At 35.2% G+C, this 288,358-nt stretch overlaps 2 protein-coding genes across 17 annotated transcripts; both read left to right on the top strand.

Annotated features, from left to right (window-relative positions):
• The first annotated feature begins 37,841 nt into the window (after nt 1-37,841).
• Nucleotides 37,842-40,249, top strand: LOC141395180 (serine/threonine-protein phosphatase 2A 56 kDa regulatory subunit epsilon isoform-like). The gene has a single exon (XM_073970714.1). The coding sequence runs from the start codon at nt 37,916-37,918 to the stop codon at nt 39,515-39,517; it is 1,602 nt and encodes a 533-aa protein (XP_073826815.1). The 5' UTR covers nt 37,842-37,915; the 3' UTR covers nt 39,518-40,249.
• Nucleotides 40,250-72,866: 32,617 nt separating this feature from the next.
• LOC141395179 (uncharacterized) lies at nt 72,867-280,540 on the top strand. 16 transcript variants are annotated; one of them, XM_073970709.1, is made up of 5 exons: nt 182,720-183,205; nt 184,301-184,570; nt 184,727-184,889; nt 213,769-215,073; nt 278,963-280,540. In XM_073970709.1, exons 4-5 carry the CDS (start codon nt 214,372-214,374, stop codon nt 280,346-280,348), a joined length of 2,088 nt encoding a protein of 695 aa, XP_073826810.1. In that variant the 5' UTR covers nt 182,720-183,205; nt 184,301-184,570; nt 184,727-184,889; nt 213,769-214,371; the 3' UTR covers nt 280,349-280,540. The 16 variants fall into 16 exon arrangements, with proteins under 16 accessions (XP_073826814.1, XP_073826798.1, XP_073826803.1 ...); XM_073970710.1 differs by having other exon boundaries at nt 182,799-183,205; nt 184,431-184,570; XM_073970713.1 differs by lacking the exons at nt 182,720-183,205; nt 184,301-184,570; nt 184,727-184,889 and adding exons at nt 72,867-73,256; nt 73,313-73,651.
• Nucleotides 280,541-288,358: the final 7,818 nt, after the last annotated feature.

Here is a 288,358-nt window from a genome sequence, read left to right as displayed (position 1 = left end):
AAAATATTCTTTAAAAATCCACGTTTGTTGGCCTGTTGGTAGAAGAAAAAATATTCTTTAAAAATCCACGTTTGTTGGCCTGTTGGTAGAAGAAAAAATATTCTTTAAAAATCCACGTTTGTTGGCCTGTTGGTAGAAGAAAAAATATTCTTTAAAAATCCACGTTTGTTGGCCTGTTGGTAGAAGAAAAAATATTCTTTAAAAATCCACGTTTGTTGGCCTGTTGGTAGAAGAAAAAATATTCTTTAAAAATCCACGTTTGTTGGCCTGTTGGTAGAAGAAAAAATATTCTTTAAAAATCCACGTTTGTTGGCCTGTTGGTAGAAGAAAAAATATTCTTTAAAAATCCACGTTTGTTGGCCTGTTGGTAGAAGAAAAAATATTCTTTAAAAATCCACGTTTGTTGGCCTGTTGGTAGAAGAAAAAATATTCTTTAAAAATCCACGTTTGTTGGCCTGTTGGTAGAAGAAAAAATATTCTTTAAAAATCCACGTTTGTTGGCCTGTTGGTAGAAGAAAAAATATTCTTTAAAAATCCACGTTTGTTGGCCTGTTGGTAGAAGAAAAAATATTCTTTAAAAATCCACGTTTGTTGGCCTGTTGGTAGAAGAAAAAATATTCTTTAAAAATTCACGTTTGTTGGCCATTTGGTGGAAGAAAAAGTATTCTTTAAAAAATCCACGTTTGGTGGCCATTTGGTGAAAGAAAAAATATTCTTTAAAAATCCACGTTTGGTGGCCATTTGGTGAAAGAAAAAATATTCTTTAAAAATCCACGTTTGTTGGCCTGTTGGTAGAAGAAAAAATATTCTTTAAAAATCCACGTTTGTTGGCCTGTTGGTAGAAGAAAAAATATTCTTTAAAAATCCACGTTTGTTGGCCTGTTGGTAGAAGAAAAAATATTCTTTAAAAATCCACGTTTGTTGGCCTGTTGGTAGAAGAAAAAATATTCTTTAAAAATCCACGTTTGTTGGCCTGTTGGTAGAAGAAAAAATATTCTTTAAAAATCCACGTTTGTTGGCCTGTTGGTAGAAGAAAAAATATTCTTTAAAAATCCACGTTTGTTGGCCTGTTGGTAGAAGAAAAAATATTCTTTAAAAATCCACGTTTGTTGGCCTGTTGGTAGAAGAAAAAATATTCTTTAAAAATCCACGTTTGTTGGCCTGTTGGTAGAAGAAAAAATATTCTTTAAAAATCCACGTTTGTTGGCCTGTTGGTAGAAGAAAAAATATTCTTTAAAAATCCACGTTTGTTGGCCTGTTGGTAGAAGAAAAAATATTCTTTAAAAATCCACGTTTGTTGGCCTGTTGGTAGAAGAAAAAATATTCTTTAAAAATCCACGTTTGTTGGCCTGTTGGTAGAAGAAAAAATATTCTTTAAAAATCCACGTTTGTTGGCCTGTTGGTAGAAGAAAAAATATTCTTTAAAAAATCCACGTTTGGTGGCCATTTGGTGGAAGAAAGAATATTCTTTAAAAAATCCACGTTTGGTGGCCATTTGGTGGAAGAAAGAATATTCTTTAAAAAATCCACGTTTGTTGGCCTGTTGGTAGAAGAAAAAATATTCTTTAAAAATCCACGTTTGTTTGGCCTGTTGGTAGAAGAAAAAATATTCTTTTAAAATCCACGTTTGTTGGCCTGTTGGTAGAAGAAAAAATATTCTTTAAAAATCCTGTTGGTAGAAGAAAAAATATTCTTTAAAAATCCACGTTTGTTGGCCTGTTGGTAGAAGAAGAAATATTCTTTAAAAATCCACGTTTGTTGGCCTGTTGGTAGAAGAAGAAATATTCTTTAAAAATCCACGTTTGTTGGGCTGTTGGTAGAAGAAGAAATATTCTTTAAAAATCCACGTTTGTTGGCCTGTTGGTAGAAGGAAAAATATTCTTTAAAAATCCACGTTTGTTGGCCTGTTGGTAGAAGAAAAAATATTCTTTAAAAATCCACGTTTGTTGGCCTGTTGGTAGAAGAAAAAATATTCTTTAAAAATCCACGTTTGGTGGAAGAAAAAATATTCTTTAAAAATCCACGTTTGGTGGAAGAAAAAATATTCTTTAAAAATCCACGTTTGGTGGAAGAAAAAATATTCTTTAAAAATCCACGTTTGTTGGCCTGTTGGTAGAAGAAAAAAATATTCTTTAAAAATCCACGTTTGTTGGCCTGTTGGTAGAAGAAAAAATATTCTTTAAAAATCCACGTTTGGTGGAAGAAAAAATATTCTTTAAAAATCCACGTTTGGTGGAAGAAAAAATATTCTTTAAAAATCCACGTTTGGTGGAAGAAAAAATATTCTTTAAAAATCCACGTTTGGTGGAAGAAAAAATATTCTTTAAAAATCCACGTTTGTTGGCCTGTTGGTAGAAGAAAAAATATTCTTTAAAAATCCACGTTTGTTGGCCTGTTGGTAGAAGAAAAAATATTCTTTAAAAATCCACGTTTGTTGGCCTGTTGGTAGAAGAAAAAATATTCTTTAAAAATCCACGTTTGTTGGCCTGTTGGTAGAAGAAAAAATATTCTTTAAAAATCCACGTTTGTTGGCCTGTTGGTAGAAGAAAAAATATTCTTTAAAAATCCACGTTTGTTGGCCTGTTGGTAGAAGAAAAAATATTCTTTAAAAATCCACGTTTGTTGGCCTGTTGGTAGAAGAAAAAATATTCTTTAAAAATCCACGTTTGTTGGCCTGTTGGTAGAAGAAAAAATATTCTTTAAAAATCCACGTTTGTTGGCCTGTTGGTAGAAGAAAAAATATTCTTTAAAAATCCACGTTTGTTGGCCTGTTGGTAGAAGAAAAAATATTCTTTAAAAATCCACGTTTGTTGGCCTGTTGGTAGAAGAAAAAATATTCTTTAAAAATCCACGTTTGTTGGCCTGTTGGTAGAAGAAAAAATATTCTTTAAAAATCCACGTTTGTTGGCCTGTTGGTAGAAGAAAAAATATTCTTTAAAAATCCACGTTTGTTGGCCTGTTGGTAGAAGAAAAAATATTCTTTAAAAAATCCACGTTTGGTGGCCATTTGGTGGAAGAAAGAATATTCTTTAAAAAATCCACGTTTGGTGGCCATTTGGTGGAAGAAAGAATATTCTTTAAAAAATCCACGTTTGTTGGCCTGTTGGTAGAAGAAAAAATATTCTTTAAAAATCCACGTTTGTTTGGCCTGTTGGTAGAAGAAAAAATATTCTTTAAAAATCCCGTTGGTAGAAGAAAAAATATTCTTTTAAAATCCACGTTTGTTGGCCTGTTGGTAGAAGAAAAAATATTCTTTAAAAATCCTGTTGGTAGAAGAAAAAATATTCTTTTAAAATCCACGTTTGTTGGCCTGTTGGTAGAAGAAGAAATATTCTTTAAAAATCCACGTTTGTTGGCCTGTTGGTAGAAGAAGAAATATTCTTTAAAAATCCACGTTTGTTGGCCTGTTGGTAGAAGGAAAAATATTCTTTAAAAATCCACGTTTGTTGGCCTGTTGGTAGAAGAAAAAATATTCTTTAAAAATCCACGTTTGTTGGCCTGTTGGTAGAAGAAAAAATATTCTTTAAAAATCCACGTTTGTTGGCCTGTTGGTAGAAGAAAAAATATTCTTTAAAAATCCACGTTTGTTGGCCTGTTGGTAGAAGGAAAAATATTCTTTAAAAATCCACGTTTGTTGGCCTGTTGGTAGAAGAAAAAAATATTCTTTAAAAATCCACGTTTGTTGGCCTGTTGGTAGAAGAAAAAATATTCTTTAAAAATCCACGTTTGTTGGCCTGTTGGTAGAAGAAAAAATATTCTTTAAAAATCCACGTTTGTTGGCCTGTTGGTAGAAGAAAAAATATTCTTTAAAAAATCCACGTTTGGTGGCCATTTGGTGGGAGAAAAAAAATATTCTTTAAAAAATCCACGTTTGTTGGCCTGTTGGTAGAAGAAAAAATATTCTTTAAAAATCCACGTTTGTTGGCCTGTTGGTAGAAGAAAAAATATTCTTTAAAAATCCACGTTTGTTGGCCTGTTGGTAGAAGAAAAAATATTCTTTAAAAATCCACGTTTGTTGGCCTGTTGGTAGAAGAAAAAATATTCTTTAAAAATCCACGTTTGTTGGCCTGTTGGTAGAAGAAAAAATATTCTTTAAAAAATCCACGTTTGGTGGCCATTTGGTGGGAGAAAAAAAATATTCTTTAAAAAATCCACGTTTGTTGGCCTGTTGGTAGAAGAAAAAATATTCTTTAAAAATCCACGTTTGGTGGAAGAAAAAATATTCTTTAAAAATCCACGTTTGTTGGCCTGTTGGTAGAAGAAAAAATATTCTAGATATAAAAAATCCACGTTTGTTGGCCTGTTGGTAGAAGAAAAAATATTCTTTAAAAATCCACGTTTGTTGGCCTGTTGGTAGAAGAAAAAATATTCTTTAAAAATCCACGTTTGTTGGCCTGTTGGTAGAAGAAAAAATATTCTAGATATAAAAAATCCACGTTTGGTGGCCATTTGGTAGAAGAAAAATATTCTTTAAAAATACACGTTTGGTGGTTTGTTGGTGGAAGAAAAAATATTCTTGAAAAAAAAAACACACGTTTGTTGGCCTGTTGGTAGAAGAAAAAATATTCTTTAAAAATCCACGTTTGTTGGCCTGTTGGTAGAAGAAAAAATATTCTTTAAAAATCCACGTTTGTTGGCCTGTTGGTAGAAGAAAAAATATTCTTTAAAAATCCACGTTTGTTGGCCTGTTGGTAGAAGAAAAAATATTCTTTAAAAATCCACGTTTGTTGGCCTGTTGGTAGAAGAAAAAATATTCTTTAAAAATCCACGTTTGTTGGCCTGTTGGTAGAAGAAAAAATATTCTTTAAAAATCCACGTTTGTTGGCCTGTTGGTAGAAGAAAAAATATTCTTTAAAAATCCACGTTTGTTGGCCTGTTGGTAGAAGAAAAAATATTCTTTAAAAATCCACGTTTGTTGGCCTGTTGGTGGAAGAAAAAATATTCGTTAAAAAATCCACGTTTGTTGGCCTGTTGGTAGAAGAAAAAATATTCTTTAAAAATCCACCTTTGTTGGCCTGTTGGTAGAAGAAAAAATATTCTTTAAAAATCCACGTTTGTTGGCCTGTTGGTAGAAGAAAAAATATTCTTTAAAAATTCACGTTTGTTGGCCATTTGGTGGAAGAAAAAGTATTCTTTAAAAAATCCACGTTTGGTGGCCATTTGGTGAAAGAAAAAATATTCTTTAAAAATCCACGTTTGGTGGCCATTTGGTGAAAGAAAAAATATTCTTTAAAAATCCACGTTTGTTGGCCTGTTGGTAGAAGAAAAAATATTCTTTAAAAATCCACGTTTGTTGGCCTGTTGGTAGAAGAAAAATATTCTTTAAAAATCCACGTTTGTTGGCCTGTTGGTAGAAGAAAAAATATTCTTTAAAAATCCACGTTTGTTGGCCTGTTGGTAGAAGAAAAAATATTCTTTAAAAATCCACGTTTGTTGGCCTGTTGGTAGAAGAAAAAATATTCTTTAAAAATCCACGTTTGTTGGCCTGTTGGTAGAAGAAAAAATATTCTTTAAAAATCCACGTTTGTTGGCCTGTTGGTAGAAGAAATAAAATTCTTTAAAAATCCACGTTTGTTGGCCTGTTGGTACAAGAAAAAATATTCTTTAAAAATCCACGTTTGTTGGCCTGTTGGTACAAGAAAAAATATTCTTTAAAAATCCACGTTTGTTGGCCTGTTGGTAGAAGAAAAAATATTCTTTAAAAATCCACGTTTGTTGGCCTGTTGGTAGAAGAAAAAATATTCTTTAAAAATCCACGTTTGTTGGCCTGTTGGTAGAAGAAAAAATATTCTTTAAAAATCCACGTTTGTTGGCCTGTTGGTAGAAGAAATAAAATTCTTTAAAAATCCACGTTTGTTGGCCTGTTGGTACAAGAAAAAATATTCTTTAAAAATCCACGTTTGTTGGCCTGTTGGTAGAAGAAAAATATTCTTTAAAAATCCACGTTTGTTGGCCTGTTGGTAGAAGAAAAAATATTCTTTAAAAATCCACGTTTGTTGGCCTGTTGGTAGAAGAAATAAAATTCTTTAAAAATCCACGTTTGTTGGCTTGTTGGTAGAAGAAAAATATTCTTTAAAAATCCACGTTTGTTGGCCTGTTGGTAGAAGAAAAAATATTCTTTAAAATCCACGTTTGTTGGCCTGTTGGTAGAAGAAATAAAATTCTTTAAAAATCCACGTTTGTTGGCCTGTTGGTAGAAGAAAAAATATTCTTTAAAAATCCACGTTTGTTGGCCTGTTGGTAGAAGAAAAAATATTCTTTAAAAATCCACGTTTGTTGGCCTGTTGGTAGAAGAAAAAATATTCTTTAAAAATCCACTTTTGTTGGCCTGTTGGTAGAATAAAAAAATATTCTTTAAAAAAACACGTTTGTTGGCCTGTTGGTAGAAGAAATAAAATTCTTTAAAAATCCACGTTTGTTGGCCTGTTGGTAGAAGAAAAAATATTCTTTAAAAATCCACGTTTGTTGGCCTGTTGGTAGAAGAAAAAATATTCTTTAAAAATCCACGTTTGTTGGCCTGTTGGTAGAAGAAAAAATATTCTTTAAAAATCCACGTTTGTTGGCCTGTTGGTAGAATAAAAAAATATTCTTTAAAAAAACACGTTTGTTGGCCTGTTGGTAAAAAAAAATATTCTTTAAAAATCCACGTTTGTTGGCCTGTTGGTAGATAAAAATATTCTTTAAAAATCCACGTTTGTTGGCCTGTTGGTAGAAGAACAAATATTCTTCAAAAATCCACGTTTGTTGGCCATTTGGTGGAAGAAAAAATATTCTTTAAAAAATCCACGTTTGGTGGCCATTTGGTGGAAGAAAAAATATTCTTTACAAAATCCACGTTTGGTGGCCATTTGGTGGAAGAAAAAATATTCTTTAAAAATCCACGTTTGTTGGCTTGTTGGTGGAAGAAAAAATATTCTTTAAAAATCCACGTTTGTTGGCTTGTTGGTGGAAAAAAAATATTCTTTAAAAATCCATGTTTGTTGGCTTGTTGTTGCAAGAAAAAATATTCTTTAAAATACACGATTAGTGGTCCGTTGAAAAAATGAATACTTCTGCATATGTTTGGTGTTGAAATACCTTTTTCCTGGCCACTGTTACAAATATTCCCATAGTTTTACTACAACCCAGAGCAATCGTCATCGTCAGCATCAACTGCTAACACAATTCATTTGTACTCCAAAAAAAATTGTTGTTGTTACTATTGTTATTTAGAAATATTCTTTCATTTTGTGTGTGTTTTTTGTTGATGTAGGTATTCTTGTTGTTGATTTTCATGTTGTTGTTGTTGTTGTTATTGGTATAGTTTAGAGTTTTGTGTTATTTTCTATTTTACAAAGAAACAAAACAAATATAAACCAAACAAACAAAAACAAACGAATAAACGAAGCTAAACAAACATTTGCCTTCATTCGTACACACACATACCCACACACCCACATATCCACATACACAAATAAAACAAAAAACAACTGGAGCTACTAACCAAACCATACCGCTGGCTTTATACAATTCTACAATTCAATTCTGAGCTTCCTTCCATCCATCCATCCAGCTGTGAGTTAGTATTTATTTGTATTGCTACATATGTTAGTGTGTGTATGTGTGTTTTTGTATTTATAAATGTATGGCATATAAACAGAAAAACATATAACAAAAGGGGGAAAAACAACATCAATAGCATTACAACCTCCACCACAACTACTAGGACCACATTACAGAGAGAGCTGTAACACAGCCAGAATTGCCGAGCACAAAACTGAATTTCCCCCCGAAAAAAAAACTTGAAATGAAAATAAAACTTGAAATGTTTAAACAACAAAATAACTATAGCATGTTTTAGTATGCACACACAGACACATGCATCAACACACTCCCACACACAACTAGTAGACAACAAAATATTGTTGTGCTGTATAAATACAACAAGTTATCCTTCCACTCCTTCTGTACCTTGTAGTCCCTTCGACCACATTGCACAAATTTTGACAATACTTCAAATTTGCCGCTTTTTTTTTGGTTGGCTTATTTTCTTTACTCTGCAAGCGGTAGGGAGTTGCAGTGCTATGCTGAAGCTTGTAGCACAAAACTGCACATTTATTTGTTATTATTGTTTCTATTATTTGGTTTGTTGTATTTGTATTATTACTGTAAATTTTGAATGTGCGTATTTTTTTTGGAAAAAAGAGATTGACACCCGGTTGACCCTGTTGGACCAATGATGTTCCTAAGGTACTGAGAGGTATGAGTAATATGAAATAGTGCTAAAATACGTGCAGCATACACTCCAAAGACCCAGGAAATTATGTGAATTACACTAAAGGAATTATGAGAATGATCTAAGGAATATTTTGGAAGGGACCATAATCGTGACTTCTTTGACTTTGGATATTCTTTAAAAAAATCCACGTTTCTTGGTCTGATATTCTTTAAAAAATCCATGTTTCTTGGTCTGATATTCTTTAAAAAAACCATGTTTCTTGGTCTGATATTCTTTAAAAAATCCACGTTTCTTGGTCTGATGTTGGATGAAAAAATATTCTTTAAAAAGTCCACGTTTCTTGGTCTGATGTTGGATGGAAAAATATTCTTTAAAAAGTCCACGTTTCTTGGTCTGATGTTGGATGGAAAAATATTCTTTAAAAAATCCACGTTTCTTGGTCTGATGTTGGATGGAAAAATATTCTTTAAAAAATCCACGTTTCTTGGTCTGATGTTGGGTGGAAAAATATTCTTTAAAAAATCCACGTTTCTTGGTCTGATGTTGGATGAAAAAGTATTCTTTAAAAAAATCCACGTTTCTTGGTCTGATGTTGGATGGAAAAAATATTCTTTAAAAAATCCACGTTTCTTGGTCTGATGTTGGATGGAAAAAGTATTCTTTAAAAAAATCCACGTTTCTTGGTCTGATGTTGGATGGAAAAATATTGTTTAAAAAATCCACGTTTCTTGGTCTGATGTTGGATGGAAAAATATTGTTTAAAAAATCCACGTTTCTTGGTCTGATGTTGGATGGAAAAATATTGTTTAAAAAATCCACGTTGGATGTTGGATGAAAAGATATTCTTTAAAAAATCCACGTTTCTTGGTCTGATGTTGGATGGAAAAAGTATTCTTTAAAAAATCCACTTTTCTTGGTCTGATGTTGGATGAAAAAATATTGTTTAAAAAATCCACGTTTCTTGGTCTGATGTTGGATGGAAAAATATTGTTTAAAAAATCCACGTTGGATGTTGGATGAAAAGATATTCTTTAAAAAATCCACGTTTCTTGGTCTGATGTTGGATGGAAAAAGTATTCTTTAAAAAATCCACGTTTCTTGGTCTGATGTTGGATGAAAAAATATTCTTTAAAAAATCCACGTTTCTTGGTCTGATGTTGGATGGAAAAAGTATTCTTTAAAAAATCCACGTTTCTTGGTCTGATGTTGGATGGAAAAAGTATTCTTTAAAAAATCCACGTTTCTTGGTATGATGTTGGATGGAAAAAGTATTCTTTAAAAAATCCACGTTTCTTGGTCTGATGTTGGATGGAAAAATATTCTTTAAAAAATCCACGTTTCTTGGTGTGATGTTGGATGGAAAAAATATTCTTAAAAAAAATCTATGCTTATTGCGGTCTTTGGTTGCTGCTAAAAATCTTTCAAAAATCCACGTTTATTGTGGTCTTTGATTGCTGCTAAAATTCTTTAAAAAATCCACGTTTATTATGGTCTTTGATTGCTGCTAAAATTCTTTAAAAAATCCACGTTTATTGTGGTCTTTGATTGCTGGTAAAAATCTTTAAAAAATCCACGTTTATTGTGGTCTTTGATTGCTGGTAAAAATCTTTAAAAAATCCACGTTTATTATGGTCTTTGATTGCTGCTAAAATTCTTAAAAAAATCCACGTTTATTGTGGTCTTTGATTGCTGCTAAAAATCTTTAAAAAATCCATGTTTATTGTGGTCTTTGATTGCTGCTAAAAATCTTTTAAAAATCCACGTTTATTGTGGTCTTTGATTGCTGCTAAAAAAAATCTTTAAAAAATCCACGTTTATTGTGGTCTTTGATTGCAGCTAAAAAAAATCTTTAAAAAATCCACGTCTTTTGTGTTCTTTGGTGGCTGCTAAAAATCTTTAAAAAATCCACGTTTATTGTGGTCTTTGATTGCTGGTAAAAATCTTTAAAAAATCCACGTTTATTATGGTCTTTGATTGCTGCTAAAATTCTTAAAAAAATCCACGTTTATTGTGGTCTTTGATTGCTGCTAAAAATCTTTAAAAAATCCATGTTTATTGTGGTCTTTGATTGCTGCTAAAAATCTTTAAAAAATCCACGTTTATTGTGGTCTTTGATTGCTGCTAAAAAAAATCTTTAAAAAATCCACGTTTATTGTGGTCTTTGATTGCAGCTAAAAAAAATCTTTAAAAAATCCACGTCTTTTGTGTTCTTTGGTGGCTGCTAAAAATCTTTAAAAAATCCACGTTTATTGTGGTCTTTGATTGCTGCTAAAAATCTTTAAAAAATCCACGTTTATTGTGGTCTTTGATTGCTGCTAAAAAAAATCTTTAAAAAATCCACGTTTATTGTGGTCTTTGATTGCAGCTAAAAAAAATCTTTAAAAGATCCACGTCTTTTGTGTTCTTTGGTGGCTGCTAAAAATCTTTAAAAAATCCACGTTTATTGTGGTCTTTGATTGCTGCTAAAAATCTTTAAAAAATCCACGTTTATTGTGGTCTTTGATTGCTGCAAAAAATCTTTAAAAAATCCAGTTTTATTGTGGTCTTTGATAACTGCTAAAAATCTTTAAAAAATCCACGTTTATTGTGGTCTTTGATAACTGCTAAAAATCTTTAAAAAATCCACGTTTATTGTGGTCTTTGATTGCTGCTAAAAATCTTTAAAAAATCCACGTTTATTGTGGTCTTTGATTGCTGCTAAAAATCTTTAAAAAATCCACGTTTATTGTGGTCTTTGATAACTGCTAAAAATCTTTAAAAAATCCACGTTTATTGAGTTCTTTGGTGGCTGCTAAAAATCTTTAAAAAATTTACGTTTATTGTGTTCTTTGGTGGCTGCTAAAAATCTTTAAAAAATCCACGTTTATTGTGTTCTTTGGTGGCTGCTACAAATCTTTAAAAAATCCACGTTTATTGTGTTCTTTGGTGGCCGCTAAAAATCTTTAAAAAATCCACGTTTATTGTGGTCTTTGATTGCTGCTAAAAATCTTTAAAAAATCCACGTTTATTGTGGTCTTTGATTGCTGCTAAAAATCTTTAAAAAATCCACGTTTATTGTGGTCTTTGATAACTGCTAAAAATCTTTAAAAAATCCACGTTTATTGAGTTCTTTGGTGGCTGCTAAAAATCTTTAAAAAATCCACGTTTATTGTGTTCTTTGGTGGCTGCTACAAATCTTTAAAAAATCCACGTTTATTGTGTTCTTTGGTGGCCGCTAAAAATCTTTAAAAAATCCACGTTTATTGTGGTCTTTGATTGCTGCTAAAAATCTTTAAAAAATCCACGTTTATTGTGGTCTTTGATTGCTGCTAAAAATCTTTAAAAAATCCACGTTTATTGTGGTCTTTGATTGCTGCTAAAAATCTTTAAAAAATCCACGTTTATTGTGGTCTTTGATTGCTGCTAAAAATCTTTAAAAAATCCACGTTTATTGTGGTCTTTGATTGCTGCTAAAAATGTTTAAAAAATCCACGTTTATTGTGGTCTTTGATAACTGCTAAAAATCTTTAAAAAATCCACGTTTATTGAGTTCTTTGGTGGCTGCTAAAAATCTTTAAAAAATTTACGTTTATTGTGTTCTTTGGTGGCTGCTAAAAATCTTTAAAAAATCCACGTTTATTGTGTTCTTTGGTGGCTGCTACAAATCTTTAAAAAATCCACGTTTATTGTGTTCTTTGGTGGCCGCTAAAAATCTTTAAAAAATCCACGTTTATTGTGGTCTTTGATTGCTGCTAAAAATCTTTAAAAAATCCACGTTTATTGTGGTCTTTGATTGCTGCTAAAAATCTTTAAAAAATCCACGTTTATTGTGGTCTTTGATTGCTGCTAAAAATCTTTAAAAAATCCACGTTTATTGTGGTCTTTGATTGCTGCTAAAAATCTTTAAAAAATCCACGTTTATTGTGGTCTTTGATTGCTGCTAAAAATCTTTAAAAAATCCACGTTTATTGTGGTCTTTGATTGCTGCTAAAAATCTTTAAAAAATCCACGTTTATTGTGGTCTTTGATTGCTGCTAAAAATCTTTAAAAAATCCACGTTTATTGTGGTCTTTGATTGCTGCTAAAAATCTTTAAAAAATCCACGTTTATTGTGGTCTTTGATAACTGCTAAAAATCTTTAAAAAATCCACGTTTATTGAGTTCTTTGGTGGCTGCTAAAAATCTTTAAAAAATTTACGTTTATTGTGTTCTTTGGTGGCTGCTAAAAATCTTTAAAAAATCCACGTTTATTGTGTTCTTTGGTGGCTGCTACAAATCTTTAAAAAATCCACGTTTATTGTGTTCTTTGGTGGCCGCTAAAAATCTTTAAAAAATCCACGTTTATTGTGGTCTTTGATTGCTGCTAAAAATCTTTAAAAAATCCACGTTTATTGTGGTCTTTGATTGCTGCTAAAAATCTTTAAAAAATCCACGTTTATTGTGGTCTTTGATTGCTGCTAAAAATCTTTAAAAAATCCACGTTTATTGTGGTCTTTGATTGCTGCTAAAAATCTTTAAAAAATCCACGTTTATTGTGGTCTTTGATTGCTGCTAAAAATCTTTAAAAAATCCACGTTTATTGTGGTCTTTGATTGCTGCTAAAAATCTTTAAAAAATCCACGTTTATTGTGGTCTTTGATAACTGCTAAAAATCTTTAAAAAATCCACGTTTATTGAGTTCTTTGGTGGCTGCTAAAAATCTTTAAAAAATTTACGTTTATTGTGTTCTTTGGTGGCTGCTAAAAATCTTTAAAAAATCCACGTTTATTGTGTTCTTTGGTGGCTGCTACAAATCTTTAAAAAATCCACGTTTATTGTGTTCTTTGGTGGCCGCTAAAAATCTTTAAAAAATCCACGTTTATTGTGGTCTTTGATTGCTGCTAAAAATCTTTAAAAAATCCACGTTTATTGTGGTCTTTGATTGCTGCTAAAAATCTTTAAAAAATCCACGTTTATTGTGGTCTTTGATTGCTGCTAAAAATCTTTAAAAAATCCACGTTTATTGTGGTCTTTGATTGCTGCTAAAAATCTTTAAAAAATCCACGTTTATTGTGGTCTTTGATTGCTGCTAAAAATCTTTAAAAAATCCACGTTTATTGTGGTCTTTGATTGCTGCTAAAAATCTTTAAAAAATCCACGTTTATTGTGGTCTTTGATTGCTGCTAAAAATCTTTAAAAAATCCACGTTTATTGTGGTCTTTGATTGCTGCTAAAAATCTTTAAAAAATCCACGTTTATTGTGGTCTTTGATAACTGCTAAAAATCTTTAAAAAATCCACGTTTATTGAGTTCTTTGGTGGCTGCTAAAAATCTTTAAAAAATTTACGTTTATTGTGTTCTTTGGTGGCTGCTAAAAATCTTTAAAAAATCCACGTTTATTGTGTTCTTTGGTGGCTGCTACAAATCTTTAAAAAATCCACGTTTATTGTGTTCTTTGGTGGCCGCTAAAAATCTTTAAAAAATCCACGTTTATTGTGGTCTTTGATTGCTGCTAAAAATCTTTAAAAAATCCACGTTTATTGTGGTCTTTGATTGCTGCTAAAAATCTTTAAAAAATCCACGTTTATTGTGGTCTTTGATTGCTGCTAAAAATCTTTAAAAAATCCACGTTTAATGTGGTCTTTGATTGCTGCTAAAAATCTTTAAAAAATCCACGTTTATTGTGGTCTTTGATAACTGCTAAAAATCTTTAAAAAATCCACGTTTATTGAGTTCTTTGATGGCTGCTAAAAATCTTTAAAAAATCCACGTTTATTGTGTTCTTTGGTGGCTGCTACAAATCTTTAAAAAATCCACGTTTATTGTGTTCTTTGGTGGCTGCTAAAAATCTTTAAAAAATCCACGTTTATTGTGGTCTTTGATTGCTGCTAAAAATCTTTAAAAAATCCACGTTTATTGTGGTCTTTGATTGCTGCTAAAAATCTTAAAAAAATCCACGTTTATTGTGGTCTTTGATCGCTGCTAAAAATCTTTAAAAAATCCACTTTTATTGTGGTCTTTGATAGCTGCTAAAAATCTTTAAAAAATCCACGTTTATTGTGGTCTTTGATTGCTGCTAAAAATCTTTAAAAAATCCACGTTTATTGTGGTCTTCGATTGCTGCTAAAAATCTTTAAAAAATCCACGTTTATTGTGGTCTTTGATTGCTGCTAAAAATCTTTAAAAAATCCACGTTTATTGTGGTCTTTGATTGCTGCTAAAAATCTTTAAAAAATCCACGTTTATTGTGGTCTTTGATTGCTGCTAAAAATCTTTAAAAAATCCACGTTTATTGTGGTCTTTGATTGCTGCTAAAAATCTTTAAAAAATCCACGTTTATTGTGGTCCTTGATTGCTGCTAAAAATCTTTAAAAAATCCACGTTTATTGTGGTCTTTGATTGCTGCTAAAAATCTTTAAAAAATCCACGTTTATTGTGGTCTTTGATTGCTGCTAAAAATCTTTAAAAAATCTACGTTTATTGTGTTCTTTGGTGGCTGCTAAAAATCTTTAAAAAATCCACGTTTATTGTGTTCTTTGGTGGCTGCTACAAATCTTTAAAAAATCCACGTTTATTGTGTTCTTTGGTGGCCGCTAAAAATCTTTAAAAAATCCACGTTTATTGCGGTCTTTGATTGCTGCTAAAAATCTTTAAAAAATCCACGTTTATTGTGGTCTTTGGTTGCTGCTAAAATTCTTTAAAAAATCCACGTTTATTGTGGTCTTTGATTGCTGTTAAACATTTTTAAAAAATCCACGTTTATTGTGGTCTTTGGTTGCTGCTAAAAATCTTTAAAAAATCCACGTTTATTGTGGTCTTTGATTGCTGTTAAACATTTTTAAAAAATCCACGTTTATTGTGGTCTTTGGTTGCTGCTAAAAATCTTTAAAAAATCCACGTTTATTGTGGTCTTTGATTGCTGCTAAAAATCTTTAAAAATCCACGTTTATTGTGGTCTTTGATTGCTGCTAAAAATCTTTAAAAATCCACGTTTATTGTGGTCTTTGGTTGCTGCTAAAAAATCTACGTTTATTGTGGTCTTTTATTGCTGCTAAAAATCTTTAAAAAATCCACTTTTATTGTGGTCTTTAATTGCTGCTGAAAATCTTTAAAAAATCCACGTTTATTGTGGTCTTTAATTGCTGCTAAAAATCTTTAAAAAATACACGTTTATTGTGGTCTTTGATTGCTGCTAAAAATCTTTAAAAAATCCACGTTTATTGTGGTCTTTGGTTGCTGCTAAAAAATCCACGTTTATTGTGGTCTTTGGTTGCTGCTAAAAATCTTTAAAAAATCCACGTTTATTGTGGTTATTGGTTGCTACTAAAAATCTTTAAAAAATCCACGTTTATTGTGGTCTTTGATTGCTGCTAAAAATCTTTAAAAAATCCACGTTTATTGTGGTCTTTGGTTGCTGCTAAAAAATCTACGTTTATTGTGGTCTTTTATTGCTGCTAAAAATCTTTAAAAAATCCACTTTTATTGTGGTCTTTAATTGCTGCTAAAAATCTTTAAAAAATCCACGTTTATTGTGGTCTTTAATTGCTGCTAAAAATCTTTAAAAAATCCACGTTTATTGTGGTCTTTGATTGCTGCTAAAAATCTTTAAAAAATCCACGTTTATTGTGGTCTTTGGTTGCTGCTAAATATCTTTAAGAAATCCACGTTTATTGTGGTCTTTGATTGCTGCTAAAATCTTTAAAAAATCCACGTTTATTGTGGTCTTTGATAACTGCTAAAAATCTTTAAAAAATCCACGTTTATTGAGTTCTTTGGTGGCTGCTAAAAATCTTTAAAAAATTTACGTTTATTGTGTTCTTTGGTGGCTGCTAAAAATCTTTAAAAAATCCACGTTTATTGTGTTCTTTGGTGGCTGCTACAAATCTTTAAAAAATCCACGTTTATTGTGTTCTTTGGTGGCCGCTAAAAATCTTTAAAAAATCCACGTTTATTGTGGTCTTTGATTGCTGCTAAAAATCTTTAAAAAATCCACGTTTATTGTGGTCTTTGATTGCTGCTAAAAATCTTTAAAAAATCCACGTTTATTGTGGTCTTTGATTGCTGCTAAAAATCTTTAAAAAATCCACGTTTATTGTGGTCTTTGATTGCTGCTAAAAATCTTTAAAAAATCCACGTTTATTGTGGTCTTTGATTGCTGCTAAAAATCTTTAAAAAATCCACGTTTATTGTGGTCTTTGATTGCTGCTAAAAATCTTTAAAAAATCCACGTTTATTGTGGTCTTTGATTGCTGCTAAAAATCTTTAAAAAATCCACGTTTATTGTGGTCTTTGATTGCTGCTAAAAATCTTTAAAAAATCCACGTTTATTGTGGTCTTTGATAACTGCTAAAAATCTTTAAAAAATCCACGTTTATTGAGTTCTTTGGTGGCTGCTAAAAATCTTTAAAAAATTTACGTTTATTGTGTTCTTTGGTGGCTGCTAAAAATCTTTAAAAAATCCACGTTTATTGTGTTCTTTGGTGGCTGCTACAAATCTTTAAAAAATCCACGTTTATTGTGTTCTTTGGTGGCCGCTAAAAATCTTTAAAAAATCCACGTTTATTGTGGTCTTTGATTGCTGCTAAAAATCTTTAAAAAATCCACGTTTATTGTGGTCTTTGATTGCTGCTAAAAATCTTTAAAAAATCCACGTTTATTGTGGTCTTTGATTGCTGCTAAAAATCTTTAAAAAATCCACGTTTATTGTGGTCTTTGATTGCTGCTAAAAATCTTTAAAAAATCCACGTTTATTGTGGTCTTTGATTGCTGCTAAAAATCTTTAAAAAATCCACGTTTATTGTGGTCTTTGATTGCTGCTAAAAATCTTTAAAAAATCCACGTTTATTGTGGTCTTTGATAACTGCTAAAAATCTTTAAAAAATCCACGTTTATTGAGTTCTTTGGTGGCTGCTAAAAATCTTTAAAAAATTTACGTTTATTGTGTTCTTTGGTGGCTGCTAAAAATCTTTAAAAAATCCACGTTTATTGTGTTCTTTGGTGGCTGCTACAAATCTTTAAAAAATCCACGTTTATTGTGTTCTTTGGTGGCCGCTAAAAATCTTTAAAAAATCCACGTTTATTGTGGTCTTTGATTGCTGCTAAAAATCTTTAAAAAATCCACGTTTATTGTGGTCTTTGATTGCTGCTAAAAATCTTTAAAAAATCCACGTTTATTGTGGTCTTTGATTGCTGCTAAAAATCTTTAAAAAATCCACGTTTATTGTGGTCTTTGATTGCTGCTAAAAATCTTTAAAAAATCCACGTTTATTGTGGTCTTTGATTGCTGCTAAAAATCTTTAAAAAATCCACGTTTATTGTGGTCTTTGATTGCTGCTAAAAATCTTTAAAAAATCCACGTTTATTGTGGTCTTTGATAACTGCTAAAAATCTTTAAAAAATCCACGTTTATTGAGTTCTTTGGTGGCTGCTAAAAATCTTTAAAAAATTTACGTTTATTGTGTTCTTTGGTGGCTGCTAAAAATCTTTAAAAAATCCACGTTTATTGTGTTCTTTGGTGGCTGCTACAAATCTTTAAAAAATCCACGTTTATTGTGTTCTTTGGTGGCCGCTAAAAATCTTTAAAAAATCCACGTTTATTGTGGTCTTTGATTGCTGCTAAAAATCTTTAAAAAATCCACGTTTATTGTGGTCTTTGATTGCTGCTAAAAATCTTTAAAAAATCCACGTTTATTGTGGTCTTTGATTGCTGCTAAAAATCTTTAAAAAATCCACGTTTAATGTGGTCTTTGATTGCTGCTAAAAATCTTTAAAAAATCCACGTTTATTGTGGTCTTTGATAACTGCTAAAAATCTTTAAAAAATCCACGTTTATTGAGTTCTTTGATGGCTGCTAAAAATCTTTAAAAAATCCACGTTTATTGTGTTCTTTGGTGGCTGCTACAAATCTTTAAAAAATCCACGTTTATTGTGTTCTTTGGTGGCTGCTAAAAATCTTTAAAAAATCCACGTTTATTGTGGTCTTTGATTGCTGCTAAAAATCTTTAAAAAATCCACGTTTATTGTGGTCTTTGATTGCTGCTAAAAATCTTAAAAAAATCCACGTTTATTGTGGTCTTTGATCGCTGCTAAAAATCTTTAAAAAATCCACTTTTATTGTGGTCTTTGATAGCTGCTAAAAATCTTTAAAAAATCCACGTTTATTGTGGTCTTTGATTGCTGCTAAAAATCTTTAAAAAATCCACGTTTATTGTGGTCTTCGATTGCTGCTAAAAATCTTTAAAAAATCCACGTTTATTGTGGTCTTTGATTGCTGCTAAAAATCTTTAAAAAATCCACGTTTATTGTGGTCTTTGATTGCTGCTAAAAATCTTTAAAAAATCCACGTTTATTGTGGTCTTTGATTGCTGCTAAAAATCTTTAAAAAATCCACGTTTATTGTGGTCTTTGATTGCTGCTAAAAATCTTTAAAAAATCCACGTTTATTGTGGTCCTTGATTGCTGCTAAAAATCTTTAAAAAATCCACGTTTATTGTGGTCTTTGATTGCTGCTAAAAATCTTTAAAAAATCCACGTTTATTGTGGTCTTTGATTGCTGCTAAAAATCTTTAAAAAATCTACGTTTATTGTGTTCTTTGGTGGCTGCTAAAAATCTTTAAAAAATCCACGTTTATTGTGTTCTTTGGTGGCTGCTACAAATCTTTAAAAAATCCACGTTTATTGTGTTCTTTGGTGGCCGCTAAAAATCTTTAAAAAATCCACGTTTATTGCGGTCTTTGATTGCTGCTAAAAATCTTTAAAAAATCCACGTTTATTGTGGTCTTTGGTTGCTGCTAAAATTCTTTAAAAAATCCACGTTTATTGTGGTCTTTGATTGCTGTTAAACATTTTTAAAAAATCCACGTTTATTGTGGTCTTTGGTTGCTGCTAAAAATCTTTAAAAAATCCACGTTTATTGTGGTCTTTGATTGCTGTTAAACATTTTTAAAAAATCCACGTTTATTGTGGTCTTTGGTTGCTGCTAAAAATCTTTAAAAAATCCACGTTTATTGTGGTCTTTGATTGCTGCTAAAAATCTTTAAAAATCCACGTTTATTGTGGTCTTTGATTGCTGCTAAAAATCTTTAAAAATCCACGTTTATTGTGGTCTTTGGTTGCTGCTAAAAAATCTACGTTTATTGTGGTCTTTTATTGCTGCTAAAAATCTTTAAAAAATCCACTTTTATTGTGGTCTTTAATTGCTGCTGAAAATCTTTAAAAAATCCACGTTTATTGTGGTCTTTAATTGCTGCTAAAAATCTTTAAAAAATCCACGTTTATTGTGGTCTTTGATTGCTGCTAAAAATCTTTAAAAAATCCACGTTTATTGTGGTCTTTGGTTGCTGCTAAAAAATCCACGTTTATTGTGGTCTTTGGTTGCTGCTAAAAATCTTTAAAAAATCCACGTTTATTGTGGTTATTGGTTGCTACTAAAAATCTTTAAAAAATCCACGTTTATTGTGGTCTTTGATTGCTGCTAAAAATCTTTAAAAAATCCACGTTTATTGTGGTCTTTGGTTGCTGCTAAAAAATCTACGTTTATTGTGGTCTTTTATTGCTGCTAAAAATCTTTAAAAAATCCACTTTTATTGTGGTCTTTAATTGCTGCTAAAAATCTTTAAAAAATCCACGTTTATTGTGGTCTTTAATTGCTGCTAAAAATCTTTAAAAAATCCACGTTTATTGTGGTCTTTGATTGCTGCTAAAAATCTTTAAAAAATCCACGTTTATTGTGGTCTTTGGTTGCTGCTAAATATCTTTAAGAAATCCACGTTTATTGTGGTCTTTGATTGCTGCTAAAATCTTTAAAAAATCCACGTTTATTGTGGTCTTTGATAACTGCTAAAAATCTTTAAAAAATCCACGTTTATTGAGTTCTTTGGTGGCTGCTAAAAATCTTTAAAAAATTTACGTTTATTGTGTTCTTTGGTGGCTGCTAAAAATCTTTAAAAAATCCACGTTTATTGTGTTCTTTGGTGGCTGCTACAAATCTTTAAAAAATCCACGTTTATTGTGTTCTTTGGTGGCCGCTAAAAATCTTTAAAAAATCCACGTTTATTGTGGTCTTTGATTGCTGCTAAAAATCTTTAAAAAATCCACGTTTATTGTGGTCTTTGATTGCTGCTAAAAATCTTTAAAAAATCCACGTTTATTGTGGTCTTTGATTGCTGCTAAAAATCTTTAAAAAATCCACGTTTATTGTGGTCTTTGATTGCTGCTAAAAATCTTTAAAAAATCCACGTTTATTGTGGTCTTTGATTGCTGCTAAAAATCTTTAAAAAATCCACGTTTATTGTGGTCTTTGATTGCTGCTAAAAATCTTTAAAAAATCCACGTTTATTGTGGTCTTTGATTGCTGCTAAAAATCTTTAAAAAATCCACGTTTATTGTGGTCTTTGATTGCTGCTAAAAATCTTTAAAAAATCCACGTTTATTGTGGTCTTTGATTGCTGCTAAAAATCTTTAAAAAATCCACGTTTATTGTGGTCTTTGATAACTGCTAAAAATCTTTAAAAAATCCACGTTTATTGAGTTCTTTGGTGGCTGCTAAAAATCTTTAAAAAATTTACGTTTATTGTGTTCTTTGGTGGCTGCTAAAAATCTTTAAAAAATCCACGTTTATTGTGGTCTTTGATTGCTGCTAAAAATCTTTAAAAAATCCACGTTTATTGTGGTCTTTGATTGCTGCTAAAAATCTTTAAAAAATCCACGTTTATTGTGGTCTTTGATTGCTGCTAAAAATCTTTAAAAAATCCACGTTTATTGTGGTCTTTGATTGCTGCTAAAAATCTTTAAAAAATCCACGTTTATTGTGGTCTTTGATTGCTGCTAAAAATCTTTAAAAAATCCACGTTTATTGTGGTCTTTGATTGCTGCTAAAAATCTTTAAAAAATCCACGTTTATTGTGGTCTTTGATTGCTGCTAAAAATCTTTAAAAAATCCACGTTTATTGTGGTCTTTGATAACTGCTAAAAATCTTTAAAAAATCCACGTTTATTGAGTTCTTTGGTGGCTGCTAAAAATCTTTAAAAAATTTACGTTTATTGTGTTCTTTGGTGGCTGCTAAAAATCTTTAAAAAATCCACGTTTATTGTGTTCTTTGGTGGCTGCTACAAATCTTTAAAAAATCCACGTTTATTGTGTTCTTTGGTGGCCGCTAAAAATCTTTAAAAAATCCACGTTTATTGTGGTCTTTGATTGCTGCTAAAAATCTTTAAAAAATCCACGTTTATTGTGGTCTTTGATTGCTGCTAAAAATCTTTAAAAAATCCACGTTTATTGTGGTCTTTGATTGCTGCTAAAAATCTTTAAAAAATCCACGTTTATTGTGGTCTTTGATTGCTGCTAAAAATCTTTAAAAAATCCACGTTTATTGTGGTCTTTGATTGCTGCTAAAAATCTTTAAAAAATCCACGTTTATTGTGGTCTTTGATTGCTGCTAAAAATCTTTAAAAAATCCACGTTTATTGTGGTCTTTGATAACTGCTAAAAATCTTTAAAAAATCCACGTTTATTGAGTTCTTTGGTGGCTGCTAAAAATCTTTAAAAAATTTACGTTTATTGTGTTCTTTGGTGGCTGCTAAAAATCTTTAAAAAATCCACGTTTATTGTGTTCTTTGGTGGCTGCTACAAATCTTTAAAAAATCCACGTTTATTGTGTTCTTTGGTGGCCGCTAAAAATCTTTAAAAAATCCACGTTTATTGTGGTCTTTGATTGCTGCTAAAAATCTTTAAAAAATCCACGTTTATTGTGGTCTTTGATTGCTGCTAAAAATCTTTAAAAAATCCACGTTTATTGTGGTCTTTGATTGCTGCTAAAAATCTTTAAAAAATCCACGTTTATTGTGGTCTTTGATTGCTGCTAAAAATCTTTAAAAAATCCACGTTTATTGTGGTCTTTGATTGCTGCTAAAAATCTTTAAAAAATCCACGTTTATTGTGGTCTTTGATTGCTGCTAAAAATCTTTAAAAAATCCACGTTTATTGTGGTCTTTGATAACTGCTAAAAATCTTTAAAAAATCCACGTTTATTGAGTTCTTTGGTGGCTGCTAAAAATCTTTAAAAAATTTACGTTTATTGTGTTCTTTGGTGGCTGCTAAAAATCTTTAAAAAATCCACGTTTATTGTGTTCTTTGGTGGCTGCTACAAATCTTTAAAAAATCCACGTTTATTGTGTTCTTTGGTGGCCGCTAAAAATCTTTAAAAAATCCACGTTTATTGTGGTCTTTGATTGCTGCTAAAAATCTTTAAAAAATCCACGTTTATTGTGGTCTTTGATTGCTGCTAAAAATCTTTAAAAAATCCACGTTTATTGTGGTCTTTGATTGCTGCTAAAAATCTTTAAAAAATCCACGTTTAATGTGGTCTTTGATTGCTGCTAAAAATCTTTAAAAAATCCACGTTTATTGTGGTCTTTGATAACTGCTAAAAATCTTTAAAAAATCCACGTTTATTGAGTTCTTTGATGGCTGCTAAAAATCTTTAAAAAATCCACGTTTATTGTGTTCTTTGGTGGCTGCTACAAATCTTTAAAAAATCCACGTTTATTGTGTTCTTTGGTGGCTGCTAAAAATCTTTAAAAAATCCACGTTTATTGTGGTCTTTGATTGCTGCTAAAAATCTTTAAAAAATCCACGTTTATTGTGGTCTTTGATTGCTGCTAAAAATCTTAAAAAAATCCACGTTTATTGTGGTCTTTGATCGCTGCTAAAAATCTTTAAAAAATCCACTTTTATTGTGGTCTTTGATAGCTGCTAAAAATCTTTAAAAAATCCACGTTTATTGTGGTCTTTGATTGCTGCTAAAAATCTTTAAAAAATCCACGTTTATTGTGGTCTTCGATTGCTGCTAAAAATCTTTAAAAAATCCACGTTTATTGTGGTCTTTGATTGCTGCTAAAAATCTTTAAAAAATCCACGTTTATTGTGGTCTTTGATTGCTGCTAAAAATCTTTAAAAAATCCACGTTTATTGTGGTCTTTGATTGCTGCTAAAAATCTTTAAAAAATCCACGTTTATTGTGGTCTTTGATTGCTGCTAAAAATCTTTAAAAAATCCACGTTTATTGTGGTCCTTGATTGCTGCTAAAAATCTTTAAAAAATCCACGTTTATTGTGGTCTTTGATTGCTGCTAAAAATCTTTAAAAAATCCACGTTTATTGTGGTCTTTGATTGCTGCTAAAAATCTTTAAAAAATCTACGTTTATTGTGTTCTTTGGTGGCTGCTAAAAATCTTTAAAAAATCCACGTTTATTGTGTTCTTTGGTGGCTGCTACAAATCTTTAAAAAATCCACGTTTATTGTGTTCTTTGGTGGCCGCTAAAAATCTTTAAAAAATCCACGTTTATTGCGGTCTTTGATTGCTGCTAAAAATCTTTAAAAAATCCACGTTTATTGTGGTCTTTGGTTGCTGCTAAAATTCTTTAAAAAATCCACGTTTATTGTGGTCTTTGATTGCTGTTAAACATTTTTAAAAAATCCACGTTTATTGTGGTCTTTGGTTGCTGCTAAAAATCTTTAAAAAATCCACGTTTATTGTGGTCTTTGATTGCTGTTAAACATTTTTAAAAAATCCACGTTTATTGTGGTCTTTGGTTGCTGCTAAAAATCTTTAAAAAATCCACGTTTATTGTGGTCTTTGATTGCTGCTAAAAATCTTTAAAAATCCACGTTTATTGTGGTCTTTGATTGCTGCTAAAAATCTTTAAAAATCCACGTTTATTGTGGTCTTTGGTTGCTGCTAAAAAATCTACGTTTATTGTGGTCTTTTATTGCTGCTAAAAATCTTTAAAAAATCCACGTTTATTGTGGTCTTTGATTGCTGCTAAAAATCTTTAAAAAATCCACGTTTATTGTGGTCTTTGATTGCTGCTAAAAACCTTTAAAAAATCCACGTTTATTGAGTTCTTTGGTGGCTGCTAAAAATCTTTAAAAAATTTACGTTTATTGTGTTCTTTGGTGGCTGCTAAAAATCTTTAAAAAATCCACGTTTATTGTGTTCTTTGGTGGCTGCTACAAATCTTTAAAAAATCCACGTTTATTGTGTTCTTTGGTGGCCGCTAAAAATCTTTAAAAAATCCACGTTTATTGTGGTCTTTGATTGCTGCTAAAAATCTTTAAAAAATCCACGTTTATTGTGGTCTTTGATTGCTGCTAAAAATCTTTAAAAAATCCACGTTTATTGTGGTCTTTGATTGCTGCTAAAATCTTTAAAAAATCCACGTTTATTGTGGTCTTTGATTGCTGCTAAAAATCTTTAAAAAATCCACGTTTATTGTGGTCTTTGATTGCTGCTAAAAATCTTTAAAAAATCCACGTTTATTGTGGTCTTTGATTGCTGCTAAAAATCTTTAAAAAATCCACGTTTATTGTGGTCTTTGATTGCTGCTAAAAATCTTTAAAAAATCCACGTTTATTGTGGTCTTTGATTACTGCTAAAAATATTTAAAAATCCACGTTTATTGTGGTTTTTGATTGCTGCTAAAAATCTTTAAAAAATCCACGTTTATTGTGGTCTTTGATTGCTGCTAAAAATCTTTAAAAAATCCACGTTTATTGTGGTCTTTGGTTGCTGCTAAAAATCTTTAAAAAATCCACGTTTGTTGTGTTCTTTGGTGGCTGCTAAAAATCTTTAAAAAATCCCCGTTTATTGTGGTCTTTGATTGCTAAAAATCTTTAAAAAATCCGCGTTTATTGTGGTCTTTGATTGTTGCTAAAAATCTTTAAAAAATCCACGATTATTGTGGTTCTTGATTGCTTCCTCATGAAATTTTTGAAAATGTCATCAAATACTTTTCCAATTACCACTGACGTCAATCATAGTTTTTTTTTTCCAAGAAATTAGAATGTCATTCATAATTTGTTTTCTCGCAAATAAAATATCATCCGAAACAATAAAACCATGTCCTGCTCGTCTTTATTTCCTACTGACCTTCATGCTCAAGCTCTCAACAACAAAAATATTTTCTCGAACGCATATTGTTTTCTTCGTCGTTTTTTCCAATGTATTTTTATTTATTTATTTGTTATTTGTCTAAAAACTCATTGTTTTTGTTACTGTTTTGTTTCAATGGTTATATTTTTGTTGTTGTTTTGCTTCATTGTTTATTTTTGTTTGCCTTCATCAGCATGAGTTTCATCATCAACAACATCATTGCCATCATTGTTGGGTGGGTAGAAGTAGAATGAATGGTAGAATATTAGTGACTATGATTCTGTTGCCGAAGTTGCTGCCTCTTCTGCTGCTGATAATGGTGACGACTATGATGATGAACTAAACATCCTCAGTATAAGTTTTTTTTTCTAGTGCCACCAACACTACTAACAACTCAATGCTGCTACTTATGGATGTTGATGCCGGTGACAAGGATGACGATGACGGAAAAGCGGAGAACAACAAATGTATTATTTGTGAAAAATTCTATTGTTTTGCCAATGTTGTTGATTATGAGGGCCGTACTGCTCTGCAGCATCTGTTGCTGTTGTTGGTATATTTATTCCCTGGTGTTTCATGGTAACACAACATAAGTTTCTAAATTCTTATGATTGGTTCCAGAAAAAAAATGATTGGTCAGATAGAAAAAAGTTTATTGGTGTTTTGTTGCTTGAAAAATTATTCTTTATAAAATCCATTTTTTTTTTGGTTTTTTGGTCCATGAAAAATTATTCTTATTCCGGACTAGCTCATATGTAAGTTCCCAAATAATAAAGTGAACTAAATAATAATGAATAAACAACATTTAACCTAAACAGGAGAAGGGTGAATATTTGAAATGATATAAACTCCTACCAACAACCACAAACTTAATACGAAAAAGGAACAAACACCAAAAGCTTGGCCATAGCAATAGGGAAAATAAGTGAGTGAATGATTGTAACACAAATACCAGTTGGACCAAAAAAACCTCAAATATTTTGATTTCAATTCCTACCAGTGAATCAAATACCAACAACTGTAACTAAAACTACAGGCCAATTGAATACAAGTTTTTTTCCTTCAAACTAAATTTCACCTTGCCCCTCATAAGAGGAGGATATAAACAACGACCTCCGTTAATAATCCCTATGTAGCACTTCAATGATGTTAATGAAAAAAAAACCTGGTAAACACAAAACGAAACGAAAATTGTATTGCCATGATAGGTAGTTAGTAAGAAAAACAAGAGGGAGGACTAACTATCATGGCCCGGCATGGTAGCAACATCATCGTCATTATGATTTTTATTCTCATCTTCATTTTCATTTTGCTCCCCGCCTAAAATCCGTTGATAAATAAGAACAAAAACTCGGCTTATTCTTTGCCGGTAGTAAGAGGTGAATGGTGAAAACCCCATAGCCACACCATAGTGTGCACATACAAACATGCACTCACTACTGTAAGCTGGTATATTTGTACACTCATCATACGCCGCGGTGTACTGTTTAATTATATCGTTACTTTTCCCAACATTGAATTGGTAAGGCAACGCAATGCATTTATTTAAGTAGCCATGACCTATGTATACCACCCTCCTGTATTGTAAATGACAATATGGCCAGAATGGAACTGAATTTGGGAGACAGTACACTAAGTATATTTTTTTTAATTGTTTGTTTTGTTTATTGTTGAAGTTCAATCTCATTTTCGATTGTTTGAGTGGAGTATTCCCCCATTGGCTCAACTTCATTTATTACTCTCTATTACAGAGAGTAATGTTTTTCAAAACGAACTGACAGTGTTGCAAAATGTTACTGATTTTTTTAATTTTCAGAAGAAACCTACGGCCACAATAATCGTGGATATTTTAAAGATTTTCAAGAAGCAACAAAAGACTAAACAACGTGAATTTTTTAAAAATTTTTATCAGCAATCAAAGACCAGAATAAACGTGGATTTTTTAAAGATTTTTAGCAGCAACCAAAGACCACAATAAACGTGGATTTTTTAAAGATTTTTAGCAGCAATCAAAGACCACAATAAACGTGGATTTTTAAAGGTTTTAGCAGCAATCAAAGACCACAATAAACAATGACCACAATAAACGTGGATTTTTAAAGATTTTTAGCAACAATCAAAGACTACAAAAACTTGGATTTTTTAAAGATTTTTAGCAGCTATCAAAGACCACAATAAACGTGGATTTTTTAAAGATTTTTAGTAGCAAGCAAAGACCACAAAAAACGTTTATTTTTCACAGATTTTTAGCAGCAAACAAAGACCACAAAAAACGTTTATTTTTCAAAGATTTTTGGCAGCAACCAAAGACGTGGATTTTTTAAATATTTTTAGCAGCAAGCAAAGACAACAATGAACATGGATTTTTTTAAAGATTTTTAACAGCCACCAAAGAACACAATAAACGTGGATTTTTTAAAGATTTTTAACAACAATCCAAGACCACAATGAACGTGGAGTTTTTAAAAATTTTTAGCAGCCACCAAAGAACACAATAAACGTGGATTTTTAAAGATTTTTAGCAGAAATCAAAGACCACAATAAACGTGGATTTTTTAAAGATTTTTAGCAGCCACCAAAGACTGCAACGAACGTGGATTTTTTAAGATTTTTAGCAGCAACCAAAGACCGCAATAAATGTGGATTTTTTAAGATTTTTAGCAGCAATCAAAGACCACAATAAACGTGGATTTTTTAAAGATTTTTAGCAGCAGTCAAAGACCACAAAAGATTTTTAGCAGCAAATAAAGACCATAATAAACGTGGATTTTTTAAAGATTTTTAGCAGCAATCAAAGACCATAATAAACGTGGATATTTTAAAGATTTTTAGCAGCAATCAAAGACCACAACAGAAATGGATTTTTTAAAGATTTTTAGCAGCAACCAAAGAACACAATAAACGTGGATTTTTTAAAATTTGGGAATATTAAAAATCAACATTTATGAGTATGATAGTTATTAAAATTAATCATAAAAAATTCTCGATTTTTGTTCTGCCAAACAAAGTTCTGTGTTTAGAGTCCTTCTCATCGGCAATTCTGAGTTTCCATCTTCGATTGTTGTTAGTATGTAGTTGTAAGCTTTTGTTTTCATGTACGAGTATTTGTGTTTACCATCAGCATTTTACTTAACAATGCAACCCCAAAAACCGAATTTAGTATTCATGGCAAATGTTTCAGGAGAGGGTTTGTGATATGCCACGAGAAGAAAATACTCTCATTAGGCCGGGGCGATTTGAAAACCTTAATGGGCCCTTCGCGTTTCTGATTCCTGGGGTTGAACTGAGCAAAAAAGTCTACTGGACCATATGTCTACAATGAAAATCGAGCCTCCCGATTTTGACTTTAAGTTTTTTATTGACGTTTTTTGGATATTTTGGCATATAACAGCCAAACCATTGAGATTTTCGATCCAACACAAAGACAAACATTGTAGCCAAGACAGTAATTGAAAACTCTCTAATACATCGCAAAAGCATTGGAACGCTCCTTCAGGCATTTTTGGCCTTAAGATTGTGCAAACTTTTCGGAAAATGTCGATAAATGACATTGTGCTACAAAATTTTACCCGAAAAATATTCAAGTGTTCTGATGCAAAATTATATCGTGCTGGGATCCATGGACAACGACAATGCCCTTATTTCGTTTGGGTCACTTCGTTTTATTTTTTTATAACGGTGATCCTTCTTCCTTTTAAAGGGGTGAATAATGTCTTTTGAATAAGCTATTATTGTTTTATATCGGTTAACAAATGGCTAAGTTATAGTGGTTTATGTCTGAAAAACCCCACAAAAAAACTATAAAGGAATTTCTCATAATTTTCAAAATAAATATTGAACAACACAAAAAAACATTATATTTTTGAAAATTATGAGAAATTCCTTTATAGGTTTTTTTGTGGGGTTTTTCAGACATAAACCACTATAACTTAGCCATTTGTTAACCGATTTAAAACAATAAGAGCTTATTCAAAAGACATTATTCACCCCTTTAAAAGGAAGAAGGATCAAAAGAAATCCGTTGTGGAAAAAATAAGATATGCCCGTTTAAATTTGAAAATGTAAGAAATCCAGATTTTCACTACTTTTACCGTTATAAAAAAATAAAACGAAGTGACGCAAACGAAATAAGGGCATTGTCGTTGTCCATGGATCCCAACACGATATAATTTTGCATCAGAACACTTGAATATTTTTCGGGTAAAATTTTGTAGCACAATGTCATTTATCGACATTTTCCAAAAAGTTTGCACAATCTTAAGGCCAAAACTGCCTGAAGGAGCGTTCCAATGCTTTTGCGATGTATTAGAGAGTTTTCAATTACTGTCTTGGCTACAATGTTTGTCTCTGTGTTGGATCGAAAATCCCAATGGTTTGGCTGTTATATGCCAAAATATCCACAAAACGTCAATAAAAAACTTAAAGTCAAAATCGGGAGGCTCGATTTTCGCGGTAGATATATGGTCCAGTGGACTTTTTTGCTCAGTTCAATCCCAGGAATCAGAAACGCGAAGGGCTCATTAAGGTTTTTTTTGCTTCCACACAAATCGCCCCACCCTAACTCTCATACATACATAGCTAACAACTTGTTGGGGAAAATTCTTTACAATACTTATAGCTCACAGAGCGACATGCCACATAGTTTCCGCCTTCAAATGTATGGTTAAATAAACATTTTAAGGGAATTTTGAGTATTTTTGTCTGGAGATTTTTTTGAAATTTCAACAAACCATCTGTGAATTGTTAAAAATATTTTTCAAGGATTACCAGACAAAAACTTATATTTTTGAGGATATTTTGTAGAAGATCACCAGAGTTATTAAAGTAGCTAGTTGATATGGCAAATATCATCGTGCGGGCCTGCAAAGATTGTTCAACAGATGATTGCATGCTGTCATCACTCCTTGCACTATAGAACTTTAGACGACTACACCATCTCGAACGTAGTTGGGTCAAAACTATTCTGGTTTGGCCTAATCCTAGGAGCGCATTCATACGATAGTTGTTTATGGCATCTGTGAATGCCTCAGTAAGAATCCTATTCAAACTTACTTGATATGCTTGCTGATCTAGGGGTACTCACTCAAATATTTCAGAGTTTCAGGGAGTTAGGTACACGGTTTGGAACTAAAGGCTGTTCTAAATCCGCCAACGTACACCTTGGTGTTACAGAGTTGGAAATACTTTTTTAGAGCTAAGAGCTGGATCTTCGGGTTTATAGTTTTACAGGGCATTCGGGTCAGCTGTTCTACTCAGCACTGGACCTTAGGGTGTACAGTTCTACATGGTCGAGACTAGACCGTGGCCGAACACCGAATACATCGTCTTCCCGATCATCTACAGCCGAACACCGAATACATCGTCTTCCCGGTCACCTACAGCCGAACACTGAATTCAACGCGTTTCCGAACATCTGTAGCCGAACACTGAATACATCGTGTTCCCGATTATCTACAGCCGACCATCGAATAAATCGTCTTCCTGATCATCTACAGCCGAACACCGAATACATCGTCTTCCCGATCATCTGCAGCCGAACATCGTGTTCCCGATCATCTACGGCCGAATTCGGTCATCGTCTTCCCGATCATCTGCAGCCGATCACCGAGTACATCGTGTTCCCGATCATCTACAGCCGAACACCGAATACATACTCAACAAATAAAAAAGTATCAGTCGGCTTTGCCGACAGAGTTATACCCTCAGCCTGTGCTAATTGTGCTAATTTTTTTTCACGAAATACGTATGTATTTTGGGTGTTTCACAATTGTGGTCGTATGAACCGACAAAAATGTTGATTTGGATTAAAGTTCAAAAATTTTGCGGAAAAAGTACTTAAAGGAATGAACCGACATAGACCATGGGGGTGGCACAGGGGGTTTTTGCTCCCTTCCGGCTGTTTTCTCAAGAAGTATGGATTTGCCCCTGAAATAACAAAGTGATTCAATAGCAGGTATTAAAGTGAACTTATCCAAAATTTTGTGTGGGAGGTACAAATATAGTCCATATTCGAACCTGATCTATATCGGGTAGATATTATGAGAATGTGTAAAATGTGGACCAAATCGGTCACTCCGAATATTTTTGAACTTTTGTGGGGTAGGTACCTGAAGGAGTGGACCGATACTACGAACTTAAACTAAGTTTGGAAACAATATTACGAAGGCCAAATTATGGCCGGAATCGGCATATCCGTTCGAGAAATATCTTGCGCTTCCACCCATAAACATGGTGTCATAGGGTTTGTTTTTCAACTTTCAGACTATTTTTTCAGGAAGTATGGACTTGCCCCTGAGGAAACTTGTACCTTCGTATAGGGGACAGAGAATACAAGATGCTACAACAAAACCCAAGGCGATTCGAGAGCAGGTCCTAAACTGAACTTTTCCTAAAGTTTGGGTGGTAGGTACTCGAAGGACTTTACCGATTGAGTCCATATTGGAACCTCATCTAAGTCTGGTAGAAATTTCATAATGTGCAACGTATGGACCAAATCGGTTACTCCCTTCAAGAGTTATCGTACGCAAAAATTTTCCGACCATTTTCGAACTTTTGTGGGGGAGGTACCGGAAGGAGTGGACCGATATAATCCATCTTTGAACTTGAACTAAGTTTGGGCAAAATATTACGAAAGCCAAATCGGCAGATCCGTTCTAGAGTTATCTTGCGCTCCAACCACTACACACGGTGTCATAGGGTTTTTTGTAACTTTCAGGCTATTTTCTCAGGAAGTATGGACTTGCCCCTAATGAAACTTACAGCGTCGTATAGAGGACAGCGAATACAACTTGCGTAAACAAAAATCAAAGCGATTCGAGACCAGGTCCTAAACTGAACTTTTCCGAAATTTTGTGTGGGAGGTACCCGAAGGAGTGGACCGATTGAGTCCATATTGGAACCTCATCTTAGTTTGGTAGAAATTACACGATGTGCAAAGTATGGACTAAATCAGTTATTCCCTATAAGAGTTATCGTGCGCACAAGTTTTGCGACAATTTTTGAACATTTGTGGGGGAGGTACCTGAAGGAGTGGACCTATATGGCCCATCTTCGAACTTAAATCGAATCTGGACAAAATATTTCGATACCCAAAATTTGAACCGAATCGATTGATCCGTTCGAGAGTTATCGTGCGCACCAGCCAGCCAGACAGACAGACAGACGGACAGACAGACAGACGGACGGACATTGCTAGATCTACTCAAAATTGTCTGAAACGGATATCGTACAAACATACTTGGGGTCTAAAATCATTATTTCGATGAGGCACATTTTTGGTCGTATCAAAGTGTAAATACCCTCTTTATCCTAAAGGCTGAGGGTATAAAAAGGAAGTAAGACAGGATGATCAAATTACAGAGGCATAAGTCTCCTCACCAATAAAATCATATCAAAGGGCTATGTGGAGTCTGCTGGAGATCTTGCAAATCTAGAATTGTCCAATTTTTCTTGAGAAGATCGTACAGATGCAGATGGAAATTTATCATCTTTTTGACGAAATTGTATATCCGGCGCACAGTGCACTGTGTCCAACCTGACCAAACTCAAAAAAATGAATGAATTTTGTCATGCAAAACATCATTTTAGGAGAATGGCGTCAAAGACAAAAATGAAGTCTCTATTTGCATTACTTACCTAGGAAATATCGGTATCAATTTTGCAAAAAAAAAAAAAAAAAAAACAAGAAACTAAAATAGGGGTGCAAGTTTCTGCAATTTCTACAGGTTTGGAAATATTTGAGTTAAAGTTACTTGGAATCTTTGCACTTTAGGTATGGGGTGTTTTTGGCAACTTTACTGACAAGAATGCGAGGAATATTTTTTTAAATATGACCCTCGTGTGAGTCATAAAATGTTCTTTTTGATCCCTTTTTTCATAAATCTTTAAAATACCCTATAAAATGTGGTCATATTAGATCAAAATATTCTAGAAATTTGTTCGCCACAAAATTTTACTATAGGTCATAGAATACATCAAAACTCTAAATTTTACCTAAACGCCAGGAAATTACCCTATGCTATATTCTGACATTCTGATTCAAGGAAAATATGTATATATCTGCAAGACAAAATATTACATAAAAACGAAAAGTGCAAATATGTGCAGGATGTTTCGATGGAAATTGGTAAAAAACTCTTCCCTTTTTATGAAATGCTAAGGTACACAGCCCAACTCGATCTTACTCACAACTATTTTCATCATTTATTATGAAAATGTACCTTGAAAAAAATCAACAAGTACGGACATCAATTATTAAGAAAGGCGCACTTCATTGGCGACACTACACATTTTAAATTGGTTTCACATACCTTTCATTACAATTGCAAAAAATATTTAAAAATCGTTGTTTATTTTGGTTTCATAAACAACTTAAACAAGAAACGTGTTTATTTTTTTCATCACTACACGCAGTGTAAATGTATAATTTTTTTTTTGATTTTTGGCCAGGTTTTTCGGAAAATTGGACACTGTGCAGTTGTTCAGGAATCGATTTTCCTGCCCAAAACCCCAATTTTTTGTCGTCATCGATTATTAATTTCTATATGAATTTCGATAGTAAACATATTATGTCTGTTCCAGAACCTGCAAGAGCTACTTATTTTTACTACGATTGCAATTTTTCCGTTATGTTATCGGAAAAAATAATAAAAATTAGTATATTCTTGAAGTTCTGGAACAGATCAATTGAAACTAATGAAACCAAAAGATTAGGTCAACATTTTCTAAGTTGTGGGAGTGCTCCTAAAGACGACCATTTTTCGCAATTGTGGAATTGAATTGAAATAGTTATTTCTCGGAAAGTATTGTTTTTTGTTAGGTATGTAGGTAGGATTGTTTCTTTAAGAACACGAAGTGAGCTATTTTATTTTTCCTCAGGTACCAAATTTTAGTGGACTAGAACTTTTAGGGAACAGCTTGGAACAATGTTCCATTTTCACAGAATTATGCCTGAGAGTGTCCTCTTTCTTTAAGCCCATATATACTTTTGTTCCAGTCCCGTTCCGTCCTCTTAACACTCTTTAAAATTGTTTGAAGTTACATGGGTAACAGAAAAAAAGTAACAGTCGGCTTTGCCGACAGTGATATACCCTATGTCAATTGAAACTTTCGTCTACGGACAGATCGAATATATTTAGAGTCATTTCAGAATTTTGTGGCCCATTTTCGAGATTTGAACTTGCCGACAAAAAATGTGAATTAGGATTAAATTTCAAAAGTTTTACCAAGAAGGTATTTAAAGGAATGGACCGATATAGTACATTATGGAACTGGATCTTATTATGAGTATGCCAGGAAGCATGGATTTCGGAAAACATAATTTCGCTGTAAGCAAGACCACAACGAATAGCATCGGTATACATTACCAAATGATATTTGAACAGACCCTAAACTGCACATAAGCACAAATTTTGACCTTTTTGGGAGAGGTATCCTAAAAAGAGAACCGATATGGGCCATTTTAGAAGTTAAACTAAATTTGGACAAAATATTAGGAGATCCAAAGTTTGGACCAAATTGGTTGAGTGCATACCATTTTAGTGACATTTTTTAAATATTGGGGGAAGTTGTGAACCGGTATTGCCCACCTTCGAACTTAAACTAAGTTTGTGCAAAATATGATGAGGGCGAAATTTTGGCCCAAATCGGTTGATCAGTTCGAGAGTTATCGTGTTCTCCAACCACTACGTATGGTGCCTTTAGGGTTTTTTTACACCTTTCAGGCTGTTTTCTCAAGAAGTATGGACTTGCCCATGAAAAAACTTTTACCGTCTTAATTGGGGCAGCAAGTGCAAGTTGCTTCTACAAAAATCAAAGTGATTCGAGAGCAAGTCTTAAAGTGAACTTCTCCGAACCTTTGTGTGGGAAGTACCCGAACGAGTGGACAAATAAAGTCCATATTCGAACCTGATCTATAACTGGTAGATATATTAGTAAGTGTAAAGTATGGACCAAATTGGTCACTCGTGCGCACACATTTTTCGAACATTTTCGAACTTTTTGTCTGAAACGGATTTCGTCCAAACATACTTGGGGTCTAAAACCATTTTTTTCGTTTTTGCCCGTATGAAATTTTATATACCCTCGTTAGCATAAGTTCTGTGTTTTTTTTCCATACCATTTCCCATATATATTATAGCTTTCTTACACAAATGGACATGTTTGTAATATATGAGTTTTTATAAGAGTTACATACATATATGAGTTTTATAAAAACCCATGGACAATGGTAGGCATTGAGGCTCCCATTTGTAATTGTGTGTGTATAAATGTCTCACACACACAATTCAACTACTTGAAAAAACATGGCACTCACACAATGACACTCCCTAAGTATGCAATAGAAAACTACGTTGCCTACCATTGCTCAAGGAGTATTTTGTAATTTTGGAAAAAAATAAATATTTTGAAAAAAAAAAATTGAAAAAATGTTTTTCCAATTTTTTTTAAATTTTTTTTATTTTTGTTGTTTGTTTATTGGTGTTTGACCTTGATATAAAAATACTCATATTTGAATGCAAAATATGAAAAAAACTCAAAATGTTAAATTTTAAACTTGAATTCCTCTGCAACTACTATAGGCGGAATTCGAATGTTATGTGCCGACTAAAAAAAGATAAGAACATATATCTATCCGTTACAGAGTTTTGACCAGGAAAAAATGATTCTGAACTACTGTGCGGCGTCACAGCATAGTTAAAACCCCTACCTTATCATTGTGTGTAAGATATTTGCCCTTTCTTAGCGGAAGTAATACGAGGGCCACTAAAAAACCTTCTGGCCTGAGCAACACGCAGAGTCGCCAGGCGTCATTTGACACTTTTTTTTGGAAATTTTAATAGTTTTTAGCCTAAGTGTACTCAGGACAGTTTGACGTACAGTGTCTTGATTGAGACACCTCCAAAAACGTTTTTACAGCATCTACTGACGATTGCTGCGATTTTTCGGGCTCATACGCATAGTTTCATGATTCGTCACCTGGATCCACCTTATAAACGTCATTTAAAGCACCGTCTCTGAAGCACCGCGTATTTTTTTCGAAATTTATTGCACCGACCAAAACGGGATCTGAGGAGAAAACACCCATTTTTGGCGACAAACATTCATGCAGTATCAAATGTTAGTTGGTGGAATAAATGCAAGGATGCCTCTATCCCACGATACATAACAGGCGATTTTGCATTATCCGCTCACGCATGGCTTAATTTTATCTTCGTTTTTTTGTCCTGAGTACGCTTAGGCTAAAAACTGTCAAACTTTCCAAAAAAAAAAGTCAAACGACGCCTGGCGACACTGCGTGTTGAATAGGCCAGAACGTTTTTTTGTGACCTTCGTACTGATGGATTTTCGTCGTCGAATTTGTCGAGTGATGGCGTTAAACGAAGTTAGAGGTCAAACGAGTGGCATTGACCACAGTCATATCCAAATGTACCGAATTTAACAGCAGCCTACGATTTGTTTGCTCCTGTCGATTTATTTGCTTCTTGTGATTCGTTCGCTCCCTGTGACTCCTTCGTTCTTTGCGATTCGATCGCCCCAGTCGATTCGTTCGCTCTATTATCTAACCTTACTCGACTCTTACCTTTACAGAGTAGCATTACCTGATTGTCAACAAGACGAACCACATTCAATTCATTTGGAATGTCTGAATTTAGACTTTTCGGGTCATTTGTTAAATGACGTGAACAATACCAAAAGGAGACATGCTTTTCTTGTGATTTCTCTGAGCTTGCCTGTAAATTAAAAGATCTGGAAATGAGGTTTGACGTGGACTCCAAATCTAAAAAAATTATTCCAAACATTTTTTCTTGTTGAAGAAAAAGTTTTGAAACCGAAATAATGTCCTGTAGAAATTTAATTTCAAACAAAATTAATTCCTGTAACTTCAAACGAATTGAGATGCAATTTTAATTCAAACCCAGTTGTTGAACTGTGTTCAACAACATAGATTTAAGTAATTGCATTTCACATTATGAATTTACATTTTTGAATTTAAATCCACTTTAACTGACGTTAACTAGATTGTTAAGATCATTATAATGTGGCAGCCTTTTTACCTATATGAGCTTTCACTCATTTCGGTAAAAGAGCCCAATTTAGAACTACATTTCTTTCCATTTGTTTCGCTTGTTTTTTATACAAACCAAAATGTCCACCAATATATGAATTTTTACTTGTTGTATAGAAGCCAAACGATTAGCAGGCTAATAAACTCTGCTGCTTTACATATTTAAAACTGAAGACAAACCTGACTTTTGATTCAACCCGCCAAACGTTTTGCAGTTTCAACGAGTTGCCACCGCTGAAACCATAAGTTCTTTTTTATATACAGTCCACCGCTGAATCCAGGCCAACTCTTGAAATTGTACATGGTCCTTCGAGCCGGATATGAACCAGCGACCTATGGAAGTGAATCACAAACAAAATTAAAATATTGAGATTTTTCGAAATTTTTCAATTTGTTTAAGGAAAAATAAATTATATAGTTTTGGCTGCGTAAAAAAACAAACATACCTAACCTAACAAACTAAATTTTGTGGTAAAATGTTAAAAAAAAACACTGGTAAATTTACCTACATACATATATATATACATATATTTATAGTTATTATACATATATTTTGAAAACAATGTTAGCAGGTTACAGAAAAGGCCTCCATAGTATAGTCATTAGTGGTTAAGTATGAAAACAACATATATTTAACATATACTTATGTATTTACTTTATTTAAACAAAAACAACAATAATAACAACAACAGCACCAAACAAGCAACAGACGAAGAAGAACAACAAAAACAGAGAGTAAAAATGTCATCGGGAACATTTGTTGATCGAATCGATCCATTCGCCAAACGTTCACTAAAAAAGAAAAGTAAAAAGAGTCAAGGTTCCTCACGTTATAGAAATTCACAGGATGTGGAACTTCAACAATTGCCGGCATTAAAAGCCGATTGTTCAAGTTTGGAGCAAGAAGAGTTATTCATTCGCAAATTGCGCCAGTGTTGCGTTTCATTCGATTTCATGGATCCTGTGACAGATTTAAAGGGCAAAGAAATTAAACGTGCCGCCCTAAATGATTTATCCACCTATATAACACACGGTAGAGGCGTACTTACAGAGGCAGTGTATCCTGAAATTATTCGTATGATTTCATGCAATTTGTTTCGTACATTGCCACCAAGTGAAAATCCAGATTTTGATCCCGAAGAAGATGATCCAACATTGGAGGCATCTTGGCCGCACCTACAATTGGTATATGAGGTATTTTTGCGGTTTCTAGAATCGCAAGATTTTCAAGCTACCATAGGAAAACGTGTTATTGATCAAAAGTTTGTTTTACAACTTTTGGAACTTTTCGATTCGGAAGATCCACGTGAACGTGATTTTTTGAAAACTGTTTTGCATCGTATTTATGGCAAATTTTTAGGTTTACGAGCATTTATAAGAAAGCAAATCAATAATATATTTTTGCGTTTTATCTATGAAACGGAGCATTTTAATGGAGTCGGTGAATTACTGGAAATTCTGGGAAGCATTATCAATGGTTTCGCTCTACCGCTTAAAGCCGAACATAAACAGTTTTTAGTTAAGGTTTTGCTTCCTTTGCACAAAGTGAAATGTCTATCGCTGTATCATGCTCAGTTGGCCTATTGTATTGTACAATTTCTCGAAAAGGATCCATTTTTAACGGAACCCGTTGTACGAGGCCTTTTGAAATTTTGGCCAAAGACCTGTTCGCAAAAGGAAGTCATGTTTTTGGGTGAAATTGAGGAAATACTCGATGTGATTGATCCACCTCAGTTTGTCAAAATTCAAGAACCACTATTTCGTCAAATCGCCAAATGTGTATCGAGTCCTCATTTTCAGGTTGCCGAGCGTGCTCTTTATCTGTGGAACAATGAATATGCTATGTCCCTAATTGAAGAAAACAATGCCGTTATAATGCCAATTATGTTCCCGGCATTATATCGCATTAGCAAAGAACACTGGAATCAAACAATTGTGGCATTAGTCTATAATGTATTAAAGACTTTTATGGAAATGAATTCGAAATTATTCGATGAACTAACCTCCAGTTACAAAGCGGAGAGGCAAAAAGAGAAGAAACGCGAAAGAGATCGTGAAGAACTATGGAAGAAATTACACGAATTAGAGCTCAATCGTACAAAGAGCTTACAGGCAGCAAATCCAACAACAAATGCTAGTGGTGCCTCAACAACAGCCGGTGGCGGCAGCAACGCCAACAGTCAACAGCAGCAGAACACAAATTCGCAACAATCGAATAGTAGCAGTGCCGCAGCCGCCAATGCCCTGGGAGCTTCAGGCGATAATAAATCAGCGTTAAGCTCAGCGCAAGCTGCTGGTGTCAATCCCTTTGCCAAAATAAAGGTGGAAAAAGTTGAGAACTAAAGACGCTTCACAAGTGTGTTGTTGATTGATTGTGACGAATGGACAAACAAAATGCAATTGCAGCAGAAGAACACCACAAAGCAACAAAAACAACAAAATGAGCAAAACAATACATTTACGGCAAAACAACAACAAACCACAACAACAACACGATCACATCAGGAAATATTCAAATAAATCGTATTAATTCAAAACTGTTATAAGCCTATTAGGTAACAAAAACAAAGAGAAACAAAAACAAAAGTAAAACATCATAAAATAGAGCGTAGAGCGCCTGTTACAGAGAAACCTAAAGAGAAAAAAATCTATCTATTATATATATTAAAAAGAAAAAAAGAAAAATTAAAGTAAAATATAAACAAAACAAAATTAAATCTTAAGAAACGAGCTATACAACAACAACAACCAACACACATACACCCCTTACAAAGAAAGAAAGCAAGAGGAATAAGTGTAGCCCTGCCTATTTTTAAGCAAGAAATCGGGAAGGAAATGCTAAAAAGAAGCTGAGCTGGAAAGGAATGCTGGACGAAGGAACGAACAGCAACCGCGGGCAAGGAAGCAAAGAAGGTGGGCCTCGTCGTCGTCGTATAAGCAACTTCTAATATGATTTAACTTATGCCTATTTAATTATTAATTAAACAAAAAACAAAAACAACAAATAAAAATGAACATAATGAAACAAAAACAAAACTACAAATAAAACTCATTTACATTTAAATACAAAACAAATGGAAAGAAATTGAAAATTAATTTTTAGAAACAAAAAACACATCTATTATACAGAAACATCTTACGTTTTCAGCAGTGTATCTTCTCTCCCAAAATGCCGCGTGTGCCATGAGAGGCATTTTATAAAATCATGCCCAACGTTCCATAAAATGAACGTTACTCAAAGAAGAAACGAGGCTAAGCAAAAGGGGTTTTGCTTTAACTGCTTATGCACTGCCCACAAGAGAGACTTTTGCCCCAGCAGAAGGACATGCATGGTGTGTGACAAGTCACACCACACTATGCTCCATATGGACACAAATCTCTCCAGAAAACCGGCTACAAAAAGAAGGTCCCCGTCCCCAAGCTTAAGTCCGGAACCGGAATCTTCGCGTAACAAGGCAAGAAAGGACCGTCAGACTAGATCGCCCGCTCCAAAAGCTTCGTCTTCTTCGGCCACAACCAAGAACCGTCGCCCAAATCCGACCAGGCCCAAGTCCAACGTCAGCGACCGCTTGAGCTCCCGATCAAAAATCCACGTCTTCTTGCCCACAGCATTGGCCAAAGTTCTAACAGAAGACGGATGCGACAAGGTCCGCTTAATTTTGAATTCAGGGGCAAGCCAAAGCGCCATTTCCATCAAACTCGTTGAGCGGCTAAATCTACGAATCACCCAAAGAGCGGGACGAACATATACAACCATTAACCTTCAATCCTTCCACGACCAATCTGTAAAAATACAGATAAAAGGAGAAGTCCGTAAAAATCTCGAAATATCTCCCCCAGAATCAACTAATGATAAAGGGTTACAATCCGCCTACAACCATCTCACCGATCTTGCGGATCCTCATTTCTTCAACCCTATCAACATAGAAATCATGATCGCCAATGACCAGATCCCTAAAATATTAAGAGCAGGCCTTATCCAAACCTCTTCCAACATGCCCATCGCCCAAAGCAGTGCCTTCGGTTGGATTATATCCGGGGGTTGCCAATATTAAGTTGCATTCCAGCAAAAGGCGGCGGCATGTTGAACTGTGTTCAACAACATAGATTTAAGTAATTGCATTTCACATTATGAATTTACATTTTTGAATTTAAATCCACTTTAACTGACGTTAACTAGATTGTTAAGATCATTATAATGTGGCAGCCTTTTTACCTATATGAGCTTTCACTCATTTCGGTAAAAGAGCCCAATTTAGAACTACATTTCTTTCCATTTGTTTCGCTTGTTTTTTATACAAACCAAAATGTCCACCAATATATGAATTTTTACTTGTTGTATAGAAGCCAAACGATTAGCAGGCTAATAAACTCTGCTGCTTTACATATTTAAAACTGAAGACAAACCTGACTTTTGATTCAACCCGCCAAACGTTTTGCAGTTTCAACGAGTTGCCACCGCTGAAACCATAAGTTCTTTTTTATATACAGTCCACCGCTGAATCCAGGCCAACTCTTGAAATTGTACACCAGTACTTCGTCAACGAAATACTTATTTATAAAGTTGAAGAAGAAGAAAAGTTTGTTAACCTCTGAGACAAAACAAAAAAACAACAACAAGAGCAAACCAAATAAACCTAGTCAAACATAATGACAGAATGTATTTGGAAGTCGGAAGAAGTGCACTTATTTTCTACATTTTGTCTGTTGTGCTTGAGGTTTTAGTTGTTGTTGTCGTTATTTGAACAACAATTTATTCCTCAATATAAAATCCAATGGCATTACATTTGTCTCGAAGAACAGCAGTTTAGCCCTGCTTCAATGTGCTTCAAACATTTTTCTTTTTTTCGGAATTCAAAAAAGGAACTCATCATCAGTTAGTTAAATCCTTATTCTCGTTAGCAGTAGTCCTTCATCTCCGTCATTCTTTGCTAGGAAATCCAAACAATGTTGTTTGTTTTACGAACTGCCATGTACAACGTTTTTCCAGTTTCCATTTCTGCATTCTTGGCCGCCCCCACCGTCGTTCGTCATTTGGGTTGGAAATGGAAGTCACCGATGAATAAATAAAGCAACAAACCTTTTCTCCACGGTTGTCGTTCTTCTCCTCCTCTACAGAGTAGAGCAGAGTATTGTTAAGATGGAAGACCGAACTAAAGGAAGAACAATGTTTTCGCTATGTTTGATGACACACCAAAGTACACAAAAACATTTCGAGCAAAAACAAATAAACAACAATCAAACGACGAAGCAAATGAATGATGCTGCTGCAACTGATGATGATGAAAACTCAAAACGTTGATGGTAAAGGATGTGGTCGGAGGACACGTTCCGTAAGGGACCTACACTACCTGGGATGTTGTAAAAGAATTCAATAAGGAATGTCTTAATAAAAATCCATATTTCATGGATGAAAAAATATTCTTTAAAAAAATCCATATTTGGCTGATGAAAAAGTATTCTTTAAAAATCCACGTTTCTTGGTCTACTAATGGATGAAAAAATATTCTTTAAAAAATCCACGTTTCTTGGTCTGCTAATGGATGAAAAAATATTCTTTAAAAATCCACGTTTCTTGGTCTACTAATGGATGAAAAAATATTCTTTAAAAAATCCACGTTTCTTGGTCTGCTAATGGATGAAAAAATATTCTTTAAAAAATCCACGTTTCTTGGTCTGCTAATGGATGAAAAAATATTCTTTAAAAAAATCCACGTTTCTTGGTCTGCTAATGGATGAAAAAATATTCTTTAAAAAATCCACGTTTCTTGGTCTGCTAATGGATGAAAAAATATTCTTTAAAAAAATCCACGTTTCTTGGTCTGCTAATGGATGAAAAAATATTCTTTAAAAAATCCACGTTTCTTGGTCTGCTAATGGATGAAGAAATATTCTTTAAAAAATCCACGTTTCTTGGTCTGCTAATGGATGAAGAAATATTCTTTAAAAAATCCACGTTTCTTGGTCAGGTAATGGATGAAAAAATATTCTTTAAAAAATCCACGTTTCTTGGTCTGCTAATGGATGAAAAAATATTCTTTAAAAAATCCACGTTTCTTGGTCTGCTAATGGATGAAGAAATATTCTTTAAAAAATCCACGTTTCTTGGTCTGCTAATGGATGAAAAAATATTCTTTAAAAAATCCACGTTTCTTGGTCTGCTAATGGATGAAAAAATATTCTTTAAAAAAATCCACGTTTCTTGGTCTGCTAATGGATGAAAAAATATTCTTTAAAAAAATCCACGTTTCTTGGTCTGCTAATGGATGAAAAAATATTCTTTAAAAAATCCACGTTTCTTGGTCTGCTAATGGATGAAAAAATATTCTTTAAAAAAATCCACGTTTCTTGGTCTGCTAATGGATGAAAAAATATTCTTTAAAAAATCCACGTTTCTTGGTCTGCTAATGGATGAAAAAATATTCTTTAAAAAAATCCACGTTTCTTGGTCTGCTAATGGATGAAGAAATATTCTTTAAAAAATCCACGTTTCTTGGTCTGCTAATGGATGAAGAAATATTCTTTAAAAAATCCACGTTTCTTGGTCAGGTAATGGATGAAAAAATATTCTTTAAAAAATCCACGTTTCTTGGTCAGGTAATGGATGAAAAAATATTCTTTAAAAAATCCACGTTTCTTGGTCAGGTAATGGATGAAAAAATATTCTTTAAAAAATCCACGTTTCTTGGTCAGGTAATGGATGAAAAAATATTCTTTAAAAAATCCACGTTTCTTGGTCAGGTAATGGATGAAAAAATATTCTTTAAAAAATCCACGTTTCTTGGTCAGGTAATGGATGAAAAAATATTCTTTAAAAAATCCACGTTTCTTGGTCAGGTAATGGATGAAAAAATATTCTTTAAAAAATCCACGTTTCTCGGTCTGCTAATGGATGACAAAATATTCTTTAAAAAATCCACGTTTCTTGGTCAGGTAATGGATGAAAAAAATATTCTTTAAAAAATCCACGTTTCTTGGTCTGCTAATGGATGAAAAAATATTCTTTAAAAAATCCACGTTTCTTGGTCTGCTAATGGATGAAAAAATATTCTTTAAAAATCCACCTGTCTTGGTGTGCTAATGGATGAAAAAATATTCTTTAAAAAATCCACGTTTCTTGGTCTGCTAATGGATGAAAAAATATTCTTTAAAAAATCCACGCTTCTTGGTCTGCTAATGAACGAAAAAATATTCTTAAAAAAATCCGCGTTTCTTGGTCTACTAATGGATGAAACATTATTTTTAAAAAATCCACGTTTACACTTTGTCTCTCAGACCTTGTTATGTTTACAAAGTTTTGCAGTTTTTTTTGCAACGAAAATGCCAATGCATTCTCATTATGTGAGTATTTTCTAAAGAGCAAAAACCTCTATGAAAAGTGAGAACATTTATTTTTAACAAACAATAATTTCTCAATAATTTCAATGTTTGTTTACACATTTCTTTACAAAAAGAGAATCTGTTTTGCTTCTACTTAGACGATGATATTGTGTGTCGAACAGTAATTTGTTTGTGTGTGTGTCTGTTTGTGCTAGTTTGCAATTGAGGAAGCGGAAGTATTTTTACATGTCAAGTTTATTGTGGCACAGGTTTGTCGTAGTACGTCACACAGAATGCAGACACAGACTAAAGTTTGTGGGGCTTCGAAAGAGCGTTGCCATATAATGAGTTACATATTACATTAATAGTAATGAGAACGTAAAGTTCGTAAAAATTGTGACGTTTTTATATAAATGATTGTAATAATAATTATTGTTGGTAAGTTTGAGCATACACAAAATATTTTTTTAATAAATTTGTACTGGTGTAGCGATGCCACATTGTCGACCCTAAACACGGTCGACTAATTTGTAAATTGTTATTATTGCCAATCACATTGTTGTTAATTGATATCACTTGTGTTTACATAGATTTTATTTTACATACATATAGTGTCTATAGTGTTGTTAAGATTTGTTTTAGTTTACATTTTGTTTAACTATTGAACTTGTTTTTTTTTTGTTATTAAACATACTTACCTGAGTATGTATGTTCATTGATATTTAAATGCATCATAGTGTGTTATTAAAAAGCAATATTTATGTCAATACATGTGTATGTACAACGTATCAATAAAATGTTAACTAATTAACATTAGCTGATTATAAGTAGGCATAAATATATTACGAGGTTCCGCATACGATCCCATTTCATTGAATTTGAATTGCATTTGCAAAATGGGTGCAAATAAAATATAAAAAAAAAACTTGTTGTTTATATGATAATCAAATTGTCTGACTAGTTGTCTGTCTTTTTAATTGAAATTGATTTGAGGAACATTAAACAACTTTGTATTAAATTACATTACGCACATTGTCGTTTTCGATAAATGAACCAATGTATTATTGATTATGACGAGATCAATAGAGTCAGAACCTTGGATATTAAAAAAAAATTATATTTGACATTTTACATTTCATATTTATACCCTCAGCATTTATGCTAACGAGGGTATATCAGCAAAAATGTCTAAAATCGTCTTTTCCATTTCAAAAAAATCAATAATTTAAATAATTTCACGTATTTACAAACATATTTTTGAAACAATAGCGCTTATACTTACAAAAAAAAAATGTAAAACAAGTAAAAAAGTATCAATCGGCTTTGCCGACAGAGATATACCCTCAGCCTGTGCAAATTGAAACACTTTTTTCACAAAATACTTATGTATGTAGGGGGTTTAAAAATTTTGATCGTATGAACCGACAAAAATGTTGATTAAAGGATTAAAGTTCAAAAATTTTGCGGAAAAAGTACTTAACGGAATGGACCGACATAGACCATGGGGGTGCCATAGGGGGTTTTTACACCCTTCAGGCTGTTTTCTCAAGAAGTATGGACTTGCCCCTGAAACAACTTTTACCATCGTAATTGAGGCAGCAAATGTAAGTTGCTTCAACAAAAATCAAAGTGATTCAATAGCAGGTCTTAAAGTGAACTTATCCAAAATTTCGTGTGGGAGGTACGGGATGGAGCGGACAAATATAGTCCATATTGGAACCTGATCTATATCTGGTAGATATTATGAGAATGTGTAAAGTATGGACCAAATCGGTCAATCCCATCAAGAGTTATCGTGCGCACAATTTTTCCGAATATTTTTGAACTTTGTGGGGTAGGTACCTGAAGGAGTGGACCGATATGGCTTATCTACGAACTTAAACTAAGTTTGGAAACAATATTACGAAGGCCAAATTTTTGGCCGGAATTGTCATTTCCGTTCGAGAATTATCTTGCGCTTCCACCCATAAACATGGTGTCATAGGGTTTGTTTTTCAACTTTCAGGCTATTTTGTCAGGAAGTATGGACTTGCCCCTGAGGAAACTTGTAACTTCGTATAGGGGACAGTGAATACAAGATGTTACAACAAAAACCAAGGCGATTCGAGAGCAGGTCCTAAACGGAACTTTACCGAAATTTTGTGTGGGAGGTACTCGAAGGAGTTTACCGATTGAGTCCATATTGGAACCTCATCTAAGTCTGGTAGGAATTTCATAATGTGCAAAGTATGGACCAAATCGGTTACTCCCTTCAAGAGTTATCGTACGCACAAATTTTCCGGACATTTTCGAACTTCTGTGGGGGAGGTACCGGAAGGAGTGGACCGATATAATCCATCTTTGAACTTGAACTAAGTTTGGACAAAATATTACGAAAGCCAAATTTTGGACCGAATCGGCAGATCCGTTCGAGAGTTATCTTACGCTGCAACCACTACACACGGTGTCATAGGGATTTTTGTAACTTTCAGGCTATTTTCTCAGGAAGTATGGACTTGCCCCTAATGAAACTTACAGCGTCGTATAGAGGACAGCGAATACAACTTGCGTAAACAAAAATCAAAGCGATTCGAGACCAGGTCCTAAACTGAACTTTTCCGAACTTTTGTGTGGGAGGTGCCCGAAGGAGTGGACCGATTGAGTCCATATTGGAACCTAATCTAAGTTTGGTAGAAATTACACGATGTGCAAAGTATGGACCAAATCGGTTATTCCCTACAAGAGTTATCGTGAGCACAAGTTTTGCAACAATTTTTGAACATTTGTGGGGGAGGTACCTGAAGGAGTGGACCTATATGGCCCATCTTCGAACTTAAATCGAATCTGGACAAAATATTTCGATACCCAAAATTTGAATCGGATCAATTAATCCGTTCGAGAGTTATCGTGCGCACCAGCCAGCCAGACAGACCGACAGACAGACGGACGGACATTGCTAGATCTACTCAAAATTGTCTGAAACGGATATCGTACAAACATACTTGGGGTCTAAAACCATTATTTCGATGAGGCACATTTTTGGTCGTATCAAAGTGTAAATACCCTCTTTAGCCTAAAGGCTGAGGGTATAAAAAGTAACATGCGGCACTTTTTTATTAGTTTGTTTTTAAGTGATATTTGCGTGGTAAAAACCAGTAATGGTAGTCAGACAGTTTGATCCGCATAACAACTACACTCAAGACCCTTCTCATAAAGTGAAGGTATCTACATTATATCCCGTTTAAACTATGCTTGGTTTAGCAAATCCTGTGGATTGTAGTTACCATTTTCACACAATATATCTATATTAATAAAAGAGTAGAGTGACTGATTCACTGACTGACTGACTGATTGACTGATTGATTCATCAACGCCCAGACGAAACGGCTGAAGCTAGAATCATGAAATTTTGGGTGAGGGTCACTCTTGGTCCGAAGGTGACAGATAAGGCTTGGTTTTTGGAAATTCGTACTAGAACGGTACGAAAAGTACCAAAAGGTACTAAATATGGTACCATTAGTATTAGCCAAACGCGAAGAGCTAGAATTCTGAAATTTGGAATGAGGGTCGCTGATGAAAAGATAGAAAGGTATACCAAAGGGTTTTTGGAAATTCGGACTATAAGTGTACGAAAAGTACTAAAAGTTACCAAATTTAGTACCATTTGGTATTATGTGAACGGATAGAGCTGGAATACAGGCATTTGGAATGAGGGTCACTGATGAAGAGTAAGAATGAAAGGTTTTTGGAAATTCGAGCTGTAAGGGTACGAAAAGTACTAAATGGTACTAAATTTAGTACAATTTTGATTTGGATGAACGGATTGAGCTGGAATACAGGCATTTGGAATGAGGGTCACTGATGAAGAGTAACAATGAAAGGTTTTTGTAAATTCGAACTATAAAGGTACGAAAAGTACTAAATGGTACTAAATTTAGTACAATTTGGGTTTGGGTGAACGAATAGAGCTGGAATCCTGAAATTTGGAATGAAGGTCACTGATGGAGAGTAAAAAAGAAAGGTTTTTGGAAATTCGAACCATAAGTGCACGCAAAGTATTAAATGGTACTAAATTTAGTACAATTCCGATTTGGGTGAACGGATAGAGCTGGAATCCTGAAATTTGGAATGAAGGTCACTGATGGAGAGTAAAAAAGAAAGGTTTTTGGAAATTCGAACCATAAGTGCACGCAAAGTATTAAATGGTACTAAATTTAGTACAATTCCGATTTGGGTGAACGGATAGAGCTGGAATCCTGAAATTTGGAATGAGGATCTCTGATGAAGAGTAACAATGAAAGGTTTTTGGAAATTCGAACTCTAAGGGTACGAAAAGTACTAAATGGTACTAAATTTAGTACAATTTGGATTTAGGTGAACGGATGGAGCTAGAATCCTGAAATTTTAAATTAGGGTCACTGGTGGAGAGTAAGAAAGAAAGGTTTTTGGAAATTCGAATTATAAGTGCACGAAAAGTTCTAAATGGTACTAAATTTAGTACAATTTGGATTTGGGTGAACGGATTGAGCTGGAATCCTGATATTTGTAATGAGGGTCACTGATGGAGAGTAACAAAGAACGTTTTTTAAAAGTGCACGAAAAGTACTAAATGGTACTAAATTTAGTACAATTTGGATTTGTGTGAACGGATGGAGCTAGAATCCTGAAATTTGAAATTAGGGTCACTGGTGAAGAGTAAGAAAGAAAGGTTTTTGGAAATTCGAATTATAAGTGCACGAAAAGTTCTAAATGGTACTAAATTTAGTACAATTTGGATTTGGGTGAACGGATTGAGCTGGAATCCTGATATTTGTAATGAGGGTCACTGATGGAGAGTAACAAAGAACGTTTTTTAAAAGTGCACGAAAAGTACTAAATGGTACTAAATTTAGTACAATTTGGATTTGGGTGAACGGATGGAGCTAGAATCCTGAAATTTGAAATTAGGGTCACTGGTGAAGAGTAAGAAAGAAAGGTTTTTGGAAATTCGAATTATAAGTGCACGAAAAGTTCTAAATGGTACTAAATTTAGTACAATTTGAAATTGGGTGAACGGATTGAGTTGGAATCCTGAAATTTGGAATGAGGGTCACAAATGGAAAGTAACAAAGAAAAGTTTTTGGAAATTCTAACTATAAGCACACGAAACGTACTAAATTTAGTACACTTTTGATTTGGGTGAACGGATAGAGCTGGAATCCTGAAATTTAGAATTAAGATTACTGTTGGTATTTATGTTGAATATTAGGGAGTAATTTTTAAAACGTTTACCTACATATGTGTACCAAAAGTTTGGTAACATGTTGGTACCAAAACCATTTTGGTATTGTGTAAACGGTTAAAGTGAGAAATACATACTGTAGGGGAACGAAAAGTACTAAATGGTACTAAATTTGGGGTTGGGTGTAGGAACAAAGCTTGGATTATATAATTTGGACAAAAAACTACGAAATGGAAAAATATTTGCTAAGAAGATTATTCTGATATTTGAGATAAAGTTCGGAGATTGAAAAATTGAACTGAATATTGTTCTATTGACGCGAAGGCGTTTCTAAATAATGTACTGGTATTATGTAGTCAAATGTGAAGTATATTTTCAAACATTTTTTTTTGAATGCCATTTTGAATGCCGAAAATTAGGTTCGTAGAATTTTCGGCATTCGTAGAATTTTCGGGTTCTTGGCGAAACCGCTGAAGCTAGAACTTTGAATTGTTGTGAAGATGTGAGATAAAGTTTAGTGTTTGGAAATTCGTACTGGGAGGAAATGCTGTGTTAGTGAAGGGGTAAAACCAGAAGTCAAGTCTGAAATTAGCAATATGAGTCGCTGTTGGTGTATGTATGTGATATGAGGTCGTTGTTTTGGTAATTCGAAATAAAAAATATGGTAGGGGTGCGATACGGCAGATATTTTTTTTGGGAAATTCTAACTACAGTGTACAGTATTAAAAGGAATTAAATCGATTAAATGTTGATATTTAAAATAGGTTTTAGTACAACAGAATCGCCAGTGTTCATCTCTTCCATATTAAATATTGTTCATATACTTTTTATTCCCTTTCCGCATACGAAGTAGCGGGCATTTGCTAGTGTCTAATAAATTGATATAATGCCCTTAATCATCGTATAAGTGTAAAGTCTAAACCAAGTTTCAGAGTGCTATAGCCTTCCGTGTAGTCATTTGGTAGAAATTTCTACGGATAATGCATTTAGTATAATTAGAAAAAATAGTTGAGTGGCTTCTTTATTTGATGGAAAATTCATTATTATTTTTAGGTTATGCTTGGATTACATTTACGAAATCCACTCGAATGCAACTGTCAATTACATTACTTAAACGTCGAATGAAATCCAATGGATTTCAGATGAGTATTCATTTGACGTATACACAAAGCAATTGACAGTTGAAATCGAGTGGATTTCGTAAATGTACACCAAGCATTAGTCCCAGTCCACACAAAGAGTAATTTCACTGACATTTTGATAAAAATAAAAAAAGGAAAATAAAACGGACTGTTAGTTTCAGTACGAATATTGCAAATAAGCAAAATTTACAAACACATGAAACCGTGTACACTTGAAATTATGTGTTTTTCCTAACTTTTTTAAGTTTTAGGGCCATTATTACATGTGTTCTTTTACTATCTGAAGAAGGTACTACTTTTTACTACGATAACATTTTTATACCCTCTACCATAGGATGGGGGTATACTAAGTTTGTCACTACGTTTGTAACTACTCGAAATAATCATTGTAGACCCCACAAAGTATATATATTCTTGATCAGCGTGCAATTCTACATCGATATAGCCATGTCCGTCCGTCTGTGGAAATCACTCTAGCGTCCGAACGGATTGACGTAGGTGGATGAAATTTTGGGAAAATATATTATATGTACGTGGCTGTTGACTTTTGGTATTGAAAGCGGGCTATGTAGGTCCACGCTTTCGTATAGCCCCCATACAAAATGACGCGTGACTAGTCGTCGTTTTAAGGAATTTTTAAGATATTTGTCCCATTTCACCACCGAATTGGTTGTAATTTGGTATTTTGTGTCTCCAGAGGCCAAAAAACATTCCTACCAAAGTTGGTTTATATAGGTCCACGTTTTGGTATTACCCCCATATAACGCCCCATATAAAGTACGCGTCATTTTAATATATTTTGAATGTATTAGTCCCATTTGACAACAGAATCGGTTGTAACTTTGTAGTTTGCATTTCCAGAGGCTAAGAAACATTTCTACCATAAAATGTTTATATAGGTCCACGTTTTGATATAGCCCCCATAGGACGATATCTCCCGATTTTCGGTATTTTGAAGGTTTTGGCCTCATTATCACACCGAGATGGCTGAAATTTGGTATTTAGTCTTCGTTTGGGATATAAAACTTTCCCACAGAAATTCGTAGGTATAGGTCCACGCCATCATATAGCTCCCATAGAACTGTACCTTCCGATCTTAGGTATTTTGAAGGTTGTGGAACGCTTTTCCTACTTGTTTCCTTTATGTTATCGAAAAAAAATAGTAAAAAAATAGTAGATTCTTGCAGTACTGGAACAGACCAAATATCTTTACATTGCAAGTTAATTCCAAGAAGCTCCTCCTTGAAATTCAGTCATCACTTTTAACTTTAAGATAACTGCAACGCTATAAATCTGTTTGGTAAATCCAAACTATAACAAATGAATACTTATAATAATGGGGGTTAGTGTATTTTTTAACTTATTGTATATTACTACTTGTATACGAACTGTTTCTGTTTAGCTTTGTTTTCCGTTTTTAATAATAAGGAAAATGTGGTTCACTTTTTGTGCTAATTTTTTGAAAGACTTGTGCCACTTTTTTTTTCCTTGAATGATACTTTTTGTGATACTTTTTGAAAATTTCCAGCGGTCACGCTGATTGCAAGTGATATTCGCTCACTTAGTAAAAATTTTAATAGTTTCATTTTGTCGAAACAAGACTCTATCGGAGACGTACTTGGAGAGATCAAAACTGAAATGTCATCTTGCTTTAACGACATGAAGAAAGACATAGCAGATTGCAATAAGAGAATCGATGAAATTGGTACTTGTTCATCTAAAATATTGGAACTGCAGGTTGACATAATAATAATTAATGGCTTACCAGAGAATATTGCGGACCTTGTTAGTGATGTTGTTGATTTGACAAATTTTTTTTAATATTTCTATTTCTTCGCATGACATTAACCATGTGGGCTACATGCATAAGCGTACAATGGTGCTCTTAAAATTGAACTCCGTGCAAATACGTGATGTCATAATAAAAGAATATTTTAAGGAACATCAGTTGAAAGTGTCAGATATAAAGATATTGGTTCAGATATTGAGAAACGTGTATATCTGAATGACCATTTCCACCCGCTGCCTCTGAGCTGAATATGTTGTGCAGGAAGTTACGTGATAAGAAGTTGGTATCCCAGTTTAAGATCTTAAATTATGATAAGCCTAAAGCAAGATTTATACTTTCGGACGGAAAAGTGGTTACTCACGGTTATGGGAAATGTTCAGCGCTCCTTAACACTGGCGATGGAGAATAAAGAGTTGCGATATTCTGTTTATATTATGTTATTGTTCTTGTATATGTTTCCCACACCACTATTTTTGAATGGCAATAACGTATTGTTAAGTCCGCTTATTTTTGTTCGTCCTTTTATTTTTGTCCGTCCACTTCTTTTTATACCCTCCACCATAGTATGGAGGGTATATTAAGTTTGTTTTTCCGTTTGTAACGCATTGAAATACCCATTTGCGACCCTATGAAGTATATATATATATTCTTGATCAGGGTAAAATTCTGAGTCGATCTGTGCACGTCCGTCCGTCCGTCTGTGGTAATCACTCTAGCATCCACAAAAATGGATATTGGACGCTGAAATTTTGGGAAATGCGTCTTTTGTTTGCAGGCAGGTCAAGTTCGATGATGGGCTATATCGGTCTACGTTTCGCTATAGGCCCCATATAACAGTACCCCCCGATTTACGGTATTTTGAAGTTTTTATCTCCATTTTCAGACCGATTTAGCTATAATTTGACATTTAGGGTTCTTAAGTGTCAATAAACTTATATAACAAAAGTTGTGGACATAGGTCCACGTTTTGGTATAGTCCCCATATAACGGTACTCCCGATTTACGGTATTTCGACGTTTTTAGCTAAATTTTCAGACCGATTTAGCTATAAATTGACATTTAGGGTTCTTAAATGTCAATAAACTTATATAACAAAACTAGTGGACATAGGTCCATGTTTTGGAATAGCCCCCATATAACGTTACCGTCTGATTTCAGGTATTTTGACGTTTTAAGTCACATTTCTAGACCGAATTAGCAATAATTTGATATTTTGGGTTCTTACTGACAAAAAAACTTATATTCGAAAAAATTATGAACATAGGCCCATGTTTTGCTATAGCCCCATATAACGGTACCTCACGATTTTCGGTATTTTGAGAATTTTACCTGCAAGTTTTAACCGATTTATCTGTAATTTGAACATTTGACATTTGAAATTCCTAGCGGTCACCACACCTCTCCACCAAAAATTTTTTCCTTCATAGTTAAGTCCATATTTATATTAGGCAATTTTCCTTGCGGCAGTTGTCATTTTGTGGGAAAGAGAGGTGAGGCATATGGTAACCCTTTGCCTCTCAACACCCTCTCTCATCCACAAACTTACAATTGCCGCAAGGAAAATAGCCTAATGTAAATATGGTCTAAATAATTCTACGTAAGATATTTTGTCATTAATGGTGTTGTGGGTTATAGTTGGCTGTGTCAACTATTTTTGTGAATTACACTATGCAACACTGAAAATGCAAACAACTTCTAGTGTGCATTTTTTGATAGTACATATTTAGACTACAAAAACCCTAGTAGGGTTTTGTCCTGTCAGATCCAGTTCGTATTTTATGGCCGCATCTAAACCGGGCTAAAATTACACTTTTTTGCATTTATCGGGCCTTTATCTCAGGAACGATTAGGAATTTGGCCTTGCTGTCGTTGGCAGTATTGTAGCCCTGAACTAGTAGAACTTATCCTTTGAACAGACCATATAGGAAAAACTCCATCTAGGGCATCAAAATCTATAAAATATAGAAAATTTTACATAATTGCTAATATTCTGGTCAGTATCGGCTAAGCTATTGGGAGTTGAACCAAGTAACCTTTTGCAAAAATCTTCCAAATAATGTTCTCAACAATTCTTTAGAACATTCTGAAACTCTAAAATGCTTACTTCATGTTGTTTCAGCGGTATTTTGTATCATATCTTTTACAACACGTATTTCAAACACAGTTCACACCAACAGTTTATTCTCGCATTCCGGATTTCACTACATTATTGACATTTTTATTCAATGGTCGTTGAAAAATGTACTGAAAATAGAGGCATGGAGGCATTTTACAACAATGACATGTTCTGAAGAGTTGTGTATTACATTCCAGGGAATATTTTTGCAAAAGAAGATATTCAGAAAAAATTAACGGTTTTGGAGATACGGTGTGAAATGTATAAAAATTGTGGAATTTTTACATATATTTTGAAATTTGAGGCAATAAAAGTAGTTTTTCGAGTTCATTATTTCTCCAAATATTTTATTCTTATTCTTATCTACAAATTTGCTTCAGAGGTCAGAAGAAGATTCGCATTGGTTTCAGAGATATAGCCCTGAATTTCTTTAAAAACTCAATATTTAACCATGTTTAGATGGGGCCATAAAATCCGAGCTGGATCTGACACAACAAAACCCAACTAGGGTTTCTTGTCGTTTGGGTCTGTACTTTCAAAAAATCCTCAGTTCGAATTGTTTGCACAAGTTCACCTTAAAAATGTTGCACAGTGTTATTTGAATTATATTGTACATTTAAACATTTTTGATTCATTAAATAATGTCGATAAATTTAATTTTGATTAGTTGTGAGATTATAGTATTTATGAGTTATATAATTGATTTGTTGATTATTGTTGATCGGTTCCCCACTTTATTTGGCCTTATTTGTTTTGATGTCTTTTAATATCACTATCGGTCCAGTAGTTAGAACAGTATGTTCTTGTCCCGTTCGATGGAAAATTTAAATTCGCACATTTGAACTGTCAGAGTATTATAACTTCAATTAATTCAACAAAGTTTGACGAATTTAGGTCAATATTATCGGAGTCTCTTTTAGATGCTATGGAGATTTCTGAGACATGGTTGAAGCATAAAGTTTCTAATAGATCCATTGATGTGCCTGGTTATAAATGCTACAGGAATGACCGTAGATTTTCAAGAGGGGCGGGGTGGCTGTTTATGTAAACTTAGTATATTGCATTACTCTGGCCAAATTCAATGCCAATCCATTTCACATCATGCGCTTATTTTTGCATGTCTTGATGTGTGTATGAATGCAATGGAGGAAATTATAGAGTATCATGACTTTCAAAACATTAATTGGAATGGTATTTTCCAAATCTTAATCTTTTTGTAGGTACAGAAATAGAGCTAAGAGGATTATTCGCACTGAAAGACGTAGGTATTATATGAGACATTTCCGTAACCTTGGCTCCAGAGATATGTGGCGGGAGCTTAGAAGACATGGTTGTGTTGATGGCAATGATATTTATAACAATTGCGATGTTGAAACTGTTAACGAATTTTTTGGGAGGAGTGTTACACCTCCTATTAGTATTGGCGACGCTTTAGAACCTTTTGATGACAGTGAAATGTCGTTTTAGTTTTCTTGTGTCGTTATTGAGGATATTGTTAATGCTATCAATAAAATCTAAATCGGTTGGCTTTGATAAAATTTCAGTTGAATTTCTAAAACTAATTTTTCCTCATACTTCTCATTTGTTGTTGGATTTAATAAATACAATTTTGACTACCTCGGAGTCTCCTGGGTCTTGCAAACTAGCCCAAGTAATTCCGAAATCATCTAATGTTCGAGGTCCAAAAGACTTGAGGCCGATTTCCGTGCTTCCGGTTTTGTCAAAAATCTGTGAGCATCTTTTGAAGGATCAGATTCTGATGCATACTAGGACCAAAATATTTGAAGGACAACATGCAAATCGCACTGGCCATAATACGACATCACTTCTCTTGCATTTGACTGAATCTATTAGACAACATCTAAATAGTAGTTTCTTTGGGTATTTCCAAGGCTTTCAAATCGATTTCTTATGATATTTTTAAAACGAAACTATAAAATAACTTCAACTTCTCTTTTTCGGCCTGTAGGTTGATAATGTCGTTTGTTGGTGGTATGTCTCAATTTGTTGAGATGAATGGTGTCTGTTCTAGTACTGTGTACCTTGTTTCTGGTGTTGTTCAGGGTTCAGTCCTGGGTCCCTTACTCTTCACTCTCTATGTTAATGATTTATCAGAATGCATCAATCCTAATGTGTGCTCTTTATTCATTTTTGCTGATGATGTAATGCTGGTTTTTCACTCGGAGCTGAATGATATGGGTTATTTAGAGAGAACAATAAATTTTTGCTTGGCTGATTTATTGAGATGGATAAATCTAAACTCATTAGATATAAACCCTTCATTATGTTTGGTTCTCATTCATATAATATTAACATTATGATAGGGAATTCAAGAGTGGATATTGCTGATAGGCATAAATGTTTAACTCCGCCTGATAATACTTTTTTTATATCTGCCGGTCCCCAGCCCGGATAAAGGAGGAGGGGGCATGTCAGTGAAACCCTGAATGGCCGTAGTGCGTCACAGGAATTAGGAGGATGGGAGCAAAAAAAAAAAAAATCCCTCTGAAACACGATGCCCAAAATGGTACCCTCACCATGAGAAGCAGGTTTTGCTGTGGGCCGATAACTCACACAAGTAAAAATCATTTTATCACAGAAACGATTACAAATTCAAATAACACAACCCGTCTTACGATGACGACCTTTGGCTTTAAGAAACGGGTAATGATTGGAACATGGAACGTGAGAACTCTCTCTGAACCATCTAGACTACAACAAGTATGTCGGAAGATGATTAACTATAAGCTACATATTCTCGGTTTGAGTGAGGTACGATGGTATAATAGCGGGACCACCAAATTGTCTACTGGACACAAATTTCTCTATTCTGGAAATAATGAGAACCGAATACACGGAGTGGGGCTCCTTCTAACACCACTAGCCAACAAGTGTCTTATCAGCTACCAACCAATCTCTGACCGTATAATCGTAGCGAGATTCAATTCGCGGTTCCGGAAAATCGCCATAATTCAATGCTATGCGCCCACTGAACCGGATGACGTTTCAGCAAAGGACGATTTTTACTCGCAGCTCGATGCTACCATGAGCTCAATTCCATCTGGAGATATAAAAATTGTAATTGGCGATTTCAATGCAAAAGTCGGAAACAACAACACCAACACCGAAGCGGTCATGGGACCTAATGGCCTAGGCAACACCAGAAACGATAACGGAGACCGGCTCGTTGACTTTTGTGCTAGACATAGTCTATACATTGGAGGCAAACGCTTTATTCATAAAGATATACACAAATAAACGTGGCAATCCCCGGACGGTAGAACCCGAAACCAAATTGATCACATCATAACCAGTAAACTCTTCGTGGGCTCCTTAATGGATGTTAAGGCAAGGCGAGGTGCTGACAATAATAGCGACCATCAGCTACTAGTTGAAACTTTCAGACTACGACCAGCTACAATCAAAACGAAAAAGGCAACTTCCAAATATAATATAGTCAGCTTGCAAAACCAAGCCACGTCGGAAGCATACAACTTAGCATTGAGATCAAACATTGGTGATGTAAATAACATAGCGACATCATGGGAATCTATTGCACAAGCATGCAAAGTGCTTAAACCATCCTTGGACAAGCTGTAGAATGCAGGAAACCATGGATAAGCGAGTCAACATGGTCTGAAATAACAAACCGCAAAATTCTGAAAAGAAGAATGGAAGTTGCTCGCACTCCCAGTGAAAAGGCTGCAGTGAATACAGAAGATCAGCAACAAACGTTAAGCACCTTACTCGTATCGACAGAGAAATCTACTTCAACAACATCGCAGATGAAGCAGAGCGTGCATCAAATGTTGGTAACATGCGACAAGTCTACGTAGCTATCAAAAAACTAGGTGAAAACAACATTAGGAGCACAGCAACAATCAAAGACAAAGATGGAGCTGATCTTACTACACCAACCGAACAGCTAAATCGATGGCGCGAATTCTTTGTGGAAAATCAAGCGACAAAACGAACATACAGTACGCTCAACAGTTTCAAGACGAAACCCAAGACGCGACATTTCAACGCAACCACCAACGTGCGAGGATATCAAATCGGATCTCTTAGAAATGGCAAATCCAGCGGCCCAGACGATATACCGGCTAAACTCCTTAAATATGATGCACCAACATTATCAGAAGCCCTAACAATGCATGGGTGTCAGAACAAATACCAAATTCATGGAAAAAAGGTGTAATAATAATGATCCCCAAAAAAGGCGACTTGAAGAAGTGCAAGAATTGGAGAGGCATTACTTTATTAAATGCGGTTGCAGATAATGCTACGAGGCAAGCAAGCTGGTTTCCGTCCTGACAGATCATGTGCAGACCATATAAATACTCTGCGAATAATAATTGACAGGCTAAAGAATATAACTCACCACTCTATTTATTGTTCGTCGGTTTTGAACGAGCTTTTGATATGGTATCCCGTGAGGCACTATGCGATATTCTGTCTCTAAATGGAATCCCCTACAAAATTATCCAACTGATCCGCGAGAAAGCACACCATTTGCAACAACTTCGGGTGTAAAACAAGGATGTATACTCTCACCGACGCTATTCCTCATAATGCTTGACTACGTTATGTACCAAACAAGCAACGAAGCACCATGTGGCATCCAATGGAACCTCAACAACCGCCTAAATGACATTGACTATGCAGATGACATCTGTCTCATGGCAAATCGCTTTGTGGACATTCAAGCAATTTTAAACAGGCTTGTAGTGAATGCATCGCACATAGGTCTCAAAATAAATATTAGAAAGACAAAGATGATGCGGGTTGGCAGTAATGTAACAACGCCTTTGACTGTAAACGACATTGTCATTGAAAACGTCGACACCTTTAACTACCTTGGAAGCATAATATCAGCGCATGGTGGATCTGAAGAAGATATATGTGCCCGCATCAACAAAGCAAGAGTAGCCTTCCAGGTGCTACATAAAGTTTGGGAATCCAACAACATAAGCCGTAAAACCAAACTGCGATTTTTTGATAGCAGCGTAAAATCTGTGCTGCTGTACGGTTCTACCACGTGGGGAATAACACAATTAAACATGAAGAAGCTGCAAACATTCGTAAACAGATGTCTAAGACGTATACTCCGCGTCTATTGGCCAAACACCATAAGCACAAATGATCTGCTTGAACTTAGAAATAACATACCTGGGGGAAAAGAAATAAAAAAGCGAAAATGGTCTTGGATCGACCATGTTCTCAGAAGACCCGATGCTGACATGGACAAACCTGCATTGCAATGGAATCCCCAAGGCCACCGCTGACCGGGACGAACACGCACGACTTGGATAAGGAGTGTTAACCATGAATATGAAGCCCTCAACAAGACATGGAACCAAGTTAAAACCATCGCTAATGATCGCAGAAGATGGAGAGAATTCGTAATCGCCCTATGTTCAACATGAACCTTTTGTTCTATATATATGTTTACTTTTGTGTGTAGATATATGAAACAAAAATAAAGGACATATCTAATATATAAAAGACAATGTGTGTATGTTAGTATGTTTGTTTGTGTGCTCCGAATAGACTCAAAAACGGCTGAACCGATTTTCTTGAAAATTTCAGATAATGTACAGGGAACACCGGTGGTGAAAATAGGCTATATATTTTTTGCATTTCGGAGGGGGCGGGGTATCTCCCCTATTCCCTATTTTTTTTAAAACGGTGGTTAAAAGTGTTTTTTGTGTCTCCGACCCTAGGTACTGATGTGGGGCCTAAAAACCCGACCACGCCCACTTTTTAAATAGCTTATATATCAAAAACTGTTTAACCGATTTTCTTGAAAATTTCAGAGAATCTACTGGGAGAACCCGTGGTAAAAATAGGCTATATATTTTGTTGAATTTCGGAGGGGGCGGGGAACCACCCCCATGCCCTATTTCTTTGAAAACGATATTTAACAAAACTGAAGAACGTATCGGACAGAAAAATAATTTGGGGACAATGTATTCATTTGGGTCCATACCACGAAAAAATAAATAGAAAATAAATTTGCGAGACAAGGGTGGTTGAATCTCCGACCCTGGGTACTTTTTTAAGGCTTAAAGACCCGACCATGCCCAATTTTTTATATATAATATATCTCTGAAACTACTGAGCCGATTTTCTTTAAAATTTCTGAGAATGTCCCACCATGAACACCCGTGGTGAAAATAGACTATATATTTTTTGAATTTCGAAGGGGGCGGGGTACCTCCCCCATGCCCTCCTTATTTTAAAACCCTTTTTGCACGCCCATTTTATAATTACGTCATATCATTTTCAGGTGATGTACAGGGATGGCCCCCGGTGGAAATAGGCTATATAAACTTACGAACATATCCGTTTCTCCAACCCTGGGTACATATTTTAGCCGTAAGACCCGACCACTCCCAATTTCTGAAATATCTTACAAATCAATGGAAATATCAGATGTTATGCATAACGAAGCTTTGGTCTTATTGGAAAGCAAGTCGTCAGATTAGAAGGTAACATAGCTTCATCAGGCATACATTATAAGAAGGTGCAAGGACGACACAGTGTACCCTTAAGTTGGCACTGGACATTCTTTTAATTGAATTGCACACATGCAATATTAAATAGAATTTATCATCTGCAACGAATGTACGATGACACATAAAAACTCCCAAGAAGCTTTAGAACGATTCTTGCTCGCACTCCCAGTGAAAAGGCTGCAGTGAGTACAGAAGATCAGCAACAAACGTTAAGCACCTCACTCGTATCGACAGAGAAATCTACTACAACAACATCGCAAATGAAGCAGAGCGTGCATCAAATGTTGGCAACATTCGATAAGTCTACGCAGCTATCAAAAAACTAGGTGGATACAACATTAGGAGGACAGCAACAATCAAAGACAAAGATGGAGCTGATCTTACTACACCAACCGAAATTCTTGAAGGATTTAAGAGCAATTCACGTTTAGATATCAGACAAACACTGCCAGTTATCCTATTTCAGCAGATGAAATAAATGCATGCCTCAAGTCATCAGTTAACAGACCGCCAAAATTTCATATAGACACCAACATTTCTGAAGATGTTTTATTTTTTGATTTTTCAAATTTGATTTTTCAAAATAGTCTGGCTTAATCCCTTTTGTTGTTTTAATATTTAAAACAACAAGTTTATTAGTGGAGAAGGTTTGGCATTGTTCGCCAAGGGGTAAGGCAATGTTTTATTTATAGTCACTTGCAGTTGCAAGAAAAGGTAACATAAAATTGTTTCAAGGGCCAGCAACGCTTCCTTTTGGACACTTGCCTACGAAATTGCTCCTATTTCTATTGATGGCACAGATCCCACATCGCCTTTTATTTGGCTGTAATTTAGCCGCCATTCCATACGCATGTGCGTATGATTGATGTACGCACTTTTCTGTGCAGTCATACGCAACATGAACCCAAATATCAGAGAAATGTTGTGGGTTACCCTTCTCTCTTTTGAGATGAGTCAACGTGACGTCGCCGAACATGTTTCTTTCACCCTTTTGCAATAGTTCGAGAGTGACTTAATCGTTGTCCACAATTTACTAGTACCGGTGCATCACTGGACACTTCACACTTGCTTCCTTGAGATTTTTGGTTTTATCTAACCGAGTAGACAGACGGCTTAATCGGAGTGGGGACTGTTCGTGGATAGTATAAACTAACTTTCAAACATTATTGTGGTATGAAAACAGTTGCAATTAACTAACCTCAACATTAAGTAGTAGCGTGGATCACCAAAATCCACAAATGCATTCAAGGTTTGCAAATATGTATTTAATTGACAGTTCATTGTACTTGGTGTTATAAATATACAAATACATATCAACAATTATGCAAATCAAATATATTATAAATATTTTGTTTATATTAAAAATAAAATTTGGAATTCCAAAAATAAACAAGCTGTTGTTAATTTCGTAAAAAAAACCCTATCAACGTTCGGTGTGGATAATGAAGTGAAAAATAAAAACAGCGGCTATCATACAACAAGGACCATGTTTTTATGTTTGGACTTAAGATGACAATAACATCAGCAGCACCATTCATATTTGCATTCATTCATTTGTCCGTTAATATTTTTCTCCTATTTCCCTCTCGCTTTCCAGCATCTCCCTGATATGCTTCACAATCGCGAAGAATTATTTGGAAAGAAAATAACAAGAACATATTTTTTGTGCTGCAGCCTCAAACCAAAGTTGAATGCGTAGCGAGGAAGAAGAATAATAACAATACCAACATCTTTGTTTCCTTGCCTGGCTCGCTCGTTTGCTTAAAATAATAACAACATCACTGTCATCATCATTATCAATAACAGCCATGCAACAATAACAACAGCCATTCAACATCCTGAGTATATTAACATTCATAAACACCGACGCAAAAATTCGCCAAAGTCCAACCACATCATCATCATCATCAAGAACAACAACAACATCTCCATCATCATCGTTATTATTGTTGCCGTCAACAGCATGGCAATGATGAACTGTTAGTTAAATGACAAAAACACCAACAATAGCCGTGCTAGGATAAACCAGGGAAAGCATTCAACAGCCTGTTAGCCATCAAGGAGAACAACAACAACAATATTGAAAACCAACACCCAAAACTTGGAGTCAACCAACCTTTAACTGTAAATAATAATAACAACATGATTTTACGGTAATTGTTTATAGCTGTGTGTTTGTGTGTGTGTTGGATGTGGGCTTGCGGGTGTGTGCGTTCCCGGCTCCTAGAAATAGTACATTGAAAAACAATAACAACCAACGAAATACTAAAAACTGAAACAAACAACAGCTCCTTAGCCTTCATTAACATATTTTCTATGGTTGTGGTAGTTGTTGCTGTTGCTGTTGTTGTTTTTGGTGTTTTGTTTTAGAGTACAATTTGGTTTTTTGATTCTATTCAAATCGTATTTATACCCTACAGGTGCTTGGTAGCTGATTATTTATTACAAAAGCTTAGAACAAATTGTTAGCCTATTTTACCCACTCCATATCGATTGATATAAAGATCTTACCTGAGTCACTAGAGCGTTATTTTTGCATTTATGGGGCAGGTACCAGAAGAAGTTGGTCGACATAGTCCAGCTTCGAATTTGATATACGTTTAGTAGAACGATAACGAGTTCTAAGTGCGGCATTCTGGCCGGTTTGAATATTTTTCCATTGCGTTTGCATATTCGTTCACAAATGACATTAGGGAAAGTACATGACGCCAAGATCTTACAATTGTCCGCATATGTTACGATCTCAAGGCCGTCGGGAGATGATGGAATACAGGAGAGGTAGAGGCTAAACAGTTCCGGATATATCACCCCAACTTTTGGAACTCCCATTTTACTCTACGGGGCTTCCTAGTTTCAAACTCACTGGATGGTAGTCTGCTCAATGTCCACAAACAGCGTGGAGTGCTTGAGAGTATCAAAGACTTTTGATAAGTCGACAGCCAACGTCACTGTTCTATTACACGCCTTGCTCTGGTTGAGTCCTCAACAAATATGTGTGAAGATGGCGTGCATCACTGTTATCGTGCTGTGCTGCTTACGGAACCCATGCTGATGATCCGCAACTGGATGGCTATTTCGCTGGGGAGGTCTTTGCTACGGGTGACAAAAGCGAAAGTCACCTTTGCTGGCATCCTTGTCTGCCTTCAGTAGCGGATACACCCTGCTCATTAACCAGACTTTCTTTCCCGAAGTGTGTGGCTAGCGACAGTTGAGGACTTTAGTGACATACTCGACTCCCGACTCATTCAGCTGTTTTACCGTTACCATGGAGATTGCATAGGGGCCCAATGCTTTGGATGATTCTGCGTTTCTGATGAAATTCGCAACATCATCCACTGTAAATTGTGGTTGTTCATCCTCGGCAGGAAGAGATCTAATGCGACGTAGTACTCTGCTCTTTGCCCTGACACTCACGATTTGCTCGACAAACTGTAGATTAAAACAAGTAAAAAAGAATCAGTTGGCTTTGCCAGAGGTATACTTTTGATATCTTATCCTAATCCATATTTTGCCGGCAAGTTTATACTCCCAAAATTCTAAAGACCCCCTAATACATATGTTTTTTGCGAAAAGGTGGTTCAATACATACAGGCTGAGCGTATTGAACCACCTTTTCCCAAAAAACATTTGTATTAGGGGGTCTTTAGAATTTTGGGAGTATAAACTTGCCGGCAAAGATATGGATTAGGATAACATATCAAAAGTTTTGCGGGAGAGGTACCTAAAGGAATGGTACGACATAGTCTATTTTGAAGTGTGTCTTATTTTGGGTGGCATTCCTCTCGATAGTACCATTATATCAGGGCTTGCCCACGAAAAACATCATATCGCTGTAAACAGGGCTACTAGGAGTACCTTCGGTAAATTTCCACAGGAATCTCGCACAGACCCTTAACCGCACTTATTTGTGTGGGTGAAACCCTAGCGATACGATATGCAATGTGTATGTAGGTATTTTTACCAGTTTCAGCTCACATTCTCAAGAAGTATTTACTTACCACTTAAATAACTTGTACCATCGTAATAGGGGCCTTGCGTGCAACATGTTGCAAGAAAGATCAAAACGATTCGAAAGGAGGTCCTAACCTGCAATTTTCCGAAATTTTGTGTGGGAGGTACCCGAAGGAGTGGACCAACAGATACCATATTGGGACATGATCTATGTCTGGTAGAAATATTACGATATGCAAACTATGGATCAAATCGGTTACTACCTTTAAGAGTTATCGTCGCACAATTTTTCTGAATATTTTCGAACTTTTTTTTTCGGCGGTTTGCCGATGGAGACGATTATGGGAAGATGGTGTGACCCAACGACGGGTCATTTATCCGACCAGGTAGCGTCATTTATTCGACCAAGTGACGCGATGGTTATGTCTGGCGAATTGTGACACTCTCGTTCTCATTCGAAGAAGATTCTTTCTATTCGAAGAAGATTAATGATCGGACTCACTTTGTCGCACTTCACTTTGTCGCACTCTGCCAAAAAATACACGGGACTGTCTCCTCTGTGTGGCTTTTGACGAGGTTTAAGTAAGTGGGAAGCTCTTTTTTCTTACAAGGTTTCCTTTCGAAGTTACCAGTCTTTGAAGACGATTCCATGACGCTCGCCATGTCCGAGCTCATTGTCGCCCTCTGTCAAAGCACACTTTGGACAGTTTTCTCCTCGTGGGTTTTCACGAGTTTTACGGCATTTAAAGGTGGGAAGCTCTTAATGGTGTCTGTTTTCAGGAGATGTTATCCTCTTCGCCGCTGCTAAAGAAATGTAGGGAGCGTTATTGATATCCTTTGGAGCACACCGTTGTTTAGTCGTGTCTGATTATTCTTAAATTTTTGTCTTTAATCCCCTCACCTTTTTGTTGCAAGTTTTGCGATACTTCACTTACATCCTTTTTATTTGCGCGGTTTTTCCCAACGGTGTTGCTTATGTTGTTGTCGGATTGTGTGTCAGCGTCGCTGCCAGTCTCTGATGGTTGGCATTTAAATCTACACTAAGCTTGCCTGTCTTCTCCTCCCTTTTTCCCCCTTAGGTTGTGTTTTTGTGTTTCGACCACATATGCCAAGGCACCCACATCTGTGGGAGATGTTTAGGTGATCGTGTATATCGCAGACTCGCCATGTCACAAAGTGATTTTCCTCTTTAAGAGTAGAGAGTGTGACCATACACCCCCTATCCGCTAGGGGTTCGCGCCAGTTAGGAGAACTGACAAGAATCCTCGGGAGCAACGTATTATATTGCCTGACTGACAGCATCCTGGTCTTCTCGGGAAGATGATCCAAATTTTTGTCATTTGATCTATGGGACCTTTGAAGGATTCTACATTGTGTTTTGCTCCCGGCTAGGCAGCATAATTGAAGACAGATTGACCAATTGCCTTATATGTCGGTATCAATGTCCCCGTTATCTTTTCCTCAGGTCTGCTTTGGTCTGGTTCTGGTTCCTATGTATCCAGAATGAGGAGACATGTGAGTGGGATTAGCTGGGCAGCTAATGTAGCATGTCGTGCGATCCCAATCCAAATGCAGGTCATGTGTTGGGTATCGTACCATCAATTCCGGCCCAATATGAATTGAGGCAGCTGAATCATACGGATGCTAACTGGGATAAAATTGCACGCGTTTAACTTGGCAGATGGCGTCTTCTGCTGTGATGGATGGGTATGAGGTATGGTCCCCAAATACGTCATTCACACTGTATCTTTCTACAGCCTTCGCAACTGCATCATAATGCGGTAGAGGTCACCGACGTAACCAGAGGTGAACCGGGCCCCACCTGAAATGGCATTTTTTAGATATTTTTGTACATTTTGAAATGTTTTCCAGATGCATTTCTGACTACGTTCCAGGTAAAGGTAAAACAATTGCGAAGACATCACGCCGCCTTAGAGAACTCCCTGTTTCACTGTAAGGGCGGAATTTTCAAATAAATCACGATTAAAGTTCACATTTTTAGGTTTATTTTAGGTTATCGCGATTTTTCTTGGAAACCGCAAGTCCTATCGAAATGGGAATAAAAGAAATGTTGTAGCTGTGAAAAATCTCTAAATGATTGACCGTTATGATTTGTTCCTAGGTTTTACCATTTTTGAGATGTGGAAGGTCAGGTCACATTTTTAGGTTTTTTTTTTGTTAGAATTGGTTGGTTCAAGAGCACCGTTTTTGTTTTACTCCTAGGTTAGGTTAGGGATAGTGTAGCCACTTGTGTGACAAAGAATCCTCAGAATTGTTAACATCGAGGAATTGTTAAATTGTTAACTTCGAGGCCGATACCTTTGCAGAGTCCTATTAGGTCAATGATTTTACTTTCCAGGTCGCTATGTTTGTGGGATATTAGGCAAATATCGTCTGTAAAGTCTAGGTCTTCAATATGACGCAGAAACCCCCATACAATTCCTCTCTTTCCCTTGCAAAGTTCGACCATAACAGTGTCAAACAGTAACAGAAACAATAGTGGGGATAGAGAACTCCGATGTTAGTAGTGAACTAACTTATCGCTGTATATGTTGTGTCGGACTTTGAGTGGTGCATTCTGGTACATGGCTTTTATTATTTTATTATTTTTCTCCACGTTTTGCACGGTCAACGAGGACGCCCCTACCAGAATTAGAGGAGAGTGTCACAGTTCGCCAGACATAAACATCGTGTGACCGTGTCTGACAAATTACGTTAACTGGCAACCCGTCATTTCCCTTGGATTAGACCATCTCCCCATAATTGTCTCCTTTAGCATACCATCCGATTTCATCACTTCTAAACGCCGCACATTCGTCAATCATAGGAAAGCTGATTGGCCGAGTTTCAGAGAGTTGGCCAATCATCGCTTCAGAGAACTGCCCAATTAATCCTTCTGATGTTCGGGTAGCGGAATAGATGTTCCGAGACATCATCACTGCTGCAACCGCTCGCCATATCCCTGCTGGTCGAATACCCGAAGTAAGACCAAACTTCTCAGCAGAGGCGACGGGATTAGTAAATGAACGTGATGAGCTTCGTCGATCCAACCCCATAGGACCTCACTCACGTTTGGCAACATTAAGTTGAGTGACTCGAAAAGGTGCGCAAGTTATTTCAATCGACAGCTTGTCGACCACATCGAGAGTGACTGGGCGAAGAGAAGAGTATTACGTCGCATCAGATCTCTTCCTGCCGAGTGTGAACCACCACAGTTTGCAATAAATGATGTTGCGAATGTCATCAGGAAAGCAAAATGATCCAAAGCGTTGGGCCCTGATGGAATCTCCATGGTAATGTTGAAGCAGCTGGATGAACCGGGAGTGGAGTATCTTCCTTAAGTTCTCAACTTATCGCTTGCCACCCTCGTAACGTATGTGGATGATTGCACAATCCTGGTGTCAGGTACCTTACCCGATGACATCTGTGAGAGACTGAATTGCTATTTAACCGACCTTACCACCTTTTTCCATGCGAGAAATATGCAGATTTCCGCCACAAAATTTACAGCCACTCTGTTCACCAGATGGACAGCGCAGTTTGGAAGAGAGTTGAATGTCGTGGTCGACGGTAGCAGAATTCCGACCACAAACTTCCCCACAATTTTAGGGGTCACATTCGACACTTCATTCACGTCGTGCGCACACGCCACAGATATCTGCGACAAACTGAAAGTAGAAACAAGATCCACAAGTCCCTAGCCGACAGCACTTGGGGTGCAGATAAAGAAACCTTGTTGACCACATATAACGCTATAGGTCGGTCTGTGGTAATCTATGCGGTTCCAGTTTGGTCCCCCGGATTATGTGATACGAATTGGAAAAATCGAACCTGTCAGAATGCCGTCCTGAGAACAGCAACAGGGTGCTGGTAGCTGCTTGGTAGCTTTTAGCGGTTTTGAGATATAGAAGTTCAAATTGGGACAATGCACTGACTGTATCGCCTCCTTATAAAACAATGCCATGACTACAATTTCCCAACTTAAACTTCTATATCTCAAAAATGGTACAACCTAGGAAAACGTTATAAAAGTCAATATTGTAGAGAATTTTTACAGCTATATGATTTTCACTAGTCCCATTTCGATAGGCCGTGCTGTTCTCAAGCAAAACAACAAAACTTAAAAATGTTATCTAAACTTCTATATATAAAAAATGGTTAAATCTACGAACAAATCATAAGGATCAATCCTCTAGAGAATTGTCACAGCTACAATATTTTCCTTAGCCCCATTTCGATAGGATTTGCCTTTTCCAAAGCAAAATCGTGAAAACCTAACAAAACCCTAAAAATGTGAACTTTAACCGCGATTTATTTCAAAATCCCTCTAGCGATTTTTTCTTGTTTTTCTATTTTTCTCATCTATGAACATTGCTGTTGCAGAATCTGCAAAAACTTCCCAGGTGTAAGCGGTTTTCATTTAACGTTAGTTAAGGTGCACTCTTCATGACAGTGTTTTATAAGGAGGCGATACAGTCAGTGTATTGTACCAATTTGAACGTCGATGTCTCAAAAATGGTAAAACCTCCGAAATGTCATAAAGGTCAGTCTTCTAGAAAATTTTCACGGCTACATCGCTTTCTCTAATGCCATTTCGATAGGTCTTGTGATTTTCAAGCAAAATCGCGAAAACCTAAAAAAGTCCTAAAAATGTGAACTTTGACCGCGATTTATTTGAAAATCCCTCCGGCGATTTTATTTTGTTTTTTGATTTTTCTCATCTATGAACATCGTAGTTTCAGAATCCGTAAAAACTTTCCAGGTTTAAATAGCATTCACAGGGACGCAGTGGCTTAGGCCATAAGCAAATATAGTGTGAATAAAGTCCTCGGAGTACATTCCCCATCTATTACAGCTGAGGAGCGTCAGCTGCCACGACAAACCAGAGTAGTTTTGGCTGAACAACGTTCGGGATATTGCAGTAGCCTAAATTCTTATCGATCGCGCCCCGCAAGGCATCTGTTCGGTATGCGGTATGGGTCAGCACGACACACAGCACCTTTTCAACTCCCCCGCCAAACCTACTCATCCAACTCCGGTGGATCTGTGGCTACATCCATCGAATCAGCCACTTTCCTGGAACTGGATATAGACCCAGTAGTAGCGAAGTCGACTAAGATACCACAAATCCAATCCCAGAAGATGGTATTGAATGTATACCACCCGGCCAAGATGAGGTAAAGACAGCAATAAACCGGCTGAAGAATAATAAGGCAGCAGAAGCTGATGGCCTACCAGCCGAGCTGTTTAAAACCGGAGGCGACACACTGATAAGGTGTATGCATCAGCTAGTTAGCTCCATCTGGCAGGAAGAACGAGTACCCGACGATTGGAACCTGAGCATCCTGTGTCCCGTCCATAAGAAAGGAGATAAGACATTATGCTCCAACTATAGGGGCATACGTCTTCTCCCTATCGCTCTACATGATAGTGTCAGGGATATTGAGCGAACGACTAAAGCCCATGGTCAACGAAATAATTGGACCATTCCAAGCGGCTTTAGACCTGGCAATTCCACCATTGACCAGATATTTACCCTGCGCAAATCCTCGAGAAGACCCAAGAGATGCAGATCGACACCTACCACCTTTTTGTCGATTATAAAGCAGCCTTCGACAGCCCGCTACGTTCAAAGGTATTCCAAGCCATGTCTGAATTTGGTATTCCCGCAAAGCTAATTCGGCTTTGTAAAATGACTCTAACTGACGCAAGATCTTCAGTTAGAATAGGAATGAACCTCTACGAAGAGTTTTGTACCAAAAGAGGTTTCAGGCAAGGAGACAGCCTTTCGTGTGATCTTTTCAACATCCTGCTAGAAAAGGTTATACGAGAGGCAAACGTCAAAATATGTGGCACATTTTACACCAATAGCCACATGTTACTTGCTTATGCTGATGATATAGACATCATGGGACGATCAGTAAAATAAGTAACCGATACCTTTATGAAGGTCGAAGGATAATCTGCCAATGTGGGCCTGGTGGTAAACGGCGAGAAGACCAAGTTGATGGTGTCGACGCGCAATGCGCCCATTAAGATCGGACCAACTATTTAAGGTGGTTCCTAAAAGTAGTAAAAGACTTCCTATACCTCGGCACCGCTGTAAACACAACAAACGACATCAGTTGTGACATAAAAAGAAGAATTGGCCAACAGATGCTACTTTGGCTTAAGTAAGCACTTCAAAAACAAAGCCACAACTCGTCAAACAAAAATAAAGCTTTACAAAACACTGATACTACCCGTGCTGATGTATGGTTCCGAAGCCTGGGTACTTGCACAAGCAGATAAGGCAGTGCTTGGCGTGTTCGAGAGAAAAATTCTTCGAACGATCTACGGACCAATCTGCGTTGACGGTGAATATCGACGTAGTATGAACCACGAGCTTTATCTGCTATACAACGACATCAGTATAGATATACGTATCGAGATGCAACGATTGCGTTGGCTAGGCCATATAATAAGAATGAGCGATGATGAACCCGCTAAAAAGGCGTTTAAATACGGGCCACATGGCGGTACACGCAGAATTGGCAGGCCAAAGAATAGATGGCGCAAACAAGTGGATGAAGAGATGACAAGGCGCGGTATTCCAGAAAGCGAGGCACTAAACAGAGAGGATTAGAGATCTTTTCTTAGTTCGGTCTATGGAACAAATGTTCTGTAATGGGCCAGCTAAGTAAGTATAGACCCAGAGCCAGATTGAACAGAAGAAAGAACATACAGACATAATAATAAACACTGTTATAGCAACAACATGACTAGTAAGATGTTTCAATTAGGGACCTCATCCTTTTTAGTACTCTCCGCGTCTTCTGTTGGGACATAGCATTGAACAATTGTAACAAATTTCCTCACTGAAGTATTGAATCTTGCCGTCATGATCCGATCACTTACAGCTTTCAGAGATTTAAATGCATGTTTTGTTCCGTTTGAGAGTATTATGCCGACTCCACTTTCCCGTCTTCCATATTTTCTGCTGAACAAAACTAAACTTCCGTTTGATGTTATGAACTCCCCATTTTTGGTCCATCACATTTCGCTTATCCCTAGGATTCTGATGTCAAATGGGATATAACAAGCCTTGTAGAATTGCTTAGTGTTCTAAGGTTCCAAGTTCCTATTCTATAAGGTTCCATGTGCCAAAGTTCGTCAACGTTAAGGGTGTTGTTATTTCCAATGAACGCAAACAAACGAAACGAGCGAAACAAAATGAATCGTTTACAAACGTTTGATGTGCGAAATGATCACTGTCACATTAAGGCACACACACATTTGATTGTTTAACAACACAATAAGCTAACATCACATCTCTGGAACTTACGGCGGTGGGTGTTTCAATCGACCAGCAAACGTCTGCAATTTGTATTTTACGGTTTCGTTTTTTTAAAATTGTAAGTTATTGTGAAGTTGAGAACTTTTCATTTGCACTCACGAATGTAAACAAAACGAAACTAAACAGCGAGTTCGGTCAACTTGAGTTATGTTTCGTTTTGTTCCTGTAGAAAGAACGAAACAATTGCAAAGGTTTCATAAAGTTTATTTCCGTACATATTTCGCATTTCTTGTAGACATTTCGGAATCGATTTAGTTTAGTGACTAAACTTTAGTCCCCAACTTTTCCCGGTTTGCTCTTACGTCTGTTTTACAATTTACAATTTCAAAGTATGTTGCTGTCGTCCTCATCGTCGTAGCGCTGCCTGCTATTTGCAATGCTTGGTTTTTTCGCATTTTGAGTCAACAACAAAAAATTCTTTTCACAATTGTATTGCGTACCTAGGGTATGTGTATGAGTGTGTGTGCGTCGCATATCACACACAGGCTAGTCTAACTGACTGACTGGATGGTTGACTAACTGACTGACTAGCTGCCTGGCTGAATGGCTAGAAGAGTGTGAATGAGTAGCGAGCGAGTGCATTGCTGCACACACAATAGAAGTGTGGTGGCGTGCGCGGTCGATATTTGTTTGTTTCGGATGCAAAAATTTGTTTTGTTTTCGCTATTTCTTGCGTGTTTTCTTCATCGTAGTGTCGTCTTTGATTTACGGTAACGGACAAAAATTGTATGCAACAACGTTTTTTTATTTATTTTTTCGTATGTAGTGGGGTTTGGGTGCCGAATGTCACATACAGTCTCGCGATTTTTTTTTTTGAAATTCCCAACCAAGTCATAGCCAGCCAAACAACGATGTCGTCTTAAGAATCAAAACAAAATACAAAATAAAAGAGTCTCAAATTCAAAAGGAAATCAAAGTGGAAAAAAGTGCAGTGTAGTGTGTTTATGAATGTGAAAGAAACCCCACCGCGCGTTGAAGAAATGTGAATGAATTGTGTGCGTGGTCTCTTGATATCAAAACAAAAATATACAGAACAACAAAAACGACAACAACAAGAAGTAACCAAAATACCAACGAATGCAAAAAGAAAACGGCCACGTAGTCGGTAAGTACAGGCATCAAAACAGAAACAAAAACAATAATAACGTAGAATAAAGAACAAACAATAAGAACCGTAGCTCACCTACCAGCAACAATAACAACAACTTTGTTGTGAGTAATAACCCATCTAACCCCTCTTGATGTCTCCTCCATTGCACCCACAAAACCTTTATAAATACAAGAAATTCATTCACACACACATTGAGACACTAACACACGCATGCATAATTTTACAAAACAATGAAACTTTGTGCCAAAGGACGGGACGGCGTTTAGTTTAGTGGGTACACCAACACAACACCCAAGACGAAGAAGAAGAAGAGCTACGCAAAAATTATCCCCATGAATGTTTGTAATGATGTATGGCTTGTTTACAACTTTTGTTTACTCACAACAAACTCGTACAAACCTCAAAAGACAATGCCATCAACAACAACAACAGCAACGAAAAAACGTGAATAACAAAACAACAACTCCAACCACAACAGCCAGTCACAGCAAAAGATATACCAGAATCAGAATTTGTTTTCAAAGAACATGGAGGGAGGGAGCTTTTAACGAAATCATTGTCGTTATTAAAAATAACAACAACAACACAGTAACATCTTCATTATCATCGTCATCAACACTATCAGCAACAAGAACAACAAAAGTAGCCGCAGCACCATCGCCATCACCACAACCACACAACCAACTCCAGCCATACTTGCATGACTGAATGATTGGTTGGTGGGTTAGGGGGTTTATCACCTCACCGCCTCCCCCTTTAACTTTGTTGTTATTTTTTCGTTCATATTTGCACTCACTTCTTGTTGCTGCTGTTATTGTTGTTTGCGTTTTGCTTTCGTTTGCTTTGTTGTTGTTGTGCTTTCATTTTAATTCATTCTAAGACAACGTCAACAACATTTACGGCGCATTCACTCATGCTGAGCTACTCTACTACTACGATTTGACGATTTGTACCGATGACAATTTCAATGCGTAGGGTTACCAACTCTTATGAAATTAATAGAATAGGGGAATTCGAGTAGCTATCAGAGTCGGTATAGTGTGACTTTCAACAAATTTAAGCATATTCGACTGTCAATCATGAGTTTTCAATAATAACTATGAAAGGAAAAAATGTCGGTCCAAGAAATCTGAATTTTTCCCCATTCTTCTTGCAAGACATTTTCAGGGTCCCTATACTTGAGATGTTATGTATCCCCGAATTAGAAAATATATGGAGTATATACTTTCCAGAGTTTGCTTGCCCAAGATAGAATGTGTCGGCTCCAAGCTGTTGAAAGATCTGACGAAGATTAACAGGGATATTCCAATGATGATGAGTCTATTTCTCTCTATAATAGAGGCTGGAGAAAAAGTTGATATTTGGAAAAAAGGATGTCAAAATTAAGAAAGAAAGAGTGGTGCTTTAAACGGTAAGCAGTTCCTTATCGCCTCTTGCCACTCGAGAAAAGCCTCAGCAAGCGAGGTTTGGAATACTAAGAGAGTCACTTAACCACGCAAGACATATCTTGTGAGCTGCAATGAAATAAACAACAGAGGTGAATTAGTTTTATAAATACTTCTCAACTTATGTATTTCCAAACTCGAATATCTTTAGGGGTGGCAGGAGGTGATTGATCGCATTCAAGTATCCGATAGACGACAAACAAGTAAAAAAGTATCAGTCGACATTGCCGACCGAGATATACCCTCAGCCTGTGTGGATTGACATATTTTTTCCAAAAAACTTACGTATTTAGGGGGGTTTTCAAAACACTATGGATACGATTAAAGCGCAAAAATTTGCGGGGATATCGATAGATAAGGCTTTTTTTAAACTGAATTTCGACAATACTTAGAGTACCATTTTAGCGAATATTTTCGAACTTTTGTGGGGGAGGTATCGCAAGGTCCACTCCTTCCACTTGCGAATTTCATCTAATATTCGAGGAAATATTACAATATATAAAATGTGGACGAAAGCATTATTCGGCCATAGGGGATTTTTACACCTTTCGGGCTTTTTTTCTCAAGAAATGTGGACTTGCCCTTGAAAAAACTTTTACTGTTGTAATTGAGGCAGCGAATGCAAGTTGTTTCAACAAAAATCAAAGTGATCCGAGAGCAGGCCTTAAAGTGAATTTATCCAAAAATGTGTGTGGGAGGTACCCGAAGGAGTGGACAAATATTGTCCATATTCGAACCTGACCTATACCTGGTAGATATATTAGGATGTGTAAAGTATGGACCAAATCTGTCGCTCCCATCAAGAGTTATCGTACGCACAATTTTTCCGAATATTTTTGAACTTTTGTGGCGGAAGTTCCTGAAGGAGTGGACTGATATGGCTTATCTTCGAACTTAAAATAAGTTTGCACAAAATATTACGAAGGCCACATTTTGCACCGAATCAGCAGAAACGTTCGAGAGTTATCTTACGCTCCAACCACTACACACGGTGTCATAGAGTTATGTTTATGATTTTAAAATAAAACACTTTAGAGTATTATTATTAAGCATTAATCTTTATTACTACTTATTAAAGGTTAAAGCCTTAATATTTAACCTTAAAGTAAATTAAACAACAGACTTTATTGAGATCAACTCCAGAACTACTCACTTAAATTTACAAACATCTTATTATAACTATAATAATGAAAAATGAAGTTTAACAATTAAAATATTAATCTCTTTCTCTGAGAGGATAATCAGTAATAACTTTATAACCAGTGTGACCAGATCTAAAAAAGTGTTGCAGCTAAATCTGCTTTGAAATTATGCTAAAAAATGCTAAAATAAATATTAAAATGCCAAAAAATAATGCTAAATTTAAAAACGTCGTTTTTAATAATATATACCCTCCGCCACAATATGGAAGGTAAACTAAGTTTGTTTTTCCGTTTAAAGCGCTTCAAAATAATCATTTGCGACCCTATAAAGTATATATATTTTTTTTGATCAGGGTAAAATTCTTAGTCGATTTATGCATGTCCATCTGTGGTAATCACAAAAATTGAGATAGGAATTGCCTATAACTTAGCATTTAGCGTTCCTAGGGTTCAAAAAAATTATCTACCAAAAACTGCCAACATGTGTTCATTTTTCGGAATAGCCTTAAATAACGGGTATTTTTAGCTACATTTTGAGACCAGATCGAATTAGCTGTAATTTCGTATTTATGGTTTTGAACAAACTTCTCCATTAAAAATTGTGGACATAGATCTACATACCGGTACTGTCCGGTTTCAGGCATTTTAAGTTTTTATATAAATTTTCGGTTTAAATTGGCTGTAATTAGCATTTAAGCTTCGTAGTGATCAACAAACGTCACCGCCAAAATTGTGGGCATAGGTCAAGGTTTTGGAATAGGTCTTATAAACTGGTACCGGCTGATTTAAGGTAGTTAGGTGTCATTTGGGTTCAAAGTGGTTATAAAACTTCTTCAGCATAATGGCGAACACATGCCCACGATTTGGTGGCCCCCTCATAACGACGCTAAACTTTCGGGCAAAATTGGATGTCATTTGATATTTATAGGTCCCAGTGGCCAAAAACGTCTCCATCTAAAATACTGGCATTGGTACTTTCGTAACAAAAAGAAAAACTAATTATTCCATATCAGTTCAGAATATTGCATGGTGGAGGATATAACAAGTTCGGCCCGGCCATACCTAACTTTTTTGCTTGTTTTATTTTATTTTCTTATTCACATTTTCATTTCCTGCCATATTTTATATTGCATAAATTAATAAATTAAATGCATAAAAAATAAAAATTAGCTGTTTTTTATGAAAAAGTATTAATATATTTGGGATTTTAGGGGTAGAATAATGCTAAATTGATAATTGAAATATGCTAAAGAAAATGCTAAATGCTAAATGGAAAATATACGGCTAAATACAAAAAAATAATGCTAAATTTAGCTGCGAAAATGCTAAAATGGTCACACTGTTTATAACAGTAATAATGTGAGAGCAAAAATGGGAGTACTACATGTTAACAGTGTAATGAGAGAGAGAGAGAGAGAGAGTAATAAAATATAACAGTAAGTTTTATGAGAATGAGAGAAGTGATTGCAATTTTTGCAGAGTTGGATATTTATAACCTTAAAGAGTAAGACTAACATTATGGGGATTAGGTGACTTGTGTGGAGGTGGTATTGGAATGTAACTCCCCCATCCCTTGATAATACATTCCTCCTGGAATGTAGTTAAATTATTTTTTAAACACGTTTTCTGTACATATGTTTTTTGTTAAGTAATTTTGAGTTTAATAATAATGTACAAATAAGCAGTAAGACATTTAGTTAATACTAGTCATTGATTTTATAACATAATACACTTTTAAATACATGAAACATTTTTAATAATTCTTGTTGTAACTTTTAATATTTTCGTATAAAATAGAACACAAAAACATATTTCAAATTTTTTTCTTTAAATTTCCTTCCATCATGAATATATCTATATTTGGTAAAACGAATACATCTGTATTCCTTGTAATATTTGACATCTATATAATTTTCAACAATATCAATTGATTTTCTAAAGCATCTGTTTTGACATTTATAACACGTTTTCTCGTAGTTTATATTTTTAATGACAATGTTAATATAGTTTTTTATTCTACATTTTATTTTAAATTTTGTAAATTTTTTGTTTGTAATTTTACATATTTCTAAAGGAAACTGTCTGGTATAGAGAATAATAAAGCTATAGTTATGATAATATTGTTTGACTTTGGAAGGTCTTATTTTATTGGTATCTTTGGATTCATAAATCGTTTGCGACAAATGATGTTCTGACCAATTTTTGTTAGTTTCTAGCATATAATTTTTTTCAGAATCTGCATTAATATTTCCAAAATCTGCATTAATATTTTCTGGGATCAAACTATGACCTATTACTATATAGGGTAGAGATCGGTTGTCCGTAGGTATTTTTGAAGTATTAGATAATCTTTGAATTCCTATGTCTATAGAAATCTGACTGTCTTCTTCTATGGTTTCATGATTTAAATTGTGTGTTTGTTGACTAGTTTTAGAAGGAACGATGTTTGGAAAATGTTCTAAATTATGTGTTAAATGATTATTATAATTAGTGTTGTTTTTATCTTGACATATTGTTTTGCGCTCTTCTGAATGCTCTTCTTCACCACAAGTTGTATATATTTCTTTCAAGTTTATGTAGTTTTTTTTATTACTTAAGGACCTAATTTCTTCTGAGAGATGTGTCTGTTTCCTATTTTTAGTACCATCATAAAAAAATTCGTTTTCAATTCAAATTTGTTTTGCTTCTAATAGTGAGTCAGGATTTCTAGCATTTAATAAAAGTTCTTCTAAAGAGTTTCCTAGTTCTGTCATTTGTGTCTTATTTAATATATTCTCAGTACTCTCTTTAATAGAAAAATTCATCTTTAGAACAGTTTTAATTGCTTCCCATTTCATCGGGTTATTATTATTAATGAGAGCAATGCTAGCATCTCCAAAAATTCTATATCTAATTTGTATATCAAAAAGAACTAAAGTAAGACCTGTTGCATAATGCCTAATCTCTTCAATGTTTGTTATAAAAATTGGTAGCTCCTCTGGGTTACCTCCGAATGCAGGGATACTCTTAAGTAGGTCCAAAACATATAACTCCGACATGATGATTGTGTTCTACTCTTATATTTCTGCATTCTCTTAGGCTCCAAAATTCGAGTGGGTGATGAATTGGATGTTGATAAAAATATTAGTTGTTGCTATCCAGAAATTCTTTGACAGGTTATTGTTTTTGTAGTTCTTTAGCAGGAGCACTTTTTGCTTATATTTTTTCCGTGTCGGGATTTGGAGTACTTGATATGCTCATGATTTGTGGGGTGAGTATGTTTTTGGTAATGACGGTTGGCCTTTCTCCTACTTTTGTTTTTGCATTAGAATATGAATTTATTATTGAGAATTGAAGCTGCTTTGCTTTTTTGAGTGGGAAATTTGTCAGTGATTTTTGTCACGTAGGCTTCTTTTGGCTGAAATTTTGCAACGTCGATTTTTAATTTGACATTATTTGTTGTTGGTTAAACTGGAGTTGTTATGTTTGAATATGATGTTTTGTTTTTGTATATTCTTTTTTGGAGTTTTTCCTTTTGTTGTCGTTATGTAGTTAATAAGTGTGAATGATTTTAAAACGTAATGCTTTTTACTAATATTTTAGGTACAGTTTTTGTGTTTGAAGGTAGTAGTCTCATTTTTCAATAGGTCAACACATTTTGATTGACGACCAGTAGTTCTGTTTATTGGTTAGATTTGATATTAATATGTCTTTTTCACAAATTTTTTTATTTTTTTTTAATATTTTGTATACGATCATATTTACTCAAAATAGTTTTTTCTTATATAGGTATATTTTTATGCACTTTTAAAGATTTTCATATTATTTTGAGTATTCATTTGAAGTCATTGTGTTTTTTATATTTTTGCATATATTTTTTAGTCTTTTTTACTTTAACATTGTTGGACTTATACTGTATTTCCAAGTTTTTTCTTATATAATTTTTCCGAAAATCCGGATTTTTTACAAAGATATGTAATTTTTCACATTTAAAATACGACGATATTTGGAGACTTAATATCCGTTTATCGCTTAAGTGTATTTTAATAGATCGCGCTGTAAAACTTATTTCTAGTAATACGATGCCGCGTTTAGGATTTAGGAAAATGCTTTCATAATTTTCACTAAATATTCTTGGGTTCGAGTTCCGACTGCGCCAGTTATGTTTATGATTTTAAAATAAAACACTTTAGAGTATTATTATTAAGCATTAATCTTTATTACTACTTATTAAAGGTTAAAGCCTTAATATTTAACCTTAAAGTAAATTAAACAACAGACTTTATTGAGATCAACTCCAGAACTACTCACTTAAATTTACAAACATCTTATTATAACTATAATAATGAAAAATGAAGTTTAACAATTAAAATATTAATCTCTTTCTCTGAGAGGATAATCAGTAATAACTTTATAACAGTAATAATGTGAGAGCAAAAATGGGAGTACTACATGTTAACAGTGTAATGAGAGAGAGAGAGAGTAATAAAATATAACAGTAAGTTTTATGAGAATGAGAGAAGTGATTGCAATTTTTGCAGAGTTGGATATTTATAACCTTAAAGAGTAAGACTAACATTATGGGGATTAGGTGACTTGTGTGGAGGTGGTATTGGAATGTAACTATAGGGGTTTTTTTTTGCACCTTTCAGGCTATTTTCTCAGGTGGTATGGACTTGCCCCTGATGAAACTTGTACCACCGTATCGGGGGATGTGAATATAAGTTGCTACAACAAAAATCAAAGCGATTCGAGAGCAGGCCCTAAACTGAACTTTTCCGTAATTGTGTGTGGGAGGTACCCGAAGGAGTGGACCGATTGAGTCCAACCCTTATCTAAGTCTGGTACACATTTCACGATGTGCAAAGTATGGACAAAATCGGTTACTCCCTTCAAGAGTTATCGTGCGCACAAATTTTCCGAACATTTTCGAACTTTTGTGGGGGAGGTACCTGACGGAGTATACCGATATGGTCCATATTCAAACATAAACTAAGTTTGGACAAAATATTACGATAGTCAAATTTTGAACCCAATCGGCTCATCCGTTTGAGAGCCAGCCAGACAGACGGACGGACATTGCTAAATCGACTCCAAATTGTCTGAAACGAATTTCGTCCAAACATACTTGGGGTCTAAAACCATTATTTCGATGAGGCCCATTTCGCCCGTATGAAAGTGTATATATTTAGGCCGGGGCGATTTGAAAACCTTAATGGGCCTTTCGCGTTTCTTATTCCTGGAATTGAACTGAGCAAAAAAAGTCAACTAAACTATAGATCTATCGTGAAAATCGAACCTCCCGATTTTGACTTTAAGTTTTTTATACAAGTTTTTTGGACATTTTGGCATATAGCAACCAAACCATTGAGATTTTCGATCGAACACACGGACATCAATTGTAGCCAAGACGGCAGTTAAGAATTCTCTTATATATCGCAAAAGCATTGGAACGCTCCTTCAGACAGTTTTGGCCTTGAGAAGGTGCAAACTTTTCGAAAAATGTCGATAAATGGCACTGTGCTACAAAAGTTGGCCAGAATAATATTCAAGCGTCCTAATGCAAAATTATATCGTGTTGGGATCCATGGACAACGACAATGCCTTTAGTTCGTTGTATCACTTCGTTTTATTATTTTATAACGGTAAAAGTAGTGAAAATCTGGGTTTCTTACATTTTCAAATTTAAACGGACATATCTTCTTTTTTTCACAACGGATTTCTATTGATCCTTCTTCCTTTTAAAGGGGTGAATAATATCTTTCGAACATGTTATTATTTTTTTAAATCGGTTAACAAATGGCTAAGTTATAGTGGTTTAAGTCTGAAAACCCCCACAAAAAAACTATAACTGAATATCTCATAATTTTCAAAAATATAATGTTTTTTTGTTTTGTTCAATATTTATTTTGAAAATTGTGAGCAATTTAGTTATATTCTTTTTGTGGGGTTTTTCAGACTTAAACCACTAACCATTTGTTAACCGATTTAAAAAATAATAACTTGTTAGAAAGATATTATTCACCCATTTAAAAGGGAGAAGGATCAATAAAAATCCCTGGTGAAAAAAGAAGATATGTCCGTTTAAATTTGAAAATGTAAGAAACCCAGATTTTCGCTACTTTTACCGTTATAAAAAATAAAACGAAGTGACACAAACGAACTAAAGGCATTGTCGTTGTCCATGGATCCCAACACGATATAATTTTGCATCAGAACGCTTGAATATTTTTCTGGTCAACTCTTGTAGCACAGTGTCATTTATCGACATTTTTCGAAATGCTTGTACCTTCTCAAGGCCAAAACTGCCTGAAGGAGCGTTCCAATGTTTTTGCGATGTATTTGAGAGTTCTTAACTGCTGTCTTGGCTACAATTGTTGTCCTTGTGTTCGATCGAAGATCTCAATGGGTTGGCTGTTATATGCCAAAATATCCAAAAAACGTGGATAAAAAACTTAAAGTCAAAATCGGGAGGCTCGATTTTCACGATAGACCTATGGTCTAGTAGACTTTTTTGCTCAGTTCAATCCTAGGAATAAGAAACGCGAAGGGCCCATTAAGGTTTTTTTCCTTCCATACATATCCCCCGACCTAGAATATATATACCTTCTAGCCTAAAGGCTGAGGGTGTAACAACCTTAAAAGAACGAACTGGGAGACGCTCAAAAGTTGTTTGAAAGATAAACGTTCCGGAATGAAAGAAGTTCCACAGGGCACAGTGGATCCACTCATTGGCCAAAAATAAAAAAAATGAATGTCAAAATTTTGGTACAACATCTGGCAACTCTGACAGCTATGACATGGACCTTTTAAAACTATGTTAGTTTCTGTTCCACTCGAACGCGATCTTCTTAAGAATAGCTTCAAAAGTCGGAACATTTAACTAATATTTTTTGTTGTGAGTAAAACCTATATTTTAAGTTCAAGTAAATATATTCAAAATATCGCGAAACTAATACGTATAGCAAAATATTATAGTGTATTTTGAAGGAGGAGGTAAGAGCTTAATTTTCATTAAAAAATAGTGTTTTAGCTTGTTGTGGAATTCTACTTAGCTGAATATTTTCTTAGTGTATTTCGTAATGCTAATTCGATCATATACTTAAATTTGACCTAAGGTTTTAGCCATGATGCCCACCAGTGCCCACCTCGGGAATAATTTTCCAAAGTAGGTCATGGGTTTAGGATTATTCGTTATTAAAATCAGCTGCCATCTAGTGCCAGACTATGAATGGTGGGTCGCTGACTAAAGCTGCCCCAGAATAAGGTTTCTATGGATATATTAGCGTATAACTCAGTTATCTGACCCCGTACATTAACATAATTGGCATCAGTGGCAAGATGAAGAAATCTTCTTCCAAATGTGTCATACGTTGGCGGTACGTGCCTTCCAGGAAGAGCGCTTTAAGATCTATATTAAAAATTTTACAATTTTTCTGAAAAAAATTTAGATTTTTTAATCCGCTAAATTTGATGGATTTTATGTTGTTTTGGATATTGCTTTGTTTCCCCAGACCTATTTTTGCATCATAAGATAATCGGGACCTTTGTTCATGTCATTTTTTAATAACAGCATAAAACAGTTCTTACCGTATACCCCCTCCAGAGGGGAAAGGGGGAGAATGTTACGCTCGTGGTTTCTTAAAACACTCTTCGCAGCAACACAAAGCTGTAACCGGCGCATTGGCTTGATTTTTACACTCTAAATATTTTTGGCCACTTTCTCCATACAAGTGGATCCACTGTGCAGGGGTTTGATACTACTCCACACAATAATGACACTACAGTATATATCACGAAAAATGTCTAAAATTGTCTTTTCCATTTCAAAAAACTTGATTTTTTGGTACATAGATTAAGAAACAAGTCGGCATTCTAAATCTGTTTTTGTAACTAACTTTGATCGTTGCGCGCAAAAGATATAGGCGTTTTAATTTTGATAATTAGAAACAATTCTAAAAAATCGCGGCTTAATATAATAAGCTGCTATATACTATTACTGTTTACAAAATTGTTACCCTTTGCGTTGATGGAAAACACTTATGAAAAGTCTCAACGGATTCGCGAAAACTCGAATTTCTTACAAAATTTTACGTATTTACAAACATAATTTTTAAAATAATAGCGCTTGTACTTACAAAAAATATATTAAAAAATTACAACAGCATCCATACACTGTGAGAAATAAAATGATGCCTAAGTCATGCAGCTAGGAGTTATAATATTGATATTATTTGCAAAAAAAAAAAAAACGAAGAAGATATAAAGAAAAATAAAAATCATGTATTCTAATTTTAATTTTTTATGGTTTTATAGAAAAAAAATGTTTGAGTTCTTTGTCTATTTCGTCAAAATTTAACCCAATAGTGAAGATATTCCGTTGCACTAAATGTTGGCTTATAGTTTTTTTATTAGCGAAAATTTTTAGATCATTAGATTAAATCACAAGGACTTCCAATTGGGATATAAAAATAAAATGAAGTAAAAGTAAATATTACGAGTACAAGACTTAAAACGCATAGAAACCGCGTAATAGTGGAAATCACAAGATGCGCATCCGATTTTCGAAAACAGCGAATCAGTCCCTCTTATTTGATATACACTTTGTGAAATTCCATTTGGCGACCACGATGTAGCATCAGTTGCATGTTATGGTGCAAAAAAAAAAACAGTAAAATTCCCATAATCTCCACGAAGTACATTTGCATTTTATGCACATCAGACTTCAATGATCACCATTAAAAAATACATCATCCTATGTCATTTCAATGCGATCCATCAAGAACCGTGGATGTAGCATCGCACTCAGTTTTTAGAAAAAATCTATTATATCTCCGGATTCGCGAACGTTTTTCAATATCTGTTTTCGCACATTTTAAATAAGCGTTTCGCTCTATTTATCTAAGTAGGAATAACACATCTAAAACGCGTCTTAATACGCGATATTTTCAAAAAAAAATTTTTGCAGATTTTCGAAATTTGAGGGGTATAATTTCCGCCGATCTAGTGGAAGTAAGTAGTAAAAAAACTAAATTCACGCGGGTTTCCACTGAAATTGAATGGCATTTGTAAATTTTGAATCCAAAAAATGGTTTTTTAGAAAAATTTACGCACAAAAATTTCGACTTTGGGCGCAGATTGACGTGATCCTTTGAAGGTTACACGCCCAAGTTATGCATTAAAAATTGCGAAATTGCGAGTACTACAATCACATAATAAGCTTTTAGATAAATCCGTCTGCGCGTCGCGATTAGAGCAAAAAGTCCAAAAACCACATTTTCAGTCTTCAAAATGTCAGCATCCGTTTGAGGTATATAAAGTGGATATATTAAAAAATCATACATTAGAAACCTCATCTCTCAAGTGCATTCTTTACCTTCTTCTTTAAGCATTAAGTTCTACATTGTGTTATAAAGCCACTAATAGGAAATTAACACAAAAAAACTCGTTTCCTTCAACGATTTTTCCTATTTTTTTACATTAAAACGACCACAGCTTCCGCTCAAATTATTATTTAAAGAAACCCATAGGTGAATCGGGCTAAAGCTGTTTATTTTACCGAAATGCGTTCAAAAGTTATGGTATAGTACAACTGTTCGCGAGTTACAGTACTCCATACCTCAGTTTCAACATAAGTTAATTTTCTACAAAAAGGTCGATATGTGTAAATGCTCCATTCTAGGAAAACGCTTAAAGGATCATGTCCTGTCTACCATGGTGGACGTCAGAGTTCTCATAACTGCGAAAACAGACACGAAAAGCTTTCATCGTCAACTACCAAAGGATTCGGATAAACTGAAGGAATACAAAAGAGCTACATCCAGCGCATAACAGTAATCCTGGATTGAATTTCCCGGCAGAGGCGACTGGTCTTGCTAATGAACATGCTAGTAGGCAAACATAAGCGAAAAAAGTGCCCAGGCCACCTGAAGGAATGCAACAATAAGTAAATTGTTGAAAACGGTTAAAACGCTCTCAAATCTGAGAAAGGATGATAGAATGGCTGTTACCTTCAATATTGCGACAATAGCAGATCTTAGTTGCCCATCATCAGCATGTTTTCCGGAAAATGAACAGCATCAAAACATCATTATACGCCATAACCACACATATCAGTTAAGGACTGAACCAAAACAGGCCGTGCGACCCAACAGTTATGGTGGCCCAAAGACACAAACAGAACCTCTAGACCCATCGGCCACCCCACACACCTCTCTCCTGATTCTTTATGGGCTCAGTTAATTCATGTTCCAGAATGTTTGAATCTGGATACAGAGGAAACAGAGCCAGATAACTGAGTAAACGTACGAACGAACATATTGCTTTGCTACAACAATAACTATACTGACTAAAGTTATGGTTAAAAGCGACACAAGTTCCATTTATATGAAGTCAAGCACGGAAACTGTGCGTAATCTCTTGTAATCCTTCTTACGAAGCACTTCCCGTCTTTCTCATTTGCACAATACCGACGATATAAAAAAGAGAAAGATATAATAGTAGGAATCAGGCAAGCCCATCAGTCAGAGCAGCGATGGTGTATTCAAAAAGTCCTTGTGCCGACGTCGTCATAGACGTGTAACATCTCAAAATTTAATCATTTTCGCAAGTCTTTGATCCGACATGGTCATTGACTATAATATCTCAGAATTGATCAATGATAGCGAGTATTCATTAACTATAACATATCAGAATTTATAAATTTTTGCTAGTCTACTTAACAGAAGTAGTCTACAGGAGATCTAAAGAGATTTCCTCAAGAGGTCTAATTCTGTCTATAGAAGGCCTCAAGAGGTATTTTACTGTCTAAGGAATCTCTTAAGAGATATTCTTCTGTCTAAAAAATATCTTAAAAGGTTTCCTTCTGTCTAAAGAAGATCTCAATTTATAGATTTCGGCTAGTCTACTTAACAGAAGAAGACCTAGAGAGATTTTCTTCTGTCCATAGAAGACCTGAAGAAGGTTCCTTCTGTCTATAGAAGACCTCAAAAGGTCTTCTTCTGTCTATAGAAGAAATCAAAAGGTCTTCTTCTGTCTATGGTAGACTTCAAGGGGTATTTTTCTGCCTAAAGAAGATCTTAAGAAGTATTCTTCTGCCTGAAAAAGATCTTAAGAGGCTTTCTTCTGTCTAAAGAAGATCTCGAGAGGTCTTCTTCTGTCTATAGAAGACCTCAAGAAATTTCCTTCTGTCTATAGAAGGCCTCAAAAAGTCTCCTCCTGCCCATAAAATATCTTAAGAAGTCTTCTGTTATCTGTAGATAACCTCCAGAGGAATTATTCTGTCCATAGAAGACTTCAAGAGGTATTATTCAGTCTATATAGGACCTCAAATTGTCTTCTTCTGTATAAAGAGGATCTCAAGAAGTTTTCTACTTTCTAAAGGAGACCTCAAGAGGCTTTTTGTCTGTAGAAGACCTCAAGAGGTCTTCTGTCTATAGTAGACCTCAAGAGTTATTTTTCTGTCTAAGTAAGCTCTTAGGAGGTATTCTTCTGTCTAAAGAAGATCTCAATTTATAGATTTCCGCTAGTTTACTTAACAGAAGTAGTCTATGGAAGACCTAGAGAGATTTTCTTCTGTCTATAGAAGACCTTAAGAAGGTTACTTCTGTCTATAGAAAACCTCAAAAGGTCTCCTTCTGCCTATAGAAGACCTCAAGAGGTTTTCTTTTGCCTATAGAAGAAATCAAAAGGTCTTCTTCTGTCTATGATAGACCTCAAGAGGTATTGTTCTGTCTAAAGGAGATCTTAAGAGGTTTTCTTCTGTTTAAAGAAGATCTCAAGAGGTCCTCTTCTGTCTATAGAAGACCTTAAGATGTATTCTGTCTATATAAGACCTCAAGAGCTTTTCTTCTGTCTATAGAAGGCCTCAATAGATCTACGTCTGTCTATAGAAGGTTTCAAAAAGTCTCCTCCTATCCACAAGAGGCCTTAAGAAGTCTTCTGTTATCTGTGGAAGACTCCAGAGGAATTATTCTGTCCATAGAAGACATCAAGAGGTATAATTCATTCTATATAGAACCTCAAGTGGTCTTCTTCTGTATAAAGAGGATCTCAAGAAGTTTTCTACTGTCTAAAGGAGACCTCAAGAGGCTTTCTGTTTATAGAAGACCTCAAGAGTTTTTCTTCCGTCTATATAAGATCTCAAGAGGTATTTTTCTGTCTGAGGAAGCTCTTAAGACGTATTCTTCTGTCTAAAAAAAGATTTCAAGAGGTTTTCTTCTGTCTAAAGAAGATCTCAATTTATAGATTTCCGCAAGTATACTTAACAGAAGTAGTCTATAGAAGACCTAGAGAGATTCTGTCTATAGAAGACCTGAAGAAGGTTCCTTCTGTCTATAGAAGACCTCAAAAGGTCTCCTTCTGCCCATAGAAGACCTCAAGAGGTTTTCTTGAGCCTATAGAAGAAATCAGAATGTCTTCTTCTGTCTAGACCTCAAGAGGTATTTTTCTGTCTAAAAAAGATCTTAAGAAGTATTCTTCTGTCTAAAAAAGATCTTAAGAGGTTTTCTTCTGTCTATATACGACCTCAAGAGCTTATCTTCTGTCTATAGAAGACCTCAATAGATCTACGTCTGTCTATAGAGGGTTTCAAAAAGTCTCCTCCTGTCCACAAAAGACCTTAAGAAATATTCTGTTATGTGTAGAAGACCTCCAGAGGAACTATTCTGACCATAGAAGACCTCAAGAGGTATTATTCAGTCAATATATAACCTCAATTGGTCTTCTTCTGTATAAAGAGGATCTCAAGAAGTTTTCTACTGTCTTAAGTAGACCTCAATAGGCTTTCTGTCTATAGAAGACCTCAAGAGCTTCTCTTCCGTCTATAGAAGACCTCAAGGGGTACTTTTCTGTCTAAGGAAGCTCTTAAGAGGTATTCATCTGTCTAAAAGAAGATCTTATAAGGTTTTCTTCTGTCTAAAGAAGATTTCTGCTAGTCTACTTAACAGAAGTAGTCTACGGAAGACCTAGAGAGATTTTCTTCTGTCTATAGAAGACCTGGAGAAGGTTCCTTCTGTCTATAGAAGACCTCAAAAGGTCTTCCTCTGCCTATAGAAGAAATCAAAAGGTCTTCTTCTGCCCATGGTAGACCTCAAGAGATATTTTTATACCCTCAGCATTTATGCTAACTAGGGTATATACATACACTTTCATACGGGCAAAATGTGCCTCATCGAAATAATGATTTTAGACCCCAAGTATGTTTGGACGAAATCCATTTCAGACAATTTACAGTAGATTTAGCAATATCCGTCCGTCTGTCTGTCTGGCTGGCTGGAGCGCACGATAACTCTCGAATGGATCAACCGATTCGATCCAAAATTTTATCCAAACTTAGTTTAAGTTCGAAGATAGGCTATATCGGTCCACTCCTTCCGGTACCTCGCCCATAAAAGTTCGAAAATGTTTGGAAAATTTGTGCGCACGATAACTCTTGCAAGAAGTAACCGATTCGATCCATACTTTGCACATCGTGACTTAGATGAGGTTCCAATATGGACTCAATCGGTCCACTCCTTCGGGTACCTCCCTCACAACATTTCGGAAAAGTGCAGTTTAGGACCTGCTCGCGAATCGCTTTGATTTTTGCTGTATCAACTAGTATTCACTGCCCTCCATACGACGGTGCAAGTTTCATCAGCGGCAAGTCCATACTTCCTGAGAAAATAGCCTGAAAGTTGCAAAAAGCCCCTATGACACCGAGTGTAGTGGTTGGAGCGCAAGATAACTCTCGGACGGATCTGCCGATTCGGTCCAAAATTTGGCCTTTGTAACATTTTGTCCAAACATAGCTTAAATTCGAAGACAAGCCATATCGGTCCACTCCTGCAGGTACCTCCCCCACAAATGTTTAACAATTTTCGGAAAAGTTGTGCGCACGATAACTATTAAAGGGAGTGACCGATGTAATCCATACTTTGCACATCTTAATATATCTACCAGATAAAGATAAGGTTCGAATATGGACTATATTTGTCTACTCCTTCTGGTACCTCTTTTGGATAAGTTCACTTTAAGATCTGCTCTCGAATCTCGAATTTTTGTTGAAGCGATTTGCATTCACTGTCTCTATTACGATGGTAAAAGTTTTTTCAGGGGCAAGTCCATATTTCTTGGGAAAACAGCCCGAAAGTTGTAAAAAAACCCTATGTCACCATATGTGGCGGTCGGAGAGCACGATAACTCTCGAACTGTTCAACCGATTTGGTCCAACATTTGGTCTTCGCCATAGTATATCCAAACTTAGTTTCATGGGGCAATACCGGTCCACAACTTCCGGTACCTCTCCCCAATATTTAAAAAATGTCACTAAAATGGTAGGACGATATCGCTTGAATGGAGCAACCTATATGGTCCAAACTTTGGATCTCCTAATATTTTGTCAAAATTTAGTTTAACTTCTTAAATGGCCCGTATCGGTCCTCCCTAAGGGTACCTTCCGCACAAAATTTCAACACTTGTGTCTTAGTGCAGTTAATTCCTTCCTAATCCACATTTTTGTCGGCAAGTTCAAATGTCCATAAAGGGAAACAAAATTCTGAAGAGACCTTAAATATATTCGATCTGTCCGTAGGTGAAAGTTTGACTTCACATTGGCTGAGGGTATATATCTGTCAGCAAAGCCGACTGACAACTTTTTTACCTGTTCTGTCTAAAGAAGATCTTAAGAAGTATTTTTCTGCCTAAAAAATATCTTAAGAGGTTTTCTTCTGTCTAAAGAAGATCTAAAGAGGTCTCCTTCTGTCTATAGAAGTCCTCAAGAGGTATTCTGTCTATAGAAGACCTCAAGAGATTTTCTTCTGTCTATAGGAGGCTTCAAAAAGTCTCCTCCTGTCTATAAAAGACCTTAAGAAGTCTTCTGTTATCTGTAGAAGACTGTCCATAGAAATCCTCAAGAGGTATTATTCAGTCTATATAGGTCCTCAAGTTGCCTTTTTCTGTATAAAGAGAATCTCAAGAAGTTTTCTTTTGTCTAAAGGAGATCTCAAAAGGCTTTCTGTCTATAGAAGTCCTCAAGAGCTTTTCTTTCGTCTATAGAAGATCTCAAGCGGCCTCATTCTGTTTATAGAAGACCTCAACAGATCTTTTTCTCTCTATAGAAGACCTAAAAAGGTTTTCTTCCTCATATAGATGATGACGAGAGATCTTCTGCCTATAGAAATGGACCTCAAGAGGTCTCCTCATGAGGTCTTTTGTTGTCTGAAAAACCCTCATGAGGCTTCTGAGATGTTTGGAAGACCTCAAGAGGTATCCTTCTGTCTATAGAATACCTCAAGAGGTATCCTTCTGTCTATAGAAAACCTCAAGAAGTCTTCTTCTATCTATAAAAGCCTTCAAGAAGTCTCATTCTCTCTATAGAAGACCTACAGAGATCTTCAGATGTCTGTAGAAGACATCAAGAGGTATTCTTCATAGCAGACCTAAAGAGGTATTCTTCTGTCTATAGAAGACTTCAAGAGGCATTCTTCTGTCTAAAGAAGATCTCAAAAAGTCTTCTTCTGTCTTAACATCCCTGTTCTGTGGTATTGTTGAGGTTACGAAGTTTTTCGGCAAATCACGCACACACGACCCGAACGCCAAGAAAGAGCGGACAAGAGAGATCAAATGTTTTGATTTGTTGTTTTGTAGCTTGCGTGCATGCAAACTTACTAACACACTGTCATAAATTGCCAATGTTTTTAATACATTCACATTTTGGTCTGCACTCTTCTTGGTCGGCACTGGTCTATAGCATTGCCATTGTTTGGTATTGTTGAGGTTACGAAGTTTTTCGGCAAATCACACACACACGACCCGAACGCAAAGAAAAAGAGAGCAAATGTTTTGATTTGTGTTTGTCTTGTAGCATGCGTGCATACAAACTTACTAACACACTGTCATAATATTATTAATACATTCACATTTTTGTCAGCTCTCTTCTTGGTCCGCATTGGTCTGCCTATAGATGACTTCAAGAGGTATACTTCTGTCTATAGTAGACCTCAGGAGCTTTTCTTCTGTCTATAGAGGGCCTCATGAGGTCTTCTTCTGTCAAATAGGAATGGTTGGAATAATGTACCATGCCTAACAGCTGCAAAATGAATTGTGGAGTCGGCTTCAGAAGAAAAAACATATCGATATCAAAAAAACTACCTGAGGATTGCAATATTTTTATAAAGGATGTAATGAAACGGAACAAACCTAATTTGTTGAAAGTCAAGCGGCACTCCTAGCGTTAAAATCAAATACTGTCACAACAAAGCTTGTGAAAGAATGTAAAGAAGAACCAGGTACGTTAGGGCGTCTGACAAGAGTAGTTCTAACAAGAATCCCATGTCGTATGGGACTGCTATGCACAAATGCAATGAGGGTTTAAAGCTTAAGATTGTCCGTTTCTGCACGATCTCTCTGAAAAAAAAAACAAAGAGAGCTTCTGAGACTTCTCAGATAATCAGACTGAATTAATTGGCAATAGATAATAATGGAATATACATACTACTTGAGGTTATGGAGGGTCAAACCAATAGGAGGTTAGTTTTTGGCTGAAAGTACATCCACAGATAAAAATATGCTAGAAAATATTCTCATATTATCCAAAAATCGCCTTCGAAATATTTTGGGTTTTACCGCTTTAATAACTTAACTGTGTCCAAAATTTACATTCCATCGATTTTACACATCTGCTTTAGTCTATGGTCCCTAAATAATATCTCCAAAATATTGCTACGGCAACTCTATTAATTCATGGAGTGAATTACTGTTGTTGTTGCACTTTTTCGTCTTCTGCTTCCACGTCTTCATCGCCTTTATCCAACAACCATTCTGGGTATTTTTTCGTTCGTTCGTTCATTTCAATTCAATAACAAAACAATGCGCAAAAATACAAAACAACAGCATAAAAAATTCAAAAGCTGTATAATGACCTTCAGTCAGCGACGTTGACGGCAATGTTATTGGCATCTCCACAACGTGCACGTCGCGTTCTAAGACGCCGACGACTCGCGTCACCGTTATTGCCGAAACTTCGGTATATATTGTGGAGAGAGTTATTGCGGTGGCAAGAAGAGCAACAGCTCTGTTGCTCGGCTTAACGTTCTTCGTAGTTGTGTGGCGTATTATGGCCAGTTGTTTGTTTATTGGGCGAAGCAAAAAAAATACATTGACAAAAACAAAATCAAAACAAATGCGAAAATAACTCAAACACCAGTGCCGCCGCCATCATAGCAGGGTATGTTGAAGTTACTGCAAAACAAAACGAGAAAAAAACACCGAAGCATGGCGCAACCATAACGGTAATTTCATATTCCTCAGTGTGCGTCTTGTGGATGGACTTTGTTTTGATGTTGGGTCGTCGTGTTCCGTTGACAAATTGTGTGTTTACTACTACGTCTGTCTTCTGGATTGGATGGATGGATGCTGTTTGCTTGTGTGGTTTTGCTGTGTGTATTTTTTTGTCTGAACTTTATGCGCATCGCAAGAAATAAAAGATTTCAAGATGCAAATTAACGCATTTGAAATCAATTTAATTCACTTCACATCTTATTCTTTATCACCTTACTGATGTACGTCGCCACCACTCTCTTTGTTGTTGTTTGTTTTTGTTATTGGTTTATTTGAATTTTATTTTATGTGATACAAATAGCAAAGTTTCGTAGAGAAAAAAGCAACAACTTCATGTTTTGAACATCAAGGACTACGACCTTTTACTACAAATTTAGAAATCAGCAGTGTGCCGCAAACAAATTGACACACATTCGCATTCTTACCCACCTACACACACAAATTATTAATTATACCCTTCACCATAATATGGAGAGTATATTAAGCTTGTCATTCCGTTTGTAACTCATCCAAATAATCATTTGCGACCCAATAAAGTGTATATGTCTATTCTTGATCAGCGTAAAATTCAAAGTCGATTTAGCCCTGTCCGCCCGTCTGTCCGTTCTTCTGTCAGTCCGTCTGTTGTAATCACGCTATCTTTTTGGTTTAACTTTGATCAAGTTCGAAGGTATATATCGGTCCACTATTTGCTATAGCCCCCATATAACGGTATTGTCCGATTTCAGATATTTTGACGTTTTCAGTCACATTTTCAGACGGACTTATCTATAATTTGACATATAGAGTTCCCAGTGATCAAGAAACGTGTTGGATCGCAAATCTCAAAGGTTTGGCTGTTATAAGCCAAAATATTCAAAAACCGTCAATAAAAAACTTCAAGTCAAAATCGGGAGTTTCGATTTTCACCGTAGACACCGTAAGTCTAGCCGACTTTTTTGCTCAGTTCAATCCCAGGAATCAGAAACGCGAAGGGCCCATTAAGATTTTTTTCCTTCCACACAAATCGCAACGGCCTAACATATGTCCCAACAAACATCCCAGAAGGGACACTTCTCTCATATCAATGACTCCGACCCGATTCATATTAGCCCAATAAAAGGCGACCTACTTTTTGATACTGAGTCTGAACAGCGTGTCTTGAAGACACCATTTGTAGAGAAATTTTTCATCGCTGAAATACTCAGAATTTTTCACCGCCGAAAATTTTGATGTTCTAGGATTGAACCGCATACCTTCTGTATGAATAGCGGACTACACTACTGTGTCTCCCCTATGGTCTGTATTACATAATGGAAATCTGTTCGATTTTGTACGTTATGCCAGAGTTCAAAGGAACGTATGGATGTTGTTAACATTCATACGCATAAGTGAACTTTTATTCGTATGCCCTCTACCATAAGATTGTGGGTTAGGCTGGGGCGATTTGTATGGAAGGGTAAAACCTTAATGGGCCCTTCGCGTTTCTGATTCCCGGGATTGAACTGAGCAAAAAAGTCCCCTAGACCATAGGTCTACGGTGAAAATTGAGCCTCCCGATTTTGACTTTAAGTTTTTTATCCACTTTTTTTGGACATTTTGGCATATAACGGCCAAACCATTGAGATTTTCGATCCAACACACAGACAAAAATTGTAGCCAAGACAGTTATTAAGAACTCTCTAATCCAATTGTATCGTGTTAGGATCTATGGACAACGAAAATGCCTTTAGTTCGTTTGGCTCACTTCGTTTTTTTTATAACGGTAAAATAGTGGAAATCCTGTTTTCTTACATTTTCAAATTTAAACGGGCATATCTTCATTTTTTCACAACGGATTTCTATTGATCCTTCTTCCTTTTAAAGGGGTGAATAATGTCTTTCGAACAAGTTATTATTTTTTTAAATCGGTTAACAAATGGCTATCTTATAGTCGTTTAAGTCTGAAAAACCTCACAAAAAACTATAACTGAATTTCTCACAATTTTCAAAATAAATATTGAACAAAACAAAAAATATTATATTTTTGAAAATTATGAGAAATTCAGTTGTATTTTTTTTGTGTAGAAATCCGTTGTGAAAAAAGAAGATATCCCCTTTTAAATTTGAAAATGTAAGAAACCCAGATTTTCACTACTTTTACCGTTATAAAAAATTAAAACGAAGTGAGCCAAACGAACTTAAGGCATTTTCGTTGTCCATGAATATTTGAATATTTTTCTGTCTTGGCTACAATTTTTGTCTGTGTGTTGGAACGAAAATCTCAATGGTTTGGCCGTTATATGCCAAAATGTCAAAAAAAAAAAAAACGTGGATAAAAAACTTAAAGTCAAAATCGGTTCAATCTCGGGAATCAGAAACGCGAAGGGTCCATTAAGGTTTTCAAATCGCCCCGGCCTAATACACATATGTACAGTGTCGGCCAAAACTGTACATTTTTTATTTATTTATATATTTATTACTGAAAAATACAAACGTAAGGAATTCAGAATTTAATAAACAAAAGTTAAGATTCAAAAAACATTTATGTAGGTCGCGGACGGTTTATTCAGTCGACGACCAGCAAAAAAACATTCATATCGACAAAAAATGAAATCGACAGAATTTAACAGACAGCATTTTAACAGACAGAATTTAACTCGCCAATACCGGGCAACGGTTAAATTCGAAATATTGTTAGGGCACGGTAAAACATGGAGGCGGAACATAATGGTCTGGATTTTTTTCGGGACATGGGATTGGACCAATTCATAAAATTAATGGAAATATGGATCGTTTCAAGTATCTTAACTTATTAAAAAACCTAATGTTGCCTTATGCTGAAGAAAAGATGCCGCTTATCTTCCTGGAATGTCAATCTCCAGGAAGATAACGAGCCAAAACATGTATCGGAAATGGTTAAGTAGTCATTTCAAAACAATTCGACAGACGTTCCTTATGGCCTGCCCAATCCCATAATATAAGAACTCGATTGGGACTTGTGGTAGATCGTTAACTCAAAAATCAAACGAAAAAAATTGCAAAACCTAATAATATTTAATTGAAGCCGCAAAAATAGCATGGGAAACAAAATCGCCTGCAATAATTAATAATGTTATATCATCTACGCCTAAAGATGTGCTTATGTCATCCAGAATAAGGGATACACAACTAAATATTGATTTCAAAAGTTTTTGTTGTACCACGAATTGGGGGGTGCTTTAATTTTGTCCGCTTACATTTGCGAACTTAATTTTTTTTTTTTAATTTTAACTTTTGTTTTTTAAATTCTGTAGTGCGATTCTCTAACTCATTTTTTTAATTACCGACAAAAATCGGTAAAATTAAAATGCTTATAATTCTGGTAATTATCGAACATTTTCGGTAAGTTAACAACCAAACTAAAGATGTTGATAAATCCTACTGATAGCAACAGGGTTGTCAACTTTAATTGATACCTTCATTCACAATTTTGCGTTTCAATGTTACCGATTTTTGTTGGTAACTTAAAAAAATGAGTTACAGAATTCCAATACTGAATTACTTATGGTTGTATTTTCCAATAATAATATAAATAAATAAAAAGAAAAATACAAAAAAATTACAACTTTGTTTTCTTAAAAAAAGTACCTTTTTAAAAAAATGTACTGAGGGGTGCTTTAGTTTTGGCCAACACTGTATGTTCCCACAAGCATCCCAGAAGATACAAGGAAGACTTCTCTCATATCAATGACTTCACTCCGATTCATATTATCTCAATGAAATGAGAGAGAAATTTTTCATCGCTGAAATAGCCAGAATTTTTCACGGCCGAAAATTTTGATGTTCTGGGATTGAACCGCAGACCATCTGTGTGCATGGCGGACGTGCTACCACTGCACTAGAGTGGCTCCCATATGGTCTGTATTACATAATGGAAATCTATTTGATTTTGTACGCTATGTGTGAGTGCAAGGGAACGTATGGGCTTTGTTAACATTCATACGCATCAGTGAACTTTTATTTGTATTCCCTTCACCATAAGATGAAGGGTATAATTAAACATTATTTTTGTAACGCATTGAACTATTCTACGGATACCCTATACCGTATGTTTTTGATCAGCATAAAATTGGAAGTCGATATGACCGTCGGTCCGTCTGTTGAAATTAAAATACAGCTTGCAGTATTTAAAATAAGATTGATCGATATAATTTGGTACAGAATGTTTGGAATTGAAAATGGGTTATATCGGTCCACGTTGTAATATAGAGCTGTAACGGCCGATTTTAGGCATTTAACAGAAATGGCTGGAATTTGTTACTTGGTCTTCCTTGAGGGTACAAAATATTCCGCAGAGAATGGACCTGCCGAATTTCGGTATTTGTAAGATTTTATCCAGGCTATCCAACAAATATGACTTAAATTCGGCACTTAGTCATCGTAGAGGTTATTCAATAGTCATGCAGAGAATTGGTATATAGAACCATATTATTGTTTTTTTATTTTTATACTTTATTTACTGAGGGTTTATCATTTTTAATATATTGAAAGATATAACAAGTAAGAACGGCGTTAAGTTCGGCCGGGCCGAACATGTTATACCCTCCACCACGAGTGGTATTGAAGTAAAATGGAAATTTCAGCAATTACGGTAAAACAATTTGGCTATCCTTTAAAATACCGAAATTCTATGGGGGCTATATCAAAACATTGATTTATCGACAAATTTCTGGCGGGAAGTTTTTACACTCAAAGAAGACTAAATACCAAATTTCCGATATTTCGGTAAGATAATGTGGCTAAAACCTAACAAATACCGAAATTCAAGCGGTACACCTCTATGGAGGATATAGGAACACGCGGACCTATACTGATAATTCTCTTCTGGAACGTTTTATAAACCAATGAAAGAATTAATAACAAATTCAGTCATTTCGGCGGGATATTGACGTCACAACCTTCAGAATTACGGAAATCGGGAGGTACCGTTCTATAGGGCTATATCGAAAAGTGGACCTATACCGACGAATTTCAGTAGGAAAGGGTTTTACATCCAACGTAGATTAATACCAAATTTTAGCCATATCGATGGGTTGTTGTGGCCACAACCTTCAAAATACCGAAAATCGGAAGGTTCTATGGGGATTATATGAAGACGTGAACCTGTACGGACAAATTTCTGGTGGGAAAGTTTTATACCCCAACGAAGACTAAATACCACATTACAGCCATTTCGGTGGAATATTGAAGTCACTAACTTCAAAATACCGAAAATCTAGTGGTACCGTTCTATGGGGGCTATATGAAGGCGTGGACTTATACCGACAAAATTCTAGTTTTATACCCCCAACTATAACTAAGTCCCAAATTTCAGCCATTTCGGTGTGAACATGAACCTAAAACCTTCAAAATACCGAAAATCGGGTGGTACCGTTCTATGGGGGCTATATGAAAGCGTGGACCTATACCGACAAAAACCTAGGGGAAAGTTTTATACCCCCAACCATGACTAAGTACCAAATGTTAGCCATTTCGGTGTGATAATGAAGCTAAAACCTTCAAAATACCGAAAATCGGGTGGTAACGTTATATGGGGGGCTATATGATGGCGTGGACCTACACCGAAAGAAATCTAGGGGAAAGCTTTATACCCTCAACGATGACTAGGCACCAAATTTCAGCCATTTCGGTGTGATATGAAGCTAAAACCTTCAAAATGCCGAAAATCGGGTGGTACCGTTATATAGGGGGTATATGAAGGGTGGACCTGGAGGAAATTTTTATACCCCCAACGATGACTAAGTATTAAATTGTAGCCATTTCGGTTTGATAATGAAGCTAACACCTTCAAAATACAGAAAATCGGGTGGTACAGTTGTATGGGGGCTATATCAAAACGTGGACCGATATAGCCCATTTGCAATACCAAACATCTTAGGAGTAATAGAAACTTCTATACCAATTTACAAAGCTCTATCTTAAAAATTGCGAGATGTATCTTGATTTCAACAGACGGACGGACGGACGGACAGACGGACATGGTTAAATCGACATAGAATTATACCCTGATCAAGAATATATATACTTTATAGGGTCTACGATGAATATTTCGATGTGTTACATACGGAATGACAAATTGAATTATACCCTCCATATTATGGTGGAGAGTATAAAAAAAATATGAACTTTGACTCGGATTCCTCTCCAGCTACAAAACTGAATTTGTTCGTTTTTGATTCACCGGAAAACCGATTTTGATTTCTAAAAAAATATGAAAATATCTCTATCCATTCAAAAATGAGCTTTTTATACCCTCCACCATAAAATAGTCTTAATTAAAATGGAACAATTAGTTTCCTCTCCCAAGTTTAGGAGGAAAAAAATTTACCCATGGTCGAAACATATTCCACCTAAAATTGTATAAATGATCCCAAATGCCTAAATTGTCTATACTAAAAATAAAAAATTATTAAAAAAATAAGTTACAGTGTTTTATATATAAATGCACTTAAAGCTAGAAAATAATTAAATTTTTTGACCTCATATCAGAAATTATAGCCAATTTAGGCCGAAAATGTAGATAAATACTTTAAAATGCCTGAAATCGTGTGGTACCATTATATAAGGGCTATACCAAAACCTGGACTTATGTCCATAATTTTTGGTGGGGACGTTTCTGAACCATTGGGAACTCCAAATGCCAAGTTTCTGCCAATTCAGGATAATAATGAAGATAAAATCCTTAAAATACATGAAATAGGGTGGTACCGCCATATGGGGCATTGTAAACAACGCCTATGGCACCATATGTACTGGCTGGAGCGCACTATAACTCTCGAACGGATCATCCGATTAGATCCAAAATTTGGCCTTTGTAATATTTTTTCCAAACTTAATATAAGTTCGAAGGCCGATTCAGGTTGAAAATGAAGATAAAATCCTTAAAATACCTGAAATCGGGTGGTACCGCTATATGGAGGCTATACCAAAACCTTGACATATGTCCAACATTTTTGGTGAGGAAGTTTCTGTACCATTGGGAACCCCAAATGCCAAGTTATATCCAATTCGTTCTAAAAATGAATATGAAATCCTCAAAATACTTTAAATCGGGTGGTGTAGTCCCAATATAACGGGAGAAGAATATACTTAGAGAGGCTAAGCGAGAAATTATTTTCTAGTTTTAAGTGCATTTATAAAAAAAACACTGAAACTTAATTTTTTTAAATTATTTTTAACTTTTTAGTAAATAAATTTTTTGACCACTGAGAAGTCCATAACCAAATTACAGTCAATTTAGGCCGAAAATGTAGATAAAAACTTTGCCTTTGCCGTAAAGTCGAGTGGTACCATTATATGTGGGTTACACCAAAATCTAACCCATGTCCACAATTTTTGGTAGGGGAGTTTCTGTAAAATTGGGATCTACAAATGCCATGTTACAGCCAATTCGGTCTAAAAATGAAGACAAAATTCTCAAATCACCTGAATTCGTGTGGTACCGCTATATGGGGGCTGTGGGAAAAAAATGGACCATATTGGTTTTGGTTTCATATTCATGTATTGTCATCCAAATCTGAAAAGTTTGCAAAGTTTCAGTTCGATTGGTCAACTGCAACTGTGTTAAAAATAAGTTACTAGATTTGAACTAAACGGACACCAAAGCAAGTTAAATAAAACACTGTAAAAAGTGTTCAGCCAGGCGAAAGGTACCACCTATGGGGCTATATCAAAGTGTCAACCAATTTTTAAATGTTTGTTGGAAAAATTTTGTAACTGCAGGGAACCCCAAAAGTCAAATTACGGGTAGTTCGTAGCTAAGACCGAAAATCGGGAGTTACCGTTATATGGGAGCTATACCAAAACATAGACCTATGTAGACGATTTTTCGTGAAGAAGTTTAGTGTCCAACGAAAACCTCAAATTATGACTTTTTGTGGAGAACTTTCGTGAAGCTTAAATGTCAAATTACAGCTAGTTCGGTTAAAAATTTTAGTTAACACCCTCAAAATACCGAAAATCGGAAGGTACCGTTATATAGGGGCTATACCAAAACATGGACCTATGTTGACGATTTTAGTGAAGAAGAATTTTGTTGAAAATGCTACGGGTTAACGTTAACCGATAGCTATAATATTATATATACAAGGTGGCGCAAAAGTAATCTTCCTATCAGAAAATGCTGTAAATTTAGCGATTGGCCCCTAATGTCAGTTCTGTTTTGACATTTGTGTAGTAAACACATGCGAAATAAGCGTTAATAAACAATGTTACGATACACTGCTCCAGAAAGCGGAATATTGGTGACTATATGACCAATAATCGGTCGGTGACTTTGGCACAACGTGAATTTCGTGAAGATCGCCTGATTTGACCACAGAACATTTGTTCCATAAGCCGAACAAAGGATAGATTTCCATTTTCCCCGATCTCTAGCAATCTCTACCACTATCTTCGATGTCATCTTTCACCTGTTCTTTCCGTCGAAGTCTTGGCCTACCAGCTTTTCGTTTACCGCCTTGTGGCTCATGTGCATACGCCTTTTTAGCTGGGGAATCATCGTTCATTTTTATGACATGACCAAGCCAACGCAATTGCTGTAACTCAATACGCTTAACTATGTCGATGTCAGTATATATCTTGTATAGCTCGTGGTTCATTCGACGCCGATATTCATCACCAACGGAGATTGGGCCGTATATCTTTCGGAGAATTTTTCTCTCGAACACACCAAGTACTGCCTTTAAATTACAGCCAAAAAACATCGGAAGTTTACTTTTGCGCCACCTTGTTTATAAGGTTATTGGATGAAATGGGGGAAAATTAGGGGGTAGGGAATCAAAAAAATGTTTTTTTGGGGTCACGCTAATGTAAATATTAAATTTCCTTTTTGGGAAAGTTTTTGAGGGGAAAATATCCGAATTGGGTAGATAGAGAAAAGTATTTAACTGGAATAATTTGAACTCAATTTTATAAAAAAATTGGGATTTTGTGATGTGAGGCAATTTAACCGCAAATGCAGTTAAGCTGAAAGGTAGATAAACGGGTTGCAGTGTAGTAAGCAGTCCTTATAATTGTTCCAAAAACATCCTAGATGGGATAAGGGAGACTTCTCTTATATCAATGAGTGCACCCCTATTCATATTAGCTCACTGATGTGGGACCTACTTGTAGAGAAGTTTTACATGGCTGAAATACTCAGGAAATGTCGCCAACATCACCGAGGGTTATTTTGCCACCGTTGAAAATTTGAAGTTGCCTGGCCTGGGAATCGTACCCACGACCTTTAGGGTGCAAGGCGGGTGTGCATACCATTGCACTACGGTCCTTACTTCAAGTTAAACCCCGGCTTAGGTTCAGTCACCGTAGAATTGTCCATAGATTTGTCAAAGTTTTTCTCGAAACAATTTCTATTATATCTTAACAACACTTACACTGTGGTCTAATGAGCTACCTATTTAGCATAACTTAAAAATATCTGTAACGACAATTCTGTTATTTCCCTCATTCCATTGCAGAGGTTAAAAAATTACAAAATTAATTCCATCCGTAAGTTTTTCCAATGAAATCAAATGAATTTCCTATAAAATGTTTTTGTTTTGTTTTGTTTTGTCAGAAAAATAACTGTGTGGACAGACGTTGTTCGCTTCATAGTTCTCCTCTTCGCACGAATTTACTTGTTTTCAATTTATTTGTTTTGTGTTCTTTGTTTGTTTATATTTTTCTTTTGAGGAAAACAGGTGATTCCCCACCCCATGCCATGGCATTGTTCGCTTTCAAAGTTTATGAAATTTTTACCACCCAACTTACCAGCACACTTTTATCATCATCGACAACAAGAACAGCAGCAGTAGAAAATTTTGCGACTTTGATATTTAGAATTTCATTGTGCAACTGGTTCATGTGTGTGTGCGTGTTGTTGTGTGGCCTTGTTGTTGTTTGCAACTTTGTTTTCTGTGTGTGTGTGTGTTGTGTTTGTGTTCAGAAAAGCTTTACTTTACTTTGTTGTATGGTATTTGTTAAGCGCGCGCATTTTGTTTGTTTAGCCATTACAATTGTTCTTCCTTTGTTGTTGCTGTTGTTTTTAGTCTTGATGATGATGTTGTAGTTTTTGTTGTTTGTTGATTTTTGTTTGGTTTGCATTGTCATCATCGTTGTGTTGTGTCGTCGTTAGAAAATACTACTTTGTTGCTGCTACAACCAACCTTTGTTTCTGTTGCTGCTGCTCTTCTTCTTCATTTACTATTTTTCCTTCCTCTCCTGCTTCCCTACTCATCGGCGGCATTGCTTGGTGTTGTCTTGTTTTTATTTATTTGCCCTCAAACATTTTCAATTTCACAAGGTTCCTCTTTCTCCGTGCACAGCACACACTTTGCGTTGTCCTCTCCCTTTGCCGCTCATTTTGGGTAAACATCACTACGACGACGACAATGACTACAAAGTTTTACTACGACGACATCGGTTGCAACAACATCAACAACAAAAATAAACTAGGGAACTCAAACAAAACAAACCCCCATTCCCTGGCACCTCACTCCACCACCCCCACCAAACAACCAATACACCTTATTCTCTCTCACACTGCTGCTTCTCTTGTTCTTAGTCATAGAGGTTTTACAAGTTGTTATTGTTGCTGTGCCTTCATTGTGCTTGTACTGCACATTGCCTGCAATTTTGTTGTTATTATTATCGTTGTCATCGTTGCTATTGTTGTTGTTGTTGTGTTTGTGGCAAACAAACATACCTTTGCATATTATTTTTCATTTCCGCTTTTTGTTGTTGCTGTATTTGCAATTGTTTTGTTTGTTTTCCTTACAGTACAATGACAAATGAGTGCAAGTGCATGAATTGTGTGGTGTCGTATGCGGTAAGTGAGTGAGTGGGTGGCTTTGTCAGAGTACGGAGGGAGGAGTGAGGTACAAAACAGTGAAATACAACTACGACAATACAAGATAATCGTAATAACAACGATAACAACAATAATTTCATTTGAAGGAAAAAAAACAAACTAAATAAGAACAACTAGTTTATTTCCTGATATAGTGTTGTAAGATTTAATAAGTGCAGTGTAATCGCATAACCGGTTTTGATATTTAAGATGTTCTCAAACTAAGATTGGCGAATAATAATAATAATAATAATAATAATAATAATAATAAAGAATAATAAAGAATTTAGAAATTCTTTATTAGAAATTAGACTACGTGAAAAATTGAAGAAAACGTAAGAATGGGGTCGTCCCCCGGTCAGTAAGTTGAACGAGTGGATGAGGAGCGTCAACGACGTACTTCTTGGCAGACGCCGTCAGGTGAAGCCAAGTAAAGTCAAATGGTGGACCCGTGAGCTGGGTCTGATGCGGAGGGGAGTTGCGCGGAGGATCTGGCTCAGCGTAAAGCTGAGTTCCTTGCTGCTCTTAGGACGTAAAAGGACGAGCTATCTAGGAGGAAAGAAGACGATTGGAGGAGATTCATACAGGACAACAGGGATGATCCCTGGGGTACCGTGTGTGTCGACATGGTGGGTCTAAGCATCAGGTTGACCTACAGGCGTTGCGTCTTGGCTCCACGTCGACAGCATCGGGGTGGGGGAAACGTAGGGATTTTGCTGGGGTCTTTTTTCCAAGATCGGAGACTCATTCACCTCCCACGCTTGTGTGTGAGCTGGGTGAAGTTGCGGACAGTATCTGCCAAATTATGAGTAGAAAATCGCCCGGTATCGACGGTATGACCGGAAGGATGTAAAAAGCCACCTGGAAAGTCATGTCTGAGTATATTGAGTCCATTCTTGAAGGTTGCATTAACAAGGGGTACTTCCCGCGTGCGTGGATGTAAGCTTGCGGCGTGGTTCTCCTTAAGTCGCCTGATCGGGTGAGGAGTAATCCTCGCTCGTATCGGGGCATAAGCCTTCTCCCAGTGCTTGGAAAAGTGCTGGAGAGGATTATGGTGGCAAGACTTGGGGAGTGCCGCGGCGTGAGTCATTCACCGCATAAGTTCGGCTTTGTCGATGGTAGAGGTAAGGTGGACGTGTGGATGCATGTGCAGAACAGTCTGAGCGGGTCAAGTGCCAAATATGTCTTAGGCATATTTGTCGAGTTTAAAGGGCGCATTTGACTTTCTTACGTGAGATAGCGTGCTCGCAAAGCTGGCTGAGATTGGGTGTCGGGAGTTTGTTCTCTGGTCGAGTTATTTCAGTGGACGAAGGGCTTGTGTCGTGGGAGCCAATGAGACGGTCTGAGCGAGGCTGGCCTCAAGGGTCTATCTATGGTCCATTCATTTGGAACCTTATGATGGATTCTCTGCTGCGGGAGTTAGCGACCACTTTTATGATCTGTGCGTATGCTGATGACCTCCGTATCATGATCGAAGGTGAGACTCGTGTCGAACTGAAACGTCGTGCTGAGGAGGCCATGGGCATCGTGGGGGTCTGGAGTGACCGAGTGGGTGTTGAGGTGTCTAAGGAGAAGACTGACCTAATGCTGCTGAAAGGCAGATTAACGCACAGTCACAGATTTGGTGACCACTACATACGATATGTCAAGCAAGTCAGGTACCTTGGAATAACGATGGCCGAGAGAATGAACTTCCTGCAGCACTTTGATCGTTTGAAGGACAAGTTGACTGCTGTTGCTGGTATGGTCAGAAGGCCGACTGGGGTTTGAAAAGGCGTTTCGTGCGCACCATATATGGTGGACTTTTTGTTGCCTGTGCAACATATATTGCACCTGTATGGTGTGCTGCAGCAGAATCTGCTGTTGGGCGTAGGAAGCTCTTGTCGTGCCAACGAGTGGTCATGTTAGAATGTCTGCCAGTGTGTCGCACTGTGTCTACGGACGCAATACAGGTGCTACTTGGCGCCCTGCCCTTTGACCTGGAAGCGAGATGTAGGACTGTTCTGTATAAGCTGAAGCGTGGCTTGCAACTGTCTGAGGATTATTGGCTCGGTCCTTCTGATTTGGTGGATGGGGATGTTAGGCGGCGCAGTGCAATCCTTCGGGAGCGTGCTGCTATTAGGTGGCGGACTAGGTGTTCGGACAGCGACAAAGAAAGGGGACGTACGTATTTATTCGTGACGCAACGTTCGTACTGGACCGCCCAGACTTCGGCTTTAGCATGAGTCTTGGATTCTTATTGACGTTGCATGGCTCTCTAAATGCATTTTTATATGCAAGAGGCCTGTCCGGGACAGATTTATTTGGGTGTGGAATGACTGAAGACTGGCGGCATATACTGACGGAATGCCGGTACTATGATGACATTAGAAATTTAGTCCTCCACATAGTCATCTCTACAGTTGGGCGTGTTGGTGTTGGAGGAGAGTTGGTGGAGTTGGAGTGGTGCGGCGTCGGGTCCTGGTGTGGATGTCGTGCCGGTCATCCGTGAGGGTGGCTTCGTCCATTGTTTGTGTTGTGTTGTCCGTTGCCGCGGTCCCTGTGGGCCCATTGTGCAGTTCGTGCGGACAGCAGGTTAATTGTTTGTGGTCCTGTGTTGTGTGTTTTTCCGCTGGCTGAATTGGAGGAGGTCACCAACTGGTCACCAACTGGCTGTTTGAGTCCAACTGGTCATTGGCCACGATGCCTGACCGGAGGCTATTTTCTGGTACAGCGGGTGCCGTTGCCGCGGTCCCTGTGAGCCCATTGTGCAGTTCGTGCGGACAGCAGGTTAATTGTTTGTGGTCCTATGTTGTGTGTTTTTCCGCTGGCTGAATTGGAGGAGGTCACCAGTCCGGAGCTGTTTGAGTCCAACTGGTCATTGGCCACGATGCCTGACCGGAGGCTATTTTCTGGTACAGCGGGTGCCAGGTGCCCCCAGATCCTCGGATTTGGCCTGGCAGTTGGTGTTGGTCCTCTTGTGGGCGCATCGCGGTGCCTGTGGTTAGGACCCAAATCGCGGGGAGAGCTTAGGCTCGAGTGTGGAGTTGTACTTCAACCGGGTGCCTGACCCAAAGAAAGGTAGGAGTTCAGATAGGCTCCGCTCCTAACCAAGGAGGCGACCACGTCCAAATACGTGTGAGCGAATTGGTCATTGGCCACGATGCTTGACCGGAGGCTATTTTCTGGTACAGCGGGTGCCATGTGCCCCCAGATCCTCGGATCTGGCCTGGCACTTGGTGTTGTTCCTCTTGTGGGCGCATCGCGGTGCCTGTGGTTAGGACCCAAATCGCGGGGAGAGCTTAGGCTCGAGTGTGGAGTTGTACTTCAACCGGGTGCCTGACCCAAAGAAAGGTAGGAGTTTAGATAGGCTCCGCTCCTAACCAAGGAGGCGACCACGTCCAAATACGTGTGAGCGAATTGGTACTTGTACTTTTTGTGCGGGGGCGTTGGTAGACGTATTCACCCAGTGTCAAGAGCACTATGGGGTAGGCCGCATTGCAGGTACCCACATTAAACACAACGACGTATGTAAACCTTGTCGGTCATTGCAAATACTAACAAGTAAAAATAATATCAGTCGGCTTTCCCGAAAGAAAAATACCCTCTGCCTTTCAAAGCATTACTATTGCAATGAGTACTGCAAACTATACGAAATAAAATTTGAAATTTTTCCACGAACAGGTCTGAACCTTTTCTTTAGCCTACATGTTTCAAATACCGGAATAAGCAGACCGATATAGTCCATCTTCGAATTTGACTTAAGTTTGAAGAACGATTACGATGTGCCCAGATTGGACCAAATCGATTCCCTTTAAGAGCCATAGTTGGTAGCAGTAGAAGTTTTAAAGCTTTAGGGTAATTATCTCAGTCGTCGTAGACTTACACCTGATAAAATTATACTGTCGTAATAAGAGCCGCCAGGACTACCAGCTATAAAAATTTTGAAACGATCCTACTCACGTCCCTAAACTGCACATTTGCGAAAGACTTTGAAATTTTGTGTGAGGAGTACCTAAAGGAGTGTACCAATAAAGACCATATACGAAGATAATTTAAGTGCAAATGAAATATTACGATGAGCAAAGATTAGACCAATATCAATCACTTCTTTCGATAGTTGTCGTGCCCATCAGGCACTCTAATCACCGTGGAATTTTTTAGAGCTTTTGAACCATTACGTCAAGATGCATAGACTTGCCCACAAAAACGTTACATCGCTGTAAACAGGATCACATGAAGTACTTTCGGTAAAAATTTGCAAACGATCCCCGAACAGCCCTTAAACTGCACTCGAGCCAAAATGTTGAAATTTGAGAAGGAGGTACCCGAAGTTTTTCTCCAATATAGACCTTCTTAGAGCTTGATGAACGTTTGGAAGACATTTTACTGTGTGCAAAGTTTCGGCCAAATCGGATACTTAGTCATTTCAGATGGTGCCTGCAGGGTTATTGAGAGCGTTTGGGACATAATCGCAGGAAATATGGATTTACCCTCGAAAAATATTACTGCCATAAAAGGAGGAGCGAGCATTACCTGCTGCAAACAATTTCAAGCCGATCCGAGAAGTGTTCATAAACTGTACTTGTTCAAAATTTTTTGAAAATTTGTGAGGGAGGTATCCAATGCACCGACAGGGCAATTTGGAGTTTTTGGGACATTATAGAGAGAAGTATGCACTTGCTCTCGAAAAAATTAGAAGTTTGGAGAATTACCGTGCTCACCATTTTAACGAAAATTTTTGAACTTTTGTGGGAAGGTACCCATAGGAGTGGACCGAATTTAATCTAAGTGTGAACAAAATATAGCGAAAACCAAATTTTTCCAAATCCACTTATACTTGGGGTCTAAAACCATTATTTCGATGAGACACATATTTTAAGAGAGTTATCGTGCGCACCATTTTAGGGAACATTTTTGAACTTTTGTGGGGGACCCGAATTATTCGAACGTAATCTAAGTAAGGAAAAAGGTGCGCATCCGTCAGCCAAAAATGACAGACATACGGACGGACAAGGCTTAAACATATTATAACCCACCTGCAAGGTAGATCTCTCCAAGGTAGTGGCACATTAGTTGCTTAACTGATTCATTGCTTTGCTTATTCGACGCTAAAAAGTCCGGTCCAATGAAACAGAACGCTTCAGCATCCGTTCCGACGAAGGCTGGAAACATGTATCACTTTTAAGTCCATAGCTTCCATAGTAAAAGTCGTCCGGAATGCTATCTTTCATCAATTGTAAATCACTGTAACTATCCATATTTGTAATAAATCGTAAGGCAGAGTGATGGAAGTGAAAACTAAGGGTTCCAAGGCATCCACACATACATCCGTATAATGTTTATTTTCATTTTTTTAACCTCAGCATTTATGCTAACGAGGGTACATACACTTTGATACGACCAAAAATTTACGTTATAGAAATAAGGGTCTTATATTTTGTATGTTTTGACGAAATTCGTTTCAGACAATTTGAAGTCGATTTAGCCATGTCCGTATGTCTGTCTGGCTAGCTGGTGCGCATGATAACTCTAGAACGGATTAGCCAAATTTTGCACTTCGTAATATTTTGCACAAACTTACTTTAAGTTCGAAGATGGGCCATATCGGTAAACTCCTTCGGGTACCTTCCACACAAAAGTTCAAAAATTGTTTGTAAAATGGTGTGAACGAGAGGGAGCAATCGTATCAGGTTGGAATATGAACTATATCGGTCCACTCCTTCGGGTATCTCCAACACAAAATTCGGAAAGAGTAAAGTTTATGAGCTCCTCTCGGATCGTTTTGAAATTTTGTTCAGTATATTGTTCCATCGGCCTCATTTACAACTGTAAAGTTGTGTCCTAAAAGTTCTAAAACCCCTGCCGTCACATACTAAAATGGCTAGTATGCATCATAACTCTCAAATTTTTTCAAAAATTTCCTTCAAACTTAGTTTAACGTAATTTAATTTTCGAGTTATATATGAATCAGATGTATGCTCGTGATACAAAATCAATATATTTTTTTGACAGAGGCTAAGGGTATATCTCGGTCAGCACAGCTGACTGATACTTTCTAACTAGTTTTTTTTTTTTTAATAAAAGTTCTTATTTCCATGAGATATTGTTTTTTTAGAGTGACTGAGGTCATTCTTTGCCTTGGTGGATAGGACCCCACGCAGACATAACAGGAGGTATCTTTAATGTCCAACGTTACAAGTGAGAACCCTTTCATCGCCCACCAGACTTCGCTGGAAGGTGCTTGCTTATTACAAACTGATTCAGTAGGAACGTAGGGTTTTGAGGTATCAACACGACACATTTTTATACCCTCCAACATAATATGGAGGTTATAATTAAATTTGTCATTCCGTTTGTAACACTTCGAAATATTCATCGGAGACCCTATAAAGTATATTTATTCTTGATCAGGGTAAAATTCTAAGTCAATATAACAACGTCTGTCTGTCCGTTCGTCCGTCTGTTGAAATCAAGATACAGCTCGCAATTCTTATACCCTACACCACTATGTAGGGAGGGTACTCGTATAATAAGTTGGTTTTGGCCAAAAAGTTTGTAACGCATCGAAATAATGGTCGTAGACCCAAAATGAATGTCTCGTCCGTCCGCCTGTTCATCTAAAATTAAACTTGGTTGCTTATGGGGGTCACAGAGAGAAAGAGGCATATTATATTTGGTGGTAGTCGGATTACATTCCCTAAAAGAAATGTTTACCAGTGAAAAGGTTATGCACATTGTCGGCCCCGTCCCGACTATAGCCTTTGCTCACTTGTTAAGATAGAGTTATAAAGCTTTTGTATAGAAGTTTCTATTACTCCTAGAATGTTTGATATTGCAAATGGGCTATATCGGTCCACGTTTCGATATAGTCCTCATATACCACTAGATTTTCGGTATTTTTAAGGTTTTAGCTTCAGTATCATACCGAAATGACTGAAATTTGGTACTTAGTCCTTCTTGGGGGTATACAACTTTCCCCATTTAAATTTTGTCGGTATAGGTCCACGCCTTCATATAGTCCCCATAGAAGGGTACCTCACGACTTTCGGTATTTTGAAAGTTTTGACCGCAATATTCCACAGAAATGGCGGAAATTTGATATTTAATCTTCATTTGGGATATAGAACTTTCCATATGAATTTTGTCGGTATAGGCCCACGCCTTCATATAACCCCATTGAATGGTACCTCCCGATGTTCGGTATTTTGAAGGTTGTGGCCTCAATATTCAACCGAAATGGCTGAAATTTGGTATTTGGTCTTCATTTGGGGTATAAAACTTTCCTCCAAAATTTTGTTGGTACAGGTCCACGCCCTCATATTGTCCCCATAGAACGGTACCTTCCGACTTTTGGCATTTTGAAGGTTGTGGCCTCAATATTCCTCCGAGATGGCTGAAATTTTGTTGTTGGTATAAAACTTTTCCCCAGAAACTTTCCCCCATAGAACGGTACCCCCCGATGATGTCTTTGATGTCTTTTTCCTCACTGTGATGTTTGCAATATCCTGCTTGATGCTTGACTACTTAAGCATATTTCCTCCATTCCAACAGTGTTTGAATATCTTCACTTGATTCAACGCCCAAATTATCCATTATTTTGTCAAAAAACCTATAGATTTTAGGAAGGTAAACGACGTTTTCGACGTACTATGTGTTATACGTCGGAAAAGTATGTAATATACGTCTCATGATTTCTGATTCTTCAATATCCCAATTTCTTAATTTTTTAAAACTATTTTAATACACACATTCGTTCGGTCTAGGCGAAGAGTGTGGGACTCTCACCGCTAAAAGTCACCAACAAACAAATTTCACAAAGAACCCCCTCTTGCCAGGAATTCGTAAAAGATACAAGTAATGCTTTGTATAAAACCACATATGTATATACATACGTATGTGTGTTTGTTCATATCTTTATTTGCCGATGAATACGCACCCGACAAACAATGCAATTTCATAAAAGCAGAACAAAGCTACAAGGAAGCTAAAGTAAAGCGTCTAAATTTTGCGTTAAAATGAACTGCCACGGTGTGAATAGTGTGGATGGTGCTGCAGTTGCAAATCAATGTTGATAATGTAGCGATTTTTTTATTTGATATTTCTGCTATACAGCCCTGAGATGCCTTGACAGCGCTGACCAGGGCACAGTGGCCAATTTTACGAAAAACCTGGCCAAAACTCTAAAAATGAATGGACTTAAACCTAACCTTGGGTTCTTATGTTTTTCGGGTCACTGGTTTCATTTTTCTTATTTTTTAACCCTTAGACGGTCATAAAAAGGGTCTTTTTGGTTCCTTCTCATATAAAATGTGATCGTATCAGATCAAAATATTCTACAAATTTGTTCGCCATCAATTTTTAATATAGGTCTTAGAATACACAAAAACTCTACATGTTACTAAACTCCAGAAATATGCAAAATTAAAAACAAATTTTAGGGTTAAGGTCGTACTTCATGTGAGTTTTGGCAAAATTGTCATACAAAACATCATTTAAAAAAATGGCGTCAAAAAAGAAAATGTTCTCCGCTAAATTTTAAAAAGAAATGAATCTCTATCTCTGCATTGAATTTTTTTAGTATAAATTGATATAATTGTTTTTCGATTTTTGGCCAGGTTTTTCGGAAATTTGGCCACTGAGCAGAGGCTAGATTCTTGTTCTAACACTGTGCGACAAGAAAAAAAATGACGAGGAAAGTCGAGTAGATTATGAAAGTAGAGCTAAAAATATGAGACACGTGTATCGGCGTTTTAAAAGTTTACGTCGGCAAGCAACCAAAATAGGCGGGGCAAGTTCCGCCCATTTTTAATTTTTTTCGAAAAATTCGAGTTAAGATATCTTTGAATCCTTGCATTTTAGGTATATAGTGTCTTTGGCAACTTTACATAGGAGTATGTGGGCAATATTTTTGTTAAAAATTTTAACCCTCATGCGGTTCATCAAAGGGGTCTTTTTTGTCCTTTTTTTCAAAAAACCTTCGAAAACTCCTTAAAAATGTGATTGTATCAAATCCAAATATTCTACAAAATTGTTCGCCATAAAATTTCACTATAGGTCTCAGAATACACCAAGTCTGTAACTCTTGTCTAATCGCCAGGAATCTCTAAAAATGAAAAACACGTTTTGGGGTTAAAGTCGGACTTCATCTGAGTTTATTCAAAATTGTCCCACAAAACATAATTTTAGAGAGATGATGTCAGAGACAAAAAAATTCTACGTCAAATTTCACTATGGGTCACCAAAGAAATGAAATGTCTATTTACATTTCATAGCATGAAAATATCAGTATCAAGTTTGCTGAAAAAACATGAAAATATTTCCCATTTTTTTTTATGAAAAATTTTTCCTTCTTTTTTCGAGTTGGTACATGGAAGCAATATGAAGCAATATTATAGGTGAAAAGTGCCAAAGGATGAAAAATTCTACACAGAATTTCACTATGAGTTTCAAAATAAACTATATATCTATCTATACTATTTCCTTAAAAAATTAGATTACAAATTTATATATATTAGGATGAAATTATATGATTTACTTTTTGACTGTTAATTTTACATAATTCCATACTGGATCAAAATCTAGAAAAATCCTTTACTTTTTGGGAATATTGTTAAAGAAAGAAATGTTCCAAATGAAATTTCATTATGGGTCTCTGAATAAAAGAAATCTGTAACCATAGCATATAACATTCTTAGCAGCACTTGTTTTTGATATATGTATATGTTTTAGGACCATATTTCCCAATTTTCATACAGATTGTCGTTGTGATTGGATACTGTAAATATCATATTGATGGTTTTTCGTTGTGAATTCATACAGAAGATGTTGTACGTTCCATTCATAATGCTTTTGAATTATTTGTGGTGCATATATATTTGGAATATAAAAAATACACATTGGACCTGCCCAAATTACGTATTTTTAGTACTTTCAACTTAAATTCCGTAGTTTGGATAAACCGTTGGTTGCTTATATCGTAACTGAAAATAAATTAAAGGTCTACGGCTATGGTCAAGTGAAAATATAGGTGTCATATGGGCTCTCAATGGGGCTTCATTTGAAAAAATTTTTGGAAAGTTCGACAGTTTTTAGGACAGTTTGACATGGGTTTTGGTTTTCAGTGGCTTGATTGCGACACACCCAAAACATGGCTTTTGAACGCTTTTACAGCATCTTCTGGCGACGAAAATCGTTGACCACGCCTTTTTCTCTTGATGTGTTGCATCCAACAGAAGTCATTGGATCCCCATTCAGGGCTGTACGGCGCATAACCCATCAATTCCACGTTTTGTCTGGTCAAACAGGCGCTGGTTTGAATTGATGTGTAAGAGCTCGCGTTGTCATGATGCAGAACGATTCCTCTTCTCTTGTTCGTTTTTCGAATTCCTTAGGAGACTTCAGGCAAACAAATTATAGTGTAACACTCAGAATTAACCGTCCTACATTTCTCAAGCCGTATCGTATAGTCGCCACACGGTCAGTTTTGCCGAAGTAACAGGCGACCATTTGCTTCGAAGGTCTTCTTCCATTAACAACTTTCCTTGGATTTGGCTCACTTTCGAAAATCCAAAAGGTCGATTCCTGTTTTGTTTCGGTCTCCTAAGCATAGATCCAAGATTAGTCGTCTGTGACAATCTTATAAATGTCGTTTGAAGCACCGCGATTATTTTTGTTTACAATTTCTTTGCACAAATCCACAAGAGCCTTTTTTGTTGAGAAAAATTATAGAACGAAAATGTTCACAAGTAAATTCCATTTTTTTGCACTTTTAAGTCACTGCAAACTTTCCAAAAAATGTCAAATGACGTCTGGCTACACTGCGTGTTGCCTATGCCAGAAAGGTTTCTAGTGTCGTAAGGCTTCTTTCGTATAAACAATAACTAAGTGAAGTGCAGCAACATTGAACAATCACTCTACAACATACAGAACACCAACACGATCTATCCTAACCACTGGTGCATAGGCCAGTTATCCGCCCTCCCTACCTGGATCTCATTTTCCCTTTCTTCCCCTAATCCAGCATACTCCCACACCACTTACCTCATCTTACTTACTTACTTACATAGCTGGCCCATTACAGAACATTTGTTCCATAGACCGAACTAAGAAAATATCTCTATTTCTCTCTGTCTATTGCTTCGCTTTCTGGAATACCGCGCTTTGTCATCTCTTCATCCACTTGCTTGCGCCATCTATTCTTTGGCCTGCCAATTCTGCGTGCACCACTATGAGGCATGCATTTATACGCCTTTTTAGCGGGTTCATCATCGCTCATTCTTATGATATGGCCTAGCCAACGCAATCGCTGCATCTCGATACGTTTATCTATACTGATGTCGGTGTATAGCTTATACAGATCGTGGTTCATGCGACGTCGATATTCACCGGTCCGTAGATATTTCGAAGAATTTTTCTCTCAAACACGCCAAGCACTGCCTTATCTGCATGCGCAAGTACCCAGGCTTCGGAACCATATATCAGCGCGGGTAGTATCAGTGTTTTGTAAAGCGTTATTTTTGTTTGACGAGTTGTGGCTTTGTTTTTAAAGTGCTTACTTAAGCCAAAGTAGCATCTGTTGGCCAAAACAATTCTTCTTTTTATTTCACAACTAATGTCGTTTGTTGTGTTTACGGCGGTGCCGAGGTATACGAAGTCTTTTACTACCTCAATATTATAGGAACCAACTTCAACTGCTGGTCCGAGCACAATGGACGCATTTCGCGTCGACATCAGCTTGGTCTTATCGCCGTTTACCGCCAGACAAACTGGAGCAGATTCTCCTTCGACTTTCATAAAGGTATCGGTTACTACTTTTACTGATCGTCCCATGATGTCTATATCATCAGCATAAGCAAGTAACATGTGGCTATTGGTGTAGTTTGTGCCACTTCTTTTGACGTTTGCCTCTCGTATAACGTTTTCAAGCAGGATGTTGAAAAGATCACACGAAAGGCTGTCTCCTTGCCTGAAACCTCTTTTGGTACAAAACTCTTAACTGAAGATCTTGTGTCAGTTAGAGTCATTTTACAAAGCCGAATGAGCTTTGCGGGGAAACCAAATTCAGACATGGCTTGGAATATCTTTGAACGTAGCGGGCTGTCGAAGGCTGCTTTATAATCGACAAAAAGGTGATATGTGTCGATCTGCATCTCTTGGGTCTTCTCAAGGGGTAAATATCTGGTCAATGGTGGACTTGCCAGGTCTAAAACCACATTGGTATGGTCCAATTATTTCATTGACCATTGGCTTTAGTCGTTCGCACAATATCCCTGACACTATCTTATAGGCAATAGGGAGAAGACTTATGCCCCTATAGTTGGAGTATACGGTCTTATCTCCTTTCTTATGGACGGGACACAGGATGCTCAGGTTCCAATCGTCAGGTACGCGTTCTTCCTGCCAGATGGACCTAACTAGCTGATGCATACACCTTATCAGCGTGTCGCCTCCGGTTTTAAACAGCTCGGCTGATAGGCCATCAACTTCTGCTGCCTTATTATTCTTCAGCCGGTTTATTGATGTATTTACCTCATCTTGGCCGGGTGGTATACATTCAATACCATCTTCTAGCATTGGATCTGTGGTATCTTCATCGACTTCGCTACTATTGGATACCAACAGTTTGGAAAAATGCTCTTTCCATATCGTTAGCACACTATCTGTATCAGTTATCAAATTACAGGAGGATGTGCCAGTGCCAAAGCCATCAGTTTGAAGTTTCACTCTTTGGTCGAATTTTCGGACTTCATTCTGTCTCCTGTACATCTCGATTTGTTCACTCTCCCGCTTTTCCATCTCTCTCTTTTTCCTGCGGAAAGACGTTTCTCCTCTCTCCTTTTCTCCCGATACCTCTCTCGTGCGATACGCGTTGCTAATGATTGTAAAGCAATGGTGTGCACGGCCATCCACTGCTGGATGCTGTAAAATACTCTTAATTTAATTAATTCAACAACACTTGGGCGTTTAAGTATTTTTTTGTAATTATTCTTTAATAAATCATTTGTAGCGCGATTTTAGACAACATTAATGTTTAAAAATGTTGAAATATGTAATGAAACAACAAGAAAAAATTAATAATAATTCTCCCTTAAATATTCTCTTTTCCTATTTTGCTCACCATTGTTGTAAAGTAGCCCTATATCAGCCATGCACGCGTCTTTACGAAAAAGTTAACTACAACTCTCTTTCCAATACAAAAACCCAAAATAGCGTTCTCTTCTTGTGCACCATTGCCCTATATGCTGCATTTTTCTCTTCGGTAGCAGCACGACACTCCTGGTCATACCATGGATTCCTTGGTGGAGGTCTCTGGTATCCAAGTACTGATTTTGCGGCTGTTTGCATGGAGTGGGCAATGGTTTGCCATTGTCCTGATATGTTATCGGGATGAGGAGTGCTTTGATTAAGCAATTGGGCCAGTTGAGTGGAATATGCTGTGGCTATCTGTTGTGATTGCAGCTTATCGATGTCCAACTTATGTGTTGTGTCCGTTCGCAATTTTTTGCAACAATCAATCTGGTACGTACATATATTTGCGGCAACAAGGTAGTGGTCCGAGTTATGTTTACACTTCGGAACGATCGTACATGCAACACGCTCGATGAATGTCTTCCATCTATCACAACGTGATCAATTTGATTTCTTGTTCTTTGATCTGGCGACAGACAATTGCCCTTAATATCGAGATGCTTAAATCTGGTACTGCTATCTACCGCGTTTTTTTTTTGCATCTTACATTCATCACTTGAACAAATCTAAGAAGAGTTGACATCACTTGAACTTATACTCGTACAACGAATCTGAATAAACCCACACACATACAAAGAAGATGAAAATAAATCACGAAATGCGTGAAATTACGACAAATTGCACTTTGGCCTGAGCGCGCGCTCTCGATGTAAACAAAAATTACATGGCTAAGGAAAAATACAAAATGTATGCACATTCATGCATTTTCTAAACGAAAAAATAATCAAAACAAAATAAATAAATTCAATGACTGAGACGGTAATAGACACAACTACACAGTGTTTTGCGGAAAACATGCACCACACATTGTCCACAACTATTGGGAAGAATTGTATCTGGAAAATTGTAACTGATTGCTTTTACATGACCCATCGGCAATTACAGAAATCCAACGATAATTTGTTATGGCAAGGGCTCACAAACTTTTAAGAATTACGAACGGCTTCGATAAAACATTGTAAAAATTAAGAATTGGTACCCCATTTCACTGTTCAAGAGGCAGACGACATTAGGGTTGTCATTAAATTTTGCGAAAGTGAGTTGATCTTGATTTCTTTCCAACATTTGTTTCATTATTTTCCTAACATTGCATTAAACATTTTTTTGTTAGTTTGAGCCCACTGTACCGTCATCCCAAACATGTGATAATACATTTAATGAATTGACTTGAGAGCGCGAGAGAGAGTGTGTGTTACTGCATGACAAGGTGAGGAAGTTACAGGGGCGGCAGGTGTAATGGTGTAAAGTTTATTTTCTTCCCGGTTGTGTTCTGACTTGACGTCGTCGTTGTTTTGTCTGGCTGCAATGATTTAGCAGAAAATAACCAGAAATCACACAAGTAGACTACAATTTTACTATCTTAATTGTAAATTTGAATATTTTACAATGAAACAACATAGCGCCATCTATTTAATTCCTATGACGATAAGTTATCAGTTTTCATAGAAATAATTTAATAATTGCAATTACCTCGCATCAATTAACCACTCACTTTCTATTATTACCTTTTTAAATAATAAGTATTAAGAAACTAAAATAAATTAACGTAAACAAGTGAAAACGGCGTTAATTTAGGTCGGACTGAACTGTCTACCATAAATAATATTAAACCAGATTTAAGTAATTTCGGTTGGATAATGTGGCTAAAACTTTTAAAATACCGAAAACACTGTGCAACAAAATTAATTTTTTTCAAAACAATGGGAAAACTGAGTATATTATGAAAGTAGAGCTAAAAATATGAGACACGTGTATCGGCGTTTTTAATGTTTAAATCGGAAAGTAACCAAAGTAGGCGGGCAAGTTCCGCCCATTTCTAGTTTTGTTTTCGAAACATTCGACTTAAAATATCTTGGAGTCCTTGCATTTTAGGTATATATTGTCTTTGGCAACTTTACAGAGCAGGATGTGACGAATATTTTTGTTAAAAATGTTAACCCTCATGCGGTTCATCAAAGGGGTCTTCTTGGTTCTTTTCTCGAAAATCTTTCAAAAACTCCTTTAAAATGTGATTATATCAAATCCAAATATTCCACAAAATTGTTATCTAATCGCCAGGAATCTCCAAAAATGAAAAACACGTTTCAGGGTTAAAGTCGGACTTCATACGAGTTTATTCAAAATTGTCCAACAATACATAATTTTAGAGAAATGACTTCAAAGACAGAAATATTCTACATCAAATTTCACTGTGGGCCACCAAAGAAATGAAATGTCTATTTACATTGTATACAATGAAAATATCAGTATCAATTTTGCTGAAAAAAAAACATGAAAACATTTCTTAATTTTTCTGATGAAAATTGTTTCCTTCTTTTTTCGAGTGGATACATGAAAGTAATATGAAACTTGGTTCTAGGTGGAAAGTGTCAAAAGAAGAAAAATTCTACACAAAATTTCACTATGAGTTTCAGAATAAACCATATATGTACGTATACTATTTCCTTAAGAAAATTAGATTACAAATTTATACATATTAGGATGAAATTATATGTTTTAATTTTGGACTGTTAATTTTACATAATTCCATACTGGATCAAAATCTAGCAAAATCCTTTACTTTTTGGGAATATTGTTAAAGAAAGAAATGTTCCAAATGAAATTTCATTATGGGTCTCTGAATAAAAGAAATCTGTAAGCATAGCATATAACATTCTTAGCAGCACTTGTTTTTGATATATATGTTTTAGGGCCATATTTCCCAATTTTCATACAGATTGTCGTTGTGATTGGATACTGTAAATATCATATTGATGGTTTTTCGTTGTGAATTCATACAGAAGATGTTGTACGTTCCATTCATAATGCTTTTGAAATATTTGTGGTGCATATATATTTGGAATATAAAAAATCCACATTGGACCTGCCCAAATTGCGTATTTTTAGTCCTTTCAACTTAAATTCCGTAGTTTGGATAAGCCCTTGGTTGCTTATATTGTAACTGAAAATACATTAGAGGTCTACGGCTATGGTCAAGTGAAAATATAGGTGTCATATGGGCTCTCACATGCACAATTTGGTGTGGTCCAAAAAACTACAATGATGGGGCTTACTCCTATGTTGGTGGCATTTACGGAATTAACCTTAGAAATTGACATAAATGACTATATCGTAACTGGGTTCGTTATGGTCATTCATGATACAGCTATCTATGCCAAATGCTAGTGTTAATTCCGTAAATGCCACCAAAGTAGGAGTTAGTCCCATCATTGTAGTTTTTTGGACCACACCAAATTGTGCATGTGAGAGCCCATATGACACCTATATTTTCACTTGACCATAGCCGTAGACCTGCAATGTATTTTAAGTTACAATATAAGCAACCAATGGCCTATCCAAACTACGGAATTTAAGTTGAAAGTACTAAAAATACGCAATTTGGGCAGGTCCAATGTGGGATTTTGATATTCCAAATATATATGCACCACAAATATTTCAAAAGCATTATGAATGGAACGTACAACATCTTCTGTATGAATTCACAACGAAAAACCATCAATATGATATTTACAGTATCCAAACACAACGACAATCTGTATGAAAATTAGGAAATATGGCTCTAAAACATATATATCAAAAACAAGTGCTGCTAAGAATGTTATATGCTATGGTTACAGATTTCTTTTATTCAGAGACCCATAATGAAATTTCATTTGGAACATTTCTTTCTTTAACAATATTCCCAAAAAGTAAAGGATTTTGCTAGATTTTGATCCAGTATGGAATTATGTAAAATTAACAGTCCGAAATTAAAACATATAATTTCATCCTAATATATATAAATTTGTAATCTAATTTTTTAAGGAAATAGTATACATAGATATATAGTTTATTTTGAAACTCATAGTGAAATTTTTGTGTAGAATTTTTCATCCTTTGACACTTTTCACCTATATATAACCAAGTTTAATATTACTTCCATGTACCAACTCGAAAAAAGAAGGAAAAATGTTTCATCAAAAAAATTGGGAAATATTTTCATGTTTTTTCAGCAAAATTGATACTGATATTTTCATGCTATAAAATGTAAATAGACATTTCATTTCTTTGGTGACCCAGAGTGAAATTTGACGAAGAATATTTTTGTCTCTGACATCATCTCTCTAAAATTATGTTTTGTGGGACAATTTTGAATAAACTCAGATGAAGTCCGACTTTAACCCTAAAACGTGTTTTTAATTTTTAGAGATTCCTGGCGATTAGACAAGAGTTACAGATTTGGTGTATTCTGAGACCTATAGTAAAATTTTATGGCGAACAATTTTGTAGAATATTTGGATTTGATACAACCACATTTTTTAGGAGTTTTTGAAAGATTTTTGAAAAAAGGACAAAATATACCACTTTGATGAACCGCATGAGGGTTAAAATTTTTAACAAAACTATTGCCCACATACTCCTCTGTAAAGTTGCCAAAGACACTATATACCTAAAATGCAAGGATTCAAAGATATCTTAACTCGAATATTTCGAAAAAATTAAAAATGGGCGGAACTTGCCCCGCCTATTTTGGTTACTTTCCGACGTAAACTTTTCAAACGCCGATACACGTGTCTCATATTTTTAGCTCTACTTTCATAATCTACTCGATTTTCCTCGTCATTTTTTTTGTTGTCGCACAGTGTAATAGATTTAATGAATTGACTTGAGAGCGCGAGAGAGAGTGTGTGTTACTGCATGACAAGGTGAGGAAGTCACAGAGGACGGCAGTTGTAATGGTGTAAAGTTTATTTTCTTCCCTAGTCCGGTCAAAATAGACATGCGTATAAGGGGGAAATAGCAAAAATTCCCACAAAGCTGAATTTTGGTGGAGAGCTAGGGTTGGCCATTAGAAGCAACGTCCTAAAAGTCCCCATCGATCCCATGTGTGCAAAACAAGTTATTCGGGGTCAAAGGTCATTTTTGGAGGCATTATTCCGTTTTTTTAATTTTTCTCAAAAACGGTAAGACTTAGCAAAAGCCCGCTAAAGTAAAAGTTGTAGATTCAATAATTGTCTACAAGATTGGTCCTTATGATTCTTAAAAAATACTTACCATTTTCGAGATATCTCGATCTAAAGGTCAAATAAAAAATTAGCCGCGTAAGTACATTATGAGGCGAACCGGTTAAAGTAACGACACTATGGGTTAGATACTTCCGTAAGCTTTCAAACGATATCCACTTTGCAGTAATCGGCTCAGTAGAACCGGGTCTAACCCGGTTTTTAAATTTGGCCTTTCGGGTCTAATAACCGGCGAACCGGATCCGCAACCGTTGAAAATTATACATTTCCGTAATCAGCGCAACAAACCCTACCTTCGGACAAAACTTGAAAAAAATCGGAGAGTTTTCGTTGGGGTCGTTCCCGTTGGGCTTTCGATTATATATGTGGGTTAAATGGGCTATTTATACATAAAATGACTCTAACATTGAATAACTCTACTAAACACACTCCGATTTTGGTGGAATTTTTTTTAGGAGATAGCTATAATTTCGCTCTTCAAGAAAATATATATATTTTTGGGGGACAGACCCGATTACTTCGCTTATTTTAGCCGGTTCGTCTGAATATGTGCATATTTCCCTTATAAGTGCATAAAAATCATGTGTTTTTTAGAACAGCTATATCTCAAGAATGGTTCCTTCTAAGAAAAAAATTGTAAGGGTCAAACTTGTAGATAATTTTTCTGTCTACAATATTTACTTTAGTCACTTTTTGATTAGATCAACCGTTTTCAAAAAATAAATCCGAAAACCTAAAAACCCTTAAATTTTGACCTTTGACCCCGAATAATTTTTTTTGCACACATGGGATCGATGGGGACTTTTAGGACGTTGCTTCTAATGGCAAACCCTAGCTCTCCACCAAAATTCAGCTTTGTGGGAATTTTTGCTATTTCAATGTCTATTTTGACCGGACTATCCCGGTTGTGTTCTGACTTGACGTCGTCGTTGTTTTGTCTGGCTGCAATGATTTAGCAGAAAATAACCAGAAATCACACAAATGCACTACAATTTTACTATCTTAATTGTAAATTTGAATATTTTACAATGAAACAACTTAGCGCCATCTACTTAATACCTATGACGATAAGTTATCAGTTTTAATAGAAATAATTTAATAATTGCAATTACCTCGCATCACTTTCAATTATTACCTTTTTAAAAATCAATACACACACTAAATAATAAGTATTAAGAAACTAAAACAACTTAACGTGAACAAGTGAAAACGGCGCACAGTGGTTCAGAATCGTTTTTTTCCTGGTCAAAATTCTGTAACTTTTGAACGGATAGAGATAATTTCATAATTCTTTTTTTGTTAGACTGATAACACAATCAGCTTTCAGATAAGTTGCTGTCAAATTCGGTATGTTAGTTGCAGAGAAACTCAAGGTCAAAATTAAACTTTTGAGTTTTTTACTTTTTTTCATCAAAATATCAGTGTTTTTGTGTTTTTTTATATCTTCCTATATGATAGAGGTGGTCAAACGCCAATAAATAAACTATAAAAATACCAAAAAACTAAAAAAAAAAATTTCGAAAAAAAAATTCCAACAATTTTTTCGCAAATGTTTAAAAAAAAATTCAAAAAATTTTAATTTTTTCAAAAATTAAAAAAAAAACTCTGAGTTTTTATAAAACTTATATAACTCTTATAAACACTCATATACCCAAAAAAATTCCATTTGTGCAAAAAAGCTGTAATTCATATTGGAATCAGTATGGAAAAACACACATATTTACCCATGTAATTTCAATAAATTTAAAAATTTAAAAAAGTGTTAAACAGACGGAACGGATCGGGTACAAAAGTATATATAAACTGAAAGAGGAGACTTTCGGGCATCTTTTTGTGAAAACAGAACATTGTTCCATGTTGTTCCACAAAAGTTCTAGTCCACTAAATTTGCAATTTCATAAAATTTAGTACATGAGGAAAAATAAAACAGCTCATGTAGTGTAAACGCTACGGTAATTTATTAAAACAATGAACACAATATATGTTATAATTTCCGAGAAATAGCTACTTCTGTCTCCAGAAAATTGCAAAAATTACTTATTTCCCAAAAATGGGAAAAATGTTCGTCTTTAGGGGCAACCCACGCCTACACGTTCCAATGTTTTGACCCAATTTTTTGGTTTCCTTAGTTTCAATATGTTAACTATCGAATCCCATATAGAAATTAAATATCTTGGACAAAACAAAATTTTGATTTATAGCCAGGAAAATCAATTTCTGAACCACCCTCTTTCATCTCAAGTGGACACTAACCACCCCGTGGTGTCACCTTGGGAGCTGCCTTTAACGCCCGTTAAAGGAAGTGAGCTAACATGTGCCGCGCGTTCACCCATAAGAACGTTAAAAACTTGGGTTTGGGCGTCGGGTTAGTAACCCTCCCCTAGAAAAAACAGCTTACTATGAAAAAACGAAAGAAAAGAAAAACAAATCCCTCAAAAGTTGACGTCCCCGCAAACGTTTTAAGGACCATGATCTGCGAATCTGCACCTGAAATGTTCGCACTCTTTATAGAGAAGGTGCAGTCTTCGCATTGGCAAATGTACTTGAAAAGTACAAGGCCGACATTACTACCATACAGGAAATACGATGGAACGGGAAAGACGTCACAACAACACCTAAAGGTGACGTACTGTATCATAGCTGCCATGACACAAAGCATGAGTTTGGTTACGGTTTTTAGTTGGTCGGAGGTTAAAACATCTGGCCTCCAGCTTCACCCCAGTGAATGAAAGACTCGCTGCAATTCGATTAAAAGCAAAATTCTTCAACATCAGCTTTATTTACGCTCATGCTCCCACTGAAGACAAGGACGAACAGACCACAGATATATTTTACGAGCTTTTAGAAGAAACTTATGACCGTTGCCCTGCCCATGACATTAAAATTATACTAGGCGATTTTAATGCCAAAATTGGATGAAATTGATCTTTGGCCCAACAGTCGGGAAATTCAGTCTCCACAGTGAAACATCTGACAATGGTATGAGGCTGATAGACTTTGCAGCTGCAAAAAACATGGTAGTTAGCAGTACCAGATTTAATCATCTCGATATTCATAAGGGCACCTGGCTGTCGCCAGATCAAAGAACAAGAAATCAAATTGATCACGTTGTGATAGATGGAAGACATGCATCAAGCGTGTTGGATGTACGATCGTTTCGAGGTGCAAACATAGACTCGGACCACTACCTTGTTGCAGCAAAAGTACGTACCAGATTAAACGTAGCAAACAAAGCACGAACAGACACAACACGGACGGTGGACATCGGTAAGCTGCAATCACAACAGATAGCCACAGCATATTCCACTCAACTGGCCCAACTGCTTAATCAAAGCACTCCTCGTCCCGCTAACATATCAGGACAATGACAAAACATTGCCCACTCCATGCAAACAGCCGCAACATCGGTACTTGGATACCAGAGACCTCCACCAAGGAATCGATGGTATGACCAGGAGTGTCGTGATGCTACCGAAGAGAAAAATACGGCATATAGGGCTACTTTACAATCAGTAGCAACGCGTAGCGCACGAGAGAGGTATCGGGAGAAAAGGAGAGAGGAGAAACGTCTTTTCCTCAGGAAAAAGAGAGAGATGGAAAAGCCGGAGTGTGAACAATTCGATTTACAGGAGACATAATGAAGTCCAAAATTTTACCAAAGAGTGAAACATCAAACCGATGGCTTTGGTACAGGCACATCCTCCCGTATGGATCAGCAAGGTAATTTGGTAACTGATGTGCTAAGGTTATGGAAAGAGCGCTTTTCCAAACTGTTGGTATTCAATAGTACTGAAGACGATGAAGATACCACTTATCCAATCCCAGAAGGTGGTATTGAATGTATACCACCCTGCCAAGATGAGGTAAAGACAGCAATAAACCGGCTGAAGAATTATAAGGCAGCAGGAGCTGATGGCCTACCAGCCGAGCTGTTTAAAACCGGAGGCGACACGCTGATAAGGTGTATGCATCAGGTAGTTAGGTCCATCTGGCAGGAAGAACGCGTACCCGACGATTGGAACCTGAGCATTCTGTGTCCCGTCCATAAGAAAGGAGATAAGACTTTATGCTTCAACTATAGGGGCATAAGCCTTCTCCCTATCGCCTACAAGATAGTGTCAGGAATATTATGCGAACGACTAAAGCCCATGGTCAACGAAATAATTGGACCCTAGCAATGAGGCTTTAGACCTGGCAAGTCCACCTTTGACTAGATATTTACTCTGCGGCAAATCCTGGAGAAGACCCAAGAGATGCAGATCGACACCTACCACCTTTTTGTCGACTATAAAGCAGCCTTCGACAGCCCGCTACGTTCAAAGGTATTCTAAGCCATGTCTGAATTTGTTATCCCCGCAAAGCTCATTCGGCTTTGTAAAATGACTCTAACTGACAGACGATCTTCATTTAAAATGGAAAAGAACCTCTCCTAAGAGTTTTGTACCAAAAGAGGTTTCAGGCAAGTTGACAGCCTTTCGTGTGATCTTTTCAACATCCTGCTAGAAAAGGTTATACGAGAGGCAAACGTCAAAAGAAGTGGCACAATCTACACCAACAGCCATATGTTACTTGCTTATGCTGATCATATAGACATCATGGGACGATCAGTAAAAGAAGTAACCGATACCTTTATGAAGGTCGAAGGAGAATCTGCTAAAGTTGGTCTAGCGGTAAACGGCGAGAAGACCAAGTTGATGGTGTCGACGCGCAATGCGTCCATTGAGATCGGACCAACTGTTGAAGTTGGTTCCTATAATTTTGAGGTAGTAAAAGACTTCGTATACCTCGGCACCGCCGTAAACACAACAAACGACATCAGTTGTGAAATAAAAAGAAGAATTGTACACTGATACTACCCGTGCTGATGTATGGTTCCGAAGCCTGGGTACTTGCGCAAGCAGATAAGGCAGTGCTTGGCGTGTTTGAGAAAAAAAATTCTTCGAAAGATCTACGGACCAATCTGCGTTGCCGGTGGATATCGACGTCGTATGAAGCACGAGCTGTATCTGCTATACAACGACATCAATATAGTTAAACGTATCGGGATGCAGCGATTGCGTTGGCTAGGCCATGACAAGGCGCGGTATTCCAGAAAGGGAAGCACTAAACAGAGACAATTGGAGATCTTTTCTTAGTTCGGTCTATGGAACAAATGTTCTGTAGTGGGCCAGCTTAGTAAGTAAGTAATCTAATTTTCTTAAGAAAATAGTATACCTAGATCTATGGTTTTTCTTCTTTTGACACTTTTACCTACAACCAAGGTGCATATTACTTTCATGTATCAACTCGAAAAAAGAAGGAAAAAAATTACATAAAAAAAATTGGGAAATATTTTCATGTTTTTTCAGCAAAATTGATACTGATATTTACATGATATGCACTGTAAATAGGCATTTCATGGGTCTTTGGCTTTAACCCTAAAATGTGGTTTTCATTTTTAGAGATTCCTGGCGATTAGATAAGATTTACAAATTTGGTGTATTCTGACACCTATAGTAAAATGTTGTGGTGAACAATTTTGTAGAATATTTGGATTTAATATGATGACATTTTAAAGGAGTTTTTGAAAGATTTTCGAAAAAAGGGCCAAAACGACCCCTTTGATGAACCGCATGAGGGTTAGGATTTTTAACGAGAATATTCCCCATATCCTCCTCTGTAAAGTTTCCAAAGACACTATAAACCTAAAATGTAAGGATTCCAAGATATCTTAACTCGAATATTTCGAAAAAAAACTAGAAATGGGCGGAACTTGCCCCGCCTACTTTGGTTACTTTCCGAAGTAAACTTTAAAAACGACGATACATGTGTCTCATATTTTTAGCTTTACTTTCATAATATACTGAGTTTTTCGCATCATTTTGAAAAAAAATTGAATTTTGTTGATAAAAGACCTCCCACAGGTCTATAGATAGAAGAGTTCCTACATGTTTTCTATAAATAGAAAACCTCCTGCAGTTCTTCTATAGGTCCTTTATGGATAAAGGAATCTCCTACAAGTCTGCTATATATAAGAACCCTCTTATAGGTCTTCTATGGATAAGAAACCTCCTACAGGTCTTCTATATATAAAAAACCTCGTACAGGTCATCTTTAGGTAGCATACCTTTTACTGTTCTTCTATTGATAGAAGACCTTCCATACGTATTCTATAGCCAGAAGACTTCCAACAGGTCTTCTAGACACAGAATACCTCATACAGGAGCTCTACCGGTAGAAAACCACCAGCCGGAAGTCCTCACATAAGACTTCTATAGATAGAAGACCTCCCACAGGTATTCTAACGATGGAAGACCTTCTATAACATCTCCTCAGCTGTTCTATAGAGAGAGGACTTCCTTCTGGTCTTCCATAGATACAAGTATTTTATAGTAAGGAGACCTCCTATATGACTTCTATCGATACAAGACCTCTTACATTCTATGGATAAAATACCTCTAACAGGTCTTCTTTGGATAAAAGTCCTCCCACAGGCCTTCTATTGTTAGAAGTTCTCCTTTAGACAGAAGACCTCCTACAGCTCTTCTGTGGATAGAAGGGCTCCTACATATCTTCATTAGACAGAAAACCTCCTGCCGGTCTTTTGAGACAAAAGGTCGTCCATAGACAAAATACTCCCACAAGGTCTTCAGTTATTCTATGAAAAGAAGGCATCCTACAGGTCTTCTATAAAGGGTAGGCATCATGCAGATCTTCTACGGACAAAGACCTCCAACAGGTCTTCTTTGAGTACTAACCTTCTACAGGTCTTCTATAAAAAGAATACATTCTACCGGTCTTCTATAGATAGAAGGCAAAAAAACCTCCAACATGCCTTCTATAGATAGGTGACCTCATACATGTATTCTATAAAAATAAGGCCTCCAACAGGTCTTCTATAAAAACACTACAACCTACAGGTCTTCTATAGATAGACGGCATCATCCAGATCTTCTATGGACGAAAAAAAACCTCTAACAGACCTTCTATATATAGGTGACCTCATTCCGATATTCTGTAAAAAGAAGACCTCCTGCAGGTTTTCTGTAGATAGAAGAATCCTTCAGATCTGCATTGATAGGTGATCTCCTACAGGTTTTCTATGTAAAATAGGACCTTGTATAGGTCTCCTATAAATAGAAGACCTGCTACAGTTTTTTATACGTAGAAACCCTCCTACAGGTCTTCCAGAGAAAGGAGAGTGTTGTGTCCTATTCAAATTGGGATTTGGGACTTCTATATGGTGGTCATAGCGACCAAATTAAAATTTGACCACATGGCCGTTGTCTAAACTTCAGATGTCAGCTGTACAACAAAATGGTAATAACTCAAAAATTTCTATTTTTCAGAAGAGACAAAAACTCTTGATACATAAGTATTTACTCTGAAGACATGAAGAGTTAAATAACGGTATATTTTGACGAAATAATGGGGAATTTTGAGAGTGGGTGGAGTTGATCATTATGAATCGTTGTTATACCCTCCACCATTATATGTCTGTCCGTCCGTCTGTTGAAATCAAGGTACAGCTCGCAATTTTTAAGATAGAGCTTTGTAATTTGGTAAAGAAGTTTCTATTACTTCTAGGATGTTTGGTATTGCAAACGGGCTATATCGGTCCACGTTTTGATATAGCCCCCTAGAATGCTACCACCCGATTTTCGGCATCTTTAAAGTTTTAGCCTCATTATCCCTCCGAAATAGCTGAAATTTGGTACTTAGTCTTCGTTGGTGATATAAAAATTTCCCCCATAAATTTGTCGGTACAGGTCCACGCCTGCATATAGCCCACCTAGAACGGCGTGGCCATAATAGCCCACCGAAATGGCAGAAATTTGGTATTTAGTCTCCGTTGGTGGTATAAAATTTTCCCCCAGAATTTTGTCGGTACAGGTCCAAACCTGCATTTGCCCCCATAGAACGGTACCTCCCGATTTTCGGTGGCTGAAATTCGTCGGTCTAGGCCCACGCTTATATATAGGCCCTATAGAACGGTTCCTCTCGATATTCGTATTTCTGAATGTTGTGACGTCAATATCCACATGGGGTTAAAAACTATTCCAGAAGAGAATTAATATCAGTATAAAGCCATTCTTACTTGTTTTTTCATAAAAGTTAAAATCTCAAATTTTTGAGTTACTACCGTTTTGTTAGATAGGTACGATATGTAGAAATTTATATAAAACACTTTGAATATATTTTGGTCGGAAGAGCCCAACAGACGGCTTTGTTTTGATATTTCAACATTCACCACAAACAAATGCCTACCTATATCTAGGTACATACCTATAAAGCTCTAGAAAATTTCTAAACCATTCTCACATCATGGGATCAGTCACTAGCTGAGGTGGGGAAATTAGCACGAACAAAAATAAAACTTAACGAAGAAAGCACATTTTATGCTACACTTCCCACCACCGACACTATTCACTATTTGAGAGGGAGAGTCATGCCATATAAAGGGAATGGTTAATACCTCCCCACTGTCCCCAATGGGGACTCACTCACTCAGTGAACGCTGTGAGTGAGTAATGGTGTTTGAGTTGGCAAATAAGAAAAAAGGTAAGCTACTTTATTGCTGTTGCTTCTTTTTTCCTTTTTTTGTAACAAACAATTATCAGGAACCCCATGAACAGTGACAAACAAGTTGAAGAACAAAACAACTCATACTCTCATCACGCCATCGCTCAGAACTTGTTGAGAAAAACATTTCTCACTAATCATATTAATGATGACGTTGATTTGTTAGAATTTTATTTTTGTCTATGTTTTTTCGTTTCTCTTCAATCTCCGTCAATGTCATCGACCAGGGACTGCAATCATGGGGAGGAGTGATTAGCTTTAATGGTGTTTGTTGATGATGATAGTGATGACAGATTTAACCAACGCCTCAATTCAAGTTATTTATTTTAATTTTTAAAAGGCCCTTTTTTGCCTAAAATACATCGTTGTTAGTAGAAGGACCAATATGACCAAATTTGTACCTACCTGCCATCCCTTACGTCACGCATAGTCCATATCAAACAAAGTTCTTCAAAAATATACAGTGAGGCACAGTCAAAAAATACACTTGAATTTCTTACATTGAAAATGCGATTGCTAAGAGTTCACGAGTTAAATAATGAAATGGATTTTATGGGCCGATTCCGTACAGCGAGGCGAGTCATGTCGCGTCGTCTATCGTCTCTGCGACAAAATTTAAAAAATGCACTACGTACAGCGATAGAAAATAATCGTCGATAACAAGTTATTTTTATTATTTTTTTATTTTATTTTTATTCGTTAGTAAAAATGAACGGCGACAGCTAATTTGTTGTCGCCGGAAAATGAACATTACGGCGACAAAATTTGACGTCGTCGTGCGACTTTTGCCATACGTAATGGAAAAATTGCAACTGGCAACGCGACACGACTCGCCTCGCTGTACGGAATCGGCCCATTAATCTTTTTATATTTTTACATTAGTGTCTTAACTTAGGAGGGTTGGCGTTTTTTATTTGGGATGACGACTTCTATTTTGTTTTTCAAAATAGTCAGGCTTAATCCCATAGTCGTTGTTTTAATATTTTATTAAAACAACTTTAATTTATTAGTGGGGAAAAATTGGCGATGTTTACCAAGGGGTAAGGCAGGGAAGACTATAGTTTCAAATCTCCCACAGATCTTCATCAGTTCCCTTGTTTCTTGTTTTTCAACAAGAAACTTTTTATACCCAAGTGTCAATTGTCCGCTCAAATAGATACGTGTGCAAAGAAACACTCTGACCGAAAATTTCTTTGGCACTACCTAAACTCAAGCAACCACTAATAAATTATAGTTCGGACTATGGGATTAAGCCTGACTATTTTGAAAAACAAAATAGTGTCTTAACATTAAATTAATAAATAAACTTAGCAATATTCAGGTAAATAAATAAAAGCTGTTAAACAACATCGATTCTACCTCACAGTGAAAAGTATCCACACTAAAAGCTTTATTAAACAAAAATGATTTTTTAGGCGTTTAGTACTTGGTATGATATCTTTTGTTATCCTTTACAGCTTTGAACCTTTTTGGCTGTAATTTGGCTATATTTTCGGTGCACGAAATATTCAATTTCCCCCATTCTTCTTGCAAGGCATTTTCAGAGTTTCCATACTTGAGATATTATGACTTCTTAAATTTGTCTCCGAAACACTCCATAGAAAATTAAATTTTGAATCACTTTTGGACAGAGTTTAAAATGCTAACGCCATATTAGCAAAAGCACAAAATATTTGCAGCTTTGCCTGCTAAAATTTCTTCGAAATATGTTTAGCAACATGTAGCAACAAATTTCACAAAACAACTCATACTCTCATCACGCCATCGCTCAGAACTTGTTGAGAAAAACATTTCTCACTAATCATATTAATGATGACGTTGATTTGTTAGAATTTTATTTTTGTCTATGTTTTTTCGTTTCTCTTCAATCTCCGTCAATGTCATCGACCAGGGACTGCAATCATGGGGAGGAGTGATTAGCTTTAATGGTGTTTGTTGATGATGATAGTGATGACAGATTTAACCAACGCCTCAATTCAAGTTATTTATTTTAATTTTTAAAAGGCCCTTTTTTGCCTAAAATACATCGTTGTTAGTAGAAGGACCAATATGACCAAATTTGTACCTACCTGCCATCCCTTACGTCACGCATAGTCCATATCAAACAAAGTTCTTCAAAAATATACAGTGAGGCACAGTCAAAAAATACACTTGAATTTCTTACATTGAAAATGCGATTGCTAAGAGTTCACGAGTTAAATAATGAAATGGATTTTATGGGCCGATTCCGTACAGCGAGGCGAGTCATGTCGCGTCGTCTATCGTCTCTGCGACAAAATTTAAAAAATGCACTACGTACAGCGATAGAAAATAATCGTCGATAACAAGTTATTTTTATTATTTTTTTATTTTATTTTTATTCGTTAGTAAAAATGAACGGCGACAGCTAATTTGTTGTCGCCGGAAAATGAACATTACGGCGACAAAATTTGACGTCGTCGTGCGACTTTTGCCATACGTAATGGAAAAATTGCAACTGGCAACGCGACACGACTCGCCTCGCTGTACGGAATCGGCCCATTAATCTTTTTATATTTTTACATTAGTGTCTTAACTTAGGAGGGTTGGCGTTTTTTATTTGGGATGACGACTTCTATTTTGTTTTTCAAAATAGTCAGGCTTAATCCCATAGTCGTTGTTTTAATATTTTATTAAAACAACTTTAATTTATTAGTGGGGAAAAATTGGCGATGTTTACCAAGGGGTAAGGCAGGGAAGACTATAGTTTCAAATCTCCCACAGATCTTCATCAGTTCCCTTGTTTCTTGTTTTTCAACAAGAAACTTTTTATACCCAAGTGTCAATTGTCCGCTCAAATAGATACGTGTGCAAAGAAACACTCTGACCGAAAATTTCTTTGGCACTACCTAAACTCAAGCAACCACTAATAAATTATAGTTCGGACTATGGGATTAAGCCTGACTATTTTGAAAAACAAAATAGTGTCTTAACATTAAATTAATAAATAAACTTAGCAATATTCAGGTAAATAAATAAAAGCTGTTAAACAACATCGATTCTACCTCACAGTGAAAAGTATCCACACTAAAAGCTTTATTAAACAAAAATGATTTTTTAGGCGTTTAGTACTTGGTATGATATCTTTTGTTATCCTTTACAGCTTTGAACCTTTTTGGCTGTAATTTGGCTATATTTTCGGTGCACGAAATATTCAATTTCCCCCATTCTTCTTGCAAGGCATTTTCAGAGTTTCCATACTTGAGATATTATGACTTCTTAAATTTGTCTCCGAAACACTCCATAGAAAATTAAATTTTGAATCACTTTTGGACAGAGTTTAAAATGCTAACGCCATATTAGCAAAAGCACAAAATATTTGCAGCTTTGCCTGCTAAAATTTCTTCGAAATATGTTTAGCAACATGTAGCAACAAATTTCACAAAAATATTGCTGGCGATGCTGATGCTATTTGATATTATTGCTATAATAAAACAGCATCGGACACGCATACTCATATTTTGCAGCACACATGATCAACACATATCAGAAAAGAGAATAAGCAACATAGTTTTAACGGCTCAGCCAAGTTTTCAGCAAACAATGTTTTTTTTGAGATCAGACTGCTAAATATGTAGCGTGGTTGTCGATTATGCCTTACGAAAAAAAGATTAGGCGTAAAAAACGAAATAAGCAAAAATGTACAAGAATAAATATGCGTTTGGTAGCTTATTTAGTTGTGTGTGTCAATATTGTGTAGCAGTTGAAGTGTACAGCTAATGCGAATGTTTTTAGATGCTGGCTTTTAAACCCTGCTTTTGGACAGTTGTGTAGCATCCCTTCTCGAACAATGTGTGATGTGTGCTTGCAGTCATTATCTTCATAAAATGTAAATGTTGTCCGCAATCCCATTTTTTCAGCGCTACATATCAAATTATCCTTCAGAATGTTTAAATAGAACATCTTATCCATAATTCCTTCGATAAAGACAAGATTCCCTGCGCCGGAAGCACACACACAACCACATACCATAACAGATCCACCTCCGTGATTTACGATTGGAATTGTCTGTTACGGGTCCAAGGTCGTATTTGCCCTACGCCATACCTTACTTGGTCCATCCGACTCAAACAGGTTAAATAATCTTTCATCTGCAACAGTCTTCTGTTCCACAAACATCCTCTTCTGCTAAGTGAAAAGTTGTAACTGCAAAGTGTATTTTGCTAAGATTTTGCAAAAATTGTGCTCTTTCGTTTCACAGAAAACTTTGCATTTTTGATAAATTTGCCTAAAAATTACGGGTTTAACGACCTCTTGGCCATTGTACATTGTTGAAACAAGTAAATTTTTTAAAACGTTACGACGGGAGATTTTGTTCGGAAATATTGAAAACACGGTAATGACAAGAAATTATAAGGATCGAATTATTTTTTCCGAACTTCCACCCTCGGATCTTCCCCTCTCCGAACTTCAGAACATCGACCCTGCGAACCAAACCCTTCTGAACTTTCACCCTACGAACAACCCCATTTCGAACTTTCAAACTCCGAACCACCCCGATCCGAACCACACCATTCCGAAATTCGACAACCGAACAACCCCCTCTGAACTTTTACTCTCCGAATGACCCCACAAATCTATGCTTCTTGGTTTTACACTTACCCCCATTATTACAAGTCTTCTTTTGTTATATTTTGGATTTACCGAACAGATTTAGAGCGTTCCGTTTAACTTAAAGTTAAAAGTGATGATTGAATTTCAAGGAGGAGCTTCCTGACATTAACTTTCAATGTACAAATTATATTTTTAATGCCTCCAAATTGGTTTATTTTGCGTTTTCAAATCCCTCAGATAGTAAAAGAACACATATAATAATGGCCCTTAGTCTATTTATTATTTTTATACCCTCCACCATAGTATGGAGGGTATATTAAGTTTGTTTTTCCGTTTGTAACGCATTGAAATACTCATTTGCGACCCTATAAAGTATATATATTCATGATCAGGATAAAATTCTAAGTCGATCTGAGCACGTCCGTCCGTCCGTCTGTGGTAATCACTCTAGCATTCACAAAAATGGAGATAGGACGCTGAAATTTTGGGAAAATGCGTCTTTTGTTTGCAGGCAGGTCAAGTTAGATGATGGGCTATATCGGTCCACGTTTTGGTATAGCCCCCATATAACGGTACCCCCCGATTTGCGGTATTTTGACAATTTTAGCTACATTTTTAGACCGATTTAGCTATTATTTGACATTTAGGGTTCTTAAGTATAAAAAAACTTATATAACAAAAGTTGTGGACATAGTTCCACGTTTTGGTATAGCCCCCATATAACGGTACCCCCCGATTTACGGTATTTTGACGTTTTTAGCTACTTTTTCAGACCCATATAGCTATAATTTGACATTTAGGGTTCTTAGGTGTAACTAAACTTATATAACAAAAGTTGTGGGCCTAGGTCCACGTTTTGGTATAGCCCCCATATAACGGTACCCCCGATTTACGGCATTTTGACGTTTTTATCTACATTTTCAGACCGATTTAGCTATCAATTGTCATTTAGGGTTCTTAAATGTCAATAAACTTATATAACTAGTGGACATAAGTCCACGTTTTGGAATAGCCCCCATATAACGTTACCGCCCGATTTCAGGTATTTTGGGAATTTTACCAACAAGTTTTTACCGAATTATCTGTAATTTGAACATTTGACATTTAAAATTCTTAATGGTCACCACACATCTGCATCAACAATTTTCAACATAGCCCCAATATAACGATACTTCCCGATTTTCGGTACTTTGAGGATTTTACTTAAAATGTTAAACCGAACGTAGGTCCATGTTTTTGTATAGCCCCAAAACAAACCTCCCGATTTTCCGTACCTTAGCTTTATTTTTTGACGAACTTTCTGTAATTTGAAATTTAGAAGTCAACAAAAATTCTGCAACAAAAATTGTTCATTTAAGTTCATATTTTCGTATAGCCCACATACCAATTTTCGGTATTTTCTAGCTGCAATTTTAACCGAATTAGGAGTTATTTGACATTAAAGGCTCCCTTCAAAAACTGTCAACATAGGCCCATGTTTTATTATAACCCCTATATAACAGTACCTCCCAGTTTCTAGCCCACCAAAAATTGTCAACAGTTAGGTATAGGCACCATAAAAAGAGCCTCCCGAATGAAGCATTTTATGTACATTATCTGAAATTTTAAAGTAACTCACTTAAAGTTGGGGACAGGAATGAATATTTTATGGTGGAGGGTATGAAAAGTTCGGCCCGGCCGAACTTAATGCTTTTTTACTTGTTTCTATTTATTTTTATATTATTTTATTTTTTTACTCTATTTTTATTTTATTTTATGTCATTTGCATTTAATTTTATTTTACTCTATTTTTATACCCTCCACCATAATATGGAGGGTATAAATAAATTTGTCATTCCGTTTGTATGAAATATTCATCGGAGACCCTATAAATTATATATGTATATTCTTGATCAGGGTAAAATTCTACGTCGATATAACCATGTCCGTCTGTTGAAATCAAGATACAGCTCGCAATTTTTAAGATATAGCGTTGTAATTTGGTACAGAAGTTTATATTACTCCTAGGATGGTTGGTATTGTAAATGGGCTATATCGGTCAACGTTTTGATATAGCCCCCATAGAACGGTACCACACGATTTTCGGTATTTTGAAGGTTTTAGCTTCATTATCACACCGAAATGGCTGAAATTTGGTACTTAGTCTTCGTTTGGGGATAAAACTTTCCCCTAGTTTCCCTTTCCCCTTTCTTTGTATGGGTCGACGCCTTCATATAGCCCCCATAGAACGGTACCTCGCGATTTTCGGAATTTTGAAGGTTATGGCCACGCCTTCATTTAGACGTCATAGAACAATAACTCCCGATTTTCGATATTTTGAAGGTCATTCCTCCGAAATGGCTGAGATTTTGTATTTAGTCCACGTTGGAAGTAAAACCCTTTCCGACTGAATTTGTTGGTATAGGTCCACGTTTCGAAATAGCCCCCATAGAACGGCACTTCCCTGACTGAAATTTGTTATTTAGGGGTTATAAAATGTTCCACAAAAGAATTGGAGTCCTACACTTCTACAGTAATATTAAATCCAAATTTCAGGATTCCAGATCTATCCGTTCACCCAAATCCATATTGTACCATATTTAGTACAATTTAGTACTTCTCTTACCCATAAGTAGGAATTTTCAAAACTTCTTCAATCCTAAACTCCATCAGTAACCTTATTTCCAAATTCCAACTCTATCCGTTTACTAAAATCAAAATTGTACCAAATTTAGCACTTTCCGTTCCCATACGTATGAATTTTCACAACTCCCTCAGTCATACACTCCAACAGTAATCCTAATTTCAAATTTCAGGACTCAAGCGCTATCCGTTCACCCAAATCCAAATTGTACCAAATTTAGTACCATTTAGTACCCATAAGTCCGAATTTCCAAAACTACCTTAATCATACACTCCAACAGTAATCTCAATTCCAAATTTAAGGATTCCAGGTCTATTCGTTCACTCAAATCCAAATTGTACAAAAGAAAACTAAATCCCAAATTTCAGAATTCTAACTCTACCGGTTCGCGAAATACAAATGATACCATATTTAGTACTTTTTAGGACATTTCGTACCCTTCCAGTTTGAATTTGCAAAAATTTCAAGATTCTAGTTTTAGCCGTATATCCTGTGCGTTGATTATCAGTCAGTCAGTGAGTCAGTCATCATTACTGAACTCTTTTGTAAACTCTTTTTGTACACATTGTCAGTTTCGAATGACAGCTTTGTTGGTGCTTGCTAGTGTGGCCGTTCATTTTTGTCATTCATCATGCAACCACAAAATATTTTGTGGTAGCTGGACGGTTTGACAGTTATCGATAATTGCGAAATATCGACATTCAAAACTGACAATGTGTACCCAGCTTTATCCATAATTAGATGAAATAACAGGTAAGAACGACTTTAAGTACGGCCGGGCCGAGTTTGTTATTTATGAAGAAGACTTAATACCAAACGTCGATCTATACCGACAAATTTCTGGCGTAAAGTTTTTAGACTCAAAGAAGACAAAATACCATTTTCCTATGTTTCAGTAAGACAATGTGCTTAAAACTTAAAAAAAGACCGTAAATCAAGAGGTAGGCTTCTATAGGAAGACGTGGACATAGAAAAGTACTAAATGGTACTTAATGTAGTACAATTTGGATTTGGTTGAACGCATAGAGCTGGAATCCTGAAATTTATAATTAAGATTACTTGTTGCAGCAAAGGTACGCACCCGCTTAAGCGTAGCAAACAAAGTACGAACAGACACAACACGAAAGTTAGACATCGGTAAGCTGCAATCACAACAGATAGCCACAGCATATTCCACTCAACTAGCCCAATTGCTTAATCAAAGCACTCCTTATCCCGATAACATATCAGCGCAATGGCAAAGCATTGCCCACTCCATGCAAACAGCCGCAAAATCCATACTTGGATACCAGAGACCTCCACCAAGGAATCCATGGTATGATGAGGAGTGTCGTGCTGCCACCGAAGAGAAAAATGCGGCATATATTGCTACTTTACAATCCGTAGCAACGCGTAGCGCACGAGAGAGATACAGGGAGAAAAGGAGAGAGGAGAAACGTCTTTTCCGCAGGAAAAAGAGAGAGACGGAAAAGCGGGAGTGTGAAAAAATCGAGATGTACAGGAGCCAGAATGAAGTTCGAAAATTCTACCAAAGAGTCAAGCATCAAACTGATGGCTTTGGTACAGGCACATCCTCCTGTAGAGACCAGCAAGGTAATTTGGTAACTGATACAGATAGTGTACTCAGGATATGGAAAGAACATTTTTCAAATCTGTTGGTATCCAATAGCAGCGAAGACGACGAAGATACCACAGTCCCAATCCCAGAAGATGGTATTGAATGTATACCGCCCAGCCAAGATGAGGTAAAGACAGCAATAAATCGGCTGAAGAATAATAAGGCAGCAGGGGCCGATGGCTTACCAGCCGAGCTGTTCAAAACCGGAGGCGACACGCTGATAAGGTGTATTCATCAGCTAGTTAGCACCATCTGGCAGGAAGAACGAGTACCCGACGATTGGAACCTGAGTATCCTGTGCCCCGTCCACAAGAAGGGAGGTAAGACTGTATGCTCTAACTATAGGGGCATAAGTCTACTCCCTATTGCCTACAAGATCGTGTCAGGGATATTGTGCGAACGACTAAAGCCTATGGTCAACGAGATAATTGGACCATACCAATGCGGGTTTAGACCTGGCAAGTTCACCATTGACCAGATATTTACCCTGCGGCAAATCCTGGAGAAGACCCAAGAGATGCAGATCGACACCTACCACCTTTTTGTCGATTATAAAGCAGCCTTCGACAGCCCGCTGCGCTCCAAGGTATTCCAAGCCATGTCTGAATTTGGTATCCCCGCAAAGCTCATCCGGCTTTGTAAAATGACTTTAACTGACACGAGGTCCTCAGTTAAAATAGGAAAGAACATCTCCGAAGAGTTTGGTACCAAAAGAGGTTTCAGACAAGGAGACAGCCTTTCGTGTGACCTCTTCAACATCCTGCTAGAAAAGGTTATACGAGAGGCAAACGTCAAAAGAAGTGGCACAATCTACACCAATAGTCACATGTTACTTGCTTATGCTGATGATATAGACATCATGGGCCGATCAGTAAAAGAAGTAACCGATACCTTTATAAAGGTCGAAGGAGAATCTGCTAAGGTGGGTCTGGCGGTAAACGGTGAGAAGACCAAGTTGATGGTGTCGACGCGCAATGCGTCCATTGAGATCGGACCAACTGTTGAAGTTGGTTCCTATAATTTTGAGGTAGTAAAAGACTTCGTATACCTCGGCACCTCCGTAAACACAATAAACGACATCAGTTGTGAAATAAAAAGAAGAATTGTATTGGCCAACAGATGCTACTTTGGTTTAAGTAAGCAGTTTAAAAACAAAGCCACATCTCGTCAAACAAAAATAACGATCTACAAAATACTGATACTACCCGTGCTGATGTATGGCTCCGAAGCCTGGGTACTTGCGCAAGCAGACATGGCAGTGCTTGGTGTGTTTGAGAGAAAAATTCTTCGAAAGATCTACGGACCAATCTGCGTTGACGGTGAATATCGACGTCGCATGAACCACGAGCTGTATCTGCTATACAACGACATCAGTATAGTTAAACGTATCGAGATGCAGCGATTGCGTTGGCTAGGCCATATCATAAGAATGAGCGATGATGAACCCGCTAAAAAGGCGTATGAATACATGCCACATGGCGGTGCACGCAGAATTGGCAGGCCAAGGAATAGATGGCGCAAACAAGTGGATGATAAAATGAAAAGGCGCGGTATTCCAGAGTGCAAAGCAACAAATAGAGAGGAATGGAGATCTCTTCTTAGTTCGGCCTATAGAACAAATGTTCTGTAATGGGCCAGCTAACTAAGTAAGTACTTATGGAGTGTAGGATTAGGGTGGTTTTGGAAATTCGTACCTATGTGTGTGAAAAGTACTAAATGGTACTAAATATGGTATATTTGGATTTGGGTAAACGGAGATAGCTGGAATCCTTTTATTTTACTCTCTTGTTATTTCATTTTAATATTTTTTTAATTCTTTATTTTACTCTATTTTTATTTTAGTTTTATTTTATTTTAATTTATTTTTATTTTCATTTTATTTTACTTCATTTTATTTTATTTTACATTACTTACTTTTAATAACACCAGTTTCTTTTAATTTTTGTTCTCGCGTCCCATTTTTACATGTCTTAAGGTAGAAACAGAATTAATCGTAGCTTGCTTCCCAAATTTAAAATTATAAAGGAATGCCAGAGCCACTTTGCAATTCCGCCGGCGTCCCCCATATAATTTGACATTTGAAAGCAAGCAACGAGCTGATTCTGTGAAGGCCTTTATTTAATTACACTGTGCAGCAGCATTTTTGGGGGGTGGAAAATTTATTTTGGAGACGAAAGCCCTTCATGAGTATACTAAGAACCCAAAAGGAATTTTTCGCCATAGGTCAAGTTTCTGAGATATCGCGCGATGAAGTTTTTAATTTTTTCCCTATATTACTTGGGAAATTGGATATTGCTAATTTTATTTTTTTTAAATTAAGCAGAGCTCCGAAATACTCGCTCGAATTCTACTAGCGAGTGCGAGCGGGAGGACTCGCGCAATTAGAAAAAAATAAATCGAGTATACTCTATTGTTACTCGTCACTCGCGAAGCATATTTCAGACTAGCTCGTTTTCACTCGCGAGTGAAAAGTGTTTGCGAGTACGAGTTTTGCAAGAAAAAACGAGTGGGAGTGAAAATGCTCGAAATATAGTACGAGTTTACTCGAAGAGTAAAATCGAGTGAAAAAAATATGTTTTTGCCGTTTGTGTGTTGTTGCGTGTGTAGTAGAGAACAGGTTTTGATATTCCTGTGGACTGCATATGGAAAGAGCAAGTTGTTCGGAGGTTGTTCCGAAGTTCGGAGGAGGGTGGTCGGAGATCCAGAGAATGTTGTTCCGAAGTTCGGAAGAGGGTGGTCGGAGGTTGTTCCGAAGTTCGGAGGCGGGTTGTCGGAGGTCCAGAGGAGGTTGTTCCGAAGTTCGTAGGAGGGTGGTCGGAGGTCCAGAGGAGGTTGTTCCGAAGTTCGGAAGAGGTTGGTCGAAGGTTGTTCGGAACTCCTAACTCCTTCCTCTGGAACTCCGACCACCCTCCTCCGAACTTCGCAACAACCTCCTCTGGACATCCGACCATCCTCCTCCGCACTTCGGAACAACCTCCTCTGAACCTCCGACCACCCTTCTCCGAACTTCGGAAAAACCTCCTCTGAACCTCCGACCACCCTCCTCCGAACTTCGGAACAACCTCCTCTGGACTACCGAACAACTTGCTCTTTTTGTTCGCTACTATACACCAGCCAAGATCACCCATATACATTAACGTGACGGCAACAACAACATACATATGTTCTCTTTATTCTCATCTGTCGTGGTTTAGCAAAGGAAAGGCTCGCTCAGAGAGACTAATGCACAAAATATTTTGAGCACCACCGCTATACACGCAACAACACACAAACGGCAAAAAGATATTTTTTTTTACTCGATTTTACTCTTCGAGTAAACTCGTACTCTATTTCGAGTGTTGTCACTCGCACTCTTATTTTTAAACCAAGAGTATTCGCGAGTGCTACCTAAAACAAAACAGTGGAGAGTAAATTTTTTGTAAAACTCGTACACTTCGAGTACTCCCACTCGCAGTTATTTTTCACTCGCGAGTAAAAACGAGCAAATCGGATTTTTTACTCGCACTCTTCGAGTACTTCCACCCGTGATTATCGGAATCGGAGCTCTGATTTTAAGTTAAGACACTACTGTGAAAATATAAAAAAGAATAAAATCAATTTCATTAATTAACACTTAGCAATCGCAATTTTAATGAAACAAACTGAAGTGGATACTTTTGACACTGAATCACTGTATGTATTTAGCAGGGGGCCCCCACTTTACTGGAGCCTAGATGTTTTGATCAAAAATCCCCTCATCTTGTCGATACGTCACTGCTGCTTGTTTTGAATATTTTTGTGCAATTCCTCCACACATTTTATTTGTTTGTTTCCAAAATGTTTCGGTGTGTTCTTTCTGTGGGGTGAGTGTGTGTAATTGGGTTTGCGACGAGTGAATTTAATAGTGACTTGGTTGCTGGATGGCTTTGTTGTTGACTATTCAGACAACAAGAACATCAGCAGCAGCAACAACAAAAACAACTACAATGAAGACGACCAATTCTGGTTGTTGTTTGATGTCGATGAAATGTGCAAAATAACAAAAAATCCACTCTCAACTGGAGGAGCTTCTCATGCCCTGCTACTGATTCGTCGTCTCTGTTTATGCACGACCAAGCGACTGACTGAACGAATGGTTGGTTTGGCCTGTTGTTTGTTTGTTCGTACCAAGTGATTATTATGATGATGATTATTGTTGATGTTGTTGTTGGTTTCGCAGATATGACGAGGTGACTGACTGACTAACTCACTTTGCATGAATGACGTTTAGATGTTATTGTGTCGTCGTCGTGGTTGTTGTTGTTGAAACTGTTGCCGCATGGTTGATATGCTGGATTTCTTCTTGTTGCTGCTGTAGTTGTTGTTGTTGTTTGTTATTGTCGTCGATATGCTTATTTTGCTAATATAAAAATTTGTATTTATGCTGATGACGATAGCGGCAACAGTGTCAATGCAATAATGATGGCAAATACATACCTACCATCATCGTCACCATCATCCCCATCTCCCTACCACATATTTTTAATGCTTTCTTTAATTTCATGTGTTTTGTGCGGCTGTTGCTGTTGTTTTTGTACATGCATTGGGATTTTTGTTATTTTCGCCAAAGAAAGAAAAACATTTTTACCAACAACAACTGCCACTCCAATGAAATAAACAAAACAACTTTGTACCAAAAAACGTAAACAACTTTGCCAGAGGCCGTCCGTCCGTCCGCGCCGCAACAGCAAGCAGACGCAGCAGCAACAGGGCTCCACAACACAGCCCAACATAACCTCCCCAACATAATGAGCTTCACAAAATACCCACCTTGCACTTCAAAATCCCTTCTCAGTAATAATCTCTCCCTACTCTCTCGCTCCCTATTTGTTTCTCCTTTCAAAACAAAACAACAATATAAAGTAGTTGTTGTTGGGGCCGGCTCATAAAAAATTGTTTATCACCAAATAATGATAATGAGCATTGTTCTTGTTGTTCGACTATTTGTAAAAAACGCACGAAAAAGGGAACATTACTATCATCTCTTCGTCTAACTTTACAGAGTTGCCAGTATTTTTTTCTGAAATCCCAAAAGACCTAAAAAAGAAAAACACGAGAAAAAATAAAGAACAATTATGAATATGTACAATCTTCAGATTGTCTTAATAAAATGTTGAGGAAAACAGAATCAGCCTATGACTGTAGTGGTGGTCCTATGAACAGATCGTTAATTTTAAAAGAAATAGGATATGGAAAGATCACAAAGACTATCTGGGCTTAACCGCAGTGTTGTTCAGGATGTGTATGAATAAGTGGCCCTAAATATTTCCACATCGCGGGAAGTATTACAGGCGCACCGCCTTAACCAACTTTAAATGAAGGAGCTTACATCATGGAAGTTTTTGCGGATTCTGCGGGCTAAAGAAAATGTTGTAGTTGTGAAAATTCTCTATAGGATTGACCTTTAAGATTTAATGTTTGTTTACAAGACTAACAAAACTTCTGGAAGAGTGCTAGCAGTGAGGAAAAACCAAAAAGCTAATTCATAAAAGAGACTGTTTGGCACCACCAAGGTAAACGGCAAAAGAATGTGCACGGCGGAAAATAACATCTACAACCAGCAAACTGCGATCAAAGGCCGCATCGGTTACTCCAACGATGACCTTGCTGGTACCACTATCCTTCCGATCAGAGCATTGAAATCCCAAACCCAAGTCAGTCAGGAATCTACAAGGCTATCTACCAGGAAGCTACTCAGGTGAAGGCAGCGTTCTGGGCATGCTTAATCTGGAGAAATGAAACATGAACTTTGACGACAAACATCTTGAGAGCTTTAAATATAAAGCCGTGATTTTCAAGAATGAATCTAAAGGAATTAAGTTTGCTGTGGTCAAACTAGAAGACGGGAAAGCTCAAACAGTCTCTGAAGGACTTCAGAATGTGTGTTCAACCAGTGGTGGTCAATTGTGACGATTGCTATCGATACAACATGCGTGAATCCTTACTAATTGGCAGGCATTGTAGTTCGATTGCAGTGAATGTTCGAAGAGAACGGTCGAGTCCATCATGTGCTGGATCGCGTTCTTCGCCTTGTCATGAAAGATAATCTTCATGGGTCGACTAAATCACCAAAAACAGAGCACTTCTTTCTGCAGGATTTGATCAGCTATTAAACTCAATTGAATACAATAGATCTAGCAAGCCATCGATGGAAATATCGATATTATCGATACCTAATTTTTTTACTCCAACATAGGCGAATAGTTTTTTATATCGATATTATCGGCCATTTTGACATCACTAAAGAAAAACCATAGAGGCAATAGCCAGAAATTTTTATACCCTCATCCAAAAATGTGCCTTATCGAAATAAAGGTTTTAGACCTCAAGTATTTTTGGACGAAATTCGTTTCAGACTATTTGGAGTCGATTTAGCATTTAGAGTCCGTCCGTCTGTCTGTCGGATTGTCTGGCTGGTGATCACGATAACTCTCGAACGGATCAAGCGATTCGAAACAAATTTTGCATTTCGTAATATTTTGCCCAATCATAGTTTAAGCTCGAATATGAGCCATATCGGTCCAATTCTTCGAGTACCTACCCCACAAAAGCCCAAAATTGTTCTGTAAAATTTGTTCCTTACTCCTTCGGGTAGCTCCCACAGAAAATTCGGAACAAGTGAAGTTTAATAGCTCCTCCCGGATCGTGTCGAAATTATTTTCTGCATTTTCTTATAAACGTCTTTTAATCAGCGTACGTAAAAATACTTTAAATAACATTTCCAATCGTTTCGTTTTTTCCATAGGAACAATACAAAACGAAACATAACCCACGCTGGCGGGGTTCGCCGTTTAGTTTCGGTTTGTTTACATTCGTGAGTGCGAACAAAACGAAAAGCGAAAAGTTCTCAACTCCACAAGAGCAGATAGAAAACTAAATAGGACTAAACACATGTGAATAAATCAAAAACGTTTGGTGTTTGATAAAATATTAACTGTGGTATGTTGATGTTAGTTTATAGGTTTGTTTAGCAATCACATGTGTGTGTGTGCCTGAGTGTGTCATTGACCATAACGCACGGCAAAGGTTTCCCAAAAATTCTTTTTGTTCCGGTGGTGAATGAAACAACTCGGCAAAGCACAGCCGAAGTTACATTTCAGCAATCGTACGGTTTCCATCTTTTTACATCGACAAGTTTGTGGTTTTGTTTTGGTTATGAGAATGAAACGATTCAGAGAAGCTGAAAAGTTTGTGGCTTTGTATGATTGGTACGGGAATCGTTTTGTTTTTTTTACCTTCATTGCTTTTAAATCACCGCGATCATAGTTTTTCGAAATTTCTTGTACCGATCAACGAGGGATCCGACGAGAAAAACATTTTTTGCGCCAAGTGTTTATGCAATATGTTAGGTGGTGGAATAAATGCCCAAGGATGCCTCTATCTCACGGTGCATAACGTGGCGATCTTGCATTATCCGTTCACGCACGGCTTAATTTTTTCTGGAACAACGACCGTTTTTGGACGACCCTCAAGAACTTCGTGTTTTTTGCGAATGTCGGCCACGATTGAATTCATTAAACCAGTTTTTCATAGTGCTATAGGATGGTCCTTTATTGACATACAAAGATTTAATTTGATCGATGCACTCTTGCCGTGATTTTCCACGTCGAAAGTTGTGAAAAAGTATCGGACGAAAATGTTCACAAGTGAATTTCATTTTTTTTTTTGCAAAGTGATTTTTTCAAGTCACTGTAAACAACACAACACATGGTCGTATGTCAAACTGTTCTCAGTACGATTAGGCTAAAAACTGTCACACTTTGGAAAAAATGGCAAATGACGACACTGCGTGTTTCTTAGGCCCCAAACTTTTCTAATTCGCCTCGTATTTCACTGGTCGTTTATTGACATACAAAGATTTAATTTGATCGATGCACTCTCGCCGTGATTATCCACGTCGAAAGTTGTGAAAAATTATCGGACGAAAATGTTCAAAAGTAAATTTCATTTTTTTTTTTGCAAAGTGATTTTTTCAACTCACTGTAAACAACACAACACATGGTCGTATGTCAAACTGTCCTGAGTACGTTTAGGCTAAAAACTGTCACACATTCCAAAAAATGTGAAATAACGACTGGCGACACTGCGTGTTGCTTAGGCCCCAAACTTTTCTAATTCGCCTCGTATTTCACTGACATGCGAAATGTAAACAAAACACATTTGTCGGCCAATTCGGATTCTAAATAAATAGGAGTAGGAAATCTAAGATAGTATCGATTCTATCGATATTTTGAAACGAAAATATCGAAACAATCGAATGTGGCCGATATCGATAGTTTGCCAGCTCTAGAATACAGCCATGGTAAAACTGATATTAAGGAAAGAGACGACATGAAGTTTCTCCTTCGCCACTTCAATAAGAGGAGTGAGATTTTTTTTTAATTTGAAGCAGATTCCAAACATCTGCAATAAACGCTGGAACTCTCGAGGATTTTAGCTCTTCTTGCGTTTATTCTGATGCCGGAACCCAGAAATAGGTTGCGTAAAAATGGCTGATCAGCAATCAAGTTTTCCGCGCTGAAAAGTTCCCAGAACTATCAGCAGCTCTGAATGGACAACCAATTGCTCTCAAATGCATGAAGACCGACTGAAAAAAGATGAAACATGAAATCAAAATGTTCACGTTGTGATAGATTACTTACTTAGATGGCCCATTACAGAACATTTGTTCCATAGACCGAACTAAGAGAAAATCTTCAATTATCTCTGTTTCGTGCTTCGCATTTTGGAATACCGCGCCTTGTCATCTCATCATCCACTTGTTTGCGCCATCTATTCTTTGGCCTGCCAATTCTGCCAATTAACTATACTGATGTCGTTGTACAGCAGATACAGCTCGTGGTTCATGCGACGTCGATATTCACCGTCAACGCAGATTGGTCCGTAGATCTTTCGAAGAATTTTTCTCTCAAACACACCAAGCACTGCCATGGCTGCTTGCCAGTACCCAGGCTTCGGAGCCATACATCAGCACGGGTAGTATCAGTGTTTTGTAGAGCGTTATTTTTGTTTGACGAGATGTGGCTTTGTTTTTGAACTGCTTACTTAAACCAAAGTAGCATCTGTTGGCCAATATAAATCTTCTTTTTATTTCACAACTGATGTCGTTTGTTGTGTTTACGGCGGTGTCGAGGTATACGAAGTGTTTTACTACCTCAAAATTATAGGAACCAACTTCCACAGTGGGTCCGAGCTCTATGGACGCTTTGCGCGTCGACACCATCAATTTGGTCTTTTCGCCGTTTACCGCCAGACCCACTTTCGCAGATTCGCCTTCGACCTTCATAAAGGTATCGGTTACTTCTTTTACTGATCGTCCCATGATGTCTATATCATCAGCATAAGCAAGTAACATGTGACTATTGGTGTAGATTGTGTCACTTCTTTTGACGTTTGCCTCTCGTATAACCTTTTCCAGCAGGATGTTAAAGAGATCACACAAAAGGCTGTCTCCTTGCCTGAAACCGCTTTTGGTACAAAACTCTTCGGAGAGGTTCTTTCCTATATTAACTGAGGACCTCGTGTCAGTTCGAGTAATTTTAGAAAGCCGAATGAGCTTTGCGGGGATACCAAATTCTGACATGGCTTGGAATACTTTTGAACGTAGCGGGCTGTCGAAGGCTGCTTTATAATCGACAAAAAGGTGGTAGGTGTCGATCCGCATCTCTTGGGTCTTCTCCAGGATTTGCCGCAGAGTAAATATCTGGTCAAATGTGGACTTGTCAGGTCTAAAGCCGCATTGGTATGGTCCAATTATTTCGTTGACCGTGGGCTTCAGTCGTTCGCACAATATCCCTGACACTATCTTGTAGGCGATAGGGAGAAGACTTATGCCCCTATAGTTGGAGCATAAAGTCTTATCTCCTTTCATATGGACGGGACACAGGATGCTCAGGTTCCAATCGTCGGGTACGCGTTCTTCCTGCCAGATGGAGCTAACTAGCTGATGCATACACCTTATTTAGCGTGTCGCCTCCGAACAGCTCGGCTGGTAGGCCATCAGCTCGTGCTGCCTTATTATTCTTCAGCCGGTTTATTGCTGTCTTTACCTCATATTGGCCGGGTGGTATACATTCAATACCATCTTCTGGGATTGGATCTGTGGTATCTTCGTCGACTTCGCTACTATTGGATACCAACAGTTTGGAAAAATGCTCCTTTCATATCCTTAGCACACTATCTATATCAGTTACCAGATTACCCTGCTACAAGTTTCTACTGGAGGATGTGCCAGTTGCAAAGCCATCAGTTTCACTCTTTGGTAGAATTTTCGGACTTCATTCTGGCTCCTGTACATCTCGATTTGTTCACACTCCCGCTTTTCCATCTCTCTCTCTCTTTTTCCTGCGGAAAAGACGTTTCTCCTCTCTCCTTTTTTCCCGATACCTCTCTTGTGCGCTACGCGTTGCTACTGATTGTAAAGTATCCCTATATGCCGCATTTTTCTCTTCGGTAGCAGCACGACACTCCTGGTCATACCATGGATTCCTTGGTGAAGGTCTCTGGTATCCAAGTACTGATTTTGCGGCTGTTTGCATGGAGTGGGCAATGATTTGCCATTGTCCTTATATGTTATCGGGACGAGGAGTGCTTTGATAAAGCAGTTGGGCCAGTTGAGAGAAATATGCTGTGGCTATCTGTTGTGATTGCAGCTTACCGATGTCCAACTCCCGTGTTGTGGCTGTTCGCACTTTGTTTGCTACGTTTAATCTGGTACGTACCTTTGCTGCAACAAGGTGACCCGAGTCTATGTTTGCACCTCGGAACGATCATACATCCAACACGCTTGATGCATGTCTTCCATCTATCACATCGTGATCAATTTGATTTCTTATTCTTTGATCTGGCGACAGCCGGGTGCCCTTATGAATATCGAGATGCTTAAATCTGGTACTGCTAACTACCATGTTTCTTGCAGCTGCAAAGTCTATCAGCCTCATATCATTGTCAGATGTTTCACTGTTGGGCCAATGATATTCTCCTTTCCAATTTTGACATTAAAATCGCCTAGTATAATTTTGATGTCATGGGCAGGGAAACGGTCATAACGGTCTTTGGTCTGTTCGTCCTTGTCCTCAGTGGGTGCATGAGCGCAAATAAAGCTGATGTTAAGGAATTTTGGAGCTGGAGACCAGATGTTTTAACCTCCGTCCAACTACAAATCCGCAATCAAACTCATGCTTTGTGTCATGGCAGCAATAATACAGTGCGTAACTTTTAGGTGTTGTTGTGACGCTTTTCCCGTTCCATCGTATTCCATATAGTAATGTCGGGCTTGTACTTTTCAAGTACATCTGAAAATGCGTAAACTACACCTTCCGTATAAAGAGTGCGAACATTCCAGGTGCAGATTCGCAGATCATGGTCCTTAAAACGTTTGCTGGTTTCGTCAACTTTAGAGGGGGGTTAGGATTATTACATGTTTCAAAAAGACAGTGGCTCCCAAAATAAGGGATTCCTTCAAGAAATTGACGTTTCATCAAACACGACAAGTTTAAACTCGATTAATTTGTACAGACATAACTATCGAACGTATTTTCTCCCCCATAAAATTATTGGTAGAAAGTAGAAACCTTCATCGTGGCAACATTGACCTCTATACTTTTGCTCTCAATGACGACTTAGCGTTTTCTCTTCTCCAGTGAGTGAGGAAGTCAGCGAGTGAGAATGGTGTGTTGATGATAGGTTTTTGTTGCTGTTGTTTGTTGTACTGTTGGGGCTGGATGGCTGGCTGGCTGTCTGTCAGACTGCCGGTTGGTTAGTTAGTTGGTGGACTGACTGTGGAGTATATTGTTGTTTTGCACTGTTCAAGGAAATGTAAACAAAAACCAAACAAAACAAATATGAAATATAAAACAACAACAACGGCAGCAGCAATGCCAACAAGCATACCAAGCAAGTAAACAAGCAACCAATCTACCTCTACCTAACCATCCAGTCAGGCAGCCATCCAACCGGCTGGAGGCAGAACAACAACGTTGAAATAATGAACGGCAACGAGAACAACGGCGTCACTGTCATTGTCCATGGCATTGGTGGCGTCGCGTCGTCGTCATCATTAAGCTTCTTGGTATTATGATGACTGTTGTTGTGCTTGGTTGGGGGGGAATACGACAAAAAATTTTGTTTTTAAATAAATTTCACAATATTTTTGCTGTTGTTGTCTTCACTTAATCATGACGTTGACGTTGCTTTCATTGTGGCGCGGCTGCATTTGTTGTTTACACTAATGACGTGCGCTGATGGCATTTCATGGAGGTCGTTCAGTTAAAGTGACGGACTGACTGAATAGTTGTTTGGTTTGTTTGCCTACCTGGTTAGTTGACTGATGTTTGTTTAGTTACTTTTTGTTATGGGGCCCACCGCTCTGCCCTGCCGCTGTTGCGCTTGCATTAAGCCTGACTGACCAATGCGACGACGACGTCAGCTTAGATGTCGCGTTTGTTTACGATTGTGAAATGTTTTGCAAATAACAAAACAAAAAGTCCCCAACAACAACAATCGACCGACGAAATGTTGCTGGTGATGATGGTGTTTTATGATGTGATTGACTGACTGATAATGTGGATGATGGTGGAGGGGAAGAGGTTGTTGATGGAATTTTTGATTTCACTTGAATCGAAATATGATAAACAAATGTGCCATGATGATGATGATTAGGAGGCGCCTAAATTTGACATTAAAATACAAGTTCTTTTGAGGTGACTATTGTTAATCTTAAATGTCATGATCTAGGTATATACATATGTACATACATACAGTTTGACAAGTAATTGTTTTCAAATTGAGAAAACGAACACTTTTTATGCATTAATTACTAAAAAATTACAAATAGTTGTGATAAAAATGTAGGGTTTTTTGCAAAAATTAGTTGGTCGACTTATTTAAGACCAAATTGAATGAATAAATAAAAAATTAGCCCGCTTAGTTCAACAATAATAACCAAAAGAATAATTAACATGTAATGCAAGGTGCCAAGAAAATGTTTTCAAAATGTAATTAAGGTTCCAAAATAGCCCATGTTTTCGGTAAATGCTTAAAAATCATGACATTTTATGAATTTCATTTTTAACAAGGATTAGTTGGTAATAAGTATTAGCAATATTAGGCATGGGATATCCCCACTAAGAGGGTTACCATATGGACCAAGGGGGTATCAGATCATATTGCATGTAAACAATGTCCTATAGGTCTCAAGCCGGGAATATCTAAAAACTAAGACGTTTTATGAGTATTTTGGTTTACAAAGATGGTATGACATCAATTACAATGAATATTACCTATAGCAGAACTAGATCAGGAGGGTTGCCAGATCGACAAAAAAATGTACCAGGTCTTAATAACAGTAAACTGGACCTCCTAGGCCCACTATTAGATCTTAAAAGTGGTTTATTTAACTGAAATTTAATTTAGGGATAAGGATATTCACTAAAACAAACCAAAATATAATCAAGAAGTACAAAAATCGGTTAGAAATGCATATGGAAGATATTGCTAAATAATACTGAGCTTGCTATAGACATCCAATTTTATCTATTAACAGCCAGATTGAGGAATTCCCGTAAGTTTTTTGGCTTTGATGGTATACCATGGTTACACTGTAGCATTATTTCCCCGTCACTTAGAAATGTTTGTCACAGTATTACTTTATAGTACACAAAATGTCCCCAGTGGGTCATAGTAAGCATTTGCGAAAATTGTAGAAATCTGTACCCAACAAATTTCTAAGGAATATTAGTCTTCAAATGTGTTATTTTCGACTGTTTCATGAAATAATCTTATCTCTTAATAAATTTTGAGTTGAATGAACCACTTGTAGGCTGTGGTTGTTGGCCTAGTTGGTCCCTTTTACTGTTAATAAGATCTGGTACTATTTTAGTCGATCTGGCAACCCTCCTGATCGAGCTATTCTGTAGGCAATATTTATTGTAATTGATGGAAGTCCATCCTGGTGAACTAAAAATACTCATGAAATGTCTTAGTTTTCAGATATTCCCGGTTTGCGACCTATAGGACATCGTTTACATGTAATACGATCTGGTACCCCCTTGGTCCATATGGTAACCCTCTTAGTGGGGATATTCCATGCCTAATATTGTTGATACCTGTTAGCAACTAATCCTTGTTAAGAATAAAATTCATAAAATGTCATGATTTTTAAGTATTAACGAAAAAATGGGGTATTTTGGAACCTCAATTACATTTTGAAAACATTTTCTTGGCACCTTGCATTACATGTTAATTATTATTTTGGTTATTATTGTTGAACTAAGCGGGTTAATTTTTTATTTATCCATTCATTTTGGTCTTAAATAAGTCGACCAACTAATTTTTGCAAAAAACCCGACATTTTTATCACAACTATTTGTCATTTTTTAGTAATTAATGGATGAAAAGTGTTCGTTTTCTGAGTTTGAAAACAATTACTTGTCAAACTGTATATAAAGTAGAAAAATTTGTGTATGTTTGTTTGTTGGAAATTTATGGACTCAAAAACCGTGAACCGATCTTGCTGAAATTTTCACCTGAAAGTAACATAGGCTATAAAAAGTTTTGAAATTCTGCTCTGATTCAACAACTCCAAAAAATTTAAACTTTGTATGCAAATCACTATAGAACGGTTACAGATACAGTCTCCAAATTTGAAATGTGTGACGGAATTTGGCCTACAAATAAATGTGCCAAAATATATAGAAATCGATTCAGATTTAGATATAGCTCTCATATATATGTTTTCGTCCGATTTCAAGTATTTGATGCACCAAACACGTTATATATGCCCGATTTTAATGAAATTTGGAATGAGTGACGGAATTTGGCCTACAAGTAAATGTGCTGCGGAGCAGCGAAGCGCACCGGGTTCAGCTAGTTCTATATAAGATCTTCAATGAGACCTATAGGTCTTCCATTGATAAAAGACTTTGTAAAAGACTTCCGGGAGGCCTATTATAACCCTTCAGTAGATGGAATGCCGTCTTCTAGAAGACGTGCAGGTCATCTAGAAAACCCAACTATTGGTCCTCCATAAAACATGAGATTTTTTTAGGTATATTTTTCCATCCATTAGCAGACCAACAAACTTGGATTTTTTAAAGAATATTTCTTCCATCCAACATCAGACCAAGAAACGTGGATTTTTTAAAGAATATTTTTTCAACAACCAACATCAGACCAAGAAACGTGGATTTTTTAAAAAATATTTTTTCAACAACCAACTTCAGACCAAGAAACGTGGATTTTTTAAAGAATATTTTTTCAACAACCAACTTCAGACCAAGAAACGTGGATTTTTTAAAGAATATTTTTTCAACAACCAACATCAGACCAACAAACGTGGATTTTTTAAAGAATATTTTTTCAACAACCAACATCAGACCAAGAAACGTGGATTTTTTAAAAAATATTTTTTCAACAACCAACTTCAGACCAAGAAACGTGGATTTTTTAAAAAATATTTTTTCAACAACCAACTTCAGACCAAGAAACGTGGATTTTTTAAAGAATATTTTTTCAACAACCAACTTCAGACCAAGAAACGTGGATTTTTTAAAGAATATTTTTTCAACAACCAACATCAGACCAACAAACGTGGATTTTTTAAAGAATATTTTTTCAACAACCAACATCAGACCAAGAAACGTGGATTTTTTAAAGAATATTTTTTCAACAACCAACATCAGACCAAGAAACGTGGATTTTTTAAAGAATATTTTTTCAACAACCAACATCAGACCAAGAAACGTGTATTTTTTAAAGAATATTTTTTCAACAACCAACATCAGACCAAGAAACGTGGATTTTTTAAAGAATATTTTTTCAACAACCAACTTCAGACCAAGAAACGTGGATTTTTTAAAGAATATTTTTTCAACAACCAACATCAAACCAAGAAACGTGGATTTTTTAAAGAATATTTTTTCAACAACCAACATCAGACCAAGAAACGTGGATTTTTTAAAGAATATTTTTTCAACAACCAACATCAGACCAAGAAACGTGGATTTTTTAAAGAATATTTTTTCAACAACCAACTTCAGACCAAGAAACGTGGATTTTTTAAAGAATATTTTTTCAACAACCAACATCAGACCAAGAAACGTGGATTTTTTAAAGAATATTTTTTCAACAACCAACATCAGACCAAGAAACGTGTATTTTTTAAAGAATATTTTTTCAACAACCAACATCAGACCAAGAAACGTGGATTTTTTAAAGAATATTTTTTCAACAACCAACATCAGACCAAGAAACGTGGATTTTTTAAAGAATATTTTTCCAACAACCAACATCAGACCAAGAAACGTGGATTTTTTAAAGAATATATTTTCAACAACCAACATCAGACCAAGAAACGTGGATTTTTTAAAGAATATTTTTTCAACAACCAACATCAGACCAAGAAACGTGGATTTTTTAAAGAATATTTTTTCAACAACCAACATCAGACCAAGAAACGTGGATTTTTTAAAGAATATTTTTTCAACAACCAACATCAGACCAAGAAACGTGGATTTTTTAAAGAATATTTTTTCCATCATCCGGGTGACGTAGGGGATGGAAGATACCAAGCAACGGTTCTGACCGGTTTTAACATGGCAAAGCCCAGGATTTATCTTGGTCCCTCTTTCATCCCAAGTGGACACTGACCTCCCCGTGGTGTCACTTGGGGAACTGCCTTTAACACCCGTTAAAGGTAGTGAGCTAACATGTGCCGCGCGTTCACCCATAAGAACGTTAAAAACTTGGGTTTGGGCGTCGGGTTAGTAACCCTCCCCTCGAAAAAACAGCCTACTATGAAAAAATGAAAGAAAAGAAATACAAACCCCTCTAAAGTTGACGAACCCCGCAAACGTTTTAAGGACCATGATCTGCGAATCTGCACCTGGAATGTTCGCACTCTTTATACAGAAGATGCAGTCTTCGCATTGGCAGACGTACTTGAAAAGTACAAGGCCGATATTACTGCCAAAATTGGAAAGGAGAATATTTTTGGCCCAACAGTCGGGAAATTCAGTCTCCACAGTGAAACATCTGACAATGATATGAGGCTGATAGACTTTGCAGCTGCAAAAAACATGGTAGTTAGCAGTACCAGATTTAATCATCTCGATATTCATAAGGGCACCTGTCTGTCTCCAGATCTGAAAACGAGAAATCAAATTGATCATGTTGTGATAGATGGAAGTCATTCATCGAGCGTGTTGGAAGTACAATCGTTCCGAGGCGCAAACATTGATTCGGACCACTACCTTGTTGCAGCAAAGGTACGCCCCCGCTTAAACGTAGCAAACAAAGTACGAACAGACACAACACGAAAGTTAGACATCGGTAAGCTGCAATCACAACAGATGGCCACAGCATATTCCACTCAACTAGCCCAATTGCTTAATCAAAGCACTCCTCATCCCGATAACATATCAGCGCAATGGCAAAGCATTGCCCACTCCATGCAAACAGCCGCAAAATCCATACTTGGATACCAGAGACCTCCACCAAGGAATCCATGGTATGATCAGGAGTGTCGTGATGCCACCGAAGAGAAAAATGCGGCATATAGGGCTACTTTACAATCCGTAGCAACACGTAGCTCACGAGAGAGATACAGGGAGAAAAGGAAAGAGGAGGAACGTCTTTTCCGCAGGAAAAAGAGAGAGACGGAAAAGCGGGAGTGTGAAAAAATCGAGATGTACTGGAGCCAGAATGAAGTCCGAAAATTCTACCAAAGAGTCAAGCATCAAACTGATGGCTTTGGTACAGGCACATCCTCCTGTAGAGAGAGACCAAGGTAATTTGGTAACTGATACAGATAGTGTACTCAGGTTATGGAAAGAACATTTTTCAAATCTGTTGGTATCCAATAGCAGCGAAGACGACGAATATACCACAGTCCCAATCCCAGAAGATGGTATTGAATGTATACCGCCCAGCCAAGATGAGGTAAGGACAGCAATAAATCGGCTGAAGAATAATAAGGCAGCAGGGGTTGATGGCTTACCAGCCGAGCTGTTCAAAACCGGAGGCGACACGCTGATAAGGTGTATTCATCAGCTAGTTAGCACCATCTGGCAGGAAGAACGAGTACCCAACGATTGGAACCTGAGTATCCTGTGCCCCGTCCACAAGAAGGGAGATAAGACTGTATGCTCTAACTATAGAGGCATAAGTCTACTCCCCATTGCTTACAAGATCGTGTCAGGGATATTGTGCGAACGACTAAAGACTATGGTCAACGAGATAATTGGACCATACCAATGCGGCTTTAGACCTGGCAAATATTTACCCTGCGGCAAATCCTGGTGAAGACCCAAGAGATGCAGATCGACACCTACCACCTTTTTGTCGATTATAAAGCAGCCTTCGACAGCCCGCTGCGTTCAAAGGTATTCCAAGCCATGTCTGAATTTGGTATCCCCGCAAAGCTCATCCGGCTTTGTAAAATGACTTTGACTGACACGAGGTTCTCAATTAAAATAGGCAAGAACCTCTCCGAAGAGTTTTGTACCAAAAGAGGTTTCAGACAAGGAGACAGCCTTTCGTGTGATCTCTTCAACATTCTGCTGGAATAGGTTATACGAGAGGCAAACGTCAAAAGATGTGGCACATTCTACACCAATAGCCACATGTTACTTGCTTATGCTGATGATATAGACATCATGGGCCGATCAGTAAAAGAAGTAACTGATACCTTTAGAAAGGTCGAAGGAGAATCTGCTAAAGTGGGTCTGGCGGTAAACGGTGAGAAGACCAAGTTGATGGTGTCGACGCGCAATGCGTCCATTGAGCTCGGACCGACTGTGGAAGTTGGTTCCTATAATATTGAGGTAGTAAAAGACTTCGTCTACCTCGGCACCTCCATAAACGCAACAAACGACATCAGTTGTGAAATAAAAAGAAGAATTGTATTGGCTAACAGATGCTACTTTGGTTTAAGTAAGCAGTTTAAAAACAAAGCCACATCTCGTCAAACAAAAATAACGCTCTACAAAACACTGATATTACCCGTGGTGATGTATGGCTCCGAAGCCTGGGTACTTGCGCAAGCAGACATGGCAGTGCTTGGTGTGTTTGAGAGAAAAATTCTTCGAAAGATCTACGGACCAATTTGCGTTGACGGTGAATATCGACGTCGCATGAACCACGAACTGTATCTGCTATACAACGACATCAATATAGTTAAACGTATCGAGATGCAGCGAGATGCAGCGATTGCGTTGGCTAGGCCATATCATAAGAATGAGCGATGATGAACCCGCTAAAAAGGCGTATAAATACGGACCGCTTGGCGGTGCACGCAGAATTGGCAGGCCAAGGAATAGATGGAGCAAACAAGTGAATGATGAGATGAAAATGCGCGGTATTCCAGAGTGCGAAGCAACAAATAGAGAGGAATGGAGATCTTGTCTTAGTTCGGCCTATGGAACAAATGTTCTGTAATGGGCCAGCTAAGTAAGTAAGTATTTTTTCCATCCACCATCAGTCTAAATTTTTAAAAATCCGATTGGCTGATGTTCCGTCAGGTTACTCCACCCGATCCAAACTTTTTTTTCAAATAATAGCTACTCTGTAAAACAAACACCTCTATGCAACAATGTTATATTGTTGCTGGAATTGCCCATCGGTACCTATTATCTGTAACCAGCGATTCCTTTTATCTGCCATTATAAGTGACTCACTTGTGCATGTGACTTGTCATTGTGTCGTCGTTGACGCCGTCACCATCATCATCATCATTAACGTCAACTCGCCATGGCCATACGTCGTTGTTACGTTGTTGTTCCCATAAATATTGTTCGCAACGTATTTGCTTACAACAACTGGCGCATTGTCAGCCGACGACAGACAAAGTGACTGACTCATTTCTATTTGTTTTGTTTTTATTTTATATTTTTGCTCAAGTTCTTTGTTTGTTTGTTAGCCTGGTTATCGTTATGCCAATTTTTGTGTATTAGCAGCAGCAGGCAGCAGTGGTACTCTGTACTGAGTCACAAGTACCTGCTTCTAGCTTTGCTATTCCTTTGTCCAGCAACGACACCATCAGCCCTACCGCCACCACCACCATAAGTTCTGGCCATAATTTCAGCAACTTTGTTTGTCACAACCAATTCCCTGTCCAGTATTTTGTTTTGTTATTTATTTTGTTGTTTTTGTTATTCCCATTATTTTCCCCCTCCTTCCTAAAACATTGCTATCGTGCTGTTTGTTTACATTGTTGGCTGGAAATGTTTGCCAACAACATTTTTGTTTTGCTTGTGTTTGCGGTTTGCATTTGCTTTAGGTGGATGTTTGTCTTAATTCATCTGTTCCAGCCAAGCAGTACTCCAGTCAGCCATCCATCCATCTATCTAACAGACTCTAGCCAGGCAATCAGTTTGCCAGACACCACCACCATCATCTAAAGTAGCTAAAGGCCAATACATTTGATGACTCGTCGTCGTTGTCCATTGGTAAAAGATTTCTCATAAAATGTTTGCTCTGCAGCAGATGAGACATTCATTCCTATTTGATGCCATTGATTGGAGGGTTCGGTTGGGATGTTTGGGTGTGGAATTTAGATAAACAAAAGTAGGTATATTTATATTTGTATTGAGGGGAAAAATATTTATATATTGGCTCTGAGTATATGGAATATTTTTGTTATAATCGAATACAATCACACAGTGAAATATCTCCGTTGTTGACACTACGAAAAGTGAGTCCATGGAGGATGAACTGCTTGCTTAGTAGATAAAATTTAGATTATTATTTGATATACAATCCTTAAACGTGGATCAGAAATATAAGCTCCGTTCCAGTAATTGGACAAACATTCCTAGATGGTCTTAGGTATATTTTTGTAATTGACTGTTGTCTGATCCACAGATACGGTTTTAATATCTATGTATTAGATCCAAAGAAAAAAAACGATAAACCATTGTGTTTATCTAAAATGTTTACCTTTAACCTTTTTGCTCCAACAATTCATTTGTTTTGTTCAAGCATTGCAATTGCAAATAAAAACAAGAAAAAGAACAAAGATAAGGGGAACTCATACAAACAAAACTCACCAAAATGTTTTTTTTTCACCACGGCATCGAATACCGAGAGAAGAGAATAAAATTGTCGAAGAAAGAAAAATAATATTGTCCAGCAGACAAATACTATTGTTTGATATGACAACAACTATTGTTGGATATGACAACAACTATTGTTGGATATGACAAAAACAATTGTTGTAATTAACAAAAACGATTGTTGGACTCACAATACTGCATGCGGAATCTAACAATATCTTTACAATACATATTTTGCTCTTCGAATATTGTTGGATCAATCATATTTTTTCTCTGCGTGTAAGTGGTCCATAGCCCATTTCCCTAATTCGAGAAAACACCAAGTTAATGTTGGGTGCAAAAATTTAATACTTTAAGAGCTCGGATTTACTTAACTAAAATCAAAGAATATATCGGTGTACTCCTTCAAGTACCTCCCACCCAAAATTTCGGAAAAAAGCAGTTTAAGGCCTGCTCTCGAATCGCTTTGATTCTTTTTGCAACAAGTTCATGCTTCCTGAGAAAATGGTCCAAAAGTTGTTAAAAAAACCCCTATGGCACCATATGTAGCTCACGATACTTTCGAACGGATCAACCGATAAGGTCCAAAATGTGGCCTTCGTAATATTTTGAATAAACTTAGTTCTTAGTTTTGAATAAATAAAGTTCGAAGATGGGTCGTATCGGCCCATTCCTTTGGGTACCTCCCCCACAAAAGTTCAAAACTTTTCGCTAAAATGGTGTGCACGATAACTCTCGAAGACAGTGAGCGGTGTGGTCCATGCTTTGAACATCGTAATATTTCCGAAGTAGTGGACTATGATGGCACATTACTTCGGGTACCTCGCAAAATTTCGGAAAAGTGCAGTTTAAGAGCTGCTCACAAATCAGTTTGATTTTTGTTGTAGCAAATTGAATCCGCTGCCCCCATCACGACGATACAAGTTTGTTGAGAGACTAGTCCATTCTTCCTGAGAAAATGGCCCGAAAGGTGTCAAAAACTCCTATGGTGCAATGTGTAGTGGCTGGAGCGAACGATAATTCTCGGACACCCGATTCGGTCCAAAATTTGACCTTTGTAATATTTTGTCCAATACATAATTATTGGGGAAAGGGATTTTTGTTGCCTATCCGGCATTCGATTCTACATCGTCCATAGATGACGGTTTCAACTCGCACAGGCTGATGATATATCTCTGTCGATAAAAGCAAACACAATAATTATGCCGTATATAAAATATATTCATTAATTTAATTAATCGAATATATTAATTTTGTATCACGAGTTGCTTCAAAATACGTGGAATCTGTAGGTACCGTAATGTGGTGTTACACCAAATCATTGACATATACCAAAAATTTTTAGTAGACAAACTTTTGATTCAGATCCATTTTAATAGGTGCAGGCAGGGTTTTTTTTTAGCTTTTGCGCCATTATCTCAGGAAGTATGAACTTACTCCGGAAAAAACCCTCTGCAAAAAAAAATCAAATAGATCAGAGACGAGTCCTCAAACTGCACTTTTCCCACATTTTGTGTCGGAGCTACCCTAACGGGACCGATATAGTTCATATTCCAACCTGATACATGAACCGATGAAGTAATACGATTGCCAAGATTGGACCAATCGGAAACTCCCTGCGAGAGTTATCTTGCGGATTTGCAATTTTAGTTGACGCCGTCCGGGTTTCTTGGAGCTTTTTGACCAATATCTCAGGAAGTATGGACTAGCACCCGAAAATACTTGTACCGTTGTAAAGGGGGCTGTAAGGACAGGACCTGCTGAAAAAATTTCAAAACTATTCGAGAGGAGCTCTTAAACTTCACTTTTTCCGAATTTTGTGTAGTAGGTACCTTGTCCCGTCTGGGATGTTTGTGGAACAATTATATAGGTACCGGAAGAAATGGACCGTTATAGTCCATATTCGTAACCGATCTATATCTGGGAAGGAATAAGAGCAGTAGAGTCCGGCTTATTCAGTCGACGACCAGCAAAAAAACCTTTCATATCGACGAAAATTAAAAAGTCTGACTTGAATTCGCCAAGACCCATTTGACTGTGCTATGAACTGTGCTCTTTTCTGATGAATCTAAGTTTAATTTAAAGGATTCAGATGGCATAAAGCGTGAGCCAAATGGGCCACGGTTAAATCATAAATGTTGGAGGCGGTAACATAATGGTCTGGGGTATTTTCTCGGGGCAAGGAATTGGACCAATTCATAAAATTAATGGAATTATGGATCGTTTCAACATTCTTCTCTTAATACTTTAAAATACGTGATGTTGCCTTATGCTGAAGAAGAGATGTCACTTAGATGGACATTCCAGGAAGATAACGAGCCAAAACATTTATGGAATACGGTTAAGGAGTGATTCCAAAACAATTAGACAGAAGATCTCCGTTGGTCTGCCCAATCCCCTGATCTTAGCTCTCGACTGGGACTTGTGGGAGTTCATTAACTCAAAAATCAACCGAAAAAAATTACGAAACCAAAGAAAAATTGTTTGAAGCCGCAAGTGTACATAGCCTGGGAAGCAATATCCCCTGATTAAGTGGTCACTTAATACGCACTATGCATACGAGATGTGCGTGTGTTATCCAGAATAAAGAAAGAGGAAATGTTGATTTCACTAGTTTTTTCCCTAAATTGGCGGTCCATGTATATTTGCGACTTAAAATGTTTTTGAATTTTAACTTTTTATCAAATTCAGAATTCCTCAAGTTTGTATTTTCTTAATAGTAAAGATACATATATGTAAATAAACAAACAGTAAAATAAAAAAATATATTTAAAACTTTGCTCTCATACAACATTATCATTTTAGAAAAATATACTTAAGTTTTGGCCAATACTGTATATATAATTTTGTATCATAGATAGCATTATTTCATATATCATACCAATTAAAAGTGGTGTGTACGTGACCTTTTCCAGTATTTAAATGGAATACAATTTAATTTAATCATTAATAGGCAAAAGGTCATTCATTTGTGTAACAGGAAAGGAGCTATTTTTTAATTTTTTTATTTCATAGATTTTTTTTACAAAAATATAACTTCAAAGAGGTTTGTGAGGAAGGTTTTTCAATATTTCAAAGGAATATTGTTTTCTCCATTACTAGGCAAAGTTCTTTCATTCTCTCTACAGGAAATTATTTTTGAAAAAAATTGCATAGCCCTAATGTACACACATTCAGCCAATATACCTTTTCATAAAAGCATGTGCAGCATTTGATGTCGAAACGCACTCGTAATATATAAAGCTGGAGCCTATGGAAAAGCATGTTTTATCCAGAATTTTCGGAATTTCCAATTAGAAGAGAAATAGAACATGGTGCTTCGTGAATAGGCCATATTATTGTGGAGTCTGGTAAGGTGTGTTTTCAGAGCAAGCAAAATTTCCGACAGTAAACAAATCTTCAGACAGAGATATTTGCTGCAATAAGGGAAGCCTGTCCCATCAAAATTTGAAAAAAACTTTTGCCGACAGAGTCAAACGGAATTTTTAGTATTGAAATATTGTAACGTCAATGCTGGCAAAATCGATACTTTATTTTCAGCCTAAACGATAGTTTTACCTATTGATTATATCGGACGTACTGTTACTACTGGGACAATATCCAGAGAAATAGCAAATGCTACGATTTCGTGTATCATCTCATTCACAGGTATCAGATAGTCCTCAGAGTGTCATTCTGGAAAGTCTGGCACAACATTTACATACCCAATTGACGCCGTATACATTGCCATAGGTTAGATTATTTTTTTAAAAGATTTCAACAAATAAAAAGTTTCAGTCGGTTTATCGACTCCTGCAGACTATGACATGAAAAAACAAGAATGGAAGACAATACCGACAAGATTTCTCCCAAAAAAAGCAGTAAAAAAGTACAAGTCGGCATTGTTGACAGAGATATACCCTCAGCCTATGTGAATTGAAACTTTCATTTATTGACAATATCGAATTGAATACCGGCTATTTCCTTTTCCCCATTAATTATATATTTAAGAGGTTTTCAGATTTTGTGGCGCTTTTTGGACGTAAGGACTTGCCGATATAAAAATATATATGTATGTATGCATTTGGATTAAACCTCAAAAGTGTTACGGAGCAGGTACCTGAAAGAATGCATGCATTTGTTCCATAAGCCGAACTAAGGAAATATCACCATTTATCTCTGTTTGTTGCTTTGCTTTTTGGAATACCGTGTATTTCCATCTCTTTTTCCACTTGTTTGCTCCATCGATGCCTTGACCTGTCAGTTCTGCGTTTACCGCCATGTGTACCGTATTTATGTGCCTTTTTAGCGGGTTCATCATTGCTCATTCTTATGATAGGGTCTAGCCAACGTGGTCGTTGCATCTCGATACGTTTATCTATACTGATGTCGTTGTATATCAGATACAGCTCGTGGTTCATACGACGTCGATATTCACCGTCAACGCAAATTGGTCCATAGATCGTTCGAAGAATTTGTCTCTCAAACACACCAAGTACTGCCTTGTCTGCTTGCGCAAGTACCCAGGCTTCGGATCCATACACCAGCACGGGTAGTATCAGTGTTGTGTAAAGCGTTGTTATTGTTTGACGAGATGTGGCTTTGTTTTTAAACTGCTTTGGCTTAAGTCAAAGTAGCATCTGTTGGCCAATACAATTCTTCTCTTTATTCAACAACTGATATTGTTTGTTGTATTTATGGCGGTGCCGAGGTAGACCAAGTCTTTTACTACCTCAATATTATAGGAACCAACTTTCCTTAATATTTTTGTTCGGCCACATTTAATTGAAGAATTTGTTGTTGGTGTTGTCACTTTTCATGGCAATTTGATATTGTTCTCTGTTAAACAAGTTTGAATTAGAAAAACGTTCTGAGAAACCGGCCACATATGTCGATCTCTTGAATATCTTTTCTGTTTTTGGATCTATGTTGCCAATTTTGCTGTTTTTTTACTTGTCTTATTAGATCATTAATTGTTTTGCTTGGAAAGTCATTCATGGCTAAAATCTTTTTAATTTTGATTTCATTGTGTGCGTAAAACTTTTTATCGCACTCTACGGATGTAGTTTGTTGCAGTATTTATTTTTATGCGTCGTGGATGTTTTGAATTATAGCTATTAATTCTTCCAGACGCAGTTGGTTTTTAATACCAATCTAGGAGCAGTCTGTTACCTTGTCTGATTACCAGTGAGTCTAGGTATGCTAACTGATTGTTTTTCTCACTCTCCATTGTGGAACGTAGCTGTTGGTTATATATATTTAGAAGATTGAGGGTAGTATCGACTTCATCCCTTTTTAATATGCAGAATATGTCATCGACATACTTGGTCAGGATCCTTGGTTTGTTATTCAATGTCTCTAAAGTCTCGTGCAGTAATTTTTCCATAAAAGTATCAGCGATTATTGGTGATATTGGAGAACGCATTGGCATACCTTTTAATTGTTCATATATTTTGCCATTATATATGATATAACGTGAGTCTTTTATACACATGAGAAGAATACAGTTAGTCAACTATATTATTGCAAACGATGAATTTTTAAAAATTTAGATATTTAAGTAGGAATTAGTACAAGTAATTCTTTCAATAATGTTGGGCTTTTTGTAAATATCTGTTGATTTACTTGTTAATGACAACATCAAGCCAATAAATGCAGAAATCGGTCGGAAATAAAAAAACAACGGGCAAAATGGATAGGTGCCTGGTTTTTGTGATGTCAACTAAATAATTGCAAAATGAATGAATGTGCAATAAACTCGAGGAATTTTCCTCGCGATTTTTTTCAATTAAGGATTTTTATGACTTTTATGGTATGTGGACATGTAGATCCATAATTTTTGATCATAAATAAATTTTTGTTTGTGTAACATAGACAGTATATTCAGAAAAAGAGAAAGTCAGGTAAACGGTTTCGGAAAATATGCTACATTTGGTCTATTCCAATTATAATAATGGTAAATCCGAAAGAGAAATTCTTAAAGTCACCTCTTGTAAGCTAAGAAGTGTATACAACATAATTTACCGCACCGAGAAAGAAGCCAGGCTCAAACTGAAGGCGTTACAAGGCAGACCCAAAATAGTAACCACGCGGATTGAAAGGAGAATGGTTAAAGAAATTGACGAAAGAGCCCAATGGAGCACCAGAAAATTGTTTTTTTTTTAATTAAAAATGATTTTGGAGTAAGTGTGTCACATGGACGAGTCAGAAAAGTGCTACATAATAACAAGCACTCATCACGAGTGACTAGGTAAAAACCATTGCCCTCCCAGCGCAATATAAAGGAACTATTCAGACTTGTTACAGACAACTTTTCACGCCATCTTTAGTATCGGCATGTCGTTATATTTTCTGATGAGACTAAAATTATGCTGTACTATCACGATGGGTCTCACAAAGTATTGCGAAAACCCCTTTACAGCCATGGAAAACAAAAATTTAATACGTGCCGTAAAGTTCTGAAATCGGTTATTAATGGTATGGGGTTGTGTACCAAGCAGTGACGTTGGTAACATCCAGATTTTGGAGGAAACAATGACAGAGGAAGTTTATTTAGATGTTTCAAAACAGAATTTAACCAAAAGCGTCAAGAAATTTTAGGCCTGTTGGCCCTGAAAAATTGCAATATAAGTACTACCAAGACAACGCCCCTAATCATAAATCTAATTTATGTAGGACTTGGTTGCTATACAACTGTATCAAAGCCATTTACACCCCGTTCCAATGTCTAGATATTAACCCCATCGACAATTCATGGGTACCCCTAAAGAAAAAAGTCGGGAATAGGCCGCACACTAACCTGGGGGACTAAATAAAATGCAATAAAGAAGAATGGCAAAAAATACCATTGGAATATGACATTACGAAACTTATTTATTGAATTCAGATACTTTTACAAGCTGTTTTTTAAGCCAAAGGTGAGCATACGAAATATTGGTATCAACTTTTCGAAAAATACCCTAAAAGACTGAAAAGTTGTGCATATTGCAATTCTTTAGTTGACTGTGCAAAAAATGAGTTGTTTTCATTTTTGTTAATTTTACGAAAATGTTTAGTGAAATTTAGCTGCTTTTTTATTTTATTATATTAATAAACATCTGTAAGAATTATACTGTAAACAAAAATATTAAAAATTATATTTATTTATACCAATAAAATGATGTTTTATTTCAAATTTTGTAATAATTTTGGTTTTGCAATAATTAAGTTGACTAACTGTATCTATAAACACTAGGGAATAAAGAAACGACATCAAAAGAAATCAAAATTTCGTCATCATCAATTAATTGTTGGTTCACCCTAGACTTAAACTCGCAGGCATCTTTTATATTGTATTTTGAGTCTTTCGTCAAAGATTTCAGAATATTGGCTATATATTTCGATAACTCGTACGTTGGTGAATTTATAAAAGAGCATATGGGACGTAATGGAGTCCCTTCCTTATAAATTTTTGGTAGTCCATAGATTTTTGGTACTACCGAAACTCCTATTTATAAGTTTATGTTTATCATTTTCATTGATGACTTTTAATTCAAAGAGTTGCATTACAATTTTGTTGCACCTTTCTTGCAGAGATGTTGTAGGATCCTTTCTTAATCGTCTGTACGTGCACATATCCATTAGTAGTTGTTGCATTTTTGACTCATATTCGCCTTTCAGCATAGCAACGGTTTTCCGCCTTTATCTGAATTAAGGATTAATATCTCCTTATTCTCTTTTATATATGTACTAGCAAATGCCCGCTACTTCGTATGCGGAAAGGGCATAAAATATATATGAACAATATTTAATGTGGAAGTGGTGAACACTGACGATTCTGTTGTACTAAAACCTATTTTTAATACCAACATTTAATCGATTTAATTCCTTTAATTCCAAAAAAACATATCTGCCGTATCGCACCCCTACACAGCTACCATATTTTTTATTTCGGATTTCCAAAACTACGACCTCATATCACAGACATACACCAACAGCGACTCATATTGCAAATTTCAGACTTGACTTCTGGTTTTACTCCTTCACTTACACATCATTCCCTCCCAATACGAATTTCCAAACACTAAACTTTATCTCACCCCTTCACAACAACAATAACGCACATTCACAATTCAAGGTTCTAGCTTCAGCGGTTTCGTCAAGAATCCGAATAGGTTCGTAAAATTTTCGGAATATATTCCCATATAACGGTACCCCACGACTTAGTGTTTTTTAAAAATAGAACAAATCTATACTGTCATATTTTCTTTACATTTGGACCTTGAATACTCAGAGGATATAAAAGCTTAATTTAAAAAATGTCTATTTCAATTCACTTTTATTAGAAGAGGTATTTTGAAGACTTAGAATATTTTGAAGATTTTATGCATATTTTCCAACCGAACTCCGAACTCCGTTCAGACTGATCTTCATAACAAATATTTTTCCATTTCGTATTTTTTGTCCAAATTATATAATCCAAGCTTTGTTCCTACACCCAACACCAAATTTAGTACCATTTAGTACTTTTCGTTCACCTATAGTAGGTATTTCTCACTTTCACCGTTTACACAATACAAAAATAGTTTTGGTACCAACATCTTACCAAACTTTTCGTACACATAATTAAACGTTTCAAAGCTTACTTCCTTATACTCAACATACATATATCCCGACCGCAATTCACTTTTCCAGCTTTATATGTTCCGCTGAAAGCAATTATATTACTATTTAGTACTTTTTGTATAAATAAGTGCGAATTTTCAAAACTTCATCCTACCTCCACTCTAAACAACAATTGCTAATCTAATACCGAATTTGAAATTTAAAAATCCAAATCATACTAAACTCACTACCTTTCTTACTCTTTATCAGTGACCCTTATTCCAAATTTCAGCACTATTCGTTAATTCAAATCCAAATTGTACTATATTTAGTACTTTTCGTACACTTTTAAAAAACCAGTCTTTGTTACTCTCCATCAGTGACCCTTATTCAAAATTCCAAGATTCCTGCTCTTTCCGTTCACCCAAATCCAAATTGTACTAAATTTAGTACCATTTAGTACTTTTCGTACGCTTATAGTTCGAATTTCCAAAAACCTTTCTTTGTTACTCTCCATCAGTGACCCCTCATTCCAAATTTCAGGATTCCAGCTCTATCCGCTCACCCGAATCCAAATTGAACTAAAGTTAGTACCATTTAGTACTTTTGTTAATCTCCATCAGTGACCCCTAATTCCAAATTTCAGGATTCCAGCTCAATCCGTTCACCCAAATCCAAATTGTACTAAATTTAGTACTTTTCGTGCACTTACAGTTCGAATTTCCAAAAACTTTTCTTTGGTACTCTCCACCAGTGACCCTCATTCCAAATTTCAGGATTCCTGCTCTATCCGTTCACCCGTATCCAAATTGTACTAAATTAAGTACCATTTAGTACTTTTGTTAATCTCCATCAGTGACCCCTCATTCCAATATTCAGGATTCCAGCTCAATCCGTTCACCCAAATCCAAATTGTACTAAATTTAGTACTTTTCGTACACTAAGAGGTCGACTTTCCAAAAACCTTTCATTGTTACTTTTCATCAGTGACCTTCATTCCAAATTTCAGTATTCCAGCTCTATCCGTTCGTTCACCCAAATCAAAATTGTACTTAATTTAGTACTTTTTGTGCACTTACAGTTCGAATTTCTAAAAACTTTTCTTTGTTACTCTCCACCAGTGACCCTTATTCCAAATTTTAGGATTCCAGCTCAATTCGTTTACCCAAATCCAAATTGTACTAAATTTAGTACCATTTAGTACTTTTCGTACACTAATAGGTAGACTTTCCAAAAACCTTTGATTGTTACTTTTCATCAGTGACCTTCATTCCAAATTTCAGTATTCCAGCTCTATCCGTTCACCCAAATCCAAATTGTACTAAATTTAGTACCATTTAGTACTTTTCGTACCCTTATAGTTCGAATTTCCAAAAACCTTTCATCGTTATTCTTCATCAGCGACTCTCATTTCAAATTTCAGGATTCCATCTCTACTAAATTAGTACTAAATTTAGTACCATTTAGTACTTTTCGTACCCTTATAGTTCGAATTTCCAAAAACCTTTCATCGTTATTCTTCATCAGCGACTCTCATTTCAAATTTCAGGATTCCACCTCTATCCATTCACCCAAATCCAAATTGTACTAAATTTAGTACTTTTCGTGCACATACAGTTCGAATTTCCAAAAACTTTTCTTTGTTACTCTCCATCAGTGGCCCTCATTCAAAATTTCAGGATTCCAGCTCAATCCGTTCACTGAAATCCAAGTTGTACTAAATTTAGTACCATTTAGTACTTTTCGTACCCTATAGTTCGAATTTCCAAAAACCTTTCATCGCTTCTCTTCTTCAGTCACCCTCATTCCAAATTTTAAGATTCCAGCTCTATCGGTTCACCTAAATCCAAATAGTACTAAATTGAGTACCATTTAGTACTTTTCGTACACTAATAGGTCGAATTTCCAAAAACCTTTCTTTGTTACTCTCCATTAGTAACTCCCATTTCAAATTTCAGGATTCCATCTCTATCCGTTTACCGAAATCCAAATTGTACTAAATTTAGTACCATTTAGTACTTTTCGTACCCTTATAGTTCGAATTTCCAAAAACCTTTCATCGTTATTCTTCATCAGCCACTCTCATTTCAAATTTCAGGATTCCTTCTCTATCCGTTTACCGAAATCCAAATTGTACTAAATTTAGTACCATTTAGTACTTTTCGTACCCCTATAGTTCGAATTTCCAAAAACCTTTCATCGTTACTCTTCATCAGTGACCTTGATTCCAAATTTCAGTATTCCAGCTCTATCCGTTCACCCAAATCCAAATTGTACTAAATTTAGTACCATTTAGTACTTTTCGTACCCTTATAGTTCGAATTTCCAAAAACCTTTCATCGTTATTCTTTATCAGCGACTCTCATTTCAAATTTCAGGATTCCATCTCTATCCGTTTACCGAAATCCAAATTGTACTAAATTTAGTACCATTTAGTACTTTTCGTACCCCTATAGTTCGAATTTCCAAAAACCTTTCATCGTTACTCTTCATCAGTGACCTTCATTCCAAATTTCAGGATTCCTGCTCTATCTGTTCACCCAAATCTCAATTGTACAAAATTTAGTACCCTTTTGTACTTTTCGTACACTTATAGTTCGAATTTCCAAAAACCCTTTGGTACATCTTTCTAGCTCTCCATCAGTTACCCTCATTCCAAATTTTAGAATTCTAGCTCTTATCGTTTGCCTAATACAAAGGGTACCATATTTAGTACCTTTTAGTACTTTTCGTGCACTTCTAGGTCGAATTTCCAAAAACCCAGCCTTATCTCACCCCTACATACCAACAGCAACCTACACCCAAAATTTCAACTTTCTAGCTTTAGCGGTTTCGTCTGGGCGCTGATGAATCAGTCAGTCAATCAGTCAGTCAGTCAGTCACTCACCTCACTACTCTTTTAAACTGTACTAGCAAATACCCGCTACTTCGTATGCGGAAAGGGCATAAAATATATATGAACTCTGTTCTGTTGTATTAAAACCTATTTTAAATACCAACATTTAATCGATTTAATTCCAAAAAAAACATATCTGCCGTATCGCACCCCTACACAGCTACCATATTTTTTTATTTCGGATTTCCAAAACTACGACCTCATATCACAGACATACACCAACCGCGACTCATATTGCAAATTTCAGACTTGACTTCTGGATTTACTCCTTCACTTACACAGCATTCCCTCCCAATACGAATTTCCAAACACTAAACTTTCTCTCACCCCTTCACAACAACAATAACGCACATTCACAATTCAAGGTTCTAGCTTTAGCGGTTTCGCCAAAGAACCCGAATAGGTTCGTAAAATTTTCGAAATATATCCCCATATAACGGTACCCCACGACTTAGTGTTTTTTAAAAATAGAACAAATCTATACTGTCAAATTTTCTTTACATTTGGACCTTGAATACTCAGAGGATATAAAAGCTTTATTTAAAAAATGTCTACTTCAATCCACTTTTATTAGAAGAGGTATTTTGAAGACTTAGAGCATTTTGAAGATTTTATGCACATTTTCCAACCAAACTCCGAACTTTATCTCCAAGTTCAGAGTGATCTTCATAACAAATATTTTTCCATTTCGTATTTTTTGTCCAAATTATATAATGCAAGCTTTGTTCCTACACCCAACACCAAATTTAGTACCATTTAGTACTTTTCGTTCACCTATAGTAGGTATTTCTCACTTTAACCGTTTACACAATACCAAAATGGTTTTGGTACCAACATGTTACCAAACTTTTCGTACACATAATTAAAGGTTTCAAAGCTTACTTCCTTATACTCAACATATAACCCGACCGCAATTCACTTTTCCAGCTTTATATGTTCCGCTGAAAGCAATTATATTACTATTTAGTACTTTTTGTATAAAAAAGTGCGAATTTTCAAAACTGCATCCCTACCTCCACTCTAAACAACAATTGCTAATCTAATACCGAAGTTCAAATTTAAAAATTCCACCCCTTTACAAAATCACAAATTGTACAAAATTCTGTACCATATAGCAAATACCAAAAGGTACCAAATTTATCGTACACGGCTTTCCAAAAAAAAAAAAACTTGCATAACTCACTTCTTTCGTTGACCTAAATCCAAATTATAGCCAATGTACTTTCATTTAGCACTTTTTCATAAGAACGAATTTCCAAAGTAACAGCAATCCTACACTCCAACAGTAATCTGTTCACGCAAATACAAATTGTATCGAATTTAGTACCATTTAGTACTGCTTCGTGCACATTAGTATGATTTTCTAAAGTTACCTCCATATCTCAATTCTAATTCTAACAGTAATCTTAATTCCAAGTTTCACTCACTACCATTTAGGACTTTTCGACCGTTGGTACACCTTTCTTGCTCTCTATCAGTGACCCTTATTCCAAATTTCAGCACTATTCGTTAATTCAAAACCAAATTGTACTATATTTAGTACTTTTCGTACACTTTTAGTTCGAATTTCCAAAAACCTGTCTTTGTTACTCTCCATCAGTCACCCTTATTCAAAATTCCAAGATTCCTGTCCTATCCGTTTACCCAAATCCAAATTGTACTAAATTTAGTACCATTTAGTACTTTTCGTACCCTAATAGGTAGACTTTACAAAAACCTTTGATTGTTACTTTTCATCAGTGACCTTCATTCCAAATTTCAGTATTCCGGCTCTATCCGTTCACCCAAATTGTACTGAATTTAGTACCATTTATTACTTTTCGTACCCTTATAGTTCGAATTTCCAAAAACCTTTCAACGTTATTCTTCATCATCGACTCTCATTTCAAACTTCAGGATTCCATCTCTATCCGTTTACCCAAATCCAAATTGTACTAAATTTAGTACCATTTAGTACTTTTCGTACCCTTATAGTTCGAATTTCCAAAAACCTTTCATCGTTATTCTTTATCAGCGACTCTCATTTCAAATTTCAGGATTCCATCTCTATCCGTTTACCGAAATCCAAATTGTACTAAATTTAGTACTTTTCGTGCACATACAGTTCGAATTTCCAAAAACTTTTCTTTGTTGCTCTCCACCAGTGACCCTCATTCAAAAGTTCAGGATTCCAGCTCTATCCGTTCACCCGAATCTAAATTGTACTAAATTTTGTACCATTTAGTACTTTTGTTAATCTCCTTCAGTGAACCCTCATTCCAAATTTCAGGATTCCAGCTCAATCCGTTCACTTAAATCCAAATTGTACTAAATTTAGTACCATTTAGTACTTTTGTTAATCTCCATCAGTGGCCCTCATTCAAAATTTCAGGATTCCAGCTCAATCCGTTCACCGAAATCCAAATTTTACTAAATTTAGTACCATTTAGTACTTTTCGTAACCTTATAGTTCGAATTTCCAAAAACCTTTCATCGCTTCTATCCATCAGTGACCCTCATTCCAAATTTCAAGATTCTAGCTCTATCCCTTCACCTAAATCCAAATAGTACTAAATTGAGTACCATTTAGTACTTTTCGTACACTAATAGGTAGAATTTCAAAAAACCTTTTTTTGTTACTCTCCATTAGTAACTCCATTTCAAATTTAGGATTCCAGCTCTATCCGTTCACCCAAGTCCAAATTGTACTAAACTTAGTACCATTTAGTACTTTTCGTACCATTATAGTTCGAATTTCCAAAAACCTTTCATCATTACTCTTCATCAGTGACCATCATTCCAAATTTCAGGATTCCTGCTCTATCTGTTCACCCAAATCTCAATTGTACTAAATTTAGTACCCTTTTGTACTTTTCGTACACTTATAGTTCGAATTTCCAAAAACCCTTTGGTACATCTTTCTAGCTCTCCATCAGTTATCCTCATTCCAAATTTCAGAATTCTAGCTCTTACCGTTTGCCTAATACAAAGGGTACCATATTTAGTACCTTTTAGTACTTTTCGTGCACTTCTAGGTCGAATTTCCAAAAACCCAGCCTTATCTCACCCCTACACCCCAACAGCAACCTACACCCAAAATTTCAACTTTCTAGCTTCAGCGGTTTCGTCTGGGCGCTGATGAATCAGTCAGTCAATCAGTCAGTCAGGCAGTCAGTCAGTCACTCACCTCACTACTCTTTTATATATATAGATTTAAAATAAAGTGATCTCTTTTACTCAATTTAAAGTTGCGCATGTGATCGTTGATGAGAGTCACTAAGTTTATTCTCGCGTTCTCCTGTTGTTCTCTGCTCACCAGTGTGTGGATCAGTGTGGCCATTTTAGCATTTTTGCAGCTAAATTTAGCATTATTTTTTGTATTTAGCCGCAAAATTTCCATTTGGCATTTAGCATTTTTCTTAGCATTTTTTCATTAAAAATTTAGCATTATTCCATCCACGAAATCTGAGATATATTAGTACTTTTTTTTTAAAAAAATCTGACAAATGTTGGTTGAATTGAATAGAACTGCTTTTTGAACAGCTCAAAACATCGAAGTTTTTCGTCTTTGCCCTTATTTAAAGGAATAAAAATGTGGATAAGCAAATAAAATAAAACAAGTAAAAAACTTTGTTTGTTTGCCCAGGTTGAACTTGTTATACCCTCCACACGAAATATTCAGAACTGATATGGAATAGTTAGTTTTTCTTTTTGTTACGAAAGTGCCAATGCCACTATTTTAGGTGGAACCCGAAATAATTAATAATTCAGTCATCTAAAAACTTGAAACTAACTGAAATCGGGCTGTTCCGTTATATGGGGGCTATAGCAAAACTTGAGCCTATGTACTCAATTTTCGATGGAGAAGTTTTTAAATACAGCGAACTTTAAATACCGAATTATATCCAATTTTGCCCGAAGATGTAAATAAAAAAACTAAAACCGATGGTGCCGTATATGAGGCCATAACCAAAAATTTGGTGAAGAAGTTTTTAACTACTTTGAACCCAAACGACACCTAAAATAACTTTAATTATACGGTACGTTTTTATGGGACATATTCCAAAATGTGGACTTCCTCATTTTTGGTGGAGAAGGTTTTTGGAACATTAAATACTAAATCATAGCTAATAAAATGTAACCGTTTTAAGGGGCTGTATCAAAACATGGACCGATCTAGTCCATCTTCGAACTTGACCCGACTGCAAACAAAAGAGACATTTTTCAAAAATTCAGTGCTCTATCTCAATTTTTGTGGATGCTAGAGTGATTACCACAGACGGACAGACATGCATAGATCGGCTAAGAATTTTATCATGAATATACATATACTTTATGATAGAGGGTATATTTTATTAAAAAATAACGTTTTTAAATTTAGCATTATTTTTTGGCATTTTAATATTTATTTTAGCATTATTTTAATGCTGATTTAGCAGCAACACTTTTTCAAATCTGGTCACACTGGTGTGGATACAGTCTTTTCCCTCAGCAATAATATTGAACAGTGGGAAAGTAGTCTTTGTTGTTGGGAGCGCGAATTTAGGTCCTAATGAAAGCAATCATTCCACATTGGTCCGAGCTCTATGTACGCATTGCGCCTCGACACCATAAACTTTGTCTTTTCGCCGTTGTAAAAATCGTTAGATTTATGTGTAATATACGGTATGAGATTAACTTACGTAAATTCTTTTTTTTTTTTGCCATGAAGCGATCGCTTCATCACAATGATATGGCGTTGCACATCCTTACTTTAAATTTGCATGTAGGAGGAATGTGACGGTGATGTTTTATATATCCGGAAGCTTTTGGTCCTATGGCGGTGTCATAATTATTTTAAATTTGTTTTAATTCAAAAATCGAATATTGCATCAGGGATTTACAAATTTGAAGAATATTAGTCCATTGGCGTCAAGTTTGATAGCAAAAATCTTCCTCAAAGGGGTACAGCGGAATATGCACATCAATCTTTTTGAAATTAAAATTCTTTCCCATATGATTATAGCGGAATATGCGCAGGACACTTTTCCTTTTATTTCAGCAGATTCTTGATGAGGAAGAACAATGGATGTGTGATTTCTTATCCGGTCAATTGCTAATTTTGTTATCTTAGATGTCGCACAATGGTTCAGGAATCGATTTTCCTGGCCAAAAATCAAAATTTTGTTTTGTAACAGATATTTAATTTCTATATGGTATTCGATAGTAAACATATTGAAACTAAGGAAACCAAAAAATTAGGTCAAAATATTGGAAGGTGCGGGCGTGAGGTGCCCCTAAAGACGAACATTTTTCCAATTTTTGAGAAATACGTAATTTTTGAAAACTTCTGGAGAAAGAAATAGCTATTTCTCGGAAACTATAACTTAAATTGCGTTCGCTGTTTTTTTGTTAGGTATGTAGGATTGTGGCCTTTAAAAATAAATTAAACAAATTACCGTGGCGTTTACACAACATGAGCAATTTTATTCTTCCTCAGGTACTAAATTTTATGAAATTCCAAATTTAGTGGACTAGAACTTTTGTGGAACAACATGGAACAATGTTCTGTTTCCAAAGAAATATGCCCGAAAGTCTCCTCTTTTAGCCCATATATACTTTTGTTCCCGTCCCGTTCCGTCCGTTTAACACTTTTTTAAATTTATTGAAATTACATGGGTAAAAATGTGTGTTTTTCCGTACCAATTCCCATACGAATTACAGCTTTTTTACACAAATTAAAAATTTTTGGAGTATATGAGTTTTCATATGAGTTATATAAGTTTTATGAACACCCAAGGAGCATTTTATTTTAATTTTTGAAAAAATTAAAATTTTTTTCGTTTTTTAAAGTGACAAATTTGTGAAAATTTTTTTTTTAATTTTTTTTTCGAAATTTTTTTTTTTTAATTTTTTTGGCATTTTTATAGTGTATTTATTGGCGTTTGACCATCTTTAATATATAAGAAGATATAAAAACACAAAAACACTGATATTTTGATGAAAAATAGTAAAAAAAATCAAAAGTTTAACTTTGACTTTGAATTCCTCTGCAACTACCAAACCGAATTTGACCGCTTATAATTCACCGGAAAGCTGATTGTGTTATCTGTCTAACAAAAAAAGAATTGTGAAAATATCTCTATCCGTTCAAAAGTTACAGAATTTTGACCAGGAAAAAACGATTCTGAACCACTGTGTGTCGTTCACAAAAAAAATTAAAAAAAAAATTAATTAAAAAAATCTAACTTTGAAATTTAGCTTCTTATCTTTTCGATATTATTTTCCGAATTATAAACAATTTCTATCAAAAGTTTTGAAAGCTTAATTTTTATATTTCCAATGAACTATGTTTTTTTCCAAATTCTCTTTACTTGTTTTCTTTTCACAAAGTGTAAGGTGGTACAGTGTCACAGTTTTCTCCCTTTGGGTAAGATACCCAATTATCCCAATTTGAGTAGCAGTAGGCCGGGATAGTTTTAAAATTTTTTTCAGCAGGTTGTCCTTGCAGTCCCCTTTACGATGGTACATTTTTTTCGGAGGCACAATTACCAAGGTAGTGGTATCAAACTAGTTGTTTGAATATGAAATGTCAAATCCCTTTATAACAAATTATTTTTGTTGTAATTTCCCCAACAAAATAAAGACAATTAACATATTGAAAATTTTAAGATACCACTAACTGGGTAATTGTGCCATGCTTCAGACATAATGGCATAAAAGCTTCATGAAACCTTGGCGACATTAACTAAAAACGTCAAATACGCAAGATAACTTTCGCAGAGAGTTTCTGATTGCTCTACACTTTGCACATTGTATTATTTCATCTAATAATGTATCAGCATGGCACAATCATACAAGGTACCCGCATCAGCCCAGCTGATGTACTGCGAGCTGCCAAAGAGGTTGTTGTAATTGATAACACAAAAATAAATAAAAAAAATTAAATGAACAATTGTGAATTTTTGATGGATTTTTGTAATAATGCCTAATAAAATTTTGTTGAAAAAAATTATTTGATTCGCTTTATTTTTGGAAAACATTTTTGACATTTCACAGTACTGAACTGGTTTTTGTTGTAGTTGTTGGCTTATGCATCTACCTGGTAATTGTGTCATGTGTATCAGGTTGGAATATGGGCTATATCGGTCCCATTCTTCGGGTACCTCCCACACAAAATTCGTGAATAGTGCAGTTTAACAACTAGCCTCGGATTGGTTTTTATTTTTTTTTTCCAAAAAGCTCTTCTTGCGGGCCCTGTTACGCCGGCGACATTTTTTCGGGGGCAAGTCCATACCTTCTGATATAATGGCCCGAAATCTGCAAGAAGCCTGCCGGCACCAACGATACTGGGTAGTACGTTGGATATCCCTCGAAGGGAGGAACCGATTTGGTCAAAACGTTGTACATTGTATTATTTCTTACAGACTCAGATTATGTCCGATTGTTGACCACCTCTGACCACCTCACATACAAAGTTTGGTAAGAGTGCAGTTCAAGGACTCGTCTGAGATTGTTGTTAAATGTTGGCAACATGTTGTGTGTGCGATCCTAGTTACGACGGTACAACTTTTTTCGGGGGCAAGTCCATACTTCATGGGAAATTGGCCCAAAGACTCAAAACCCCCTATAGACGTCAGAAGTATTGTGTTTACTTCTTTTCTTTAGGTCCGAGGCTGAGGGTATATCTCTATCGTCACAGCCGGTTGATACTTTCTTACTTGATTTTTTTTGCTCTTTCATATACAGTGTTGGTCACACAATTAGCACACCCCACTACCAACATTTATTTTGCTTAAAAATACCTTCAAAAGGAGTTGTATTTAATAAAGTATTTGTACTAATATATTCTCAGTAGTATGCTTAAAGAATACAACGCAATACAGAAACTGAATCATAACTGTCAATTTGAATAACCTCCAAAAATGTAAAAAATGTCCTAAATTCACTGGACACGTAATTAGCACACCTTAAAAGAATCACTAATATTGTGAATAGTTTCAATATTTTAGTCCATATTCAGTTTTAAATCCCTTTCGTTTGGGAATAAGTTCCAGTCTGCTAGTTATACTCTCCACCAGTCTCCGAAATTTCATTGTCAGAAGGGAATTATATGGGGTACACCTTGGGTCCCAAGGACTGATGAATTTTAATTTTTTGTGTGTTTTTTATCGATTTTCTCACATATAAACAAGTTCATTGAGGCAAGTAGTTCATAGAAACATCAAATAAAACATCATATTCTTGTTCATCTTTGTAAATTTGCGAATAGTGGGATGTACCCACCAGCAGTTTGCATCTGCAAAGTCCGTTTGACACAAAAATTTTCATTAAAAAACTGGAATATGATGCTTTGAGCTATTGATTATATAAAAACTTATCCATCTGGACTTAATTTTACCGATATGTCGTGGTGTATGCCACTATAAACCTATGTTCATCTCTATGGTACCTACGCAAATTTCAATAATTTTCTAAACAAAAGGCAAATGGGAGATAGTCTAGGGAGACCGCAAGAAAATATGTTTCCCGGAGCTTAAACCGATTAAATTTAAAATCAATAATCCAGAAAACATTTATCTTGAATAGTATATACCTACTTTCAGGGATTTTAACCAATTTCAGCAAACTCAAAATCCTTTATGGTCAGAAAGGGGTTATACCATTAAACATACCCATGTGCTACGTGTTCATCTAGTGCTTGGTTGGCAGTTTTTTAATGATAAGTCCTTAGTGTTATTCAGACGTGTAATTTTGAATTACAAATGGTGTTATAAGTCGATCCTTCTTCACACAAGGGTGCATTTTATTGATCTTTTTTCTATAAACCCCATACAAATCGAAAATTTTCTTGAATGAATCATCGACATTAAACACTTTTTGAAAAGTTTTTGTACTTGATATTTAAATTTCGGTAATCGGTTAACAATTCCAATAATTTCAGATCCAATTGTACATTTGTTTTTACAGTTTTGGCGACTTTCTGACGTTTAAGTGTTCATTACGAAAAATGGTCGGCTATTGGGATATATTTTGAGAATCCGGGGTGATAAATTATTTTTCTTTCAAAAAATGATTTGTTCAATACGTTTTGAATATGAATTAACTTCAACATAAATTATTTTTTGTATATTAATTGAATTAAATTAAAAATCTTAGGGTGTGCTAATTATATGTCCCCTTAATAATTTGGGCGTCTTCACAAAACTTTTATTTTCAAAAAACCACTGATAATACTATCCACTTATATCATTAAATATGTTAAATACATTATAGAAAAGGATTTTATTTACGAAAATATTTCAATTTGCCCTATCAAAACTCTTAGCTGACGGAAATCATTTTGCCCCAACGGGGTGTGCTAATTCTGTGACCAACACTGTAGATAAGACGTTTTCAACCATCTCTGGTCTCACGCCTACATTCCATCAGTCTTTCTAGTTTCGGCGGTTTGGGCTTTGATGTTTCAGCCAGTCTCTCAATCACTCACCCATCACTAAGCAATTTTGAAAACCAGAATATGAACGGACGTATAGTACATTCACCCTTACATTCTCCAAATATATTTGATTTAATTTTTTTTCCAAAAATTATCTCTCCAAATGCTGGACACTTTTGTTTGTTTGAATATTTTTTCCCGTTTTGCACTGGAGATGTTTACGCCAAATGTTTTGAAGAAATGCTTTCAAAACACTACAACAACAAAGGCGCATAGCGAAAACATAAACATCTTTATTTTGGACGACAACAACGATGATGAAGTTCGTGATGACGATGATTATGTTGTGTGCACTCACCGAACCAACCAACCATCTAGCCTTCCTTGCACAACAAAACAACCATCCATCCCCAAGCAAAACATAAAAAAATAAAAAAACAACAACATTGATTGTTGACGACAGAACGAACGAAAGCCCTAGCCTCCGTCGTCACAGAGTCGTGTCGTGGAGAGTAGTAGTACTCCACACCCCACAATCAAAACAACTGCGACAGCAGCAGCAATTGCTGCAGTCAACTGCATCAGTAGCAGAGCAAGAACAACAAACCAGCAACACAAAGACCAACAACACACAACCCACCGAACGACCGACACCGAAAAGACCGAGCAACAGAGTAAACAATAACAGAGTCGACGGAGACTACAACGGCAACGCAACGACGATGACGACGACTTTGAGAAATTTCATTTCAATTGTGAGCAGCAGCATTTCAGTTACAAATCGATTTCATAAGGTTTGGTAGTGTTTTACGGTGTTTGTTGTCGTTCGGTCGGTTGGTCAGATGGACTGTCGGTCGTTTTACAACCAAAACAAACAAACCAATTAAAAAATTGCTCGCTAAAACAAAAAGAAGAACAACAATAAGTAAACAACAAACCGCAAAAAAAAAACAAAAAAATAAATTTTAAGCGCGAAAAAATTTAACAAAAAAATTTGCATTTCAAGTAAACGGGCGACGAATGGTGACGACGGCGACGACAGTGGCGGGAAATTGAAAAACATTTAAGGCACGCGACTGTCTCGCGAAAAACAAGCAAACCCAAAATAAAAATTTAATTTCAAAACAAAGTGATTTTTCATGTTTAACATAAAATTGTTTTAAAAATAGAAAAAACGTTACAAAAAAATTTTGAAATACAACAAAAGAAGAAAATGCGTCATTTAAGACGTTATCTCAAAAATAACAACAATAAATTAATGATAAATGCCAAATAACAATAACAACAATAAATAATACAAAAATGTGGGTAATTAAATTAAAAAAAAATAATTTAATAAAATATTTAAAATTAATACATTTATTAATTACTTGTTTTATGTTTAATTGAAGTGCTTTGAAAAGATTTGAATTCTCAATTTGAATATTCAAAAATTTCAAATAAATCAAAGGCAAACACAAAAAGGGTTAACAAATTTTTGGCGCTAAAAATCGCTCAAAGTAAAGCAAATATTGGCGCCACAGCTGTTGAATGTTGTTAAGGCCATGTTTTTGTGAGATGAACGGACAGACAGCCGGATGAATTAAGCAAAAAAAAAACAGAAAAAAGCCGGCAGTTGTTATTCTCAGTCTGTCAGGCAGTCAGTCAATAGAAGAATATGTTTGTTGTTATTTTGCACTTGTTACAAGTTTGATCTGAACCAGAAAAACAGCAAATGTGTGTGAGTGTGACAGTCAGGCAGGCTGCTGTCTAAACAAAACCACAATGTTGGCCACAAACATGCATGGCGGCGGCAGAAAACATTCTTACACACACACATGAATGTGTGAGAGCAGATGCTTTGCGAGTGGCTGTGTGCATGTTGTGTAGTGCAATTTTCAAGTTTACTCGTTCGTTAACATTGGGGGCCTCCCTCGGTCGGTCGTTTGTTTGGTTGTCGTTGGTGTTGTGCTGCTCTGTTCAATTTCATTTCCTACTTCCGCTGCAAACAAACACCCATACAAACGAGTACATCAATGCTTTTATTTTGTGTGTGTGTAATGTTTGTTACGTTAGATGACCTTTGAAGTGTTGGCCAAGTGTTTGTGCGTATGTTTGTGCATGTGTGTGAATGTGTTTGCGAGTGTGTGTGCGCGTACATTTGTAAAAATCAAAACAAACAAAACAACACCCTGTGTTTGACTTTCGTTTTGTTGGTTTCTGCTTTCTGTTAGTTTGCAATTTTCAAAATTTAAATAATATCGATGGCTATAATTTCCTTCTTGGCTCGTTAAGTTTAAACAATTGTCGCAAAGAATATTGGGAAAATAAATAAATTATTGTGAATTATATACTAAATATTATAAAAAAAGAAATTACCCAAATAATAAAGATTAACAAAATAAATATAACAAAAATAGTGATTTTTTTTTTGTACAAAATAATAAAAAATATAAAACAAAAATAAAAGAAAAGAAAACAAGTAATTTTGGAAATAACTACGAATTGTGAAATAAAAACCCACTGAAATTTGTTGTTTGAATAAAAAAGTATTTAAAGGAAGAAATGTTAAAAGAAAAGCAAAATTTCATTTTTCAAATTTCAAATTGTAAAAATATAAAATAAAAATATTGAGAATATACTTGTAACCGGTACCGTTCAATGTGTAATTGTAAACCGTCAACAAATAGGTATTTCCGGGATTTGAAATGTGACATTACAAAAAAAAAAAAAATAGAATTCAACGTCAAAGTGATGACCTTCTTTTGTTGTTTTGAAAAAGATTTATTGAATACAATTTGTTTGTAGTAAAATATTAAAATTATGTTTTCTTAAAATTTGTCCAGTAATTGTGAAAACAAAAAAATGTAGTGGCAAATAAATTTAACAAAAAATAATAAAGTACTTAAAAAATATTGAAACATAAAAAAATAAAAAAACAATGAAATAACTCCAGCTTATTTTAATTTGAAATACCTATAAACATCACTAAAATGAAAATATTCAAAGGTAAAAGAGTTAAAAAATATGTGATTGCATATCACAGTGATTAATTAAGGGGTCATGGCAAATTACAAATTTTACAAAATCGAAAAAAATATTGGCTCATTTTAAAGTACAGGTAGAATAGAATATGCTGCAATTTCGAGGCGATTGGACACAAATTAGCTGAGATATGAGATATGATATGATATGAGATTTGTACCTATGTAACATCTAAGTTTGAATCGCGGGTTTCTCAAAATGGCATTTTGAAGTGTAGTGCCCACTGTAGCTCGAAAACGGTTGATCCGATCTTCATATGGTGTTTTGGGATTATTACACACATAGAAAGCTTGTACTTAAGTGAGAGACTTTTTTAATTTTTTTCTTTTTTTACGAATTTATGGGAAATAGCTATCAATTTTCTTAGTTAAAATCGAAATGTTGACTTTGACTGTTCACCATTTTTTTATTTTTATACCCTCAGCCTTCAGGCTAGAAAGGGTACATACACTTTCATACGGGCAAAATGTGCCTCATCGAAATAATGGTTTTAGACCCCCAAGTATGTTTGGACGAAATGTGTTTCAGACAATTTGTAGTCGATTTAGCAATGTCCGTCCGTCTGTTCGTCTGTCTGGCTGGCTGGTGCGCACGATAATTCTCGAACGGATCAACCGATTCGCTCCAAAATTTGGCTTTCGTAATATTTTGTCCAAACTTAGTTTATGTTCGAAGATGGGTTATATCGGTCCACTTCTTCCGGTACCTCCCTCACAAAAGTTCGAAAATGTTCGGAAAATGTGTGCGCACGATAACTTTTAAAGAAAGCAACCGAATTGATCCACACTTTGCACATCGTGAAATGTCTACCAGACATAGATGAGGTTCCAATATGGACTCAACTGGTCCACTCCTTCGGGTACCTCCCACACAAAATTTCGGATAACTTAAGTTTAGGACCTGCTCTCGAATCGATTTGATTTTTATTGCAACAACTTGTATTCACTTTCCCCCAAACGACGGTACATGTTTCATGATGGGCAAGTACATACTTCCAGAGAAAACATCCTGTAGTGGTTGGAGCGCGAGATAACTCTGGAACGGATTTGCCGATTCGGTTCAAAATTTGGTCTACGTAATATTTTGTTCAAACTTAGTTTAAGTTCGAAGATAAGCCATATCGGTCCACTCCATCAAGTGCATCCCACACGAAAGTTTAAAAATTTTCGGAAAAATTGTGCGCACGATAACTCTTGAAGGAAGTCACCTATTTGTTCCATAGTTTAGTTAATATATCTACCAGGTATAGGTCAGGTTTGAATATGGACTATATTTTTGGATAAACTCACTTTAAGACCTGCTCTCGGATCACTTTGATTTTTGTTGAAGCAACTTGCATTCGCTGCCTCAATTACGACAGTAAAAGTTCTTCAAGGGCAAGTCCATACTTCTTGAGAAAAAAGCTCGAAAGTTGTAAAAACCCCCTATGGCACCATATGTAGTGACTGGAGAGCTCGAATCGAATACTGCGTTCGTCTACACTTTGGGTATCGTAATATTTCTTCGAATATTAGCTGAAATTGAAGGTGCACCTTCCGATACCTCCCCCACACAAGTTCGAAAATATTCGCTAAAATGGTACTCTAAATATTGTCGCAACTCAGTTTAAAAAACCCTATCTATCGATATCCCCGCAAATTTTGGCGCTTTAATCCTATCCATATTGTTTTGAAAAAAAGTACTTCAATCCACACAGGCTAAGGGTATATCTCTGTCGGCAATGTCGACTGATACGTTTTTACTTGTTTTTGTAACAACTTGTATTCGCTCCCTCCATTACAACAAAATACGTTTTTAGAGAAAAGTCCATACTTCCTGAGAAAATAGTCCGAAAGGTTTAAAATACCCCTATGGCACCATGTAAAGTGGCTGAAGCGCACTATAATTCTGGAACGGATCAGCAGAATCGATCCAAAATTTGGACTTCGAATCTTCGCTTTCCCCATTACGACGGTACATGTTTTTTTCAGGGGCAAGTCCTTACTTCTTGAGATAATGGCCCACAAGATCCAAAAATCCTGCCGGCACCAACAAAACTGGGTAGAACGTAAGATAACCCTCGAAGGGTCAGAAGTATTGTGCGTTGCTTGTTTTCTTTAGGTCCGAAGCTGAGGGTATATCTCTGTCGGCCAAGCCGACTGATAATTTTTTACTTGTTTATAATACGTTTTATTTCGCATTTATAGAATTGTGAAAAAATTCAATTTTTAATAAGAAATAATAGCTACTGCCTAGCCAAGGCATATTGAATAGCTAGTGGTGTCACACCAGTTCACAGTGCGAAATATGAGCTCTTTAGCAGAACTTTACGAATAACTTTTAATGCAAAAAAGTTTTGCAAAAATGTTTCTTCTATTGGTGGGCAGTGTGGGCTCAATATGGGCCATATAGACTCGCGGTTTCCTGTAGCGCTCATGTAACGGTGGCGACCGATTTTACGTTTTAGGTTCATTTTTAAGCGATTTTGCTACAAATTGGTATATTGAGTTTTCAGTGGATAGAAAACTTACATTCCGTTTCATGTCAATAGCATATTTCAAATTGCTTTTTGTTACTTCATTTTAGTCGGTATCTTGGTTTGTAATCTTATGAAGAATCTTTCAACAAAAAGTATGGCTTCGATAACTTACCGTTATATATTTTTTTTTAAATTTTCTTTCAAAAAGCCCAAACATTTTTGCATTTGAGTAAAAATGCAAATATTGAATTCTTCTGTTACGATTCTTTAAAATTGAAGCAAATAAAAGCTATTTTTAATTTAAAACGCTATAATACGTTTGGTCCCATACAAATTACTATGGAAACTTCGAGGTCCCAGTGCCACGTGTAAAATCTTAAAAATCACTTTAGGGAGGTACCGTCTAAAAAAACCACCAAGTTTTTATACCCTACACCACTATGTGGGGTGGGTATTATAACTTGGTTTTGGCCAAACAGTTTGTAAAGCATAGAAATAATGGTCGTAGACCAATACATATACAGTTTGCCAAGTAATTGTTTTCGAACCAAGAAAACTAAAATTTTTCTCTATTAATTTATGAAAAATGACTGATAATTGGAATAAAAATGTCGGGTTTTTGCAAAAAATAGTTCGTAGACTTATTAAAGACAAGATAGGATGTATAAATAAAAAATTGACCCACATAGTCCAACAAAAAATAACGAAAACCCATAACTACATATAATTCAAGCTGTCAAATAAATGTTTTCGAAATTTAATGAAGGTTCCAAAATAACCCATATTTTTAGTAAATTCTTGAAAATAAAGACATTTTTTGAATGTTATTCTTAAAAAGGGTTAACTACTAACAAGTATCAATAATATTAGGCATAGAATATCCCTACTAGGAGGGTTACCATGCGGACCAAGGGAGTACCAGGTCATATTACATGTAAACAGGGTCCTATAGGTCTTATACCGGGAATATCTGAAAACTAAGGCGTTTAATGAGTTTTTTTAGTTCGCCAAGATGGACTGCCATCAATTACAATAAATATTACCTACAGAACAATTAGATCAGGGAGGTTGCCAGATCTACTAAAAGGTGACAGGTTATATAAACAGTAAACGAGACCATCTGGATCCATAACCAGGGCTTAAAATGTGTTTATTTAACTCAAATTGAATTAAGGGATAAGTGAATTCTCCAACATAAACCAAAATACGACATAAAAGTACAAAAATCGCTTAGAAATGCATATGTAAGATATTGTCAGTCTATGCTGATTTTTAATAGACCTCCGATTTCAACTGTTTATAGCGAGTTCAGAGGAACTCACTAAGTTTTTTTTGCTATCATGCTAACACTGACGCATTATTTACCCATCAACATAATTTTTCCCCTTAAAAATTTACTACAGTAGTACTGCAGAGTACGCGAAATGTGTCCAATAGGTCGAGGTATGCATTTCTGAAAATTGTCAAAACCTTTACCCCATACATTTCTAAGCAATGTTGGTCTCCTACTGCGATATTTCCGATTGTTTAGTGAAATGCCATTATCTCTTAATTAATTTTAAGTAAAATTATCATGATTTTCAAGAATTTACCAAAAATATGGGTTATTTTGGAACCTCCATTAAATTTCGAAAACATTTATTTGACAACTTAAATTATATGTAGTTATGGATTTTCGTTATTTTTTGTTGGACTACATGGGGCAATTTTTTTTTATACATCCTATCTTGTCTTTAAAAAGTCTACCAACTATTTTTTGCAAAAAACACGAAATTTGTATCCCAATTATCAGTCATTTTCCATATATTAATACAGAAAAATTTTAGTTATCTTGGTTCGAAAACAATTACTTGACAAACTGTATACACACAGAAAAAAATGGCCACTCTAACATATGTCCCAAACATATTTTGCAGCAAACATATATTTGTTTGCAAGCAGTCCCAAACATTACAACGCCTTTCATAAAGCAAAAAAAAAAAAAAAAAAAAAAAAAACTGGTTTTTCTGAGAGATTAAAAAAAACAATTTTGGTGAGTTTTTGTTTTTACTGACTAACAACCACCACTCACCACCAAACAAAGCAGAGACACATTTTTCTGCTTTTTATTTATTAATTCTTTTATTTTGTAATATTGTAACTTACCGTTTCTTCTAAAGATCTTCACTGTAGCTGTTATACCCTCAGCCTTTAGGCTAAAGAGGGTATTTACACTTTGATACGACAAAAAATGTGCCTCATCGAAATAATGGTTTTAGACCCCAAGCATGTTTGTACGATATCCGTTTCAGACAATTTTGAGTAGATCTAGCAATGTCCGTCCGTCTGTCTGCCTGTCGGTCTGTCTGGCTGGCTGGTTCTCACGATAACTCTCGAACGGATCAATCGATTCGGTTCAAATTTTGGGTATCCAAATATTTTGTCCAGATTCGATTTAAGTTCGAAGATGGGCCATATAGGTCCACTCCTTCAGGTACCTCCCCCACAAATGTTCTAAAAATGTCGCAAAACTTGTGCGCACGATAACTCTTGTAGGGAATAACCGATTTGTTCCATACTTTGCACATCATGTAATTTCTACCAAACTTAGATGAGGTTCCAATATGGACTCAATCGGTCCACTCCTTCGGGTACCTCCCACACAAAATTTCGGAAAAGTTCAGTTTAGGACCTGGTCTCGAATCGCTTTGATTTTTGTTTACGCAAGTTGTATTCGCTGTCCTCTATACGACGCTGCAAGTCCATACTTCCTGAGGAAATTACCTGAAAGTTACAAAAACCCTATGACACCGTGTGTAGTGGTTGAAGAGCAAGATAACTATCGAACGGATCTGCTGATTCGGTGCAAAATTTGGCTTTCGTAATATTTTGTCCAAATTTAATTCAAGTTCAAAGATGGATTATATCGGCCCACTCCTTCCGGTACCTCCCCCACAAAAGTTCGAAAATGTTCAGAAAATTTGTGCGTACGATAACTCTTGAAGGGAATAACCGATTTTGTCCATACTTTGAACATTATGAAATTTCCACCAGACTTAGATGAGGTTCCAATATGGACTCAATCGGTAAACTACTTCGAGTATCTCCCACACATAATTTCGGAAATGTTCACTTTAGGACCTGCTCTCAAATCGCCTTGGTTTTTATTGTAACATCTTGTATTCACTGTCTCCTATACAAAGATAAAAGTTTCCTCAGGGGCAAGTCCATACTTCCTGAAAAATAGCCTGAACTTTGAAAGACAAACCCTATGACACCATGTTTATTGATGGAAGCGCAAGATAATTCAAGAACGGAAATGCCGATTCTGGCCAAAATTTGGCCTTCGTAATATTGTTTCCAAACTTAGTTTAAGTTCGTAGAAAAGCCATATCGGTCTACTCCTTCAAGTACCCCACAAAAGTTCAAAAATATTTGGAAAAATTGTGCGCACGATAACTCTTGATGAGAGTGACCGATTTGGTCCATACTACACACGTTCTCATAATTTCTGCCAGATATAGATCAGGTTCGAATATGGACTATATTTGTCCACTCCATACAATTTTGATTAAGTTCACTTTAAGACCTGCTATTGAATCACTTAGATTGTTGTTGGAGCAACTTACATTCGCTGCCTCAATTACGATGGTAAAAGTTGTTTCAGGGACAAGTCCATACTTCATGAGAAAACAGCCCGAAGGGTGTAAAAACCTAAACTAAACTATGTCGGTCCATTCCTTTAAGTATCTTTTCAGCAACATTTTTTAACTTTAATTCTAATCAATATTTTTGTTGGTTCATACGATCAAAATTTTGAAACCCCTAAATACATAAGTTTTTGGAGAAAGAAGGTGCTTTCTTACTTGTTATCGTCTTGTAAGCATAGCAGAACAATATGAATCATATGTACATACATATTGAGTCTATCAGCGCTAGGTTGAGATATTAGATGTTGCCTTTATATTAAAGAAATTACAAATTTGTAGTTGCGAAGTATTTGACTATACGAACTTTCGACACTAAACGCACTGTAGTTGTTTGGTTTGTCGGTTTGTCAGTTAACTAACAACAATTGTTGCGACAGCGGTAGTTGTTGTGTGTGTGGTTTGTTGATAAAGTCTCAATGTTATCGTGAGACGATGGTGGGGGTTGTGTTGTTGTTTGTTGATACATTGTCAATGGGATGGTGAGACGATGAGACCGATGAAAATGTAGGGTATAACCGCCCAGCAAATTAATCGTACCGACATCGTAACGAAATCGGAACAATGCACATGCACACAGCTCTTTATTATAAACCAGCATTCCGCAGCTGCGGGAGCACTGTTGTTACACTCTTTGACCAAAATCCTCTCCACCTATAAAAAATTTGTTCTAACATAAAAAATATGTTGGTACACAAATATATTAAATTGAGATATGTTACAAAATGTTGCAAACATATATTTGTTTGGACACAAACAAATTATGTTTGGATCCAAACATACATATATTTGTTTGCAATCAGTCCCAAACAAATGTTTGTTTGGATCCAAACATATTTCTAACATATATTTTTCTGCGTGTACGAAAATGAATGTCACGAGCTGAGTCGATCTGGCTATGTGCGTCGGTCCATCTAAACCTTTTAATCACGCTACAGGTCGCAATTTTGATCGGATCGTCACCAAATTTTGGGTGTTGATGGGGGTCCCAAAGGGGAAGAAGCCTAGTGATTTTGGTGATTTGGATAATATTTAGGGCTCGGAATGGTCAAAAAGAATATTTGGAGAAAAAGTCAACGTTTTATTTCGAAGAGAATATCCCCGCATCTACAAGGGGTGTATCAAAAGCAAACCCCGCTAATAAAAGTAGAAAATATCACCTTTACAACGATGTGAAGTAGGTTGGCGTAGGTGGCAAACAACAGAGATATCACAATAGTCGGTAATGCATCCCATTTTCCGATTTTTTTGTAATCACGCCACAGGTGGCAATTTTGATCAGATCGTCACGAAATTTTTGGGAGTCGATGCGGGTCAATCTTCCTATGAGTGCCAATAAATTTGGTGATAGTCGGAGATAGTGGAGACAAATTCAAAGTTTTTTTCTTTGTGAATATATCGGCTGCTAGTAGAGGTATTCCAACTGCAAAGCCTGTCAATGGAAGAAGAAAATATTACCTTTCCATTGGTGTAAAGTAGGTTGGCGAAGGTGGTCAAACAAGGGAGTTACCACAATAGTCGGTAATGTATCCAATTCTTCCATCTTTTTTTGCAATCACGCTACAGGTCGCAATTTTGATCGGATGGTCACGAAATTTTGGTTGCTTATGGGGTCCCAGAGAGAAAGGGGCGTATTATGTTTAGTGGTAGTCGTATTATATTCCCTAAAATAAATGTTTACCAGTGAAAAGGTTATGCACAGGGGAAATGGTGTAGGACATAACATGGTCGTTCCCGTCGCGATTATAGCCATTGCTCATTTGTTTCCTTTGAGTTAAAACCACCTTAATATACATGTCATTGCAATCTTCCATAGGGCCACTCTTCGTTATCAACCTCTAAAAATAAAACGAAAACAAACAATTAAAATTATAAAATGTTTTGAAATGTGCAAATTTCTCAAAAAAAATGTCAATGTCCGTTTAATGTATGTATTTTAGGAAATAATGACGACGATGAAATTAATTTTCATACACTCAGCAAAATATTTGATTGCAGTGAAGGAAAAATGAAAAAATATTGAATTTCTCAAAGCAGCAATTACCTTTCATACAAAAAATAATGATGTCGATAATGGATCGAAATTTTCAAAACCAAAGGATTATAGAATTAATACATGTAGACCGGAACCTTCCACAAATTCTTCTGTCACTTACGAATATGCCACTTGATGCTTCTGTTGTTGTTTCTTTGTAGAGTAGTGGAATGAGGGTTTTCAGCTGTCAGCAAAGCCGATTGAATTTTTTATAAATAATAAAAAACATTTCGTAAAAGAATTTGAAATATTTTTTTGTGTATATTTTTTGCGAATTAACAAAACAAAACCGGCAAAAAAACGCATTTGATTAAATCTTGTTTCATTAGCACAAATAAAAAAACAAAGAAAAAAATTCGTTGATCAAGAATAACAAACAACGATGATGCCAAACTGCGGTGTTGAATGTTGTTGTTTTAATATGTTATCGGCTTTCAGTTTAGACTTTGATGTTTCACAGATTATTACATTTTAAAATTCGTGGTTCAAATATTTTTATCCATATAGCAAAAATCTACATAGACACCTGAATACATTTCGTGAAAAAAAATTTGAAAGCAATGTTAACCTGATGTCAGTGTGATCGTTCGATGACTTTGTGATCGTTTGTTTTGTTTCCATATCAAAATCGACGACTTGAATGAATTTCTGCGTCTTTTAAAGATTTGTTTACTATTTCGATGATTATGTTAAGTTATTATCATATGTTAGTAAATTCCGACAGTTGTGTCTGTATGTATCAATGATGAAATTATGATCATAAATATTTATAACATATGTATGTATGGCCAAACTTTGACCTCCGCGTGACAACCCACTACTGAAACGCAATAGAATCAGTAATTTTTCTTTCAATTTTCCGATGTTTCAATTAATGGGCAATTTCCCATTTCAACACTATGATATGACTTTTATCCAAAAACGCCAAAACCTTTTTATAGCCCACACCACATTGCACAGTGGATGCATTTCTTTAGGACAGTGAGACAAAAATAGTAAACATTGGTACACAGAAAAAAATGCTGTATTATAAGAATAGTGTTCATAAAGTCTTGCCAAGGTAAACATTTCTGCATTTCATAAAAGCCTTTCATAAAGAAAAAAATTACTGGTTTCTTCTGAGAGATTGAAAAAAAAACAATTTTAGCGAGTTGTTTTGTTTTTATTTACTAACATGGCAGAACAATACGAACCATATGTCCATTAGGGTTATGACTTTTCGACATTTTTCCTCAAAAATGATTTCCTGTAGCAGGGATGACTGAACTTTTGCCTATTAATCACTATGCTATCGTTTATTCCATTGAAATATAAAAAAAGTTCACGCACAAATCGATTTTAAAAAAATAATTTTTTGAAAAAATTTATGAAATGAAAAAAAAAGTTTTTTCAAAAAATTATTTTTTGTTGCACGAATGAATAAATATAAGCCTACTAATAACTATAATAACGTTTATTTCATTCAAATATTAAAAAAGTCGCGAAAAAGTCACTTTGAAAAAATTTTAAATTTTTTGTTTTTTGTTAAAAATTTATATTTTTGAATAAAAGCGTTTACGACATTTTTACGATTCTCAAAATTGAAGAAAAATAGTGAGAAATAAATTTTATGTCATTTTAATTATCTCATGTGGCTCTAAAGTTTATTTTCAATTATATATCTGTTTTCAGTGACTTCAAAAAATTGTCCATAATTTTGATAAATTCAAATTTTAAAATCATTTTGTGCGTGAGGTTTTTTCACCGAATGACCTTATAATTAAGATTTTATGTAATCTTATGGCAAAATTCATCACGCTATGATACAGGAATATGAGGTTGTAAAAAAGTCATAACCCTAATGTCCATACATGTTGAGTCTATCAGCACTAGGTTGATATATTAGATGTTGCCTTTATATTAAAGAAATTAAAAAAAAAATTGTAGATGCGAACTATATCGCATCTACTTTTGTTTTTTCGATACCAAACGCACTGTAGTTTTTTATACTCTCCACCATAGGATGGGGGTATATTAAGTTTGTCACTAAGTTTGTAACTACTCGAAATAATCATTGTAGACCCCACAAACTATATATATTCTTGATCAGTGTGCAATTATACATCGATATAGCCATGTCCGTCCGTCTGTGGAAATCACTCTAGCGTCCGAACGGATTGACGTAGGTGGATGAAATTTTAGGAAAATCTATTATGTGTACGTACGACTTTTGGTATTGAAAGCGGGCTATGTAGGTTCATGCTTTCGTATAGCCCCATACAAATTGACGCGTGACGCGTCGTCGTTTTAAGGAATTTTTAAGATATTTGTTCCATTTTACCACCGAATTGCTTGTAATTTGGTATTTTGTGTCTCCAGCGGCCAAAAAATATTCCTACCAAAGTTCGTTTATATAGATCCACGTTTTGGTATAGCCCCCATATAACGCCCCGTATAAAGTACGCGTCATTTTAATATATTTTGAATGTATTCGTCCTATTTGACAACAGAATCGGTTGTAACTTCTATTTTGTGTTTCCAGAGGCTAAGAAACATTTCTACCATAAAATGTTTATATAGGTTCACGTTTCGATATAGCCCCCATACGACGATATCTCCTGATTTTCGGTATTTTGAAGGTTTTGGCCTCATTATCACACCGAGATGGCTGAAATTTGTTATTTACAGCGTGTTTTTGTAAAAATGCTTGCCTGTCACTCGAACCGTTCGTACTAAAACGTATACGTTCAAAATTTGGTTCTTGTAAAATTTTACGAACCATTCGTTTTTATCTGAAAGCTTTCGTCTATTTTATAAAAGCTTTTATATTTCAGGGTTTCCATGATACTTATTTTGTGCATTTTGCATAGGCATCTGCACGTAAAATGTGTTACTTGATGGCAACCCCGATAAACAGATGACAAACAAAAAAAAAAAATGTAATCAAATTTGTCCAAAAATAATTGTGATAATATGAAGAAACGGATGTACATATACGCGTGTGCTTCTATGGAAATAAATAAAATTGCATTCCCTTCCAGTTTTCGTGTGTTTTGTGCCATTTATTACTCAAATCATTTAATTTTCATTCAAAACGATGGGTCTTTTCCATTCGTTTATTTTTGACGTATTCGTTCGTCTGATTTTGTTACGAAAACCAAAAATATTACGAAAATAAAAAGCTTTCATTTGTTTGTCACACGAATACAACGTCAACCGCTATGAAAACCAAATTGTGTCTTCGTTCATGAAATCGACGAACGAATGGGCAAAAACTTTTTACAAAAACACGCTGTTAGTCTTCGTTGGGGGTATAAAACTTTCCCTCAGATATTTGTCGGTATAGGTCCACGCCAACATATAGCCCCCCATAGAACGGTATCTTCCGATTTTCGGTATTTTGAAGGTTGTGGCCACATTAATCCACCGAAATGGCTGAAATTTGTGGTGGAGGGTATAAAAAGTTCGGCCCGACCGAACTTAACGCTTTTCCCACTTGTTGGTTTGTCAGTTAACTAACAACAATTGTTGCGGCAGTGGTAGTTTAGTTTGTGTTGTTGTGGTTTTACCGAAGGCTCTGATATTAGATTCTTTTAAGAGGTTTTCCAAAGTTTGTTCAGAAATTGTGCGAAATTCTCAAAATTTCCCTCAGAAATTGAAGTGATCTTCAGCAAGATTTCGTTTAAGAATTTCTGCACACTTTCGTGCGCTTGTTTTCGAAAATGTTGCAAGTAATCTGCACATACTCTAATGGGAAATTTTGATTCGTTTCTCTCTCTCTCGGGAACAAAAATGCCGAACATTCGTCGAGAATTGATTTAAAGACAAGGGAGAGATTTTTTGTGTCTTCACGATATTGCTTGTTTTTTTTTTAGTTATTTTGCAGCTGTTAAGTGAATAAGACGTAACGGAACAAGTTATTTTGTGATGAAATTGGCACATGTTTTACAATAAATGAAAGTGTAAGTATACACATTTTCTAAAACGTTGTTTATAATATTGTTATTTCTATTTTAGATAAAACAAATGGAAAATTTGTTCGCAAGGACTGTGCTTTATGATTTTATAAATGTGCAATTCAGTGGGCAGCAGCGACGAATACTATTTCATCAACATTGTAATAATAAAAAGTTCAACAAATATTTGAAATAAAGTTCCAATTTAATCAATGAGAAATTCGAATCGTATCCTAATAAACATTGAGAATTTTGGAAGAAAATATTCAGAATATCTAATAAATCATCAGAATAGTTTACGATTTACGGATAAAATATCTAGATTTTTTTTTAGAATTTGTTCCGAAAATTTTCAGAATCTCGAAACAAATCTCCGAAAAGAATTCTTTTTTCTTCAGATTTTCGAATATTTCTTCAGAGTGTTATCAGAAAATCTTTCGAATTCTAAACGAATTCGTGTAGAAACTAGAATGTTCTTTCCGAATTTCCCTCGACAAAACGTTCCGAATTCTGCGAACCGCTTCACACAAATTTGGACCTGTTTTGCATGCGATTACGAAATGGAAACATGTGCAGAAAATACATCCGAATTCGGTACGATCTCGGCAAAAATTGTTGGCTGGGTTGTTGATATAGTTTCGATGTGTAGGTGAGACGATGGTGGGGGTTGTGTTGTGGTTTGTTGATAGAGTGTCAATGTGATGGCGACACCATTCAAAAGAAAACGAGAACAAAATTGAGAGCCTTTACTAAACAAGAGAAGAAATATGAGAGCAAATAAAGGGAATATAGGGAAAAATAAAAAAATTATTTGTATTAAAAATCAATGTCAAACTAGTAAAAAAGCATCAGTCGGCTTTGCGAACGAAACGATTTGGTTTTGTTTGCAAGTGAAGTTGCTCGAGTTTAGGTAGTGCCAAAGAAATTCTCGATCAGAGTGTTTCTTTGCGCACGTATCTATTTGAGCGGGCAATTGACACTTGGGTATAAAAAGTTTCTTGTTGAAACAAGAAACAAGGGAACTGATGAAGATCTGTGACGAGATCTGAAATTATAGTCTTCCCTGCTTTACCCCTTGGTAAACATCGCCAATTTTTTCCACTAATAAATTAACGTTGTAAAAAATTATGTTATATACCCACTACTATGGCTGCTTAAGGGTAATAATAACATTGTGGCGCACCGCACAGCAACGGTGAGTGGTGGGTCGATGTAATATTTTTTTCTGGAAAGGGCATCGACAGACCATCCAGCCTATGTATTTTAGGAAACTCTAGATATATTCAGATTTTGATAAACAATTATTGTATATACCCACTACCAATACTGCTAAAGGGTAATAACTTTGGAGCCCACCACCCGGCAACGGTGAGGGATGGGTCGACGGGATATTTTTATACCCTCAGTATTTGTGCTAACGAGGGTATATACACTTTCATATTTTGTCCAAACTTATCTGGTACATACTTTGCCCATCGTAAAATTTCTACCAGACTTAGATGAGGTTCCAATATGGACTCAATCGGTCCACTACTTCGGGTACCTCTACACAAAATTTCGGAACAAATTAGTTTAGGATCTGTTCACGAATCGCTTTGATTTTTGTTGTAGCAACTTGTATTTACTGCCCCCATATAACGGTATAAGTTTTATCAGGGGCAAGTCCACACTTCCTGAGATAATAGCCTGTAGTGGTTGAAGCGCAAGATAACTCTCGAACGAATCTGCCGATTCAGTCACAATTTGGTATTCGTAATATTTTGTGCAAACTTAGTTTAAGTTCGAATATAAGCCATATTGTTCCACTCCTTCAGGTACCTTCCCCATAAAAGTTCACAAATGTTCGGAAAAATTGTGCGCACGATAACTATAGATGGGAGTGACCGATTTGGTCCATACTTTACACATCCTAAAATATCTACCAGATATAGATCAGGTTCGAATATCGACTATATTTGTCCACTCCTTCGGGTACCTTCCACACAACATTTTGGATAAATTCACTTTAAGACCTGCTCTCGAATCACTTTGACTTTTGTTGTAGCAACTGGCATTCCTCAATTACGGCAGTAAAAGGTTTTTCAGGGGCAAGTCCATACTTCTTGAGAAAACAGCCCCAAAGTTGTAAAACACCCCTATGGCACCATATGTAGTGGCTGGAGGGCTCGAACCGTCCACACTTTGGACGCTAAAATGGTACGCGCGATTTCTCATAGACGTAGCAACCGATTTGGTGCAAACATTGTCCAATCCTTGTGGTACCACCCACACAAATGTTCAACATTTTTGTGTGATTCGAGGATCCTTTAGACATTTTCATCGAAGGTTTTCCTAGTGGCCCTGTTTTTCACACGTCCAAGATTTTGAAACCCCCTAAAGACATACGTTTTTTTTTTGGAGAAAAAAGTATTTCAATCCACACAGGCTGAGGGTATATCTCTGTCGGCAAAGCCGACTGATACTTTTTTACTTGTTTTAATTGAAATTTGGTATTTAGTCTTGACACGTTTTGGTATAGCCCCCATACAAGGGTGCCCGCATTTAAGATTTTTGTAGATCTTAGTCACATTTTTCTACCGAATTGGTTGTTAATTGGAATTTTTTGACCAAATAATAGATAAAACTTACTCGCAAAAAGTATCATGTATATCTGGGTTTTACTCCCTATTTTTTGTATTTCGAGGGGTTTTTTTTTGTAAAATTTCGAAATCCCTGTAATTTAATACTGTAAATATTGCTCCATGTTTTGGAAAGAACAACGATGACACTTCATATGAGCACTTTTAAAGGAGTATTATCAGTTAAAATATTCTGATCCTGTAAGGAATAAGAGAAAGAGCTTGGTAATTTCATGAACGAAATTATACTAATTGTTCTTATTCAATTCAATACCCAGCAAAATGTTCGATGCCAAAGATGCCATTCACTCATGGGTGAAAGTGATCTGGCATGTCATCTTTTTAGCATCTTCATCGATGAATTTTATATGAGCGTAGACCCCAAAAGATGCTATTCATTTCTGGATCCAAAGCATGTAATTTACACCAATGCTTTGACATGTCATTTTCACCCATGCTTTGGCATGTCATTTCACCCAATGCCTTGGCATGCCATTATCCCCATCCTTTTGCAATGACATTATCATTACGACGAGAGTTTTAACAACGATGGTTGTGATTTCGAGTCTCCGACAATTGTATTTAAAAACAAGTGAGCAAAGGCTACAGTCGGGACGGGACCGACCATGTGATAACCTACACCACTACCCCTGTGCATAAGCTTTTCACTGGTAAACATTTCTTTTAGGGAATATAAACCGACTACCACCAAAAATAATATGCCTCTTTGTCTCTGGGACCCCCATAAGCAACCGTGACCATACGATCAAAATTACGACCTGTAGCTTGATTGCAAAAAATGGAAGAATTGGATGCATTACCGACTATTGTGGTATCTCCCTTGTTTGACCACCTTCGCCAACCTGCTTTACACCAATGTAAAGGTAATATTTTCTTCTTCCATTGACAGGCTTTGTCGTTGGAATACCCCTACTAGAAGCCAATATAATCACAAAGAATAAAACTTTGAATTTGTCTCCAAATGAGTTTTTCCCCATTCCGAACCCTAAATATTATCCGGCTATCACCAAAATCAATAGGCTTCTTCCTATGTGGGACCCGCATCAACTCCCAAAATTCGTGACGATCCGATTAAAATTGCGACCTGTAGCGTGATTACAAACAAATCGGAAAATGGGATGCATTACCGACTATTGCGATATCTCTGTTGTTTGAGCAGCTACTACAACGTACTTTACATCGTTGTAAAGGTGATATTTTCTACTTTCCTTGTCAGGTTTTGCTTTTGATATACCTCTTAAAGAAACAGAGATATTGGCTTTGAAATAAAACATAGACCTTTTCTCCAAATAAGTTTTTGACCATTCCGACCCTTGCATATTATCCGACCATCATTAAAATCAGTAGGCTTCTTCCTCTGAGGAACCCCCATTAACCCCTAAACTTTCGTGACGGTCCGATCAATCGACCTGTGGCGTGATTTCCAAAAAAAATAGAAAAATGGGATGTATTACCGACTATTGCGATATCTCCGTTATTTGGTTACCTACGCCGACCTAGTTTGCATCATTGTAAAGACGGGATCTTCTACTTTCATAGCCAGACTTTGCTTTTGCAAAATTTTCAACCGAAGCTGTGATATTTGTCAATATAATTAAAATCGCAAAAATGAAAATTGGGGTTTTATTTGCTGCAATTGCGATAACATCGTTGGTTGATCACCTACGAACACCTACTTTACATCATTAGAAAGGTGATATTTTCTGCTTTCATTGTCAGGTTTTGCTTTTGGTATACCCCATATAGAAGCTGAGATATTGGCTTTGGAAAAAACGTTGTCTTTTTATCCACCTAAGTTTTTTGCCCTTTCCGACCCCTAAATATTATCCGACCATCACCAAAATCAATAGGCTTCTTCCCCTCCGGGACACCCATCAACATCCAAAATTTCGTGACGATCCGTGATAGCGTGATTACAAGGTTTAGATGGACAGACGGACGGACTGACGGACGGACACACATAGCCAAATCGACTCAGCTCGTCGAGACATTCATTTTGATATACATAAGTATGGGTCTACGACCATTATTTCGATGCGTTACAAACCTTTTGGCCAAAACCAACTTATAATACCCTCCCCACATAGTGGTGTAGGGTATAAAAATGTGTATAAATTAAAACACAAAATTCATCTCTATTGGATCGATAAAATGGGTTCAAATGCTGATGAAAATATCGGATCTTTCACGACTTCCTTGGCATGGCTTCAAATGCTGATGAAAATATCCGATCTTTCACGACTTCCTTTGCATTTGTTCAAATGCTAATGCACAGATCGGATCTTTCACGACTTCGTTTGAACCAATGCAAAAGATGCCATGAAATCACGTCATCGCATGGAACCCCTTCCTTCAAATTTTGCTGGGATATAGTTCGTGGTGGAGGGTATTAAAAATTCGTCCCTGCCATTCTTACTTGTTTTTACAGTAACTTGCTTCTTGTATGTATGGTTCCCATTTTTGTAACTCATTTTTAACACATTTTCAATCGAACGAAAACTTTGCACAATTTTCAGAGTTGGATGACAATACATGTATATGATACCAAAACCAATATGGGTCTATTTTTTTCTATAGCCTCCATATAGCGGTACCACTCGATTTCAGGAATTTTGGCATTTGATGTTCTCAGTGATCCAGAATGATCCCCACCAAAAATTGTGGACAAAGTACCATCCGACCAATGTGCGTCAGAATGATCCTATCATAACTTAAAACCTCGTTGCCGTCCACTGATTTTCAGTTTGGCCAATGGTGGCAATCACACACATTTTGCAATAACTTGAAACGCAATTCATTGATAAAGTTGATGAGATATCAAAAACATTGAACTTCCACAGCGTTTTAAAAGTTCATTGCTTTTGAGAAAAAGTAATGTATGTATGAAGGTATATTTATCACGAATTTTATTAATAGAATAACAAATAAAGTAATTTTAATTTTATTTGTTATCAAATCAAGAAAATAACAAAAAAAAAATTATTGAAATTATGCAAAATCTCCACAAATATAGAAGAGATCTACAGATGAAAAAGGAAATTTATAAAATAAAATCCCTTGAGTTTCTTTTTCACTTGAAATAATAACACTCCGTGTGGTCCTCACTATATCGTTTGACTAATGTTCTCAAAGTAGTGCGATATCTCTTATGACTCATGGGAAAAATATACTGAATTTTAACGTGACGTCCACAAGCAGCATTATAAAATGAACATAAATGTCATTGTTAGCAAAATATGATAAGTAACAATTGTCATTTATTAGTACATATGGACATATGTATGTATGTCTTTGAATAAGTTCATGTGCACCCTCCTTCTTGGTTGAAACACTGTTGACCCACTGACGAAAACTTTTAGTAAAAATTATTATCAACATATGCGAAGAACAAAGTTTCTTAAAATAACCTCCAAAGCTAATGAAAAATAAATAAAACAAATTATTTGAAAAAATATCGTGGTTTGTATTTGTAGTTACCTGTTTTGTTTTAGTTTAAAAATAGCAAACAAATAACAAACTGATTAGAGTCCATTACTATTTTTAAAAGCCAATTTAGAAAATTTGACTAAGATCGTATCAGTTAAGAAAAAGAAATATAAACAAAAGGTTTGGTTAGATAGCGGTGACCTAGGTGGTCTGGTGGAGTGGGTATTAGAAATACAAAACTAGTTAAATAAATGAAATATGTATGTACCCTACTTAACTGAATGTACAAAAGAACTAATTAAATAAAAGTCTATTAGTAACAAGTGTTTTATTTCTTAAATTATTTTTTATTTAAAAATCTATGTATCAAAGAAAACTATACGGTTCTAAAAATGAATGAAACAAACAAGCAGGGCTGCCAGATAATTTTTATGAAAAGTCGTCAATATGACGAGAAATAAAATAAAAATCGCCGAATCTATTTTATAAAATCGTCAAAAAATAAATTACGCACATTTAAATATATTTTTATTTAAATAAACATAAAATGGATATTCAAGTTAAAATTAAAATTATGTATTTTATAAGAAGTAGGGTTTAATCAATGTGCCATAAAAATTTGTTTTGTTAAGTTCTAAATCATCTTTGGTTTAAAGTATACCCTCCATTGAATCCTTACACGCAGAAAAATATATATTAGAAATATGTTTGGATCCAAACAAATCTTTGTTTGGGGCTGATTGCAAACAAATATATGTTTGGATCCAAACATAATTTGTATGTGTCCAAACAAATATATGTTTGCAACATTTTGTGACACATCTCAATTTTATTTGTTTGGGTACCAACATATTATATGTTAGAACATATTTTTTATGGGTGGAGAGAGGATTTTTGTCAAAGACAGGGTTGTCGCGGCTGCGGAATGCTGTTTTATAATAAAGAGTTGTTATATGTTGTAATAGGAGACGCAGAAGCTTTGGTGGTGTGTATGCGGTAAAATATGTAGTATGTGCGTTTCGTGCTTTGTTGTTGTTAAGCAACGTAGCAAGCGAAGAGGAAAAGAAAATAATTGTATTAATTATGCTGTCTTTTTTCTTTAGTTTTCTAAATACAATCGTTGAGTAAATACGGTAAAGTGAGTGAATAAATCAGTGTTTTGTGTTTTCTTAAAGAAATGGTGCGTTTTAGTAAATTAAATGCCCAATACATTTTATAATCGAATCAAAAAGGTGAATGGAAATATTTTATTGGACAAGGAAGAAATCGCATTTAGTATTGGTAATTACATCAATATATTTTTCATATACATACATATGTATATTTGAAATATGGATGTACCTATTTATTACATTATATAATCATTTGATTCCAGATGCCGATTTCAAATGGATACCGATTCGGTCCAAAATTTGGCCTTGATAATATTTTGTCCAAACTTAGTTTAAGTTCGAAGATGGACCATATCGGTCCACTCCTACGGGTACCTCCCCCACAAAAGTTTTCTCTTAAATTGTGTGAACGATAACTCTCGAACGGACCAATCGAATTGTTCCATACTTTGTACATTTTAAAATTTCTACCAGACATAGATGAGATTGCAATACGGACTCTGTCGGTTAGCTCCTTCAGGTACCTCCCACACAAAATTTCGGTAAAGTACAGTTTAGGACCACCTCTCCATTTTTTGTTGTAACAACTTGTATTCGCTGCCCCCTTTAAGACGGTATAAGTTTTTCCTACTTCCAGAGAAAATGAACCGAAATCTGTAAAAATCCCATGTGGATGTAGTGAATGTACTATCTCGGTCCATTCCTTTAAGTACCTCCTCTGTAACACTTTTGAACTTTAATCCTAATCCACATATTTGTCGGCAAGTTCAAATGTTCAAAAAGGGCTAAAAAATTCGGAAATGAACCTAAAGGCCTGGGTACATAAGCCTCTCGGCTTTCTTGCTTAATTCATTTCTGGTAAAGGAATAAAGAAATGTCAGAACCACATTTCAATTAGGTCGAACTTGGTCTTTGGTCTTTTACTAGAAATGAATTAAGCAAGGAAGCCGAGCGGCTTATGTACCCAGGCCTTAAATACTTTCGATCTGTCCGTAGATGAAAGTTTCAATTCACATAGGCTGAGGGTACGAGGGGCACTAAAAAACCTTCTGGCCTAGGCAACTCGCAGTGTCGCCAGACGTCATTTGACATTTTTTTGGAAATTTTGACAGTTTTTTTCCTAAGCGTACTCAGGTCAGTTCGACATAACAGTGACTTAACAGTGACTTGAAAAAATTACTTTGCGAAAAAAATGAAATTTACTTGTGAAAATTTTCGTCTGAAAATTTGTCACAACTTTCGACGTGGATAATCACCGCAAGAGTGCATCAATCAAACTAAATCTTTGTATGTCGATAAAGGACCATCCTATACAACTATGAAAAACTGGTTCAATGAATTCAATCGTAGCAGACACTCGCTAAAAAGCGAAGGTCGTCCAAAAACGGCCGCTGTGCCAGAAAAAATTAAGCCGTGCTTGAACGGATAATCCAAGATCGCCATGTTAAATACCGTCAGATAGAGACATCCTTGGGTATTTATTTCACCAACTAACATTCGATATTGCATGAACACCTGGCCGCAAAAATGGATTTTTCTCGCTAGATTCAGCAAAATTGTCCAATCGCTCAAAAAAGGCTCTCGTCGATTAGTGCAAAGAAATTGTGCACAAAAACAATCGCGGTGCTTCAAACTGCATTTATAAGATCGTTACAGATGACGAATCTTGGATCTATGCTTAGAAGCCCGAAATAAAACAGGAATCGGCCGTTTGGGTCTCCGAAATCTAGCCAAATCCAACCAGAGTTGTTCATGGGAATAGATCTTCGAAGCAAATGTTCGCCTGTTTCTTCGGCAATACTGACCGAGTGGCGATTCTACGGCTTGAGAAATATAGGACGGTTTATTCTGAACATTACACTACAATTTGTTTGCCTGAAATCTCCTGAGAAATTCGAAAAACGAACAAGAGAAGACGAATCGTTCTGCATCATGACAATGCGAGCTCTCACACATCGCTTCAAACCAGCGCCTGTTTGACCGGACAAAACGTGGAGTTGATGGGTTATATGCCGTACAGCCCCGCCTGGGGATCCAATGACTTCATTTGATTCCAGCAAATCAAGAAAAAATGCGCGGTCAACGATTTTCGTCCCAGTAGATGTTGTAAAAGCGTTCAAAAACCATGTTTTGGAGGAGTCTCAATCAAGTCACTGTAAACAACACAACACATGGTCATATGTCAAACTGACCTGAGTACGCTTAGGCTAAAAACTCTCAAACTCAAAAAAAAAAGTCAAATGACACCTGGCGACACTGCGAGTTGCCTGTCGGCAATGCCGACTGATACTTTTTTCCTTGTTAGGATTTAACCGTTACCTCCTAGTTGGTCAACGCCTTATACCATCTGTATCCTTTAAATTAAACTTAGATTCTTCAGGAAACAGTACTGTTCCCCATTTTTTGACACTCCAGTTCAGGTGGGCCTTGACGAATTCCAGTCATTTTTGTGGATATGAAAGTTTTTTTTGGCTGGTCGTCGACTGAATATGCCGGCCTCTACCGCTCTTCTGTGAATCGTTCTGTTGGTAATTGTTAAATCTAAGCTACTTGGTATTAGACCAGAAGATGCAGCATAATTTTTTGATGAATGTGAACAATATCGTGCGGAGTTTTTTCCCTCCTTGTTTTCTCCCATCGGACGCCTCCCCAGGTGGTGGATAGGGGAACGCTCATCAGATATGACGGGTATCGCAAAAATAAAATATGCGGGGCGAACCAAAAAAAAAAAAGGAAAAAGGCAGCGTCTGATCGAGATTCGGCGGCAGCAAGCAGCGTCTGTACTCCAGTGGAGCGGCTGAAATATAGAAGGAAACTATAAACCCATCAGAAGGCAAGGGGAAACCACTGATGTATAATCCCTTGAAAATCGTACAAAACATGAACAATACAACGCAAAACAAACGGCCCTCAGTCTCCGGCAATCAGAGGGTGCTAAGAATCCCCGGAGGTAAAACTAAACAAAAACTTGTAATTGGAACTTGGAATGTGAGAAGTCTTTACGAAAGTGGAAAACTTCATAACACAATAAGCGAGATGAACCGACTCCAAATTGATATCTTAGGTGTCAGCGAAACATGGTGGACGGAATGCGGTGATTTCAGATCAGAAAATATGACGGTCTATCATTCAGGAAACCAGGAGGGTGCTCACAGAAGAGGAGTATCTATTATTGTTAAAAATCATATAGCGGCCTGTGTCACGGGATTCGTTCCAAAGTCAGACAGGACAATGTTGTTAAAAATAAGCGGAAAACCGCTAAATTTTAATATCATACAAGTCTATGCTCCCACTGGAGATGCAAATTTGAATGAAGTCGAAGAATTTTATAATGATATTGCGCAGTTACTAAAGATGACAAAAAAACACGAAATAACAATAATACAAGGCGACTTTAATGCCAAGGTCGGAAACCAAGAAGTTGAAAATATTACGGGAAAATATGGCCTAGGCGAACGAAATGATAGAGGAGACAGACTAGTGCAATTTTGTCAGGAATATTGTATGAAAGTGACCAATACGTGTTTTCCCCTACATCCCAGACGGTTATACACCTGGAAATCCCCACAGGACAATGAAAACCAAATTGTGAGAAACCAAATAGACTACATAATAATAAATAAAAGATATTTCTCCAGTGTTACAAAATGTTCGACCTACCCAGGAGCAGATGTGCCATCGGATCACAACTTACTCGTGGCAAATATACGAATTAAGCTCGCATCAAATCGGACAAAACAGCCCCAAAATAAAATGAATATTGAAAAACTTAAAGACTCGGCAACTAAACATGAGCTGCAAAACAATATAAATGGACAACTACAACAGTTGAATGAAGAAAATATGCACCAATTGTGGAACAAGGTGAAAGATGTTATAAACACGACTGCAAAGAACACTCTGGGAAAGCGAACATCATCAAGAACAGAAGAATGGATTACCGACGAGATTCGAGAACTATGGAATGAGCGAAGCAAATACAGAAATAAAAACTATGAAAAATACTGGGAGATAAATAAGGAGATACGATCTGCGACCCGAACAGCCAAAAATGCGAATTTGAATGCCAAATGCCAGGAAATTGAATTTCTACAAAGTATACACGATGATTTTAACCTCCACAAGAAGCTAAAGGAAGCCGCCGGAGTATATGGAAAGAAAATAACCAATCCAGTTCTAATTAACAAAAACAATGAAGCTGTATTTGACTTGGAGGGAAGGAAGCATATATGGGAGGAATATATTACCAATCTTTTTACTGATAGCGAACGATCATCTTATGAGGATGATTCGGAAATTCCAAGAAGAGGGACGCCTATAACGCAGAGCGAAGTAGAACGCGCTATAAAATCATTGAAAGACAGAAAGGCTACAGGACCGGACGAAATCCCATCAGAATTACTGAAACTTATTGATTCCAACAATATACACCTACTAGTCAACCTTTTTAATTACATATACAACACTGGAAACTATCCACAAGAATGGCTAAAATCAACCTTCATCGCAATACCCAAGAAAAATAATGCAAAACAATGCAGTGACTTCAGACTCATTAGCTTAATGAGTCATGCCTTGAAGATATTTCTAAAGATTATTCATAGTAGAATATACAAAATATGTGAAGCACACATGGGAAATACCCAATTTGGGTTTAAAGAAGGAATGGGTACAAGAGAAGCACTATACTGCATCCAAATTATAACACAAAAATGTAGGGATGCCCAGAAGGATGTATTCATGTGTTTTATTGACTACGAAAAAGCTTTCGATACCGTCAAACACGATAAATTAATGGAAATATTACATGATATAGGAATGCAAGGCAATGAACTTATGTGCATAAAAAGTCTCTATTGGAATCAGTCGGCAAGAATTGAAGTAAGTGGAGAACCAACAAAAGAAATTGGCATCTCAAGGGGTGTTAGACAGGGCTGTCTTCTATCTCCCTTATTGTTTAATGTATATTCAGAGAAAATATTCCAAGAAACGCTAGAAGGAGAAAACGTCGGAATAAAAATTCATGGGAAAATAATTAATAACATAAGGTATGCGGACGATGCCACGTTACTAGCTGGAAGTATATCCGGTCTCCAGAAACTTGTGGAGAAACTTGCACGTGTAAGTGAGAAATATGGCCTTAAAATAAACATGAAGAAGACGAAATATATGGTCATAAGCAGAAAAAATCCCCATGCAGATGTGACCTTAAAAGTTCAAGGTACAGAAATTGAAAGAGTGCGATCTTTTAAATATCTAGGGATACTAATAAACGACCAATGGGATCCCTCGAAAGAGATTAAAAGTCGTATAGAGATGGCGCGAGATGCTTTTTGTAAATACAACAAACTTATGAAAAGCCATGACATAAACGTAACAACGAAAGTTCGTTTTATAAAATGCTATGTTTGGTCGGTGCTGCTATATGGAACAGAAGTTTGGACGCTCAAATCCTCTGATGAAAGAAAATTGGAAGCCTTCGAAATGTGGATTTACCGGCGAGTACTGAAAATACCATGGACTGCGAAAATTTCTAATGACGAAGTACTAAGAAGGATGAATGTAAGCCGGCAGTTAATAACAACAATAAAAAGTCGCAAAATAGCATATCTTGGACACGTATTAAGGAACAATAAATACAACATTTTACAAGCAATTTTAAAAGGAAAAATTGATGGAAGGCGTGCTAGAGGAAGAAAAGAAACATCTTGGCTCAAAAACATCATGGACTGGACAGGTTATACCGACGAAACTGATCTGCTGAATGCTGCAAGACACAGAGAGCTGACAACCACTATACTATAACATAAATATAATGCGATAAATATTAAAAAACAAAATGAATTGTACGATCACTTATATCCGGATAACGGATGAGTAAATAAAGAAGAAGAAGAACAATATCGGCTAATGTTTTGTTATAGCCCCCTTATAGCGGTACCTCCCGATTTTCGGTATTTTGAGGATTTAAGCCCCATTTTCCTACTAAATTAGCTGTAATTTGGTAGTTGAGGTTCCTAGCGGTCACAAAACTTTCCCAGCAAAAATTGTGAACCTGGGTCCACGTTTGGATACAGCCCCCATACCTCCCGATTTTCCGTGTTTTGAAGATTTAAGCTACATTTTCCGAAAATCAACTATTTTGCCTAAAATAATTAATAATTTAATAAAATAATTTAATTTATCATATAGAATATAGAATACACAACGAAATATCGGTTCACTATAGCTTTGTCCCCGTACTTTTTAATAGTAAAACTCGTAAAAGAGAGAAAGAGAGAAAAATTTCTCTCACACAAACGTTTTTTTTTTTTTCAAAAAGTTCGGGAACGCAAAAATGGAAAATACGTCAAAAAGCTGGAACAAATCTCAAAGTCGGCGTACCAGCCAATCAGACGGAGGCATCCATGTTACTATTTTTTACACACTCAAATTTGTCGAGTAAAAAGTTTTTAAAAAGAGTGTCATTCGGCGCCATTTTTATACCCTCCACCATATGGAGGGTATAATTAAATTTGTCATTCCGTTTGTAGCACATCGAAATATTCGTCTGAGACTCTATAAATATATTATAAATATATTATTGATCAGCATAAAGTTCTAAGTCGATCTAAACATATCCGTCTGTCTGTTGAAATCAAGATACAACTCGCAATTTTTAAGATAGAGCGTCAAAATTTGGTACAGAAGTTTTTATTACTTCCAGGATGGTTGGTATTGAAAATAGGATATATCGGTCCACGTTTTGCTATAGCCCTCATAGAACGGTATCTCCCGATTTTCGGTATTTTTGAGGTTTTAGCTTCATTATCTCACCAAAATGGCTGAAATTTGGTATTTAGTCATCATTGGGTGTATAAAACTTTCCACCTGAAATTTGTTGGTGTAGGTCCACGCTTTCACATAGCCCCCATAGAATGGGACGTCCCGATTTTCGGTATTTTGAAGTTTGTGGCCACAATAATCCACCGAAATGGCTGAAATTTGGTACTTAGTTTTAGGTGGGGGTAAAAAACTTTCCCCCAAATTTTTCGGTATAGGTCCACGCTTTCATATAGCCCCCATAGAACGGTACCTTTCGATTTTCGGTATTTTAAAGGTCGTGGCCACAATAATCCTCCAAAATGGCTAAAATTTGGTGCTTAGACGTCGTTGGTGGTATAAAACTTTCCCCAAGAAATTTGTCGGTATAGGTCCACACCTTCATATAGCCCCCATAGAACGGTACCTCCCGATTTTCAGTATTTTAAAGGTTGTGGCCACAATAATCCACCCAAATGGCTGAAATTTGGTACTTAGTTTTGTTTGGGGGTGTAAAACTTTCCCCCAGAAATTTGTCGGTATAGGTCCACGCTTTCATATAGCCCCCATAGAACGGTACCTCCCGATTTACGGTTTTTTTAAGGTTGTGGCCACAATATTCCACCGAAATGGCTGAAATTTGGTACTTAGTCTTGGTTGGGGGTATTAAACTTTCCCCCAAAAATTTGTCGGTATAGGTCCACACCTTCATATAGCCCCCATAGAACGGTACCTCCCAATTTACGGTATTTTGAAGGTTGTGGCCACAATAATCCACCGAAATGTCTGAAATTTGGTACTTAGTCTTGTTTGGGGGTATAAAACTTTCCCCCAGAAATTTGTCGGTATAGGTCCACGCTTTCATATATCCCCATAGAACGGTACCTCCCGATTTTCTGTATTTTAAAGGTTGTGGCCACAATAATCCACCAAAATGGCTAAAATTGGGTGCTTAGACGTCGTTGGTGGTATAAAACTTTCCCCCAGAAATTTGTAGGTATAGGTCCACGCCTTCATATAGCCTCCATCGTGGTGGAGGTACAACGCCGTTCTTACTTGTTATTTAAAGAGAAGGGGTTTCGGGTAAAATGTGTAAAAGTCGTAAAAATTGTAAACACTTTTTAGTTCTGGAACAAAGCTTATGTAATACAGGCCATAGGGGAGCCACAGTAGTGCAGTCCGCTATGCATACAGAAGGTATGCGGTTCAATTCCAGAACATCAAAATTTTCGACTGTGAGTATTTCAGCGATGAAAAATTTCTCTACAAATGGTATCTTCAAGACACGCTGTTCAGACTCAGTATCAAAAATTAGGTCCCCTTTTATTGAGGTAATATGAATCGGGTTGGAGTCATTGATATGAGAGAAGTGTCCCTTTGTTTGTTGGAACATATGTTAGGCCGGGGCGATTTGTGTGGAAGGAAAAAAAAACCTTAATGAGCCCTTCGCGTTTCTGATTACTGGGATTTAACTGAGCACAAAAGTCGACTACGGTGAAAATCGAACCTCCTGATTTTGACTTTTTGAAGTTTTTTATTGACGGTTTTTGAATATTTTGGTTTATAACAGCCAAACCTTTGAGATTTGCGATCCAATACGTTTCTTGCTCATTGGTAACTCTATATGTCAAAAGCTTATTTTTTTGTTCCTAAAATGGGGGGTTTTTTAGTTTTGTATATATGCGGCCTTATTTTTTTTTTTTAATTTTAACTGTTATTATATAATTCTGAAATCCTTAATTTTGTTTTTTTTTCAATAATAGAGATATAAATAAATGAAAAGAAAATACAAAAAAATACAACTATGTTTTCTTAAAAAAAATACCATTTTAAAAAATGTACTGAGGCGTGCTTTAATTTTGCCCGACACTGTACACGACAATGGAATGCCATACTTAACTGAGAGTACAAAAAACTTGTTAAATAAAAGACTTTTAGTAACAAGTGTTTTATTCTTTAAATTATTTTTTATTTAAAAATCTATTTATTCACGAAAACAAAAACGGTTCTAAAAATGAATGAAACAGACAAGCCCCCTTAAAGGCCAAAGTAGCCATGCCATAATAACAACAACAAAAGTACGACAAAAATAAAATCATACACACGCAACAAATTTAAAAGTTTTATTTATGTAAAAAAAGAATCGCTCAAGGCGAAGATTTAAGATTAGCGCCTCTTGTTTTGGTGTTTCGGTTTTAATGTCGCCAGACAATAAAAACGTAAACAAGACTGACACCGCACGTGTACGTTTTATAGATTTTTGTTTGTAATTTAGACCTTCATTGACTATTGTAAAGTGGTAGTGTTAATCAAATTTTATACAACAAATGTTTATGTTTAAAATTATCTTGAGTTGAGTAATGACGACTGTCTTATCTCCAACATCTAATAGAAAGGGCTGAAACTTAAGTGTTTAATTTTTAGCATGAGCATCATCTTTGGGTACGAGGGTGTGTAATAAAGCAAAACTTTCAACCATCCATAAGCGAAATGTGTTAAAATCTTTTTTTTTAACAAATAATTTGAAATTAATTAAATCTTTATAAACTCAGCCATTGTCACAATTTTAAGACTCCAAAAAATGATCTTTCTAGAAATTCACGATTAACAATCCTTTTAAAAATATTTGCTAAAGAAGTCACGAATTATTCCTTATCCTAATTATTCTTATAAAAGTTTTAAAATAAAACCCCACAAGTTTATTTTGATTTTCCTATAAAAAATTTAAATGTTTTTATTTTTTACTTTCAGTGCCAGAAAAAACCACAAACTAAACGCTAATCGAAACCTTGGAGATTCGGAAAAACAGCCGCGTACAAAATTGTCGATGCAATGAAAAGGTTTCCTGATTTCAAAACCCAAAAGACATTTAAAAAACAAAATAGGCAAAATGCTACAACAGATACGAATTGCTGCAATACAACAATACAAAGTAGAAGGCATTTTTCTTAAAAACATTCCTTGATAAACAATAAAAACAACAAAAACAGCAATAACAACAACAACCAAAAAGAAATCAAACAACAAACCCACAGTCGTTAGACAAAAAACGAAGAAATAAACTAGACAGCTGATTAACAACTAATTGGCGGCTAGAACAACAAAAAACAACGAATAGAAATAGTAACACTGCAAATTGATTCCTCCGCATATCACAAGCATATCTGGAACAGCACCACACAGCCAACCAACGCGACCCACCTGAACAGAAACAGAAATCTCAAAACTCTTCGCCATTTGTGTTCAATTTGTTATCTTTTTTTTAACAAATTCTTGCGAATTTCTTTTACAAATTTTCATCAACATTCTTAGGGCTCATTCTTGGAACGCTCCCACTCACACACAACGTTTCAAATGAATTTCAATCCAGCTGCATTACGCAACAGTCTGATGCAGGCCAAGATCATGGAATGGACCAATGATGATGCCCTTGAACTGATCGAACAATACCGTTCCCATACAGAGCTCTGGAATCGTGCCGATCCCAAGTACAAAGATAAATTGTGTCGCTTTCGCGCATGGTCGGAAATAGCCGAACGTTTTGGTTGCAGCAAGGCCGAAGTGGAACGTAAAATGAATGTTTTGCTAACGCAATATCGCCGGGAGAAGCATAAAATGCTGGTCAAGCTATATCAGGGCATACAGCCAAATCCATCCAAATGGTATGCATTTAAGCGTTTTGATTTTATGGAAGCCGGTGGCGGTAGTGCCAGTTCAATGGCTGGTATTGCAGGTGGAGGAGGTGGAACAGGCGGCGTTGGAGGAGGTATGGGATCTTCTGGTGGTATTAATGGCGGTAGTTCTAGTTCAGCATTAAGTAGCAGTGGCAACGGCACCGGTAACGGTGGCGTCACAACAAATGGTCATCATCATCACCAGCAGCAGCATCATCACCATCATCAGCATCAACAGCATGCAGTGGCAGCAGCCGCGGCAGCTGCAGCCCTCAATGGTTTGACAGCGTCCGGTTATGAATCGGCCACAGCAGCATCGTCAGCGCCCTCAATTGCCCAACATCGTCGCATGCGTAGCAAAGAGATGAAATATTTTGGAGCGGTAAGTTATTGCTTTCCCTCTCTAATTAGAAATATTCTACAAACACCCTCAAAAAATATTTTTTAAAAAATCCACATTCGTTGGTCTGATGTTGGATGAAAAAAATGTTCTTTAAAAAATCCACGTTTCTTGGTCTGCTAATAGATAAAAAAGTAGTCTTGAAAAAATGTTTAAAAAATCATTAAAAATCCACTTTGAAACAATCTTAAAAAATCCACGTTTAAAAAATAACCTTTAAAAAATCCATGTTTGAAAAAAAATTAAAAAAAAAATGTTTGCCTTAATAAAAAATTAAAATATCCACGTTTGAAAAAAAATCTTTTTAAAAAATCAAAGTGTGAAACGTTTAAAATTTTTTTTTGAAAAATCCGCGTTTGAAAAATGTCTTTAAAAAATCAACGTTTTAAAAAATCTTTAAAAAAAATCATAATTTCTTCAAAAAATCCTCTTTCGAAAAATAAATTCTTCAAAACATTTTTAAAAAATCCACGTTTGAAAACATTTTTAAAAAAATCTTTACAAAAATCAACGTTTGAAAAAATTTTTAAAAAAACACGTTTGAAACAAACCATAAAACAATTCACGTTTGAAAAAATTTTTAAAAAATTCACGTTGAAAAAATCTTTAACAAATTCACGTTTGAAAAAATTAAAAAAAAATCCACTTTGGAAAAAAAACTTTAAAAAATCTACTTTTGAAAAAAATTTTTAAAAAATCACGTTTGAAAAAATCTTTAAAAAATTCACGCGTGAAAAAAATTCTTAAAAAATGCACGTTTGAAAGAAATTCTTATAAAAGAATTCTTGAAAGAATTTTTTAAAAAATCCAATTTTAAAAGAAAAATTTAAAAAATCCAATTTAAAAAGAAGAATTTAAAAAATACACGGATACAAAAAATCTTTAAAAAATCCACGTTTAAAAAACTCTAAAAAATTAACATTTGGAAAAAAATCTTTAAAAAAATCACGTCTGAAAAAAATATTTAAAAAACCCATGTTTGAAAAATATCTTTAAAAAAACACGTTTGAAAAAAATATTGAAAAAACCCATGTTTGATAAATATCTTTAAAAAAACACGTTTGAAAAAAATATTTAAAAAACCCATGTTTGAAAAATATCTTTAAAAAATCCACGTTTGAAAAATCTTTAAAAAATCCACTTTTGAAAAAAATCTTTAAAAACTCCACGTTTAAAAAAAAAAAACTTTAAAAAATCAACGTTTGAAATTTTTTTTTAAAAAATCTTCAAAACATCCATGTTTGAAAAAAATCAAACAAATCCACGTTTGAAAAAAATATTTAACAAATCCACGTAAAAAAGAATTTAAAAATACTCGCTGAAAACAAATTATTAAAAAATCCATGCCTGATTTTTTTTTTTTAAAAATCCACGTTTAAAAAATCTTAAAATCAAGGTTTGAAAAAAATCTTTAGAATTTTTCTTTAAATCCACTTTAAAACAGATATCTTCAAAACATCTACGTTTGAAAAAAAAAATATTAAACAAATCCACTTTGAAAAAATATTTAACAAATCCACGTGAAAAATAATTTAAAAATACACGCATAAAAGTCATTAAAAAATCCACGTTTGAAAAAAAAATTTAAAAAATCCACCTTCAAAAAAAATCCTTTAAGAAATCGATTTTGTTTTTTCACAATTTTCACAATAGTCAGGCTTAATCAATTCCTTAGTTGTTGTTTTAATATTTTATTAAAGCAATTTTAATTTATTAGAAGGAAAAAATCCACGTTCCAAAAATCCACCTTCGACAAATGAATTCTTAAACAAATCCACGTTCGAAAAATAAATACTTCAAAATATCCACGTTCGAAAAAATAAATTCTTCAAAATATCCACGTTCGAAAAATAAATTCTTCAAAATAATCTTTACAAAATCCACGATTGAAAACAATCATTAAAAAATCCACGTTTGAAAATAATCATTAAAATATCCACGTTTGAAAATAGTCTTTAAAAAATCCACTTTTGAACAAAATCCACTTTGAACAAAAAATCCAAGTTGAAAGAAAATTTTAAAAAATCCACGTTTGTAAAAAATTCCTCAAAAACTCCAGCTTTAAAAAATTCAAGTTTAAAAAAATCATTAAAAATCCACGTTTGAAAAAAAATCTTTAAAAAATCCACGTTTGAAAAAAATCTTTAAAAAATCCACGTTTGAAAAAAAATCTTTAAAAAATCCACGTTTGAAAAAAAATCTTTAAAAAATCCACGTTTTAAAAAAATTTCTTTAAAATATCCATGATGGAAAAAATGTTTAAACAATCCACGTTTCGAAAAAATCTTTAAAAATCCACTTGAACACAATCCTTAAAAAATTCACGTTTGAAAAAATTCTTTAAAAAATCCAAGTTCGAAAAATCTTTAAAAAATTCACGTTTGAAAAAAAAACCAAAAAAAAAAATCCACGATTGAAAAAATTTAAAAAATCAAGGTTTGAAAAATCTTTAAAAAATCCACGTTTGAAAAAATCTTTAAAAAATGCACGTTTGAAAAAATCTTTAAAAAATCCACCTTTGAAAAAATAATTTCAAAAATCCACGTTTGAAAAAAAATCTTTAAAAAATCCACCTTTGAAAAAATCTTTAAAAAATGCACGTTTGAAAAAATCCTTTCAAAAATCTACGTTTGAAAAAATCCTTTCAAAAATCCACGTTTGAAAAAAAATCTTTAAAAAATCCAACTTTGAAAAAATTCTTTCAAAAATCCACGTTTGAAAAAACATCTTTAAAAAATCCAACTTTGAAAAAATTCTTTCAAAAATCCACGTTTGAAAAAAATCTTTATAAAATCCACGTTTGAAAAAAATCTTTAAAAAATCCACGTTTGAAAAAAATCTTTATAAAATCCACGTTTGAACAAAATCTTTAAAAAATCCACGTTTGAAAAAATCTTTAAAAAATCCACGTTTGAAAAAAATCTTTAAAAAATCCACATTTGAAAAAAAATCGTTAAAAAATCCACGTTTGAAAAAAAAATTTCAAATATCCACGTTTGAAAAAAAAAATCGTTAAAAAATCCACGTTTGAAAAAAATCTTTAAAAAATCCACGTTTGAAAAAAAATCGTTAAAAAATCCACGTTTGAAAAAAATCTTTAAAAAATCCACGTTTGAAAAAAAATGAAACATTGTGGAGTTTTTATTGGGAATTTTGTTTTTTCAAAATAGTCTGGCTTAATCCCATTGTTGTTGTTTTAATATTTTAAAACAACTAGTACATTAGTGGAAAAGATGTTTAAAAATTCCACGTTTGAAAAAAATCTTTAAAAAATCCACAATTTAAAAAAAATCTTTAAAAAATCCACATTTTAAAAAAAATTACGTTTAAAAAATCTTTAAAAAATCCACGTTTGAAAAAAATCTATAAAAAATCCACGTATGAAAAAATCTCTAAAAATTCTACGTTTAAAAAAATATTTCAAAAATTCTGGTTTACAAAAATTTTTTAAAAAATTCACGTTCGAAAACAAATTTTAAAAAATACACTTTGAAAATAATCATTAAAAATCCACGTTTAAAAAATCTTTAAAAATCCACGTTTAACAGTTTTTAATCCACGTTAGAAAAAAATCTTTAAAAAATACACGTTAAACTTTGTAAATCCAATTTTAAAAAAAATCCACGTTTGAAAACAAAAAATAAAATCTTTAAAAAATCCACTTTCGAAAAATAGATTTTTTAAAAAATCCACGTTTGACAAACAAATTCCTTAAAATATTCACGTTCTTTAAAAAATCCACGTTTGAAAAATAATTTTTTAAAAAATCCACGTTGGAAAAATAATTTTTTAAAAAATCCACGTTGGAAAAATAAATTCTTTAAAAAATCCACGTTGGAAAAATAAATTCTTTAAAAAATCCACGTTGGAAAAATAAATTGTTTAAAAAATCCACGTTATAAAAATAAATTCTTTAAAAAATCCACGTTGGAAAAATAAATCCTTAAAAAAATCCACGTTGGAAAAATAAATTCTTTAAAAAATCCACGTTGGAAAAATAAATTCTTTAAAAAATCCACGTTGGAAAAATAAATTCTTTAAAAAATCCACGTTGGAAAAATAAATTCTTTAAAAAATCCACGTTGGAAAAATAAATTCTTTAAAAAATCCACGTTGGAAAAATAAATTCTTTAAAAAATCCACGTTGGAAAAATAAATTCTTTAAAAAATCCACGTTGGAAAAATAAATTCTTTAAAAAATCCACGTTGGAAAAATAAATTCTTTAAAAAATCCAGGTTGGAAAAATAAATTCTTTAAAAAATCAGCGTTGGAAAAATAAATTCTTTAAAAAATCCAGGTTGGAACAATAAATTCTTTAAAAAATCCACGTTGGAAAAATAAATTCTTTAAAAAATCCTCGTTGGAAAAATAAATTCTTTAAAAAATCCACGTTGGAAAATAAATTATTTAAAAAATCCACGTTGGAAAAAAATTCTTTAAAAAATCCACGTTGGAAAAATAAATTCTTTAAAAAATCCTCGTTGGAAAAATAAATTCTTTAAAAAATCCACGTTGGAAAATAAATTATTTAAAAAATCCACGTTGGAAAAATAAATTCTTTAAAAAATCCAGGTTGGAAAAATAAATTCTTTAAAAAATCCTCGTTGGAAAAATAAATTCTTTAAAAAATCCAGGTTGGAACAATAAATTCTTTAAAAAATCCACGTTGGAAAAATAAATTCTTTAAAAAATCCTCGTTGGAAAAATAAATTCTTTAAAAAATCCACGTTGGAAAATAAATTATTTAAAAAATCCACGTTGGAAAAATAAATTCTTTAAAAAATCCACGTTGGAAAAATAAATTCTTTAAAAAATCCTCGTTGGAAAAATAAATTCTTTAAAAAATCCAGGTTGGAACAATAAATTCTTTAAAAAATCCACGTTGGAAAAATAAATTCTTTAAAAAATCCTCGTTGGAAAAATAAATTCTTTAAAAAATGCACGTTGGAAAATAAATTATTTAAAAAATCCACGTTGGAAAAAAAATTCTTTAAAAAATCCACGTTGGAAAAAAATTCTTTAAAAAATCCACGCTCGAAAAATAAATTCTTCAAAAAATCCACGTTCGAAAAATAAAATCATTAAAAAATCCACGTTCCAAAAATAAATTCTTTAAAAAATCCGCTCTCGAGAAATAAAACTATTAAAAACCTCGTTCGAAAAATAAATTATTTGAAAAATCCACGTTTGAAAAACAAATTATTTGAAAAATCCACGTTTGAAAAACAAATTATTTGAAAAATCCACGTGTGAAAAATAAATTCTTTAAAAAAATCCACGTTGGAAAAACAAATTCTTTAAAAAATCCACGTTGGAAAATAAATTATTTAAAAAATCCACGTTGGAAAAATAAATTCTTTAAAAAATCCACGTTGGAAAAAAGTTCTTTAAACAATCCACGATCAAAAAATAAAATCTTCAAAAAATCCACGTTCGAAAAATAAAATAAGTAAAAAATCCACGTTCCAAAAATAAATTCTTTAAAAAATCCACGTTCGAAAAATAAAGTCTTTAAAAAATCTACGTTCGAAATGTAAAATATTTAAAAATCCACGTTCGAAAAATAAATTCTTTATAAAATCCACGTTTGAAAAATAAATTCTTTAAAAAATCGACGTTTGAAAAATAAATTCTTTAAAAAATCCACGTTTGAAAAATAATTTCTACAAAAAATCTTCGTTCGAAAAATAAATTCTACAAAATAACCACACTCGAAAAATAAGTTCGTTCGAAAAGTAAATTCTTTAAAAATCCAAGATCGAAGAAGAAAATCATTAAAAAGTCCACGTTCGAAAAATAAATACATAAAAAGTCCAAGTTCGAAAAATAAATTCTTTAAAAATCCAAGATCAAAGAAGAAAATCATTAAAAAGTCCACGTTCGAAAAATAAATACATAAAAAAGTCCAAGTTCGAAAAATAAATACATAAAAAAGTCCAAGTTCGAAAAATAAATACATAAGAAAGTCCAAGTTCGAAAAATAAATTCTTTAAAAAACCCACTTTCGAATAATAAATTCAATAAAAAAATCCAAGTTTAAAAAAATCCACGTTCGAAAAATAAATTCTTTAAAAAATCCACGTTCGAGAAATAAATTCTTTAAAAAATCCACGTTCGAAAAATAAGCTGTTTAAAAAATCCATGTTTGAAAAATAAATTCTTTAAAAAAAACGTGTTCGAAAAATAAATTCTTTAAAAAACCCACGTTCGAAAAATAAATTCTTTAAAAATCCACGTTCGAAAAATAAATTCTTTAAAAAATCCACTTTCGAAAAATAAATTCTTTAAAAAAACCACGTTCGAAAAATAAGTTGTTTAAAAAATCCATGTTCGAAAAATAAATTCTTTAAAAAACCATGTTCGAAATATAAATTCTTTAAAAAATCCACGTTCGAAAAATAAATTCTTTAAAAAATCCACGTTCGAAAAATAAGTTCTATAAAAAATCCATGTTCGAAATATAAATTCTTTAACTTCTTTAAAAAATCCACATTCAAAAAAGAAAATTCTATAAAAAATCCAAGTTCGAAAAATCAATTCTTTAAAAATCCATATTCAAAAAATAAATTGTTTAACAAATCCAAATTCAAAAAAGAAAACTCTTTAAAAAATCCAAGTTCGAAAAATCAAATCTTTAAAAATCCATGTTCGAAAAATAAATAAATTAAAAAAGTCCATGTTCCAAAAAAATCTTTGAAACATTTATGTTCGAAAAATAAATTAATTAAAAAATCCACGTTAGGAAAATAACTTGTTTAAAACATCCAGGTTCGAAACTGTAATTCATTTAAAAATCCACGTTCCAAAAATAAATTCTTTAAAAAATCCCTGATCGAAAAATAACTTTTTTTAAGAGATTCAAGTTCGAAAAAATATATAACAAATTTACTTTCGAAAAATAGGTAATTTCTTTAAAAAAATTCTGCTTTCCAAATCATTTCAAAAATATCAACCCTCTTCCAATCGAACACCCCTAAGTACAACAATAATCGATGGTTTTCACAGTTAATGCTCTCTGAGATATTGTTAAACAAAAAAAGAAGAAAACAAAAAACAACAACAAATGATTCGTAACAAAATAAACAAACAGGTGCTTAATCCCATCGAATGGGGGGCAAGGGGTTTATATAGTAGATAGCCTCATGTGTTCGGCAGTGTAAGTGAATTTTACGAAAAGCAACAACAACAGCAAAATGAGGAAAATTCTTTTGCGGCGAATGATGGGGGGTCATAATGAATGAATGTTTTGCTTTTATTTCATTCAAGTATTATTTACACAGTCGAACACAAGTGAGTGAGTGAGCGAATGAATGCGTTGGTATTTTTGCAATCCACTAGAGAGTGTTCACTTGGGCCAGGAACTATTTATGTTGGTGGGAATGTGCAACAGTTACCATGGGAATATTATTATGGGGTTTGGTATAGCAAGGGCGCGGTATCGAAGTGAAAAGAGTCATTGGCAATCTCAAATTATTAATTTCCAACATTCACATTGAGTTCACGCCTACGTATAAACTTGGTTTTATTGCAGTTTCGCTAACGTTTCGAATATGTACCACACCAACCACATATAACAAAGGGTCTTAACAAATAAGTTGATTTGAAAACCTTTGACTCCGATAGGTCAACTTCTTCCATCCCACAATGACTGCGGCGGTCCTATACTTTCAAAATACTACCGCCAGTTCTACTGCTGCACAACAACCCGAACTTCGAGCTACAGGTTATTGCTCTAAAAAGTTTCCGGGATCGTTTTGAACATGTAGCCTATTTTAGCTACACAGCTAGTGAATTCCACTAGTAACATCGCTCCACAAGTCACTTTCCCTCCATACCCGGTAATATTCTGTATTTTCTTGTAACGGTTGTTGTTGTTGTTATTATTTTTATTGCATTGTAAGGGTATTTTGTTGCTGTTTTTCCGATAAAGAAAAACAACAACAGACTATAACGACGACGACGTCGGCGAAGAAGAGGAATCAACATAAATATATTTCACACACACTGGCATTCGTTCGTTCGAATTGTACGCTTATTTGTGTTTTTTACGTACTTAAATACCTACAAACATACATACATACGCATGAAGGTTGTATTGTTTATTGTTGTGAGACAACCCAAGCACAAATAAAGAGGAAGAGTTGTCGTTTTTTATTTTGTTACTTACCCTCCTGACCCACCAACGCGTCAACCAACCCGACCGCCCCATTAACGGGGGCTCACAAATGTTTGCAAATAGTGCGGAAGAGCAGGGATCCTATATGGAGGTATTTATGCCAATCATTGAAAAATGTAAACAAACTCATGTACAATGGACGCGAACTTTAGTGCTGCAGTGTATGTGTGTTTGTGTGCTTGGGGTGTGTGTGTATAGGTAGCTATAAGTGGGATTTTGTTGTGTTGTTTCGATTCGCAAAAACATTGTTGAGGCAGTCATTGAAAAACAAGAATAAACAACAATAACGACAAGTCCGGATAGAAGGTTAGGTGCTAATTTCAGGGCCGTTATTGAGGATTAGTTTTAAAGAATTGTTTCTGGAGGGGGGAAACTCCAAGTAGTTATTTTGCTTAGAAGTGAAGAAAATCTGTTGGTGGTTTAAGAAAACACATGGGTTCCATGGTTCTTTTCTAGCTGGCAAACACTTTATGGTAATTCGGGGGATAATAGACCTTATTCTGGAGATAATAGACCTTTTATAGGGCTTTTGCCCAAATACGACGCTCTATAAACCTTCTGTAGGTCTTTAATATACCGACGACTTCCTGAATATTCTAGTACCCGAAGACCTCCTGTATGTCTTTTTTATCGAAGACCATCAATAAGCCTTCCCAAACTTCCAGAACATCTACATGCGTCAAAGACCTTCCACATGTCTTCCTTTAATGGGAGATCTTTTATATATGGAAGACCTTCTACAGATCTTCTATACATCACCCGGGACAACAATCTTGACGCAATGTCAGGGCTTAAGTTCACAGCTTTCTTCATTCAAACACGTTGTCTTTGAATGAAGAAAGCTGTGAGTGAACCAAGGGTTGTCCAGCAGAGATGTCCTGCTAAATTGAGATCCCCTAATGCCGGGGCGTCAGGCGAACTCGTGTCTATCGGCGTTTCTAAAGGTTTGCAGTAGAGTACCGACCGTAGTATAACGGAGGCTCGTTGACACCCGGACGCCTCAACGAAGCTGTCTAGTCCCTGTCATGGTAAGGAGGGCTATGCCACGATCGACTTTTCTTCTCCCATTAATTCTATATCTCATGTATTCATTATTACAACAAAACAAAAAACAAACAAAGAAAAACTCCTGGGGAACTGCTGAAGGACCAGACTATGAAAACGGACAATGAACGGAAACACGAATCTAAATCCAGTATTCAGGGAGAGGACGTCTTAACACTTGGCTGGCTGAACCTAAGACTCAGGCGACATAGTGAGGAGCTTATAACTGATCTAATGAACCTTCTGGAGGAAAGAAGTGTAACCATTGGCCTCAGTGGTGACAGCGACCCAGATAAATACTGGGACAACACGCCCATGTCGGACGAGTAGGTAAACAACACAGTGATCCACACTCCCTCCGACAGGCAAGTGTTGTCACTGGGCGACGCAGGGACCGCTGTGTCACAGGAATCCCATCACCGACATCGGCAACTGCCGATAAGAACCCTACCCTCTCTAGGCAAAATGCAATGCCGGATGTGATTGTGGAAGGCTAGAAGAACTCTCCTACCTCGCCCTCAAGGGAGGCTAGCATCAAGGAGAAAAACCACAAAAAGTCCTACCGGCGATCATATAACTATTTATATAGATAGTGACCCTAACAGAGATTAGGCTGAAACTTGGGTTAATGAGGAAATTTGAGGGCATGTATCTCAATATACCCAAGAAAATTCTGCAATCGACTGCATCCCTCCCTCCAACCTGGCGGACAACAAATCGGAAGATGAAGTTGGCAAGTCGGTGAGCAAAACATTAATATCAAACCCAGCATCTCAGGTGAGTCGGGCTGCCTCTTCATTGAGGATATTGACAGAGGACGAGTCCGAACCCCCTGGTACCCTGGCCCCGAAGGACTCTCTAAACCCTCAACAACAAAATGCTGTTGAGATCGTGGGACCTGTAAAGCCAAAGAAGAAGATGACGCCGACCAAGTCGAAACTAGCCGTAGTAGCTCCGACGGGGTCGGGGCCCTGAAACTCCAAGGCTGTTAGGAGTAACTTGACGTGGACATGTACCCCGGCCACGGTACCACAGAGGCCAGCAAAAAAGGCATCTCTGTTATCGAGGCTAGGACCCAAGCCGGCCTCATCAATGGTAGTAACATCCTCTCAAACAATAAATCATGACAGTGCCGCAGTGAATCAGGTGGGCAGTCATTCAAGCCGTTTTGACATCCTCTTCTATGAATAAGGGCCCTACTCCAGAACCTACTTCACACCAGACGAGTGTGAAGAGTATTATATCTGAGGAGGCCCATCCGACCCCAAAGAGGACTATGGATCAGCGAACTGGGTGGGCATCATGTGCGACACCACCAACGGATGTATCTTAGACAATTCCCTTACTGGATTCATCTGGTGGTGCCGGCCATTCGTGAACTGGACCTTCTAAGACGACTAACCCAAATGACCTTCGAGTAGCGGTCATTGACAAAACTGATCCAGAAGGGAGGATCAACGAAGAACATTAGTTGCTGGTGGAAGGTCTTCTGAGGAAAGTCGTCTTGTCTGACAGTGTTGATAAAAGCAAGACGTGCCTTGGCGGAGTAGGATTCCACACAGGGGAATTAAGGTCATTGGCTGTTGGGATGAAGAGTTTAGAGAATTCCTCATTCAGACAGTGAACGGTTTTGAAGCCCGGTGGGAGGGTGCTTCTCTACCCGCTGTCTCTATTGCGGATATCCCACGCAGATCCGTAGTTTCAGCCTGGGTACTGCCTCCAGTAATGTAGGCTGATGAGGTACGGAAACTACTGGGAAAACAAAACCACGAACTCCTAACGAATGACTGGCGGGTAGTCAGTTCTTTCCAGGACGGGGCTGGTTTTGTGGTCAAGTTCTCTATGGTACTCTATACATAGAAGTCATTCTACATTTGTACATCAAATACTCTCTATAGGTCTTCTGTACATTGGAGACCCTAAACAGACCTACTGAAGGTCTTCTACATATCGAAGATCATCTACAGGTTTTCTATATATCGAAGACCTTTCTATGGGTCTTTTATATAGAGAAGACCTTCTACGGGTCTTCTATACAACGAAGACCTTTTACAGGTCTTCTGTACACCGAAGACCTTCTGCTGGTCTTCTATACACCGTCTGTCGGTCTTGAATATATAGAAAATATTAAGATAAATTCGTATTTAATTAGCGAAGATACAAATCAATCTAGCGAAGACACAAATAAATCTAGCGGAGACACAAAGCGCTCTGTTAAAGCTTCTGCTAACACCGCGTTAGCAGAGCACTGTTAATGTTAAAATAGTTTCCTTTGTAAAAAATATATTTTTTAGGGTCTTTAAGGAAAATTATGCCTTTGGAAAGCTTACCGAGATAGCTATCCCCTAAATCATTAAAGATAAATTCGTATTAATTAGCGAAGACACAAATCAATCTAGCGGAGACACAAAGCGCTCTGTTAAAGCTTTTGCTAACACCGCGTTAGCAGAGCACTGTTAATGTTAAAATAGTTTCCTTTGTAAAAAATATCTTTTTTAGGTTCTTGAAGGAAAATTATGCCGGGACAACATGGGCACCTTTGGAAAGCTTATCGAGATAGCTATCCCCTGCGCTAATAAAATCATTAAAAAATACTGCCCGATGTCGCGATATTTACTGTTCTGCTAACGCGCTGTTAGCAAACAGAGCTCTTTGTGTCTCCGCTAGATTGATTTGTGTCTTCGCTAATTAAAAACGAATTTAACTTAATGGACATACAAATATTGCAACTCGAAGACTTGCTACATACACACATATTTTCCACACACCCCATTTCTTTTTCGCATTCACTGTTCAAATATTCCATTCCTTAATCCTCACTCTCTTTCTCTCTCCTCTCTCCCTCTTTTGTGGTATTACTCTTTTGATGATAATGATTATTGCCTTGTAATGATTATTATCGCCCTTTTAAAAAATGCTAATGGTGATAATAATCATGTCGGAACAAAATAACTCCAACCAACAACAATTTACACATATTTTGCATGACAAATACCTTGGAGGGAGGCAAAAGCAGAAGAATGCAAAACAAAGTCACACTGAAAACCACAAATGTTGTTGACAAATAACATCATCAATAACCAGGAGCCCAGAAACGTTTAGCAAAGAGAGTTCATTCGCGTTCTGTTCTGTTTATATGCCTGCCTGTGTTTGTTGATTATTTAGTTCGTGGTCGGCAATTGGGTTGTGAGTGATAAAAAAAAAACGAACACACAAAAAATAACAACCATCAAACAACGTTGCAGCAAAAAAAAAAAATTCCAATTCAAATAAAATTGAATGAGAAAAACCAACAAAAAAAAAATGTAACGCGTCGACCACACACTTCATACCTACTACTCAGAATCATCAAAACAAAACAGTAGTAACATCAACAGAATAAAGTAAACGATAAAATAAAAAAATACCTACCAGAGAGCAATGACAGATTGAGTGTTACTAATGAAATGAGTAGTGCACAGTAGGCCGGGACGATTTGTATGGAAGAAAAGCAATGGTAATGGGCGCCTGGAGTTTCTGATTCTTGGGATTGTACTGAGCAAAAAACTCTGCTAGACCATGGTGGAAATCGAGCCTCCGGATTTTGGCTTGAAATTTTTTACAAGGTCTTTTGGATATTTTGGCATATAACAGCCAAACCACTGAGATTTTCGATCCAACACAAAGACAAAAATTGACAAAAAAGACAATAATTAAGAACTCTCTAGTACACCGCAAAAGAATTGGAATACTCCTTCAGGCAGTTATGGCCTCGAGAAGGTGCACATTTTTTCGGAAAATATCGATAAATGACACTGTGCTACAAAATGGGGCTCAAAGTCAGATATAAAGGTATTTTCTCACAAATTAAGGGGCCAAAATTAAACCATTAATTATCTCAGCAACTTGACCTATGGTGGAAATTTCCTTTTGGGTTCTTAGTACACTCACCAAGGGCTTTCATCTCCAAAAGGATTTTTCCAGCCAACGACGTTTAGTCCCATTTTGTAGCACAGTGTCATTTATCTATATTTTCCGAAAAATGTTCACCCTATCGAGTCCATAACTGCCAGAAGGAGCGTCCCAATGTTTTTGCGATGTACTAGAGAGTTCTTAATTATTGTCTTCTCTACAATTTTTGCATTTGTGTTGGATCGAAAATCTCAGTGGTTTGGCTGTCATATGCCAAAATACCCCAAAAAAAACCTTGAAAAAAACTTCAAGCCAAAATCCGGGGTCTCGATTTTCACCGTAGACATAGGGTCTAGTAGACTTTTTTGCTCGGTACAATCCCTAGAATCAGAAACTCCAGGCGCCCGTGATGGTGTTCAAATCGCCCCACCCTAGTGCACAGTGTTTCTACTTGGAGGATTATTTCGCTACGAATTTCTTTCATAAACTTAGTTAAATAATGGCTAAGATACAAATTCCATTGTAACATTGGCTTTATATAAGAATATATTTGATCTTCCATAAGAGCCACTAACTTTAGATCTTCTATAATAAAACCTTTTTGTCTCGTATCACAAGACCTTTTGGTAAAAACATTACAGAATGTCTGAATGAGAAGCTTACTTTTTTGGTATGGATAAATTACTCTTCTTCCGCAAAAAATACAACTACGTTGTCTTCAATAATCAGAATTCTATCTAGTCGTTGTAAGAGAAAATGTGTGTATTTTATACTTATAAAAAGTTAACCTCACAAGGTGTTTGTACTGCGACACAAACTAAATTTGACTGAATGATTAAAGAATGATAATTGTTATTAATTTAAATAATTATAATTTTGAAAATAATAACTCAACACATATATCCATAACAAATGTATTTAATTATTCTTTAATTCTTATATGTTCCTTCACTAAACAACTGTTCGATGATTATAGGAAAATATAAAAGTTAATTGGTGCGTATGGATGTTAACAATGCCCATACGCTCTTTCAACTTTAACATAGCGCATAAAAACGGTGCGTATGAACTAACTTTAAATGGAAGGAGCTTACACCTGAGAAGTTTTTTTTGCAAATTCTGAAACTACAATGTTCATAGATGGGAAAAATAAAATAAAAAACGGAGGAAGGATTTTTAAATAAATCGCGGTCAAAGTTCACATTTTTAGGGTTTTTTAGGTTTTCACGAATTATCTTGGAAAACTCTTATCGAAATGGGTTTAAAGACGACCATTTTTTCGACATTTTGGAAAATGCGTTATTTTTGCAAATTTCTGGAGAAAGAATTTGTTTTTTTTTGTTGAAACTGTAACAGATGTTGTGTTCATTGTTTTTTGTTAGGTAGGTAGGTTTGTTGCCTTTACAACAAACAAGAAGTGATTGTAGGATTGTTGCCTTTACAAGAAACAAGAAGTGAGCCATTTTATTTTTCCTCAGGTACTGAATTCTAGTGAAATTCCAAATATAGTGGATAAAAACTTTTAGGGAACAGTATGGAACAAAGTTTCGTTTTCACAGAATGAAGCCTAGGAGTGCCCTCTTTCAGCCAATACTTATACCCTACACCACATAGTAGTAGTAGTATTCTTTATTGATTTAATTCATGTTTACATTAAAATTCAATATCATAAACCACACTGTGGTAAGGCGTATTATGTCTTTGTATATAACATACAAAAGGAAACGAGATAGACCCAAATTTCCTTCTAAGCATATACATAGAATCCGTTCGTAATGTACAGGTCGCATTTATTGTCCGATTCAGCTAAAAATTGGGGAATATCATTTTTAAAGCCATAGGAAGAACACTATTGCTTTTGGTGAAAATCGGTTTAGATTTGTATATAGCTCCCATATATATTTTCGACCGATTTCGTGTATTTGCTGCACCAATGTGTTACCGAATTCGGTGTAGAAATAAATGTGCTAAATTTTATCGAAATCGGCTCAGATTTGGATATAGCTCCCACATATATGTTTGGCCGAATTCACGCAACTGCTGCACCAAAAACCCTATATATGTCCGATTTCGATGAAATTTGGAATTTGTGACTTAATTTCGTCTAGAAATACATGTGCAAAAATTTATCGATATCAGTTCAGTAGGCCTATTCTGTAATTTTTATCGATTGAAAAGTTGTTACAATTTCTTTTGTTTTTATAACAACTACAAAACAAACAAATGAAATTGTTGTAAAATAAACAATGAGTAAAGTTGTTAAAAAGGTACTGAATAGGTGGGCAGATTTGGATATAGTTCCCATATATATTTTCGACCGATTTCACATATTTGCTGCACCAAACACGCTATATATGTATGTCTGATTTCGATGAAATTTGCAATGTGTGACTGAATTTGGCCTAGACATAATTGTGCTAAGTTTTATCGAAATCGGTTCATATTTGGATATAGCTCGGATATATGTATGTATATGCATTTCGTATTGGCTGCACTAAACACCTTATATCCGACAATGTTTGATGAAATTTGGACTGTGTGACGGAATTTGGTCTAGTAATAAGTGTACGAATTAAGTTCAGATTTATATATATCCCCATATACATATATTTTACATATTCATAGTGGTGTAGGGTATCATATAGTCGGCCCCGCCCAACTTTGATGCTTCCTTACTGGCTATTTCTGTACACATACCGTTCCGTCCGTTTAATCTTTTTTAAATTTGAAATTATAATGGCAAAAATGTGTGCTTTCCTTACCGTTTTCCCATATGAATTATAGCTTCTTTACACATATGAACATTTTTTTAATTTATATAAGTTTTTTTTTTTTTTTTTTTGAAAACGCAAGGATTATTTTTTTTTTTAATTTTTGAACAAATTTTAATCTTTTTGAAAAAAAAAATAAAAGTTTGTTACAAAAAATATTTAATTTTCTTTGCATTTAGATATAGATTGGAACATATGAATAGCTCAAAAACACTCATATTTTGATTCATAATATGAAAAAACTCAAAATTTTAACTTTGGCCTTGAATTTCTCTTCAACTAATAGACCGAATTTGATCCATTTGGATACATCGGAAAGCTGAAAGTGTTATATCTTAATATGGAAATATCTCTATCCGTTCAAAAATTACAGAGTTTTGACCAGGAAAAAGGATTCTGAGACACTGTGCGGCGGGACCAACTGTGGACGTTCAAAACTACAATTTTGAGGTAGTACAAAACTTACACTCTACTAGGCACTAGAAAGGCCTGAAGCATGGGTACTTGTGAAAAGAGACGAAGCAGAGCTTGGTGTGTTTGAGAGAAAAAATTGTCGAAAGATTTATGGACCAATATGCGATGACGGACTGGTCAAAATTCTGTAACTTTTGATTGGACAAAGATATTTTCATAATTCTTTTTTTGTTCGACAGAGAACACTTTCAGCTTTTCGAACGGTCCAATTCGGTCCAGTAGGTCAAAGTTTAACTTCTGAGTTTTTTTACTATTCTTCATCAAAAGATGAGTGTTTTTTTGTTTTTTTCCAAAAAGTAAAAAAATTTCCTTGGGTTTTCATATAACTAAATGTCGATTAGTGTAAAAAAACTGTAATTAATATGGGAAACGGTATGGAAAAAACACACATTTTTACGAATGTAATTTCAATAATTTTAATAAATGTTGAACGGACGGAACGGGGCGGGTACAAAAGTATAAATGGGCTGAAATAGGGCACTCTCGGGCATCATCCTGTGAAAACCAAACCTTGTTCTAACGGGTGATTTTTTAAGAACTATAGGAAAGTTTTTCAAAAAAAAAAAAAAAAAACATATAAAATTCAGAAAAATGCGTGAAATCTTTATTTGAATCGATAGCACGGTCCATATAATTTAATGTTTGAAGATTATTTCATGCAAATGTTGACCGTGACTGCGCCTCAAATGGTCCATCCGCTTAGTCCAATTTTGACATACTCTTTCCAACATTTCGGCCGGTATCTCGTGAATAAATGCATCAATTTTGTCTTCCAATGCGTCAATTGAAGCGGTCATGTGTGTATAGACATGAGCCCACCCCACACAAAGTAATCTAAAGGCGTTAAGTCGCACGACCTAGGCGGCCAATTGACCGGTGGGTCGATCAAACTGACCATAAAATGGAAGAAGCGCGCGATGAACTTTCTTAACAAAACACGCATTTTGATAATAAAATTCAATAATTTGCAAGCGTTGTTCGTTTGTAAGACTATTCATTGTTAAATTATAGACCAAACTGAAGATGTTTGACAGTGAAACAAAACACGAAACGTGCGTCAGCTGTCAGCTCCAGTGTTTAAACCAGTGTTGCCAAAAAGATAATAGATTAAAAATCACGCGTTATATTTTTCTCTAAAAGTTCTAATCCACTAAAGTTGGAATTTCACAAAAACTTCGTATCTGAGGAAAAATAAAATAACTCACTACATGTAAACGCTACGGTAGTTTATTGAAACGTTTCTCAAAGCCAACAGACAATGAACACAATATCTGTTATAGTTACCGAGAAATAGCTTTTTCTTTATCCAGGAATGAGCAAAAATTAAGCATTTTCCAAAATTGGGAAGAAATTGTTGTATTTAGGAGCACGCCCACACCTATGTTTACTATCGAGCCAGCAAAATTGATTCCTGAACAAAAGTGAGTCGTATGAACCAAGAGCTGTACCAACGATTTCGTTGGCTGGGCCATGTCAGCAGGATGTATAAAGATGAAGAGAAGAAGTGCTTCAACAATTAGTTTGAGCGCATGAAAAAGTGTATAAATCATGCTGGAGACTGTATAAGAAAACGCTATTTTAAATATTCGCGTTTTCATTATTAGGTTCGAAACTTTTCGATTAGCCCTCGTAAATGCACAAAGACTTAATACCACACTGTGGAGAAGGGTAAAAATACAAATTACCTGATGCGTATGAGTGTTACCAACTCCCATACGTCCCTTTGAACATAAACATAACGTACAAAATCGTTCACCGGATTCCGATACTTCTTCTTCTTTATTTGCGGATCCGTTATTCGGATATAAGCGATCATACAATATTATATGTATTACAAATTAATATATTTTAATGTTTTATGTTATGAAATTATTGACAGCTCTCGATTCTTCGCAGCATATATTAGATTCGTTTCATCCCAGTATCCTGTCCATTCTTGGATGTTCCTTAACCAGTACGTCTCTCTTCTGCCTCTTGTTCTGTGTCCTTCTATATTACATTTAATAATGGCTTGTATAAATTTATATTTATGGTTCCTCATCAGGTGCCCCAGGTATGCGATTTTCCTTGATTTTGCGGTGCGTAAAAGTTGTCTATCAAGGTTCATTCGTCTTAGAATTTCCTGATTCGTAATATGCGATGTATAGGGTATCTTCAGTATTCTTCGGTATACCCACATTTCAAATGCTTCAATTTTTTTTCTCATCTGCACTTTTTAGGGTCCAGGTTTCTACTGCATATAGTAGTATAGACCAAATGTAGCATTTGACAAATCTTGCCTTCGTTTTGAGACCAATTTCATGGTTTGTAAGTGTTTTTTTGTATTTAAAAAAGGCATTTCTGGCCATCTCCACTCGACGCTTAATTTCGTTTGATGTGTTCCACTGGTCGTTAATTAAAACGCCGAGGTATGTAAAAGATTTTACGCGTTCGATGTTTTCGTTTTTGATACTACCATGCTGAATTAAGACGGAGTCTAGAATACTAGCATCTAGCTTGAAAGTAGTGAAATCACAAAGTAAAACCCTGTAGATATTATAGCCACTTATTGAGCACCAAAAAAACTATTTTTCGTGAATTTTTAACAAGAAATCCAACAAGCTTTGTTTAGAATATTTTTCCAAATACCTTGAGGTACTTTTGGATTTATTTATCGATAATAGATGTTTAGTGGAGTAGAACTTTTAGGGAACAACATGAAATAAGATTTTGTATTTGCAGAAAGATGCCCGAAAGTATCCTCTTTCAGCCCAGTTTAACACATTTTTTTAAATTTATTTTTCTATACCGTATTTTTTATACTATTTTCCAAAGTAATTACAGTTTTTATACCCTCAGCATTTATGCTAACGAGGGTATATACACTTTCATACGGGCAAAATGTGCCTCATCGAAATAATGGTTTTAGACCCCAAGTATGTTTGGACGAAATGTGTTTCAGACAATTTGGAGTCGATTGAGCAATGTCCGTCCGTCTGTCTGTCTGTTTGTCTGGCTGGAGCGCACGATAACTCTCGAACGGATAAACGGATTCGGTTCAAATTTTGGCTTTCGTAATATTTTACCAAAACTTAGTTTAAGTTCGAAGATAGGGTATATCGGTCCACTCCTTCCGGTACCTCCCCCACAAAAGTTTGAAAATGTTCGGAAAATTTAGACGCACGATAACTCTTTACATACTTTGCACATCGTGAAATTTCTACTAAACTTAGATGAGGTTCCAAAATGGACTCAATCGGTCCACCTTCGGGTACCTCCCACACACAATTTCGAAAAGTTCAGTTTAGGACCTGCTCTCGAATCGCTTTGATTTTTGTTGCAGCAACTTGTATTCATTGCCCCCCATACGACGGTACAAGTTTTATCTGGGGCAAATCCATACTTCCTGAGAAAATAGCCTGAAGGATGCAAAAAGCCCCTATGACACCGTGTGAGGAGGTTGGAGCTCAAGATAACTCTCGAACGGATCTGCCGATTGGGTCCAAAATTTGGCCTAAGTAATATTTTGTCCAAACATTGTTTAAGTTCGAAGATAAGCCATATCGGTCCACCCCTTCAGGTACCTCCCCCACAAAATATCAAAAATGTTCGGAAAAATTGTTCGTACGGTAACTTTCGAAGGCAGAGGCCGAATTGGTCCATACTTTCCACATCCTAATATATCTACCAGATATAGATTAGGTTAAAATATGGACTATATTTGTCAACTTCATTCAGTACCTCCCAAACAAAAATTCGGATAAGTTCACTTTAAGACCAGCTATCGAATCACTTTGATTTTTGTTGAAGCAACTTGCATTCGCTGCCTCAATTACGATGGTAAAAGTTTCCCAGGGGCAAATCCACACTTCTTGAGCAAACAGCCCGAAGGGTGTAAAAACCCCCTATGGCACCATATGGCACCATATATGTAGTGGCTGGAGATCCACTTCCATAATGGTCAATGTCGATCCATTCCTTTAAGTATTTCCTCCGCAAAGCTTTTGCTCTTTAATCCTAATCAACATTTTTGTCTATTCATACACTCAAAATGTTTAAAACCCGCTTAATACATACGTTTTTTGGGAAAAATTGTTTCAATATACACAGGCTGAGGGTATATCTCTGTCGGCCAAGTCGACTGATACTTTTTTACTTGTTGGTTTTAATTAATTTCTCGTTGGATTCGAGCTTAAGCCAAAGATTCGAACCCACACAATCACCACTATGGGACATGTTTCGCCTTTGGTTTGCAAAAATTTTACCGAAAGTGCTCCTAGTAGCCTGTTTACAGCGATGATGTTTTCGAGATATGATGTTTTCCTGATATAGGTGTCCTATCGAGAGGAATGACTCCCAAAATAAGACACATTTCCAATTCCTTTAGGTGCCATTCCTTTTGGCACCCCTCCCACAAAACTTTAGAGCTTTTATCATAACCTACACCTTTGTCGGCAAGTTCATATGCCTAAAATTCTGAAGAACCCCTAAATACATACGTTTTTTTTTTTGGGAAAAAGGTGTTTCAATTCACACAGGCTGAGGGTATACCTCTGCCGGCAAAGCCGACTGATAATTTTTTACTTGTTTTATCTGAATTTTGCTAATTTTATTTTATTAATTTTAACTAATGTAAAAATATAAAAAACAACAAAATCATTTTCATTAATTTACTCTTAGCAATCGCAGTTTTAATTAAAGAAACTTGTCTGGATACTTTTGACAGTGACTCACTGTATATGTTCAAATACAACATAACAACCCTAATGAAACCGAAATCACAGTGAGGATATATGACAACTAAGCTTTCGGAACTCAGACCATTTAAACTTATTTTCCTTAGAAGTTTCATTGTTTCATTATTACAATAAAATAATGAATGAATCATTTAATTTTCAATGGAAATCACCGTTAATTTCGTTATTTCTTCTTAATTGAAGGGTGTGTGTGTGAATGTTTGGTTTGTTATTGTTGTTGGTTTTATCTCCAATGCTTTACTTTCAAGGTATACGAATTACGTTTTTGTTATATTTTTTTACTTGTGCACTCTTGTATTTTGCATTGGTAAGTAAACCTTCACATTTCTCCGTATTTTGCAATCTGAATTCAAAAGAAATAAAAAAACGGCGCAAAAACCGTATTTCATTCAATTCTTGACATTTTTCGTTCGCACATTTCGTCGTCGTTTGACTGTCACACAACGTTGATAAGCTTGATGAAGGCGCGCGTAAAAAAAAACGAAAGAAAACAACAAAGCAAAGAACGAACGAGCCAACAAAACGAAATTGTATGCAACGCAATGCCCGTCTGTTTGTCTGTCCTTCATTTAAATGGCCAGTCATTACTACTGCACTCGGCTCGGCTTCAATGAAATGCAAACAAAACAAATTGCGGCGAGTGAGCGAGCATTGGCATCATAAAAACGAAAAAAAAAAAACAAGCAGGCGGCGTAACAGCAGTGGGCAGTAGTCAGTCATGCAGGCAGCAAGCATTGCCGACAGCACCACATAATTATTATCACCGACAACAGCAACAACACCGTCGTCATTGTCATCAACAACATGGTAATCACTGTTCTCTCTTTCATTCTATTTCTCTCTCAGGGGGGGTGGGGGGTGACAATCATGCCCACAACATAAGATAGGTAGTGAATACGACAGAAAAATGCACCGATGGTATCGTTTAAATCGCAACACTTGTTGTGTCTTCGCATAAAGAGAGGGGGAGGGTTTGTGAATGGAATAAAGAATTCATTCATTGTCTATGCAATTTTGAATGTGCGTCGTAGTAAATACCTGGGGTTTTTTTTAACAGACGACAGCTTGATTTTTGTGGCTTTGATGATTTCTTTAGAAACGATTTCCATTAAAATAGGCTGTTCAATTCTCCTGTAGGTAGAAGGCCAACGAGGATGGCTAAACATAGAACAACGCCGAGGTCTTCTAAGTGTAGAAGACCAGTGGGGTCTTCTAAACATAGGACATCACTAAGGTCTTCTAAATGTAGAAGACCGATTATACCCTCTTCACAATTTCACTCTGGTGAAGTTTTCTATAGGAAATTTCACATTGGAGAACTTTTCCATAGAATATTTTTACATTAGTGAAGTTTTGCATAGGAAAATTTCACATTAGTGAAGTTTTCCATAGGAAAATGACACATTGGTGAAGTTTTCCATAGGAAAATTTCACATTGGTGAAGTTTTCCATAGGAAAATTTCGAATTGGTTAAGTTTTCCATAGGAAAATTTCGAATTGGTATTGTTCTCCGTAGGAAAATTTCACATTGGTGAAGTTTTCCATAGGAAAATTTCACATTGGTGAAATTTTCCATAGGAAAATTTCACGTTGTTGAAGTTTTCCATAGGAAAATTTCACATTGGTGAAGTTTTCCATAGGAAAATTTCACATTGGTGAAGTTTTCCCCAGAAAATGTTCACATTGGTGAAGTTTTCCATAGAAAAATTTCACTTTGGTGAAGTTTTCCATTGAAAAATTCACATTGGTGAAGTTTTGCATAGGAAAATTTCACATTGGTGAAGTTTTCCATAGGAAAATTTCGAATTGGTTAAGTTTTCCATAGGAAAAAATCGCATTGGTATTGTTCTCCGTAGGAAAATTTCACATTGGTGAAGTTTTCCATAGGAAAATTTCACATTGGTGAAGTTTTCCATAGAAAAATTTCACATTGGTGAAGTTTTCCATAGGAAAAGTTCACATTATTGAAGTTTTCCATAGGAAAATTTCACATTGGTGAAGTTTTCCATAGGAAATTTTCACCTTGGTGAAGTTTTCCATAGGAAAATTTCACATTGGTGAAGTTTTCCATAGGAAAATTTCACATTGGTGAAGTTTTCCATAGGAAAATTTCACATTGGTGAAGTTTTCCATAGAAAAATTTCGCATTGGTGAAGTTTTCCATAGAAAAATTTCGCATTGGTGAAGTTTTCCATAGGAAAAGTTCACATTATTGAAGTTTTCCATAGGAAAATTTCACATTGGTGAAGTTTTCCATAGGAAAATTTCACATTGGTGAAGTTTTCCATAGAAAAATTTCACATTGGTGAAGTTTTCCATAGGAAAAGTTCACATTGGTGAAGTTTTCCATAGGAAAATTTCACATTGGTGAAGTTTTCCGTAGGAAAATTTCACATTGGTGAAGTTTTCCATAGGAAAATTTCACATTGGCGAAGTTTTCCATACGAAAATTTCACATTGGCGAAGTTTTCCATAGGAAAATTTCACATTGGTGAAGTTTTCCATAGAAAAATTTCACATTGGTGAAGTTTTCCATAGGAAAATTTGACATTATTGAAGTTTTCCATAGGAAACTTTCATATTGGTGAAGTTTTCCATAGGAAAATTTCACATTAGTGAAGTTTTTCATAGGAAAATTACACATTGGTGAAGTTTTTCATAGGAAATTTTCACATTGGTGAAGTTTTCCATATCAACATATCAGATTAGTGAAGTTTTCCATAGGAAAATTTCACATAGGTGAAGATTTCCATAAGAAAATTTCACATTGGTGAAGTTTTCCATAGGGAAATTTCACATTGGTGTAGTTTTCCATAGGAAAATTTCACATTGGTGAGGTTTTCCATACGAAAATTTCGCATTGGTGAAGTTTTCCATAGGAAAATTTCCATAGGAAAACTTCACATTGGTGAAGTTTTCCATAGGAAAATTTCCATAGGAAAACTTCACATTGGTAAAGTTTTCCATAGGAACATTTCACATTGGTGAAGTTTTCTATAGGACACTTTCACAATGGTGAAGTTTTCTATAGGAAACTTTTACAATGGTGAAGTTTTCCATAGGAAAATTTCACATTGGTGAAGTTTTCCATAGGAAAATTTACCATTGGGGAAGTTTTCCATAGGAAAATTTCACATTAGTGAAGTTTTCCATAGGAAATTTTCATATTGGTGAAGTTTTCCATAGGAAATTTTCATATTGGTGAAGTTTTCCATAGGAACATTTCACATTAGTGAAGTTTTCCATAGGAAAATGTCACCTTGGTGAAGTTTTCCATAGGAAATTTCACCTTGGTGAAGTTTTCCATAGGAAATTTTCACCTTGGTGAAGTTTTCCATAGGAAATTTTCACCTTGGTGAAGTTTTCCATAGGAAATGTTCACCTTGGTGAAGTTTTCCATAGGAAATTTTCACCTTGGTGAAGTTTTCCATAGGAAAAGTTCACATTATTGAAGTTTTCCATAGGAAAATTTCACATTGGTGAAGTTTTCCATAGGAACATTTCACATTAGTGAAGTTTTCCATAGGAACATTTCACATTAGTGAAGTTTTCCATAGGAACATTTCACATTGGTGAAGTTTTCCATAGGAAAATTTCACATTGGTGAAGTTTTCCATAAGAAAATTTCACATTCCTGAAGTTTTCCATTGGAAAATTTCACATTGGTTAAGTTTTCCATAGGAAAATTTCACATTGGTGAAGTTTTCCATAGGAAAATTTCACATTGGTGAAGTTTCCCTAGGAAAATTTCACATTGTTGAAGTTTTCAATAGGAAAATTTCACATTGGTGAAGTTTTCCATAGGAAAATTTCACATTGGTGAAGATTTCCATAGGAAAATTTCACATTGGTGAAGTTTTCCATAGCAACATATCACATTGGTGAAGTTTTCCATAGGAAAATTTCACATTGGCGAAGTTTTCCATAGGAAAATTTCACATTGGTGAAGTTTTCCATAGGAAAATTTCACATAGGTGAAGTTTTCCATAGGAAAGTTTCACATTGGTGAAGTTTTCCATTGGAAAGTTTCATATTGGTGAAGTTTTCCATAGGAAAATTTCACATTGGTGAAGTTTTCCATAGGAAAATTTAACATTGGTGAAGTTTTCCATGGGAAAATTTAACATTGGTGAAGTTTTCCATAGGAAAATTTAACATTGGTGAAGTTTTTCATAGGAAAATTTCACATTGGTGAAGTTTTCCATAGGAAAATTTCACATTGGTGAAGTTTTCAATAGGAAAATTTCACATTGGTGAAGTTTTCCATGGGAAAATTTCACATTGGTGAAGTTTTCATGGGAAAATTTCACATTGGTGAAGTTTTCTATAGGAAAATGTCACACTGGTGAATTTTTCAATAGGAAAATGCCACACTGGTGAAGTTTTCCATAGGAAAATTTCACATTGATGAAGTTTTCCATAGGAAATTTTCACATTGATGAAGTTTTCCATAGGAAAATTTCAAATAGGTGAAGTTTTCCATAGAAAAATTTCACATTGGTGAAGTTTTCCGTAGGAAAATTTTACATTGGTAAAGATTTCCATAGGAAAATTTCACATAAGTCAAGTTTTCCATCGGAAAATTTCAAGTAAGTGAAGAATTTAACCTTGGTGAAGTTTTCCATATAAAAATTTCACATTGGTGAAGTTTTCCATAGGAAAATTTCACATTGGTGAATTTTTCCATAGGAAAATTTCACATTGGTGAAGTTTTACATAGGAAAATTTCACATTGGTAGAGTTTTCCGTAGGTAAATTTTCATTGGTGAAGTTTTCCATAGGAAAATTTCACATTGGTGAAGTTTTCCATAGGAAAATTTCGCATTGGTGAAGTTTTCCATAGGAAAATTTCGCATTGGTGAAGTTTTCCATAGGAAAATTTCACATTGGTGAAGTTTTCCATAGGAAAATTTTACATTGGTGAAGTTTTCCATAGGAAAATTTCACATTGGTGAAGTTTGCCATAGAAAAATTTCACATTGGTGAAGTTTGGTGATGTTTTCAGTAGGAAGTTTTCTATAGAAAACTTTTCATTGGTCCTCTAAACATAGAAGACCAATGAATCCTTCTAAACATGGAAGACCAACGAGATGATAAATCCACATTTCAGCAACTATCACTTATTGTTCCCCCCTTAAAGAATCGTGCGCAAAATTCCTGACCATAGTCAATAAAACATAGTCGTGGTTGCAACATAAACAAATTCAAACGAACCAAATCGAGCCAACGAAGAGCAAACTGTTCATCCATCTCATGGATATTTGTGTTCATATTTATTTGTGTGGTCATTGTTGTTTTTGTTTAAATATAGATATGTATACGCATACCTATGTACATATAAATGTACATTTGTAAATACTCATGTTTTTATATTTTTAACATACTACACTTGCAACAACTACAACAACCATTTGCCCAGTGCAGCACCATTGATACGAGTGCAGTTGCAATGACACACAACTGCATGCATGTCGTTGTTTTGTTGGTTGCATGCATGTTTTGATGTTCGTCGTCATTGTCTGTCATTGAATGTTGTTTGTGTTGTTGTTGCTGTTGCTACTATTTGCTTGCAAAACATTGTCGTCACACACATCTGAATGCACGCAAAGAAGTTTGCATGCCTTTGTTTGTTTGTGCTTGGTGCTTGGCATGCATATTTACTCATCATCATCATCGTCGTCAGTTTTTGTCTTCATGTCATTATTATTATCAACGCCAACAAAAACAACAACCCAATCATCATCATCGCCATCGTCAACAATTACTAAAACGAAGTTGTAATTGTTGACGGTATTTTTCTGTTGTTGTTGGAGTTGTTGCTATTAGTAACTAGTGCAATGAGAAGAGGGGTATTTTGTCAAACAACTGTAGAGGTTTTTTTGCGCTTAAATTCATATGCTCAAAGTTGCCATGTTTGCAATTTTAATGTGGTGTGTGATTTTCTTGAGAATGTTAAAATTTTCCTATGGAAAACGTCATCAATGTGACACTTTCCTTTGGAAAGCTTCACCTATGTGAAAATTTCCTATGGAAAACTTCACCAATGTGAAATTTTCCTATGGAAAACTTCACCATAGTGAAATTTTCCTATGGAAAACTTCACCAATGTGAATTTTCCTATGGAAAACTTCACCAATGTGAAATTTTACTATGGAAAACTTCACCAATGTGATATTTTCCTAAAACTTCACCAATGAGAAATTTTCCTATGGAAAACTTCACCAATGTGAAATTTTCCCATGGAAAACTTCACCAATGTGAAATTTTTCAATGAAAAACTTCACCAATGTGAAATTTTCCTGTGGAAAACTTCACCATTGTGAAATTTTCCTATGGAAAACTTCACCAATGTGAAATTTTCCTATGGGAAACTTCACCAATTTGAAATTTTCCTATGGAAAACTTTACCATTGTGAAATTTTCCTATGGAAAACTTCACCAATGTGAAATTTTCCTACGAAAAACTTTTCTAATGTGAAATTTTCCTATGGAAAACTTTACTAATGTGAAATTTTCCCATGGAAAACTTCACCAATGTAAAATTTTCCTATGGAAAACTTCACCAATGTGAAATTTTCCTATGGAAAACTTCACCAATGTAAAATTTTCCTATGGAAAACTTCACCAATGTGAAATTTTCGTATGGAAAACTTTACCAATGTGAAATTTTCCTATGGAAAACTTCACCAATGTGAAACTTTCCTATGGAAAACTTCACCAATGTGAAATTTTCCTATGGAAAACTTCACCAATGTGAAATTTTCCTATGGACAACTTCACCAATGTGAAATTTTCCTAAGGAAAAGTTCACTTACATGAAATATTCCTATGGAAACGTTCACCAATGTGAAATTTTCCTTTGGAAAACGTTCACCAATGTGAAATTTTCCTATAGAAAACTTCACCAATGTGAAATTTTCCTATGCAAAACTTCACCAATGTGAAATTTTCCTATTTAAAACTTCACCAATGTGAAATTTTCCTATGGAAAACTTCACCAATGTGAAATTTTCCTATGGAAAACTTCACCAATGTGAAATTGTCCTATGGAAAACTTCACCAATGTGAAATTGTCCTATGGAAAACTTCACCAATGTGAAATTTTCTTATGGAAAACTTCACCAATGTGAAATTTTCCTATGCAAAACTTCACCAATGTGAAATTTTTCTATGGAAAACTTTACCAATGTGAAATTTTCCTATCGAAATCCTGTGAAAAACTTCACCAATGTAAAATTTTCCTATGGAAAACTTCACCAATGTGAAATTTTCCTATGGAAAGCTTCACCAATGTGAAAATTTCCTATGGAAAGCTTCACCAATGTGAATTTTTCCTATGGAAAGCTTCACCAATGTGAAATTTTCCTATGGAAAACTTTACCAATGTGAAATGTTCCTATGGAAAACTTCACCAATGTGAAATTTTCCTATGAAAAACTTCACCAATGTGAAATTTTCCTATGGAAAACTTCACCAATGTGAAATTGTCCTATGGAAAACTTCACCCATTTGAAATTGTCCTATGGAAAACTTCACCAATGTGAAATTGTCCTATGGAAAACTTCACCAATTTAAAATTTTCCTATGAAGAACTTCACCAATGTGAACTTTTCCTATGGAAAGCTTCACCAATATAAAATTTTCCTATGGAAAACTTCACCAATGTGAAATTTTCCTATGGAAAACTTCGCCAATGTGAAATTTTTCTATCGAAAACTTGAGGAATTTCCTATGTTTCCAATTTGAAATTGTCGTATGGAAAACTTCACCAATGTGAAATTTTCCTATGGAAAACTTCACCAATGTGAAATTTTCTTATGGAAAACTTCACCAATGTGAAATTTTCCTATGGAAAACTTCACCATTGTGAAATTTTCCTATGGAAAACTTTACCAATGTAACATTTTCCTATGGAAAACTTTACCAATGTAACATTTTCCTATGGAAAACTTCACCAATGTGAAATTTTCCTATGGACAACTTCGCCAATGTTAAATTTTCCTATAATAAACTTCACCAACGTGAATTTTTTTATGGAAAACTTTACCAATGTGAAATGTTCCTATGGAAAACTTCACCAATGCGAAATTTTCTTATGGAAAACTTCACCAATGTGAAATTTTCTTATGGAAAACTTCACCAATGTGAAATTTTCCTATGGAAAACTTTACCAATGTAAAATTTTCCTATGGAAAACTTCACCAATGTGAAATTTTCCTATGGACAACTTCGCCAATGTGAAATTTTCCTATAATAAACTTCACCAACGTGAATTTTTTTATGGAAAACTTTACCAATGTGAAATTTTCTTATGGAAAACTCCCCCAATGTGAAATTTTCCTGTGGAAAACTTTACCAATGTGAAATTTTCCTATGGACAACTTTACCAATGTGAAATTTTCCTATGGACAACTTCACCAATGTGAAATTTTCCTATGAAAAACTTCACCAATGTGAAATTCTCCTATGGAAAACTTCACCAATGTGAAATTGTCCTATGGAAAACTTCACCAATGTGAAATTGTCCTATGGAAAAATTCACCAATGTGAAATTGTCCTATGGAAAACTTCACCCATTTGAAATTGTCCTATGGAAAACTTCACCAATGTAAAATTGTCCTATGGAAAACTTCACCAACGTGAATTGTTTTTATGAAAACTTTACCAATGTGAAATTTTCCTATGGAAAACTCCACCAATGTGAAATTTTCCTATGGCAAACTCCACCAATCTGAAATTTTCCTATGGAAAACTTCTCCAATGTTAAATTGTCCTATGGAAAACTTCACCAATGTGAAATGGTCCTATGGAAAACTTCACCAATGTGAAATTTTCCTATGGAAAGCTTCACTAATGTGAAATTTTCCTATTGAAAACATCACCAATGTGAAATTTTGCTATGGAAAACTTCACCAATGTGAAATTTGCCAATGGAAAACTTCACCAATGTGAAATTTTCCAATGGAAAACTTCACCAATGTGAAATTTTCCTATCGGAAACTTTTCTATGGAAAATGCATGGACATGCATGTCACTTTCATACACTTCACCTTCTCGGTCGAAGTTAATGCTGATATTTTTTCTTTGTACTAGGGCAACCCTAACATTTGCTAATCACACAATAAATAAAACTCTGAAAATAATGAACAAAACAAAAACACAATTTTTGTAAACAACGTAAACATGCACGAGTAAACATCGTATTTGCTTGGCGCGTATAAATACCCTGCAGGAAAAATTATATTAGACTGTATTTTATTTTAGGTGACTTTACGGAAGGGTTTCCTTTCACTGCTGATTACAACGTTGTATATTAATTTTCTGAAAATCCATAGTCTCTAATAAAATGGCCCGAAAGGTCTGAAAAATCATCCTGTCATGATCACTTAGACCAAGTTGAATCATTCCTTCAGGTACTATCTTTATTAAAAAAAACTCGAAAATTCCTTAAGATATCTTCTTCACAATAGTTCAACACTTTTGCTCATAAATCCCCTTTTTATACGGCGTTTATATTATAGTTTTTTGCAGGGTTAACCTTCTTTATGAGGATTTGTTTGAAGTATATACAATGGAAATGACATTTGAAACCCAGACCCACTGGGTTAACCTTGTTATATATAAACGGCCTATTAAGCCGTATCTCGAATCGTCTTGGCATTTTAATAGCGATGTTGATTGCATTTTAGTCTTGATGCCTACAGGGATAAGTAACTTTGAAATTTACTTGCATTTATCACTGACATGCGTATGCGTGTATGTGTGAAAGCATGCATGCAAACAAAAACAAAATACATACTGACTGAAATGAGGTGCATATTTGTGGAATAGATACCACCAATTCACAACTGTATCTCCACACCTGTATTCAATGTACAGGTGAATGAGCGAGAGATAGAGAGAGAGTGAGTAAGGCTTGACTTATCCCCACTGCTGCTTCTATTATTGTTGTTTATTTGAAAATGACTGATGAATATTTACAATTGTCATTATTCGCATTGTTGTGTGTACTGCGCGTAAATTTTGTTGTGTCGTTCGATCCACATACATAGACTGACAGCCGTCACCTCATTATCTGCATTACATGTGTGGAATGTTTGGGACATACATACTGGATTATTGGGTATTATTCTAAACAACCAAAACATTCCATTGACAAACCACTTTCAAGAAAAATAAAGAAATGTATGCTTTAGGAGAGGGATAAGAAAATGAAAGGTTTATTAACTTTACTAAAGGAAGTTTCCAGAAAAAATCTATTTTACTCTACCTAAAAATCTTCAAGAAAAAAAACCCACCAATAAACACAAATCTATAATCCTTCACCACTTCGACATCACTTAGGCGAAACCTAGACGTTGAAAAAATGTAATAAGGACTACTTTTGGTTAAAATTCCAAAACGACTCTAGAACAGCCCTTAAACTGCACTTAATCAAACATTTTTCACATTTTTTTTGTGGAGTTACCCGAAAAAGTGGAACGATATTCCATTTTCGAGTTTGATCAAAGTTTGGAAGAAGTATTTCGAAGTACATATTTGGACCAACGCGGTTAGTCCATTCTAGATTTATTGTGTTAACCAGGCAGCTAGCCAAACCGGCAGACGGACAGGCGAATATACATATATCGATTCCAAATTGTCTGCAGTGGACCAATATTTCAATCAGAAACAGCGAAACATTTAAGTTGTAATTAGCAACATTTCATTTGTAATTCGAGAATTCCATATGTAATTCGAATTATTCCATTTGTAATTGGAATTCGAAAATGTTCGGAAAATTTGTGCGCACGATAACTCTTGAAGGGAGTAACCGATTTGGTCCATACTTTGCCCATCGTGAAATGTGTAGCAGACTTAGATAAGGTTTCAATACGGGCTCAATCGGTCGACTCCTTCGGGTATCTCCCACACAAAATTTCGTAAAAGTTCAGTTTAGGGCCTGCACTCGAATCGCTCTGATTTTTGTTGTAGCAACTTGTATTCACCGCCCCCCATACGACGGTACAAGTTTCATGAGGGGCAATTCCATACTTCCTGGAGCGCCAGAAAACTCTCGAACGGATCTGCCGATTCGGTCCAAAATGTGGCCTTCGTAATATTTTGTGCAACCTTAGTTTAAGTTCGAAGATAAGACCCCCCCACAAAAGTTCAAAAATGTTCGGAAATATTGTGCGCACGATAACTCTCCATGGGAGACACCGATTTTGTCCATACTTTACACATCCTAATATATCTACCAGATATAGGTCAGCTTCGAATATGGACTATATTTGTCCACTCCTTCGGGTACCTCCCACACAAATTTTTTAAATTCACTTTAAGACCTGCTCTCGAATCACTTTGATTTTTCTTGAAGCGATTTGCATTCGCTACCTTCATTACGACCGTAAAAGTTTTTCAGGGGCAAGTCCATATTTCTTGGGAAACAGCCCGAAAGGTGTAAAAACCCCTATGTCACCGTACATAGTGACTGGAGAGCTCGAACAGAATACTACGTTCGTCCACACTTTCAATATCGTAATATTTCTTCAAATATTAGATGAAATTCGAAGGTGGTGCGTATAGGTCCACTCCTTCCGGATCCAATTTTCACAAATTTTTAGGATTCGTTTTTTAGCCACAACAATGAACTGGTAAAAATTTCATCGATTCATCCATAAATGCGGATTTTAGATCTTTTTTGTGAAATGCACCAAGATCCCTCTGGTGACACGGGTTAACGTTAACAGATCGCCATAAAATTTCATATAAGGTTTTCGGATCAAATGGAAAATAATTAGGGGTTAGGCGTTTCAAAAAAGGTCGTTTTTGGGCCGCCCTAGTGTACATGGGTGCGTATGATCAATGAAAATTATAAGGGTGAAATGAAGCGTATACTTTGTAGAAATAGAACAGAAGTGCATGGTTGCGTATGATTTGCTGTACAACAAAAACGACATCAAAGTATCTTTCCTCGTTTTTCTGCAACCGTTGAATATATGCCGCATGATTAATAATAATAATAATATTCTACGAAAATTCATTATTATAAATTTATTAGATATAAGGTGAGATTCTCAAAGATCTGGTGGCAAAAATATGCGACACTGAAATAATGTCAATCATCGGTTTCAGACAATTTGAAGTCGATTTAGTCGTGTCTGTTTGACCAGTCGGTTACACGAAAACTCTTAACTCCTTATTGAGTACAAAAACAATAACATTTTTCATGAATTTTTTCTCTATTTACCAAACTTTTTTAGAAGATGTTTATCCTTTTTTCTGACCTTTCATACCTTGAGCTATATTCAGATATTTTTGTTGAAAAATATTACATAGTTTTGTGACAAAAGAAAGCCTAAGAAACACTGTTTTTAATAAAGCAGTTTGCGGTGCCCATTGTAGCTCGGAAACGAATAAACCGAACAGCATATATTTTTTTGGGATCACTAAGCGAAACGAGATTAAAAACTATCCATTAATAGTTTTTCGCCATACATCCCTTAAAAAATGAAAAATCTCTCGTTTAAGGGGTAATATTTCATGTTTTTTTTTCCCAAAAAATCTGCGAATATTTTTAAGTATTTCTTTCAACCTTTCAACCTATGCTACTTTTGGAATTTTTGTTGTTGAAAAATATTCCATAGTTTTGTGGTAAATGGCTACCATCGAATACCTTTTTTTGTAAAAATGTTTTGCGGCGCCAACGATCAAAAACGGATGCGCGGCCGATCTTCGTATATTTTTGTGGGTGTTTTAAGAACCTAATAATCTTGTCTTTAAGCAAAACAGAATTCAAAAATGTATTTTAAAAAAACTTGTGAACTGTCAAAGTCAACGTTTCGATTTTAATGAAAAAAATTTACCGTTTTTTTGTCCAAAAATCGAGGAAACAATTTTTTAAAAAAAAACTGTCTAAAATCTAATGATTTCACCAAAATATATGAAGATAGATCTATTCATTTTCGAGCTATCGCTTTGAACTGTCACATCTCGGCCAATTTAGCTCCGACCGAAATGAATTTTTTGAGGAATATTCTGTACTACACCTTTCTCAGATGTAATTCGTAACATTTCATTTGTAATTCGAATTATTCCATTTATAATTCAAATTATTTTATTTGTAATTCGAATTATTCCATTTGTAATTCGAATCATTTTGTTTGTAATTGAGTAATATTGATTATTTCTGCTATTTGTGTATTAAAAACATGTAAAATGCTTACTGCCTTTTGCAATAACTCTGATATTCTACCATCAATGTCACATTTTGTATTAATTTAAAGTATAGTACACATTGTCAGTTTTGAATGACGATTTTTTTTGCAATTATCGATAACTGTCCAACCGTCCAGCAAACACAAAATATTTTGTGGTTGCATGATGAATGACAAAAATGAACGGCCACACTAGCAAGCACCAACAAAGCTGTCATTCAAAACTGACAATGTGTACCCAGCTTAAATCTCAGATGGTTTAGATTCATTATCAATCTCTCTTCTTGGAATATGCCCAACAGAAGCTGATATATCAGCCAATTAAATAAAATTCCATAATTCCAGCGTCTTTTTCAACATCACAAGCATTTCACCAATTTTAAAGCGATTGGGACCATTTTAAATCCCAGAAAGTCTTTATAGTTGAAACGCATCCAACCAAAGCTGATACTCGTCAGTACACATAAAATAAAAAAATGGGAAAGTGGGATATATGCAACCTATTTTGCTTCATAATAAAGGTAATATTGTCCTCGTACATTGACAGGCTTTCCTTTTGGAAAATCGTTACTAAAAGCGGAGATATTCGCATAAGAATAAAACTTTAAACATTTCGTGACGATCTTATCAAAACTGCGACCTGTAGCATGATTACAAAAAATGGAAAAATGGTATGCATTGTCGACTTTTGCGATATCTCAGTTGTTTGACCACCTACTTTGCATTATTGTAAAGGTGGGATTTGCTACTTTCATAGTCCGACCACCTACGACAAACTACTTTACATCGTTGTAAAGGTGATATTTTCTTCTTTCCTTGCCAGGTTTTGCTTTTGGTATACCTCTTATAGAAGCAGAGATATTCGCTTTGAAATTAGTTTTTCCCCATTCCGACCCCTGAATATTATCTGACCATCACCAAAATAAAATCAAAAGGCTTCTACCTCTCCGGGACCCCCATTAACCCCCAAAATAACGATCCGATCAAAATTTCGACCTGCAGCGTGATTTCAAAAAATGGAAAATTGGGATGTTTTGCCGACTATTTCGATATCTTCGTTATTTGGCCACCTACGCCAACCTACTTTCCATGATTGTAAAGATGGGATTCTCTATGCTATGCTTTTGGAGGGTATCCAGCCAAAGTTGTGATATTCGTCATTATAATTAAAATCGAGAAAATGAAAAGTTCGGGTTCATTAGCAACTATTGCGATATATTCGTTGTTTAACCACTTACGACATTGTAGTCCAAAATTCGGTTTTTGGGCTATATCACCTGAACAACTGAAAATGACCCCACAAAACACGAGTTAGACCCGTCTCTACTGAACCGATTGCTACAAAATTATTATCATTAGAAACCTTATGGAAAAACTTATCCAACAAGTGGTCGTTGGATAAGTATTTCCATAAGCTTTCTAATGATAATGATTTTGTAGCAATCGGTTCAGTAAAGTCGGGTCTAACTCGTGTTTTGTACCCAGACTTTGGGGTCAAATAACCGGGTCCGTCCCCCAATAAAATTTTACATTCCCGTGATCAGCGCAACAATATCTACCTCTGGAAAAATTTCAAAAAAAAAAATCGGAGAGTTTTTACTAAACTAGAGTTAAGCCAAATGTTTAAATATCACATCTTATCCATAATTCCTTAGATAATGACAAGATTCTCTACACCGAAAGGTCACATTTCGACTTTTTGCTCAAAACCAACATACAGTATGCAAAGTTCATATTCGTACACCCCTAAAAAATGAATAAAATCGTTATTAATTCCATATTTTATGTGCAAATATGAAATAATTGATAGGAATTACCATAACGAAGAAAGATTTAAGAATAACAAAACAAATTATTATTATTCTTATGGGTGTACGAATACGAACTTTGCCAACCACACAGGCGCCTTCTATACCTAAACGACTAAAATTAAAAATTCTTTTTGTTAGTCTTAAATCTTTCTTTGGTATAGTAATTCCCATCAATTGTTTCATATTTACACATAAAATATGGAATTAATAACGATTTAATTATTTTTTTAGGGGTGTACGAATATGAACTTTGCATACTGTACATATGTATATTCCCACAACATCCCCAAAGGAACAAGGGAGAGAGGCATGGCAATCATATAAATAAATTCCGCGGAAAACTAGTGCCCAGGGGAAAGGTGTAGGGTATCACTTGGTCGGCCCTGTCCGACTATAGCCCTCTTTTACTTGCTTTTTTAAGTTTTGCCTTTTTAGGGCGAAGGCCATTATTTGTGAGATTTTAATTAATTTAATTAATCGAGCTATATGACCTAAGGAGATTAAATTGTCCTCCTACACACACATCAACCGCTATGCAATTTTATTTTATTGATTTTAAGTTAAGACACTAATGTAAAAATATAAACAAGTAGGAACAGCGTTAAGTTCGGCCCGGCCGAACTTGTTATACCCTCCACCACGAGTTGTAATACAAAATTTCAGCAATTTCGGTAAAACAATGTGAAACACCGTTCTATCGGGGGTATTTCAAAACGTCGATCTATACCGACAAATATCTGACGCAAAGTTTTTAGTCTCAAAGAGAATTCAATACCAAATTTCATCCATTTTGGTGGAATATTGAAGCAACAATCTTCAAAATACCGAAAATCGGGAGGTACCTTTCCATGGGGGCTATATGAAGGCGTGGACCTATACGACAAATTTAAAGAGGAAAGTTTAAAACCCCTGAACGATGTCTAAATACCAAATTTCAGCTATTTCGGTGGAATATTAAGGCCACCACGTTCAAAATACCGAAAATCGGGAGGTACCGTTCTATGGGAGCTATATGAAGGCATGGCCCGATACCAACAAAATTTTGGCAGAAAGTTAAATACCCCCAACGAAGACTAAGTACCAAATTTCAGCCATTTCGGTGTGATAATGAATTTAAAACCTTCAAAATACCGAAAATCGGGAGGTACCGTTCTATGGGGGCTATATGAAGGCGTGGACCAATACCGATTCAAATTTCAGCCATTTCGGTGTGATAATGAAACTAATACCTTGAAAATACCGAAAATCGGGTGGTATCGTTCTATGGGGGCTATATCAAAACGTGGACCGATATAGCCCATTTTCAATACCAACCATCCTGCAGGTAATAAAAACTTCTGTACCAAATATTGGTTTTCTATCTTTAAAATTGCGAGCTCTATTTTGATTTCAACAGACAGACAGACGGACGGACGGACATGGTTAAATCGACATACAATTTTATGCTGATCAATAATATATATACTTTATGGGGTCTCCGACGAATATTTCGATGTGTTACAAACGGAATGACAAATTTAATTATACCCTCCATATGGTGGAGGGTATAAAAAGACTAGAATCATTTTCATTAATTTACTCTTAGCAATCGCAGTTTTAATGAAACAAACTGTAATCATTACAGTAATCATTACAGTGTAATCATTACAGTGTTGTGAAGCACTGTAGTTTACCTATCGAGGTAATCTCTCTACACCATGGATAGGCAATGTGCGCTTACTGAGAGCAAGTGAGCATACATTTCAATGCATTTTACATTGAAGTTTTCGCTCACTTGCTCTCAGTAAGCGCACATTGCCTGACCTGGCTCTACACGCCGATAAGCCCTTCTTTAATAACCTAACGAAGATCGCTTGTAATTATTTTTTGTCTTGCAAAGTGTAATTTTATTAAAAAGAAAAACAAAACACTTTCTAGAAAACTTGATTTCATTGAAAACTTCTTTAGCATTCAATATAGTTTTTTTTTGTTGGTGTCGGCATTTTTTTTTTTTTTTTTTTTTTTGTTTAATTCATTCCACATTTTTTCAAGTCGCTTGTTTATAAATAAAAACAAACAAAACGCAGACAACAACAAGAACAAAAATTAATATTTAATTTTGCCTTTGTATTTTGTTGTTGTGTGGTTTGATTGTGAATGGCTGTGTTGTTGCAGTTGTTGTTGTTATCTGTTGTCGTCGTAGTTGTACCCAAAAAGCGTAAACAAAAATTAAATACTACGTAAATACGATGAGTTTATTGTCTCCGCAAAAGCAGAAACGACGACGAAGATGAACCAAACCGACGACGCCATTCACACTTGTTTTTGTTGCGAAAACTTTCATTTAGGCACATTGGGTTACATTACGAAATTTTTTTAGCAATAGTTTACGAAAATTTTTTAGCAATATAAAATTTTATTTAAATATTCATATTATCAAGATTTTATTTCTACTATTAATGTAATGTAATGTGGGTTCCGTAAAATCCGTTATTTATTCCTTTGAAAAAGTTCCAAAAAATTAAATTTGCGATAAATTAAATAATAGAGGTACATATTTATTAAAAGTTATTATTTTTAAATAAATTTAAATGTTGGCCACTGTGTCCACGCCACATTGTTTACACTTCACAGTAATAATACACCATGATGCACTGACTCCCCAGCACACTTTGTATCGGCAACCCCTCTACATATGCCCTCATTTAGTGTAGTTTACCTACCTGCTATGAAATATAAACAAATAACATCGACAACAACAATCAAAGTAGGTATTTTAGTAAAGTGTATTTTGCAGCTTTTTCATGGCTCCTATCCGTCCATTGGTTTGTTTATTGCCGTTGATGCATGTACTTTGGTCGACATGAGAATACTCTGACAATTGCACGCATTAGCTCTGTGTCTCTCTTTGTTATTTAAAAAAAATACAGTACCGCCAGGGATGCCAAGCTGGTGGTTTTCCCGCTACTTGCGGCGATTTTTGATGTAAAAAACACTGCTTAAGCAGGGAAGTCAATTGCTTCGAGATAAATGGTGTGACTAGAACTATGGTCTTTGATGGTCTGTAGCGATTTTTACCTCGGAACAGTTGGTGTCCCGGAGCACCGCTGCATTGTGGTAAGCATTGCCGTCTTGAATGAATTTAAAAAAACGTAAAAAAGTATCAGTCGGCTTTGCCGTCAGAGATGTACCCTCAGCCTGTGTGAATTGAAACACTTTTTTCCCAAAAAAACGTATGTATGTATTTAGAGGGTTCTCCGAATTTTGGGAGTATGAACTTACCGACAAAAATATGGATTTGGAACAAAGCTCAAAGTTTTGCGGGAGAGCTAGGAATAGACCGACATAGACCATTCTTGAAGTAGGTCTCATTTTGGGAGACATTCTTCTCGATAGATATCGCGGCCACCAGTCATTTCAGTTGGTCACCATATAATTTAGACCTTTGGACCATTATATCAGGAAACATCGACTTGCCCACCAAAAACATATTATCGATGTAAACAGGGACACTAGGAGTAGTACCCTCGGCAAAAATTTCCAAACCGAATCGGTTTATCCGTTCGTTCCCTCCATCCACTACACCTGGTGCCATAGCGAGTTTTTACAGCTTTCAGGGCCTTTTTTCCCCATCGTAAAGGAGACGGCGAATACAAGTTGTTACAAGAACAAGTAAGAAAGAGTCAGTCGGCTTTGCCGACAGAGATATACCCTCAGCCTATGTGAATTGAAACTTTCTTCTACGGACAGATCGAATGTTTTTAAGCCACTTTCAGAATTTTGTGGCCCTTTTTGGACATTTGAACTTGCCGAAAATATGTGGATTAGGATTAAAATTCAAAAGTGTTGCGGAGCCGGTACTTAAAGGATTGGACCGACATAGTCCATTATGGAAGTGGAATTTATTTTGAGAGTTATATCTTTTCGATAGATATCGCGCCCACTAGTCATTTCAGTGGGTCATCGTAGGAGCCAGCGTATACAAATTGTTTCAATAAAAATCGAAGTGATCCGAGAGCAGATCTTAAAGTAAACTTATACGAAATTTTGTGTGGGAGGTACCCGAAGGAGTAGACAAATAGAGTACATATTCGAACTTGATCTATATCTTGTAGACATATTAGGATGTGTAAAGTATGGACTAAATCGGTCATTCCCTTCAAGATTTATCGAGCGCACAATTTTTCCGAAATTTTTTCAACTTTTGTGGGGGAGGTACCTAAAGGAGTGGACCGATATGGCTTATCTTCGAACTTAAACTAAGTTTGGGCAAAATATTACGAAGGCCAAATTTTGGACCGAATCGACAGATCCGGTCGAGATTTTTCTTGCGCTCCAACCACTACACACGGTGTCATAGGGTTTTTGCATACTTCAGGCTATTTTCTCAGGAAGTATGGACTTGCCCCTGATGAAACTTGTACCTTTGTATGGGGGGCAGTGAATACAAGCTGTTGCAACAATAACCAAAGCTATTCGAGAGCAGGCCCTAAACTGAACTTATCCGAAATTTTGTGTGGGAGATACCCGAAGGAGTGGACCGATTAAGTCCGTATTGGAATGTCATCTAAGTCCGGTAGACATTCCACGATGTGTAATATATGGATCAAATAGGTTACTTCCTTCAAGAGTTATCGTGCGTACAAATTTTCCGAACATTTTCTAACTTTTGTGGGGGAGGTACCGGAAGCATTAGACCGATATAGCCCATCTTCGAACTTAAACTAAGTTTGGGCAAAATATTACGAAAGCCAAATTTTGGACCGAATTGGTTGATCCATTCGAGAGTTATCATGTGCTCCAGCCAGCCAGACAGACAGACGGACATTGGTAAATATACCCTTTCTAGCCTAAAGGCTGAGGGTATAATGGAGGATATAAATATGGAGGGTATAAAAAGGGGAAAATATATTTGTTTAATAAATGAGAATTGCCGATTGTCTCACTGTGAAGTCAAAATATCCCGACAACTCGGGAATTTGCCTCATTCCTCGTTGATTTCCCTCTACACAAAATTATCTGGCAACATTTTAACGAAGTTGAGCACATTGAATCTTCTTATTCTCCTTTCAAATAAAATATTTTTTTGCTGTTCTTCTTGCGGGCTTATCTCTCGCGCTTTTGTGTGTAAAAACAAAATAAACAAAAACAATCCACAAAACAAAATCTTCAACACGTTGTCGTCGTCTCTCATTTTATCGTAAATTGTCGCAGTTAACGGTTGTTGTTAGTTTTTGTGCGTCGCCATCGTCGTTTTTGCATTTGCGGTTCACTCATTTTTTTATTATTTTGAATTTAGTTTGTTTTTTCATACGGATTTGTGTGGATCGTGCGGACGAATCGACGCGTTTTTTAATGCCAATGTTTTTGTTTCGCATCTGCGCTCATCGTTTCGAACGATTGCATTAAGTCGCAACGAATGATATACGAATTCGTTTAATTCGGAATGTTATCGATTTCATTTGAGTTGTTTTGATTGCAAATATACGCAAGGGAGGAAAAACCGTTACAAAAAATTATGTTTGATATGATTTCATTTTCGCGCCAAAACTAGTTTGTTGTGTGCTCGGGTTGTAAAATATTAAAAAGAAAAAACAAGTGGGAGAGTACAAAAAAACACTCTCTCCAGTTTTGTGTCTCTTTTTTCGCATTTTATTTGAAATTCAGGGTTGATGTTAAAACGTAATGTAATATGACTGACGGTTTTATGTAGCCGAATGTGTTGTCGATGTTGTAAATTTATGGAAAATGCGGAAGAATAAAAACAAAGTGTTTTTTAATCACAGACAGCAACAACTAATTTAGTTTGTAATAAACAAAAGAATTTGTTGTTTAAATGGAGAATATGTAATTGATTGTCAATTTGTTTAAAAAACTGTTTTAATTGCATTTTAAATTAGTTTTTTAAGGTCTGGTTACAGAAATTTTAACAAAAATAGGCTGTACACTGGGACTACAACCAAAAAATACCACGTCAGTACCATGTGCGAAAAATTGTCCTGATAACGAAAAAGCGTTTTTAGTTCGATTCGGATTCGGAACTTTAGATAATTTTTTCTTTGTTAACAAATTTTAATTTAATTTTTTGAATAAACATTTTAGATATAATTTATTTATGTAGAAATAAGCGCTAAATTATCGCGATTTGCCCAAAATTTTGTACATCGTATTATTTCATCCAGTCATGTATCAGTTTGGAATATGACTATATCGGTGAAGGTGAAGTTCAAGAGCTCCTCTCGCATTGCCATACCCTACACCACCCTGTGGCAAGGGTATTATGTGTTAGTGCATTTGTATGTAACATGCCTAAGGAAAATAGATATACCCATAGTTCCTTCTAGGGATATGCACAGGATCACTTTCTGAGTCGATTTATACATGTCCGTCCGTTCGCAACGTACAGGTCGCATTTATTGTTCGATTTGGCTGAAAATTGGGGAAGATCATTTTTTTAGCCTAATGAAGAACGCTATTGCTTTTGGTGAAAATCGGTTAAGATTTGGATATAGCTCCCATTTATTTTCGGTCGATTTATGGTATTTGGTGCACGAAAGACGTTATATATGTCCGATCTCAATGAAATTTGGAATGTGTGACGGAATTTGGTCTAGAAATAAGTGTGCCAAATTTTATCGACATCGGTTCGGATTTGGATATAGCTCCCATATACATATATTTTCGCACGATTTAAGGTATTTGATGCACCAAAGACGCTATGTATGTCTAATTTTGATGAAGTTTGGAATGTGTGACTGTGTTTGGTCTAGAAATATATGTGCCAAAATATATCGTAATCTGTTTACATATGGATTTAGCTCCCATATATATTTTACCTATTCACAGTGGTGTGGAGTATCATATAGTCGGCCCCGTCCGACTTTGATCCTTTCCTTACTGGTTCAAATTCTGTTTTCAGTAGGTTTTTTCTAGCGGCCATATATGTCAATTTCTAGATTTTGATGATTTCAAAAGTATTTTTATATAATTTTAGAAGTAAATGAGAAATAAAAACATTTATTGGCAAAAAGTGGTTTTTGAAGCCGTCCTAGTACATTGGAAACATGATAGATATACTGTGTGTGATACGAAACAAAACATTTTGCATGTAATCCTTTGCCACATTTTCGGCATCTAGTAAACACTTTTTTATGATAGGCTCCTTTGATGACAGACTGCAGTATTTTTTTTTTTTGAAATTTGCACGTCGACGAAAAAGTATAATTTATAATTATTAATTATCATTAACATATATATAAATTGTATACAAAATAAATGTTTAAACATTCCCTTATTTCTCTACAGACAAATAAATATCTTATTTGGCCAATTTACTACAATTCTAAAAATAGATGTAAGCAATCTCATTTGTATTTAAATCAAGTTCCTGCACACAAGATGAAAATTAGTTACTCGTAATATGCTCATAGAATTCTTATTGTTATTTGTCTGCATTTCTCTGCATTACAATATGGATTCCATCGGTCCACTCCTTTCTGTACCTCCCACAATCTCTTTTGTATTTAAATCAAGTAACCTAAAAGTTCCTGCACACAATATGAAAATTAGTTAGTCGTAATATGCTCATAGAATTGTTATTATTTGCCTACATTTCTCTGTATTACAATATGGACTCTATCGATCCACTCCTTCCTGTACATCACACAAAATTTCGGAATAGTTCAGTTTAGGACCTGCTCTCGACTCTTTTTGATTTTTGTTGTAACAATTTGTATTCGCTGTCCCCACTACGACGGTACAAGTTTTATTAGGAGCAAGTTCATACTTCCTGGGAAAATAGCCCGAAAGGTTTAAACCCCCTATGACACCATGTGTTGTGGTTGGAGCGCACGATAACTCTCGAACGGATCAGCCGATTCGGTCTAAAATGTGGCGTTCATAATATTTTGTCCAAACTCAGTATAAGTTCGAAGATAGACCATATCAGATCCTCAGGTACCTCCTCCACAAAAGTATGAAAATGTTCGGAAATATTTTGCGCACGATAATTCTTGAAAAGAATAATCGATTTGGTCCACACTTTTCGTATCGCAATATCTCTACGGGACATAGATCAGGTTCGAATATGGACTATATAGGTCCACTCCTTCGAGTACTTCCCACACAACATTTTTAAAGAGTGCAGTTTAAGGCCTGCTGCTCAAAACTTTTTTTAGGGGAAAGTCTACACTTCCTCAGAAAATAGTCCGAAGATTTAAAATATCCCTATGGCACTATGTGTAGCGGCTGGAACGCGCGATAACTCTCGAACGGATCAAGCGATTATGTCCAAAATTTGGCTTTCGTAATATTTTGTCCAAACTTAGTTTAAGTTCGAAGATGGGTTATATCCATCCACTCCTTCCGGTACCTCCCCCACAAAAGTCCGAAAAAGTTCGGAAAATTTGTGCGCACTATAACTCTTGAAAGGAGTAACCGTTTTGGTGAATATTTTGCAAATCGTGAAATTTCTACCAGACTTAGATGAAGTTCCAATATGAACTCAATCGGTCCACACCTTCGGGTAACTCCCACATAAAATTTCGGAAAAGTGCAGTTTAGAACCTGATTTCGAATAGATTTGCTTTTTGCTGTAGCAACTTGTATTCACGGCCCCCCCATACGACGGAACAAGTTTCATCTGGGGCAAGTCCATACTTCCTGAGAAAATAGCCTGAAAGTTGCAAAAAGCCCCCATGACACCGTGGGTAGCGGTTGGAACGCAAAATAACTCTCGAAATGATCTGCCGATTCGGTCCAAAATTTGGCCTTCGTAATATTTTGTCCAAACTTAATTTATGTTCGATGATAAGCTGTATCGGTCCACTCCTTCAGGTACCTCCCCCACAAAAGTTCAAAAATGTTCGGAAAAATTGTGCGCACGATAACTCTTGAGTGGAGTGACCGATTTGGTCCATACTTTACACATCCTAATATGTTTACCAGATAAAGGTCAGATTTGAATATGAACTATATTTGTCCACTCCTTCGGGTACCTCCCACACAAAATTTTGGATAAATTCACTTTAAGACCTGCTCTCGAATCACTTTGATTTTTATTAAGGAACTTGCATTCGCTGCCTCCTTTACGTCGGCAAGTGTTTTGTCAGAGATAAGTCCATACATCTTGAGAAAATTGCTTGAAAGTTGCAAAAAACCCCTATGACACCGAACGGATCAACCGATTTGGTCCAAAATTTGGTTCTCGTCATATTTTGTCCAAACTTAGTTTCAGTTCGAAGATGGGCAATATCGGTATTTTCTCCAATATTTAAAAAATTTCACTAAAATGGTATGCACGATATATCCTGAAAGGGGCAACGAATTTGGTCCAAACTTTTGATCTCCTAATATTTTGTCCACATTTAGTTTAACTTCTAAAATGGTCCACATCGGTCCTCTCCTTAGGATACCTCCCCCACCAAAGTTCAACATTTATGTATAACTGCAATTTAGGGTCTGTTCGCAGATCCTTGGGAAATGTATACCGATGCTGTTCGTTGTGGTCCCAGCGAGATTATATTTTCCGTGGAGAAGTCCATGCTTCCTGGCATACTGATCCAAAAGTTATACTATGACCCACTAAAATGACTAGTGGGCGCTATATTAATCGAAAAGATATGACCCCCAAAATATGATCAACTTCCGCAACATTTTGAACTTTAATCCTATTCCACATTTTTGTCGGCAAGTTCAAATGTCCAAAAAGAGCCACAAAATTCGGTACGTAGATGAAAGTTTCTATTCATATAGGCTGAGGGTATATCTCTGTCGGCAAAGCTGACTGATACTTTTTTACTTGTTTCTTGTTTGGTTTCATATTCGAACTTGACTAAGTTTGGACTAAGTCGGTTACTCCTGTAGAGAGTTATCTTGCACACTAGCCACACATGCGGACGGACATGGCTGAATTGACTTCAAATGGTGTGAAGCGAATTTCAACAAAACATATACTTGGGATCCAAAACCATTATTTCGTATAGGCACATCATTATCGCACCCAAAGTACAAACTTCAAAGTCTAAATCGCAAAAAGGGCAACCAATTTCTATTTTTGTAAATTTCAAATGTAGTATATTTTTAGGCTGTAAAGGAATGTTAAAATGTTAATAGTTTTCTTTATAACGAGAGCTACACCTTTGCCCTCAGGGAGTAAATTAAAATTCGATTGAAAAAAAAAATAATTCTAGAAATGACTTTGACTTGACCTTCGTCAATAATGGAGGATTCTGTGTTTTTCTTTTTTGCTCAAACTACAGCAAAGCTTTGCTCAAGGGGTTACATCTACTTATCAATTTCAAAAAATCGAAAAAATTGCATTGGCTTTTTTGGAAGTAGACGTAGTTTAGAATATGCCGGAAAAATGTCAAGTCGCAAAGTTGAATAAAATAAAGGCATTGGAAGGACACAACTTATGATGATTTGTATGTAGCATAACAAATTTAAACGATTTTTCCTGAAATGGCATTTTTGAAGTCGGTGCCAACGATAGCTCGAAAATGAATTGACCAATCTTCATATGGTTTATAAAAATTGTTCCACAAACATCCCATACGGGACAAGGGAGACTTCTCTCACATCAATGAGTGCACCCCGATTCATATTAGCTCAATGATAAGGGACCTACTGTTTATTGCCGAGTCCGAACGGCGTGGCCTAAGACACCACTTCTAGAGAAGTTTTACATGGCTGAAATACTCAGGAAATGTCGCCAACATTGCTGAGGGGTATTTTGCCACCGTTGAAAATTTTTTGATGTTGCCTGACCGGAGAATCGAACCCACGACCTTTAGCGTGGAAGGCGGGTGGCCATACCATTGCACCACGGTGGCATCCATATGGTTTGGTGAGCTAATTAAATAAATTAAAAACATGTCTTTAAGCGAGAAAGTTATTATTTATTTATTTTTTTTTTTTGCCGATTTTTTGATAGAACACGGTCTATTTTTTCGTTTAAATCGAAATTTTGACTTTGAGAGTTCAGAATATTTTTTAAATACTTTTTTTTAAATCTGTATCGCTTAAAGACAAGATTATTAGGTTCTTAAAACGCCCACAAAAATATACGAAGATCGGTCCAGCCGTTTTCAATCGTTGGTATCGCAAAGCGCTTTTAAAAAAAGGGTTTCGCAGGCAGCCATTTACCACAAAACTTTGCAATATTTTTTACCAACAAAACTTTCAAAAGTAGTATCAAATGTGCTCTTTCAGATGAAAGAAAGAACTATATTGATAGTTTCTTTGGAAAAAAATTCATGAAAAATGAGTGTTTTGGTCTGACTACATAACTAGAGATAACCCCTTAATAACTATAACAATTTATTTAAATTGCAACCGTTAGTGTTAGATGTGTGTGTAGTATTGGATGTGCTCTTTCAGATGAATGAAATAAATATTTAAAAATATTGATAGCTTCCTTGAAAAAATGGAAAATGAAAAATTAGAAAATAGTTTTTTTTCTTGGTCTAACTAGCGATAACCCCTCATAACAGTAACAATTTATTTGAATTGCAAACATTTCAATTCTGCAAATATACCAACAAACCGATCATATTAAAATACAATGTAGACGTGTTTAAATTAAAATGCAATTACGTTTTAACAAAATACGATAATGCGAATTGACATCAAAATACATATTCGTAAATAACAAGTAATTAAAACACTTTCAAAGGAAGGACTTTGTGCTTAGCGAGCAAAACAAAAAAAAACAACAAAATGTTATCAAAACCCCCGCCTAAGAAAATGAACTTCAACACTTAAAACAACCTACTACCGGATATACGGATACTGTTTCATTTTCATAAGTCATATTTTACTTTTAATAAACTTAAAAAACAACAAAAATCACTCACACACAAACATTGGGAGACTTGAAAACCAAAATAAGTGGGTACCAAAGTGTGAAATTTGTTTGGTTTCCCACTTAACCACATAAATTAAAAAAACGACAACAACAATAATTGTCAACTAAGCATTATTGGCGCTATTCTAACTGGACAACTTAACCACCAAATAGCACCCAGTTTCCTTCACATATCCACACACACATACGAATTTCTAAACATTCAAGGAGGAATTCTCGAAAAACAATACGGAAATATGAATTTATCCAAGGAAAATGTATGTAAATATTTTATTTCCATTTTCATATTATTATTATTATTGTTGTTATTGTTTTTCTTATTTTGTTTTCATTTAATTTGTTTTTCTGTATTGTTTCACCTTCATTTTATAAATCGTATTTGTTTTTATATATTTCTTTCAAAGTAGTTTTTGTTTTGTATTTTTTTTTTGTAAATATTTCTCCTCTATTGCAGTTTGCAAATACTTGTATTTACTTTATACATATGTATATATGTATGTACCTATGTATGTTATTTCTTCTTGTTATTCTTCCTATATTTGTTTATTTGCAGTGTTTTTTTTTAACAAATAAATAAATAACTTGTCACATACTGTACAAACACAACAAAGGAGACCCCAACCACTTTCTTTTTTATTGCGAAATGAATCAAAAACAATTCCAGAATGTAAATGTGTCTGGATATTTGTGTAGGATTGAACATTTGGCCTTTCGAAATATTGGTCATAGGCTTGGAACACCAATGATTCTTCCTGTTATTATATATAAAAAGACTTGTGATTGTCCTTGAAAAAAAAAAAATTGAAACATTACGTACCCCTCCTCAACAATTATTCTTAAAAATCTTCGCTATAGGCAGACGTTTTTTGAAAGGAGTTGTCTATAGGTAGAAACATAAAAAAAAATCCAAAAGGGTCTTATATATTTAGGAAACCATTTTAATAGAAGACTTCTAAAGCTGTTCAATGTAGAATAAAATTAGGGAATCAAACGGTTATGTCATTTTGCTTATGTGGGATATATCTGCAACAGTGATATCAAAAAATTTACCAAAGTTTTGAGAAATAAAAACATGAGCTTTTTGTGAGGAAGCTTTTTTTATCATATCACCTTATAATTTAGATTTTATATAATCTTAGGCAAAACTATGATACTGGAATATGACGTTGTAAAAAGGTGGATTAAAATACAAATTAGCAAACGTGTATTTTTAACACCTATTTTTTATTAAACGTTGATATAAAAAATATTTTATATCAAAACGTGGATTTATAAAAAAAAAAAAATTTTTATCACTACGTGGATTTAAAAATATACCTTTTTCAAAAAGTGGATTTTTAATTTTTTTTTTTTTTTGTCACAAAAATATTTTTGTTATTTAGAACATTGGTGGCGTTTTTTATTGGGATAGCTGTTACAATTTTGATTTTTCTAAATAGTCTGGCTTAATCCCATTGTTGTTGTTTTAATATTTAAAACAACTAATTTATTAGTGGAGAAGGTATAGATTGTTCTCATTGAAGCTTTTTTCTTGGTTCACCTTTATACTTAGAGCTGACGATTGATGTTTGGGTATAAAAAGTTTTTTGTTGAAGAAGTTATTGAAAAATAACTTCGATGGAGAATATCCACAAACAAGAAACAAGGGAACTGATGAGAGCCTGTGGCGAGGATCGAAACTAGTCTTCCCTGCCTTACCCCTTGGCGAAAAATGTTAAACCTTATCCACTAATAAATTAGTTGTTTTAAATATTAAAACAACAACAATGGGATTAAGCCAGACTATTTTGAAAAATCAATATTTTTATTATTATTTTTTTGTTAAACAGGTTTTCTAAAAAAAATTCTTTATCACAGGTTAATTTTTAAAAAATATTTTTTTGAAACGTAGATTTATATAATAGATAATATATTTTTTTGAAATTTTAAAATAATACCGTTCGTATATTTTGTAAACCAATTAGCCCCTATAAAGTCTTAAAGACGCTGGGGCAACATAATAAACTGTAATGAATTTTTTATGAATTAAATAAAAATAATAAAAAAAAAAGAAATATTTTTTTTAACCTGGCAAATAATTTTTCGAAATCGTGGATTTAAAAACATATTTTTCAAAAATTAAAATTAAATACATCAAAAACGTGGATTTTGATTTTTTTTTAAATCGTGGATTTTTTTAAAAATTTTTTGTAAAAATTATTTTTCAAAAAACGTGTTTTTTTAAATCGTTTTTGAAAAATAGAAGATATAAAAAAAATTATTTTCCAAACATCTTTGATTTTTTACAAAATTTTGATTTTTGTTTTTTTTTTCTTTGAAAATAATGTTTTTTAATTTTTTTTAAATCTACGATTTTAGAAAAACATTATTTTTAAATCCACTATTTTTGGAAAGCTATTTTTTTAAAAATCCACGATTTCTGAAAAACAAAAAATATTTTTTTAAAAAATTAAGATTTTTGCAAATCATTTTTTTTTTAAATTACGATCTTTGAAACTCAAAAAAAAACATTGTTCCACAACATCCCATACGGGACAAGGGAGATTTGTATCCTTGAAACTCATTTTTTTAAAACTCCACGATTTTTGAAAATCACTTTTTTTAAATCCAAGATTGTTGATAAACAATTTTTTATAAAATTAAGATTTTTGATAAATATTTTTAAAAAAAAAAATCATCATGATTTTTGAAAAATATTTTTAAATAAATTTTTCATGATTTTTGAAAAAAATATTTTTTTTTTTAAAAATCTACGATTTTTGAAAAATAAATTGAAAAATCAACAATTTTTGAAAAATAATTCTTTAAAAAACCCACCAACTCCAATTCCAATTTCCAATTGGAAATTCTTTGTCAAGAGGAGAGGATGGAACTCGCGGTTACCTACAAGAAAGATTTATAATCCAATTAACACAAATCCCTGATGATGACTATCGTCTATATTGGTAATAAAAACAAAATTGAAAAACAAAAATTCATGTCTTTTCAATTTTACTGACCTCAAGCCAAATAAGCAGAAGAAGAAACTACAGATCAAAGGTCAACAATAATATACAAAAAAAAAAAAAAAAAAAAAAAAAAATTGTTATTTTTTTAAATAATGATTTTTTTAAATCGTGGATTTAAAAAAATCATGGATTCTTTAAAAAATCGTGGATTCTTTAAAAATCATGAAATCTTAGATTTTTTTAAATCTTTAATTTGTTAAAAGTTGTGTATTTTGTGAGCATCGTGGATTTTTTTAAGCTGTATTTTTCAAAAATTTATGGATTTTTTAGAAAACAATTTTAAAAAATTGATGGATTTTTTAGAAAAATATTCTTCAAAAATTTTGGATTAAAAAAAGATTTTTCAACACTCATTAATTTTTAAAAAAAGAGTTTTTCAAATAAATTTTTTAATATTTTGCATTTTTTTTTCAAAAATCTTAGTAAAAAAATTAATTTTGTCAAAAAACTTGGATTTTAAAAATATGTATTTCAAAAATTGTGTATTAAAAAAATATTTTGCAAAAATGTATATATTTTTAAAAACTTGGATTTTTAAACGTCGATATTTTAAAACATTACATTTCAAAAAACTTGGATTTTTCGATAGAAAAATCATAGATTTTTTTTAAAAAATTACCTACTTACTTAGTTGGCCCATTACAGAACATTTGTTCCATAGACCGAACTAAGAAAAGGTCTCCATTCCTCTCTGTTTTTTGCTTGACTTGTTGGAATACCGCGCCTTTTCATTTCTTCATCCACTTGTATGCTCCATCGAAGTTTAGGCCTGCCGATTCTGCGTGCACCGCCATGTGGCATGTATTCATACGCCTTTTTAGCGGGTTCATCATCGCTCATTCTCATGATATGGCCTAGCCAACGCAATTGTTGCATCTCGATACGTTTAACTATATTCATGTCTTTGTATAGCTGATATAGCTCGTGGATCATACGACGTCGATATTCACCGTCAACGCAAATCGGCCCGTAGATCTTTCGAAGATTTTTTCTCTCAAACACACACCAAGCACTGCCTTATCTGCTTGCGCAAGTACCCATTCTTCGGAGCCAAACATTAGCACGGGTAGTATCAGCGTTTTGTATAGTGTTATTTTTGTTTGACGAGATGTGGCTTTGTTTTTAAATTGCTTACTTAAACCATAGTAGCATCTGTTGGCCAATACAATTCATCTTCTTATTTCACAACTGATGTTGTTTGTTGTGTTTATGGCAGTGCCGAGGTAGACGAAGTCTTTAACTACCTCAAAATTGTAGGTACCTACTTCCACAGTTGGTCCGAGCTCTACGGACGCTTTGCGCGTCGACACCATCAATTAGGTCTTTTCGCCGTTTACCGCCAGACCCACTTTCGCAGATTCTGCTTCGACCTTCCTAAAGGTATCAGTTACTTCCTTTACTGATCGTCCCATGATGTCTATGTCATCAGCATAAGCAAGTAACATGCGGCTATTGGTGTAAATTCTGCCATTTCTTTTGACATTTGCATCTCGTATTAACTTTTTCCAGCAAAATGTTGAATAGGTCACCCGAAAGGCTGTCTCCTTGTCTGATACTCTTTTGGTACAAAATTCTTCGGAGAGGTTCTTTCCAATTTTAACTGAGGACCTAGTTTCAGATAAAGTCATCTTACAAAGCCGGATGAGCTTTGCAGGGATACCAAATTCAGACATTGCATGGATTACCTTTGATCGGAGGGGACTGTCGAGTGCTGCTTTATAATCGAAAAAAAGGTGATGTGTCGATCTGCATCTCTTGGGTCTCGTCTAGGATTTGCCGCAGGTCAATCTGGTCAATAGTGGACTTGCCAGGTCTAAAGCCACATTGGTATGGTCCAATTTTTTCGTTGACCATTGGCTTTAGTCGTTCGCACACTATCCCTGACACTATCTTATAGGCAATAGGGAGAAAACTTATGCCCCTATAGTTGGAGCATACAGTCTTATCTCCTTTCTTGTGGACGGGACACAGGATGCTCTGGTTCCAATCGTCGGGTACGCGTTCTTCCTGCCAGATGGTGCTAACTAGCTGATGCATACACCTTATCAGCGCGTCGCCTTCGGGTTTAAACAGCTCGACTGGTAAGCCATCGGCTCCTGCTGCTTTATTATTCTTCAGCCGGTTGATTGCTGTTTTTACCTCATCTTGGCCGGGCGGTAGACATTCTATACCATCTTCTGGGATTGGATCTGTGGTATCATCGTCTTCGCTACTATTGGATACCAGCAGATTGGAGAAATGTTCCTTCCATATCCTGAGCACGCTATCTATATCTGTTACCAGATTACCTTGCTGGTCTCTACAGGAGGATGTGCCTGTACCAAAGCCATCTGTTTGATGTTTCACTCTTTGGTAGAATTTTCGGACTTCATTCTGGCTCCTGTACATCTCGATTTTTTCACACTCCCGCTTTTCCATTTCTCTCTTTTTCTTGCGGAAAAGACGTTTCTCTTCTCTCCTTTTCTCCCGATATCTCTCTCGTGCGCTACGCGTTGCTACTGATTGTAAAGTAGCTCTATATGCCGCATTTTTCACTTCGGTAGCAGCACGACACTCCTGGTCATACCATGCATTCCTTTGTGGAGGTCTCTGGAATCCAAGTATGGATTTTGCGGCTGTTTGCATGGAGTGGGCAATATTTTGCCATTGTGTTGTTATGGTATCGGGACAAGGAGTGCTCGCGTTAAGCAATTGGGTTAGTTGAGTGGAATATGCTGTGGCTATCTGTTGTGTTTGCAGCTTACTGATGTCCAACTTCCGCGTTGTGTATGTTCGTGCTTTATTTGCAACGTTTAGACGGGTACGTACCTTTGCTGCAACAAGGTAGTGGTCCGAATCAATGTTTGCGCCTCGGAACGATCGTATATCCAACACGCTGGATGAATGTCTTCCATCTATCACAACGTGATCAATTTGATTTCTTATTCATTGAACCGGCGACAGCCAGGTGCCCTTATGAATATCGAGATGATTAAATCTGGTACTGCTAACTACCATGTTTTTTGCAGCTGCAAAGTCTATCAGCCTCATACCATTGTCAGATGTTTCACTGTGGAGACTGAATTTCCCGACTGTTGGGCCAAAGATAATCTCCTTTCCAATTTTGGCATTAAAATCGCCTAGAATGATTTTAATGTCATGGGCAGGGCAACGGTCATATGTTTCTTCTAAGCGCTCGTAAAATATATATTTGGTCTGTTCGTGCTTTTCTTCAGTGGAAGCATGAGCGCAAATAAAGCTGATGTTGAAGAATTTAGCTTTTATTCGAATTGCAGCAAGTCTTTCATTCACTGGGGTGAAGCTGAATACCAGATGTTTTAGTCTCCGACTAACTACGAATCCGCAACCAAACTCATGCTTTACGTCATGGCAGCTATAATACAGTGCGTCACCTTTAGGTGTTGTTGTGATGCCTTTCCCAAATCCATCGTATTTCCTGTATGGCGGTAATATCGGCCTTGTACTTTTCAAGTACGTCTGCCAATGCGAAGACTGCGCCTTCTCTATAAAGAGTGCGAACATTCCAGGTGCAGATTCGCAGATCATGGTCCTTAAAACGTTTGCGGGGTTCGTCAACTTTAGAGGGGTTTGTTTTTCTTTTCTTTCGTTTTTTCATAGTAGGGGAGGGTTAATAACCCGACGCCCAAACCCAAGTTTTTAACGTTCTTATGGGTGAACGCGCGGCACATGTTAGCTCACTACCTTTAACGGGTGTTAAAGGCTGTTCCCCAGGTGACACCACGGGGAGGTCAGTGCCTACTTGAGATGAAAGAGGGACCAAGATAAATCCTGGGCTTTGCCATGTTAAAACCGGCCAGGACCGTTCCTTGGTATTTTCCATCCCCTACGTCACCCAAAAAATTATTTAAAACATTATTTTTCACAATTCGCAGATTTTTTAAAGAATTATTTTTTACAAAACTTTTTGAAAAGTCTTTGACTTTGAAATTATTTTTCAAAAATCAAGTAGAAAATTATTTATCGGTGATTTTTAAGGAAATTACTTCTCAAAAATCGTGGTAAAAAATCCAACCCATTTTTTCTTTTCAAAAAACGTGGATTTTTGAAAGCATTACGTAGTACTTTTAAAGAAACAATTTTTCAAAAATTGTAGATTTAAAAAAAAATATTTTTTACAATTCGTATATGTTTAAATATTTTTCAAAAATCGTGGATTTTTTACTATTTTTTAATTTGTGGATTTGTTAAATAATTGTTATTCAGAAATTGAGGTTTTTTTATTTTTTAGAAAGTTATTTTTCAAAAATGTTAGATATAAAAAATATATTTTTCAAATATCATGGATATTTAAAAAAAATAAGTATTTAATTTTTTTCAAAAACTGTTTGAGTTAATTTTTTCAAAAAGTAAGTCATTGTTTTTAAAAATCATTTAAAAATATATATTTTTTAATATTTATCAAAAATCGTACATTAATAATTTTTGGAAATTCGTGGATTTTTAATTTTTTTTTAAAAAATAATGGATATTAATTTTTTTTTTTTTTAAAATCGTGGTTGTTTAAAAGAATAAATTTCGCCGGTTTTCTAAAAATATTTTTTTTAAAAACTTGGATTTTTGAAAAAATATTTTAAAATATATGTACGATTTTTGAAAAATATTCTTTAAATATCCCAGCTATCGTGATCGACACATCGCGTGCAAGGAAAAGAAACCACAGCACTTTCATCATAATAAAAACATACTATCTACCTTCAAGATTGTTGAAAATTGCTTGCCAATTGTATTATTTTCACTGGACAAATGTTAACCTTCCTCAATGGTAAACAATTTCATGGACAAGAAAAATAAAACATTGATGACGATGATGCATTCAATACTGCCAGCCATTTCAAGCGGCCGATGACTGACTTCATGTCTAGGTTTTGTATTTATTGTCTTCTCGAGTCGAATGGTTGGTTGGTTGTGTGGTCATGATGGTGGCCTTTTGCCTGACCAACTGAATGCCATCATTTCAGTTGTTTGTCTCTTTTTCTGGTACACCAAATATGTAAAGTATTATAATTCACATTTGTTTTGATTAACATGCACAGTGGTACAAAGAAATACGAAAAAAATAAGTTAAGTGCAGGAACGACTGTGGTTCACGTATTGCCTTGCAAATTCTGACAAGGTCACATTAAAATTCGGCCCCAGTTAAACCAGTCTACTTTCAGTTAGTTAGTAGGTTCCTTATAGATCAAGAACGAATTTGTTTCAACTACGAATGTATGTGAATCCTTTTTAGATGAGAACTTTACAAATTTTCTACTATAACCCACTGTGCCAAAATATTATTGTCTCCACACAGATTGGACAAAAATGTTTTCTGAGCTTTACTTTATATTACTTTTTCCCTAGTTGTTGTTGTTATTTTTGCAATTTGTTTTTGTGAGATATTTGTTTATTTGCGCTACAATGAAAACAAAGTGGTGGCTGGTTGCCTTCCTTCCTTCATGTCTGTCTGCCAGTCAGTCAGTTAGTCGCTCTGCCAGCCAGATATACTGCCTGTTTGCCCGACACACTTTTTTCTGTTATTTGCGTTTTTATTTTTATAAACAAAACAATCGAAAAATACAACAACAACGACACATCGAATAAGGCCAATAACAACATCAACCGCATTTAAGCAACGCTCACGCCACAGTTTTATGAGTGCGTCGATGCTGGCGTAGATGTTGCGTTTGTTTACGCATTTTTGTCCGTAAGTGGCTGTTGTTGTTTATTTGTAAGACTCGTAAAATCTCCTACTCCCAGTTGGAGGTGTGCTATGTGGCCGCAAAGTGCTTTGAGACCATCTTCGCTTATTGGAATGTAAAAAAAGAAGTATGTACATATATTGGGTCCCGTAAATCTGTCTTCAAGGACATATCCTTGAATAATGTCTTCAAAAATTCTGTTTTTAGACCTTTAAAAGTTACAATTAATTTTCGCGTATCATGATTTTTTTTAAAATATTTTTTAATCAAAAGTTCGTGGATTTCAAAATAATTTGGTTTGAGGTCATATTAAAAATAATTTTTCAATATACCTGTATTTAAAAAAATTATTTTTCCAAAATCATGGGTTTTTTAAAATAATTTTTAAAAACTATGGATTTTTTTAAAAACTGTGGAATTTTTAAAACTTATTTTTCAAAAACTGTGGATTGTTTTAAAAATTATTTTCCAAAATCTGTGTAATTTTTATAAATTATTGGAAACAAATTTCCTTTGCCGACAGTTTGCAAATTCTTTTTTCAAAAATCGTAAGTTTCTATTTAAAGGCCGGCCTTCGGCCGGGGATTTGAGACTTTCTCCTATGGACAGGAGTCAAACAACATTTTATTTTAATTTTAAATTTAAAATTTTAAATAACCGATTTGGTCCATACTTTGCACATCGTGTAATTTCTACCAAACTTAGATGAGGTTCCAATATGGACTCAATCGGTCCACTCTTTCGGGTACCTCCCACACAAAATTTCGGAAAAGTTCAGTTTGATTCAGTATCGAATCGCTTTGATTTTTGTTTACGCAAGTTGTATTCGCTGTCCTCTATACGACGCTGTAAGTTTCATTAGGGGCAAGTCCATACTTCCTGAGAAAATAGCCTGAAAGTTACAAAAAACCCTATGACACCGTGTGTAGTGGTTGGAGCGCAAGATAACTCTCGAACGGATCTGCCGATTCGGTCCAAAATTTGGCTTTCGTAATATTTTGTCCAAACTTAGTCCAATTTCACAGATGGATTATATTGGTCCACTCCTTCCGGTACCTCCCCCACAAAAGTTCGAAAATGTTCGGAAAATTTGTGCGTACGATAACTCCTGAAGGGAGTAACCGATTTGGTCCATACTTTGCACATTATGAAATGTCCACCAGACTTAGATGAGGTTCCAATATGGACTCAATCGGTAAACTCCTTCGATTACCTCCCACACAAAATTTCGGAAAAGTTCAGTTTAGGACCTGCTCTCGAATCGCCTTGGTTTTTGTTGTAACATCTTGTATTCACTGTCCCCTATACGAAGGTACAAGTTTCCTCAGGGGCAAGTCCACACTTCCTGAAAAAATAGCCTGAAAGCTGAAAAACAAACCCTATGACGCCATGTTTATGGGTGGAAGCGCAAGATAATTCTCGAACGGAAATGCCGATTCCGGCCAAAATTTGGCCTTCGTAATATTGTTTCCAAACTTACATTAAATTCGTAGATAAGCCATATCGGTCCACTCCTTCAGGTACCTACCCCGCAAAAGTTCAAAAATATTCGGAAAAATTGTGCGCACGATAACTCTTGATGGGAGTGACCGATTTGGTCCATACTTTACACATTCTCATAATATCTACCAGATATAGATCAGGTTCGAATATGGCCTATATTTGTCCACTCTATCCCGTACCTCCCACACAAAATTTTGGATAAGTTCACTTTAAGGCCTGCTATTGAATCACTTTTATTTTTGTTGAAGCAACTTGCATTCGCTGCCTCAATTACGATGGTAAAAGTTGTTTCAGGGGCAAGTCCATACTTCTTGAGAAAACAGCCCCAAGGGTGCAAAAACCCCCTATGGCACCACCATGGTCTATGTCGGTCCATTCCTTTAAGTACGTTTTCCCCAAAATTTTTGAACTTTAATCCTAATCAACATTTTTGTCGGTTCATACGACCAAAATTTTTAAACCCCCTAAATAATGCATTTTTACAAACAATTATTTTTCAAAAACTATGGATTTTTCAAAAATTGTGGATTTTTTTTTAAAAATTATAAAAAAAATATTTTCTATGTTCCTATATGAATTTTTAAAAAAAATAATATGAATTTTTAAAAAAATAAAAATAAAAAAATTAGTTTTCGATAGTAATTGATTTTTCAACAAAAGCAGATTTTTTTAAAAAATATTTTTTAAAAATTATTTTTCGAAAACTGTGGATTTTTTTAAAAATTATTTTTCAAATTATTGTTCAAAAATGATTTTTCTATGCTCCTTTATCATTTTTTTAATGATTTTTCAATAACCGTGGATTTTTTTACAAAATTATTTTTCAAAAACTGAAGAATTTTTAAAAACTATTGTTCAAAAATTCATTCATTTAATTGTTGTCTTATTAGGACGAAGGTCATTTATTTATTCATTCATTTTTTAAAAATTGATTTTTCTATGTTCCCATAAGCATTTTTTTCTTAAAAATGATTTTTCAATAATCGTGGATTTTTTACAAAATGAGTTTTCGATAATCATTGATTTTTCAATAATCGTAGATTTAAAAAAATGAGTTTTCACTAATTATAGATATTTTTAAAAAATTATCATTATCTTTCAACAATTTTTCATAAATTTAAAAAAAATCATTTTTTCAATAATCTAGAGAAAAAAATGAGATTTCAATAATTGTCGATTAATACAAAATATTTTTCAATAATAGTGGATTTTTTAACAAATATTTTTCGTAAGCGTAGATTATTTAACATATATTTTTAATAAACGAAGATTTTTTATACATTTATTTTTAATAATAGTAGATTAAAACAAGTAAGAACAGACTATAGTCGGACGGGGCCGACCATGTGATACCCTATACCACTATCCCTGTGCACTAGCTTTCCGGGCTAGCTTTTGATAAATGATAACTTTTATTTAAATGTATACACAAAAGTTTTGATCAATTTAACCCGCTAAATATTATCCGATCATACCGTTGACTTGCACGCTACTTCTTCATCTCAAACCAAAACTACGTTTAAAATTTCGCGCCGATCGGACTATTATTGCGACCTACAGAGCGGCTACAAAATCGAGCAAAAATTTTGTTTTTGGTCCATTTCATCCCTTTAACATTTCACGATCATCGCCAAAAACTAATCAGTTCTATTCTGGTCCAAACCCGACCTCCATACTAAATTTCGTGACAATCGGTCCATAATTGCGGCCTCTAGCTTGATTACAATTTTTAATGGACGGACAGACGGACGGACGGACGGACGGACACACATCGCTAAATCGCTTTATCTCGTCGAGATATGAAGTTTGGTATACCACATGAGGGGTCTACGACGAATATTTCGCGGCGTTACATGAATTTTTGGGAAAACAAACTTATTATACCCTTTTCCACATTGTGGTATAGGGTATAAAAAATTATTTTCAATAATCCTGGATTTAAAAAAATATTTTTCAAAAACAATTGAATTAAACTTTTTTTTCGAAAATTATGGATTCTTTTAAAATTATTTTTCAAAAATCGTAGATTTTTTAAACAATTACTTTTCGAAAATCGTGGATTTTTAAATTTTTTTCTATAGTCGAGGTTTTTTTAAAAATAATTTTTTTAAGAAATTTGGATCGTGGATTTTTTAATAAGCGTCAATCTAAAATTTTTTTAAATAATCGTGGACTTTTAAAAACTCTTTTTTTAATAGTTGTGGATTTTTGTTTTTCAAAAAAAATATTAAATAATCGTGAATTTTTAAGCGCGAATTTAAAAACCCATATTTCAGTAAGCGTGGCGTGTATTTGAAAAAAAATATTTGTCAATTCGCGTATTTTCTAAAATATTATTATTCAAATCATGAGTTTTCTAAAAAAATATTTTGCACATCGTGAAATTTTTAAAAAAATATTTTCAAATCGCGTTTTTTTTTAATTTTTCAATAATCGTGGATTTGGTTTGAGGATCAATAATCGTGGATTTTATAAAAAATAAACTTCCAATAATCATAAATTTTATAATTTTTTTTTTTTCAATAATATAGAAAAAATAGGATTTCAATAATAGTGGATTTTTAAAAAAATATTTTTCAATAATCGTGGATTTTTTAACAAATATTTTTATTTTTAATCTACGATTTTTTTAAAATTATTGCTAATAATAGTAGATTTAAAAAAAAATATTTTCAATAATCTTGGATTTAAAAAATATTTTTCAAAAACAATGAATTAAATTTTTTTTGGAAGGGTGGATTTAAAAAGAAATATTTGTAAAAAAAATGGATTTGTAAAAAATTATTAGTCAAAAATCGTGGATTAAAAAAATATTTTTCATTAATAGTGAATTTTAAAAAATAATTTTTGAAAATCCGTGCATTTTTAAAAACAAGTATTTTCAATAATTTTTTTTTTCAAGAATTGTTTTTCAATAATCGTGGAGTTTTCAAGAATAGTTTTTCAATATTCGTGGATTTAAAAAATAATTTTTCAAAAATCACGGATTTTAAAAAACAAATTTTCAGTAATTGTAGATTTTTAAAAAAAAAAATTATTCAACAGTGGATTTTCTAAAAAAATATTTTTCATTAATCGTGGATTTTTTAAAAAAAATATTTTTTAATAATCATGGATTTTGTAAAAAATATTTTTCATTAATCGTGGATTTTTTAGAAAATATATATCAATAATCGTAGATTTTTTTAAAAAAATATTTTGCACATAGTGACATTTTTAAAACATAATTTTCCAAATCGCGTTTTTTTTTAAATTTTCAATAATAGTAGATTTGGTTTGACGATCAATAATCGTGGATTTTATAAAAAATTAACTTTCAATAATCATAGATTTTTTAAAAAATTATTTTTCAATAATACAGAAAACATGAGATTTCAATAAATGGGGATTTTAAAAAAATTTCAATAATCGTGTATTTTTTAACAAATATTTTTATAAATCGTAGATTTTTTATAAATTTATTTCTAATAATCGTAGATTTAAAAAATATTTTCAATAATCTTATATTTAATAAATATTTTTCAAAAACAATGAATTAAAATTTTTTGGATTTTTTTTTATAAAATAATTTTTCAAAAAAATGGTGGATTTAAAAAAACATTATAAAAAACTTGTATTTGTAAAAAAATTAGTCAAAAAATATTTTTCAATAATAGTGAATTTTAAAAACTAATTTTTGAAATTTCGTGAATTTTTAAAAACAAGTATTTTTAATAATGTTTGTGTTTTTTTCAAGAATTATTTTTCAATAATCGCGGATTTTTCAAGAATATTGAAAAACTATTCTTGAAAAATCCGCGATTATTGAAAAATAATTCTTGAAAAAAACACAAACATTATTAAAAATACTTGTTTTTAAAAATTCGTGGATTTAAAAAAAATAATTTTTCGATAATCGCGGATTTTAAAAAATAATTTTTCAGTAATTGTAAATTTTTGTAAAAAATGTTATTCAATAACTGGGAATTTCTATTTCAATAATATGGGAATTTCTTAAAATAATATTTTTCAATAATCTGGGAATTTCTAAAAAATATTTTTTAATAATCGTGGATTTTGTAAAAATAGCAATAACAAAAATATATATTTTTTAATAATCGTAGATTTTTTAAAAAAATATTTTTTTTATAATCGTAAAAAACAATTTTTCAAATATCAAATATTGTTCAAAATCGTGGACTTTTTAAAAAATTATTTTTCAATAATCGCGGATTTTTCAAGAATAGTTTTTCAATATTCGTGGATTTAAAAAAAAAAAATAATTTTTCAATAATCGCGGATTTTAAAAAATAATTTTTCAGTAATTGTAAGTTTTTGTAAAAAATTTTATTCAATAACAGTGGATTTTCTAAAAAAAAAATTATTTTCAATAATATGGGAATTTCTAAAAAAAATATTTTTCAATAATCGTGAATTTTTTAGAAAATATATTTCAATAATCGTAGATTTAAGAAAAATGTATTTCAATAATCGTAGATTTAAAAAATATATTTTTTAATAGTCGTAGATTTTTAAAAAAAAAATATTTTTTAATAAACCTAGATTTTTTAAAAAATATTTTTTAATAATCGTAAAAAAAAAAATTTCAAATATCAAACATTTTTCAAAATCGTGGATTTTTTAAAAATACATTTTTCAAAATCGTGGATTTTTAAAAAAAAAATATTTTTCAAAAATCGTGGATTTTTAAAAAAAAAAAATATTTTTCAAAAATCGTGGATTTTTTAAAAAATACTTTTCAAAAATCGTGGATTTTTAAAAAAATATTTTTCAAAAATCGTGGATTTTTAAAAAATATTTTTAAAAATCGTTGATTTAAAAAAAAAAAATTCAAATCCAGGGATTTAAAAAAATCAAAAATCGTGGACTTTTAATAAATTCAAAAATCGTGGATTTTTAAAAAAAATATTTTTAAAAATCGTTGATTTTTAAAAAAAAAATTAAAAATCGTGGACTTTTAATAAATTCAAAAATCGTGGATTTTTTAAAAAAAATCAAAAATCGCGGTTTTTTTAAAAAATTCAAAAATCGTGGACTTTTAATAAATTCAAAAATCGTGGATTTTTTAAAAAAAATCAAAAATCGCGGTTTTTTAAAAAAATTCAAAAATCGTGGATTTTTATTTTTTTTTCAATAATCGAGGATTTTTTAAAAATACATATTTAAATATTCGTGGATTTGTCGTGGTTTTTCAATAAGCGTGTATCCAAAAAAATTATTTTAAAATAATCGTGGACTTTTAAGAAATTATTTTTAATAGTTGTGGATTTTTTTCAAAAATAATGTTTAAATAATCCTGGATTTTTATGCGTGAATTTAAAAAAATATATTTCAATAATCATAGATTAAAATATTGTATTTTCAATAATTTTGCCATTTTTAAAAATTAATTTTTCAATAATCAGGAATTTAAAAAAAAATCAACAATCAATCGTGTATTTAAAAGATTGAGCGACGGCCAGCGATGCAATCGGTGAAGCCGCCACATAAAAAAAATTTACGGCGTTTAATGCCTTCTAGTTATGTGTTTGGGTCTCTTTCTATCTACAGAACAGTTGATTGTTCTGGCAGTGGCAATGAACAGACATTCACAAACACTCGGGTTTTTAACACTTTACAGTTTAGTTGAAGGTGCAGAATTCTATGTCATTACCTACAAAATCTGTAATGATTTCACTAATAATTATTTTTTTTTATTTGTTTGTCTTTTCAGATGGGCCTAAACCTGCCAATGCTTCTTGCCAATCATCCGCCCTTGGATTCTTGGCATCCATCCGGTCCATTTTCCCCGCCTCAAGTAAATGATCGTAATCACCAACTGCATGTAACCTTGCCAATGCCATTCTCAACCCCTTCGCACAGTGATTTAAATAATACTGCCACTGGTAGTTTAGGCGGTGGTGGCGGCAGCAGCAGTGGAGGAGGTGGAGGCCAGGGCAGTGGAGGTCGTGGTAGTGCAGGTGGTATGGGAGTTGGAGGCCATAGCCTGTTTGGCGGTAGCAGTAACAGTGATTTTGCTGGAAGTCCCCAAAAACCCATGGATACCACAGACATTGATAACGATGACAACGACGACAAGGAACCCGAAGCCAAATGTGAACGCACCTCATCAACACCGTCCAATCTTCATGAGACCTCCTTAACATCAAATGATGGTCGTTTAAGTTCCGGACCAAACGGTGGTACACCGGGTGCCATTAGCGATGCTGGTGGAGGTGGTGGGGGAGGCAGTGCGGGTGGAGGTACGAGTAGTGCGGCTGGCGGCAGTGGTGGTAGCGGTGGTGGTGGTGGTAACGGTAGTGTTGGTGGTCGTCACAGCACTGGTGCCTCCGGTACTGATCCCGGTTCTAGTCCTATACCAAATACAAACACTTTTGAAGCTCATAAACAAAGACACTTAATACCGGGCGGCGCTATTGCCAGCGGGTCAAGGGATCAAGATGATCTCGACATAAAACAGGAACTTTTGGAGAATTATTTTCATGCTCCCCATCCGCCGCCACCACCCGGTTCACATCGTTCCTATAGTTCGGCCGACGATAATCATCGTCACACCGGCGATTGTCCCGATGATTTTGCTCAAGATTTAAGGGTAAGTGCTGCCGCGGCGGCTGCCGCCAAAGGTCTTGATTTTAGCCGTTTTGTCCTGCCACCTAGTCTTAGACGTTCCACCGAATCCATAGATGAGAAATTCTCCCCGCTCAACATGCGCAAGCTGACAGCGTCGAGTGCCTCAAGTAGTGCTGCCGGTCAAATGCTTATGAATTCCCTACTCTCCAATGAAAGCATGTCCGAGGATAATAATACATCGATTAGCGAACGGCTGAAGGCCTCATCGTCGAGTGGTGGTGGTGGTCCAAATGGTCTAAGTAATTCCCAGGATGCTAGTTCATCGGCAGCGGCTGCAGCAGCGGCGGCTGCTATCTATGCCGAAAGTCTGAATAAAGATGACTGCGATTTTATAGGTTCTAATGTTAGCGTTAAGCTACGATCTATGGATCGTACACAACGTATTATAGCTGAAAAACTAATCAGTGAGGTACTCTACTATGGTCAGTTCAATGAGCTGGAGCGAAGCGCTCGAATACAGCCCAAGTGACACATCCTAACGAAATTTTTAAGTTCACGTTTTATGAATTAGTTCGTGGAAAAAAGCAACAAATTTTGTTTTTTTGAAGAAATATTGGAAGTTAGGGAAAAATGTTTTGCGCCTCAATTGGAAGGAGAGACGACGTGGAAGGAGGAGGTAAAGTAAAAAAAAAAAATAAAGAAATGAAATTTCAAAGAAAAAGTATGAATAAAATAAAAGGGATATTCTTTGAGTTGGAAATAATTTCGATTTCTCTTTTGTTTATTCTTCCCATCATTGGTGTCTAAAATAAATGAGAGAGAATTGATGGAAGAGTAATGTCCCTTTGTTAAACAACGGCTGACATAGCTCTTACAATATTAATTGGTAAGGAGAGCAGTGCTGTCCAAGACTTTGCAAAAGCGCTATCTCCAGTGCAACAACAAAATACCCATGTGTTTGAGCATGGGAGATAGAATTTTTGCAAAGTCAGAGCACACCAGAAGTAGAGAGAATGCAAAGAGAAGATATCCAAAAAAACTGAGATCACATTTTTGGCCAGAGTTGTAAATTTTTGTATTAAAATTCGAATTTATAACTGTCACAAAGTTGAATGAAGCAAGAGGAACTGACGTTTGGACTAGCTGTAGATTCTCAATAGTCCTACATTTGACAAAAAGTGTATGAAAATACATGACAATTAAATGGAGATAGCACAATTACTCTGAGTCTAATGACCAGTTTCTTTAAGACGTTTGAGAAATTGTCGAACATTTTTGTTTGCTTACCCTGCGTTTACACATGACAGGACAGTCAAAAACCCAAAACTTGTAAAACAGTTGTAAAATGATGAATGAAAATCATCGATTTATTTTAATTTTCTGTTCAAATATTTTGTTTTTGTTCATATTCTTTTTTTTTCAACAGATTTCAATTATCATATCACTTCCTTTTATCAAAAATGTCAAAAATTTGTTATCCTGACTGTCTGTGAGAAAATTATGGACAGCTGAGAGACAGCCAACAAATGTATGTATGTGTTAGTGAATCAGAGCTGTATTTACTGACAGTCTGTCTTGTGTAAACGCCTAGTTAAAAACAAAAATGTTTAAAATATTTTTCAAATCTAATCGGTTTTAAATAGTCCCAAGGAAACAGGCCATTAATTACTTTGGTTCTATTTTTGCTTAGTCCATATTTACATTAGGCAATTTTCCTTGCGGCAATTGTCAGTTTGTCGGTGAGAGAGAGTATTGAGAGGCAAAGGGTTACCATATGCCTCACATCTCTCTCCATCAAACTGACAATTGCCGCAAGGAAAATATAAATATGGACTTTGTGTCTTAAATTTTTGTTTGTATTTATCGCTATTAGGGCTGTATTACCATAATTCCCTCTGTTTGGTTATTTTCAAAACCAAAGAGAAGTTTGGGATATTCAAAATAGTGGAGATCAATAGGTTTTCCATGTGTATATTTCGAAAAAAACACACATTTATAGAAGGTAGAAGGCATGAATTACAACAACTAATAATTTTACAATAACAATATTGTTGTTATTGAAAATAAAATGTCAAAGGAAATATTGAATAATAGATCGTTCTTTAAATTTTCTCGGGAAAATTATAAATACATTTTTAAAGTCATTTAAAATAAAACAAATTCGAATCAAAATGCAAATATAAAGCATTAAGAACTGTCGTAGCTGAAAAGAAGCATTTTATGGTAACAAAAATTAGAAATTTCAAATTTCATGAATAAACCTATTTGGAAAACCCAATTTACAAAAAAGTAAAAATACAGATGATTGTCACTTCTACCTTCTATAAATATGCCTTGAGTTCGAATACACATTTTTTACATGCAGTTCAAAACATTTAAATGGTAATTCGATCATTTAATTCGTAATTCGAAATGTTTCGATAGTAATTTGGGAATTTCAATTTCGGGATTTTAATTCAAAAAGGAGGGGATCAACTGGATTTATTTGTGCATATTTCGAATACACATTTTTTACAACATTTAAAGGATTGGAATTCGTGATTCGAAATAATTTGGAAATTTCAAATGAAATTTGTCATATTACATTTAAAATTTGAATTATTTAATTTTTAATTCGAAACATTCCATTTATAATTTAAATTATTTCATTTGAAATTTTACACCTTTTCCATGTGTAATACGTAACATTTCATTTGTAATTCGAATTATTGCATTTGTAATTCGAATTATTCTATTTGTAATTCGAATTATTTCATTTGTAATTCGAATTATTTCATTTAAAATTCAAATTATTCTATTTGTAATTCGAATTAATCCATTTGAAATTCGATTTATTCCATTTGAAATTCGAATTATTCCATTTGTAATTCGAATTATTTTATTTGAATTTACAAACAAAATGATTCGAATTACAAATGGAATAATTCGAATTAAAAATGGAATAATTCGAATTACAAATGGAATAATTCGAATTACAAATGGAATAATTCGAATTACAAATTAAATAATTTGAATTACAAATGGAATAATTCGAATTTCAAATAAAATAATTCGAATTACAAATGGAATAATTCGAAATGAAATGAATGAAATGTTACGAATTACAAATAAAATTCTCGAATTACAATTAAAATAATTCGATTTACATCTGAAAAAGGTGTCATTTTTCCATTGCAAATTCGAATAATTTCGTTTGTAATTTCATTCAAATTACTTAATTTTGTTTGTATTTGATTTGGTTATATAAAATTAGAAATTAAATAATGCAATGTCAAGTTGAAAAATTACAAAATTGAACATTAAATAATTTGAATTATAAGCGAAATTCTTCGAATTAAGAATTAAATAATATAAATTTTAAATAAAAAATGTATAAACTATAAAAATTATTGAATTACAATTAAAATCAGACGTATAACAATCGACAATTTTGGAAATTCCTTTCATGAAAAAGGCTTAGAAAAAAATAAATAAAATATTCGAAATCAATTTCGTTCGAATCCCTAGTTCCTTAGGGGTTGTAAATTTTTCGATTTCAAAATTCAAATTTTTTATATTCCTTTTTGTTTTTTAATGGTCTGTTTGATTTTCGAATTATGTTCTCTTCGATTTCGTATTATTTAATTTTTAATCAACTTTTTACATTAAAGATTATTTTGATATCAATTGAAATACGTGGAATATCTCCAACTTAAAATGGACAGAAAATTAAGTGTCACTCGAAAAATCTCAAATTTGAAGCGAAATTGTTCAAATTTAAAAGTTGGTATAGTTCAAATTAAGTTTAACAGAATTTAATTGAAATCGAATCGAATAAAAATTTAAATTCAAATTCAGTTGTAATTATTTATAATTTGTTCGCTTTTTTCGAATAATATTTTCTTAAAAAAATATAAATAAAAAAATTTGAATTTGAAGTGATGTTCTCAAATTTCAGATTAACTAACTTAAATTCCAATAGAAATTCTAAAATCGAATTAGTTAATTTTAAAAATATGATTTTCGATTATTATTATTATGTCGGATTCGTATTATTTCTTTTATACCTTGAATTTTTCCTTTGACATTTGAATTTCATAAAAATTTGATTCATTTAAAAATCGAATATAAATTGAAATAATTTGAGTTACAAATGGAAATGAAATGACACTCAAAACTTTTCACGTTATAAATAAAATTTTGCAAATTTAAAAAATAATATAATTCGATAATAAATAAGAAAATAAATTAAATTAAAAATCGATTTGATTTCGAAAATTCAAAATTATTTTAATTTGAATTTTTTTTTTCATTTGAAATTCGAATTTTTCAATTTGTAAGTTTATTTTCCAATTATGTTCTCTTAGATTTTGTAATTGTAATTTAAATTGTTTTCCATTTGAAATTTATTCAATTTTGAAATAATTGGAATGTCAATTGAAATAAATGGAAATAAATTATAAATGTATACGAATTTCAGGTGGTATTCAAAAACCAATTGAAATTCTCAAATTGAATTATATTCATTTCAAATTCGAATTATTTTCAGTTGTAATTCCAAGTTTCCATTTGTAATTTGATTTTCAAGTTATATTCCCTTCGTATCGTATTGTTTATTTCGTAATTCGACTTTTTTCAATTTTTAATTAGAAATTTACTATTTGATTTTCCAATTATATTCTCGATTTGTAATTTGATCTCAAAATTTATTTATTTGTTCATTCCAAATTCCAATTTTTCAATTTGTAAGTTAATTATGTTCTCTTAGATTTTCGAATTTTTTTGTAATTTGAATTTTTTTCATTCGAAATTTATTCAATTTTATACATTAAAAAAGTAATTGGAATGTCAATTGAAATAATTGGAATATTTTGTACTGGAAATAAATGAAAATTTTCAAATTTAAAAATTATTAATGTATTCGAATTTCAGGTGGTCTTCTCAAATATCTCAAACGAATTAATTAAAAAATCAATTGAAATTTTCAAATTGAGTTATATTCATTCCATTTGTAATTTGATTTTCGAGTTATATTCTCTTCGTATCGTATTGTTTATTTCGTAATTCGAATTTTTCAATTTTTAATTGGTCTTCTCAAATACGTCAAACGAATTAATTCAAAAATCCATGAAATTCTCAATTTCAATTATATTCATTTAAAATTCGAATTATTTTCAGTTGTAATTCCAAGTTTCCATTTGTAATTTGATTTTCGAGTTGTATTCTCTTCGTATCGTATTGTTTATTTCGTAATTTGAATTTTTAAATTTTTCAATTTTTAATTAGAAATTTACCATTTGATTTTCCAAATATATTCTCCTAGAACTCGTAGTATTTCTTTTGTATTTTGAATATTTTCATTTGAAACTTTATTCATTAACAACATAATTAGTGTATCAAATGAAATAATTGGAATTTAAATTTGAATTACAAGTGAAAAAGTTGTTGGCGTTCAGAGCCAAACTCATAACTTTCAGCGTTGTAAAAAAAAAACAAATTGCATTTGAAAGAGGAAAAGTTAGATGATAGCGAAGCCGCTCCACAGCCGATATGTCTGATGAGCCTCTACTAAAGGCGAAACATGTCACATAGTGGTGGTTGTGTGGGTTCGAATCTTCGCCTTTCTTTTTTCACTTGCATCATTGGTAATTAAGCTCGACTCTAACGAGAAATTAATTAAAATGAAAAACTTGGAATTTAAATGGAAAATTAAATTATGGCAAATTAAATTATTCAAATTACAAATGAAATTGTTAAAATTTGTTTCAAGGCGCTGAATTTCCGGATACGATTCCCAAACACGACTACATCAAAAAAAAATTAATTTTCAACGGTCCTTAATGTTGGTTTACCTTTCCTGAGTATTCGTCAGCCATGTAAAACTTATCTTCAATTCGTGTCGTTAGACGCTCTGTTCGGACTAGATGATAAAAAGCAGGATCCAAATCATTAAGTCAATATGAATCGAATAGGTCCAATCATTGATCTAAGGCAAGTTTCCCTAGTTCCTTGGGGCAAGTTAATGGGAAATATATTTATTTATTGTTCAAATTTAAAAATGATATGCTTCAATAATTAAAACTACAAATGGAAAAATTCGAATTACAAATGGAAAAATTTGAATTACAAATGGAAAAATTCGAATTATAAATGAAAAAATTTGAATTACAAATGGAAAAAATCGAATTATAAATTATAAATGAAAAAAATCGAATTACAAATGAAGTACTTCGAATTTCAATTGGAATTCTCAAATTACAAATGAAATAATTCGAAATTCAATTGTAATTCTCAAATTACAAGTAAAATGTTTCGAATTTCAAATAAAATATTCAAATAACAACTGAAATAATTCGAATAATTTCAGTTTAAATTCGAAACATTTCACTTGTAATTTGAGAATTCCAAAGGAATTTCGAATTATTTCATTTGTAATTTGGGAATTCCAATCGAAATTCTATTTTTTTTCATTTGTAATTCCAATTTTTTTAATTGAAATTTGGATATTTTCAGTTGAAATTATAAATGAAAAAAATTGAATTACAAATGGAAAAATTCGAATTATAAATGAAAAAATTCGAATTAAAAATGAAGTACTTCGAATTTCAATTGGAATTTTCAAATTACAAATGAAATAATTTGAAATTCATTTGTAATTCTCAAATCACAAGTAAAATGTTTCGAATTTCTAATGAAATAATCAAATTACAACTGAAATTCTTCGAATTACATATGAAAATTGTGTAGTTTAGGCCAGTTCTCAAGTAGTCCTGGTGATCATTTGTTTCTAGGAGAATTCAATACTATCCAAGAATTGTTACCTAAATGTCGTTAAGAACGTAGTTGTTGGGGAAATTACAACAAAAATATTTTTTTTATAAAAGGGATTTGACATTTAATATTCGAACAGCTGGCGTGATACCACTACTTTGATAATTGTGCCATGATATTTATATAAGGTAGATGCATGAATTACAACAACTAACAAATTTACAAAAACAGCATTGTTGGTATTGAAAATTAAATGTCAAGGAAAATATTGAATAGAAGGTCATTCTTAAAATTTTCCCAGGAAAACCATAAAAACATTTTGAAAATCCTCTAAAATAGAACAAATTTGAATCAAAATGTAAATACTATAATACATACATTCAGAACTGTCGTAGATCCTTTTTATTACACGTTTGTGATGAAAAGGAGTATTTCATGAATTTCGATGTTTTTAATTTCATATTACATTTTTGAAACCCCAATTTACAAAAAAAGTAAGAATACAGCTGATTGTCACTTCTACCTTCTATAAATATGCCTTGGTCATGACTTACACAGAGAGAAAAAGTCGATTTAAAATCAATATGAGCACATGCGTGCTCAATTTTTAATATTTCGACCACAATCGTACTGACTTTGACCACGGTATGTTGTCAATTCTTGAAACCGTTGACACCATCTCGTTGTCAAATTGACAACGTCGTGCTTATTTCGATCGAGGGTCGGTCTGCTTTAAAAAAAAATGGAACAGGCCCCAGTTATACATGTAAATACCGATTCCATTTCAGACAATTTGTCGTGTCCGATTGCCTGGCTGACAGGTGGTTCGAAACCTCTCAAAAGGAAAATGCGAATTCTTAATTTTTCACCTTCGAAGATAGAAAAAGTCTTTAAATTTTTATGGAGCGTTTTGAATTTTTAACGCAGGTAACTTTTTCACTTCTAAAAATCTCTTAAAATTTTCTTGAGGTCAAATTTTTTAGTACCTCCTTGGAGCTTATGTCTAATCTTTGAAGAACTAAAATGATTGGTGTACGCGATAACACTTGAACACACTTACGGATACGTTCCAATTTTAATCAAGATCAAAGGTTCAATGGACAAAATTTGAAATTTTGTACAAATAATGTTTTAAAAATTACCATTTCGGGTTTACCAACGAAATATATTTTTTTTAATCGGAAAGCCCCAAAATTCCCAAAATCTCTACACAGCAAAAAATTTTAGCCATTTGATAAAAAAATTCAAAGATTCAATCAAAAATTTATCGATTTTCCGGCGATAAAAAAATTGTCATATTGACAAAGATCGATAAAATTATTTGATAACAAAGTAAAAATATAACTGATAAAATATTTCACATATTGACAAAAATATTTATCAAAATATTCCACATTGTCAATATGTGAAATATATTATCAGTTCAATATAAAAAAATCGATAAATATTTTAGTCAATATGTGAAATATTTTATCAGTTGTATTTTTATTATTTATTTATCATATTACTATTTATCAAATAATTTATTTATCAAATAATTTTATCGAATTTCGTCAATATGATAATTTTTTTATCGCCGGATTTTTTTCTGTGTACACTCATTCTGAAGCCTTAGATGTGTTTTTATTTTGTAATTACCCAGCAAACCAAATGTCGGATGTCCGACACATCTGAACAATTTCGGAACCAAAATCGTTTAGATTTCGTTCCGATTTCTATACGGTTTTTCGTAGGGGAATTCGAATATATCAATGTTTTTCTTCCGATTTCGGAGCGAAATGTCGAATAC

Source organism: Musca autumnalis, unplaced genomic scaffold (assembly GCF_047663935.1).
Source record: "Musca autumnalis isolate F117 unplaced genomic scaffold, ASM4766393v1 scaffold_2, whole genome shotgun sequence".
NCBI classification, from domain to species: Eukaryota; Metazoa; Arthropoda; class Insecta; order Diptera; family Muscidae; genus Musca; species Musca autumnalis.
The sequence above is the reverse complement of the archived record's forward strand: the minus strand, read 5'-3'. Positions and strand labels throughout refer to the sequence as shown.

Excerpts from the sequence above, each read along its gene's own strand:
- LOC141395180 (XM_073970714.1), top strand. The coding sequence starts at position 37,916 with ATGTCATCGGGAACATTTGTTGATCGAATCGATCCATTCGCCAAACGT.
- LOC141395179 (XM_073970713.1), top strand. The coding sequence starts at position 214,372 with ATGAATTTCAATCCAGCTGCATTACGCAACAGTCTGATGCAGGCCAAG. Across the intron at positions 215,074-278,962 it reads AGATGAAATATTTTGGAGCG|ATGGGCCTAAACCTGCCAAT; the intron begins GTAAGTTATTGC and ends TTGTCTTTTCAG.